General features: G+C 37.5%; 4 protein-coding genes across 4 annotated transcripts; 1 reads left to right on the top strand and 3 right to left on the bottom strand.

The window, feature by feature from the left end:
- Nucleotides 1–16,491: 16,491 nt before the first annotated feature.
- nxph1 (neurexophilin 1) lies at nucleotides 16,492–87,058 on the bottom strand. Its single transcript, XM_059350486.1, has 2 exons — nucleotides 86,738–87,058; nucleotides 16,492–17,567 (listed from the first exon to the last, which is right to left on the bottom strand). Exons 1-2 carry the CDS (start codon nucleotides 86,789–86,791, stop codon nucleotides 16,812–16,814), a joined length of 810 nt encoding a protein of 269 aa, XP_059206469.1. The 5' UTR covers nucleotides 86,792–87,058; the 3' UTR covers nucleotides 16,492–16,811.
- Nucleotides 87,059–102,340: 15,282 nt separating this feature from the next.
- On the bottom strand, nucleotides 102,341–220,174 carry LOC131984693 (thrombospondin type-1 domain-containing protein 7A-like). Its single transcript, XM_059349610.1, has 28 exons — nucleotides 220,021–220,174; nucleotides 173,177–174,404; nucleotides 170,117–170,365; nucleotides 167,971–168,152; nucleotides 159,730–159,885; nucleotides 156,115–156,318; nucleotides 152,677–152,871; nucleotides 148,769–149,009; nucleotides 145,703–145,818; nucleotides 143,693–143,825; nucleotides 142,932–143,035; nucleotides 140,837–141,031; nucleotides 140,419–140,685; nucleotides 139,132–139,310; nucleotides 138,894–138,899; nucleotides 138,503–138,636; nucleotides 137,439–137,592; nucleotides 136,163–136,304; nucleotides 135,892–136,007; nucleotides 135,692–135,809; nucleotides 129,516–129,661; nucleotides 127,595–127,769; nucleotides 115,406–115,579; nucleotides 115,161–115,256; nucleotides 113,812–113,894; nucleotides 110,514–110,727; nucleotides 108,289–108,376; nucleotides 102,341–104,675 (listed from the first exon to the last, which is right to left on the bottom strand). Exons 1-28 carry the CDS (start codon nucleotides 220,172–220,174, stop codon nucleotides 104,588–104,590), a joined length of 5,337 nt encoding a protein of 1,778 aa, XP_059205593.1. The 3' UTR covers nucleotides 102,341–104,587.
- A 17,380-nt stretch (nucleotides 220,175–237,554) lies between these two features.
- On the top strand, nucleotides 237,555–261,182 carry asns (asparagine synthetase). Its single transcript, XM_059350275.1, has 12 exons — nucleotides 237,555–237,655; nucleotides 242,904–243,159; nucleotides 244,365–244,602; nucleotides 244,708–244,893; nucleotides 245,938–246,039; nucleotides 247,153–247,280; nucleotides 247,384–247,510; nucleotides 251,609–251,715; nucleotides 253,136–253,236; nucleotides 255,619–255,700; nucleotides 255,829–255,984; nucleotides 258,050–261,182. The coding sequence occupies exons 2-12, from the start codon at nucleotides 242,911–242,913 to the stop codon at nucleotides 258,257–258,259; spliced, it is 1,686 nt and encodes a 561-aa protein (XP_059206258.1). The 5' UTR covers nucleotides 237,555–237,655; nucleotides 242,904–242,910; the 3' UTR covers nucleotides 258,260–261,182.
- A 122-nt stretch (nucleotides 261,183–261,304) lies between these two features.
- On the bottom strand, nucleotides 261,305–266,334 carry tac1 (tachykinin precursor 1). Its single transcript, XM_059350276.1, has 5 exons — nucleotides 265,962–266,334; nucleotides 264,554–264,656; nucleotides 264,447–264,470; nucleotides 262,483–262,539; nucleotides 261,305–261,896 (listed from the first exon to the last, which is right to left on the bottom strand). Exons 1-5 carry the CDS (start codon nucleotides 266,073–266,075, stop codon nucleotides 261,850–261,852), a joined length of 345 nt encoding a protein of 114 aa, XP_059206259.1. The 5' UTR covers nucleotides 266,076–266,334; the 3' UTR covers nucleotides 261,305–261,849.
- Nucleotides 266,335–288,358: the final 22,024 nt, after the last annotated feature.

Raw genomic sequence — 288,358 nt, 5'->3', positions numbered from 1 at the left:
AATTGCAGTTTTTTGGAGTGATTATTGCACACAGTTAACACTTTTCTCTCTAATAGTGTTAATCCCATAGGAAAATGTACCCTGGAGCTGTGTAAACACTAGTGAAGTGTACGTCTACTGACCACTAATGCAGTAGTGCCTCTAAGATTCATTCATTCACCTTTATTTAACCAGGCAGGTCATTAAGAACAAATTCTTATTTACAATGGCGGCCTGACAAGAGTGAACTTTGAACACCGATGTAGTGCTCTTGTCATCTATTGGAGTGTTAATATTTTACACTATAAGAGTTTGTTAGGTAACACTGTCACAGTGTTAATAACATTAAGTCAACAGTTTTGGTGTCAATATTTATACACTATCACAGTTTGTTTTTTAACACTGCCATAGTGTTATTATCATAGCGTTTTTCAAAAGTGTTAATTTAACACTTAACTACTGGTTTCCATACAAACCATGGGCGAGTTAGTTTCAACTCTGAGGGTGTTAAATTTGCATATTCAAATTTAATGTGTGGGGATGGAGCAAATATGCACTCGCTTGAAGTATGATACGACTGCACCTATACACTGATCACATAGTGGTCAGGGTAGACATTGGGCCTGGGCCCAAGCTTCAACAAAACACAGATGGTGGTGACAATTCATGTCCATCATTTAAAACCGTCTCCATGGAAAGGTAAATACAGACTTATTTTATCCAATTATTTGTTTGTACAAAATGTCCATTTCTTGAAATTCATGAAAATGCCAGGAAGTAGACTTAAAAAGCACACCTTCAGTTTACTTTTGCCCTTTGAAAATGTCATGCAAATACTCATGTGTTGTGTTCGTGCTCAGTCACAGTCAGGAAATATTCAGTGACTAATGTGTTCTGCTGAAGAAAGAAGAAGAACAAGCTCCTGCTGAGAATAAATATGACGGATGCAGAGGGAGACACAGATGTACATATAGTTTGTCTCTCTGGTGGGGGGCCTGAGAGATGAATAATTCTTCTTCTGAATTACTAATCCAATGTAACTTTTTCACTGTGGTAAAGAGACCTTCAGGGACCTCTATCAAACAGCTCCCAACAACCTTTTCACCTACCAATCCAACAAGGCCAGCCAGGGATGGATAGTAGAAATTGGAAATTTGAGTTATTATTGTATTAATAATTCTATAATTATATTGGTCATATTGAGTTTAGCACTGGTCAATTTAAAAGCCCTTCTCATAGTTTCCCAGAATCAATATTTCCTTCCTGGTATTTCTGTTCCTGAATTTCTCTTCAGCAGTTTCTCGAAAAACAACAAAATAAGCCTTTAGAGAAAACATTTAAATTTTAAGTAAACATCTTGTCGGAATGAAGATTAACCTTTTTTGCAATTAAGAATTCAATATGGATTGTCCAAAATCCTGCAGGATTGCAGGAACAGATTGGTAAAGAGTTGTCATAGCTGGTTTCTAATTGTGATTCAGAAGTGATTAATAATAATAATTATCAAAAATTAGATGATTATTAGAAAATGATTTTATGGGAAATAAAATGATTAAAGCTGAAGGGCTTTTTGTAGTTTGTCTAAATTGCTGAAGGAATGAGGTGGCAACAAAGCTGAGAAGCAAATTGTATTAGTAAGTTGAGGAGAACTGTATTAAAATGCAAATGTACAGCTGTTAATAGTTCTTCAAAAACCAATAATCCCCCACAGTCAGTCATGTGTCAAAATGGTTAATGGAAAAATATCCCAGAGGCATGCAGGGTCCTTTTTCCATTCCGCTTTTGATTATAGCAGAAATTCTGTTTGGGCAAAAGCACAGTTAGGTCAGGATGGGATTGGCAAAGATGGCTTAATGTGGGCAAAATCCCAAACTCATTGTTCTGATGGCCTGATTTCACAGATATGTCTTCTCATGGGAAGAACCCTTATCATGACCACGAGGACGCCAGGCTGCATATCAGATCTGCAGTTATTACAGGCATTCATCATACAGCTGAGTGGGACACAACCTGTTCAGGAAAATATGGACATGAAATAATGTTGTATGTTGCTGAATGGCCAGTACTAAACAGTTGTTGTTTCTTTTTATTATTTATTTATTTATTTATTTTATATTTTTTTATTTTTATTTTTATTATTTTTTTATTTTATTTTTATTTATTTATTTTTATTATTATTATTATTATTATTATTATTATTATTATTATTATTATTATCTCTAATGCTTAGTTATATCAAACAAATGTCCTAAATCAGCAGAGGAAAACATTTATTTTGTCAGATTACCAGATTAGGCAAATTACAAAAGGTCAATAACATACCAAAGTGGAGATGGCTCATACTTTATTTGAAGACTCTATTCATCCAAAGTCTTCTTACCTGCATGATAAGTTTTTATAGTGGATTAACGGAGCTACAGTATAGAATTTCTATCATCATCTGAATCCAAACTGGCAAAAAGCCACAAGTTTATTACCACAAACAGCAAGTGCTATTAAGTTTTATTGACGTTATTTACTTAAGGTCATTAATAGTGTAAATAGCTATTATCTTGTCAGCTACACTACAACAATGTATTAGGGCTATTGTATGTACAATTTTTTTTTTTTTTAAAAAGGATATTATCTGTGGCTGGGGAGAGGGACGTCTGGGATGCCCTGCTTAGCCTGCTGCCCCCGCGACCCGGCCCCGGATAAGCGGAAGAAAATGGATGGATGGATATTATCTGAGATTATAAAGTCATATCAGGAAGTATTTGTGATTTTAGCCCCTTGTTGGGTTTGTCCAGTCCTGTTACCTTATAGCACAATTAACGTGATTAAATTAACAATAGTTCAACAACAGTGCAATAAGCCTTCTGAGTCATAGTATCAAGAATCCTCCAACAAAGCAGGGTCATATAACAAAGATATACTGCTGAGGAAATGCAACAAAGAGGAGCTCTAGCTGCTGCCCAGCTAGCGTCCAAGCCTGCCGGCTCTCTGGCAGCCAGTCTTGCAACACCAGCACCACTACCCAGTACAATAAAGAGAGAGGCACCAACAGGAGCCGACAGGTTGAGTCGACTGGTAGTATTGTGATCCAGTTGCCTCCCAATGCCAAGTGAATGTGCAGCAGTATGCTGTGCTGTCGACTGTTTTTGTTGGATGTTGGTGCTTATGTATCCTTTGGCAAACATGAACTCAAACTGAAACTGAGCAAAGGAACATTTATTTCTCTGTGATTATGAAGGGGGTTGTGTCACATGAATGTGGGATTTGCTTTATTAAAAAACCCACACAAATGTTGTTCCTCATATTTCCTTGATGTCACAGTCACAAGTCGAATATGCAGCCGGATCTCACAAAATCATGTGAAATGACCACGACTTCTTAACACAGAATTCCATGCAGGCCTTTTTTATGTAACTTACATTGTCTACATAAATTCACAAACCACGAGTCACAGACATTACGTAAAAAGTACTACTTTTGTTTTCAATATGAACCCCGTTCTCCTGGGTGAAAGTCAGCTGTTTGTTCAATTTCTAAATAATACTTCTATTTTTTGGGGCATTTTTCAGCTCCATTCAATAGTGAGAGATACAGAGTGAAAGGGGGAGACATTCATTAAAGGGCTCTGTGCCGGATTGGAACCCGAGCCGCCTGTTCACAAAGCCTTTATGGTATTTACTGCACCAGTGTTCCACTGGGATACCCTGAAATCTGACATTTTCAAAAGGTATCATCTTAATCAGAAGGGTATGATCATAGTAGGGACAGTCAAGGATACAGTCACCAACCAACAGGAGACCTGGAGAACTGGAGATCTGCTCCTTTAATAATGTCCTTTAATGCTATGTGTTATTTAAAAAATCTTTATTTGGATATGGGAACATGCATCCTACAGTACTTCTATCATTAATTCATTGACAGCCAAGACAGCCATGTTTCATGAAACATGACATCATCCATAGCAACAAGGTCAACCTCGCCCATTCACTGCACTAAAGAACTCTTCCAATCCTGAATGCAGACCAACTCTCTTGGCTTCTCTTTTGTAACCATAACCACAATCCTTGGCTGTGGCTCAGTTGGTAGAGTTGGTTGGCCCCTAACCGAAGGGTTGGTGGTTCGATCCCTGACCGTTGCAGCCTACATGTCGAAGTATCCTTGAGCAAGATACTGAACCCCAAATTGCTCCCGATGCTGTGTTCATCGGTGTGTGAATGAATTCCCAATGGTGGCAGGTGGGACCGTTTAGGGTAGCCTCTGCCACCAGTATGAATGTGTGTGTGAAAGGGTGAATGAGCACAGTCTGTAGAAAAGCGCTATATAAGTGCAGGTCCATTTACCATCTTAGCCGACTGTTTCACTTTACCATTTTGAAAGGAGCAGTGTATAGAATTTATTGGCATCTAGCGGTAAGACTGCAGTTTGCAACCAAGTCAGTACCCATCTGTTCACTCCTCATTCCATTTCTCCTTTTAAATCCTGCACACTGCTCCTTAAAAAAATAGTTCTAGTATCTACCATTCATGTGGCTATTGTAGCTACACGAGTCATGCTATCTTTGCACTTGTTATTTGGAAAATACAAAGGGATTCAAAACACAAGCCCAAACAATGTATATTGGGACAAGTTATGGTAGCCTCTTAATGCTTTCCAAATAAGAGTGATTTTTACATACATTTTTTTCCGACGTTTGCAATGTTTTGCAGGGAAATTCTTTGAACTCTACCTCTTCCACTCCACCCCTGCTTTGTTACTGTCTCTTTTAGTTGGGAGACAGTGACTTTTTAGGAAGAGATAGTAGGGTAACAGTAGATACCACATAGAAGTGATGTAATTATCTGAAAGCTGAAGCGGAACCTGAAGATTAATTTGAGATGGAGCTCACCACAGCCTGTCAAGTTTTTCTACTCATAAAGCTGTGATAAAAATGACATAATTAATCAATGAATTGATTAATTAAAAGTGTGAAAGTGTATAAGGGCATACCTCATTATGATGGGAATATAAGAAGACCATTTCCATGGTCAGTTTTGTCTCATAACTTGTTGTAGCAAATTTTGGGTGGATACCACTTGATACCACATTTGATGAAAAAAAAAAAAAAAGAATGGTGTTGATAAAAATGCTCAAATCTTCCTCCAAAATATGACATGAAACCACAGAGACTATGCACCATAGACAAATCCATGTGATTTAGTATCAAAAAACCTTTGACATTTTGGAGATTTCTGTATTTTCAGCGATTTGATGTTAAGCACTTGTTCTGTAATTTGCTGAGAAATGTGAAATGCTTATATGGGGACTAACACTTTAACACTTCTTCTTTTGCATAAATTGGTAGATGGTTACATCTACCAATTTATGCAATTCCCAGACTAATTAGGGACCCCAGTATGCAGAAATATTCAAATACAATGGGCAAAAATAATTTATAACTTTTATTCAGATATCCTGAAATCCTTTAAAACGAGCTTGCCAGTTTTTCCCTTGCAAAAATTTAGCCTGGCTTTTCACCCACTTCTCGACAAGCAATCATTACATTGTATCAATTGATTCCGCAGGTCTTCTAGTTTCACATGATATCAATATTTTCACTGTAACATTAAAATGAATCCACTACAGCCTCAGAAAGATGGAAAGTTGGAAGAGAGGTTAAAGAGGTTAATTTGGTGTTTGGCAGGATTGCCCAACAATCAGTCTGGAGATGTGCAGTGTTGTGAGAACATAACATGTATGCTATAGTAAGCTGAGGTGGAAAGTAACAAATTACATTTTCACTAACAAAAACCATGCCAAAAGATATATGAATTTAGAATAGTTCAATGCAAAACAGAGATGGGTGTTTTTGCTGAGGAGGAGGGTAGGGGGATGGGATGATTACTAGAAAAGTGGGGATGAGCGGAGTGATGGGGGATAGGATGGGGAGAAGGGATGAGGGGTGGTACGATGAAGTGGGATCCTCTAATGGTTGGAGGCTAAGAAGTAACTTGGGGAGTCGCTTCCGGGTGTGGGGTGCTTCGAACCGAAAGGCGTGTATGGATTTTTTGATGTCGTACTGGCCTTGGTGGATGTAGTTAAGGTATGCGGGAGAAGACCAGTGACCGCGGATCTTATTAATATGATCAGGGATTCCCTGCCTAGAGGCAGAGGAGGTGGCTCTGATGCGAAACAAATGCCCCGAATAATGCTCGGGGGAAATTTCGGACCTGATTAAGACTTTGCAGAGGTGGCAGTGGAACCAGAATGGAGTGGCCACTTCAACCGTTTCCAAGATGGACGGGAGTTCTCGGGCAAAGCATGCATGGAAAGTCTTGGGTTTACGTAGTCACAGACAGGTTCATAAGGGCTTAGGTATGAATTGAGTCGGAAAATCCAACTCATATACAAATAGAAATGTCAGATAAGGTTGCGTGTATTGAAGGACAGAAATTTAGGGTAGATGTCGTAAACCCTGAGCAACGCAAGAAGCCAAAAAAAGCTAGAAGGGACATGGCTTCCAGGAATTATCGATGACAGGAGACAAGTATCCTGTGCGGAGAGTCTGGACCCAGCAGGCAAGGAGGTCAGAGGTAAGAGAAGATCATTTTGGTGCTTTCCAGCTGCGGTGTCAGTTGAAGATGGTGGCCGAAAATTGTGGGACCAGGGTGGGATGAGGGTTGGAGCCTGGCGCCAATTGTCTGAATTTCTGGAATGAGAAGCAAGACCTGGAATGTGATAAGAAGTGATAAGAAGTACAACAGACCGTGGTTCAAACTTTATTAAATCATTTAGTGTGTTTGGTGAGCAAAGCAAGTCTGAGGAAGCAGAGTCATGCCAAGAATTTTCTGAATAGCCCAAAGCCGACTACTTGGACACATTCAGCACCCTGGAGCAAGATAATGGTCTTGAGTAACATACATGGCAGCTGAAATTGTGGAAGATAAATGCAACCTCCAGCTCATCCAGCTCAATCAAAATTGGTCAAACTCGACATAGATGGATGTAGAGATTATTGTACGAATCATACAAGAGAAGGGGGAGGACACCATCAGAAATGTCTGTAAAGAATTTTAAGTGAAAATGTGAGTGTTGAAAAGAATGAAATGTACATTCCACGCCTTTTCCTGCAGGTAATTTCAGAATCAGAATCACCTTATGCCGGTGTCTGTATATCATCTGTATATGTGTTGGAGTTTGCGTGTGTAAGCCTGGGGAGTCGCCCCGCCCGGCAACCCAATCAGTCAGTGTCTCAGTTCGCCGGAAAGTCAAATCGATAACACAGCAGTTGCCATGGAGACAGCCTTGGTGAGGCACCAGACAGAAGCAGACAGTCAACAGGTGTCTGTAGGAGGTGGAGAAAGGGTGGAAGAGCATTTCGCTGCAGTGTATTTCCAGGGGAATTTGTTTTTCCAGTAAGATAAGATTGGAATTTTGAGCTTAGGCGAGTGACCATTGCAATTTACATGGCTACCTGTCTTGTCCATACATTGCAGCTTGTTGAATACATTTGATTCATGTTATTCAGGTGGAGTCCAGCTGAAATTGAGGTGAAGGCTTTAAACATTCTTCAGTCTGAGACCAACACACACTTGGGGTGGCTTCTGCTAGTGATCTTTCAGTAACAAGCAAAACTCAGCAGGCGACATCCTGCAAGATGTCTGCCACTCATCAGAGCCATTCAGAATGGTGACCAAAAGTGCTTCAGTGCGATGGTGGAAGACCCTGAACTGGTTGTTGCAGCAATGCTTCTACCAAAGTTCACGACTACCTGGACTGAGAGGGCTGATATCATAGAATCAGGTATGATTTCTTTGTTTAATATCATACTGTAATCAGTTGCTGAGTCTTTCTACACAAGTTTTAGTTGTAGTTTCTGCATTATGATGCACGCATTCGCCAGATTAATAAAAGTATAACCATCAGAAATATTCAAAATGTGTTTCATTTAACAGGTGTGCTTTATGTGAAACAACACCTTGACAAGATGGCAGAGGCTGGGGTGGAGCAAGTTGGACAAAAATCATCAGATGAAGTTGATTTCTTCTCCTCAATGAAGACCAGAAGGTTAAAAGGTACAGGGGCGCTGGATGGGTACCTCGACTGTTCTCAAGCAATATGAATCTGCTAAACTCTTCCACATATCAAAGAACTTTCTCTCAAACTCAACACTGGCTAGCCTGCTTCAGCCTGTAAGCGCCTCTTCAGCTGTACCTGACTGCTGTTCACTGCAAAGCAATGGATGGATCTCTCTACTAACTTTGAAAACCAACTGCTGCGAAAACTTAACAGGAAGTTCAAGGAGTAATGCTCTAGAGATGGACACAGAGGTAATAGCAGCTGCTGTGCGGTTCATTTCACATCTTTGGGGTTATTTGACATATTTTGTTATTGGACAGAAATAGCACAGTATGATACCAAAGAATTGCACGATTTATTATTAAAACACATTGAATATTTACTGATGCTTAGATCTGTCTTCTTTGGTTCATTTAAGTAAAGTCACAACGCTTGTGACCTTGATTGGTTTTGACTCATAAATTTGCAGTATGACAGTTGTTGGTGAAGGAAAGAGGAGTGTTTTATGCCACTTTCAGTGGTTGTATTATGTGAAAATGTTTTCTGGAAAAGTCTTAATTAAAATGACACTATTAAGGGTTTAAATCCACCTGTCGCGAGAGACCCCACCCCTCTATTTAAAAAAGTAACTAAGGAACTTTTACTTTAAGTACATTTTGAACAAGCTATTTTTACCTTTCACTTGATTACATTTTTAGACGATAATTTCAATTTTTTAATAATAATAATAATAATAATAATAATTTGGGTAATATTTTACTCAAAACGTAAGTTTAGTTTTAGAAATAAAAAACATCAGATATAAATAATCAATCAGTCTCTATTTTGGATGTGTCTGCAGGATCATATCTAGTTAGGAATATAGATGTATAGTTAGTTGGCAGTGTATTTTTATTACTATAGTACTTTTCATCTATAACAACCATTCTGTCACCTGTATCAGCCATTTTATACATCAATACCCTGTGGGTCCGCCCAGAAACCAAATCAAAACATGTCCTCTATGCCATAGAGCCTATGCTATTAGTGTAAGGGAAAAAAATGACTTCATGTTTATTACATTTAGAATTAAGAGGCATTGTTTTGTTATGTGTTTGCTTCTACAGTGATGGTATTTAGCCATATACTGTGAAACCCCTACTGGCTTGTTAAAAGTGAGCATTGAGGGCAAACTTTTGGAGGCAGCTCCTTAATGAGGACAGCTATAAAAGCACCCTGCGGACCAGCAATGAACACACAAACCTGGCATCCACTTTAATTACTGATAAGTTGTGAGCCAGCTAAAGGCAGCGGATTTCCCTCCCCCAGAGCCCCTAATCTGTTTAAAGCCGACTGCTGATCCTAACTGCCGAGTCGGAGGATTCGATGGCAGGTGCCACTGTGAAGTCCCAGAACAGACGCTATCAGTCTTGCATCCCAATCTCCACATCTCCCTGGGACTGAAATACAAGTTAACCTCTATGTGTCCAACTTTCTGGTGCACTCGATTATTAAGAAATCTGCTTGATCACACATGGTGCAAAATCAAAAAAAGCTCCAAGAAGTAATTATATTCAGGCACAAAGCTTATGTGTTCTGGTTCCCTTTTCTGTGGAGGCAATGTGAAGCTTTCCACAGACTGTTTATATACAGCAGTCTGTTTGCATACTATAAACATGAGAAATATAGAGGCTGCTTAAATTGTCAATTTCTATTACAAATAACCAAGTTACTTAGTCGTAAATGTCTTCAGCCTCAAGAAAAACACATATTTATATTGTAGTAAAATACATTTTACCAGTGTTTATGAGTAATTTTATCAAATAATTGCACAAGTGAAACACATTTGAAATTCATTGTCATGAAGAAATATTGAGAAAGAAAATATTTCATAATTAATAGACAGCCCCAGCCCTGTGATAGTCTTGAGACCTGCCCAGAGTCTACCCTTCCTCTCCCGGCTGGGATTGGCTCCAGCCCCCCGTGACCCTAGTTAGGATAAACAGTTACGGATAATGAATGAAGGAAATAGCGAGTCCTACTTTTGACCACTGACCAAATTGTGTCTCAATTGTCACTGATTTAGTGTGTGTGCTGCAGGATTAAAGATCCCGAATGGTTTCCTGGTTTCATTTCCTTGTCCTGTTGTCTTTTTTTCAAATTTATTCGGCAACGCTGATGTTTTACAGTACTTTTCTGCCACTCTGTGTTTTGTTCAGTGTTATTTGATACCGACTGATTCCAAAACTGTTGTAGGGACTGGAACATTCAAATTGGATAATTCTAAAATTAAGTGGGTAGAGCTTCAAAGGGTGCTAACCACTACACCACCATGTAGCCCCTTAATAGTCTATGATGGTTTAAGGTACAAAAATACTAAGATTTGATAATCCTGTAATTGTATAATTTTAAGGATTTTAAATTCTAATAATAATTATTACTCTAAGGATCTTCAGTGTTTGTACATTACATTTAGAGGTGATTCTTGCTTTTGGTGTAACTGGCATAGAGCAAAGTCTAACACTGTTTAAGCTGCTCATGGTTTCACTCCTGATCAGGACATAACTGCTCTATTGAATGTTTTTTTTTCTTTTTTATGTGGTTATTGTCAAGTAGTGGTGCAGCTGATCACAAAACTCGGTTCGGATCAACGTCACAGTTTTGGATCATTTTTCGGATCAGCAAAAAAGGGAAAAAAAGAAAATATAATATATCTTTGCTTCAGTTTGTTTGGTCAGATTAAATCAACAAAACTCAAGAAAGCACAGCTGAACTTAGATTATCATTTTTAATTCTTCTTCAGAAAGATAAGGATGTCAGCATTCTCTCAGTATGTCGCCTGCCATGGAGAACTCTCTCTCACCAGGCACAGCAACACAGCATCTGGCCACCATGGCAGTGTGACGGTATTTACACTCGCTGCTTTTCCTCCATTGCCACATACTGTAACACTTTTGCCTACAACCCTTCTTCCCTCATCGCTGCAGCTAACAGGGAAGCCAACGTGCTCCCAAACATGCAATTTAAATGATGCCGGAGGCTTCTCAAGTTCTTCTTCTCTGTGTTTTCACCACAACTCTGCATCGAGATTTAGTGAATCATTCCTTTAAAAAGTAACAGCAGCAGTAAAGTTGTATTCAGGGGGTGCGGATCATAAATACTGTCATATTTTCAAGTATGGGCAAGTAGGGGCCTGCTCCACCTTTTAGTCAGTACAGTAGGTCTAGTCCATTAAATGGCCATTGCTGTTTTGTTTTGTGAGGTTTAGGAACCAAAAAGGCTCCACTTTAGTTAGATAAATCCTACAAAATTACCTCTCTATGGTTAGGGCAAAAAAGTTTATAGTTAAGCGTTATATATTGGGTCGGCTGTGGCTCAGTTGGTAGAGCGTTCGTCCAGTGATCGGATGGTTGGTCCCAGCCGCAGCCTACATATCTAAGTATCCTTGAGCAAGATGAACCCCAAAATGAACCCCAAATTGCTCCTGATGCTGCGTTCATCGGTGTGAGAATGAATTCCCAATGGTGGCAGGTGGCACCGTTTAGGGTAGCCTCTGCCACCAGTATGAATGTGTGAGTGAATGGGTGAATGAGCATAGTGTGTAGTGTAAATCGCTTTGAGTGGTCGCAAAGCGACTAGAAAAGCGCTATATAAGTGCAGGTCCATTTACCAGGTCCATTTATAAAAGTTTAGAATTGATGGAATTGACGTAGTTATGTTGGTAACGTAAAAATGTGACGCACTGAAGTTGAAGCCCTCCTCCAGACAGTATTACTTCTTACTTCTCCTCTTCACCATCTCCTCTTGCCCCCGTGCAGCGCACAGCAGGAGGGATACACATGTTTCTAAGGTCCTCTGTTTTAAATGCAACTGTAGTGACATTTGCACCGTCTAAAACCGGCTGCTCAGCTGCCAGCACTGACTGCACTGGGCTGCACTGTGATTCAAAACATATCAAAGGTGCATTTCAAATGCACCTCTGGGTTTTTAGTACCACAACAGTGGTTCTCTTTTAATCTGGCTAGATCACCATGGTAAGTCATGCTGAGAAGCTAACCTGGTCAGAACCAGGTTTTGTTCCGATTTTTGGCTTGAAATGCTAGAAATCCTCTAACTCATGAACTCCTTTAGAAAAAGCTTCTCACTCTATGGAAGAATTATCCTATCTTTATTCAAGAGCGTAGATTTTCAGTTTGAGAGCATTATTTTATTCCTTTTTAGTGAAACAGCTCCTTCTCGTACTCAGATATATTCTCCCAATGCTCACATTTTGTGCTCATGTTTGCTTGAACTCAAAAATCACATGCTTGTGCTCACATTTATTCTTCTTGGACACAAACTTTTTGCTCAGATTCAAATGTGTCTTGTGCGCGCTCACATCTAAAGTCCACCTGCTGAAATCTAAAGTCCACACGCTCAAATCTAATGCACTCAGAACAACAACAGGTTGAGGTAACTGCTCAGACTAAAGGAGTGCCTCCCTTCGCTTAAATAGTGTGTTTCACCAGCCAATAGGGAGACAGCTAGAGTGTGGACCAATGAAATGACGGATGCCATTTTGGGTGCGTTCCTTCACCCTTTTTAAGCGCTCCTTAGGGGCGGGTATATTGTCTGTTTATAAAACTGCTTCTCTCTTAAAATACGCCAATTTACCATATTAGCCAGCTATTTGAATCGTCACCTATTTAAGACAACAGCATATTTATGTATAATTAATCTTAAGTCATCCTAAAAAGAGTTGTCATAGTTAAGATTTTTTCGAATTTTATATTAGCAGGATATAATTTATATGCTATAGTATATAAATCTATATATTATATACTATATACTAATTATGCCAAATAATTATGCCTCTCACAGCTTTAAAGTGAACTAGATGGTAAAGCAGGATTTGCCTACGGGCATGGTCACTTGTGATTGACAGGTTACTACCATGGTGACCTGTCAATCTGCTATAGGCATCTGGTAGAGCCGAAGCAATGCATGTCCATGGGAATGTGTTCATTTAAATAACCCATTTCCTTGGGGTCAGTCAGATCCTCTTGTCCAAATATGGTTACTTCTGGCTCTAAAAACTGGCCAAAATGCCAAACTTGAGGCTAAGAAGCTAGAACATGTTCCACAAACCAATGTGTGACTTCATGTTGGCAATGTTTACTTCTTTTATATAGTCTATGGTTATTATAGGCAAAATAAAACATGAAGCGATTCTGCCCCCACACTACCTGTCTGAAGGACCTAATTTACATTTTACGTCTTTATTTATCCAATGGTAAAAAGCCTTAAGCTGTTATTAAATCTCAAAAACAATGTAATATAACACATTTGGAGACTTGCTTATTTGCTGATGCTCTACTAACAATCTCACCTGTTTCACAACAGTTCATTGGTTTCAGAAGAGCTCAATCTGTTGTGTTAGATGATAACCAAAGGTATAAAGGCTGTGTCATAGTGATGTCTCATTCACGAATGATTCGAAAGAATCCAAATCACTTCCTGAAAAGTTTTCCTTCCTTCTTCTTTTTCTTCTTTTTGTGTTTTACTGGCAGTTGGCAACCAGCACAATAGGTGCACTACTGCCACCTTCAGCCCTGGAGCTCCCTCTCTTGAATGAACTTCCATTCACTGTAGGCATGGTCAGTCAGTGTTTCGGTTTGTGTAGTGAAGCTACTAGTAAAGTGGACAGGAGCCCTGTGAGAGTCACTGTTGATCAAGCTCACCCCCTCTCTCCCTCTATTATGTCTCAAAGTAGGAAGTACTGGTAACTATTTTATATTTTAACTGTTAGAACTACCATTTTTGGTAACGCTTTATATTAAGGTCCTTGTAATAACCATTAATTAACAAGTAATAAGGCCCTTGTAAGTCCTTACAAGATGCTTATTAACATTATTGTGTGTTTATAAGCTTAAATAAGTGTTAATAATGGCATTACAAACACCCATGACCCACCCATTATGTCTTTGCCATGCCTTTATTAATCTTATTTTGTTTGCTTATTGATATTAAAATATACTTTATTGCTCATCTATAAAAAATAAGTTAACTATGCTTTTTGCAACTACCGGATCTAAAGCGAGAACAATGCCTTATATTACTTGTTAATTAATGGTTATTAAGGACCTTATTATAATGCGTTACCCTATTTTTTTTTTTTTTATGTATTTGATAATAAGTTGTTGCGAAATACGATTGTTATTGCAGCTTTCAGTTTGCAAACTGTAGCTTTATCAAACTAAATTCTCAGCTCATTGGCTTTTTTTCATGACCGGACGTTGTCAGTTCACTTACAAACAGAATTGAGCCGTCGGCCGTGTTTCAGTTCAGTGAGTTCTGATATGCAGTCATAGCTCTGATTAAGCACTGAATGATTGGGTCAACAAATCTTTTGTGTATCATTTTAAAGAACAGATTCTAGTGATTCAGTACACTGAAAAGAACTGCCGTTCTCACCACTGCTGAGTCACCTGTACAAATGTTGCGCATGGTTTTTGGAAAGGTCTGAGTGTGTGACTGCCATTGAATTGCTCTGAGCAGAAGGAAACCCAATTAAAAATGTGTTTTTTTTTTTACTTAGATTTTACTTCACTTTATTTGACTTTTCCTAGATTTTACTTTATTCATTTTGCAACACGTATTTAATGCCTTAACAGTTTTTTTAATGTACTGCCAAGCAGTCTGCATGGAGTCAATGTCACTTCTATAGTAGCACCTATGCAACATGGTCTCACAGAAATCAGTGAAATAGCCACGGATTTGCTTAACTCAAATTTCCGTGAAACTAACACGGATTTTGCTACAATGCAAGTTAATGACAGTTATATTCCGTGGCTATTCCAACATACAAAGTGATTATGTACATTCATTGAGTGAATATTTAGAAAATAAAACCTATATTTCTTTCTAGAAATGTGATCAAAATCCATTTTTATGCAGAAATATTTATTTTTTTCACCAAAAATGAGAGAACTGTCTGCCATGTTTTTTGTTCTGACCGCCAGGACCTTGAAAGTCACGTGACTTGGAACAAACCAATAGCCACGGGATATGACTGTCATTAACTTGCATTGTAGCGAAATCCGTGTCAGTTTCACGGAAATTTGAGTGATTCCGTGGCTATTCCACGGATTTTGAGTTAAGCGAAATCCGTGGCTATTTCACGGATTCCTGTGAGACCAGGTTCCACCTATGGCATGGGACTCCCAAGTGCTGGAGAGCTTTCAGCATACTGGCAGATAGGGTTATGAAATCAATGCATGGATTTGTATCTTCAGAGATTTGCAGCCAACCAGTTTCTGCTCAGACTAAGGTGGACTTGAAGTCATAATATGTGATAATATATTGTAATAACAACACAGTACACACCATATTTTCTGCTTCCTAATTGTTCCATAAAGCCTCTTGGGAACTGGGAACAACTTTGTTGAAATTCATTGTATGACTTCACATTGGAGTCTGATGTTGGTAACAGCTTCAAATAGCCAGGCGTAGTGATATGTCATGTCATGTGACTTAAACAAGTAATTACTGACATATTATTACAGCAACACCCACAGAAAGAACTTGCACATACCAACATTCAATTGATAAAATGTACTGTTTTCTTTTATTCATATGTACATCTCCACAGCCCCACCCCCACCCCCAATAAAGAAAATTTCAATGAATACCTTTAATATATTTAGTCAGTTTTACAACTTCTGTACAGGATTGCTGATTTCAAGAAATTCACATTTAGGAAAGCAACATCATTTTCTTTGTTAGAGGAACCAAGAACGAGCATAAATGGAGTGAACAAGAGGGCTTAGCAGGAATAGGGAAACACACAGCTCATGGGGGGCATGTACAGAAGCAGCTCAGTTGGGATAAACTATGTACAATACAAACCATTCATACAAATTAGGCTCTAAGATATAGAATTCAATACATTACATTTGATATATTAAGTGACAATGAGCAAGCCCAATCCCCTACGAACGACCCACTGATCAATCAATCAGGTAATCAGACATTCAATTAGCTGAGAATGAACCAATCACCCAACAACATCTAGCTGTACTAGCAGGAATACTCTGACAACAGCTGAAGATTGACAGTGTCGCGGTATCTGAATGATTTACCACATTTTCTGAAACTGGCCTGAAGGAGAAATCTGCTCAGATCCAGCATCACACTCACAATTAAATCTTCACTGTCCTCTTCAGCTGCCTTGCACGTTTTGTAAAAACGTTCAATTCTTTTTTTTTTTTTTTTTTTCAAATGAGGAGTTAATTTTGTTTTCCAGTTATGCAGGATAAACTGCAGAGCGTAAATAGCACAGCAGGGGCAATCAGTCCATATGTTGTTGTCCAGAGAGTTAATGCATTGTATATGAAATATGCTAAACGAGGAAAACAAGGTTATTAATATCTATTCCGAAAATAGTGTGAAAAGAAAATAAAGCAAACAACAAAGGACACAGTTTAATAGTGATAACATAAGGAACAATACGCTCTGTTATCTACACATGGGGCAAACAGGGACAAAACATAATTTAAGAACAAAATGCTATCTGTTAATTATAGTAATCACCTAGTTTTTCAGGTAATTTTAAGCATATTACAGTCCTATATAACACCTCTAATTGTTTAACAGTATATGCAAAATTCAGAACATTAAAACGTAAAAGTAGTTGGAATGACTGACTCTCTGGTATGAACAGGTTTAGGGACAGTACAGCTACCGTACACATTTCTCTGGGATGGGTAGAAACCCCAGTCTGTGCTCCACTCATCCACTTATTTCTATTTGAGTGTATAGGAACATCAGCCAGAAGGGAAGTAGGGGGTGTCACTGTGGTAGTTATAGTCCGGACACACCTTCTGCACCAGTTTGTAGTCAGTGCTGTAGAAGGAAATGAAGATACAGATGACTTTGAAAGGTTTGGAGCAGAGCCAGGAGACGTGGCTCTGGGTCTGCTCCTGGTAGCAGGTCTTGGATGGGTCGAAATTGCAGAGTGTGTTCTTGGCACCCTTCTCCACCTTCTCATACTCTATGCGGCAGTTGAAGGACTTTGAGTCCTTGGCGTCGATGACGGACTGCTGCGCCGCTACGTCGAACTCCACTATCTTGGTTGGAGGGACCAAGCTGACAGACACGTTGCCCTGGCCTGTGGAGTTGTGGCGGAAGTAGACACTGAAGGTGCCGTTGCCATGATCCACAATCTTACCGGTAATCAGCAGGTTGAGTTTGACCGTCTTGATGTTAGAATGGAAGTCCCCCCAGCCAAACATCTTCTTGAACTTCCCAGTCTTAACTATTGGCCGCCGTTTAGCCCGCGGCCTCGAGTCCTGCAGGTCTGTGGTGTTCCTCAGCCAGTCCCACAGGTCCTGCTCAGAGTAGGGCTCTGGAGTGTCATAGCGAAGGTCCAATGCTGTGCTGTTCTCTTTGCCATGTAGAGTCTGTGACAGCAGCCTACTGATGGACAAATCCTTACTGCTTTCTGTCCATATATGTTTTAGTGTGGATTTGGGGCTTCCTGCCTTGACAATTTCCGATTTTGAGGCATGGGCACTTGTAACCTGTGGAAGAAGGGAAAAAAAACAATTGGTTGACTACATAATTAATTCCAATAATTCCAATAGTTTGCTAGTGTAAACTGTTGTAAACATAGAATGGAACACATATTGGTAATCAAACAGTTCAAAATTTGATTCTTTATAATTAGTACCAAATTAAATTGTTCTTTAAGGAAATAATTAGGTGACAGCAACTTAGTAATGTAATAATATGCCAACAAAAGGGATTTAAGTGGGTGCTTTATTTTGTACGGACGCAATTTCCTGACTGTGCAACTGTGAATAGCATTAAACAACAGTGTATTATGTCATGTGCATTCATGTGCATCATGGTCTGGGTGTTAGTTCAGTACGGCATACAAACAACAAAGACATTGGCTCATTAAACATTTCTCCATAGTGCCATTGGTGGTCAAACCTTTAACTGCCAGCTCTACCGACCATCAACAGAGCTCAATATGTTACATGAATCAATAACAACTCGAAATCCCCAAAATTCCACGCAACACATTATATACAATATATGTTGCCTATTGAAAGCCTGCTGTACATGTTAACTCCATTTACTGGATAGTGTTTTTTTTGTATTGCCTGGAGGTTTTTTTGTGTGTATGTGTAAACGTGTGTTTATGTGTGTGTATATCTTCACAAAATGTACAGTATCTAGGGTTATGTATGTATGTATGTATGTATGTATGTATGTATGATTGTTAATGTTAATGTGTATGTTTGAAAAAAAGCTTGGTAACGCTTTATATTAAGGTCCTTGTAATAACCATTAATTAACAAGTAATAAGGCCCTTGTAAGTCCTTACAAGATGCTTATTAACATTACTGTGTGTTTATAAGCCTATATAAGTGTTAATAATGGCATTATAATACAGCTAATAGCAGGCTATAAGAGATGTATAATAAGAACATTAATAAAAGCCTCATGAGTATCTTATAATACTTCATAATAGCATTACAAACACCCATAACCCACCCATTACGTCTTTGCCACGCCTTTATTAATCTTTTGTTTGCTTATTGATATCAAAATATACTTTATTGCTCATCTATTATAAGTTAACTATGCACTTGTTAACAGTTAACTATGCTTTTTGCAGCTAAAGGGATCTAAAGCGAGAACAATGCCTTATTACTTGTTAATTAATGGTTATTACAAGGACCTTAATATAAAGCGTTACCAAAAGCTTTTCATTCATTCATTCATTCATTCATTCACTCACATGTTTCTAGAAATGAACAGTCCCAGTGCCACTAGTTTTACCTACCAGTAGGTCTTGTACATATTTTTTTATTTTATTTAATAGACGTGTATTTATTGAGTTTTGTCTTTTACATAATGTTGAATAATTCTGTGGAATTTCAAGGATGTTGGTTGCGGGTCCTGTCAGCTAAAAGGCTGTAGAAAGGTTTAAGCTGGCTCTGCCAATACAATAACGTACTTCTGCATTGGGTGAAATATGATGAGATATGGGATATTACTTATATATCATCGATATCATTCAGGAAATATTGACTTTCACATTCAACTATGCCTTTTTCCACAAAATTGACCAATCAAATGTATTCTGTTTGGGGGTTAGAGAGATCGGTCTTTGCTGCAAGGTCCAATTTCAAATCATGATAACAGACAGCTCCAAATGGGAATTATCGTGAAGCAAGCTGAGCGAGAGAAAGAATACAGCAATCAAAGTAAAACATATTGCTCCCATCTCCTCCCACTGCCAAATAGAGGGAGTATCTGCTTGCTCACACAGATAAATGCAGTGGCCGTTCAGAGGGTAAAGAGCAGACTATTAACTAAAGAGTGCTCCTTGAATTGATGATTGATGAACCCAAGGGTTTTCACTAGCACAGATGAGTGGGATTAGGCTCATACAGGCCCCTGGTGGAGGTATGTGTCGTTGCCTGCCTGATTTCTTCTGTGAGACATGACAGCGGATCTGTCTTGCTGAGGTTTTTGCATTTTCTAGTTTGCCGCCAGGATCGATACTTGGAAAATAAGGTTTCGCTACAAATCAGTTTCAATTGAATTGCCTAACAGCACATCTCTTAACAGCATGGGGTATACAGAAAGATTAACAGTAACCATTAAAAGGACAATATACCTGTACTCTAAAGTGTGTCACAGACTTGGCAACAGAATATAAATCATGATATGATTTTGAGGAGACTCCAAGTTACAGATCAAAGCGGAAAAATAATACATTTGTAACAGTAATTGTGTTGAACTACTTCTACTCGTGGCCAAAATTTTAACTGTAATAACTGGATCGGATAGAATGGATGAAATTTTTTTTCTTTTTGAGAACTTTGTTCTCTTTTTCTCTCTTGGTTTAAACTTTTCCTTCATTGAATGAAGGTGGCCTCAAAGGTTTTCTGTTATTTTCCAGTCTGATTACACTAAATATAACACTTGACATTTGACTGAAATTCACAGTTCAAACTGGATGATGAATCATGTAGATGGTCCTATGACTTGTGTTTGAAGAATACTTGTGGAGTGGTTATTCTCAATGAATTGATTGTCTTTATTTCAAACATGCAAGCAAAAAAAACAAGTTTAAATATTAATAGATGAATAAATAAAAAACAAAACAAAAAAGCAAAAAAATTAAAAAAAACACACACTTTCTGCAAGCTTGAAAGGGGGTAGGAGGAAGTAAAAAAACTGATCTAGTCCTACCCCTTAACAGGTCAATTTGACTTGGATAGTTAGTATGAGCAATTGTGTGTGTATATATATATACACTATAAACAACAACTAATATAAAAATAATTCATGCATGGATTGCATGACATTTGGTGCACATATTCATGTTCCCCTCACAACAAATCCTACTGACTTTGACTTTTCCACTTATGCCACCATGGGGTTGACATACATTGACAATCATTGGGTGGAAAGCATTGAAATTATGTAGAGATTTATTATTCCCCAGCTTTCTGTTTCACACATACTTTGGTTTATAAATAAACTAATTACATCAGCTATAGCTGCTGTTCATGCACCCGTTTCAAATGTTATCAGATGATGGAATGGAATTTTCAACCTGAGAAGACTGTAATCATCCCATTCAATGGGCACTTGCTGAAAACAAAACCAGTCAGTTTGGATAAAAGGCTTCCATTTACTGATGACTGCACACAAAAAACACTTCTAAGGTTAGGGCTTAAACTTCCTGGATAGGTGTTATAAAAGATAGTTATAAGGTAAAATAAATGCATGTAAATGTTGAAAATTAAGACGTTATGAGGATGACACGAGCACTGGAAAAAAGTTCTGTATGTAATGTAAAAATGTGACACACAGACGTTAACTGATGGTATTTCTGATAACATCATTGACTTTTGCTTTAACATGGGACAGAAACCCTTGTTTCACCCATCCCCCTCCACTCATGCCCACCTGAAGAGTGACATTTTGTGCTCTAAACTCCGTTTCCTGTTATTTGAATTTGGCGTTAATCAGCTATTCATTGTATTTTAAGCACGCTAATGCACCAAAGAAAAATGGCAAACATGGTGCATATTTCATATGTTAAACATCAACATGTCAGAATTATCATTGTGAGCATGTAAGCTAGCTGGTGGTAGCATTGGGCTCAAAGCACCATTGTGTTTAAATTAAGGCTGTGAAAATTAACGCGAAAACGCAAATATCTTTTAATGCTGTAGTAACATTGTGGATGGCAGCAGAAAGAATGTCTTTTGAATGGCAGAGTCAGCTTCAACAAACCAAAGTTACTGTAGATGTGAATGGGTTACCACGGAGACGTCCAGTCTCAGATACCACAGAGAGACTCCTCCCCCTCACCCTTCACATTTCACTCCTCACGGTACATGCACACTTTAATTATTTGTTTTAGTTTATTGATTCCACTTAGCAGAAGGGGGTGTGTGATACTTTATTATCTCCATGTGAGGTTAGACAGTTACACTGTGTGAGATTATTCACTTTAAGTGTGAAGGATCCAGAGAACGATCTTATTTAACTGACCAGTGAACCTGTTGTACAATGTGTCTGTTGTTGTGGTGATGAGCTCAATCATTTAGTGTTGAGCTGTTTAAAACATTGTCATTCTTTTGGATTGTTCCAATCATAATGAACGCAATTTTGCATAAAGCAGCATATGTGTCCATTTAATTCCCATGTTGATAAGTATTAAAAATTGGAAAAATATCCTCTTAAGGTCCATTTAGAATGGATAAAAAATGTGTGATTAATTTGCAATTATTGGCCGTACACTCTAAGTCTCAATGTAACCTATTATGCAACCATAGAACCTAGAAGAAACTATTAAGTGGCATCATCAGAAAAAATGGTAACTTTGTCAGTGAAAATAACTACAATTGTTTCAGTTTTTAATTTAGCCGATGAAGCACCATTTTGCCTTTGTGATATTATGCCAGAAGTTTGAGTTAATCTCTTAAAAATAGAAAGGTATGGTGAACATACATTGTCATAGTAACAGTAAGGTCTTCACTTATGACATGAGTTTTAAATTATTCTCAGTTGGCTGAATTTATAAGAAATAGTACAGGACTAATGTCAACCAAGGCAGTCAACCAATATTCCCTCTAGATGTTTGCTAAAGGGATATTATTGCAATAAGCAGCATCATTTGGGTGAGAGGATTAAACGATTCAATCCATTGTGTTGTTGTGGCTATAAATACTTGTTTGAATGGGATTGGATGGGATGGTCTGGAAACACATTTTAGTGTATGCTCTTTGCTTACATGCTTCCCCTATGTGCACTATAATCACCTCATTAGTTTAAGATTCCATTCACCATTAGAAACTGTATGTGATAAATTAGCTAATATGTAATAAATTGTAAAAATTGAAAAATTGTAAAAAAAAAAAAAAAAAAAAAAGCAACACAAAATGCCAACAACACAATGTCAAGTTATGCTAATGTGGTAATGTAAACTTAGTCTAGTTATAACCGTATGTGACTAAACTGGTACTAATTTTCATCAATAGACTAAATGTGGAAAATGACAAAATTAGCACTTATCATTAGCTAACAAGCTTTGGATTTCATAGTTGCAAATCAAGGAATAAAGGTGTTAATTTGGAAAAAAAAGTATTCAATGGAAATGTATTACATTCAGACCTAATTGAGCACTAAGTAGACTGTTAAATATAAACCAGTCACTCCCTGGAGAATGTGTTCTATATTAGACATGAGGAAAATCAAAAGAGAAGTAACAGAAGCTGACTGAAGTTAAAAGCCCACTCAGTGGAGCTGAAGAGGGTCTCAAAGGATCTATCTTTAGTCTGAAGGGTTAAACTCATAGAGCACTTGGCTGCGTGAGGCAGATACGCTCAGCAATCATTTCCTATTCAAACAGGTGAGGTGGCCTTCTCATATTGAAGAATATCCCAGGATGGTGGAGGGTGAGGATTACGTTGGGATGGATTTATGATAATGTGCCTGCTTATGAAGAGGATCTGGTAAAGTCCCTTTTCTTACAGAGCATTCAATAGAATTGATTAAAAATGAACATAAAAACAGAATACATAGCAATTGAGATGCAGTTGCTCTGAGGAGAATCATATTTTTTGTTGTTGTTTAAATCTAAATCCTCACAGAAATGCAGTCCTTGCATATGTCTTCAGCTGTAGAAAACAACATAAAAATGATGATACAAGCCAGCAGTACATCAGCATCTTTTTTTTAAATGTAGCAATGCCTGCAAGCTAGTTCAGGCAGTCAACTGGAGCTGTTCTGCCATATACCCATGACATGTCTAACTCCTCATACATTCTCTACCAAAACACAACCTCCAATTTGGCGGTCTATTTAAGCTGAGAGAAAATCCTGCAGCTCTCCCTCTGTCTGTCAATGCTGCTGCTGCCCTGCATCTGTATTGCCACCTGCTCTCTCAACTCTGTATCAAGTTCTTAGTATGCTTTTATTCTCATGTGATTGCTACCTTACCCTGTGGCTCTGTTGGTCGCTATGTCTTTTGCTATCTCTGATTCATAGAGTGAGTCTCAGACCTCCGGGGAAGAATTTATTCCAGAAATTCAAGTTCAGACTGCTGAGGTTCACTTGGTATAAAGCAGAAGCACCTCTGCCATGCCGCAGCTTCCGCACTTACACTAGTGGCTTGCTGGTTGGCCCTTGCACCGTATCCTGGAAACGCTCTATGCGTGAAACATCTCAACTCCATGCAATTTCCTCCAAATGCAAGAAACATCTGTTAGTGCCCAAGAGTTCAACAGTAAATGGACTGCACTTATATAGCGCTTTTACCCAAAGTGCTTTATACTACAGGATCGGACCACCAACACTCCGACCAGTAGACGACCACTCTACCAACTGAACCACAGCTGCAACAGTCCTCCTCCCAAAGGAAAAGCAGCACAAAGAAGCGCTCTGCTTCCCAACTAACTTCTCTAAAACCAGCAGTCAATGTCCCTCCTAAAAGACTGAAGCGATCAGAACCCAGAACATCAGCCTCAGCCAAAAAAGTCCAGTGTTAATTTCTGTAAGCCATCTTTAGAATAGACAGTTGGTGAGGGGACACCCACCAATGCTCTGTTTGTCCCAGGAAGCTGCGTTCTGCAAAATCAGGGAAATAAACATGAACCATCCCTCGACTCCAGTGAATGTCCCAGCTCTATCCAAGGATCTTTCAAATCACCCAAACAGATGCTTTGTCAACTACCTTATCACTGGTTTAATCCAAGGTTTCCTAGCAGGGATATGCTGGCTACCAAAAGTGACACTGTCTAAAAAAATCTGCAGTCAGGAACCAGAAGTTGTAGATGTGCTCCTATCAAAAGAGGTTAAAAAAATAGGTTGATTTTCTAAATCCCCCATTTCCATTTTCAGAGTAAGCCCCATAGGTGTAGCTACCAAGAAGTATTCAGACAATAAATGTCTCATCATTGATCTATCGGCTCCTCACAATTCTTCCATTCCAAGTATTAATAGCTTAGTTCCCCAAGAACCTTTTCCCTTGCTCTATGCTTCTGTCGATAATGCTGTCCAAATAATTAAGTCTGCATATGTCGGTGCATGACAAGGGACAGCAGACATTACCGATGCTTTCAAAGTCATGCCACTCCACTCCTCTCAATGGCATGTTTTCAGTGTGAAATGATGTTCCAAATTATACTTCTCTGTTAAACTGCCATTTGGTTGCCACAGTAGCCCCTGCATTTTTGACACATTGTCAGAAGCAGAAGAAACAGTGAAAAGCCTATTCTATGAGTTATGTGTCCCACCTTCAGAAGAGAAAACAGTAGGTCCCTCCACACTCTCTAAAAGAGATCTCTTATTGCATCATCTCTTCCGGCCGTTCATTTGTTTCAAGCTTGCTAGCATTGGCTAATTCTGTTCAAAATCTTAAAGGCACTGGAATCTTAGATGAATGTTGTTGCTCAGATCTGCCGTTCTGGTCCTTTCTATGCGACAAATAGAAAAGTATTTTGTTTATTTATAATGTCGAGTCCTCAGATTCTCTCCTGTTCCTTACTGATGCAGCCCCTTCCATTGGTTTGGGGGATTCTTTATTTAATAGGTTGCTTTAAAATACCCATTATAACCAGTCTTGTGATGTTTAATGTGGACATGCCTTTTAAATCACTTAATTTTGTGAGCTACCTTCATCCCTGGTCAAGAGAATTGTGTAGCTGATGCTCTCCCAAGTTTGAAATTTCAGAAGTTCAAAACTGTGTGTCCCCAGCCCATGCCCTGCAGCATGCCATGATTGGTCACAAAGCGACTAGAGTCCTCCTTAGTCCTTTATCTATAGACATCTCTATAGTTTGTGCATTCATTGTATTTTCATTTGAATAACACAATCTTCAAGTGCAAAGTATCAAAGTCATGCTAGCAGAGATTCAATTCCATATTAGATGCCAAGAGCAAACATCCCAGAGCCTTCTTGAGAATCCTTCTGTCCTTAAAAAGGTGCATCCTTCAGACAATGACAAAAGACTCCCTCTAACTATTTCACTGCATAAATTGCTGACAAGGTTAAGGCAGAGTTGGTCTTCATATTATATTGATACTATGCTGGAAGCAGTTCTTCTAATGGCTTTCTATGGGTTTCACAAGTGTGGTTAATATACTACTAGATCTCTTTTTTTAACCCTCAGCATGATCTCACCTTCTCTGATTTAACTGCAGAAGAACACATGTATACAATACTCCTGAAACACTCAAAGACTGGTAGATCTCACCAAGTCCACCTTCTGTCCTTTCTCTTCCATGATGAAATACCTGAGTCATCACTCCTCCATGCATCTGTCAGCACTCCTGTTCATCATTGATGGGTGCAAACCTCTGACAAGATCCTGGTTCTCTTCAAAGTTGCAAGATCTATGCCTGACCTGTGGCCTACCTCCAGAATGCTAAACCCCTCACTCTTTAAGAATTGGTGCAGCTACAACTGCAGCCCTTCATCTGCCTACCTCAACAAAATCTATGAGTCGATGGTTATTCTCCGCTTATCAACGATATCAGGCTCCACAGGAGTGAGATCTTGTCCGCACAATAGCTTATGAGTTCCTGTGCCTCATAATGCATTCAAAGAATGAAGATATGTAGCTAACCCCCTACGTAATTCTATCATAGGATATCAGGTGGATTGCTGGATGTAACATTTATTCATACTAGCGAATCTGTTGTTAATGTGCTCCAGGAGACTGATTTCCACCAGATAGTATATTCCTCATGTAGCCGAGGAGCTCCTGGAGAATGGCCACATGGTAGCTGGTGCCAGGCCTTCACATAGCAGTTTCACTAGATAGTTTCCTCTGCTTGTAGCCAAGGAGCTCCCGGGGAAAGGCCTCAACAAGTTCTCTAACATTAACGGCACAGGATGTTGTGTGTCAGTGCCACAAATTACAGCACGTAGGTATGTACAACGGCGCATTCTAAAAATAGCACACATGTACGGCCCGCGGTTGTAAAAAAGGCTGCAGTTTCTATGGATTTCTGTTGTAAAACCACTGACCTAGGTTTATGGCAAAAAGTGTTATGTAAAAAAAAAGTTCAAAAGCTTAAGTTACTTTCAAAAACGTGATTCACGTAACTTACGATAAAAATGGTTTACTTTTGTTTTCACACGGGACGCAAACCCCGCCCTACTGGGTGAAAGTCCGCTGTTTGTTCGACCCACCAACCAATGCGGAAGTCTACCATTTTAAATTCGGTTTGCCGATTCAATTGCAACTACGTCAGCAAGATGGCAGCAGACTCATTGCAGCAGTCTTTGAAATACGTCAATATCGCTAGTTTTTCGCTGCCTGTACACAGAACTATATTGGCGTTTTGACGGGAGAACAGGCTGGTCTCACGCCGGCTGGTGCCAGGCCCACACAGGATAGTTTACTAGGTAGAATATCTCCTTTGTAGCCAAGGAGCTCCTGGGGAATGGCCTATGCTCTGAATGAACGCAGTTTTGGGGGGAATTTACATCTCCATCACTCCTCAACACCTCATGCCAACTACTGCTGAGGTGTGATGAGGTTTGAGCTTCAACGCCAAATCTAACATGTTCTGCTGTTGTAATAAACATTAAAATGTGAGTTGTCTGTTCAATCTTCTCGTAAGTAGTTAAGTAAGTGTTGATCAGTCGATCAGATCATGTGATTTTACCTCTTTAAGATAATGGCCTATGTCAAGTGTGTGACTCAGATTTATTATGTCTTAGTCAAAACAGAATGAGACTTAGACAATTTTGAACATGCTTTTGTGACTTAAGCAAGATATGGTAACACTTTATTTTGAAGGTGTCTACATAAGAGTGACATGATCGTGTCATAAACATGACATGGGATGTGTCATGAACATTAATGACACTTTGAAGTAACATTAATGCTCATGATACTTGTCATGTCATGTTTCTGACAGGCTTGTGTGACTCTTATGTAGACACCTTCAAAATAAAATGTTACCATATCCTGCTTAAGTCACAAAGGCATGTTCAAAAAATGGCCTAAGTCATTTATTTCTCTTAAGTTACATAATTTACACACAGTGTTATTACTATGCCAATAGCCATCATTTGTTACATCCTTTTAGAGTGAAATGATCAATAAATGTCATATGTTATATATATATATATACATACGTTTTTTGTGTTTCCTGCAAAACTTGAAAAAATTAGTTAGGCGATTATCTTAACAGGGTGACGATATATATAAGAGTTTAAAAAAGCAATTGCAGTAATGCCATGCAACTGGCACTGCTTGTCTGTCCAGTGGGTAGGCTCGATGCTATGCATACAGACATGTTTATCTTTGCAGTTCTCAGGCTCAGGCATCATCCAGCATGTTATTTGGGCCGAGCGCCAGAGGGTTTTCTGGATCTTGGAGCTGCCAGCTGTAGTGCACTCACCTGAGGGAACGGTGCATCTGGTAAACATGGCCGGCACCGTAGCCAGCACAGGCCTCGCAGATACCTGACTACTGGCCAGACAGCCAGTTGGTTGCCCCCAGGCAAGGAAGACTGTTGGGCAAGGCACGCAGCACAGTATCTGTCTGTACTATGAAGTCTGGACATGAATTCTTTACTGAAGTCTATGCACATGGAGCGAAGCACTTTGTAAATCTCTTGACTACTCTCAAAAGTTTCATATGATTCAAGACTGAAGTGAAAGAAGTAAGCTGACAGTGATTTTACATGTCAGTTTGCTTGTGGTTTAGAGGATCTTTGTCAAGTCACAGACAGGCTGCAAACAGGTTTGGGAGTTTTTAAGACACAGGTGTCTAGGAAGGTTTAATGAAAAGATGAGTCTGAGTACAAGTTAAGCTTAAAAAAAACTGGATCCTACATTTCTATGGACTAAAAGTCATATATAATAAAGATAATAAAGGCCGAATGTACTTGTGAAGTGGCAGCATAAATGACTATTTAAGGATTATGAACATGTCTTAAAAAACTGGTTGGTTAATTCACTTGTAATTGAATTAAGTTGTATTTTAAGAATTTTGTGAACATTAGTACAAAAGTTTGGAGTGGTTTGGGAGGTAGAGCAGTCATCTAGTAATCAGAATGTTTCTGCTCTGATCCCAGAGAGAGTGATGATATTTAGAAAGAAAAAAACATTTGCAATTTTCTGCTGTTGTCTCTTGCTCTTTGTGAAACCCTGAACTGGTAGATGCGCTGCTATCCAGAAGCAAAGACAGTAGGTAGGGTCAGTCTAGGCTTCAAAGTGCTTTTGACAATCACAAGTGGGCACCAGAAAAGTGGGCAACCGCCCTGGGAATAAGACCCTCAGAGGTCTCAAAGACAACAGTTTGTGACAACAGTTTAACTTGAAAACGCAACAAAAATAATAAGCTCTTTCTAAACTCCTATAAACTGAGGTCCAAATCAGAGCTTATACTACAGCATGCAAGCTGACTGACAAAGACACTAATTGGCTGGTAACACATCCAGACTGAATGACTTTTGTCAGGAGATGACATGATGATGTGTCCGGGCGAATCACAAGATGTGATGTATAACCCCGATTCTAAAAAAAATTGTGAGACCGTGAATAAACATTAATAAACTATCTGTTTCCCGTTTATAAATGATGGTTATTGTAAAGTGTTACCCTAAATATATTTAATGTGCATGCTGGAGACTTTTTCTCAGTGAAGATCAGCCACTAGGTGTTTAGAAAGGCAATAAGTAAATAGCCTGAACAGGCTTCAGACTTTTAATCAGTTCCTCCTCAATATGTTTATAAATGTTGAGAATTATTTCCCCTTAAATCTGGGTTCACAGAATGACAATCATAAAGTCAGCTGTGAAGACATACTAATTAATTAATACAATACAAAAGGTTGTGTAAAAGGTAAATCAAAACGGGACTCATCCAATTTAAAATTAGTGTATCATTTTAGAAAAACAAAAGTCTGCCAGTTTGATCATAATTACACTCATCTGTTCTGTTACATTACGTTTTTCACAGCATGCCAACTTTTTGGGAATCTAGGTTGTACAACGATAAGTGTGTGTATTTATTTATTTTTTTTAAACTTTTTTATAACATAAGAATCAAATAAGCCTTGTCAGATCAGAAAGTTGTACAATGGTCTCATACACACAGCTATTCGAATTATTAAATCACTGTTCAAACTATGACCAGTGCTATTAATTGAATTATTCACAAATGTGTGTTTTTTATTGTTTTATACACAGTACATAAATATATATTTGTGTGGAAATGAGGGACCTTTAACCCTCTTGTCTGTGGGACAGCTGCTGGTTTATAGCAACAACACCCAGCCCTATGTGTTTTACTTTCTCAAAATAGTTTAAACGAAAAAAGAAAAAAAAATTGAATATTAGGTCCCTGTTTCAACACAATTCAACTCTCTTAGCTATCTGCTTCAGCTGCAACAAAAAAAAGTCCTCTCTATTTTGAATTCTTCATCACTCTCCTCCTGTCCACCGTCTCAACTATTCTTCACATACCACTTGACCTTTTAAACTCAGCTTTATACAAGTTATACAAGATATGAAACTGATTCAGGTATATATCTTAGCTGTTTCCAGTCACAGGTCATTCACCACAGGATGTGTCACTGTGTGTGTGTGTGTGTGTGTGTGTATTACCGCCGATGTAAGCTGTCTGATAACCATCGAACATGCTCTCTAAGTGTCTAGCCGTGACCGCTGATAAAGCCGGCTCTAATACAAACCCAAATACAAGGTGCAGAGAGAAACAGTGATTCAAAATAAGAACTAGCGGCTGGATAGCATGACTGTAAATAAATAACATTAAATCCCCGCTAACAGGGTATCATTTATTTCAAATACTTAAGTCGTGTGTAACTAAATATGTTAACACTTTACAATAACAAAGTGCTACAGATATTTAATCTTTAAATGCTTTCAACCAATTTCTTAAAGGTTTATGAATAATTTCAAAATCATTAACATACTTAATTTGGTGTTTAAAAAACATTATAATGAGTGCAACTAAAACGATTAATAAACTATTAATTATAATTTATTGGTTTGTTAAGGGTAAAGTAACTATTAACTTACATTAATATACCATCTATTTGCCATTTATAAATGATTTAGTTAGTTAAACATTTATAAAAATATGTATTTACCATTCTAAATGGCCTATATATGGTTTATAAATGATGATTAAACATTAATAAACTATCTGTTTACCGTTTATAAATGATGGTTATTGTAAAGTGTTACCCTAAATATATTTAATGTGCATACTGGAGAGTTTTTCTCAGTGAAGATCGGCCACTAGGTGTTCAGGAAGGCAATAAGTAAATAGCCTGAACTGGCTTCAGACTTTTAATCAGTTCTTCCTCAATATGTTTATAAATGTTGAGAATTATTTTTCCTTAAATCTGGGTTCACAGAATGACAATCATAAAGTCAGCTGTGAAGACATACTACTATTGTAAGATTAATACAATACAATTAAGAAGTTTAATATTATACTTTGGATTATGCTGCTTACTTGCTTTAATGTTGTTAAAATCTATCAGTGTCTTTGCACTCATTGTATCCAAGCAGCAGCCCTCCTTTTCTGCTGTTATATTTTCCACCCCGTTATATAACAAGAATATAAGCAATCAATAATTCCTGAATGGGAAGTTAATCACATACATTATCGAATATAATGGAACAAATTAAAGAGCCTTCTAGTCCAATTATATTTGAGGGAAAGCAGGAATCTCTACAGCCGATATCTCCAATACTCAGCAATTTAAAACAAAGTGATCTAGATTAATAAATAGATCTATAGGTAAGAGAAAAAAACGTTTTTTGACTGTGGATGACATGTCCCTGAAGAGTAAGCCACTGATTTACCATTGTACGGCATATCATAAGCACCTACAGTACATTATTATATTATTCTGGAGACACAAAGCTTTATACAACTTGTTCACATGTCGAGTAGTGCTCCTCAACACCTGAATACATGTGTTAAATAGAGTTCCCCTTTAATCTTTTCAGTTTGATCTTCAAAATCTCAGTCAGATTGAACTCTGTATGAAGTGAACTATGTGAGATCTACCTCAAATCTTCAGTGTATATCTCTTAATTGCCCAGAAGATACCTGCAATACTGCAGTGCCAACCTTTTATCTGAGGTACGCAGACATGATGTACATTTTAACGTCTGACAGTGAGGAGTTTCATCAAGAATAATACTGTACATCTGTATTACTTTGGACATCGAAGAAAACATTTGTGAGCCAAGAAACATGCATAATCCTTGTGGCTAACAAAAGCAAAATTTGTACATTTAAAATGATTAATATAATGTCTTGTAAGTGCAAAATACATTTGGGGAAAGGCCCCTTAATCATTTCCCAATAGACCAACATTATAAAACAGTCATAAGTACAACAAGAAAGTCACAATTTTCCAACTGCAACAAAAGGTTTAATTTCAGTTTGTTTTTATTTTTTATGAATAATTTCATCATGAAGGTTTAATGTTCAAAACTTCCCCCCGATATCATCTCAATGTAAATTGTATAAGACAAAGTAGGAGGCTTATTGTAACAATAAGAGGGCCACCCAAAGCCAGACATAATCCCTCACTGCCTTCCCATTTGCCAAATCAAAGTATTCTCAGTTCGTTTAATATCTTATGGTAATGATTCGTATCATATCTTTTGAAATATGACTGATCTGTTTTATGTTGTGAAATGGTCACATCATCACTGTTCTAAACACGTGATAGTCACTGTTTTAACCCATAAGAACCCAGACCTATTTATTCTTAAAGGAAAATGATGGGGGATAACCACAGACCGAGTGGACCACATAGAACACATTTCTAATGTTTTAAAAAAAATACTACCCCTAAATGTCAAAGATCTGTGATATGACATATATGTTACATTGGGCGTTTATGGAAGTTATGTTTATGATATTTCTTATTTTAAAATAAATAAACTAGACACCTTTTCTGCTTACAGAAACACAAATTTGCCTTTTTCTTTGCATCTCCACAACATTTATCAAAATTGTGACAGGATAGGATTATTTTTTGTTTATATTTGGTCAAATGTACTTAGATTAGAATTAGGATTGTTAAATTGGTTGAAACTAAGCCTAGTAACAAAAAATAAGCTTTTTGAAATTAGCTCTTTTTTTTTTTACATTTCTGTTTCCAGTCACACACATATTTTGGAGAAGTCCCTTCTTGTCACAGTCAAACAGTCTTGCTGAGGGACTTCATGAGTTAAGGTGAAGCATAAAGCTGAATATGGGAGATCCTAGAACATTTAAAGTGTTTGTTACGCACGTGTCACCATGGGTTCTTATGGGTTAAACATACGGTTAACATTGTGAAATGGAAGTATTGAGTTAGGTTGAGGCACCAAAACTACTTGGTTATAACCTGACACTAGCAGACAGAACCTTCTGAGCAGCAGCCATTGGATAAACATTTGGGAAAGCCGCTTAAAAAAACTATAACTGGTGTAAGAGTTATAGTTAGAGTAAATTACTTTTCCTACAGTAGGTTCAACTGTGATCTGTGAATGCGAACAGCCTGATCAAAATCAAGATGCTAAGTAGTACACTGTTTTCTGTGACATAGCACCATATTGCATAATGACAACTTGAATACACCGTTAAATTCAGCTTGATCTATCTTCAGGATCTTGTTATGCCTCATTTGGATCCAAGAAAAATCATCCAGACACATTTACCCCGTGGTGCCCTAAACTGCTCTTTTTAGAAGAAATCCTGGAAGTTCTTTCATTTGTTCTTGTAATTAACTTGTCACTTTTTGCTGAACACACTGGTATTATTAATGTGGTTGTGTTATTGCCAACAGCTGAAAACTGGGACAATAAATCAAATCACAACACTTGCATTGCAATTCATGTTGTATTGTGAGCTTTATGGTAATTTGCACCTCTTTGACTGGAGAGGGAAATGGCCTGAGAGAGCAGATTGCATTCATTTATACTGTACACACTGTAGTGGTTAGCAACAACAGAACACAAGCAGTAATCATCTAATGTTAATTCTACTGTAGTTTAATGACAAGCAGAAATCAGAGTCAATCAGAATCACATACCAGGCTGTGGTTTGTGGAGTATAAGCAGGGCTGGCACCATCTCATTTGCTTTTTTTGCCGAATAAGACAGAAGACAAAAGATCTGAGATGAGATGAGCTCCAGATTGTCTGTCTCTTTTGAAAATTTCCAATCATCATACTCATGCCGAGGGAGCTGCAAAGCAGGGCCGGAATAAAATGCTCGGCAATGAATGTAGGCCCGAACACAATGTGATGAGTGAAAGAAGCCTTATGAAAGCTCCAGAGAATGGAAAGAGTAAGGGAGAAAGAGAAAGAGAGGGACATTTGAGGATGTTAGCTTTACAATAGAGGAAGAGCTGGACTGAGGAGGATTGACCCTGAACATACGAACAATTAACCTTCTGTTCACTAGAGTGTAAGAGAAAACTCAACTCTCACAGGGTGTACACTGATAAGTGGGCATATTATAAAGGCCTGTCAGGATGTTCATTATACAGGGTGAGCCATGAACATGTATTCTAAGGTATCACAATTTACTACTTTGGGAATTACACAATAACCATTGACTATTTTTTGTCTTTAAACATTTTAGCTGGTGGCAATAAAATGTTCAAGTCAACAACACCCACTTAATATCCACACATTTTCAATTCAATTCAATATAATTGATACAGCCCAGAATCACAAGTCACAGATTTGCCTCAAAGGGCTTTACAGGATGTACAGGATCGAACACCCTCTGTCCTTATGCTGCGTTCGATTGCACTCGGAACTCGGAAAGATCCGACCTCTGAGTCGGAAAAGTGCAATAGAACGGCCCTTGAACTCGGGATTCCGACTCGGAAATTCGGGTAGGATCCAAGCAGCCCGAGTAGGTCGGAAATATAAAAAGACGTCACAGCAAAATGGGGCCACACGTCGTGAGAGGTAAACAGTCACTTTATCTTCAACATTTAGTCTGTTATGTGTCGTTTCATTTAGCATTTGTGTTACTAAAAGTGTAGGATTACTCTGTAGTGGTGTTTGCACTCCCACTCTGTTAATTAAAGAGTTTGTGTGAGCATAGTAGAGACGAAAAAGCACAGTAAAAGTATAAAAAATATTAAGTGTTTCCCATATTTAAACTACATTAGTCTATAAGGTGTAATACTCCACTTCTTATTATATCCAGGAAATTGATAAGAGACAAAAATATAATTAAATCTTAAGTATTTTTTCAGACCACAATTCCACCTTATATTTGGACCCAGAGAGGACACAACCATTTAACTGCATGTTGTACCGGGTAGCTGATTTACTTCCCCAGAATCATTTTTAAATGCTCCAAAGACATCCAAACAAACATCACGTTTTCCGAGGTTGAGCAATGAAACGCATTTACCTCGGAAGTCGGAATTTCCAACTCGGATCTTTCTGACTTCCGAGTGCAATCGAACGCAGCATTAGACTCTCACAGTGGACAAGGAAAAACTCCTCAACAAAAACTCTTTTAACAGGGGAAAAAAAGACAAAACCTCAGGGAGAGACAGAGGAGGGATCCCCCTCCCATGACAGACAGACGTGCAATAGATGTTGTTGAACAGAACAGATCAACATAGTAGAATAGAGTAGATAGAGGTTGAGAGGGGGGAGAGACAGAGGCACTGACCATACAATACAGTCTGTGACTAATAAAGGTAGACGTGGTGCTGGTAGATAAAGTCAAATGACAGTGGCATTGATAGTAATAATAGAAGTAGTAGGACTGACTTGTGCTTTTTATTATTTTATCTCTTTTCTTTCATCCTGCTGTATCTTATTTTATCCTATTTATATTTTTATTTCTATTTCCCTGTTTTAATTGACTGTTTTTACTGTTTTCAATTGTGTCTTGCTGTTTTTAATGTGTATGTAAAGCACTTTGAATTACCTTGTGTTGAATTGTGCTATACAAATAAACTTGCCTTGCCTTGCCTTGCCTTGCCTAATGGTAATAGTCATAGTAACAGTAAAAATAAAATGACAGCAGAAGTGTCTGAAGCTGGACCGTAGCAGAAGCAGTCCAGACCCAACAAAGATCCAGCAGAATCACCACGGCCATCATGGTGACAGTCCTAGCTCAACCTTGAGCTGCTGCCCAAGTCCTGGTCTACGATAGCTGAAGCTGGAGTCTGGAGTCCGCTCTACCATTGGCCAGTCGCGACACAGTTGGTGTATACATTTTATTTTAAGAGTAAATTAAGGACTTTTAAAATATTTAATAGGTATTTCATCCAACCTGGTCTCACAGGAATCCGTGAAATAGCCACGGATTTGCTTAACTCAAAATCCGTGGAATAGCCACGGAATAACTCAAATTTCCGTGAAACTGACACGGATTTCGCTACAATGCAAGTTAATGACAGTCATATCCGGTGGCTATTCCAACATACAAAGTGATTATGTACATTCACTGAGTGAATATTTAGAAAATAAAACATATATTTCTCGCTAGAATTGAGATCAAAGTCAAAATATTGATTTTTTCACTAAAAATGAGAGAACTGTCCGCCATGTTTTTTGTTCTGACCGCCGGGACCTTGAAAGTCACGTGACTTGGAACAAACCAATAGGAAAAAATATCCATGGAATAGCCACGGGATATGACTGTCATTAACTTGCATTGTAGCGAAATCCGTGTCAGTTTCACGGAAATTTGAGTGATTCCATGGCTATTCCACGGATTTTGAGTTAAGCGAATCCGTGGCTATTTCACAAATTCCTGTGAGACCAGCTTCATTTCATCATACTCTATAATCTCACAGTCAGTGATTGTCTATTTATTCAGTTTGGTCTTACATGAGTATGAGGAAATTTGGCTTGGTATGATCCACAAACTATAGCTTGTACACAACGCATACTAACGTATACCGTAGCATATTAACGCATACTGTTTCCCCGTGTGGTAAAATTGATGCTAGATACTGACAATGCTAGATCACCAAAATTCAATGAGTTAATCCATGTGATTTAATGTGATTTAATCTTTGCAGCTCCTGGTGCATTTTAAAAGAAACAGCTTTACTGAAACAGAGAGCAGTTGTTAATTTGAGTATAATTTCAGTTTATTTTTAGTGTAACTTTTGCTGCTGTTATCACAAAAAAAGAGAGATCGACCTTGGGTGCATTAGGAAAATCAGACACTAAGTGGCTATATCGTTAGACTTTATTTTTTGTCTGACCCATTTTCAAATGTATATATAAACACCTCCCCCAGGAGGAGCTGGATGTTGTGGCTGGGGATAGGGATGTCTGGAATGCCCTGCTTAGCCTGTTGCCCCTGCGACCCGGCCCCGGATAAGCGGAGGAAAATTAATGGATAAACACCACACAAGCAACAGTTCAACACATTTAAGTCACATCTGGAATTCATGATAACATCAATATTTAATGTTACATATATACAGGTTATTTTTTAACAGTCCAATTCTGTCTTCTCACGTTGTTCTTGAACCAGGCTGTAAACATATTCCTGCAGTCAAGTTGGGCCTTTTTATATCGATGCCAATCAGATTGACTCTCTTCTGCATTCAGCCTCAGACGGCCAGTCAGTCATGCAGTTTTTGGCCCTTCTGAATGGGCTACACTGTACAGGACCTGAGGTTGCTGCTTGGTTCAAAACATAGACTGTATGTAAATAATAGATGTAGTCACTTTGACACCACCCATTGGATTTTGGACTGCCCGTTTGATATATCGGGTTCGGCGTTAGGGCTCTCACAATCTTTGTTTTTTGAAACCAGGACAAGCCATCCATATCTGGACTGGGAAGGCGCGAGGACAGACTATTTAGATGTACACAGTGCTGTGGATACGTATTGTTTCGATTTTACGCCGTGTTAGCTAACTGTCAATCAAAGGTAGCCACGCCCCCATATCATTAGCTTCTTTAGCTTCTATAGCTTCTATTTTCTTCTAAATGGGACCATTATTATTATAATTTATCTATTTTTAATTTATTTTTTAATTTATTTTTTAATTTATTTTATTATTTTAGTAATCCCGCACTGGGGAAATTTAACCTCTGAATTTAACCCATCCTTTTTTACACACAAGTGAACACACCATGCAAGGAGCAGTGGGCAGCACATTTCTGCGCACAATTACACAATTAACATCATATTGTCTTGAAGAGGACTTGAAACTGAGACCATAATCTTGCCACAAGATTTTTTTCTGAGGTAATAATTCAAGAGTGAAGTTGTCTCATTTTGTATTGAGATAGATAGGACTGGAGTTCTTTTGCAATCGCCGTTAGTAACCCCTGTTGGATTTTTTTTTTTTTATTCAGGCTTAAAGCAGTTCTGGGTTTGCTCAGACCGGGAGGTTGCTACCTGGTTGAAAATGATAAACGTTTGTGTTTGTAAACATAAATGGTGTTTTTCTGTATTTGATACATTCTGTTTTTATTTGTTCTTCACAGCTCCAGAGTATGATTGTGTTGTGTTTGCATTTGGGAGATGTAGGTTTATAGCACTGAGCGGGAATACACCAAAATTACGCCAAATAGCATTGTGCATAAAACAAACATATTTTAAGGTGGGCTTCCAAAATAAATTCTTCATGCGGGAAATACTTTGTTGTTAACACAGATAACAAGCTGTCCTCTTATGTGTTTGCTGCTCAGCTACATTGAGCAGCACATTCAGACATGACCAAAGCCTTCAGAGGCTGTTTCTAGTCCCTGCGTCCACATCTCATAGTGTTCCTGAGAGAAAATCAACCATGAAACATGCCCGCTAACAGCTATCAACACCTACACCACAAAATATGAGATGAACCATTGGTGCTTGGTGCCTGACTGCTTAAGTGTCACTGGAATATCACGGTTTGCACATGTACCAGAGCTGCCTAATGGTGATGTAAGCACACTGTTAGACACAGCAGCAGCAGTTATTTTTGCTGTGTGTGCATGCAATATGCAGACTGTGTGTGTGTGTTTATCAGTCTTGCTCTTTTCTTCTGATTTGTTAAGGAGTTGCAGTAATTCAAATCATGACTATTGATTGATAATTGGCAATATGCACTCACCGGCCACTTTATTATGTACAGTACAGGCCAAAAGTTTGGACACACCTTCTCATTCAATGCGTTTCCTTTATTTTCATGACTATTTACATTGTAGATTCATCAAAACTATGAATGAACACATGTGGAATTATGTACTTAACAAAAAAGTGTGAAATAACTGAAAACATGTCTTATATTCTAGTAAGCAAAGGGTGGCTACTTTGAGGAATCTAAAATACAAGACATGTTTTCAGTTATTTCACACTTTTTTTGTTAAGTACATAATTCCATATGTGTTCATTCATAGTTTTGATGCCTTCAGTGAGAATCTACAATGTAAATAGTCGTGAAAATAAAGAAAACGCATTGAATGAGAAGGTGTGTCCAAACTTTTGGCCTGTACTGTACATCTTTTTAACTGCTCATTAATGCAAATATCTAATCAGCCAGTCACATGGCAGCCACTTATACATTTAGGCATATAGACATGGTGGAGATGACCTGCTGAAGTTCAAACCAGCATCAGAATGCGGAAGAAAGGTGATTTAAGTTACTTTAAATGTGACATGGTTGGTGCCAGGCGGGCTGGTTTGAGTATTTTAGAAACTGCTGATCTGCTGGGATTTTCATGCACAACCATCTCTAGAGTTTACAGAGAATGGTCCAAAAGAGAGAAAATATCCAGTGTTGGTTTGAGATGATAGAAAGGCAACACTAACTAATATAACCACTGGTTACGACCAAGGTATGCAGAAGAGCATCTCTGGATCCACAACATGTCCAACCTTGGAGCAGATGGCTACAGCAGAAGACCATGCCACCGCTTTATTAGGTACACCTCGCTACCTAATAAAGTGCCCGGTGAGTGTAATGAGAACTGATTAATGACACTAAAACATCTAAAGCAATGCATTCAGTGAAGATGACATAGTGTTTCATAGTGATTAAATTTTACCCTAATATTGCTGGACAAAAAAAAAAACATGCAACTAACTGACGATTAAATAACTTATAACTAAATAATATAAAACTAAAAAAAAATTTGTTTTGCAAATGTGCCCATAAGGTTATGAGAGGTGCTGTGTGCAAAACATGATGCCAAAAGAAAAGTTATAATCATAGTTATAATATAAAGGTATAAATAAGGATTCATCCGGTTGGAAGCATGGCTGTCCATTAAATTAAAAACATTGTGTTCAAGTGGGAATTGGGGCCTGATAATGATGTAAGAGAAAATGTCAGGAGGTGAAAATACACATACACATACATATGCATATACATAGTCCTTTCTGCAGTTTGTATGCTATGCTATTTGTAACCTTTACATTATATTTGCTTACTTGGGTTTTATAAGATGAATTGAATAAAATAAGTATTAAAGTGGGTTGGGATAATCGACCTACCAGATCATTAGACAAATGGGCCTGTTATACATTACAATGCCCTAAAAAAAATCCCAAATATAGAAAAATCACTTTGCCACAAATCAATGTGTCACATTAAAAAATAAAAAACGTGTTTTATGACTCAACACCTATCAGTGAAGATGACGCAAGTGCTACTAATTAGTGCCACTCAAAAGTATTTTTGCACAGAAGTCGTCACAGTTCATTCTGAAGAATTACTGTTTCCCCTTTTTACAGGACCCTCTAATGGAGCAAACTCCATTTACTGAAGAAATCCTGCTCTGGATTGAAGTGTTGGGATCTCTATGCTGTAAGAGGACAGCTTAACCCTATAAAGCCAAGTGTATCATATTTGATACACAAGTTTTTGAGAACTCTACATCATTAGTGTGATCTTTTTTTTCCTGAAAAACTTTATTTTCTTCATGTGTTGAAGAAGAAAAAAAGAGGAGCAACAAATTGCACAAAAATACCAGATGTAGCAAAAAAGATATGCAGGTTCCACTGGTGGTCATTGCTGCGAGAAAACTTCATATCAGATGTATGATGTTGTGTTATATGGAAAAAAAATATTTTGCATGTTTGAGGAAAATGATAAAAGGAAGTCAAAGTATTAATAGGTTAAAAATGTTGGGTTTTATATGTTTTTGTTAGTTCAAGAAAAACAAACTGTGAGCAACACTGTGAGCACAAAAAGACCTGATGTATCAAATATGATACAAATTAGAATTCATATATGCCTAATGATATTGGATTTTTTTTAATTTACTTATTTGTCAGCAGGTTCATCAAACACTTTTTTCATGGTTCAGGCTTTATAGGGTTAAGAAGCTTGATTGATTAAACATGACATAAATTAACTAAATGTATGCAATATACAAGTGAAAAAGTCATGCAGTGAAAACCCACAATGTGTTATTCATTCTTCGTTCACATCTAATCTACAAATCCTAGTAAAACATAAAAATCATTCTTACTCTCGTTGTCTTGGAGTTTACAAGCGGAATCGAGATTCTTGCTGGTGAAAATCAGAAACTAATATGTCCCGAGGTACCATAAATCAAAGCCGGCTTTATTTTGTCAGCACGCAGATGGCCCAAATACACAACTCACCTCAATTAAGACCTGAGGAGGGGAAAAGTGTTTGGAGAGGAAAAGGGCACCTGTTCGGCTGTCATATCCGCAGCTCTTCTGATCAGCAGCTCGGAGCTTCCCCCTGAGCTGTTTCAATGCTGAATTAATGATGGCAAACAAAGCCAAAGCCTCCTCACAGCCCCTTTGTGAGTTCATTCTCTTTCCACTTTGGTCCCTCTCAACTAATCTTCAGTGTCACACTTAATGAGATTTTCAGTTTGTAAAGTAAGTAGAGCAATAACTCCCTCAGCACACGTCGCCATCTCCATTCCCACCATCGCCTCAAATGCTTTTAAGCAACCACTTCTGCACCTTCTGTCTATTCCGCCTCTCAGTAAAAGATGCATTATGAAGGATTATTACTTACACAAATCACATTGAATTATTCACACTGCAAACACGCAGCTGAAAGTACAGTATGCGTGTAATGTGTGGCGCTATGTGCTTTATTATTCATAATGAGCAGTTTCTGCAGCTTCTTTAGTGTTCGAGAATAACAAACAATGAGTCATTAAACATCATGAAAATTAGATAAATATGCATTTAAACATTAGTTTAATTCAACTGAAATTAACTGTTAATTCTGTTGCCATCTGCCAAGGCGGTTTTATTTCATGTAATTAGTGTTTGATTAGCGTCATGTTAAGTATAATCTCACTCAATAGCCTGAGAGGATCTAATAGAAAGCAACTGTTTACTGCAACTGCAACTTTTACTAGATCCCGTTGTTTCCCTCACCCTTCTGTCTGATCAACACTCACTGCAGGACTGTAGTATTCACATCAATATACATATTATAGCCTTCTCTCAAGTTATTTTCGCTTTCCAAGACAAAGACAACAAAATTTACATTTCCAAGTGTACAAAGTGAAATCTTTCTGTTTTGCCAAAGGACTATTGTTGACCAAGTATCCTCCTAGACTTTCCCTTCAGTCATTCCTTTTCACTGATACTATTACCAGTGGTGGAATGTAACTAAGCACATTTACTCAAGTACTGTACTTAAGTACAATTTTGAGATATTTGTACTTTACTTGAGTATTTCCATTTTATGTTACTTTATACTTACTGTACTTTTTTACTCCACTATATTTAGCTGCCAGTTTTAGTTAATTTTCAGTTCAAGATTTAACATAAAGACATAATTAATATGAAAGGTTTGCTAACATGTTAACATGTTTTAAATTGAACATCATAAGAGTATATTAAGTTGTTAAAATGAGCCCTACCTTGAGAAAATTAAAGCGGTCCGTACATAAATGCATCAAAAATAATAATCCAACAATGTATTTTTAGAACATATGAAACAATCTGAGTGGGTCCATTCTGCATAATGAGTACTTTTACTTTTAATACTTTAAGTACATTTTGATGCTGATACTTTTGTACTTTTACTTCAGTGAGTTTTGAATGCAGGACTTTTACTTGTAGTGGAGTCATTTCACAGTGTTGTATCAGTACTTTTACTAAAGTAAGGGATCTGAATACTTTTTCCACCACTGACTATTACTATAATGACTATTTTATTTTTAGTTCTTAGTGCAAAACTGGACAAATACAGCAAATATTGTTAAAGCCAGAATAAGTAGGATTTTCATGAAAAAAAGAAAAGAAAACTAATAATCTAAATAATATATTTTAACTCTGAGACTACCTTCTGCCTTCATTTTCTCTTTTCCTTTCAGTTTGCTGTGTTTGGGATGTTCCTGGGTGTGGCCAAGCCTACATGGCAACCATGGCAACGTGTCATCTGAGTAAGTTAGCTAGACTGAAGATCACAAACTTTGCTGGCTAGATGTGGTAGAACCATGGTAGATGGGCTGCCTTTGAATTTATGTTTACAGACCACAATGGACAAATGCTACTCATTCTGCTAATACATTATGCCATTATTCTGAAAATCCCAAAATACCCCAAAAATCTCAAATGACCATCTACCAATTTCTCCAACTGCACATTATTCCAAAAACAAAACCCTATTGATCCTCCAGTCCAATAGTCCAATAGAGTTCAGTGATTGCTGGCCAGTCTCTGTTAGCCTATTGCTTAGTTTAACAGATCTAGATCAGTTTACATAGATGCTACTTCAAAATCAGTCATACATAATGTATGAACTCTATATGAGTCCTAAAAGCTTTTCATTTTGGTTGATATTCAATTGAAACAGCTCCCGTAAGAGCTTTTTAACTTTGTTAAACAAGATGAAGTAAGATATGTAACGATATGTCCAAATTTATTTTTTGAGAATTTTTTCTCTCCCTCTGCACTCTAGCGATGATGTCATCCACTCTAGCTTCTCCATAGCGTAACATTGGGGGGATTTTTTTGGCGTGTTTTTGCCAAATAATTTGAAAACCATTTGCCGAAATCTTTACCAAAGTCATAGCACACTTGTCATGGCCGAGCCGGTCGATTTGATACCTTTTTAGTGTATGTGCAACCAAAACTCTGGGAGGAGTAGTCAACCGGAAAAAAACACTGAAGAAACGGAAGAATAAATAGGAAGAAGCCTGGTGAATAGTATATATTGTGCTTTTTAAAGCACACTCAATAAACACTGAGGCAGTGGTGAACCAGCAACTCCTGTGTTCTGTGAGATCAAATTAGTTCAGTTCCCCTCACATATACTTAAGCAGGGCTGTCTTATAAAGTAGTGAAAATATTCTAAATATAGCATTCGCAACTGATATAGTTTTTTATGCAGGCCTTTTTTTAAGGGGACATAAATACTTTTTGCAGCTGCCCCCGTCCTCAGGGGAACTTTGCTTTTCCTGTCTCCAAACTGGAGGCGTGCCGACCACCATCTGCTGTAGACAATAGATAAGTACGACATACAACCCTGTTTAAAAATATCCTAACTGTCCCCATATATATCTCCTCCTAATACATGTGTGTATAAATGTATTCAAAGGTTTTATTAAGGTTCCATGTGGCGTCATCAGTCTTAATATATAACAAATCCAGTGGGTATCTCCAAAAGCTACAGTCTTGTTAATGTAAACTTCTTTGTGTTTTCCTAGACAGGATTTTCTTGCTGAGTTTCAGTGGAGGGACAGTAACACAAAGAGGGAATTTACTAAAAATACCATAACTTTGGCAGATGTCCACTTGAGTTGTATGTCTCAGACTTGTGAATCCTCAGATGAACCACTGAACACATTTTTGCTCAGAAAAAAAGAGGATCTTTAAATGACCAATATGAACATGAGGTATGATTATGTAGCGAGCCAAAACCGTTCTTTTAACAGGATTAAGCGATCCTAACCATTATAGCGTTTGAACATTATAAATTGGTAAGTAGCCATATATTTACTAGCAAGATTTACTAGAATCTTTCTCTCCATCTGCACTCTAGCGATGATGTCATCCACTCTAGCCTCTCCATATAGTAACATTGGGGGGACTTTTTTTGGCGTGTTTTCGCCAAATAATTTGAAAACCGTTTGCCGAAACCCTTACAAAAGTCATAGCACACTTGTCATGGCCAAGCTGGTTGATTTGATTCCTTTTTAGTCTATGTGCAAACAAAACTCAGCAAGAGCTTATCTTAGCAAGATTTACTAGAATCTTGCTTGCTAACATCACCTTTTGTGTCATGCCATATTTTCAACAGCTTCATTATCTCTCAAACCCACAGACCAAATGTCAAAGGATTTATATCTTTCGTAGAGTGAAAAATGAAGAATCGGTTACTCGGAGCATTCCTGTAAAAATGTAATATTTGTGTTTCAACGGCCTCTATAAAAGGACATAGGAATTCAGAAATGAGTTAACTCTAATGTAAGATGTTGTTTATATCAAATAATTTTAGTATCTAAATATTTTAAATTTCAGTGTTGAATGCTAAGTGTTAGGTAATTTATTGTGTTATCTAAATTTATTTTTTTCAAATAAAGATATGCCTTTTTAAGATATTCAAATTGTATGAATTAATCTAAAATATATTGGACTTATCACTGATGAATGTGTGTCGTTCAAACATATTGCTGTTGGATTAGTGTAATTATTTTGATGACTAATTTAGCATTAGTCTAATTATTCACAAGTTAGTTCAGTACATGAGGGATGCTGTCTCCTCCTCACTTTAAACATGCTCTTTACTAAATAAGACACTCTAGCCACACCTACTAGCACTTTAAGATTCTTTAAATACAGATACACACCTTCATGTACTCCAGAGAATACAAGTATAAAAATCAGCGACTTCATTTTATGTGTAGAATGACTGAACAAATTTGAAAAAGTCCCGTCATAATTCTATACAGCACAAATGTGAAGTGTGTGCTGTATTTAAAGGTGCTTGACATGACATTAAGAGGATTCTGAGGGAGTGTGAATTAATTCTCTGACCAGGACACATTTACTCCACCTGATCTTAACATAGCAAATATATTTTAACTGCTAAATTATGTTCTGAATGATGTGTACAGCAGCTTTACTGCCGATTTACATTTTCTCCACTTTTTCCCTCCAGTGAGAGAAGGACATCATCACTACTAGGAGAAGTTGTAATCACTGGCTTACTGGCTGCCTGTAACTGCATTTCAAAAACGCTTTTTTTTTTGTTGCTCTCATTGAGGTGACAATAAAGAGGAAGAGGAGGGGTGTTGGCTAGGATTCACTACCCAAGCGCTAATGTTTATTCACTGAATCAGCAATTATAAATAAAGCCCTATGTGAATTTGAAAAGGCAGTGGGTGCAGTATTAGTCTGCAGTTAAAAACAGGAAACTGAAATTAGAAATGAGGATTACAGCTATTGATTGTTTTCATCATCAAGTATTATTGATATTATTATTGTGATTAAATAAGCCCACTGCAAAAAAAATAAAAAATGGGGCCCCTATTGAAACATATAATAATCAAAAAGCCTTTATTGTTATTGCACAGGGTAGTACAACGAAAAATGCCATCAACCCGTCCAAAACGTATAAAAACACACTATGACAGAACAATATGCTATACTAACAATATGACAGAAGTGAACAAAACAGAGGTGAACAGCTTTGATATTACCAGCATAGCACAGTTTTCAGCTACAAAGCTCATGCTTTTCTCCACTCAGTTTCAGTTTATTTTTCTACTTGATGCAGCAGTGTGATTACTGACCCTGTAGTTTCTGCTACACAATTCAATATTGAAATGAAACAGCTTTGTTTTTTTACTTGTTAAGCACAGCTGTAAGTAATATGGAAATGGTCGTTTTGTTTCATTTTGAGTTCCATTTGCAGGGCCCAGTATTCTTAATGCCAGATGATTTCTGGGGGTCGCCAAGTCATTTTGGAAGTCAGCTCTGTCTCCAAGTGTTCATGTGTTTTAGTCTTTTTGGTAATTTTGTGTCTTTTTTGGTCAATTTGTGGTCAATTTGTGCCTTTTTTGGTAATTTTGTGTCTTTTTTTGGTCAGTTTGTGTCTTTCTTTGGTCATCTTGTGTCATTTTTAGTCATTTTGTGTCTTCTTTTTGTCATTTTGTGTCTTTTTTTGGTCATTCTGTTTCTTTTTTGGGTGATCTGAACTGTGCGTGTGAGATTGTGTTCAGTGAGCGGGGGTAGTGGACAACATGCATGTTAAATTGGGGGTCGCGACTCAAAAAGGTTGAGAACTACTGACTTAATGTACACGTGTGCTTTTCCTGCTAGAAGGTCAAAATGTCAAAATATATAAACTCACTGGTCACTAGATTAGCTAGCAAAGTGTAGCCTTCTAATAAAGTGGCGGTGTGGTCTTTATCTGCTTCAAGGTTAGACATGTTGTGGGTTCAGAGATGCTCTTCTGCAGACCTCGTTTGTAACCAGTGGTTATTAGAGTTACTGTTTCCTTTCTATCATCTTGAAACCAGTCTGACCATTCTCCTCTGACCTCTGGCATCAACAAGGCATTTGGCTCACTGGATATTTTCTCTTTTTTGGACCAATCTCTGTAAACCCTAGAAATGGTTGTGCGTGAAAATCCCAGCAGATCAGCAGTTTATGAAATAAACCAACAACCATGCAACGTTCAAAGTCACTCAAATCACCTTTCCTTCCCATTGTGTGCTCAGTTTCAATCTCAGCAAGCAAGCTCCACTTTAAAAAATGTCTGTAGATTTTACGGTGAAAAACTGCTAAACCGTGACAGTAAAACACCATAAAATGATAAATGGGTTAATTCAGTTTCAGTAACAATGAAACACCGTAAATGTATATATCAGCCAAAACAGTATTTTATTTTTTTAAATACATTACTCCACTTTAAAATACACTGGCACTGTGTTTGTAGCAAAAATATACTGTAAAATATATAGAAGCCATCATTTTTGCATTTATTTTTTGTAAAAATACTTTTTCTCACTGTTAAATGTACTTAACACCATATCTCCTGCAGAAATATGCTGTAATATTTCATGATAAAAATCTTTAATTCATGCGGCATTTATAAAGTATTCTCTTGTCAATTATATGGCAGAACGGCATTTCTTTTGTTGGAAATACTTTTTTTAAATTTTTTTAATGGTAAAATATGGAATAAAATGGCAATCTTAAATAGGAAATCAACAGTGCTAATATAATTTTACCTTAATATTACAAAAAGTTGCACCGTATTTATTACAGTAAAGTTCTGGCAACAACAGCTGCCGTTTTTTTTACAGTTTTTTACAGTGTATATAGCCTAAAATATAGGCTGCATAATTCTGAAGTCGGACATTCTGATCCCTTTTCCCCTATAATGTTCCTTTTTATACTTTTTTTACATTGTATTAGGCCTATCGCTTTGAGCCTACTTAAAGAGAGATATATATATATATTTATAATACTACTTCTTCATATACAACTGTATAATATTACTTTATTGAAATATTAGATATAAGATTTTCTTCACTCACAGAACTTTCAGATACAGTTCATGTTGTGTAAAGCTGTCTCTTCTCTCCGTCTCCACACCAGAAGCCTGATGATTGTCCACCCTGGTTAACAGTCTCAACACAACAGAAGCTAAAAGTGGTGCTAAATGACAAAAATACTCAAAAATACTTTATGTGACGTTTTATGGATCAACAAGACATCCTTAAGCTTGATTTTGAACTCGGACTTGAACCCATAATGATGAATCGACTCAGACTCAATTCTGGTTCTTCTTTGACGACTGACTCAAACTCTGGGGACTCTAAATTGACTCGGACTCGAAAATAGTTGACTCGACTACAACGCTCGGTCAGATTCTGAAAATCTATGTCATGAATTTATTTCCAGTCGATAACTGCATGTACTTTTTGCAGGGCTGACAATGCAGGTATTAAAAAAATCCAGCTTATTCAGAAAGTTGCTGCCAGTGTAAAACCAAAAGGTTTGATAACATTTAACTTCTCTTAACTTGCTTCCAGAAAAAACATGAATTTAATTTAAAATACAAATATATATATAGTTTGAAAAATCTAAGATTATATGACTCAAAATAACAACACAGACTCTTTCTTTCCGCAATATGAATTTAAATATAGCGTATTTTCAGTTTACACTAAATATTTGTTATCACATCACTTACAAAACGTGTGTTCAAAGTCAAGCAAAACATGCACAAACAAATGGCAGAATATTTAGCTAAAAGATAATAAACATCATCATGATACATTATCAGTTAAGGTAATTGATGTGTCTCAGTCGCTAAAGTTATTAATTGTTAATTCATATGCGTCAATCTGTTGATGTACGATGTGCAAAGTAAACGTAGCTATGTCATTCAGATAGTTATGTATGTTTATTGTGTTAACAGATCCGACAGTCTGTTTTTATCTGTTATCGTTATTTATAAATAACTGTTATTGTACTGTACTGTAAAATTAAAAAAACATATCACAGAACACATCTCCATGGTGAGTTATGCTCCGCTGCTTTATGAAACTCAGTAGTGGCCAAATTCAGCCAGGATCAGTGAAATATTTAGATTTAATCCAATTTTGTGGCTTTTACTTGATAAATCGTGGAGATTCAACTTTAACCCTTTATCAGGCAAAGAACTATATTTGGTAACTTCAGGTAATATTTCGAGAAAAAAGTTGCAAATTTACTAGATTAAAGTGGCAAATCTACGCGAAAAAAGTTGCAGATTAACAAGAAAAAAATGGGGGAAAAGCAACTTTTTTCTCCCAGATTCACCACTTTAAATCTCATAAATCTGTGCATTTTTTTCTCGTAGCCACTTTAATCTTGTCAACTTTTTTCTCAAAATATTATTTTTGTATGTTGTTTTTTTTTACACATTTTGGCTGTATGTAATATCCTCCATATTCTCTAGGGTTGAAATTTGGAATTTGCAAGTATTTCAATGACGTCCTATTAAGGGTTAAATTAGTTAATCTGGGAGAAAAAAGTTTTTTTCCACTTTTTTCTCGTAAATCTGCGACTTTTTTCGCGCAGATTTGCCACTTTAAATCTCTTAAATCTGCAACTTTTTTTCTTGTAGATTTGCCACTTTAATCTAGTAAATTTGCAACTTTTTTCTCGAAATATTACCTGAAGTTACCAAATATAGTTCTTTGCCTGATAAAGGGTTAAAGCATCTTCTTCCATTTCCACAAATATGTCGAAGAGTGCAGATATTAAAGCCACATCCATGTTGTGAACTGGTTTTGAAATTGGAGCGGTGAATTTAAGCAGGACGTCCAATTACACAATAACACACACCTGCACACTGAAGCTGCTCCATGTGTGTGTTATATACCAGTGATAGAAAGACTCTGGAGGAAGGATCCCACCAAGGAAGGATGCCTGACTTTGGGATACAGCCTGTGTCTGGGGTCTCACAATAAATAAAAGTAATTTGTCAATGAGGAGAATATTGGGCCTCATGCATGAATGTTTTCTTATTTATATTTTTTATTGTTTTTGTTGTTATATAAATTGATAACACGAAAATAAAGAAATCGGTAACGCTTTATATTAAGGTCCTTGTAATAACCATTAATTAACAAGTAATAAGGCCCTTGTAAGTCCTTACAAGATGCTTATTAACATTATTGTGTGTTTATAAGCTTATATAAGTGTTAATAATGGCATTACAAACACCCATGACCCACCCATTATGTCTTTGCCATGCCTTTATTAATCTTATTTTGTTTGCTTATTGATATTAAAATATACTTTATTGCTCATCTATTATAAGTTAACTATAAGTTAACTATGCTTTTTGCAACTACCGGAGCTAAAGCGAGAACAATGCCTTATTATTTCTTAATTAATGGCTATTAAGGACCTTATTATAAAGCGTTACCAACAAATCCTATGTGGGATCCATGAAACGTGTGAAACAGCCAAGACCAGTCTCACTCGCAAGGGAATGTTGATGAATCGCACTTGATCTTAAAATGAATGTGTGCCAGGAAATTTTCAATTAGCATATGGAAACACCCCGACACTGGTGCCATGTGCAAACTATAACCAATATTCTACTGACATTTAACAACATAATATTAGAGAGTATTAGGGTGGCCCTGAAGTGCAAATCACAACAACAAATCAGAAAACACAACAACAAATCAGAAAACACAACGGCAAATCAGAAACGACAACGACATTAACCAAACCGCAAAACTGATTGGACTGGTGACTACGGACCACCAGTCCAATCAGTGACGATGATTTGTCGTTGTCGTTTCTGATTTGTCGTTGTGTTTTTTGATTTGTCGTTGTGTTTTCTGATTTGTTGTTGTGTTTTCTGATTTGCCGTTGTGATTTGCACTTCAGGGCCACCGTAGAGTATAGGCTGAGGTTGTTTCACAATGTTTCAAAAGTGATCTGATTACCAATAAAAAAAGTGTAATAAAAAAATAAAAAAGTGAAATGAGTATATTCATATTCAACATCATGTCTGAGGTCAGGTCCCACAGAACCATAATGCTCATGTCTTCAGATAGTGGTGGCTGGGTTAGGGCCGACACTGCAGTACACAGCAGGCCATAGTTATTGGCACTCTAAAAAAAATACACTGGCCTTTCATTCTACCAATAGTCCTATTCAGCTAATTTACATTTGATAACAAAAAAAATAAGCGCGGCTTGAGTCTGGTGCTGATGCTGTTCATAAATGTTCCTCATAAATATTTAGAAGAACCTCAATATTCTAATAAAGACAAAACAGCACCATGTTGTTCCCTGCTGTCATCGTGTGAAAAGTCGAAATTATGACAAGAAGACTGATATAAATGCAAGAAATGAGGCAAAATTATTTAATAATAATAAAAACTCTGGCGATAAACACTCTCAAATCACTTCTCAGAAGTCATAAATTGAAAGTATTCCCACAGCCTTTTTTTTATTAATGGAATGAAAGTGGCAGCCAATAGATTGCTTTTAGCCAGCGTTATCATTTTATTCCAATTAAATTCACACCAGCTGCTTCCTATTCAAAGCATGTTGCCTAGCTGCACTTCTTAATCACACTACTGTGGGGGAGTTCATTTTCATTCCAATGACTCCAACCAAGTGCTCACCTGCATCTCAGCGCTGCAGCAGCCTCTGAGAGGCCAGGAGGAGGGGACAGGAGGCCCACCACACAACATTAATGTGGATCCTGAGTGAGCTCAGCTGTAAATGAACAGCAGCTAGCCTGAGATTAGCCCTTATCAGGCTGACTGAAGCCCCTGTGTGAGGGGAGGGGAGGAGGGTTATCTCCACTGCTCATTTTTGAACATCATAAGCCAGGTAGGTTTAGGCAGTGGTTCTTCTATTCCGGCTGCTAATGGGAAAATCAAAGGCCTGTGTCGCCTCTGAAGCCGGAGGGTGGAGGCTGCTAAGTGAATGCCACGCTCCGGATTTCATGCCATGTCTGTCTCTCTCTCTCTGCATCATCAAAGCAGAGCAGCAGAGGAACATGAGCTGTTATCCATTACCTGAGGACTAATTGGCCCTTTAATTCCATATCAGATCTGTGCTCACTTCAGCAGCTCTGAAACTGACTGAGTGGCCGTGCAACGCCGTTGTATCAAAGCTCTCTGTCGAGGCATGGCTTGTAGTAGACCTGTTAAAAAGACACCCATGCTTTTCAGATGGACTTTGGGCTCCAGTCAGGTATGTCTGGGGGCAGTAGGGTACGAGTCACATCATTCACTGTGACCAGTTGGAACAGAAAGATTCCCCACAAATTAGGCAAACCACATATCCTTTTATTTGTCTTTTTTATCTCTAACTCTGTTTTGGATTGAGTTTTTATTACTATTTTATTCTATTTTATTTTATTGTTTTACTGTTTTTAGTATTTTATTCTTTTATTGTTTTTTTTTTGTGTATGATTTATTCTATTTTAATAACTGTACAGCACTTTGGTCAACTGAGGTTGTTTTTAAATGTGCTCTATAAATAAACTTTGACTTGACTTGACTTGACATACAGGTGCATCTCAGTAAATTAGAATATCATAGAAAAAGTTTATTGATGTCAGTAATTAAATTAAAAAAGTGGAAATAACACATTTTATAGATCCATTACACACAGAATGAAACATTTGATGTCTTCATTTATTTAATTTCTTCTAATAATAATGATTATAGCTTACATTTAATGAAGACATAAAAATCAGTGTCTCAAAAAAGTTTTAATATTACAAAAGACCAATTTTAAAAAGTGTGTTCAATATGGAAATGTTGGCCTCTGAAAAGTTTGTCTATCTCTATCTATATGACTCAATACTTGGTATTTGGTATTTGACTTGAACTACTGGAAATGGACTTTTCATCATACACTGTAATAAAAATCTGTTTAATTTACGGTAAAATACCGGCAGCTGTAGTTGCCAGAACTTCACCCTAAAAAATACAGTGAGCGTATGTAAATGTAAATATCAGCAAAAACTGTAATTTTTTACTGAAAAATCACATTACTTTTAGGGTAATTGTGTCATCATGGTATTTCTCCATAAATTGTACATGGAAATTTTATATTTACTGCAAAACTATGTGTTTTCTACAGTTTATGACAGTAGAATTCAAAGTTTTATGCTATTCTTTGATTTACGGTAATTTAAAGTGTCTACTACGGTGATATACAATATTTAATTTTACAACCTGATGCAATTTGACAGTGTTTTACTGTAATTTCTACAAACATTTTTTACAGTGTAATCTAATTTCTTGAGATGCACCTGTATATGAAAGACATTTTAAATCAAATACACTCTCAGAGGTCCAGCGAGGGCAAATGTCTAATGATTATAAGTCGATTTCATAATCACCAATATCACCACAAGTGAAAGGTAGTCACCTGTGTATTATGTATTATAACAACCCGTCATTGAAGTAGAACAGTAGATACTTCTCACATTTTATGAGTGTACCTTAATAAGACCTCAGTATGCTTCATATGAGCTGCTTGTCGTTTAGTGTCTCAAACCTTTTCTGTGACTGCAAAAGCAGAGGAAGCTGATTTCAAGAAAGTTTGTAATGTTGTGAAACACACAACAACAAACAGAAGTGTACAGCATTTTTCCCATAAAATGTATTGTATTGAGATAACAAAATGTAAAAGAAAGAATTCTCTCAGAGAAGTAATAAAACGGGCCAGATATACACCACATTAACCTAGTATCTCCATACTATCTGAAGTTTCCTTGAGAAGCACTGGTGCAATCAGGGAGTAATTGTATCACTCCAGAAATTAAATGGTGCACAAAATCAACGTCTGCTCTAATGCCTTTGGATAAATGTTGAAAAAGTTTGCATATTTGGGCCGCAAAGATTCAATTGGGTTGAAAATGTAATAGAACATTGCATATCTTGCAAAAAAGGCCTAAAGCCTTTTTAGTGCCAACCTAAAACTACAATGCAGTACACACCACAAAAGTGTTAGACAAATTAAACACAAGACTCATAATCGATAATTGTTTGTCCAGAGAGTGAGTATCCAAAATCAGAATGGACCATCCTCTGGGGTACATGAATGAACTATCCTCTGGGGTACATGAATGTACCATCCTCTGGGGTACATGAATGAACCATCCTCTTGGGTACATGAATGTACCATCCTCTGGGGTACATGAATGAACTATCCTCTGGGGTACATGAATGTACCATCCTCTGGGGTACATGAATGTACCATCCTCTGGGGTACATGAATGAACCATCCTCTGGGGTACATGAATGTACCATCCTCTGGGGTACATGAATGTTTTCAGAAAGTCCCATGGTAAAATACTTATTAGGTTCTGGTATTTCTTTTGTACAAGATTATATTTTTACCCGAGGAAGACTCAAGATTAACAGAAGTCAGGCCTGGGACTTATTCTCTGTGGAAAATGGATATCCACCTTGTTAAGAACTAAGACATTGGTTGTCTAGATACTTACTGTCATGGACTAAAGAATGGTCAAAGAAATGTTTTGACCCAATATTGGTTCTCTCAAAGGATCCATTCCATTCTTTGGGAACCATGAATATCCACAATGAACAGGCAACCTTGTGAGTAGTAAAGTAAGAAATCTTACTTTAAACCAAACTTGGACTGATGGATGAACAAGCTGAATGACTAACTAGCTAACTAACTAACTAAACTAAAAGTCTACGGCCAACAGAGCAACAAATAAAGAAAGCCTGAGTAGATAGCTTTCATTGCTACATGCCTGTTACTGTCTTCACATGAGTGGAGGAGTGTGTTACCTCCTCCATAACCTTGAACTTGAAATAAATCCACGTCCTTGTCGTGTTGTAAGGCACAATTGCTCAACCTTGCATACTTAAGGAGGATCAGAATAAAACCCATTTGCGACACCATCCGTGTTCCTGAACCCCCCATTTGTAGAGTCTTTGCTCCAAAAACAAGCACTGATATTTGAACAAAAGATACACAGGTTGACTTTGACTGAGTCAAGACCTTGCCTATTGTCCTGCAGCACGATGGGGCTTTTGTAGGAATAATGCCCATTTAAAATGCTCATTGTCCGAGCAATGTGCCTTTCAGCCTGATGCTGTGTAACATTAATCACAATGGATGGCAGCTCAGACTGATGGGAAAGGCCGGGTTTAATCGCACAGGTCAGAGAGGAACAGGGTTGGCCTGTGTATATGCATGTGTGTGTGTGTGTGTGTGTTTATAACCATAAACTAGAGGATGTTTAGCTTTCCTTGGTATATTGACAATAAGGGAATCTCCAGAGTGACCAAAGCTTTGAACCCAAATCACAGCATGGATTTTTCTATGTTGTTCCAAAGGTCTTGGTATATTGATGGGATATTCTGGAGTATTTTTGACCATTTTTACAGATTCTCGAAAAAAATTGCATAATTCAGCATCAAATGTGTGTAACAAATGGTATCGAGCCAAATAATTTATGGGACATAGCTAAACATGGAAATGGACTTCAAAAGAAGCAATATTAACGTTGTGAACCCTCATACACCTTAATAGTGTTTTGATTTCATATGTTTCAGACCTGAGTAACACTTGTGTGCATTTAGTGGTTTTATAATTGTGTTCAGAAGTATTAACAATTTTCATAAATAATTATTCATTATTAAATGATATAATTTGATTTACTCAAAGTCACCTTGAAATGGGGCACCACTCTGTTAAACAGAGAAAAGATAGTTAATTTGACTAAATCAGTCTCATAAAGTTACTAAACCATCAATTTGGAACTTATAATTATGATTTATAATTAACTTAATAATGATAACCAAATTACCATATTAATATTCAGTAATGGTTGAAGGAATTTGGAATTATTTTCATAGAAGGCTTTTCATAGAAGAGGTTCGCATATCACTCATACATGTACAACATTAAATGGACAAGTAAAAGTAAAGTAACACAAACAAAAATATCTACAGTCTATTCTAAGATTGTGTGTGTGTGTGTGTGTGTGTGTTTGGTGTGTGTGTGTGTGTGTGTGTGCGTTTTTAAAGAGATTCAAGTCTTTAGTAGAAACATAAGCAAGTTTCATAAAAGATTTGTGTGATGGACAAAACAAAAAAAACAAAAATTAGTAACTGGCCAATAGAATCGGTGTCGATTCGTCCATTTCCTGTACGGGGTCAGGCTTAGCCCAAGAAGAATAAAATGTAAACTTTTATAGTGTTCATGGCTCACTCTAACTGACTTCCTGCCAGAATGATGTTATTCTGAGACCAGATCTGCATCATTTTACCTGTCACCAAAAATAAAGGCAGGTATTGAGACCTGACTTTATCTCCAGTGTGTGTTTGCTCTTGGGCTTCCAATCTACAAACCAGAGTCATTTTTTACAAACATAAACATAAGTCATTTCCTTCCACTGAGCTTCCACTGAATTTTTTTACATTTACTATCTCATTAGAGGCAGCAACCTGTACAGTACAAATAGATGACTGCATAAATAAAGCTCAACTAGAGGCATATGAAGAAAAAAAAGAAAAAAAAACCCTGAATAAAATAAATATTTACAGAAATATATGAATAAATTAAGCTCTATTAAAAGCCAGACTTAAACAGTTAAAGACAATAAATAAATAGATATGCATTACTCAGTTAAAGCCCAACCAAAAAAAGGTTGGTCTTGAGTTTGCTTTTAAAAACATCCACATTCTCTGCTGCCTTCAGGACTTCAGGAAGGCTGTTCCAGAGTAAAAACAGGACGCCTCACCGTGGGTTTTGGTTCTGACTTCAGGGACTATTATTATTATTATGGTCAGCAAACGTGCAGCTGAGTTTTGCAGTGATTATAATTGAGCTATGGTATTTTTCTGGGGGACTTGAAAGTAGAGCATTACAGTAATCGATCCTGCAGGCAACAAAGGCGTGTATTAATGTCTCTGTATTGGCTCGAGAGTAAAAACGGTTCTGGAGCAGGTTAAAGCACTCGGTAGCCAGCAAAAGCAATATTTTCATGGTGTGTTACGTACTCTTCAATATGAGTTGAGGGATTATATGCCTGTCTATGAGTTGGAATTATTATAGCATTATCTAGCTAAAAAAATAAATAAACACATGAATTAAATAAAAGACAAAATAAATGCTGTACAATGTCCGCTTTTCATATTCAAACACTGATCATTAACATAATGATTAGTCTCCAACCAAGTCTTTTTTCTCTGACTTTGGACAAGATACATCTACCATAACAAGACTATACTGTAAAAAATGTCTGTAGATTTTACGGTGAAAAACTGCTAAACCATGACAGTAAAAGACCGTAAAATGATAAATGGGTTAATTCAGTTTCAGTAACAATGAAACACCGTAAATATATATATCAGCCAAAACAGTATTTTTAATTTTTTTTACGTGTTTGTAGCAAAAATATACTGTAATATATATACAAGCCATCATTTTCGCATTTATATTTTAAAATACTTTTTCTCATTGTTAAATGTACTAAACACCATATCTCTAACAGAAATAAAATGTCATATTTAATGGTAAAATCCTTAATTCATGCATCATTTATAAAGTATTTTCTTATCAATTATATGGCAGAACAGCGTTTCTTTTGATGGAAAAACGTTTTATTTTTTACGGTAAAATATGGAATAAAATGGCAATCTTAAATGGGAAATCAACAGCGCTAATATCATTTTACCGTAATAGAACAAATAGTTGCACCGTATTTATTACGGTAAAGTTCTGGCAACCACAGCTGCCAGTTTTTTACCGTAAAAACAACATTTCTGTTTTTATTTTCATATGTATAATATTTCCAACCTAAACGATAGAATAGACATTTGTAAATACCACCCATAACGACACAAATGAGCATATGTCAAAATGAGCGTTTTGCGGCTCATGGTACAGAGCGGAGCGTTTTAAAAATAGCACACACGTCATTATACAGACACATACATTCATGGTTGTAAAAAAAGGCTGCAGTTTCTGTTGATTTAGGCTACAAATCCACTGAGGTAGGTTGAGGCGAAAAATCCTGGTTAGGGGTTAAAAAAGATAGTTTAAACAGTAAATAAATGTACATAATTAAAAATAGTTGTTTACTTTTGTTTTCACACAAGACATGAAGCCCGTCCTCCTGGCTGAAAGTCCACAGTTTGTTGTTTCATGGATGTTTTTATGCATCTAGTCTATTTTTGGGACATTTAGTGAAGCATTTTCTGCATGGACATCTGTTAAATAACACAAATATCAACATCTGTGTTTTAAATGTATTAACTGCATCTATGTTCATTGATCAACTCTTTGTGTTCCTGTTTCACTACATGCAGATTCTGCTCAGTCAGGGAAATAAAATCAATCAATACATACAAACATCAATCTTGTGCACTTTGAGAGCAGACATGAGTAAATGCTTCACACATAACATTCCTTGCAGTCAGGAGATACCGCAACATAGGTTCACTCTGATGTTCAATTCAATGGAAATAAACAAATATTATTATTTTCTATAAAATAAACATATGCCAAAAACTGTAAACTGTAAAATAACAAAACAAGTGTCTCAAAATATTGGAATATTTTAAATTTCCACAACAATTGACAAAGTATCTTGTAAACTCATCACCCAAGCAAAGCAATTTACTTATTCATTCATTCATTCAGACCATTAACACCTGTGTGGAAAATACATCGCTCACACACACACACACACACACACTTAGATTAGACTGTAGATATTTTTGTTTGTTTTGCTTTACTTTGCTTTTTAAAAATTAATACCTTTTCAAATATACATGCTGTCCATTTAATGTTGTACATGTATGAGTGATATGCTAACCTCTTCTATGAAAACACAGACACACTCTTCCCTCCAAAATAAGAGAATGTCCCACTTACTCTTCTTTTAAAGGAAATCTGAAACAATGGCTCAAATCACATCAAAAGTGTGACCACTAACTGGACTTGAGATTACTTGAACATTACTTTTTATTGCACAGTTATATCCTGTCTGGGTCTGGTATGTGTTGTGTTGTGTTGTGTATGTGTGTTGTCTCCTCTATTTGTATCTTACCTATGTACTTATATTTGTATTTATTTTTTATTTTTTAGGGACTACGGATGCAAACTAGCAGCCTTGCTATAATCCGGCATATTTACAAAGATGTTTATCGATGTTCATTAATGTGCACTGTCCCTATCCAAAAATAAAGTATTCGTATTCGTATTCATATTCGTACACACACACACACACACACACACACACACACACACACACTAACACAGCTTATTATTGATGTATGGTGTATGCAGCTCAGTAGATTAATGTGTGTGAATGATGCACGTGCGTGTCTGGGCGGACGAGGAGGAGGAGACTGACTGACTGTGGTTGACAAATACTGTTATATTGTAAATAGTGTAAAACATACTTTCAGTACCTTAAAAACTGTAACATTGTTGATTTCTTGCCATGAAGCCGACATAACTAATAACTATTCAGTAAATCAGTAAATTTCAGTACATTTTCTGCTGTCAGTCAGCCTGGTGAAGACAGTTCAGCCAGAAAAATAAGAAATAAATAACTAGAATTAAGCAAATACATGCTTGAAACAAGTAAAATGATCTGCCAGTGCAGTAAGTAAATTTTGCTTTGTAAGAATTCTTTAAATAAATAAAAAATATCTATCTTGAAATAAATCCAAATATGCTTATTTTGAGCAATTGTGGCTTGAATAGCCCAACTGTAGTAACACTAAAACAAGCCAGAAATACTTTAAACTAGCACACTTTGGTGTGTAGAAAATGCTTTTGAAATATTATTCTTACTACATGCAACTAAAACTCTCAACTGGAGCCAATATTTTAGGTAAAAACTCACCATATTCAACAGCTGAATAGCTTGAAAAGCATAAAAAAGCTCACAATTTCAATCCTAAAAACAAGTCTTTAAACAATAAGATAATTAAATATGCACATAATATGACTAATAATTTATTAAGCACATAAAGTTATGGTCAGTCAGTAAATTATACTCAAAAGAAAATATTTAAGATACTATTGCTAGATATAAGATAAGAAGAAAATACTTGGTAAGCTTCATGATTTTTGCAGTGTACACTGTAAAAAATATTTGTAGAAATTACAGTAAAACACTGTCAAATTGCATGAGAAATAGGGCGTAAAATAAAAAATTGCATATCACCGTAACAGACACTTTCAATTACCGTAAATCAAGGAATAGTACAAAACTTTTGAAAACACAGTTTTACTGCAAAATATAAAACAATTCATGTAAAATTAATGGAGACATACTATAATGTCACAAGGACACAAGTACCCTAAAAACCACAGGAATATTCAGTCTAAATTAGTTTTTGATCGTATTTACATTTAAATTTACAGTAGAAAACTCACTCACTTTTTTTTTACGGTAAATTCTGGCTCACAGACAGACCAGGAGCCTTGATTAATCAATTAACAAGTCGTTAATATGTTCAAAACACATATAAAGCTGTATATTTGTGTGATTTAAACAGCTCTCTATGCAGATGACACTTCCCTTCATGAGATGGAAGATGTGTGGATTGCACATAGCTCCAAGTGGGGATTCCTAACAATAACACTTTACTCTATGCTTGACCTCTCATAATTACCGTTGAAATAAAATGAGTATGAGAAATATTCTCTCATCTCTTATTTAAGTAAAAGTACTAAAACCACACTGTGAAGTTACTCCACAACAAGTAAAAGTCCTGCATTCAAAACTTAATGAAGTAAAAGTACATAAGTATCAGCATCAAAATGTACTTAAAGTATCAAAAGTAAAAGTACTCGTTATGCAGAATGGATCCACTGAGATTATTTTATATATTCTAAATATATTATTAGATTATTTGTATTGATGCTTTTATTTAAGCAGTGTTTTCATTTTGTAAAAACAGGGCGGATTTACCTACTTATTATACTGTTATGAGATTTAATTTTAAAAAGTCTAATCACTTTAAATTGATTTTATATTTTATGTTAAATCTCAACCTGAAAAGTAACTAAAGCTGTCAGCTAAATGTAGTGGAGTAAACAGTACAATATTTGCCTCAAAATGTAGTGATGTAAAAGTATAAAGTTACATAAAATGGAAATACTCAAGTAAAAGTACCTCAAAATTGTACTTAAGTACAGTACTTGAGTAAATGTACTTAGTTACTCCAGTTAGTTACTTTCCACCACTGTACAGACCCATGGGCTGACCTTGGCAGCCAGCTAAAAAAGTACAAATCCAGCATAAACAAAGGCAATAATAAAAACAATAAATATCAATAAAGGGGTAAGAATAATTGCACACTGATAGTTGAAGGTAAATCAAACATAATGAACATTCCAAAGTTCTGATTAAGTTGTACAAAACAGAAATATTAATCCTACCAAAAATCAAATTCAACTTTGCAGTTTTCCCCATCACTATTATATCACTGTCAATGACAGCCAACAATTAACCCTTAATAGGACACTCATTGAAATACTTGCAAATTCTAAATTTCAACCCTAAGAGAATATTGGAGGATATTATATACTGCCAAAATGTGTAAAAAAAAAACATATGAAAATAATATTTTGAGAAAAAAGTTTACGAGATTAAAGTGGCAAATCTACGAGAAAATAAGTGCAGATTAATTAAATTTAAAGTGGTGAATCTGGGAGAAAAAAGTTGCTTTTTTCCCACTTTTTTCTCATAAATCTGCGACTTTTTTTTGCACAGATTTGTCACTTTAAATATCTTAAATCTGCAACTTTTTTTCTTGTAGATTTGCCACTTTAAGCTAGTAAATTTGCAACTTTTCTCAAAATATTACCTGGAGTTACAAAATATAGTTCTTTGCCCGATAAAGGGTTAAACTGGCACAAAACTGTCTGATGTGATGCTGCAGAGTTTTTTCAGTCATTCGATCAGCTGTATTAGCTGCACAGGGTATTTCTCCTGGTGACTGAGAGCTGCTCACCACCACTGAAGACTTGGTCCAACCAAAAAGAGAGCCAATTCCATCCCTGAAGTCCCCACTTTGGCTCAGCGTGTGTGTGTGTGTGTGTGTTCTTGTACTTCCTACATAGTGAGGACCAGAACACGTTTTTTAACCAACAAAGTGAGGACATTTTTGCAAAGTGAGGACATTTCGGCCGGTTCTCACTTCTTTAAAGGCTTTTTAGAGATGTCAGACTTTGTTTTAAGGGTTAAAGGTTACATGATAATGATAATTAACTGAAACTGTATTGTGTGGTTACAAAACTAACTAAAATTATAGTGAAAAGGACTTTCATTTTCATCTTTGTCAACTTTTTTCATATATAATGAAGATGGATCAGACAAAGGAAATAAAGGCAAAATTTACTGTGACCTCTTTTAATCTCCCACCCAACAAATACCCCATTACAAAAAACTAACACTAATAAAAACTAAACTAAAACCAAAGCATTTAAAAATTTTTTAAAAAAACTAGCAAACTCACTCTAAAAACTCATTAAGACAAACTGAATTTGTAAACCAAAACTAAAACTAAAACAAATGAAAAATCCAAAACTATTATAACCTTGCAAGGGAATTCACTGGTCCAATGAGGGCCCTCACAATGATAGAAGTACAAGAATGTGTGTGTGAGTGTGTGTGTATGTGTTCGACCTGCTTCGTAGTTGGTTGTAACAAGCTTAATATGGTAGGAGAGGGGAAAACATGCCTTACAGTGCAATAACAGAGCAGCGGCTGAATGTCAGTGCATGATTCATTAGACACAATCCTCAGGCTAATGATTAAAAATATTTCCACGTGTAAAATGTTCAGCCAAATACATAAATGTTCCTCCAGGGCAAGGAATACATTAGTTAAAGAATTCATGCTAATGTCTTACTAATGATAGGACATGGTTTATGATTGACAGGTGCTTTTTATCTCAGTGAGTAGCAGCAGGCAGGCAGGATGAGATAGTTGTAAGAAATGATGCTCAGGTGTTGAACATTGGGAAGAAGATCCTGCTTTCCTCTGACATGCCAGCAAGTTGTTAAAGACCCTTTCGGTCTGTCAATCTTTGCTCGGTATCTTGGTGCTCAGGAGTATAGACACACTAGCTGCACAGCATTTGGTGTCCCATCCTCTTCTTCTATTCTGTTGCAGCCTAAACTCTGCATTTATGCTGACTGTAAGAAATCTGCAAGAGCAAACACATTCAATTAACTCCACTGCATTTTTTTTGCAATGGCTTTACTGCCTGAGCCATTAAATTGAGACTTAGAGCCAAATAGTTTTTACATTTTTAGCTGAGTCAAAGATAAAATCGGGGGTTTTATTGGGGAATGTGCAACTACAGGAGACATTTTGCAACAGCAATACTGCATCCAGCTCTATTTAATGCTGGGCTCATTACTCAAAAAGTAATTTTACTACTTATTACCATCTGGGAACAGTTATTCATGACATTCATGCTTTACTGTTACACCTCTAAAAAAAAGTGGTGAGTGCACCAGTTCACATTTTCAGAGATCAGGTTAAATTAGCTTCTTCATCAGAAGAATTTCAGTTGAATTATTTCCATTATTTGCTCTTCCTCTTTATGCAGCATCTCTGTTGCTCTTACATCTCAGTTATGTGACCAAATGTTCATTTAGATATAGAGGAGATGTCCAAAATAGCATCAACTTACTGTATAACGCATATAATCGACCAGCTGACCTGCTATTCTTTACTGCACTTTTAAGATTAAGATTAATTACTTTATCAATCCCACAATGGGGAAATTCAACCTCTGCATTTAACCCATTTTTTTTTACACACAAGTGAACACACCATGCAAGGAGCAGTGGGCAGCACATTACTGCACCCGGGGAGCTTTCTGTTTACATGTTGTTATTAATCTGCCTCCTTCTTTTGCAAAGTAAGTAATTTCCATTTAATTGGTCGGATTAATTTATTTGTTTGAAAAACTGAATATAGTTTGATTATCTCTCAGCAGGACGGACAGATTCAAAAGATCCTTCTCTCCTACAGCCATCAGGCTTTCTCATTCTAACAGAGTTACCAGACTAACTGAATTTCCCCTCGGGGACAAATAAATTAATTTTGATTGATTTGATTGATTTGATTGAATTCAGTAGTTTAATTTGAAGGTAAAAGATTTGAGGGTGAAATATGTTAGTCGTGTTTGTGTGTACAGGTAAGCATGTGACTTCTAAAAGAATGAGGATTTCTTTCTCTAACTATCCAGTCTCTGAACACTCTTTTCTCATTCACTGTTCATATTTTTTTCTTCAAGGCCATCCACAACCTCGCCCCTCCTTATCTGTCCCATCTCCTCCACAGTACCACCTCCTCCCGCTCCCTCCGATCTTCCTCCATCCTCCTCTCTGCAGAACCGATCCGCCCCCCAACTCTGGACCTCACTGACATCCGTAACACCGACTCTCTCCCACTATTTAAATCCAGACTCAAAACTCATCTATTCCAATTAGCTTCCTTCGTTTGATTGCACCAAGTTTTTTTTTGTTTTTTTGGGGTGTTTTTAATTGTTTTTTGTAACCACACCGGATTTTCTTTGTCTTGTTTTATTTCTTGTGTCTTCTTTTCATTCCCTGTTTTGTCTTGTTCAAATTATTGTACAGTGTTCTTGAGTGTTAGAAAGGCACTTATAAATTAAATGTATTATTATTATTTTTATTATCATTATTGTTTGTGCCACCTGCCACGGCAGGCAAATTTACTGGTTGGGCTCTAGCCTAAATCAAATGAAGTAGTTCTGTTTCACAACATATCTCCGTTTTTAACAATGACATCACTGTAAGATTTGAAAAAATATCATACAAACCATTCATGGGGATACGTTCAACCCATAAACTATAGAAAAGAGTTGACGTAGCTACCGTGACGTCACCCATTGGTTTGTTTACTATTTTGAAGCCTGAGTTTGACATTTTTTACCTTCACCATCTTGTTTTTTAAGCAGGGAGGAGGATGCTATGTAGCTGTTATGAGCTAATGTTAGCACTAGCTAGCTAGCTTGGGTAGCAAGGTGCATGTATAATTCACAATGAAAAGCTGAGTCCTTACACACAGGCTGCAGTGGTAGCAGTTGGTAATCTTTTGTACTCTAAATGTATATTGGGTGCTGATCAGATAGATAAATTAAATAATATATATTATGTTTTTTGTTGTTGTTTTTTCTACTTAATGGCCCCTGGCCTCCTGTCATACCCTTCTTTATTGTACATTTTCACAAAATGAAGATTATGCTGTAGAAGACATGGAAATGTTTTTTTTTTTTTTTACAGAAATCAAGTGGGAATTATTGATTTTCTCCTGTAGAACTCTACACAATCTGACTTCTTGCAGCCAGTGCAGTCGCCCCCTGCTGGCCATTAGAAAGAATGCACTTCCACATTGGCTTCAATTTTTAGACTCAGAAGTTTCCCTTGACCCTTTCGACACACAGCAGGCACACTTCATCATGGTGGAGCCGCTCTCTGCCCCCTGAGCAGCTAATGTTTAAGTAATGGCCTGTGTGCCAGACACCTCACTACCTGTTAGGAGGAACTTCCATCAGCCATAATTGATTTGATAAATGCTTACACGTACGCAGAAAGAGAGATGTGGGGAGAGACAGGGAGGTCCTTGTATACTCTGTAACACACAGTATACAAGTACCTCCCACATCTTTTGATTCACCTTTGACAACTTCACCAGCAAAGCAATTTTTATTTCCAGAAAAGCATCAGACCTTCTTGTAGGAAATGTTGCAGAAAATCTTGACAGACGACAAGAGTTTCTTAGAAAGACAGCCCTGTGAGGGTTTAATGACAAGTATCAAAAAGAGATTCTAATTCTGGTACTATAATATTTGTGCGTAAGGTCTCGTGATTTCCTGTTTTGTTCCCAAATGGTGCAGTGGGATTTCCTAAATCAGAGCTGCTCTTATCTTAATCAAGCAGCTTTCCTGCACAGAGAGACTGAGACTGTTGGTCAGATTCTGTGTGTTTGTCAAATCATTTGTGATGCATTTTTAAACTGCTATATACCTGATATTTTAATACATCTTCAAATTAATAAATTCACAATCTTCACTTCAATATTCACATCTTTTCACAGCATTGAGTGTGAAAATTCATTTATGTCTTGGACATAGACTAAATAATTTTCAGTGCTTTCACCAGAGTTAACTGTGGTATTTCTGATATGAATTATGTTGCTCTATTATCATGCTTAAGTTAATTATTATTATTATTATTATTATTAACTATCTGGAAAGAATAAGTGAGTGTGTGTTAAGTTACAGTTGGTTACTTTTTATATAAATATATTTTTGCTGAAACTGTCATACTCTTACCTGTTAACTACAACTAAACAAACTCAGTCAATCAGTCACACATGAGGCAGATAATCTGTGCTCCAAATTGCATTTGTTAAAATCCTCCTAAAAAAACAAAACAATCAGAGCACAGTAGTCTCAAACGCAGCTGTCAAATATGTCACTGACTGTTTGTCAACTGCAGGAAAACTGTCAAACTAGGCATCACTAAATCACGGCCTACTAGCGGTAAAATGAGAATGTTTTTGACCCAGACGTCATTTTAAAAACAGTCCATCGAAGTTTCTCAGCAGAGAGGGGAGGGGAAGAGCTGCAGGAGGAGGTCTCACTTCTAATTCTGCCATTTTCTGGATCCTGCCTACTCCAGCTTTAAAGTTGTTAAACTACAGAACATATCATGATCTTTCTTCAGATCATTTATAACTAAAGCCTAAGGCTACGTTTACACGAGGACGGTCTGAACAGAAGACGCAAAAGTGGCGTCGCGTCTTCACTTTTTATTCTTCGTTTAGACGAGCATTTTCGGGAGGAAATCTGCTGCATACGGTGACGCAAAAGTGTGTGAAATTCGATTGTATGCATGCCAGGCGGCATCACTTAAAGCGATAAGAGCATCTTTGGGCATGTAGAAGTTTTCACGCCACACATTTTCATCAGCTACTCCTTCCACAAAGTTATCCACCATCACTAGATCTCCCAGGTCTCGTTCACAGCCGTCTGGCTCGCCTCCGACGAATTGCTGCATCCAAAATGTGATAGAGGTAATTCCAGATCCTTCTCTGTTCACTAATACTATCTCTACATATCCTGTACATTTGGTGGAAAGACTCCTGTAAGTTTATTAGAGCTGCCAGAGCAGCTTGAAGGTCCGACGCATGGAAATAATCCCACATGTTTGTTTATTTTCCTGTACTGGAGCATGTATGTGACGTAAACACATACGTGACGTGAGCAGATCTGAGCAGAGTTTTGTGTCTTGTCAGTGTAGACGGACACGCTACGGCGGAGCGTATTTAACTTTTCCACTTTGGAAGGTGGTTTCAGATTTTTGCGGTTTTAAGCCCCCAAAATGCCGTCACCGTCTAAACGAAAGGCACTTCCGATAAAATATTTTGTTGTTTTTACCCGCGAGCGTCCTCGTGTAAACGGGGCCTCAATATCAAATTAATACAAAATAACTATTGGAGGTTTAACTGTCTGTGATGACTTTATGATGCATACACATCAACAGCAGACTTGATGGAATTTCATCTGTACATGAGCTGCATTTCTGCCCCAGACTGCAGCATAAGCTGCTACACTGACAAAATACTGATCCATTAACCAAACAGGCTTTGTGGTAGCAAGCAAGCAAACAGACAGACAGATGACAACACAGTGTGCTGCATCAAAGGCGATTCTAACTGAACATCAGCTGATTTAGGAAAAGTAACGTCTGCATGTATGCTGCAGTGTCTCCATCAGCTGCAATAGTCCCACAGCTTTAATCATCCTCTCCAGCCCAGATCTAAACTAGTCTATTTTACTAAGTGGAAGGGCTGACAGCAAACAGGGAAATGCATGTGAGCATGTTTACACTGTATGTTTGCACAAGGCCCTGTGTGGAATTCATTTTCTCTGCCTTAGGTAGGAAACATGAATTGATGCCGTTGGAATGATAAGAGGACAGAAATCTAGAAAATGGCAAACAATAAGGATGAGTACATCTTATTCCCAGGAAGGGAGAAAGAGTGCTTCAAGTCGAGGGTCAGCTTGATAAGAGGAGTTATTCATGTGAGTCTGAGGAGAAAGTGTGGAGAAAAGGAGCTCAGACAAGGAGACAGAGAGGGGGAGGTAAATGAGAAAGAGAGATAAGGGAGGAATAGGCCTTCTCCTCTTCATCCACTGCAACATCTCTCTAAAGGATCACTCTCATGCTGCTGACGTGTGATTGACAGCTGTCAGCCAAAGACACACACTCCTCGTGGCTGTTTTCTCTGCCCTCCACTGTGACTGGAAACCATCCACAGGCAAAAAAAAATTGTAATTCTGAAAATCAATATCACCACAATCTCCAGGGCTGTAAGTAATCAAATGCTGTCATTTGCAGCATTGGGGGACTGATAAAGACTGTAGCTGACTGCAGCCCTCATCCAAAATAGAAAAAGGACAAAAAGGTCTGTGCTGTAAGATATGGATAAATGAAGCAGGAAGACCTACACTAAAGTGTGTTTGCAGTGAAATTAATTTTGTTATTATGAAATCCATAATTATGTCGAAGTGCCCAACAGCACCACCTGGGGAGTGTGTCCTGAAAAAGTAAGCCCATAACAACAATTGAACACAGCTGCAGCCCATATAACCCAGTAGGGAACAGCTGATTGACACACGGCAACTTGTGTAATCAATAATAGCAGTTTTCACTCACTTTAATAAAACAAAGTTTTATGAGAATTTTAAAAATGCTTGTTTTGACTAACCCCCTTCTCCACCCTCAACTACATTACTTTTTACTTTTATATATATATATAAATCATTCATTTTAACCTTGAACTTATCCATTAACTTCGCTAAATCATATTGAAATATTAAAAATTGTGTTGAATACATCTAAAAAAAAAGCCAAGGTTTATAAAATATTATATATTATATAGATGAGGGATACAACAGATAGATGAGGGATATAATAATATATAACAATATTAATATTATATATTAGATAGATGAGGGATATGATAATATATAATAATATTATATATTATATAGATGAGGGATACAATAGATAGATGAGGGATATAATAATATATAATAATAATAATATTATATATTAGATAGATGAGGGATATAATAATATATATAATAATATTAATAATATTGTATATTATATAGATGAAGGAATCAGGTCAACAGTCTTTTGTGGATAATATGGGTCATAGTTTTGTGTTTTTGTATTCAGCACATTCATCACTGATGGTTGGAAGATTTAATACAGTGCAACAATTCTTCAAAACGGACACACATTGCTTTCCAAAGTGGTTTGCCTTCATGAAGACATGTGGCTTTGACAAAAATGGTTCATATGATTATTTTCTAACATACCATCACTGTGGTAAGGGTTCAGAAAACAACATTTGGCTGAGCCGCATGTTAGAGCTGAGCAACAGTGGCAGCTTCTGTCCTTCATCTGTGTTGTGTCTACACGGGATCCATCCAGGCACAGTTTTGAGCACCCGATTGGATGTAATCATACAACTGAATGAGATGTGAAAAAGTGGCTTCAAATAATAAACATAATTTGTGTTTTTTCTTTTGGGGTTAATTATATTTATGAAGATTTATATTCAGGAATTGGAGGACAACTTGAGTAAGTGGTCTCACAGCCAGGTAGCTTTGGGTGTAGGTAGCCCACAATCACTTTAGTTATTAGCATAAAATAGATTTCAATGGACTTCAAGTAAAGCTTGCATTGGGTGTGTTAAAGCCAACCTGGTCTCACAGAAATCTGTGAAATAGCCACGGATTCCCTTAACTCAAAATCCGTGGAATAGCCACGGAATCACTCAAATTTCCGTGAAACTGACACGGATTTCGCTACAGTGCAAGTTAATGACAGTCATATGGATCCATGGATATTTTTTCCTATTGGTTTGTTCCAAGTCACGTGACTTTTTAGGTCCAAAAAAACATGGCGGACAGTTCTCTCATTTTTTGTGAAAACATCAATATTTTGACTTAGTTGCTGCATAAAAATGGATTTTGATCACATTTCTAGCGAGAAATATATGTTTTATTTTCTAAATCTTCACTCAGTGAATGTACATTATCACTTTGTATGTTGGAATAGCCACGGGATATGACTGTCATTAACTTGCATTGTAGCGAAATCCGTGTCAGTTTCACGGAAATTTGAGTGATTCCGTGGCTATTCCACGGATTTTGAGTTAAGTGAATCCGTGGCTATTTCACGGATTCCTGATACCATGTTGGTTAAAGCACATTTAGCATAAGCTAAAACGCAGACTGTTACACTGGATTGATTGATCATTTCCATCGGATGCGCATGAGGACACTGTAATGCTGCTGTTGTGTTGGGGTTAACCAACAGTGACTGATGACGGCCCTCTGGGTAATAGTTGAAACACTGTTCAGACTGTTCAGACAAGAGGTTATCTGTCAGGAAATCACAAGTCATTTTATGTATTTGTAAAAATGACCAGTGGTGTCATTCTTCTTGTGAGGTCGGGCTTGTTGGGATAAAATATTGCTTGTCAAACTTCAGGGAGCTTTGAGTTGTGCTTATTGTACCTTTTTCCTATATTGGATTTCAGCAACTAGTGCCTCTTCAAAGACAACCTTAGCCCTTAGAACAAAAATTATTAGCTGTTGCAAATTAGTTTTTGATTAATTTGACCACTGAAGTTCTGTGGATGTGCAGTATTGCCAATAGGTCTGCTGTTAGCTTCCATCATTGTTATCTTCAAATAACACTCACACAAGAGAACATTATAAAACATGAGACTAACTAGTGTTGATCACTATAAATCAAGTCAAAACTACTCTGTAGAAAGTCGTTTGAGTAAACCATACAATTAGTTACACTAACTCCCAACCAAGGTTATTATAGTTAACGAAAACTAACGAAATAACGAAAACTAGAATTGAAAAAACATTTTCGTTAATTGAAATAAAAATAAAAACTAGAGTTTTTAAAAAAAACGATAACTAACTGAAACTGTTATTGTGTGGTTACAAAACTAACTAAAACTAACTAAAATTATAGTGAAAAATGTCCTTAGTTTTCGTTTTTGTCAACTTTTTTCATTCATAATTCAGTGTTTCTATTTGAACATGCAACACATGGTAAATATGTTTACTGAGACTGGGATGTCTACACTCGAACCAAAATTCAAAACACCCAGAACTGTAAGAGTTAATAACCTTATTGGGGCTGAGATGACAAACCAAAGGAAATAAAGGCAAAATGTATTATGACCTCTTTGAATCTGGCACCCAACACATAGCCCATTACAAAAAAACTAAAACTAACACTAAAACTAATAAAAACTAAACTAAAACTAAGCATTTTCAAAAAATAAAAACTAAACTAAAACTAGAAAACTCGCTCTAAAAACTAACTAAAACTAACTGAATTTGAAGACAAAAATTCACAACGAAATTAAAACTAAAACTAATGAAAAATCCAAAACTATTATAACCTTGCTCCCAACATTTCCACTCAGTACATCATTTATCAATCTATTTTCCTTTATGACAACAGTTGCTGATGTTTACTGTTCCCCTTTTCACCATCTAAGAGCACCGAGGGGGAAAGGGAGAACACCGAGGTTGTCACTTTGTTGTTAAACCTAACTGACTTCATCATTTGTTCCTCTTCAAAAAACCATCTGTGTTGACAATTTACAGTCTGCCTCTCCTCAGCTGCATTAAATATCAGCTTGTTTGCCCGGAGTGACAGCTAAAAGAGCCCAGCCTGACAGACTGGGGTGTTGACAATCGGAGTACTATACTTGTAAAGCAGGCCAGGCACTCACCCCTCCTCTTTCCAATTCCTCTTCTGTTCCACACCTCACATATTTCTCACTATTTCTGGCTTTGTACGAAACAGTACCACAGGTGTCGGAGAGAGTCAATGCTTTGAAGATTTAATGCCAGGATGTGGCTGTGCTTTGATATTGGAGGAGAACAGATATAGCAGATGGCTAGCTGCAGTATTTAATAAATAGCCCATATTAGAGTATTCTGCTACACTCGCTTGCATATCTTAGATTCCTGATAGAAGCAACTAAAACAGGGTTGGGTGAAGACCTGCTCTGAAAAATTGTGTGATCTTTTATGTAGTATGTTGCAAGAAATTGCAACATATTAGTAGATTCTTCAGAACTCAAACGTAGCTTTAACCCTTTATCAGGACTCTATTTGGTAACTTCAGGTAATATTTAGAGAAAAAAGTTGCAAATTTACTAGATTTAAGTGGCAAATCTACAAGAAAAAAAGTTGCAGATTTAAGAGATTTAAAGTGGCAAATCTGTTCTAAAAAGTCGCAGATTTACAAGAAAAAGGAGGGGGGAAAAGCAACTTTTTTCTGCCAGATTTGCCACTTTAAATCTCATAAATCTACGCATTTTTTTCTTGTGGATTTGCCACTTTAATCTCGTAAACTTCTTTCTCAAAATATTATTTGCGTATGGTTTTTTTTACACATTCTGGCTGTATGTAATATCCTCCAATATTCTCTTGGGTTAAAATTTGGAATTTGCAAGGATTTCAATGAGTGCCCTATTAAGGGTTAAAGTGGTGAATCTGGGAGAAAAAAGTAGTTTTTTTCCCACTTTTTTCTCGTAATCTGTGACTTTTTTTGCACAGATTTGCCACTTTAAATCTCTTAAATCTGCGACTTTTTTTCTTGTAGATTTGCCACTTTAACCTAACCCATTTGCAACTTTTTTCTCTAAATATTACCTGAAGTTACCAAATAGTTCTTTGCCTGATAAAGGGTTAAGAAGATGATTTTTGCTCCACCTATTCATTTTTCTGCAAACTGTTTCAAAGCATCAACCTAAACTAAACTACATGTAGCATGGTATCTCAAGCTAATGATTTTATTTGTGAAGCTTGTTAGGGCACGACATGAGATAAAACTGGTAACAACTGGTAATGGTAACAAAACTCTCAGACTAAGGTTCTTCTGTTTATGTTACATAAGGACCTCTAGTGGTCCTACATGTCAGTTATGTGCAAAGGTGGAAGGTGGACATTACAGAGCATAAAAGCTTCTCTATAAAAGGGGAAGGTCAGAGTAGATGCTGGTCACGTTTGTGACTTGGACCATGGCTAGTATCTTGTTCCCTACCCCACAATCTCTCCCTAACAATGGCAAAGTACTTTTTGTGCCTGAACCAAGCAAAATGTTAACCATAGAAGTGGAAGTAATTCCATAATTTTTATGGAAGGAAAATGCACAAAGGATATCCCCAGGGGCATCAGATCAGCCCTCTAATGGCTGTCATAATTATGACAAGAGCAAAAGAAAAAGTTAGGCGACATTGGGCCTCAACTCAAGTTTTTCTTAAATTTGTTATTAAGAAAGAAATGTCTTCTTAAACTGCTGAAAATGTTCTTATAATGGTGGATCAAGTTGTCTTTGTGAGTAGAAATCATGTGCCAGTTGATCCTAAAAACACTTAAATAGTTTTCAAGTACTCCTGGAGAAAGGAAACAGCAAATGAGCTTTCATATTTAGTACCATCAGTGGTGGAGGGTGGGTTCTTACCCCAGCAGCCCGGGGTTCATCCCACTCTCTCTGTCTCTGTCTCTCTAGTCTAAGTCTAAGTTAGGCCTATAAATAGCATGATCAGTCCTATATTATTGGATGGTTTGATTCCCAATTAATATAATAATGTGGATTGATGGATTTAATTAAAATATGGTCCCCTTTTATTGAGAATTGGGGGTTGTGGGCAGTAAATAAAATACCACATAGAGGTGGTGGACATCATCTGAGCTGTGACCCTGAAGATTAATTTGAGATGCAGCAGCACTGTGTGTCAAGTTGTTCTGGTAAAAAAAAATCTAATAAGGATGACTTAATCAAATCATTAATTAATGAATTAATTAATTAAACCTATTGTTGGGACCAGCAGGTCTGCCACAGATGGATGTTGCTCATTTACACATACTGGACATGTTTGAATGTAAAGGCAACAGTGCTCTGGATCCTCTTTGTCCTCCAACAGAGCACACAAACAGCCATCAAACTCTGTCCCAGCCAAAGAGTGGAGCTGCATCTACAGATGTGTGATCACCTCATTGGTCAGACAACATCTGCCACCACAGGAAGTCACAGTGGCTGCAAAAACTCTGCAATCCCACTGCTTCACTCTATTTTACCATGGTCTGCATGGGGACACGGTGTCCCCAGCAGACCAGGTCTGGCCTTAGCAGGCAATCCCTCTCTCTCTTCTGTTGCAGCTCCACTCAGAGGACTAGGCCTCCACACAGAGGAAAGGCTTAGGCCTCCTGTTGAGCTCTCTCAATAGAGACAAGAGGGTGCAGCCCATCTTCTCCCAATGGCTTTGTGAGAAGTCACACCAAAGCAGTGACACAAGATTTTTGATTAGTGAACACAAAGTTTATAGCAGTCAGCCCAGAGACCATGACAGGAGGTCTCTCAACTGCTTCAAACGAACAGGAGCGAGTGAACAAATACTCAAAAAGACAGCAGCGACGAGTTTGCAACCAGATCCAGCAAAGGACTGCCTGACCACCCTCAGAACCAAATCTTCAACCTTGCATGCAGCTAAACTCTACCAACTACTGACATACAGCTTTGAAAAATATTTCAAACATTTCAACATTCAACATGATCTTTTGTTCTCCAAGGTAAGACAGAGACCTTCCTCCTCTCCATCATCTTCGTTTATGGATTATGACTCATTGTCTGTACCCATGATGCAATTCTGAGCTTACTCAGACGGCCATCTTGCCACACACACACACACACACACACAAACACACACTTAGATTAGACTGTAGATATTTTTGTTTGTTTTACTTTACTTTGCTTTTTAAGAATGAATACCTTTGGAAATATACATGCTGTCCATTTAATGTTGTACATGTATGAGTGTTATGCTAACCTCTTCTATGAAAAGCCTTCCATGAAAATAATTCCAAATTCCTTCAACCATTACTGAATATTAATATGGTAATTTGGTTATCATTATTAAGTTAATTATAAATCATAATTATAAGTTCCAAATTGATGGTTTAGTAACTTTATGAGACTGATTTAGTCAAATTAACTATCTTTTCTCTGTTTGAGAGTGGTGCCCCATCTCAAGGTGACTTTGAGTAAATCAAATCATATCATTTAATAATTAATAACTATTTATGAAAATTATCAATACTTCTGATAGCCATCTAAACATACTTATAAAACCGTGAAATGCACACAAGTGTTACTCAGGTCTGAAGCATATGAAATCAAAACACGATTAAGGTGTATGAGGGTTCACAACGTTAATATTTCTTGTTTTGAAGTCCATTTCCATGTTTAGCTATGTCCCAAAAAAATATTTGCCTCGATACCATTTGTTACACACATTTGGTCTGAATTATGCAATTTTTTGGAGAATCGATAAAAATTGTCAAAAACACCATACAATAGTCCATCAATATACCAAGACCTTTAGAACACCATAGAAAAATCCATGCTGTGATTTGGGTTCAAAGCTTTGGTCACTTTGGAGATTCCCTTGTTTCTCCCATGTCAATATACCTGGGAAAGCTGGTCATCTTCTAGTTTTTGGTTATAAAGTTTCATGAGGCTGTGATTATCCTAAAGGTCACAGTAGCTCATTTTATACAGTGAGGACGAGACTCAAGAAATGCCCTCACTGCAATGAACTGGCTACTACTGATGTCTAACATCATCCCACATGAAGAAAACTGGGCTCACACAGTCGGAATAACATTTATTCACCAGTTAGAGACTTAGAGATCTACCATGTATGTATTTTGTTTAGGGGTGGTGGGGGTCAGCAATGAGGGGATGGCTTTAGGGGGACGGGCTGGTCAACAGTAAATGCCACATAGAAGTGGTATATATATATATATATATACAGCATCTGAACGCAGGGAACCAGAAGATTAATTTCAGATGCAGCTCAGCTAAAGTTTTGGATCAGAGACAAGATCAGCACAACTACGGTAGTCATGAATTGTGTGTTTTAATTTGGTGTCCATTCAAATTGTAAAGGTTTAAGAGAGTATAAGGGCTTAGAGCATTATGATGAACGTTTATAATGGCCATTCCTTGCTCAAGTATGTCTTATAAGTTATGAAAAAACTAGCGATTTTTGACCACCCAATTTGAATTGATAAAATGGTCAAAAATCCCTAAAAAAAGTCCTTAAGGTTATGATTTGGTATCAAAACAAATTTTAGAAATATCTGCAAGAATTAAACAATTTTTGCGGTAGGATGGGGACCATTTTCAGTCATTCAGCAGAACCACTTTTCATTCACTTATCACGATGTGAGAGGTCAAGGGAGCCCTGCCAGTTTTTGTCTCTACAAAATTTTGGATTCTTTAGTTTACCTCGTTTTATATGATGCAAATATTTTGAGTCTAGCTTACAAACAAAGCATACTATAGCCTCTAAAAAACATGGCGGATAGCAAATCATAGTTCAGGATAATGTGGTGGCACCTGGCACCTGCTCGGGTTTCAGCGATCGGCTACCTCTCTATTTCCAAAGGACATGGATAAACGATATTTTGACATTTGAATTGGAGGCTATCATAATGCTGACCTGCACGTAGGCTGTAAAGGTTAGCCTTTTTATTTATAGGATACTACTGTACATTAACATTGATATTACGTGCACACTATGAAAATTTTTTTACTGATAAAGTTACCCAATGTTTGGAGGCAGAAGTGATGGAATTAAAGTGTAACAAACTGTGCTGAACTAGCAGGAATTATAATTACAATATAATGGCATTATAATTCAATTAACAGTAAATTTGATTTTGTGGAAGAAACTCTGACAAAATTAGAGGATGTAAGCCTCAACAAAAACGACATATGGTCTGCTGCATTTGTTACAATGGCAACAGAGCTTAGGTTGAACTTGAACTATGTTCATGAAACAATTAAGCCCAAACTAGGCTGATTAAATACCTAATCCCACTTTATGAGACAGGCCCCAGTGCTTGTGCACAAATATATAAATGGTGGTATGTAAACTCCGAGATATACAGAGAAGGTTTTACCAGCACAGGTTTTTAGATTCAATTCTGTATATTACTTCTTAGAATGTTACAAGAATACAGTGGTTTGCTCTGGGATTTTATCCCTGAAACAGCATTTAAAGCATTCCTTACTGCAACTCTCCAGTGAAACCCACACTAATAGAATTCTTTAACGGCTCTTTAGACAGGGCGAAACCAGGCTCATTGCAGTTTTACACTGTTGAGTAAAATCTTTTCACATTCCCCTGCAATGATTTCCCTTCTACAGAAATAGTCCAATATTGTCAACCAATATATGGCTCTAAACCCTGGATAGGAGTGCTCACAGAAGTGTTCATCACTCATTGATTTTTTTAAAAGTCATCCATACATGTTACTGGAGCTGGGTGACAGTGCCCGCATGGCCAGTCATTGTAACCTTACAGGATGGAAAGATCTGAAGAAGAAGATAACGGACATGGCTGGTAATTCCCATCAGCGGGTGGCGTGACTGTTGGACTGTGCAGCAGACGTGAGCTCTGATGGCAGATCCATCACTGCCGACGCAGTGGAGGGAGGCATCCTCCTCCTCTCCATTTCCACTATTTCAGAGAGCAGCATCTCTGCCTGCTCTGTTTCGGTGGTCAGTGAAGCTCGTCATCAGGTTAAAAAGCAAGGCAGTCCATCACTATACAACTCCAAAATCACAGGCTGCATTGTATCCATTCAGTACCAGAGCAAAGACAGTGTTGTTCAGTGGCGGTTCTAGACCAGTTTTACTGTGGGGGCCAGTGTTTAATCAGAGGGGCACATTAAAAATCATCAAAAATGATATTTAAGCATTCAAAACCTTTATTTTAGCTAAAAGTCTCATATTTGGAAAAAGTGGTAATAATAGAAAAATTGAATTAGCACCAAATCTGGGGAACAAACACTATCAACCCAAAAACTGCTGCAACAATGTATGAGACTTAATAAAGCATTGAAATGCATGTATACTTCCATAATAATGTTTTATGCCCTCATAAAAAATTGACACACAATGAAACACAATTTTTGTTACAAATGTATGTTTTTTTGTGTTTAGTTCTTAAATCAAGGATCTAAAGATCTGGATCTATAAATATCATCAAAAATTATATTTAAGCATTCAAAACCTTTATTTTAGCTAAAAGTCTCATATTTGGAAAAACTACAGTGATTGAAACAATGAGACTTACCAACATTAACAGTTATTTTTGTACGACAATGACATTTCTCATTTTTGTGCACAATTATTGTTTTTTTAATTTTGAAAGTGCAGTATAGTGAGAATGATCTTTATATTTAGCTTTTATTGCACAATTAAACTATCATACAATGGACACATTCTGGGTTCCTTTTGTGTACAATGAGATATTGTTTGAACAAAAAATAGGTAAGAATTGTTCCGTCGTTCATTGTTATAAATTGATCATTTTATTATTAATTTGACACAGGGGCCACAGCAGTGGCAGTGTCAAGTGTTGTTCATATCGTATGTTTTGGCCTGAGCAACTGGAACTGAATATGAATTAATGCAAATTGGTAATGCACTGTAAAAATCTCAAGTCATTAGTCTCAAGGTCTTCAATGGAAGAATTTCATAAAACAACAGATTCCTTAACTTCACAAATTATCTAGAAGCTTGAAACCAAACTAAATAATAAAAATCTGTCTAGTAATATAAAAATTTTAAGACATTTAAAATACAATTTTTTCAATGTTGTTGATTAAAACTAGTTTACAAATCAGTTTTGTGTTTTTTTCTTACATGTAATAGTGCAAAATACATCTCAGCAAGAATTCAGATTCATTTAAATGAAGCCCTTAAACCCTCTGAGACCTGTGGGAGCTTCTGCGGTCCCAGCAGACAAACTGTCTTTATAAGGCTGCATAGAACCATGCAGAATTTTGCATGCAGTATAAATGTGTTATTTTCACCTATCCAAAAATGTGAATATTTCTGCATACGGGGGTCCCTATATTTTCTTAGAATTCTATTAACTGGGTATGAGATACGTGTGGATTCAATGATCTCAACTGTATTCATGTGTGATGATGTGATTGCCATAGTAACCATTTCACTGTAATGACACTTCCTGTCAGAATTAGCCTGCAGCCTCTGAAAGTCAAAAGTTAGCCCCCACAGGTCACAGAGGGTATTTTGCAGTTTGATTTTGACAATTCTTTATTAATTCTTGAGTGGTAAAAATAGAAAAATTGAATTAGCACCAAATCTGGGGAACAAACACTATCAACCCTGCAACAATGTATGAGACTTAATTGAGCATTGAAATGCATGTATACTTCCATAATAATGTTTTATGCCCTCATAAAAAATTGACACACAATGAAACACAATTTTTGTTACAAATGTATGTTTTTTGTGTTTAGTTCTTAAATCAAGGATCTAAAGATCTGGATCTATAAAAAGGAAATTGACATGATTTTAAAACTGGTGTCAGTTGACAGTAGTGCTGCCTCCTGCCTGCTTGTGCTTTCCATGTGTGTGTGTGTGTGTGTGTGTGTGTGTGTGTGTGTGTGACAGTGTGGCAGTTCAGAAAATCCATGTGTATTATTTTAGAGGATAGATAGAGAGTGCAATGAATGGATTGTAAGGCATTTGAGGAAAATCTGTAACTTTGGGCTGTTAAATTGAATTGACCTTTGGGGTTTAATTCCATTCCATAATTCTGTGGCAGAATTGATCATTGATTGCAGCATCCCTAGTTGATATCTGGCTTAGTGAATGCTTGCTTGCATGTCATCCCATCTCCTCCATCCAGTAATATCAAAAATGCTCCCAAAATATAGGAAGGACGTGTGGATCTGGGTGTTCCAAATTGGGGGGATATAGCTGGCAAAACAGATAGAACACAGTACAGATAATATTTCAACTGTATGTTCTGAATATATATATTAAAAGTCTGAGTATATATATTGAAACTTGAGAATATATATTGAAAATCTGAGAATATATATTAAAACCTTATATTTAAGGCTTTAATATATATATATATAAATTCTCAAGTTTCAATATATATATATATTCTCAGGTTTTGAATCCATATATATATAATAATTTCCTGAACGGCATGCCATAATATGTATATATATATATATATATATATATATATATATATATATATATATATATATATATATATATATATATATACATATTATGTAATATATAATAATATGTATTATATAATGTGTATATAATATATATATATATATATATATATATATATATATATATATATATATATATACATATTATGGCATGCCGTTTAAAATGTAATTTTTGCCAAATAAACCATGTGTTGTTGTCTACACAGTGATGCCTGTCTGACGGTCCACAGCAAAGGGTTGCAGGTTCAAATCCGGCATGCGGCTCTTCTGTGAGTTTCTATGTATTCCCTCCCAAAAAAAAAAACTCTTCGCAGCACTGATTAATTTGGCCACCTTGGGGTAGTAGAGCAAACCACTAAGGCCATTCCCTTAAGGTTTAAGCACCACTATAGGAAAGAGAATGGGGTTAGGCTTAAAAAGCACTACTTCTGGACATAACTTCCCTCAACAGCACACACACACTCCGGTCTCCTGGTTGAAACTCATTTGTCACACCTTCAGCCCATCTGACAGGCATTGTATATAGCTCTTAACATTATGTTGCTTCCTCACTGAAAGAAATTTTGTGAAATACCAAGTTTGAGAGCATTACTTTTCGTAGGAACTATAAAACTATCCGTTCATGACGACAGCCTGCCTAGAATGCCAAAAATGAAGATACCTGTACTTCAACTGTCTGGCTGTTTTTAGGTGCATATATACACAGTCATTCGATTCATTGTCATTTAAAAAGAAAGACATTGATAAGCGTATCTTTAAATAATTGTATTCAACTACATCTTTTAATAACCATCTGCTATTTTGGTTGATTTTAAATGTTTAATGTCATAAATCAGGATAAATCATGAAAAAAAAGTGACAGACATCAAACAGACTGTTGAATCATCTCAGGTGGATGCAGATATTATAGTGTTGGAGAGGTCTGCTCTATGAACTCAGCAATGACAAGCCGACTCTGGAGTCAGACGATCTATTTATCGGGTTATCTAGTCGCTTCAGAGACACTTCTGTCTACCACTCTCGCTCTGCTTCAAAGTGCTGCTATCAAGGTGTCACACTCCTCGCCATAAACGGATTGCTCTATGTGGAGAGGGGAAGCGAGGGGAGTGAAGCTTCTTACGGGATCAGGACTGTGAGCTGGGCGGAATTTTTTGAGAACAACGCCCTTCAATGATCAGCTCCAGCTTTGACCTCTGAACTGTGAACGCAATTGAAAATCTGGAGCAGCACGTGGAGGAGAGAATAGAGGCTGTGGTCATTAATCACAGATGCCTACCGCCCCAAACACACACACACACACACAGACACACACAGACACACACCACATTCAGGCTGCAACATCACACTGTGTGGTTGTACTGGGAATATTTGAGGAGGATTTGTCTCCTATTAAACTCTGTGAGAGATACAAGACGTCCCCCTTCTATATCTAAATAATCATCCCTGCACTGATACATGCAGAGAGGAAAAATAAGCAGGAGCCCAAAGTGCCGATTCCAGACATCACAGTAGGTGCTATTACCATTGACTTTATTGCCAAACACCAAGGTCAAGTGTTTTTTTTTGCTTTTCTATTTTTCTTTTTTTCTTTTTTTTCGCTGTTTGTCAGAGCACGCAGCTGCCTGGGGAGGCCGGGATCAGATCACACAGCCCAGGACTCAGAGGCAGGTCACCCAGGTTACAGTTCATGCTGTATAAAGCACTTCAACTACACCGAGTCACCTTGACGTGTCAATTCCAAAGTTGCACACCATCAATCTTCCTTGACTCACAGCAGCGCTCTGATGTCAGAGGTCAGAGGTCAGCTTCACACATGAAGCCTCGGTTTTACTTTAATGAAAAAAAATTCATAATTTGTTTAAGTCCTATTTTTGGGGGACTTTGTGATAGGATTTTTTTTATATGTTATATCAAATTCCAATTTCACTTTTAGAATTCTGGCTGTGTACACCATGTAACATTACACAACAGACAATGAAACAGATGGGAATACAATAAAGCATTTCTACATTGGGACAAGTAACAGATTACTAAGACTAGAACTGAAACAATTAGAAGAGTAATTAATTTGTCTATTAAACAAAAAAATAATCTGAAGGTTTTTTTTTTTTTTACAATTTACTAATCTTTTCAGTCATATCTAAAGCAAAAGGGACAGAATCTCTGCTTCAATTTTGCAGTGATGATTTGCTGCTTTTCATGTTATTATATAATGTAAATTGAATGTTTGTGGTTACGGACTGTTGGTCAGGCAGATCATTAATATGAAGAAATCACGTTTAATTGAGTAATTGTAGGGACAATTTTTTTTCAATTGTATGAAATCCTATAGATTGAATTATTTATCAATCAATTACAACAAATCAAGAGTTTCATAAATAATCATTAATTGCAGCTCTGAGACATTACCGAAAATGTAGAAACTGACAAGACGTCAAAAGCTGATGACAAAATCATTGTTTCAGATTTTTTTTTTTTAAGCTGATTTCTCTTGCAAAATACATGAATTAAAAGAACTTTTCATTATGGATCCTGAAATTGTGTCTGTAGTGTACACAAGTGTAAAAATCAACTTGTCAGAGCTCTCTCTCAATGCTCTTCTCTCAATGACATAGAAAATATGGTTATTATTAGAATATTTGCCATTTTTCGACTGACATTTCATACATCGTACATTATATATTATTATGTATATTATACATATGCACTAAATGTTAAATGCGTAAACATGTTTTACTATGAGATTAATCATCAATACCTAACCTTAAAGACAGTCATGAAACCTGCTAAAGATCTTTGAACTATTGTCAATAACACTTGGAAACTCCTTCAGAATAAAGGTAATCTAAAACCCCACCGAGGCCTGCTGGAGTCCATTAAGCACCCTTAGATCTCCCTTTTAAGAGCTTCGAACGTCCTGTTTATGAAAGCGCTTGCTGCAGCTGGCCACCACTTGTCACTGAGCGAGGCCGGTGACTGTAACAGGCCTGGGTAACTGGACTGAGCTGAGGCCACTGAGACAGTGACAGTGGCGATGGGGGAAAGGCAGCGTTGTTCTCCGAGACTGAACTCTCAGCCTATTGTACTCGGCTCTCTCCAGCAGTCGGGCTTGAATAGCTCTTAAGTGACGCCTCCATGCTGCTTTAAAAGCTAAGAAGCACAAAGGTTGAACAAGGAACTAAGAGAAATGTTCACTTAGTCGACTTCTGGGTTAGAAAAACACGCTTCGCAATCTCCGCCGCTCCCACTTGATGGCCATGAAATGCATGTGTGGCCCATATATGTGTGTTTGTGTGTGTGCTAAGTCGCACAGCATGTGGGCATTTGTGTGAATGTCTTTGCTTGAATTAATACTGGCCGCTCTTGAATTCAACTTCAAACAGCAAAATTAAAACACCTTGCGTTTGTATAATTATGAGCTAATTTAGAGGCCTGTGGGCTGCAGGGGGTGTAGTGTGAGGGGGTCCAGGGTGGAGGTGGGGTGGAGTTGAGAGGGTTCACACCGTGTGAGATTTGCTGTAGTGATCTGTAGTGGGGCTTTCTTTTCCTCCCCACCGTGTTTGACACCGAGGCCCCGTTTGCACTGTTTGATAGTAACGCTTTAATGTGAATATGAGTGTTGATAGTGGTCCACTGCATCTGTTACTCCCAAGGGAGAGAAGAGGGCGAGGGGGAGTGATTTCAAGTCTCAATGCTGCTTCATGGCCCAGATACAATCACATCTGCCAATTAAAAAAATAAAATAATAATAAATAAAAAGCTGTCAGTAATGTCAAAATGTTTCAAATCCTTTCTGTAGTCAGAGTTCACATCTGTGGCTAAAGGAAGCAATGGATGACATGAAATCTAATGAGCCTTCAACAGAAGAGCATCACTACATCAGCAAAAATAATACAACAAGGATAAAAAATGATTATACAATTCATATTAGAGCAAATAAGGAAAAGCAACATTTTTACAATTTTAATTCACAAATTATAGGCTACTGTTTCACAGACAACACCCAGGTATAGCATGTGAAAATGTCAAACAAAACAGAGATAAAAGAGCCAGAGAGATGAAACATATAAATATGACATCACATTTAAATGAATATGTGTATTTTCGAGAAGAAGAAAAAAGCCAAATCAAACAAACGTGAATTCTGAAATTGGGAATTATTGCCCTTGCTGTAAACATAGAAATACTATCAAATGAATATGCACATTTTGCGATCTTAGTTTGAAAGAGGAAAATCATTGAGATTGCTTAAATATTAGAAGATTTTCCAAAAGTTTGATTGTGAATGTCAGTATTGTGAAGCTGTGTAAAGTGAGCTCACAACCTTCATCTTTTTTATTCACGTAAACTGATTAAAAGTACAGGACTTTAATTTAAAAAAGAAAAGTTTGAACAAAAAATCATGCGAACTAAACCTAGATGGAATTCTGCTGTCAAGGGGGAAATTGTAAGCGTGTTATTTAAATAGCAGAGCGAAAGGTGATGGTCCCGCTCTGTGCTTTATACTGTATTGCTGTCTACCTGGGCTGTGCTGTTATCGGGGTCAAGGCGCGGCGCTCAGACAAGAGGATTAAGCAGAGACAAGAGCCTTTAACACGAAATAAAACCATCAAAGTTCGGCTCTAATCCCGGCTGCTGTGGATAAAGCTGACAGTTAACGGGCTACACAGTAAGCTCGGTTTACTCTGGGCGGGATGGCTTTGTCCAGGGTTTTTTCTATTTCCTCAGCTAGACAATTCAACTCAGACACACAGCGAACAGGATGGATTTATCCGAGAAGCATAGTTGATTTAATCACCAGTGCACACACACACACACACACACACGCACACACACACACACACACCTCTGTCCCTCGACAGTAGGAATTTCACAATAAATTACTTTTCTCTTGACTTCTATAAATTGCATAATACTTCAAAAATGAATTCAGAAAAACAGCAAGGAGAAATATTTCCAGAGGAAGATCCAAAAATTTGGAATCTGCAGGCAAAAATGTAATGGTGTCAAAAAGAGGTCAAACAATAATACAACATCGTCTTTAAACATGACTTTTTATTTCCAAAAGTCGATTTAAAATGTATGTTTTTTAATTAAAATATATATTATAATTGTTAGGCCTGGTATCATTCCCATATTGGCACTTAAAGCACGTTGGTTCTGTGTATATTTAGAGGAGAAGTAGTGTTAAATACTTTCAGCACCTTGGAGAGCTCCACGTCCACCAGCTGCGAGCTCTCCTTTGTGTGGAACGTTTTAGATAAAGGTCACATACATTTACACACTAAATCCACAGCAGATACAGGCTGCAAAAAGACACGTTTATAATGTGCGCGATTATATTAGGGGAAGTTATTGACGTGTTTTATGATTGCATTTCATACAGTTTCTCCTGGCGTTCATAGTCAACGTCAAAAAAAAACTATTTTCAGATCTCAGGTGAGATTTTTTAAATATATTATTAATAGAATATTACAATATGTAACCCACGGATTCAAAAATCCAATAATATTGAGAATAGCCCTTTTTAATCTGAAGGTTTGTTATTAGAAAACAGTCGGGTTTATTCTTTCTCTGTTTTCAGGCCTGATATTTCATATAAATAACAATCTGAAAATAAATTGAGAATTTAAAACGTTCAAGAGAATCAAGTTCCTCTCTTTTTTAATTTTCTTGTTTGTTTTTGTCTGTGTCTGAAAGAGACAGCGGAAGGTAAAACTGTCATTTTGTCGTGTCATAATAATGGAACTGATTGGAAAGCCCCATTCGGTGTGTCAATTTAAACACAACTTTACTAGAAAACTTAAACTAAACTGTGTTTCAGGATATATTGTCATCTATATAACCAAGCGTAATTTAAGTTTATACCAGAATTTAGTTTTAATCTAAATGCGGGTTGTTGCTGGGTTTTTAAAAAATGTTTTTTTTTTGTACAGCTGAACTGCAACGAAAATGACGTGAATCATAATCATGTTTTCATTTACACTCGCCTGGTGAAAAACCAGTGAAACAACTGGACTCTGCCTCGTGGTCCCAGTCTGACCCGCTGTGGAGTGTGTCCTTTGGTTTGCTATGGCGCCCCCATGAGACCATTTCTCTGCCTATGTAGTTTAATGATCGGTGTTATAGGAGGCACATTTAAAGGTATTTAGTATTCAAATAACAGCCTGGAAATACTCTTAAAAGTTTTCATCGTCATCACACGTTTTCCCCTGCGCGAAAGCCCGATTTACTCATCAATATAAAGTAAATGCAATTTAATATTGCACACAGGAAATACCCGCCTGGTTTCACTACCAAACAGTTATGAAAAGTGTTGAGATAAAGTTTGAATCACAGTTGAATATTGTATGCATTATGTCACGCAGTGAATCAACCGAACATCCGTTTACGCATTTGGAAACGTCCACGTTTGAACTGAATAAAGTGATTTCGCAGTGAGAAATGAATAGCAATTATGTCTTTTACTCTTGTACCGTCTGTCAAAACAGCGGCAAGTGGAGAAAGTTAACCTAGACGTGCATGCAGAGTAGGAGAATCTAACTCACCAGGCAAACTGCAGGCGTCAAGAGGAACACGGCACACCAACACTTCACCTGCATCCTCCCGGAGCTCAAAGTTCCACTAATTTCCCTCAGCTGGTAGTTGCGGCTTTGCGGACCATAAATCCACCTGGTATCCGCCTCACAGCACGGTCATGCCCCTCAGCATCCCAGATAAAAAGGACACAACGCACCCCATGACAGCAGAACAAAGGTGAGAGTTGGAGACTGGGCAGCAGGACGGTGGAGCCGGGGAGGCTGCTGCGGGTGGAGATGGTGGCAGAGGGAGGGAAGGGGGCGCAGGGGCAACAAACAGCGGCTACTTGAGAGTTAATCCAGGTAGAGAGAGCGGAGGGGTCATAGCTGTGAGCAGGCTCAGGTCCTGATTGTCTGAAGGTCTGAGCGCTCCAATCTGAAGAAAACTGTGGCACTTTCCGCTTTATAACACGCGCTCACAACACAACCAGGGAGACTGTGGCTCCAGGGGGGAGGGACGATTTGGGGTGGTGGGTGGGTGGGGGGCAGGAAAAGACGAATAAAACGAAAGGAGATTGGTCCAAGACGCAGCGAGGATGAAGAAAGCGAAGTTCTCTCTCTCTCTCTCTCTCTCTCTCTCTCTCTCTCTCGTTCTCTCTCGCTCTCTCTTTTTTTCATAATCAGATGCTCATGAGGAAAAAGCGTTTCACCTTCGCTGCTGGTTTGTGCGCCTGATGTAGATGAATGAGCTGACATTCTCCGCTGCCAATAACTCCAGGCAGACCCTCTTCTTCCATCCAGACCCATGAGAAGAGCTTCAAACCTGAATAAAAACACAGCAGCTCTTCGCAATATTTTCATATTCACTGTCAGTGTCACAACCTGCTGCATTATTGCCAGTAACGCTGCTAATAACATGACCACAAGCTGCTGAACATATTTGCGCATTTTCACACAAATCTCCCATCTTGTCAAGTTATGACATAAACTGTACTCCTAAAAACGGATTTTCTTAATACAAGTGACAACATCTGCATGTTCAGAGAGAATATTTTCAAGCTCTGTCCAAGAGAGAGAGAGGATTATTGAAAAAAGATTATATTCTGTCCTAGAATACAGGGAAAAAAAGTTAACTTGAACTTGAAATAGGTTGAAAGCTACAATCCTTAATGTTTTTATTATGTCAGACCACTGCTATTAATTGATGGCATTTCTGCTGATTAATTACTTTTCAAATATTTGCAGTGTCAGTTTCAGAGTCCACCATTCGTGTACTGTGTAAATGTTTGTATTACCACCAGTTACCACATGTTTTATCCAATCAAACAGAACTGAAATCTTAAGGATTAACCATTGAAACGTTTAAATTGGTTTAAAGAAAAATGGAATCAAAAATATGAACAAAAGATTTGATGAAAACAGGGCTTGATTAAACCTCTGGATTAAGCCCCTGCCATGCCCTCCCTGCAGGCTACTATATCTGCACTGCTGCCTGCCCAGAGTTCTCTATGTTTTAGTTAAATACATGTTTATTTGGGAACATGTTAGCATATTACTGGCAACATATTAAAAGATTTCAACACAGAGACTCTTTATAGGACAGGACTGAAAAGGAAAAGGAACAACGTCTTGGCCATTTTAGTCTTTAACTATGTTTTAGCTTTGCTTGGTTGGTAATTCAACCTCGGATGAGAAAACCCTTGTTTTCACGTATTTATTAGCTCATGTGGTGACACGTGAGTCTGGCTGACTTCTATTGTGGCTGTAATGAAGCACAATATTTAAGACAGGGAGCTAAAATGCCCAATTATTCAGGATTATCTTAACATTAACTGTATGTTGATTAAATATGTCTCATCCAGATTTAGCCTATACATTTCCTTTTTTTTTATTTCTGTAAGGTCTGTCTGTTGAACTGGTAGTCTGAGTGCTGCAGGTTGGCCTTAAATGTCAGAGTTTTTAAGTCCAGAAGGGTCAGGACCTGCAGGACAATTTAACATTGCATGGATTTTAAGCTTTTTGCATGCCAATTATATCCCTTTCTCTGGCTTTTAAAGCATTGTTAACCATTTACTGAGACCTGTTAACGTTGTGAAATGGTACTACTTGCTTAGGTTTAGGGATGAAAATGACATGGCTAGCCATAGTAAGTAAGTTACTTCACGTTATTTGTGTGTGATTGAAAAGAATGGGCTGTTATATTGATCTATTCTGTGCTATATGCTTTATGTCCAGTGCCAGTTTTCAGTGTCACTCTATGACGTCGTATGGTCTTTATTTAAGGCAGAAATAAAGTGTGGAGATTAGGGTGGTGGATGAACATGTAACACATTCAAATGTCAGAGACTTCTTTTTTTTTCACAGATGTGCACTGGTGGCTTTATTTTTAATAATTTATCAACAATCTCTCTCAAACATTGACCATACTATATTTGACATGCACAGATATTGTAGGGACATGAACTTAAAAGTTGGTACAAGATGTAAAAACACTTGCAGGATTTGCAGTATTGTCCAGTATCGTCTTTTTTGTCTGGTAACAATGTTGAAATATATATATTTTTTACCTTTTAAACTTAACCCAAGCTTAACATATTGGGCTATGCCAGTTCTTTATATATTTTATACAATTTATTCTGAATCCCATAATGATTCAGGACAGGATTTTCACTTTTCACTTATCAGTGACTCACTGGCTTCCATTCGTTTCACTTTGATATAGCTAGATTATAAGTAGGCTCGAGACATATTTTATTTAGACAATACATCAACTTGAAAATCATTCTACTGCACTACCCGGCATAGCATTACTTACAATAAATGACTTTAACCTCCATAGGAAAGAGAGCTACATGTCATCCAACATAGCATTTGTTTCCAACAAACAGGCAGAGTATGCTCAGTGCTTTTGCAGGTAATGATAGCTTAGTAAATCATGTTAATATAATGTAGCAATGCAGTTATCAGTGCAGACAGGTTAAAAAGGCTGCACTTGATTTACATTTATGATCTAACACTGATAATAAAATCACATTTAAGTTTTCAAGTTGATGGTCCAGATGGACGAGTGAAATAAGTGGAAGAACAATGAGTTCCTATAAGACTAGAAAACATAAAGAACATTGAAATAATCATTTTAGTTTTAAAATGGTTAGAAAGAATGTAAAGTATAGTACTTGAATAGGTAAAGCTAACACTTTTATATAGTATCAATCAATCAATCAATCAATCAAACTTTATTTATATAGCACTTTTCATACATATAAATGCAACTCAAAGTGCTTTACACCAATTTATTTTTTAAATTTAATATGCATAATGAGATGTGTCACAGAATGTAAATTGTGAGATGCAGAATCATCCAATATGAATGTAATTCCATTCATGGTAACTGGACTGGTGTAGACTGGGATCAGTTTCATGAAATACTTAACATGAGGCCTGCAAAAGCTACTTGAATGGTGTAAATACTCAAATTCACAATAGACATTCCATTAATGATTATGAAAATCTAACAACACTGGCCCCTACAGACACTGAGTTCAGATACACCTCTTATATGAGGATGGTTTGGCATTGCTATGTCAAAATGAATGTAATAAAAGTGTGAATAAAAATGCAAAAGCTATTTAATACTTTGACTAATGCTTTGGAATGCGCTCCCAGTCATTAACATCGACAGTCAATAGGGAAATATGAGTCTCAATGCATTCTAAGGGCACTATAGAGCACCAGTGAAGCACATAGAGTTAGAACTGAGCCACTGAGTTGTGTCAGTGTCACAGAATGAGAACCATTCACCAGAGTGATATGAATGCCTGCCAACCACTACAAAAAAGGGAAAAAGAAACATTTCTTACTTCTCAATCAAACACCTGCTCGCCTTCCTCTTTTCAGTACCAGATCGTCTTCCATTGATAGAGTATAATCAAGGGGTCAAGTTGCTAATTTTCCAAGCATACCTTTTGGTGTCTATTCGGGGCTTGGGAAAGAAAATTACAGCCTTTTCCTAATAGCTTACCATTGGGCTGTAAGGAGGAGGGGCAAGACATAAAGACAAGAGAGAGAAAGAGGATGATTGCCCAGCTGAGTGACGCTAGCGTGCAGTGGCATGAATATGTTTGGCTGGCTCAACTCCATCGCCGATTGTGAGGGCAGATGTTGCTGCAGGCCCTCAGGCGTGGCTGTGACGCGGTGGCAGCAGGTTTGCCATGGCTGCTGCCCAACCAGCTGCCATCTGAAGTGTCACTCCATGCAAGGAATAGGAGTCAAACTGGGCTTGACCAGTAGGGCTGAGGGCATGCTTCACGCCATGTGTGGCGACAAAAGGCCTGGCGATCTGCAGTCACGGTCGAGGCTGGCAGTGCTTTTCAGGAGGATGTCGAGGGTGGGCGGGCTGAGGGGGAGCTGACAGAGACAAATGGTTGAGCGGAGCGTCGGTCACAGGATGCAGCTGCTGCACATCAATTGCTTCCTCATCACAATTAGAATGACTGCCGGCTTCACTGTTGAGGAGCGGGGATGGAACCTCGAGCTTCCATTTGGCTTATTAAAGAGGTTGAATACAAGTCTTCAGCTGAAAGACCGCCAAAGATCTGAGACTTATTTTTGCTTAATACTTTCAGAACTTAACTTGGGAGAGTGAACTGCCTTCCATCTTTATGTTGCTATAAACCATTGGGGAGGGTGCAATGAAAAATATCTTGAACAAAGGGAAAGGGTGACAGGATCAATCGGATGTATTATAAGTTGGGTTTTGTTCTGGAGCGATGGCCATTGTTTCTATTGGTTACGATGAAACTGTACGCACAAGTTTATTGCTAAGATGTGGGAATGCGGTGAGATTGCTACCCACCATTCCAAGGGATTTAAAGTCATTATAGGTGATTCTGCACAATTTATGTCCAGTGCCAATTTGAAATTTCAGTGCAGGAAGTAGTGTGTCTTGTGTGCAATGGTGGAATGTCAACCAAGTACATTTACTCAAATCCTGTTCTTAAGTTAAAAGTTTTGGCACTTGTTCTTTACTTGAGTATTCCCATTTAATGCTACTTTTCACTTCTACATTTTGAAACCCAGTTTGTGCTTTTTAATCCACCACCTTTATTCGAAAACGCTAATTTCATTTTACTATGTTACCAGGTACTATTTTTATATGAGGTAGCTGAAATGAGCTTTATAAATATGCATATGCATATATAATGCATCAAAAATTACAATCCATTGATAAACCTTATAGCATGATGAAAAGGGCCACTGTGCATAATGAGTACTTTTACTTTTGTTATTTAATGTATATTTTGTTGTTCGTATTTATTTACTTTTTTTTAGGTATGATTTTGAATGCAGGACACTTACTTGAGAGAACAGAGTATTTTATTTTTATTCATCACTGGCTGAGTATAGCAGTAGGAGGAATTTAAATCATCTTAAAGGCTGTATGTATGGTGTGTCCAACGTTTGAGCAGGAGACCATAGTTACGTCACCTTAACCATACCGTGTGTGCTTTGCATTAATAATGTAGAAGGACAATGGAGAAGTTGGCACTAAAAGTTAAGGTTGATGTCATTGGCAAAGGAGTTGAACAGCACTATACTGACATGTAGCAGGGTAAGATACATGAGCAATCAGACAGGTAGTAAACAAGTCAAAAAGCTTATCCAGAAAACTAAAACAGCTGATATGGAGGACAAACTGCGTACACACAGTGTGTAGACACATCTGTGTGCTCAGGACTCCACTCAATTTGGTTGGTTTAAGTTGAGGCCGGAAATTGGCCTGCTATGGATGATTACAATTTTTACTTTTCATGTTTGTTTTCTCTTCTAATAATTTGCTTCTTTGAGTTTTTGTTGCACCTTTGGACTATTTTTTAGTTCAGTTTTTCTTTTTATTTATGATGCACTGTTTCAAGATCTCAGCAATTCACTCCTTGGGAACAATCCCAGGTTTAAAACCCAAGTTGTAACAAGCTAGGATTAGGCTATAAAGGTGATAGATTGCTTGAAAAAAGGTAAAAACAAAAATTAAACCTTTGCTAAAGATAATGTAGTATTATTGGGGCATTTGTGCATTGTTTAACAGGGTATGCTATAGAAGTGACAAGAGATGTCAAGAGCGAATGACATGCAGGAAAGGTCTGCAGCTTGAAGACATTGTACTTGAAGTATATGGTAAGCATCTTAGACCAGCTAGCTCCCTAGACAGCTAAAGATCTTTGTACCAATCAAGCATCAAATGCCAACTGATTATGCACAAACAAGCACACAAAAAACAAAAGCATGCCATCTGATCTAACCCTGTTACTCTGTTTTCTCTAAATTAAATTCAGCTCACATATGGGTCCTTTTCCAGCCACAGGAAGAAAAAATCTTAAAACTTAAAAATACAATGAAAACTGTACTATACTTAAAATCGCATATTTTGTTTCAGAGACCAGTTTGCTGCTAAACAGTGTGTTGTGTGCAGTTTAATGATGTTAAATTATAGGGTTTCTGAGGGCTTCAAAATGTCCTTTTTCAACACTATCGATGGGAATAGAAACAACTATTTTTGTCATTGGCTATGGCTGATGTAAAGACAGAAACATTAATGATATTAAATCAGAGATGGTTTCCTCTCTAATACACTGTTTGGAGCCTTTCTGGAAGCCTTTTAAAGACAGACGACCACTTTCCTTGATTTAGACAGTGCTTTATTTTATCAGTAGGAGATTATCAGATTAAAGAAACATCTTTTATCTTTGGGCTCGGGGAAACTGAACTTAGAAACAAAGAATGCTGCATCGATGTTCTTTAGTGTTTGACCTAGTATCCTTAATCAATTTTTTTTGCCAGATCTTGATGTCTCTGAGGTTGCAGTAAAGTCACCCGTTTGAAGTGGGTTTTACAACATGACTTAATTGATTAGGGCAGCCTTTTCTTGGCACAAGAAATTTAATTGGAAGACAGAGACATGATTATGTGAAGTGCTGATTAAATGAGAGGACCAAAACCATGTAGCCTGTCTCTGTTTTACTCCCCAACATCCGATCATAATCAGAGGCTCTGGTGATAAAGGCAATTACATTACTTCAACAAGCAGAAGACAACAATTTAACCGATGTAGGAATAGAATTATTGGATCTAATTGTGTGTTTTTGCCTGCATGGGGGCAAATTCAGGGCCTTTAGGGGCCATTTGTTCCAAAAATGCAGTGTGGAGAAAAAAAATGAATGTTTTCAGTGCAGTCAACACTGTGTGTCAGTGTGTCTAAAGTTCAATGTGTGTGAGCTCAGCTGTAAAAATGTTGTCTGACTTCTATAAAAGCTGTCAGTCCTATCAGAAGATAGATAAAAATTAGACAAAATTGCTTGAATTTTGTCATAGTATGGCCAGACCAAAATCCTGCCTGCATCAAGATGAGCACTCTGTACACCTTTAACTGTCTTTTACTGACCTCTAGTGGTGAAATCATAGCACAGTTAGACTTGAATGTGCTTTTATTTTCTGCTAAGAGCAGCAGTCATTTCATTTGATTGTATAGTCTTGTATCAATCAGGAATTTATTGGAAATTCATCTATAAAGCAGCACACTTTATTGAGTTTAAATATGACACAGAAATCTTCCCTTTGGTCAACTTAACCCTTTATCAGGCAAATAACTATATTTGGTACCTTCAGGTAATATTTCGAGAAAAAAGTTGCAAATTTGCTAGATCAAAGTGGCAAATCTACAAGAAAAAAAAGTTGCAGATTTAAGAGATTTAAAGTGATAAATCTGCGCGAAAGTTGCGGCTTTACGAGAAAAAAGTGGGGGAAAAGCTACTTTTTTCTCCCAGATTCAACACTTTAAATCTCATAAATCTGCACATTTTTTTCTTGTAGATTTGCCACTTTAATCTTGTAAACTTTTTTCTCAAAATATTATTTTCGTATGTTTTTTTTACACATTCTAGCAGTATGTAATATCCTCCAATATTCTCTAGGGTTGAAATTTGGAATTTGCAAGTATTTCAATGAGTGTCCTATTAAGGGTTAAAGTGGTGAATCTGGGAGAAAAAAGTTGCTTTTTTTCCCACTTTTTTCTCGTAAATCTGCAACTTTTTTCGTGCAGATTCGCCACTTTAAATCTCTTAAATCTGTGACTTTTTTCTTGTAGATTTGCCACTTTAATCTAGTAAATTTGCAACTGTTTTTCTCAAAATATTACCTGAAGTTACCAAATATAGTTCTTTGCCTGATAAAGGGTTAAACCTTTTACAAACACAATTTTGAAAACATGCCCCTGGGTATGAACACCATTAATATCCCATTCTTTCTTTTGAAATGCATGTATGTAATCAAGCCAAAATTAATTTTAAACTATATTATTCTAAACAAATTACCACATATACCACAACCTGGAACCGTGTTATATTCTGGCATAGAAATAATGCACAAAGAGGGAGAGGATTCCCAGAAGCCATACAAACATGGCCTAGGTGCATCCAAACATGTCTTATCAGTGATATACACTACTGGTCAAAAGTTTTAGAACACACCAACTTTTCCAGAATTTAATTGAAAATGATGCAGTTTAATGTCTCCGTGTACTCTGAAATTAATGCACATTTGCAACATTTAAAATTCTTTATTGAGCATGATAGTGTTTTGAAAGTAAAAAAAAGATTCAAAATCACATTTTATGTTGGACTAAAGGACTAAAAAAAGACACAAAATGACTAAAAAAAGACACAAAATGACTAAAAAAAAGACACAAAAAGACACAAAATGATTGAAAAAAGACACAAAATGACTTACAAAGACATGAAAAGAATTCAAAAATGGACAAAATAGCCCAAAACTCCATAGAGTTAAGTTGTTAATCCACTTCTCGTTCCCTGAAAAAAGGCCTACTTGTATAATTCTGAAATGTACATTATTTTTCAGTTTTGGTTAAGCTTACCTTTTTTTATTTACTTCTGGCAGTTCACCACTTACCTTTGTACCATCCCTAGCTGCTTGAATTTCAATAAAAAACTGGAAAAATTGGGGTGTTCTAAAACTTTTGACCGGTAGTGTATGTCACAGTTGAATTTTGGCTGTATGGTCCACTTCTGACCCATCCTCCAGATGTTCTTATTTGGGGTTAAGTGTTAATGTGGTAGTCAAACTGAGCTGGGTTCCTCACAACCCTTTAAAGTTTTGGGGACAACTGGGCCCAGTCAGGCCAAATTTTGGCTGTACTACACTGACATACAAGGCCTAACTGCAGTAACTAGTAACCAGCGTCTAATCAATAAACGATGTCCAGTAAGGGGGCGTGTTGACCGGTATTGATTAGACACAGCAGCTGATCAGACTGATCTTATAAATCGCAACATCACTGTAGTTTCATACTGGAGTAAAGACAGATAACAGATTAAACTCAAGTGTGTCACAATACACTTCAGATTGAGGATCTAAAGAAAACAGTTGACTTTGCCTGTGCTGAGCTATGAGAGGAAAAAGTGAAACTGACACACACTGATGATAGAGTCAGCACAGCTGAGACAAAAGTGAGCCTGCTGGAACAACATCTGACTGAAGTTAAGAACTGTTCTCTAGGCTGGAACCTGCGACTCTACGGCCTGTCTGAAAACAAAGATCAATATGTCCACAAAGAAGTGATGCAGATTTGCCAAACTTCCTGATGTGACTGACACATTACATCGCATCGCCAAATAAGGGAAGATAACTCCAAACCCTGGGAGATTATTCTACAATTCTCCTCCCGTTTCTAACGCAACTCAGTTTGGAAAGCTGCAAAGGAGTCCCTCTTCCTTCAGAGGAACAACCGGCACTCTGCTGAAGACTTATCCCAAACAGCCAGAGAGGAAATAATGCAGCTCTGACCTCTGCTGGTTAATGCTCATGAACAAGGAAACAAGGCTCACTTCATAGGGGCCAGAGCCTTTGCTAATGGAACTGAACTGATTCTCTCTGGAGCATGTCTATGTTCCCCGGGTCCTATGTTCCCCGGTCTCTTACTTTTTCCACGATTACTGCCAAATTTCATGGCAAACAGGCCTATGTAGGCTGTTTGACGCGCATATGCAAATAGGCCTAGACGAGGAAAGATTAGGTCAGGGGTGGCAAACCTGCAGGTCTGGAGCTGCATGCAGCTCTTTGGCTGCTCTGTTAATTATGTCACTTTATCTTGGACCAAGGGATCCTTTCAATGAATGTTGGATCACAAACTGATTATTTAATTTATAAGCGCACCCAGAGAGAGCAGGCTCCAACATGTTTCCTTTTGCTTTAGTTGAGGTGCGTCGCGACGCACAACAAATAAAGATTAAAGGGTTAAAGACAGGTAAGCAGGGGAACATAGGACCTGGGGAACATAGGACCAGTGGAACATAGGACCAGGGGAACATAGGACCTGGGGAACATAGGACCAGTGGAACATAGGACCAGGGGAACATAGGACCTGGGGAACATAGGACCAGGGGAACATAGAACCAGGGGAACATAGGACCTGGGGAACATAGGACCCGGGGAACATAGGACCAGGGGAACATAGGACCTGGGGAACATAGGACCAGGGGAACATAGGACCAGGGGAACATAGGACCAGGGGAACATAGGACCAGGGGAACATAGGACCAGGGAACATAGGACCTGGGGAACATAGGACCTGGGGAACATAGGACCCGGGGAACATAGGACCAGGGGAACATAGGACCAGGGGAACATAGGACCTGGGGAACATAGGACCAGGGGAACATAGGACCAGGGGAACATAGGACCCGGGGAACATAGGACCAGGGGAACATAGGACCTGGGGAACATAGGACCAGGGGAACATAGGACCAGGGGAACATAGGACCAGGGAACATAGGACCAGGGGAACATAGAACCAGGGGAACATAGGACCTGGGGAACATAGGACCAGGGGAACATAGGACCAGGGGAACATAGGACCCGGGGAACATAGGACCAGGGGAACATAGAACCAGGGGAACATAGGACCTGGGGAACATAGGACCCGGGGAACATAGGACCAGGGGAACATAGGACCCGGGGAACATAGGACCAGGGGAACATAGGACCTGGGGAACATAGGACCAGGGGAACATAGGACCAGGGGAACATAGGACCAGGGAACATAGGACCAGGGGAACATAGGACCTGGGGAACATAGGACCAGGGGAACATAGGACCAGGGGAACATAGGACCAGGGAACATAGGACCTGGGGAACATAGGACCAGGGGAACATAGGACCCGGGGAACATAGGACCAGGGGAACATAGGACCAGGGGAACATAGGACCTGGGGAACATAGGACCCGGGGAACATAGTGATGACCTCATTCTCTCTACCTGAGGAAGAGTTATGCCCTATATGTCAGTCTTCTTCAAGTCTAGTTAGGCCTTTGATTAAAATGCTTTACAAACTGCCTTAACACTGTTCTGAATGACTTGTTATGGGTAATATATCTTCCTGAGGGTTTGATAAGCACATCTGATGCTGCTCAGGTAAATATTGTCACTGCAGATAAACAACATGCCTAGTCAGATTATACTCAATGTCCTAGGGGCTATAGAACATTTAGTGCATTTGGACAATAAATGTCAGGTATGGTTCATTTTATCATTTGAAGACTAAGTGGATCTGGTTCTGATACAACTATACTGTACTGTACTCTACTCTACACCTTATACTTACTTACTTACGCCAACCGTCCATCTTTGGGCATAGGCCGTAAACAAAGGCTCTCCAGTTGTCTCGGTCCTGGGCCAACTTCTCCAGCTGTCTCCATGTATGGCAAGTGACTCCCATGGATCTATGGTGAAATATGTATATGCCCCATCTTCAACTTTCTACCGTACCGAGTCAATAAAGGTAAGGTACCCATGTCTTAAACCCAGATCAAAGTAAAACTTGATTAAACTAAACAAGCAGGTCATGTTTGCTTCCATTATATGGAGCTGTCAATAAAGGAATGAATGTGTCTATTGTCTAAACTTTTAAAAAAATTACCCCGAAAAACAGGAGGGGAAAATTAATCAGAAAAACAGAAAAAAAGGAAAAAAATACCACAGAAAACAGAAAAAAAAATTAAAACAGTGATAATTACCCCGAAAAAACAAAACAAAAAATAAATTACTCAGAAAAACCGAAGATTTTTTTTCCAAGTGAATGCAATAAGCTTCCGTACTTTTTAATACATTGCACAAAACAAACTGAAACCAAAATCCGAACTTCCTAAAACTTCCTTAACCATTCTTTCAACTCCCTAACTTTGTATTGTATGTTTCACAACACGCACCATCAAAGCTTTAATAAAAAAAGACAATATTTTCAAATAGTTTCCTTGTTTATTATCAGCAATTAGTCAAATACATATAAACAAACAGTAGGAAAAGGACAGAGTTCCTCAGCAAATTTGTTTTTCACAAGGTTATCAAGTTGCTTTTAGCACACCCACGTTCACGCCTCTTTTTTTTATTTTTTATTTTTTTGAATAAATGTAGTAAAAAAGGAAACACATTATGGTCCATGAACAATAAATTAAGAAAAAGAAATATTTAGCACTTTATTTACAACTCATATTCAAAGAGATATAAATTAAACATTCCGTAAACTTACTAGCAACACACTCTACAGAATATTAAACTGCCATTCTCTGACAATGATATGATGCGTCATATCCATAAATGTTCTGGTCACTTTGGCTGGCTGGACTTTTAGCTTCTAAATACATGTCAATAAATACAATGAATCATCCTGAAGGGATTTTATCAATGAGGCTTGTTTGTTTTCTGGTGTGTACAACATACAGCACTGGAGTGGATTTAAGGGGTAATGTAAGCTGACAAATAGAGACAGGACTCAAGAAGACCTGTATAAATGAAACATGAGTCAATAATCAACTTTTTTCAACCAATAACAGAATAATAACTTCAATTTATGCCTGCGGACTTGATGGATTGTTGGAAAGAAAAATCTATGAATGATCCACTAACATTTGTAACCAAAAACTCTCAAGGCTTCTTAACCCTTTATCAGGCGAAGAACTATATTTGGTAACTTCAGTGGATATCAAAATGGGGTTGAGAAAAAAGTGGCAAATTTACTAGAGATTTAAAGTGGCAAATCTACAAGAAAAAAAGTCACAGATTTAAGAGATTTAAAGTGGCAAATCTGCGCGAAAAAAGTCGCAGATTTATTAGATTTAAAGTGGTGAATCTGCGAGAAAAAAAGTTACTTTTTTCCACGCAGATTTGCCACTTTAAATCTCTTAAATCCGCAACTTTTTTTCTTGTAGATCTGACACTTTAATCTAGTAAATCTGCAACTTTTTTCTCGAAATATTTTTATTTTGGATATCCAAATACCGTTCTTCGCCTGATAAAGGGTTAAGGATGAACACCATCAAGAGGTACCAATTAAACATGAATAAAAGTTATTATTTGTAATTTATAAGCCATTTATAGTTGGGTTCTGTATAAGAAAGTGGGATGAAAATCAAAAGTCTGACTTCTGGGCCTGATCATGGATCCTTCAAACCTGAGGTCAAGGGGGCACATGGTGTAGCCTTTTCCCACTGTGAGGGAGGAAATAACTGATAACTGATATGTCTAAGTTTCTGAAGTTCCTGAAGATGCTTTCAAACTGCCAACAAAGTACAATTCAGAGGCAGCATTCATCTAGGTTTCATCATATCCAAGTTTACAGTGAGACATTTAATCAAGAAATGCTGGACAATCAAAGAACCAGGTTAATGGAAAACATTATCTGAATACCCTGTGATAAACAATGTGTCCAGGTAGCTAACAAGAACAGAAAGATGATTTTATTTCTGGCTTTTATTATTTTCACTCGGCCACTTCAAGCTATGAATATAACAGTCACTACCTGAAGTCAAATACCTGATTAACACAATGTAATCATGTTTCATTTCCTGACATTACAAGTTGCAAAGGACCAGCAGATTGCTTGATTAAACACATTTCCGGCCCACAAAAAATATTGGGACACACTTTTTTTCCTCAGAATTTGTGAGAAAGATTGCGATGTTTTCACTCCCTATTGCATTTGGAATGGAACCGTCTCATCCAGTCCATCAGAATTACTAAATTCTTAGGGCCAGAGTATGCAAAAAGAGACATTTTGTTATTGGAAATCAAGGGTGTGTAACTGTTCCAAACCAGTCACACTCTGAGGTGAGTGTAAAACATGTGAGAAGAATGAAAAGAGATAGAGAGGGAGGGGAATGGCTCCAAACCCTTTTTCGCCTCCGCACAGCTGTCCAATTAGAGCACTAAGTGGGTGTGAATATTGGACTGTCTGTTTCTGAAAATTACAGAAATGTTTGCAAACAGTCCACCCAATGCTGACACCCCAGTGCACTGCAAAAAAGCCAACTTGTGTTTTTTGGCCTAAAACAGTGATTTAAGTTGGTAAAACTTGGAAATATAAATTATTGACATTTAGGGCAATAATGTACGTTAGCACAACAAAGGAAGCCAGTTGTCTGCTCAAAAACAAGTTTGTGAGTTGTTGTTACTTATATCTTTAAGTTGGGGTTCACAACAAGGGACAATAGTTCTGCTAACTCTTATTTCTTTGTTGTGAAATTTGGTCATTAGCGAAAGCTAGCGGCTAACTGATACTAGCGGCTAACTGATGCTAGCGGCGCTGCCTGTTACAGCTACAAGAGTAGCCATTAGCGTATCAATGCTAACTCAAAATTGTGGTCGCAACATTAGCTTACATTTCATAGCAGCGTTACAATCGTGCCAATTCAGCACATTGCAGGAGTTAGCAGAAGTAAGGATTAAAAGTTATTACAATGTAAAATTATAAGTTAGTAGGCTACTTAGTTATAAGTTTGACAAAAATCTGAATTTAGAGTTGAGCAAACTCAAAAACAAAACTTGAAATATTTAGTTTAATTGTCCAACTTAAAATTTTATCGAAGTTTGTTGCCTTGAAATTTTGAGTTCACCCAATTTTTGTTTTTTTGCAGTGTGAGCACTCCCACTGTATCCAGCCATTGGCTATGTTTTGTACAACCAAATGCCAACAGTACCATGACTGTTAGAAAGCATGTGCTTTTATCCCAATTTATTGTGTCTGAACTACACATGAAAGACAGATGAGCTTGCAGCCACTGATAGCATCATGAATTCTGCATCACTTGCACTCTGCACCAGCTCAAGTTTCAATTGACAAATGATATTGTGCTAATGATATTATAATGCAAACATGCCCACAAGGATTTGCAGCTGAATGCAATTTGCCCTTGGTTTTATCTGATTCCAATTATCTATGTGGTAATATAAAAATGTTGCCTGTACACCAAGAACACAGAAGGCAGAATACCCAAGAAAAAACAAAACATATTCAGACGGCGAGCTGCAGGTCCTGACCAACAAGGTACAGAGGCGTCATTCAAAACTTCATACAAGTGGCCACAATAACTGCACAATCCTTTTGTGAGTTTGAAAGAGTGCATGGAAATAGATGGAGAATTAAGAATTAGCCATAAGGAGGCTATTTCCCCTTTCACACACGTATGCTATCCCTGAAATGTTCAGGAACATTTCCTCCATGGGTGCAGAGATATTCAGGGAAATCTGTACCACTAATTTCCCATCTCCAGATATTTAAGGGGAAATGCAGAAAATGGTAACACTTCAAGGGTTCAAGGGTTATATCAGTCAGACAAAAGATGTTTTTTTTACATGAAAAGAACATTGGCATTGGGACAATAACAGCTCCTTGCCTGCCATGTTCTTTAAATTAACCCTCTATGGTACGCATTATGATGCCTGTTAAGAAAAAAATGTTTGGAGTGTTTTTTTGTCTTAAAATACACAAAACAAAGATAACCTGAAGAAATGTTATAATTCTGGTTTTTGTGGAAGTTTTTGGGGTTTGTTAGCCCGTAGGCAACATTGTACCATAACGGTGCACAAGTGAAAAAGAACGTTTTTAAAATTATTTTAACATCATTTATTTAATAAATGTGTAAAAGATTCAGTAGCTTCAACAGGGTACAATACATAACATTTTAAATTTAAAAACATTATAAAAGGAACTTTTTTAACCGGTTTCTTGTCTGAATTTTGCCTGTAGGAAACATTGTACCATTGAAGGTTTACTCACCTATAAGTAGAAATATTTTTTTTTCCAGATGGAAAAGGGCCAGGAAATGGCGTTTTGAGTGATTTTTTTTTTGTGGCGCAAAATGGCAAAGTTGTTTCCCTTGGAAAAGTCTGCAAAATAGGGTTTCAATATGGCCTCCTGGGTTTCCTATACTCTTCCCTCTTTTTTAAAGTATCGCATCACTCAAAAACATGCGTTGTAGAAATTTGACAGGCCAAAAATGGGTATGTTGCCTGAGGGCAACACCGTACCATAGAGGGTTAATAAGAGATGTCTCCTTGCCTTCTTCTTCTTCTGTTGACTTTTATGTCAGTTGGCATAAACAAGCGTTGTATCTCAGCCATTTGACGGACTGTCCCTTGCCCCACTTGCCATGAAATGTGTAAAAAGGCTCAAGGTGGAAATGTTCCTGAATATAGTGCATGTGTGCATAGTGAACATCACCAGTGGTGGAATAGGGCTTATGATAGTAGGGCCTTCAGAACAAGCAGCTTAAAACACTTTTGTCTTCAGATGTTGGTTGGGTGATCCATTGTATGAAATGCTTAGTTCAAAGCATACTGACACTGTTTAGCAAAATCAAGGGATATAAAAGTCATTTGACTTAGAATGAAACCATTTTGAGTGTGAATCAAATAAGTCATTGTCAAGTCTGATTTTTTTCCCATCAGCCATTAAACTCAGAATCATGACTTATTTTAACCGACTTCTGATATGAATCTCTGAACTCAAATGTCACTAACTTTACACAACTAAATATTTGAAGCCAAGATTCAATATTAAACTATCTTCTATCTTTTCCCAAATCACAGCTAAAGGATTTCATAATGGAAGGAAGTAAAAGATCATGATCTTAACACCTGTCAGGCAATAAATTAACTAGTTTGGGACGAATGGCTGTACAAACTAGAAAGAAACAAATTGAGACCACAGAAAAAAAATTCTATTTACACTGAGTCCCATTGTATTACATATTAGAGGTAATAGAAGAAAATATTAACAACCATTGGTGAGTTCTGTTTGCAAAAAAAGTTTTTTTTTTTTTTTTTTACATTTCTAGAACAAGACTGTACACCATCTTGTATTGAGAGAGGCAATTTCCCATGGTGAAGCAGGACGTAAATATATAACATGCTGCACTAATATAGTGCAAAATTATGCCTGAAGACGGATAAGGGAGAGGCAGGCAGACGTGATAGTGGCTCTGGGAATCATTATGCTTTTGTTCTCTGGTTTTATTTTCTTGCAAGATGGACCCAGGCCACAGTATAACAGATGCATTTGAATGTTTTCAATAAATAAAGAATGGCTAAGTGTCCTTAAGAGATTATCCCACTCAGCTGTGACAAAATGAGCAAAAGACAAATGAAGATTTGTGCTTTTAGAGGAAAATCTTTGTTTTTGGGGTGACTCTCTCCGACAAACATGATTCGGATGTTACCGGCAGTAGTACATGGCAAAGAAGCAAAGGCAAACTTCTAGAAGAAGATAAATAATTCATGAAGGCTCGTGTGAAATAAAGTATCAAAATGGAAATTTAAAAGAGCACGGCACCATCAAGGCTGCTAATTGACATGGATTCTGGTTCTTCAACTGAAACTGAGGTTTTGTCTTTCTGTCAGAATCATTATCCTAGGGAGTCCACATAAAGGTTGAACAATGCCCAGCGAAAACCCTGACATCAAGGGTTTCCAAGCAACCCTGTGTGCCCTGCAGTCGGAAAAATGTCTGCAGTTTACTGTGTTCAGCAGGAAGAGTTCTACATGTCGGCGTCTCCGTCGTAGGCCAGAGTCAGCGGCTTCAGTCTGTTGTTCATCTGCCGTCGCTGTGGCTTCTTTGGCTTTTTGCTACAGAGCAAAACACACAGCAGGGAAAAAAACATGTTTAGAGAACCTGAAAACAAAGCTTTTTCACATTTCAGTGTGAGAAGTATAATGCTATTGAGGCAGAGTGAGGATGTTTCCACATTGATGGACTTCTGTCTTTTCACTTATACCAAATCAGTGAACTTAACTTCAGGTAATATTTCGAGAAAAAAGTTGCAAATTTACTAGATTAAAGTAGCAAATCTACAAGAAAAAAATCGCAGATTTAAGACATTTAAAGTGGCAAATCTGTGCAAAAAAAGTCCCAGATTTACGAGAAAAAAGTGGGAAAAAGCAACTTCTTTCTCCCAGATTCACCACTTTAAATCTCATAAATCTACGCATTTTTTTCTCGTAGATTTGCCACTTTAATCTCGTAAACTTTTTTCTCAAAATATTATTTTCGTATGTTTTTTTGACACATTCTGTCATACGTAATATCCTCCAATATTCTCTAGGGTTGAAATTTGGAATTTGCAATTATTTCAATGAGTGCCCTATTAAGGGTTAAAGTGGTGAATCTGGGAGAAAAAAGTTGCTTTTTTCACACTTTTTTCTCGTAAATCTGTGACTTTTTTCGCACAAACTTGCCACTTTAAATCTCTTAAATCTGTGACTCTTTTTCACGCAGATTTGCCACTTTAATCTAGTAAATTTGCAACTTTTTTCTCGAAATATTACCTGAAGTTACCAAATGTAGTTCTTTGCCTGATAAAGGGTTAAGGACACTCAAGTTTTGTTCACTGATTTTTTTTTCTGTAAATTTGGGAGTTTTGATGGTTATGACTGAGATGGTGGCGGCTCCAATATGGTGCGTGGGAAGGAGACTAGACCCCCTGCCTGGTACAGTTGGTTCTCTTCTATTTTTTGCAGTATTTGATGAAAGAAGGCAGTCATATTCCACATATGTACAGTAGCATTGCAGTTAATACCCTGTCCGTTCACATGTTTTTATCTCTTGAACAGGTTGTGCTCTGTTTCAGGGACTGTTCTAACTGGAATGACACAAGACTAGTGAACAGGGATCGTGATCGGGCAGGATACACCTACATGTCCCCATGCTCCGTGTGCAGCAAGGTTATAATAGTTTTGGATTTTTCATTAGTTTTAGTTTTAATTTCGTTGTGAATTTTTGTTTTCAAATTCAGTTAGTTTTAGTTAGTTTTTAGAGTGAGTTTCTAGTTTTAGTTTAGTTTTTATTTTTTGAAAATGCTTAGTTTTAGTTTAGTTTTTATTAGTTTTAGTGTTAGTTTTAGTTTTTTTTGTAATGGGCTATGTGTTGGGTGCCAGATTCAAAGCGGTCATAATAGATTTTGCCCTTATTTCCTTTGGTTTATCCATCTCAGCCCCAATAAGGTTATTAACTCTTACAGTTCCAGGTGTTTTGAATTTTGGTTGGAGTGTAAACATCCCAGTCTCAGTAAACATATTTACCATGTGTTGCATGTTCAAATAGAAACACTGAATTATGAATGAAAAAAGTTGACAAAAACAAAAACTAAGGACATTTTCACTATAATTTTAGTTAGTTTTAGTTAGTTTTGTAACCACGCAATACAGTTAGTTATCGTTTTTATTTTTATTTCAGTTAACGAAAATGTTTTTTCAATTCTAGTTTTCGTTATTTTCGTTAGTTTTTGTTAACTATAATAACCTTGGTGTGCAGGAGGTCTGTTGTTTTCTTAACAATGTGCAAGGTTCCCTGTATTGAATTATTGTTACATCAGAGTATATTACACATAGAGTCCAGTAGAGGGAGCCATCTGTGCTTATAGAACTAGGGTTACAATACCATAACCTTTGGATGACACTCTGTATATGAATGCATGACTAGATTTAAAATAGGGAAAAATTTAAAATGTAATAATTTGTTATCTTCCCCCTAGAAATATATTTCTGGCAGTAACAATTTGCTACAATCTGTCCAACACAGGACAGATAGTGGCAAACCAACGATTTCCCCATTTTGGACTAACTAACTAAAATAAAGCATTACAGCAGTTAAAGTAGAAGAAGCAGCAGTAGCAGTAGTTGTAGCAGCATTAATGTTAGATGTAACATTAGTATGAGCAGCAACATCACTAAAGACTTCCTCTGCATGCTGCTTTAGATGCTTTTGCAGCCAGACAAGGACTAGAATTTGTGATTAAAAACGGAATATAGATAGTATTTTCCTTAATTCTCAATGCAAATTACAAAGCCTTTATCTAAATATAAACAACTGTTTGTAATTTGTAAGCTTCAGGTCTCTACGCCTACAAAAGCATAGTTCAATGCTCTGGGAGGTAAGCTTATTGGATTTCTCTCTGAGCGAGAACGATGATTAATCCCAAGTACAGAGCTGGAGTCAGGACGTGGTGAGCCAAGTTTAGCAGGAAGAATCTTGCTTGTAAGAGACCAAAACAAAAAAACCTTTACGGAATCGCTCAAATTTCCGTGAAACTGACATGGATTTCGCTACAATGCAAGTTAATGACAGTCATATCCCGTGGCTATTGGTTTGTTCCAAGTCACGTGACTTTCAAGGTCCCAGCAGTCAGAACAAAAAACATGGCGGACAGTTCTCTCATTTTTAGTGAAAAATCTATATTTTGACTTAGTTTCTGCATAAAAATGGATTTTGATCACATTTGTAGCGAGAAATATATGTTTTATTTTCTAAATATTCACTCAGTGAATGTACATAATCACTTTGTATGTTGGAATAGCCACGGGATATGACTGTCATTAACTTGCATTGTAGTGAAATCCGTGTCAGTTTCACGGAAATTTGAGCGAATCCGTGGCTATTTCACGGATTTCTGTGAGATCATGTTGAACCAGAGATGCTGCACTTGGTGGATGGATACAGTGTTCATCTGCAGTTTGTAATTACAATAAAACCCTGCAGCTAGGTGGTGTGTTTCATGCTCACCTCCAGGAAGTGATCCAATGAAATGAGTGAACAGGCACTGGATGTATTTGGCCACAAATTCATGTCAGGCACAGTGAGATACAGTGAGGTCGGGCCCTGAACTAAGTGATGAGAGTTTCAAAGTGAGGTGGTGGGGGTGGCAGTGACTGCTGCTGTGGTTGCTGTGATGGTGAAGGCTGCTGGAGCAGTGCCTCATATTGCTGCTGCTGCTGCTGTTGTTGTTGTTGTTGTTGTTGTTGTTGAAGTTGACTGTGCCGCTGTAACTCGTCTTGCTCTAGTTTCTGGCAGGCAGGACAGGTGTAAGGCACTGTGTAGCCATTTGGGTCCATCCAATAAACCCCGTCTGACAGGGACTTGGAGCTTGACTTGCAGCAGAGGCAATTACCACAATAACTGAGCAGGAGGTATGAGGGTGAGTGTGGAGAGAGAAAAACAAGAAATGAAGGGACAACTGATGAGGGAACTCAAAGTGAAATGAAAAATGAAATGAAATGAACTGAACAAACGAATAAACATAAGCAGTGATGTCATGGAGGTAAAACCCAGGTTAAATAAATCTCTAAATCCACCTCGAACTAAATGTTAGTCCCTGCACCTTAAAGAGTTCTAGATCACAGGAGGATCATTGTGATCTCTGAGACAGTAAAAAAGAAAAAAAACAAGCAATTGCTGGTACGTTACCATGCTAAGTATGTCATGGAGATTATGAAGACGAGCAGAACAAACGCTCCGGCTGCTACTCCATACACCCAGGTCTTCAGCTTCCCATCTGCACAGATAAACACAGACACACACACACACACACACAGACACACACACACAGAATAAACTGTCTGGAAATAAACCATATGGCATTCATTTCCTTGTCTACGCTGAAGGGGGCAGTAGAGTTATACACATTTTATGCTCCACTTCAGTGAGGCTATAACTGCTGGTCGCTGAATCATCAGTGTAATACAAACATACACAGATCAACCATGCAATTTAACACTCGTATAAAATGTTTCATATACTGGAACACCTTCATCTATAAATATGTTGGGTTAATGAATTTTTTTTTTTTTTAAACCATGTTCTTTGTACAAAAATTGAAATTTGAATTCTCAAAGCAGCTTGTTATATTAATTACTTAAGTGTATTTTAATATATTTATAGACATACCAGTCGCCTTTTGCCATTTGATTAATGTTTTTATAAAGAGTACTATTGATATAATTGATTATGTCTTTTCTTCTCCTATCATATACTGTTCATTTAATTTTCTTTTACTTTTTTCAAAATTTAACCTGTTTATTCAGTTCCCTCAGTCATTCCTTGTTACTATTTTCTTCCTTGTGATTTGATATTTTTTTCCTTTCCCCTTTTATTACCTCTTCCTGGGGCACGTTCAACCTGTAATGTCTCCTTTAAACCGTGTGCAACATGCTTAGAAGTATATTTTCTCTCATGTATTGTGTGTTCAAGGTGTTACCCAATCAGCAGCTTTGTATACACACAGGTCTGTAGAAAAAAGTGATTTTAACAGAAATATCAAAATTTTATGATTTTTACGATAATGCCTGTTTCTTTGTACACTAAACGGTGTATTTTTGGCGATCCTTTAAAGAAAACATGTTTCAAAGGGTTAAACCATGAGTTCTCCTTGTGCTGTTGTATTTAATTTATTCTTTATAACACTTGTCTTTTATCTGGACCCTTAGTCTGTTATGACCAATGATAAAGCAAATTTCTATGAAGAAACCCTGCCTTATTAAGAAAGCAATACACTTAACACAAAAGGTTGTTCAATGCACCACCATTGGGGTTTAAAGACATGTTTTGCTACATTTTATCACAGCTGTGTGCCTCTGATTCATTACTTCTCCTTTTCCCTTATGTTTGCCTTCATTCCTTGTCTTCGTCTCTATTTGTTCTTGCTTTGTAATTGTATTGGATTGTATCCTTTCCCCTCTGTGCTCCTTTGTTCCTTTGTTCCTTTGTTTCCGATTCTTTCTCTCCTTTTCCCCTCTACCCTCCCTTCATTCATTTCTTCCTTTGTCATAGGACCTCCCTCTGTTTCCCTTTCTATTACTACTCCTCTACCGCTCCTCCTTTTATAGTTAAATCAGCAATAATTATGTGTTCTCAGCGACCACACATTTCTATTATACTATTATAGTATGAATATATTGTAATTTGGTACATGGTTTAAGTGATTTTTATTTGTCTCACTATGTTCTGCTACTGTTTCCATGATTGATGGTTTCTTCTGCACACCATTAAAATCCAACACTTACTCTATTCCTATTTATATTTTTGCTTCACTGTATTATTACACTCTACCATTCTATTAACAAAAAATGACAACCTGGTCTCACAGAAATCCGTGAAATAGCCACGGATTTCGCTTAACTCAAAATCCGTGGAATAGCCACGGAATCGCTCAAATTTCCGTGAAACTGACACGGATTTCGCTACAATGCAAGTTAATAACAGTCATATCCCGTGGCTATTGGTTTGTTCCAAGTCACGTGACTTTCAAGGTCCCAGCAGTCAGAACAAAAAACATGGCGGACAGTTCTCTCATTTTTAGTGAAAAATCTATATTTTGACTTAGTTTCTGCATAAAAATGGATTTTGATCACATTTCTAGCGAGAAATATATGTTTTATTTTCTAAATCTTCACTCAGTGAATGGACATAATCACTTTATGGTGAAGATCTCGCCAGAAAAATATGACATGTCATTAACTTGCATTGTAGCGAAATCCGTGTCAGTTTCACGGAAATTTGAGCGATTCCGTGGCTATTCCACGGATTTTGAGTTAAACGAAATCCGTGGCTATTTCACAGATTTCTGTGAGATCATGTTGAAAAATGACCAGTTCCAGTGGTTACATGTCACAGACTGTATTGACATGTCTTACCTGGGCCAAAAGGCTGCAGGAACCAGGTGCGTCCTGCCCTGCCTGGTGAGCTGGCTGCAGGCAGGGTGGGGTTGAAGGCTCGGATGGTCTTGACATCAGCCTTGCTGTCACCTGCAGTGGGAATTTCCAGAACTGGGATGACTGTACACTGGTCCAAGACGCCATCAGACGTCATGACTTCAGTGTAGCCCTCCTCACAGCCACACACTCCCGCCTGACAGGAAGAAACACAATTAAATGGACAAGCATTATATTTTCACACCCTCTGCAGTCAAAACAGAGGGTAAAATAAAAAAAACTGAAAACACCTTCGAACTTAACATGCTTTAACAGCACACCTGCTAGCTGACAAATATAAGATTACTGTAAAGCCCAATGTCTATTTCTAATATATTATAAACATATTAACCACAAATCTCCTTTGCGTGTGATCATTTAAGGCAGGAGTGTCAAACTCTGGCCCGTGGGCCAAATTTGGCCCGCAGTGTAATTTTATTTGGCCCGCAAGCCAATATCAAATTATTATATAATTATTGTACTATAAAAGCTGACCCGCCGGTATTATACGGCGCATTTACTGCTAATACTAGATTTATTATTGTCATTTTATTTTTAAATGTATTAACCTGTTGAAAAACTTTATTGTGATATTTAAATCAGAAGGATGCAAATAGAAAAGAGGCATACGATTTTTATTTAATAAATTAATGACATTGATGTGTTTTTTATTTGACATTTGATTTTGCATGTCTGCACTATTTTGTTATATATTGTATGTTTATAAGTGTTGCTGGTTCCATATTTAATGTTATAGCAAAACATATGTATGGTATATATTAAAAGGTTTATTTGTTCAATGTTGGCCCGCGATTTTATTCAAGTTTTAAATTTTGGCCCATTGTGTATTTGAGTTTGACACCCCTGATTTAAGGCAAAGCCACTTAAATAATTATCACAGGTTGCGCAAATGTATGTGTTGTGAGCCACAGAAGTATAGAGCATGCCTCAATTGGATTTTGTCTGATCAGTTCATAAAAGCCTTCACATTGGGTTTTTTGACAGGGGTGTCAAATATCCTGTCATGGGTCAGTTAGTCACCCCAGCCTAATGAAAAAAACTATTCCATATTTGACATTAGGCAGCACTACATCAGACACCCTAGAAGTTGTGTGAGGCTACCAAGCGCTGTGTGCAATTCTTCGACTGACTGCTTGAGGTTTGCTGCAGAAGGGAGCAAATCAGACAGACCCTCATGTTAAAATGTCCAACTTCACAGCAGAAATAAACGTGTTTACAGTCTGGTTCAAAGAACAGCTTTAGTCTCTGTGGTAGCGGGGGCGTTTCGGTGTCAGCTGCAGAGGGGACAGATGGGGGAGTGGTTTGTGGGAGCAGCACCTTGAACAGATGTTACTTGTTAATGATGAGATCTCGGACAGGGCCTTGAGAGGGATTTTGACTGCTGACAGGGAGAGAAACTCGGCTATCCTCCAGAAAGAAAAGACTAAAATACCTGCGTGCTGAAAAAACATGGTGCTGCCTGTGTATTTGGTGATTAAATACATGTGTTATCTGCTGTCGGTGTCTATGTGGTAGATTCAGAACCCATCAAAAGTTAATTTCCCCCTCCAGGACAGTGAATGGGGTGATTGTTTTTTTAATAACTCACTCGTTAAACCCTTTGATGCACAACATGGGTCAAAAATTACCCTCATTAATTTCCCATGTTATTTAATGCTTGCTCTGTGTTTCTGTGCTCTATCTTTTGATACCAACTTATTTTATGATTGAATATTCCAAGTATTCTTTAAATATCTTGTTTTTGATAACAACAGATCATTATTTCTATTTTGCCTCTCATACTTTATGAAGAAAATTAGTTTTTGTATTATTACTTAGCTAACTACTTGGATAAGTAGCTTGCTAAGCTAACTACTTAGCCAAGAAGTTATATAAGTAGTTAGCTTAGCAAGATACTTATCCAATAAGTTAGCTTAGCAAGCTACTTATCCCATAAGTTAGCTAAGTAATTAGCTTAGCAATCTACTTAGCTAAAAAATGGATATGGGTCATTTTTGACCCATGTTGTGCATTAGAAGAGTAGTGACACAAAAAGGGTTTTATTAAAAAAATAATAGAGGAAAACATAAAATCAGGATGTATGATGATAGAAACAAACTAATTGGGGAAAATACTTGAATACTGAATGATGAAAATAATTAATTGCAAAGATATAGAACATAAAAACTCTGTCGGGTCACTTTAGACCCATGTTGTGCATCAAAGGGTTAAGACTAGTAAATCAAGTCATATTATTAATTATAATGACTGTTGCTCGGGTTCATCCTTACATATTTGATATCCTTATGGGAGGGATAGCATTTATGATAACGCCCTTTTTTTTCTTCTTCTTCTTTTTATTTTATTTTTTACATATTTGACACCCTGTGCAAGGTATCATTTATTCATAAAAGAGGCATCATAAATTCCCAACATGTTGTTATGTAAGTTTAGTATATTCTGAATTTCCCTGTTCAAAGGCAGGTTAGAGTCTCTGTTATGCTGGTCTGTATTTCTAAAAAACACTAGCAGCTGCTCTTTAACCTTGAGAGCTTTAGTACAGGTGTGTTCAGAAAGGATAATGGGAAAAGCTTAACTGTTAGGCTGTTTTTTCTCTTTTCATTTTTTAACTACTACTACTCCCTTTTTTCTGTTTCCCTAAACTATTCAGATGCACTGCTTTCATCCCAACTGGGGTCTGGGGCTCATTCTGGCCTTCAGACACAGAGCTTTGAACTGCTGATTCATTTCTCACATGGCTGAAAGAAGTCGGATTAACATTTTGGCATTGTGTTTTCACTGGGATATGTGTCTTGCACTGTGGTTGCTTATTATGACATGGCCTAGCTGTGGCTAGTGACTGTAATCCAAAAGGAACAATACACCTGAGAGACACCGGGAGAGACGGCACAAGATGCCAAGAGTATCAAAACATATTCGGAGGCACTAAAAGATGCCAAGAGACAAGAGGTGTCAAGAGACTTTGAGTCAAGAGATTTTGAAGACACAAAGTTACACCAAGAGACACCAAAACATGCCACAAAGGACTTGGAAGCACCAAAAGATGCTGAGAGACTGTAAGGGAAGAAACAAGAAATCCATTTCCTATCTATTCTCAGTTCCAGATCAAACAGCTTCACAGGAAATATCATCTAGGGCAACAAAGTAGCAGCATCATGGAGGCTGAGCACTGAATCAGACCACAGATGTTGGAAATATTCCTCCTCTGTCAATAACTGACCTCTGTGCACAGGGAGCGTGGCTTGGTGCAGGGCGGGTCACAGGACCGGTCAGATATTGGCTGGGCTGTCACTAGGCAACCACCTGCGGAGCAAAGGACAAAAGGTCAAACTCTCATACAATAATACTTACAATGTGTAGTGATATTGGAATAATTTGTTCATCACTTCAGTTTTAAGTTATTCGTTGGCAGACACATTGCATGGATGTTGAGCGAAACAGGCATAAAAAAGTGATTCAATATACTATATATTATATATTTATTATATATATATTTTCCCAGAAAAAAAGTGATAATTTACTGCATTGTTATATATATATATATATATATATATATACAAAACAGCAATACCAATACACAAATGTGGCAGCACTTGTGACAAAACAACTATTAGTCTATATATGTGCTGTCTGAAATCTTACATTATAAAAAGCAATACATTGCACAGCACTCTTTATAAATCAATTTAATAAGTATTTTGATACTTTTGATCATAACTGTTTTTTAAACAAAGTGCTGCCAATTGATTCTAATGATTCTGCTCAACAAAAGTGTATGTTTCTGGCAGAGCTTGAACTGAGATTGACAATTCAATTCAATCTCAAATTCCCAAATGGTTAATAATGGTGTCCCTCAAGGATCATTATTAGACTCGCTACTATTTATTTTATTAGTGCAGTCAGAAACATTTAAATTTTGCGATCAATGAAACATATTAAACAAAAAAAATAAAAATGATGATGCATGAATATGTATAAAGATACTTAAGAGCTAAGTAATCATTGGTACCATGACATACACTCTGTCAGGTAGGGGCTTAAATAATATTCCAACCATGGCCATTTTCAAAGGGAGCCCTTGATCTCTGATCTCAAGACATCTGAATGAAAATGGGAGCTATGGTTACCCATAAGTCTCAGATGTACAGACACATATCCATTATTACAAGTCTACAGTCTAATGACAAAAAAAAGGGATTCATGGTAATTAATCACAGCAAATTGTGCAGTTAATAAGTATAATTTAATAACTTTTTTTTTAATCGATTGTATGGAAATGTAGATTTTTTTAATGCTGACCAGAACATCTTGTTTTCCATTGGTTTTACCACAAACCCAAAATGGCAAGCTGTTTGAGATTGTACAAATATTGTTGAATGGATCAGTCAAGCGGAAGGTTTTTTTTGTTTGCTAAACGGAGGGTGGTCTTAATATTTTGGAAAGCAGGGGGGGTTCTTAACCTTTTGTGCAAAACTGCCTAGCACAGAGCGGTCTACTTAACAAAACCAGGTCCTAATTCTAGTACCCAATAGCTTTCAGCAATGTAAGTCAGAGGTATATTATGCTTACCTGTGACATTTAGTCCATCTGATCGTTGACACCAGACTTGGCGAGATGACCCTCTCCACGGTCCAGTCCTCCACTTATATTCAAAACACTGACCCTCTGCAGGAAGAGCATTGTTTTGACTTTGTTAAATGCTTTATTAACAATTTAGCCTGTACGGTGGATATATACCGTACTCTTATCATGCACCTCTCTGGATTTACTTAAGTATAATTTAAAGTTCCTGCAGGACTTTGTGTTTGACTGACCTGTACATGGTCGAACCTCCATTTCCTGTTCTGGACACTGCAGCAGGTTCTCAGGATCCTGGGCCACCACGGCTCGGGATCGGACCTGGACTGAGCCGAAACCCAGGTCATCCCCGTTCATGCAGCTTAGCTGGCACGGACTCCAAACAGTCCAGTCTGTCAGGTAGCACTCTCCTACAAAACACACAGAGTTCAGCTCAAAATCACTGTCCTGCATTTCAAGGAGCATTACAGTGTTGTTGTTAAAGCTAAAGCAAGTGCATTTAATGGGGCCATGAAAAGTATATTTATCCATTTTTTAACTGGCAACTGCTAACAATTCTGTATTTCATAAAACAAATCCAAAGAGATTAAAACTCAAATAAGCAAAGGGTAAAACTGAGAAAAATTGCTTTCAAGTTTTTTTTAACTGGCCAGCCAAATGAGTTACAGGTAGATTAGTGATATGACACTTATTTCTACATCATGACAATTTATTTGACCTTTGACCCCAAAAATGTAGTTACTGCTTTCTGGTTTTGCTGTAAAAGGTTCTAATAGTAATGCACATACAGGGTGGAGTAACAACAATGTTGCTGTCTTCTTTCAGCTTTTATATATTGTTTTAAGTGAATAAACATTTTCAAATTGATTTTGTTATAAGTGTACTTATAAATGTTTAAATTCGTATATATATATACAAAGCAGACCACGATAAGTGCAATTACTGCTTGGTTTTGAGTTGGATTTTGTGGTTTTTATATGATTATTTCTCTGAAATAAAGCAAAATCCAATTTGTCACAATATAAAACAGACCTCAAGCCCATCATTTTTAGTTATAACTCAATTTTGACCAAAAATGTAGTTACTGCTACTACTACTTTTCATTTTAATCTCCTGGTTTAATATTGTGGCTTGGGCACCGACCGCTGTGACATGGAGGGAGACCGGGCACTAATTTTCAAAAAATTGGCAAAGTGGCAACACTGTTCCTATTAAGCATAATTTCTGTCTCGAAACACGAAGTGATCCCTGTTCCTGGGATCTGAAAACACTGCTGAATCAGTTTGACATCCCGAATATATCTTCTATCACAAAATACCTTTTTTTGCTCCTTCTCTCTGATTGATTTTTTAACTTGTTCTTTTCCAACCAGTTGGACATAAACAAAAACAAAGAGTACACAAATTAAACATAGAATATAGACAAAACCAGAGTAAACAGATCCAGTATCTTGTGGTTTATGTCTGCTCGTCCATATGCTTTTCACACCGTGTCATAAATCATCCATTTCTTCCACTTACTACTAAAAACATATACTGTGCAATTGTCTCTTACAATTTCTAATTATTGTTGTACAGGGGGATTCAGTCTTGCACCAGCTTCTGTTATTTCCTTTTGACTGTAATATCATGGTTAATTATCTTTCATTATCAATTTCATATTCACTTCCAAGGTACATAGTTCCTATTCCTTAGGTATTGCATATCTGGAATCAGAATCATAGTCAGTTTTATTTTAGGTTTTCACTTACAATGAAATTCCTGTGGTGTATTGGTGCATAATAATATAAACACAAATGAGAGAACAAAGTACTAAAAATATAAACACAGATTAAGGAAAGCAACAAAAACAGCAGCATAAATAGAGTCTCTTCAAGTTCGGTTAAGCACTGAGATTGCTTTCATTTTTATGTATGTCTGTATTACTACATCCAATCAATTTCTCAATTGTAGATGTCAAAAAAAGAGAAAAAGTCTCCATACCTTTCTTTCAAATCCTGAAAACTCATTATATTTCCATTCTAAGTTCTCATGCACATTAATGTGATCCCCTTTCTCTCCCAGTCTCTGGAGGTTTGGTCATTCAGGTTGGGTTTCAGTCTGTCTTCCTCTGCAAACCAGCTCAAGTCTCACTTTCCTTTCTAATGTATATTGCTTAATTATATCAAACCCAATGTTAAGTGTGTGAGAACATATTGGATCCATTCATTCTTCGTTTCAAATGACTGATGAATCTGTTATAATCCTTAAAATATATTTACGCTTTGTCACACCCCTTAATTATTGGACCAGGTTGTGCTGCTTAATATAATCTTTTAAATTTGGGAGTGCCATAATACTTTTACCTTTGGCAAGTTGTAATGTACAATATGTTATTTGTGTTTTTAATATTCAACATAAATGTTATCCCAAATTCTAAATTCTACTTCTGGGATCCTAATAGGACGAGAGAAAACAGGGTACAGTAAACTGTCTCTGCACATTTGGGAATTAATGTTAATAATTTGTTTTATAAAGATGAATTAATTGTTAATCTGAGCAAACCAAAATGCATAACTACATCACATATGAGAGCGTTCACTCCACTTATTTGTGATATGTATCTGGGAAAGGAGCAAGAAAGTAAATATAGAAATAATAATCTGTATTCTGGTCTAGTGCATATGTCTGAGAGAAGCATGCAGTTAGCTGGCTAGATACTGGCTCGATAAGCAAAAGTGATGGATCAAGATCAGATCACATTCCCACCACTGAAGTACCACTCCGGGGTTCATTTGGTCAGAGACAAGAACAACTTGACACACAGTGCTGAGCTGCATCTCAGATTCATCTTCAGCTTCCCAGCTTTCAGATAGTGTACATCACTGTATGTACTGATCAAACTAGTGCTGTAGAAATGTATACTGCAACAAAAAAAAACATGAAGTATTTCTGTAACGCTTTATAATAAGGTCCTTAATAACCATTAATTAACAAGTAATAAGGCATTGTTCTTGCTTTAGATCCGGTAGTTGCAAAAAGCATAGATAACTTATAATAGATGAGCAATAAAGTATATTTTAATATCAATAAGCAAACAAAATAAGATTAATAAAGGCATGGCAAAGACATAATGGGTGGGTCATGGGTGTTTGTAATGCTATTATTAACACTTATAAGATACTCATGAGGCTTTTATTAATGTTCTTAAGCATTTGCAAACTGTTAACAAGTTTCTTATTAGTGCTTATACATCTCTTATAGCCTGCTATTAGCTGTATTATAATGCCATTATTAACACTTATATAAGCTTATAAACACACAATAATGTTAATAAGCATCTTGTAAGGACTTACAAGGGCCTTATTACTTGTTAATTAATGGTTATTACAAGGACCTTAATATAAAGCGTTACCGTATTTTCTTCTTATATCTAGCAATAGTATCTTAATTATCTTGTTTTGAGTATAATTTACCTACTGACCATAGCTGCATGTGCTTATTTTAAGAACGTGTCTTTTTGTAACAAAAACAAGTGAATAATCCTTCTTCACAGGAATTTTAGTCTTGCGTAAAGACTTGTTGTTGTTTTTTTTTTTAGCTTTTCAATTTATTCAGCTGTTGAATATGGTGAGTTTTTACCTAAAATATAAGCTCCAATTCAGAGTTTTAGTTGCATGTAGTTTAAATTCTACTTCAAAAACATTTTCTACCACCAGTATCTACCCACAGATACTGAAATGAGAGAAAAAAGTGCTAGTTTCAACTATTGCTTGCTTATTTTAATGTTACTACATTTGGACTTTTCAAGCCACAATTGCTCAAAATAAGTTTTTTTGGGACATATTTTAAAACATCAATGTTTTTCCAGTGCCGAGATATTTTTACTTACTTAAAGAATTCTTACAAAGAAAAATTTACTTACTGCACTGGCAGATAATTGTACTTGTTTCAAGCATGTATTTGCTTAAGTCTAGTTATTTAATTCTCATTTTTTGTCAGGTTGGATTTTGCAGTGTTAATTTATCAAGACAACAGCTAACGGTGTAGGAAGTGCTGAGTTTGCATTAACTACTAATTAAAACAGGAGCAGATCAGGACACAGGAAGACTTACATAAAGAATATGCCTACAAGGAGAATTAGAAAAAAAAGGCCTTTTTCAAATAAAGCTGTAATCTTCCTAGCACAATGAAAAGCATCCAATTATGTCAATTTCCAGCAACTGGAAAGCCTCCAATCAGCAGGATTAAAGGACAAGTAGATTGATTGTCAACACAATTCAGGTACAAGTGTACCCACTTCACTCTCTGGCAGGGAAAGGTCAACAACACACACTGAAGTAAAAACAAAGTTAAAACACCTCTTCTCAGATTTTCCCCAATAAAACTGTGATACATATTCACACCTGCCCTTTAATATTATATTCTGCAGGAAGGTTATCTGTATAATATATTACACTGCTCCCTGTGTGATGTCAAGGCTGATGTGAGCATCAGAACGGACACAAGCCAGATCTGACAGTCCTCTTTGACCTTGTTGTCCCCAGAAAGCCACTTAATTTGATCATGAGCTGATTACACACACACACACACACACACACACACACACACACACACACACACGCACACACACACACAGAGAGAAGCTGGGGAGGTCAGTGTAAGTACACACACAGACACACACACACACACACACACACACACACACAGAAGCTGGGGAGGTCAGTGTAAGTACACACACACACACACACACATACAGAAGCTGGGGAGGTCAGTGTAAGTACACACACGCACACGCACACACACACACACACACACACACAGAAGCTGGGGAGGTCAGTGTTATGAGGGGTATTTTATGCCAGCACACTATACTTAAACGCCTAGAATGCGTCGCCTGTGCCAGCATAAAGTCTGATTAATAGGCGTGCTTACAGACACGCGTATTGCGAGTACACCAGATGACATGGGTGACGGGTGAAAAGTGCCACGAGCGAACGTAGCGGACGCCTGTGTGTGTGTGTAACGCGTGTACGTTAACAGTGTGTTACTCTGTGTAACAGTTCAGCTGTTACACAGAGTCTCAGCTTCATATGGTATTGTTTATAAGAAAGCACAACTTACAGATGAACTCCAAGCCCCCACAGAGCTGTCAGGATATTTCTATTATTTTCAGGCCAGTTTTTATTTTCTTGTTAACGAAATCTCTCTCTCTCTCTCTCTCTCTCTCTCTCTCTCTCTCTCTCTCTCTCTAGGTTTGAATGATATCGAATTGATATTTAATGATAGCAAGGGTGAAAGGGATAATTAAAATAATTTCAGCTACTTAAAAATAGTAGGCTAATAGTAAAGTGCAACGCGCGCGGACACACAGTTCATTACGCACCAGCTGTAATTAGGTAGGTTTACCTGCCTGCAGAAGCCGTAATCGCTGTCACCCCTGAATATTAAGTAGCCATGCGGACCTATCTAATGAATATTCAGTAGCCATGTGGACAGCAGTCCGTTCACAATATGATTCCATCGGACCTTATATCTACACTGTTTAACCCAATTCGGCACTTATGCACAGTCCCATTATGTTTTACAGACATTCGTAGTTAACTAATGAGGTAAAACATTTTGTTTAAGCTGCATTTTGCTGACTTTCACTCCTAAAACAGGCTAATTAAGCCTCCGGTTTTGGCCGGAAAAACGTTAAGTTTATCTGGTAAGTACGAGATAGTCTTTCTCTTCATCTATAAGTTGTGCTTTATAAACAATACCATATGAAGCTGAGACTCTGTGTAACAGCTGAACTGTTATAGGCTTACACGAGTTACACACACACACAGGCGTCCACTACGTTCGCTCGTGGCACTTTTCACCCGTCACCCATGTTATCTGGTGTACTCGCAATACGCGTGTCTGTACGCCTATGTAGAATTGTACTTAACAGTCACGCGGGTCTTCATGTCACGTATTTGAGGCGTAGTTCACCCGTCACGCAGCCGTCACGTAGGCGTATGTGCAACAACGCGTGTACAGCGTCTGCGTGACGCCTACGTGACGCCTGTCTGTCCATTGAAAGTGAATGGAATTTACACGCGCACGTTAGACGTTTGATGTCATCGCATAGGCGCTGTACACGCGTTTTAGTATAGTGTGCTGGCATAAAATGCCCCTCATACAGTGTAAGTACACACACACACACACACACACACACACTCACACACAAGCTGGGGAGGTCAGTGTAAGTACACACACACACACACACACACACACACACACACACACACACACACACACACACTCACACACAAGCTGGGGAGGTCAGTGTAAGTACACACACACACACACACACACACACACACACACACACACACACACACACACACTCACACACAAGCTGGGGAGGTCAGTGTAAGTACACACACACACACACACACACACACACACACACACTCACACACACACACACACACGCATGTTGGGACAAATACTATACATACACACACTGCTTGCTGTAACAACAGCCATTTTTTTTTCTTTTTCCAGGAACTTGGTAGCAACTGAAAAATGATCACTGAGGTTTGATAAAAACTGACAAAACATCCATTATCAGCTCTGCAAAAGCTCTCTGCATGGCCCTCAGCTGCCTTCCTCCCAACCGCTAACACCAGCTTGTTGCATTGTGTGGAACACTCTGGAGCTCTTGAAGCTTCTACAACACAACACACTCAACAGTAAGTGCTTCAACTGTCAGTACTTTGTTATTGTACATTCTACCTGCTGTCAAAGCAACAAAATGTTAAAAGCCATGGAGTTCGCCTGACTGGCAGGTGGGATATGTAGTGTGTTTTTCGAGACTGGTGTTGGTGTTCTGTTGTTAAAAGTTACATCTGGAAATAGTTTATTTTTGAAGCCTAACCCTGTTCTTTTTTTTCTAAAATGCATGACGTCAATGTCTAATAACTTAAACGCTAATGTAGTTTGCTAGTTACTGAACTGTTAGCTGTTAACTTTAGCCAACCCAAATACACAATTCCTTTAGCCAAGGCTGTCGCCAGGGCAGAGGCATACTGCACTTAACTAGATACGATGAAACTGCAATTTCAAATATGTTTACAGTGCAGTAACTTAACGTATTTCATGCTCAAATGCATGTGTAACAGTATAAATAGGAATACAAAAGGTTTGAAGCAAATAAAAAATAACCACTTACTGTGATTTCTTTTTTTTTCAGTGCAAGAACAGCAGACCAACATTAATTGCAAGAGGTAATTTTGTGCATTTTTGCACTGCACTTTTTATACAGATTTCATGCTCAAATGCATGTAGTTGTACTGAGGGCCACTTCAAGGGAGGGTGCGGGCCGTATGCGGCCCCCGGGCCTCCAGTTGCCCATCCCTGCTCTAGGGTGTTAAAGCGTTCCTTGAGCTTCTCGCCAACCATGGCCAGTAAGTCTTTGCGTTCAGCTGCTAGTAACTGAGTCTCTCATTTGAAGTTCAGTTTCTCTCCTGTGTCTTGCTTTATTATGCTGTTTCATGTTTGCTTTCAGCTGTGTATGAGTCATGGCACATCACACAGTGAGCAGAGCTTTGTTGGTGGCTTTTCTTCAGTAAAAGTAAGTCTACTTCCACTGCGGAGAGGACAACCACAAGCAGAATGCACAGTGAAATATTAGGTGAAGAGCTTCAATGAACGGGGACTTTTACTGTGAAGAATTTATCTAAAATTAAATGTGTTTATCCACCATTTAACTACACAAGGGGGAAAACTGAGAAAAACTGCTTTAAAGTTTTTTCACGTTTTTAACAGGCCAGTCAAATTGGTTATTGGTAGGTAAGCTGTATGACACCTATTTCTACATGTTTTGATGATTACATTTTTATGCTCAAAAATCATGACAAATATTTGACCTTTGACCCCAAAAATGTAGTTATTGCACTCTGGTTTTGCATTGCTATAATGGGGTTCTAATATTAATGCATAAACAGAGTGCAGTAACTACAATGTTGTAGTCTTCTATCAGCGTTTGTATTTTGTTTTCAGAAAATTAACATTCAATTCAATTGATTTTTGTTGTTAGTGTATTTAAAAGTGTTTAACAACTCTATTCAAAGATTTGTGTATATTATATATACATATATATATATATATATATATATATATATATATATATATATATAATTTATATTTTTATCTTTTTTCTGGATTTTGTAGTTACTGATTTTTACATCATTATTTCTCTGAAATAAAGCAAAATTGAAATCTAAAACTTTGTCAAAAGACAAACAGACATCAAGGAGTTCATTTTTTAGTTATAACTCAATTTCAACCAAAAATGTAGTTACTGCAGTTAGACTTTGTAAAGCAGAGTAGTTTTTGTATGATAAGGGAATGTCACTCAGGGGTGGCAAACTAAATTCAGTCCAGGGGCCAAATACCAGACCCAAGTGGCCCGACCGATGTATGTTGTCGGGGCAGGGGCTTCTTTAAATGTATATACGTATGTATTTATTATAAACACATATTAACATCAATGACAAATTAATATATTTTCATTGTTTCAATGAAATGTGATAGCTCATATGCATTTCAACAAGAGTTCTGCTCATGTTCAAAACTTTCTGCACATTTGAAACATATTATATAAAGCTGTGTTGTTACTGAGAAGTAATAAAGTTGTAGGCTAATATTTAAAGAATAAAGAGAAAAAGGGGTCATAATATTAATAGTTCAAGACAAAAACAAATGAAAAACTTGCATGTTCTTCACTATAGAAAGGCTCAGTGCCCACACAGTGCTCGTAACTACGGAAGGAGAGAGAGCAGAGTGGCTGTACTCCTGAGCTGCTGGTTTGATTTAGTCAATATATCTGATGGGTAAGAAAGGTTGTAGACAAACAGGAATGTATCCATTCCTTTAGACATCTCAGGAAAAGGGTTCTTATTCTCTAGTAGGCATAAGGTTAGGTGCTGATGATCCCTTTGAGGTCTATCTGTGCATGTTCCAGGGTGCATAGCTTTCACTATGTATCTTTGATCTCTCAGCTACGGCTAAAAACAGACTGCTGCCAACAATTCATTTAATCTTCCTTGTTTTTTGGTTGTCCTAGCAAGTTCTCATATTTTTCGGCAATTTTATATTCCTTGAGCGCTGAGGGGTGCAGTGAACAAATCAAATACACCAAGCACACTGATTTCCCATTAACCTCTGTGTTGTGTCATAGCCTGGAGGTAAACATGCAGGATCTGTAATAGCTTATGCAGCACAGGGCCTCTTACTCCTATTACCAGTGTACAAATAGAAATAGGGTATTTCATAATATAACTCACAGGTCCTATGTTTGACACCCTGCTACATATTGTGTCCAACTCCCATGGCATCAAGCTTTGTCTCCAAACAGAGCAGAGACCTGTGGCCAGTAAAGATGGACTTAACCCAGAAAGCAAAATTGCAGGTCAAGATAGAGCATAGAGATTACCTTCAGATGGAATTAAATCCTCAGGGTAATTAGAGTCAGGTCAGGTTTACATGGGAACCTCTACTTCAATCCTTTCATCGGGTAGTCAAGAGGAATAATACATCTGGGATCTGTACAGTGTTTTATGGCTCTTAGTTATGATAACACTACATGCCTTTGTACTCACTCAAGTAATTGATCTGAGAACAAGATCACTAAATTGTCCAGGAGGGCAAGACACACACACACACACACACATACACACACACACACAGAGAACTATAGATTAAATGTTGAACCAGGGCCTTGTATTACTGTATTACGAAGCAGGCTTTGCAGCTAGGTGTGTAACTTAATGGTTAAATCTGGGCTTTGTGTCCTACGTCTGTGGTTTATTTCTCACTGGGGTAGACTTAGGGCTGCACAATTAATTGAATAATAATCACAATCATGATTTTGGCTCCCTACGATCAAATTGACGTGATCGAGCGATATTTAAAATGTATCATTCTGTTTATAGACGCTCTGTATCCAAACTTTTTTCCAAACAGATCTAGCGTTCCGTAAACTAACTGTCTGTTCAAGCGCCTCCGTGAGCAAATCAGAGTCATTCCCTGCACTGCACAGTTTAGTTTCTTGGATGCAGACAGTCACACAGAGTAACAAGGGGACAATTATACATCCTACATTGTCTGTTTTTAGGCTACAAACCATCTTAACAAGAAAATAAAATAAAGTCTAACTGCCAATGCTCACTGGGAGTGAGATGTGAGCGGCCCCTTCACTTTCTATTGTGCAATCCCCACCGGACGCGTTTTCCGTCGCGTTTGGTGAAGCGTTTTCTGCTGTTTAAATCCCACAAATATTGTTCTGTATGTCTTTTGAACTAATTCACCGCATGTTTATTGATCAAAGCTCCCGGTCTGTCTATGAGCTTCACTCTCCCGCTCTCTGTCCGCAGCAGAAGGTTTTTTGCCCTAAACCGAGGTCAGTGGTTTTGCCTTGCCATGTCTCCACCTTGTCAATCAATATGTGCTGTGTATGAGTCTGAGTGTGTGTTTGTGTGCGTGCGTGTCTATGTGCGTGTGTGCATGTATGTGTACATACAGATGTGTATGTGGGGATGGGAGGGGTGGGATTTGTAATTTTTATTGTCTGTTTTCATTCCTATTTTTTGTAAAGCACTTTGTGTTGCATTTATATGTATGAAAAGCGCTATATAAATAAAATTTGATTTGATTTGATTTGATTTAAATTCACAGAAACTAGGGGTGAGAGAGACTCCCTTTTCATGCTTTATATTAATATCCTTGCTTCCCCTTTTGTTTCTCACTCTTTAACATCACTTCCGCCTTGGCGTCATTAATAATTACTATGAACGACATCATTAGAGGATGCCACAATCTATAAATGTAAATATGGTTCATATTAAGAAGAACTACACATGAAGTATTCTGTATTATCAAAATACCTAGAAAAGCCATACATCCTCTGAAGGCCCTTGACTGTAGTTATAACGTTTCACAAGGCTGTGATTGTCCTACATTTCAAAACAAGTTATTTATTCCAGTAAGGTCAAGTTTAAAAACAATAGTCTCTTCATTACATATGATAACAATTGAATCCCCAAATGTCTCAGATTTCTAGTGATATCCAATTAATGCAATTCCAAGACGGTTTATGGACCCCACTATGCAGAAATATTAAAATAAAGTGAATAAAAATAACACAAACACACAAACCTGGGAGATTAGCATCTAGTGGGCATGTCTGTAAAGGGGAGACTCATGCACTTGCCACCACTATCTGCTCTGTCATATGATCCAATTCACAAATTATATTGTGCTAATTACATCACAGTGCAAACACATGATGACATGACACATTGCAATTATCCAAGTGGCAGAGTGTAAATGTGCTAGAGGTTAAAGTGTGGGTGGTGAGGGTTGAAGCCCTAAATAACTCCCAATCTGATGTGTACTTGGGCTGGGCTTTGTTGTGAGAAACTGTTGTGAGTGACTGCCATAAGCAGTGATGACATTCTTGACTTGTGTTGAGCTAAATGAGTGTGTGTCATACTGAGAGCTGTATCGTGAGATACAGTGAGCAATCACTCTGATGACCAGACTGGAGACAGAAGAAATGTCAGAGTAAAGGTAAATTCTTGATATGTGTTGAAAAACTTGTAAAATTATGTTTTTGAAGGTTATAATAATTAAAAGTGTGATTATTCTTAAAGAAAAATGAACCCAACTCTCATCTAGTATTAGGAACAAAACACAGGAAGTCTTAGTGCCCATATAAGGTAACATGGAAGGTAAAAATGCTGATACCAACAGATATTTCAATCCTCCACAGATGAAAACAAGCAAAATGAACCCAGCCATCACCTGATAGCCTCAAACAAAGAAAACACAGTAGAATGATCACCTAATCAGTACACACCACACCTCATGTTTATGAAGATACAGATTTAGCCCCCACCCCACTTTAACAAAAAAAAAACCCACAGTAGTATGATCACCTAATGGGTGTAAACCATATCTCATGTTTACAAGGATACATATTGGTAGAGGGGAGAACCCACCAATGAGAGAAGGAGAAAAAGGAAGATTTTATGACATATAAACTGATGTTCTAACACTGTTTATTGAGTCTCTTGTGGTTGCAACCAGGGAACTCATTGAGTTTTAATCTCTTGAACTTTGCAAGAATAAAACTCTGTTGCATGAACCTCTGAACGAATCTCCTGCTACTTCTTTGATTCTATCATTTTTGAGTCTTAGAGTTCGGGGAATATTTTGGTGTACAGCATCATCTGACCTTGGGGCTTTGAGCTGTCTTAATTTGCCACTACAGCTTGTGTTTTTTTTTTTAATAGATCGGACTCAATCTCGCTCATTTATTCTTTGGTGTTAGAATATTGCAGGGGTTATACCTGGAAACTTTTTTTCACAAGACATTTCACTACTTTGGGTCCTCCTGTATTATTTCCTTACCTGGGCAGGGAACAGTGCAGGGTTCCTGCAGGACAATGTGTGTGTCTCCGTCCACTGAGGGCTCAAGATCTCCACACAGCTCATCATCCACCAGACTGCTGTCCTGCTGACCTGAACCATCTGATACAAAACACGACACATTCCTGAAGCGTAGGCCTTCTCCACATCTCGCCCCCTGATGGAACAGAAAAACATTTTATGTATGGGCCAAGAACACCTTTATATGTATTCAACTCATGCAGCCTTTGCTATCATGAGGAGCTGGATAGCTGTTTACACTAAATTCAGATGGGACTTCATTGCCCTAATGAATTGATTTTTGGCTAGAAACAACAAAAAAAACAAAAGAACTACTATGGTCTCATGATTTGCTGATGTTCATTGTGAAAACTCTAAGCAAGAAAAAAACCAGACAGCTGAAATGTCCAGCAGCATATGCTTTAGGCATGGACAAATAAACATATGTTAAACAGAATAAATAAGAGACAATATGAACTATAAACCTCAATTCCTAAAAACTTGGTTGGGACATTATGTATATAATATACATATATAAATTATATAATTTACCCCATTAAAATGAGTGTATGTATTAAAAAAAAATAATTAAATGTTAGTATGCCTTTTTTCAGCATCCCAACTTTTTTTTAAATTGTATTGTTATAGAGCAGGGAGAGAAAAAGAATGTGAAAAGGGAGGAGTCAGAAAGCATTACATGAATTAGTATTAGTTGCCAGATTTTGCAATTGGTAAACGTTCATCTCAAAGTTCACCATAGAGCAAATTAATGCACAATATGAATGAATGAATATGCAAGAAAACCGAGTTCTTTATTTCTTACTATCAGTGATGGGGTCCTATATAAACACAACATTCCCCCAAAGTTATACCAGTTGTGCTTGTTTCACATGATATATTTCTCCTTTTGTGCTTTCATCTGTGTTGTTCTCACTAGTTTGAAAAGGAAGGGATAACATTTTTTGGTTGCCAGCAGTCAATCACAGTGATCACACCATATTAACACAGTCCTGATGAAGCAGTTTAGCTGAGGTTTGTTGAACTCCGTTGATTTTTTTCTTGTTTCATCATGAATACCGGTATATTATATTCTAGAGAGATAGTTTAGATTTTAATGGGACCTCCCCTGATTTTACACAAGAAAGTCTGTTTGATAGTACATATGTGAAAAAGTTTGTAAAAGCCTTTTGTATCTTCAGGGGGGCTGTGTGAAGTCTGTTAAATGTCCTCAAGTAATGTCACTTGAGTCGGTGTCAGTTGGGTCTGAACACTACAAGTTTGAAAATGAAGCAAATCTAAGAATGTGGAGTTAGAAAGAAGTAAGCTTACCAGACTTCTGTAGCCCGCTCCTCATCTCTGCTTGAAGCTAGAGGCTCCAGGCTACATTAGCCGTTACTATCCTAAACCACTCGAATCTGTACAGTGGAGTGAATCAAGTGGAGTTGCATAGTGGGTCAGGTTTTGACAGGAAAGAAAAATGGAAGGAATAAAAAAAAATTATATCTCTGGATCTAATGCATCAAATTTGATAAATTATTAACTTGAATCTGTTATAAGAGTGCAATGCTCAATCTGGAGAGTACTCTTAAGGGTAGGAACATTGTCAATTTATGATGACCTGCAGTCCTTAGGAGCTGTTGAGTGTTTTAAAATAACAAATTACTTTTTTCTTTCATTTCTATTAGTGGCTATATTATTACATTGTTACATTATTGATGCTAACAGCCTGTGTTCAGTCATAAATGACGATTTGCATTCCTGTCAAATGTCTTCATTAATTCTACATAATGACCCGATGAAGGGAAAATTATAACTGTCTCAATATTGTGATGAAGCTGCTTGGACAATATTGGCCAAACTTGATGGAGGCTTGTGACCGACAGTAGGATGGAAGCCGACTGACCTCAGACTTGCAGTCAGACCAGGCGCTGTATCTCCAGCTGTAGCAGGGCTTCACCAGGCACGGCTTCCACTGCTCCATCTGGGACGGACAGGGCCTCCCATCACCCTGAGGAGCCTGGGTCACTACCCGCTTCCTCCACAGCTTGCCTGCAAGGCAGCAGATGAAGAGATGACAAAAGAATATTCATGAGGACAATGACCCAAGGTGAGGAAGACAGTCAGGTCAGAGCAGCTAGAAGAGTGTGGAAGAGTCACATCATTTTGAAAACTATATTGTCTGTAAAGGTGACATCTTGACCGTTCTCAATTAGAGCTATACACTGCAAAAAAGCCAACTTGTATTTTTGGCCTAAAACAGTGATTTAATTTGGTAAAACTTGGAAATATAAATTACTGACATTTAGGGCAATAATGTTAACACAGTTAACACAACAAAGGAAGACAGTTGTCTGCTCAAAAACAAGTTTGTGAGTTGTTGTTACTTATATCTTTAAGTTGGGGTTCACAACAAGGGACAATAGTTCTGCTAACTCTTATTTCTTTGTTGTGAAATTTGGTCATTAGCGAAAGCTAGCAGCTAACTGATGCTAGCGGCGCTGCTTGTTACAGCTACAAGAGTAGCCATTAGCGTATCAATGCTAACTCAAAATTGTGGTCGCAACATTAGCTGACATTTCATAGCGGCGTTACAATCGTGCAAGAGAAATTCAGAGTTGAGCAAACTCAAAAACAAAACCTAAAATATTTGGTTTAATTGTCCAACTTAAAATTTTATCGAAGTTTGTTGCCTTAAAATTTTGAGTTGACCCAACTTTTCTTTTTTTGCAGTGTAGTGGATTCTCAAATCAAAGCAGGTATTGAAATCATGGCCAGCATTAATAAAAGAAGAAAAAAAGACTTAGTTAGTCACTAAGAACAGTTACAGAAAGCCCCATTGAGAGTGAAATCACTCTTGTTCACATGTTAAATTCAGCAAAATGAACATTTCCTGTCATATCATACTAACAATCAGGGCTTTGAAGTGACAACCACTAACTGCCAAATGCAGGTAAAAATGAACTTTGGGGGCTAACATTTGTAAAGTTACTAGCCAATTTGGCTGGTGATGAATGAAGAAAATAACCCTGCATCTGTTTGAGTCAGCAGGCTGCAGAAATGATGAGACGTCTGTTGCCAGATCGGTCTGTTTTCTGCCAAGAAACATTTCCCATTACACATTACATTACCCATGAACATCATGTCCCAACATGTCATAAGACCACTGGCTACGTGCCTAGCATGCTCAGTATCACTTACCCCTCGCGTTTCACTACCCACAGTACATGCACGCTTTAATTATTGTTTGTTTGAATTCATTTTTTGTATCAAACTGTTTTGATCTCATTTAGTAGAAGAGAATGTTTTTGTAATACTTTATTATCCCCATGTGAGGTTAGACAGTTACACTGAGTGAGATCATTCACTTTAAGTGTGAAGGATCCAGAGAACGATCTTATTTAACTGACCAGTGAACCTGTTGTACAATGTGTCCCTTACAAAGTGCAGAAGATGCTAGTGCCTTATGTTGACAGAAACCAGTCATAAGTGTGAAGGAAACTTGGTGTTTCCGGTCACGGTGGGACATGAAGTATGCGGTGACCTACTTGATATTCAAGACGCAAGGCCTTGTGGGAACTCAAACTGTGAACTTAACTCTGATAGCACCATGTGAGAGGGGAACGTGTAGATAAGTGGGGTCTGTCCTGATGTGATGTACAGCAGTGGTTCTTAACCTTTTTGACTCGCGACCCCCAATTTAACATGCATGTTGTCCGCGACCCCCCACCCCCTCTTGTCTCTTCAGTTTTACTGGTTTCAAGATTTCGTTTGCCAGCACTTCAGAGCAAATGACACACTGTGGATATTCTGTGTTGTTTTTTGTCATGCAGGAAAAGCCATACTTCAAGAAGTCGGGCTGATATTTACGGAGCCTAGCCTAGCCTAGCCTAGCCTCCCGTTAGGCTTTCTGGTGGTAGTCCTTGGAACCCCTGCTGCTGCTGACCCAAGTCTGGAGCTTTTCTTCGCAGCCATCACTCCATTTTTCCAGCATCAGTTATAGCTAGCTGCTAGCAAACTGCAGCTGCGGTAAAGCAACAAAGCGTCAGTTTTTTTTCTTTTTGTTTGTTTATTTTTTCCGCTGTGCTCACTGAACAGCATCTTGCATTTCATCTCATACAAACTCAGTTGATATGACAAATTTTGAACAAATAATGAAGCAGACAACAACTAAAACATCTTCCTGTCTGAAATTATGTGATTTAATATTCATATTGTGCATTTATTTTTTCAAAAATGATTTGCCGATCCCCAGAAATAATCTTGAGACCCCAATTGGGGTCGGGACCCCAAGGTTGAGAATGGCTGATGTACAGGGTCGCATTGAGTCTTGCTGAAGAGCCAATGCTGAAAAGTGCAACAGTCATAAGTCGAGCGGTGTATGGGGCTTTGTTGTACTGTAAAAGAGCCATTCGGGATTGTGCGGTGTATGGAATACGAATGTGCTAATAAAACTTGCTGAACAGAGTATTGGGTGCTTTGTGTTTGGCCAGCTCACCCATTAACTTAGTGCAATCCACAAAATTGCCAGAACATCACCCATCATTATAATTTTCATGCTTGAGTGGTTTGCTGCAGTTGGCCATGGCAGTATTTGGAGTTGAGTTGTGGGTGGCAGTGAGAGCTGCTGGGCAAAAGAAGGCCTATGCCAGCTGTTACAGTGTTTGTCAGGAATACACACAATGCCATGATTATCTATGCACACAAGCTCAACAGAGGTAGTTATGTGATTTATAACAGCACCTTGCTGCTTCCAGGTATGATAATTTGCTTGAAATCACAAATCAGGCTCATTGCTATTCCTGGCTCAGGAACATAAATTATTCTGCCAGGAACATATGTCCTTGCAGCCAGCCTGAAGGTTAAAGCAAACACTGCTAGGACAAGCAAGGAGGCCCTCTATTCCTTCTAACTTGCCCTCTAACTTGCTTTTTCTCCATACAAGGAACAAAATCCTTCCCGTCTAGGCACAGATAAGATTATCACAGTAGCGAAGGCTGTATTGGTTTCATATCTACTATTTGCTCTTGTTGCTTTGGGATGCTGCTCTTCTTAAGAGCTGTGAGTGCTCCCTGAGCCCCAGAGCACACACTTGAAATGGACTGCCAATCAATGGCCTGATCCTATGGAATTACACACGAGGATATTATTATCCCTCACTCAGTTAGTTGAGGGCTATAAAACCATTTTTTCTCACATCATAAAGGGTTTCTGGTTTCTTCTGTACCAGTAGGTGATGTAGAATACTGAGAGCTGATCACTGCCGACCGACAGCTTTGATAGATCACCCACAGCTATGAAAGCACTATGCTAGGTTAGAGTGAGTGCTAGTTGATTGAAGTGTTCAAATTTAATTGAAATGTAATCAAATAATATCCATTTTTTACAATAAGCTATGATGAAAATTGTGTTATTACCTCTGTCAAGAAGGTCATTTTTCAGCTCAGTTTGTCAGCAGAATTACGGAAAAACAACAAACAGATTTTAATGAAACTTTGTAGAAACATGAAGCATGGGCTAACAACCCATCCCATTTGGAGAAGAACCCAATAAAGGGGCAGATACACAAAATATCTTTCACTTTTTTTCCTCTTTTTTTAAAAAAGATTTTGCTGCATTCATATGGTGTCAAAATATTTCGAAAAAGTTCCCACATTGAAAAAAAAAAAAACATATATATAGGGCATGCCTTGGCAGCGCTCTTCTAGTTTATCTAGTTTCACAGTAATCTGTATTTAAAACCTGTGGTATATATTAGATTTTACAGGTTTTCCTTTGAACCTCTGCTTTAAAGCTAACATGAATAGGACGTGTTTGAAGCACACAAAAATATATTTTGAACATCTACTATTTTGGCAACTGGGCAAACTACAGCTTCTGATGGAGATATGATATGACTGAATGCTACAGAACAGCTTGTAAATGGATCTTGTGGTAATATTGATTTCTTTAATGTTGGTGTTACTGAAGTATCAAAACATCTTAAAAGGGGCTTAACTGATCTTACTCAAGATCAAGTAGCATTCAGCCAGTTAAAACTGTGCAATGTCAAGTCTGAGACGATAATGCTACGAGGTTTATTGTGGTTCAGTTTGGGGCTTTGAAACTGTTTTAACAGAAATTCTGCAATACAAATGAAGAACAATGAAAGTGAGGGATTTAAAGCATATGGATAATTATGAGGCAGGCCAGGGTCTACTAAAAATATGCCATTGGTTGGATAATGAGAAATGTAGTGTTTATTAAGGTTGACCTATACATGGGTACAAAACGTCAGGATATCTCAGCCTCCAGTGCTTTTATTTTGAACAAAGTCCTTGGGAACAGACTTTATCACACTCTTGTAAATGTTTATTATCATGCATGACAACTTATAACAAGATTTTCTTCACGATTTTGAAGCTTTGTAAGTGGTGGACATAATATATTATAAACTCCTAATGCTTTAAATCTCAACAACAAAGTGACAAAACTGTTTGACAGAAGAATCTGAGTCCTGGATTACTCAGCACATTATAACTACCATTAATTTAGCAAGTTATAAAGACACATACAGTACTTCTCTAATGTATCATTATAGATTATAAATGCGTTTATAGGTTTTTGTAACAGAATATTTTTTGTTTGTTTGTTGTGGAAATTGCTGATGTTGGATTGCAAGTTGCAAGTTGCTTTTATAGAATGACTCACGAGGAGAACAAAATTAACAATCAATTGTGTATCACAGTTCAGTGTCAAAGCCAGTTCTGCCAGACCTTCTCTCAGCAATGGTATACATGCTTTAACATTATGCTAATGTGAAGGGTCAAGTTTGTCAAAATATTACCAAATATGGCTCCTAAACCTATGCATACTTTGGATTAGTCATTGAATATGCATGAACCAAGAAGCACCTTTCTGTCTGCACAGAACACAGATAGGAAGAGACAAATGCAACGGATGGAGGCAAGCTGTTATCGTCTTATATACCACAAACAATCAGATTGAAGGAAAGTTTGAGTCTGTGTCCAACAGTTTTAAATAGGGCAGAGATCACTCGAACATCAATAATAAGCTATAGCATGACACCATGACCTTAAAGTAACTTGACAGTTCTGTATAAAGTTGGTCGAGGGCTTTCAACTACATCTCACAACAAATTAAGTTTTTCTCCAATGTCAAACATATCACACAATGGTCCTCTGTAGACTAAAGTCATGGAACTGTTGAAATTGTCATTGTTTTGAGCATTTTAATGGTTTCTGTGTTGGCTTCTTTTTCATTAAATGATTTTCCCTGGAGCTGTTTAACCCTTTATCAGGCAAAGAACTATATTTGGTAGTTAGAGTCAGGTAATATTTCGAGAAAAAAGTTGCAAATTTACTAGATTAAAGTGGAAAATCTACAAGAAAAAAAAGAGATTTAAAGTGGCAAATCTGTGTGAAAAAAAGTCGCAGATTTATGACAAAAAGTGTGAAAAAAGCAACTTTTTTCTCCCAGATTCACCACTTTAAATCTCATAAATCTGCGCATATTTTTCTTGTAGATTTGCCACTTTAATCTCGTAAACTTTTTTCTCAAAATATTATTTTCGTATGTTTTTTTTTTACACATTCTGGCAGTATGTAATATCCTCCAATATTCTCTAGGGTAGAAATTTGGAATTTGCAAGTATTTCAATGAGTGCCCTATTAAGGGTTAAGGTCATTACAGAGTGGCTATAAGGGCGACTGTGGCTCGGTTGGTATAGCGGTCACCCACTGACCGGAATGTTGTTGGTTCGATTCCAGACCATGGCAGCCTACATGTCAAAGTATCCTTGGGCAAGATACTGAACCCCAAATGGCTCCCGATGCTGCATTCACTGGTGTGTGAATGAATTCCCAATGGTGGCAGGTGGCACCAGTGTGCCCTGGTAGCCTCTGCCACCAGTATGAATGTGGGTGCTAACGGGTGAATGAGCATAGTGTGTAGTGTAAAGCTCTTTGGATAAAAGGTCCATTTACAATTTAATTTTTTTCTGGGACATCTCAGCCTCACCAAGACCAAGCACTTGGTTACTTTGCCATAGAAACAGTACACTGGATAGAACTGCACACATACCTGCCAGCCCACAGGTATGGGTGCACTCAGACCATGGTGACCAATCAGACAGCTGGCAGTTGACGGGACAATCCACAACACAGGAAGCATTCATCTGCCACTTCCTCTCCAGGCCCAGCTGCATGAGAAGAGAGGATTTTATTTACTCCGTGTTTTCTCTTTGTAATAAACAAACAAACAGGAAGTGCTACACAAGTCACCTCTTTGCAGAACTTGAGGTCTACAGATTTGCCGTCACTTCGCACACAGTCCAACATGCGGGTTTTGATACCATTTCCGCACACTGCTCTTTCACTGAGCTGGCAGGTACTCCAATCTGCAGAGAGATGTTTCATCAGCACAAACAACTCACATAGTCAAACAGCATCTTGCACATTAAAAATGCATCTAATGCAATCCAGCTCAAAATTATGACATAATGTTGCACTGTAAGCTCTGCTGCCTTCGACATAGTTGATGCTCTTTTCTCACCAGTGATGTTGTAATAGTAGTGGAAGCAGTTGCCGTTGTGTTTGCAGAGCTCTGTCTCTGTAGTTGGAGGACACTCCTTCTTCTCTCCAGGCTTGCGGAGTGGGTAAGCACTCCTCTCTCGAGTACTGTTCCCACTGCATGGCTAAGGAGTAGAGGAAAGGGTCATGACTTATTCAGCCATACTGTTGCAATGTATGTGCCTGTAATTAGCAAATAACCTTTGCTCATGTCTTTATCTCCAGTAAAATTAGACCAGGGGTGGGCAATGTATTTTCCCAAGGGGCCACATGAGACACTGCGAAGGCTGCAAAGGGCCGGACCAATACTCTGAACTTAATTCTGCTAAAAATGAATTTAATCGCTTTATAAAATACAGTAAATTATCTAGTTTTGAGCTGCTACTGGTAAGAATACATATTATGATGATTAATGTGGAGTAAATGAAATACAGCAGTAAAAAGTAGTAAATATACTCCAATCCCTATATCACTTTTCCAATTATTTTAAACACAACTGTAAATTACCTTCCTATTTTTTTTCCTATGTTTTTTTATTATATAGCTTCATGTTTGTAATTTTCTAGGTGTTTTACATGTTGTGAGCTATACAGTCTATGGTTGTGTTGTTTTTATTTTAAAAAGGCACCATCCAGTGTGAAACGGGTGCTTTTATTTTGAAAGGTAGTGACAGGAAATAACAGGTGGAACAGTAAGATTAAAAATGAACAGTAAATAATAACGTGTGCGTTGTAATTCAAATAAAGTTGATATAAAGTATCAAAAAGGCTTCTATAGTGCCTGACAGGGGCACAAGGTTTGTTAAAGTTTATTTTCTTCCGTCATATATATTATTGGCTATATTTGTTTGCTCAAGTGCTAATGCTAATGTTTGTTATTGTTTTCCACCTGGTAGCTCTTACGGTGATTCACAAGGTGACCAAGGAATGTCTTATTTTTATTTTCATGGAGCGATTTTAAATAAATCCAGTGAACTATCAGTTAAAGAGTCGACCGCCATTCAGCCAGGAATGCTACTAAACATACATTCAAACCACAAAAACAATATAGAGCATGTATGTTATGCAGTAAACCAGCAATTTATTACTTTATTAACTAACTAGACAGTCCATAGCCATATTGGACAGAGACATTATGTTTTCTGACATCTCTCAACTGTTCCGTATGAAGTCAAAATTGCCCTTAAATATTGACTGTTGAGTATTTACTTCATATGTGAATACAAACCACAGACAGAAAAAGTAAAATGTCATTTATACCAGAGGACACGGGCTCCAGGCTGCCCAGTCTGACAACACACAATCCTCTGGGCAGGGTAGGCGGCTGTTGCGAGCTCCCAGAGGCATCTCCTCTGGATCACACAGGTAGTCCTCCACCTGCTCAGAAGGTCCGTCAATAGTGTTCAGCATACATCTGGACACATAGGGGTTTAGGTAAGGGTTAGTCCATATCCACAACACCCATAACCCAGTGGTTCCCAAACTTTTTCTGCAGCCCCCTGACCCTTTGGTAGTAAAAATATTTTCAATGATAAACAGCCCAAAGCTAACAACAGATTAGCTGAGATTAAAAACTGTGAGCAACATAAAAACTGGACATCCCAGAAGGAGAAGAAAAGGGGACATTGACAGAGATTATAATTTACTTTATTTTTTGAAAATATTGGCCCTAATCTCAATTCCAAAAGCTAGTGGCCATTGATAGGGTCGGGTTTAAAAGATTGATTCAAAATAGATATTCATTTTAATTTTCCAATATCTATTCATAAATTCAGATATCAATCCTAATGTGTATTAATGTGTGATGATGTTTGTCCCAAGCAACCTTATAAAACATCAACAAACTTGAGACCTAGGGCATTCACAGGACGTATAGATTTCTCAGTATAGTTTCCAACCACAGTGCTCACCATCCAGTCACAGAAAAATGCAACTCTTGAATAAAATATCCAAATTGTCTGATGTTTTTAATACCAAATTACATTTTCTATGGTTCTTGTTGTATTAATTTGGTATTTTGAAAGTATACTTGACAATTTTCACCAAATCTTGAGGGGTCAGAGTTGTCAAATTTACCACTTAATCTGTGTAACAAAAGCTGCAACAATTTATGAGACATATTTAAGGATGGGAATGGCCATCACATACTGTACTTCAGTCATAACGTGCTAAGCTCTTATAAATCTAAGTCAAAGGTTTAATAGGCTTCTAACCAAAACACAATGATTACTGTACATTTATGACAAGAAAACCTTGACACACAGTGTGGAGCTCCTGAAATAAATATCTTCAGGTTCTCCTACTAAACTGTCTGACTGACTTACCTGACTTTTCTGGTTTGAACACCTTCACCACAGTTATCCTTTAGGTCCACATTGCTGACCTTCCACACACTCCAGGGTTCGGCCACCCAGACATATTGCCCACAGTCACTGAGGCACGGCACCACCTCATACACCTGACACACAAACATCAGAGCAACCTGTCTCATTCTGTACAAGAAATGTGCGGTTAAGCAACAAATAAAGTGTTGAATTTTGTGTGTCCTTCAAACGTTATAACAATAATTCATCATATTATCCTATCTAAGTTAGATAGTTATTCATTATTTTTCCATAACAGTTTGATTAAATAGGAGAAAAACACTATTTCAAGTGAAGAGTTCCAAAGTGATTGCTACAAAAAGACTGCAAAAAAATCTGCAACAGTGCTTACCTGAGCCTATGGATGGAATGCATTCATCAAAGAGGAGAAATGAATAACAGAAAAGAAAAAAAACAGATTATTATAGTCAGGAATTAAACATAAGTATAAATATAAAGTTATACTAAAATAACTCTCTAATTTTTCATGATAGATAATGAGAAACATCCACATCACAAAGACAAGCATTTAAATGTAAATCTTTTGTTGAAAAATGAATCACATAGTTTTAAAGAGAGATCCCTCTCACCTGGTTGACATGGTCAAGTTTAGGACATGGTCTTCCACCATTGTAAGGCTTTTCTCTGAGCCACTTCGAGCGAACTTTGACCCCACTGCCGCATGACTTGCTGCAGCGTGACCAGTTGGACCATTCACTCAGTTTGCAGTCAGACGGACAGGGTATGATGCAAGCCTCCTCAATGTACCCTGTAAGCAATCACAACCAAACAAACTTACATATCCAAACATAATAAAAACACATTTTTTTTTGAATTGTCTTAGTGTCTTAGTCCCAGAAACCATACTAAACTAAAGTTTTGAACTCAGATTAATAATTTAATCAATAGTGTGTGTGCATGCGTGTTTATGAGGGGCATTTTATGACAGCAAAATATACTAAAACGCGTGTACAGCGCCTATGCGATGACATCAAACCAACGTGCACGTGTAAATTACATTCGTTTTCAATGGACAGACAAGCGTCACGTAGCATCGTGACGGGTGAACTACGCCTCAAATATGTGACATGAAGACCCGCACGACTGTTAAGTACAATTCTACATGAGCGTACAGACACACGCTGTGTACTGTTTGTGGAAATCAAATATGGATGGGTCATTCGTGCTGTGCCACAAGCAAACGTAGCGGACGCCTGTGCGCACGCTCCTCTCAATGTACAAATAATTATTTACTTTATGATGACGAATTTTGAGTTTAACAGCTGCTTCGCTTCACAATTAAAGCAATCCATGTATCACCAAGAGAGACCGATGAGACAGTTTCGGTTTCGGTTTCGGTTATTTCGGTCTACACATGCACACGTTAAGGCATCTGAAGAGTTGGCTTCAGGACAATAACACACGTGTTAACGCCTGTAACGCGTGTACGCATATAACAGTATTTCAGGGACTACTGGACCATTGGTCAGGCACCAAACTGAGGAAGAGGCTGTGCGCATTTATGCACGAGGTCCACTGGATTATCAGGAACTGATAGTTATTCATTTTCTATGTATAGCATATCTACACAGATCAGCTGTTACACAGAGTCTCAGGTTCATACAGGATTGTTTATAAGAAAGCAGAACCTAGAGATTAATATTTTTATTTTCATGCCAATTTTATTGATTTTTGAGAAGGAAAATCTCTCTCTCTCTCTCTCTCTCTCTCTCTCTCTCTCTCTCTGATTGATATTTAATGATAGCAATGGTGAAAGAGATAATTAAACAATTTCAGCCACTTAAAAATAACATTTCTAAAAAATGAGGAAGGGGTAGAATTAATGTTAGTTGGTTATGTGAGAATGGAGAACTCACCATGGCTGTTGCAGCGAGAAGTTTCCACGATGCGATTGTCCTGGTCATAGCATACCATGGCCTGGTAGCGATATCCTTGTCCGCACTCCTTGATGTCACCTTGGACCTTCATGCCCAGCTGACCCTCCACCCGGCCACCCTCAGGTAGGACACAGTCCGACCAGTTGCCCACAGGCTGGGCATTGTATTTGTTGCATGGGCAGTACTGAGTCTCACTCAGGGGATACATCTGGTGGTTTTTACATTGGTCACGCTTTTTGCTCTTCCCTGAAAAAAAGGAAACAAAAACAAAGTTAACTCAGTCAACTTTACACATAAAAAAAAGGTTCAAATTCAAAAACTTTTTTATAGCCAATTATCTTACTCTAAAGATGGATGTAATTTAGAAGGCTGCTTGAAACTAAAGCCTGTCACGTACCAATTAGCATCCTCTTGCGGGTCCTGACGCCCACGCAATCAGCTGTACATGAAGAGAACTTGGACCAGCTGCTCAGTTGACAGTCTTCCTGGCACGGTACCTGGCAGTGGTATGTGAGACGCGGCATCGAGCCGGCGAACTTAAGACATGCTTCAATGTCTGCCTGCCCACCATCCTGCTTCCGACATGAAACAGCTACAGAGGGAAAGGAGTGAATAGTTAATGAGGATGGAGACTTGAATATTAACATTTTATAAAGAAAATGTGTGTGATTGAAGCATCTGCTGCTGTTGCTTCTGGTAATTGATGCGTAGAATAATCACTAGGGATGTAACTGATACACGCAACTACAGATTCAATATGATTTTTTTACAATTTATTTATTTTTTTAACAGAATGAGCTTGCAGACAAATTATTTTTTAGGAAGATCAGCATATGAACATTCCCATTCCCCTGTTGGCTGTTAGTAGGCTAATGTTAGCTATTTGTTAGCAAGCCAATGTTAGCTATGTGAGCAAACTAATGTTAGCCAATATCAACTTTTGTCCTCTTAAAAGTTTTTCGGTTTGTCAGATTTAAAAAAACACATTGTTGTTGGTAAAGCATTTGACCACCAAGCAGCTTTTAGACATTATTCTGTTTTTTTCTAAAAGACAGAACTGACAAGGAGGCTACTTCATTAAATACAACGTTTACAAAAGCGATCTCTACAATACAGTTATTATTCAGAGGTCCCACCGGCGAACTCCGTTGTTTTTTTCTTCCGGATGACTAGCGGGCTCAATTTTAGGAATAAGGAAAACGGAGATACAATACAAGTCATTACATCAGTATTTCTGTCTTTCTCTCTTATACCCATTTAAGACATTTACTGGACCCAGACACATACTGGAAGTAAGGGCTGTAAAGGGCTGAAATGACTATTGCCTTCCAAACGTTATATTGAGTGAGATGGTGAATAGAAAAAGGCTTGTATTGAATTGCTTCTCTCCAGCACTAGTATACTATTACAGGTAATGGAACATAATGACAAGAGCTTCCTAAGATGGAGGAGCAGGATGCTCATCATTTGATCAGATTCCATCAGATAATAGTCTCTGTCTTTGTGTCAGTGTATGCGCTCATAACAAGTCAACTGCCTCTGTTCTCACTCCACAGGTAGCCGTGCTATGCTCAGCCCTGTAGAATAATAGATGTTTTGTTCTGATGTTCTCTACTGAAATAAATAACCAAACATTCTGAAGAGTAAACCTGTACTTCAGTATATTAGCATTGGATAGTTGAAAAGATGATATTTGAGGCTCTGTTACACCTAAACTGCAACATTCATAGCCCTCAGGATACTGATTTAATGCCAACTTCACTATTCCATGCTCTTGCAAAGACAGCATGTGGATGAAAGGACCTGATCAGTGGTTAGGGTTAGCGCTCTATCTTAGCTCTATCTTGTGAACTTTTGGTTTAGCTGTTCTTTGTGCTCCGTTAACCCTTTATCAGGCAAAGAACTATATTTGGTAACTTCAGGTAATCTTTCGAGGGAAAAGTTGCAAATTTACTAGATTAAAGTGGCAAATGTACAAGAAAAAAAGACACAGATTTAAGAGATTTAAAGTGGCAAATCTGTGCAAAAAAAGTTGTAGATTTACGAGAAAAAAGTGGGAAAAAAGCAACTTTTTTCTTCCAGATTCACCACTTTAACCCTTAATAAGGCACTCATTGAAATACTTGCAAATTCCAAATTTCAACCCTAGAGAATATTGGAGGATATTACATACAGCCAGAATGTGTAAAAATAATATTTTGAGAAAAAAGTTTACGAGATTGAAGTGGCAAATCTACGAGAAAAAAAGCGCAGATTTGAGATTTAAAGTGGTGAATCTGGGGGGGAAAAAAGTTGCTTTTTTCTCTCTTTTTTCCTGTAGATTTGCCACTTTAATCAAGTGAATTTGCAATTTTTTTCTCGAAATATTACCTGAAGTTACCAAATATAGTTATTTGCCTTATAAAGGGTTAAACTAATGTGTTCATATGGAGATCTAAATAAAGTGTGAAATTTTATGTCATCTTTGCAGTTGTCTGTGTGCTTGTCCTCACCCCTAACCTGCAGGCCCGGCCCACAGGTCTCCTGAGCTCCAGGACTGTCTTGACGCACTGACCATGGAACCAGCTGACATCGCCGCCATTTGTGGGTTTTCCATCTAAAAAAGAAGAGGTGTTAGAATCAGAGGTGTCTTGACATTAGGTGTATTTTTGCTTGATAATAAAATCCCCCTACAGGAACACAGATAGTTGATAATAATCCAGACCATAATCAAAAGGGTGCAAAACCTAACTAACTAACTAATTTACTAACTCTTTTTTTTTTATTTACTTGACAAATATCAACCATTATTTTAGCTAAAAATTCAGACGAACAAAATCTAGTGTCCATCCTCTGGAGACCATATTAGCAGTGTAAGACATGGGGATAATGTTTGGTTGTATTTTTTTGGTTGTTTAAAAAAAATTCCAAGATCTCAACTTTAGCAACATAACCTGAACCCCATCTGCCCCCCACCCACCTGCCCCATTTTGTGCTGGCTTAAGCCTGCTTTTGAATGATGGTATGTCAATTGTGGTTAGGGCTGAATAATTCCAAGTACAAAATTAAAAACATTTGGGTTAGTGAGTCATTTTTCCAGATTTGTGTAACTGGCCATTTGGCACCAGTTTGCATAAACTTCTATAGTTATTTTGACAAACTGAAAGATATCATAACCGTCTAAAATTTCCCATAACTGATGATGGCATATACAACTAGGAGGTTATGAATTTGTGACACATGCATTTGTTTTTTGTTGAACAGGACCAGTTACCTGTATCCTTGACAGACAGATGGAGCCTCACACTCTCTCTCCTGGGTCAACACGTCAGGACAGTCCTGTCCCCCGTTGGCTGGTAACTGGATAATAATACGTTTCCTGTACTGCTTCTTCTTGGTGTTACGACCTAAGCAAAGAGAGAAGAAAAATCATATAGATACTCTGGTAACACTTTACAATAACCATCATTTATAAATGGTTAACAGATAGTTTATTAAGGTTTATTCATCATTTATAAATCGTATATAGGCCATTTAGAATGGTAAATACATAATTTATTAATGTTTAACTAACTACATCATTTATAAATGACAAATAGATGGTATATTAATGTAAGTTTATAGTTACTTTACCATTAACAAACAATTAAATTATAATGGATTTGTTTATTTATAGTTTTAGTTGCACTGATTATAACATTTTAACACCATATTAAGTATGTTAATGATTTTGAAATTATTAATATACCTTTAAGAAATTGGTTGAAAACATTTCAAGATTAAATTTGTATAGCACTTTGTAAATGGTTAATAATTGGTTTATAAACCACCTATAAACATCACTTAGATGTTATTGTAAAGTGTTACAGATACTCTAAATGTAAATGTAATACTTAGTATTAACTTTAGTACTTAAAGTTTTGTTTGCAAATTGCAGAATCTCATAGCTGTGACCGAGGTTGAAAGATGTAACACACATCTCTAATGGCCAGTCTTGAGAGTGACAGCTTGAAATATTGCTCCAGTTGCATCTTTCCTATGGATCTCAAAACCTCCTCTCCTGTTTACTAATGTTGGACGTTGCCAATATTCAGAAATGCCAACAATCCTGTCAGTGTTGCTATACTTGCTTTGATAGAAAAGAGCATCAGTGTGTAAGAACATTCTATGATGGAACATTCTAAAGACAGATATGTGATCATATTGGAATAAAATTGCATAATTTAGCAGCAACTGTGCGTAAGAAATTGTATCAACCCAAATTGTTGCAACAACTTATGGGACATAGTTGACCATGGACTGGACTTCAAAGGGATATATTTATTTATTTAAAGCTATTCAGGTGTATAAGGGGTTCATAATATTAATATAAGTCAATTTATTAGATATTTTTGACCAGAACAACTTGACACGCATCAAATTTACTTCAGGTTCACAGCTTTCAGATGATGCATTTATTGTTTATTGTATTGCATTTATTGTTGACCTGCTATCTCCCCCTAAACACAACCAACAATTCTCCAAAAAAAAGGAAATTGAATGGTAACTGGTTAATTACTTGATCTCTGTTTCTGATAAATAATGTTTTTAGTGTACTTCAGGTATGATCGGTGGCTCTACACATTACAAAGCCTCGTTTGCATCTACTGGAGAGTGTTGAGAATTTATTTGTCTGAGTAAAAGAATAAATAAGTCAATACAGGTGAAATATAAGTTAACAGTAATATTATTAAAAACAGTTCATGTGTGTAATGTGATTAGAAAGAGACATTTCATTTAATTGATTTGGAGTTACATTAAAAAGACTTCATTTCCCAAATGCAGACGTAACATACGTGGTTACGTCAGAGTTTGTTGTGTTAGCAAGAAATGTGGAGCCACGGCATGAACGCACACGCTGTATGTTTTTTTCTCTTTTCTTTATTTTTCACTAAAGATCGTCTGATCATGAAAGGAAAGGCCTCGCTTCATTATTTTTAGTCAAGAAGTATTTTCTGCTACAGAGAGGAAGAAAAGTCTGGATTGAAATGAAGCATGCTGTGTATTCATGTCCGAATCCAAATGGAATTGAAATGTTTTGTATTCTGTCCCAGTATGCATGATGAGATTATTATTTTTATTTTGGTGTTGGTATAATAATGACAACATTTGGGTTCATTCATGACGAAACACAATCATACAATCTTTAAAGAATTTCCTTCTCTTGACACTGGTGCATTTTCCCTGTGTGACACCCTGCAAGGCCTCACAGTGTGTAACTGAGGCAACAAAGAGACACAGCTACCTGCTTGACATGTTGAAGTGCAGGGGCTCCAGTCGCTGTATGGTGTAATGATACAGTCTCTCTTGCATGGCAGTAAACAGGGCCTGACGGTGTCTGGGCGCAGACTCTCTGGGCACCTGGAAGTACATCATTGACATGTTCAGACAAACACAGAGTACCCTTGAAAACCCAATGGAGGTGTGCTGGATCAGAGCCAAAGGAACAATGCTGGTAATGGTTCCAATGCTTGGAAACTCTCCATTTTACAAAGTCTCCAGAGTTCAACAGTGGATCTTCTTGTGACACTGTAACTGCAGTACATGGTTGTGAAGATAGGCAATTACATTTTTCGATTTTTAATGCAAAGTTAGGCTATTTTACATGTTTTAAGTGTTTGCTGCAGCCTCCTTGTGAATTTGAATATGGTACACATATAGATGCAGTATATGTAAACAATGGAAATGTCAGTGTGAACCCAGCAATGCTCTTTGGAAATTATCATATTATGAAAATAATGTCATTAACAGGCCAAAGTTTGCATTTCCAACACTTCCTCTTATCCTGAAATCCCTTCCCTACAGAATATTAACGATGCCATCTATTTGTCAGAATTCTCATGGCTGATCAGCAATTAACATTTTGCAAGAAAAGAGGCTTAGTGCACACAAAAACATGATAGGCTACATGTGCCCACATTCAAAAAATGAACTATATTAACTTGTGTTTTAACCACATTTAAACCACACAAAATTAATACCCTCGTACATATTTTTTGTTTTTGCTATCATGCTAATGTGTTAAAATTATCTAATGCAAATTTATGTTTACTGGCAGGCTTCACATCCTGGTCACAGCTGGTGTTGCAGGTGAAAGCAGGTGCCCTTTTCTCCATTGATGTGAACGTGTCCCAAGGCTGCAGGCTCACTGCTCAGCATGTGACAGTGGGTTAGGAGTAAGTGCAGGAATAAAATGTGAGATTAATTTACATACACAGCATGGGGGGCTGGGGGGGTTGCATGCGTAGTGCTGTGCTGCCAGAATAATGCTCCCATTCTGTTGAATAAATAAATAGATAATTCATGTTCCCAGCAGATGCCTTCAGGGGGCCAACAGACCCAGATGCTTAAAACAGCTCATCAGCTAGCACCTCTGCCAGACACCAGCAACAACACACTAACCAGGAGACTAAACGGCATAATGTGCCATGTGCAAACAAAGTCCACAACCAAATAAGAGTCAAGCTGTGTGGATTTGACTGCATTCAGCAGAACTATTCCTACATCTGCATGAGGATTACACTTTCAGCTTTGTCATTGCTAAAACAGGAAAAGATAAGCCTGAAGAGGAGACTAAGACTAAGTTGCCGTTTTATTTTACTTCAATCATTCAGCCTGACATTGTAACAATAGCCAATAATTTGCATTATTTTGGGGAGAATGTGTTGTTTTTTTTGTGAAAACTCACTGAAAAAATGTTTCCCCAGTCAGGAGTTTTTATTGAAAGGTAAAAGGGCTTTGAATGTGTGATGAGCAGCTGGTTTTGTTATTAGTTTTCCTCATGCAGTGTCAATTCAGAGTTGAAAAATATTTAGATGTTATATTCAACACATTTCCTGGATCATTTCATGACACTGTTCTGATTACATTTTATTGTATTATTGTATGTATTACATCATCTCTGTTTCTGAGAAATCATATTTTTAGTGTACTTCAGGCAGGGTCAGTGGCTTTACATACAAAAACACATAAGCTTAATTTGTGGCTGCCACTGGAGAAGAAGCCTGCCAGAGCAATATTCTAGCAAATTCTGAGTCAAACACAAGCTTGTGATATTTCTTACTGAAAATAACTCCTCACACTTTGTAAGTGAAGTGTAATAATAATAAGGAATAAGGATAAATAAAACATCAGTTAAGATCAGTTTTCACATCCTGGTTTTATGGACTAGAATCTCTCCCACAAGCCAGCCTGTTCTGACTTGAGCATCGAAGTCTCATTACTGAAACATATTATATGATATAGTATCCTTTAACACCAGTTGAACAGTCCTGTGTTACACTGTATGTAATACCTCTTTGATACCAAGGACCAGAGTTGGACCAGAGTTATCTGACACATAGTTCAACCCTTTTTTTGAAGGGTTCAACCCAGTTTTGTCAGTCAAACCAAGCCAGTCATCACAGATCTGACACTGTGGCCTGCCCGCCTGCTCTCCTCCCCGGCTCTCTGAGCTCTGCATGTCGATGTTGCCTGGCAGAGGCCAGCCGGTAGACATGACCATCTAGTTTCAGGTTCATAAAATGTACCAGAATTCATGTTTATGTAGGATTTTACTGCCAACATCCCTGTATGTTGCAACCACCCTTATTAACCACGTTTTACTCCATGTATATTGTACAGGTGGTCACTAAAGACGTGTGAAAACCAATTTCAATTCCAGACGTGAATAGACATCCTATCCAGAGCTGATCTGATCACCAGGGATGCATGTTCAATACCAGGTATGAGCAGCCTCAGCCCTTTACTCTGTCCCTTCATTTTTTCCTCAACTCCTGCACCTCAGAGTCTTGTCACATATTCATGTTGTTCAAATCTTCACTTGTTGGTTAATGGGGAATGAATATTAAATAAGAGACAAGAAAAAAAACCTTCTAAGTACATCTATACTGACTGACTGCACCTATCACTCAAACATAATCCCATGGCACTAGTGGATTGTGTTAGGGTTAGGGTACATTGTAACATTGTAAAACATTCTTGCAGCCATTGCATCATTTGTTTACAGTATGGGATACAACTGCCTATTCATAGCTGCAACCAGTGACAAGTGAGTTGTCCCACCCTAGCTGATAGCAACCTTGTTGGTGTGAATGCTATTCACATTGAAATCCAACCCACACCTGACACACCTCTCTATCTGGGTAAAGTAGCCGAGCCGGTCAACGTGGGTTAACCTTCTTAAACTGAAAATCAACGCTAGTTCAACCCTTGTTGTTCCTTTGGGGGTGAAAGAGAGTATAACAGAGATGGGATCACATTCATGAACTTTAATCACACCTGAACCTGTAAAAGCTATTTAGAATCTTACTTTTTCGGAGGAACCTGGCCCACATTGACTCGGACACAGATAACCTTGCGTGTCTGCATCCCTACTGAGCAGGAGGCATCGTCACCGCGTGTTTGGCCCATAGACGTATTGGTGGCAGAGATGGAGGAGTCCTCTATGCATTGTCCCCATGGGCCGGTCTGCCAGTGGTACACAGTGCAGGGATGGTCATTGCAGTTCCTCACCTCCTGCAGGGCGGTGATATTGGGACACTGGATTCCCCCTGAACACATGAAACACATACAAGCATCAATGGCGTAGTTGTACTACAGATATTAACAAAGCTGACAGCAACACTACTACAAGAAGGGACCCTAAAAAAAGTCTGTAGTACTCAAGTTTTGTTTTTGAGACATTTCTCTTACCTGGTTATTGTCTCCCACTAACACTTGTCTTTATCTTGGCCTCATTTGAACATGGTCTTGAACCAGATTTAACCTAATTCATACTCAATCTTGTTTTAATCTTGAATCTGCTCTAATTTGGAATTGTCCCAGACTTGATTTAAGTAATCTTGTCCACGGGGATGTATTTGGCTTTCCAGAGCTGTAAGACAAAATTGTCCAAGGGTGTTTTGGCCCCATAACAGAATATAGATCTATGAATCTCTCATAATGCAGGTACAACTTAGGAAATCACCAACCAGAATGTAACCGATGCTAAAGGAAACTGCCAGTAGGCTGCAGACTGAACGTCTGGATATGCAAAAAGAGCGTGTAGATGTGTAAAGAGACGACCAACATAAGCCTGAACCTAGCATCACTGTCTATAAACAGTATGTACTTTGTGAAGCTTTGATTTCAAAAGGTGACTAAAATTGTTGAATTAGTAGAAACTCATAAGCTGTTTATGGCAAAGTACACTTCTCCACCCAACCACACAAAAAAGTTTTCAGTTGTTGTTTTTGATTGTCTAATGTCTAATAGGCAAGACATAACAAGGAGTACACATTGACAGTCCACCTGTTTCAAATGTTATCAGATGATTCAATGGCTGTTATCAACGGCAATCAGCCTATTACAATAGCTGAGTTGGGTCCTGCTTCATCAGAAGGTCGTTATCGACCTATCCAATGGTTGCTTGCTGAAAACAAAGTGATAATGTTGGATTAAAAGGCAGAAGTTTCCATACAAATACACTACATAACCACTTCTCTAAGTTAGGGCAAAAGACCGGTCATGCAATAGGTTATTAAGTAAAAAAATGGATGTAAATGCTAGAAATGAAGGAGTTACAAGGATGATGCAAGCACCGGAAGTAACGTAGTTACGTAGGTCATCTAAAATCAATATTTGTTTGAATTGATATGGGACCCCACCGCCTTCTGGGTGAAGGTCCTGGTTTGTTTGACCCGCTGGCCCTAAGAGCAACTGTTCATGCTTTATACTCTAGTTCCTGGATTGCCCCGTCGCCTTCTCGCTGCATAAAGTCACTTCCGCCTTGCAGTTGTTCATAACCACTAAGGCCAGCAGAGAGTGGCGCTAAACAATACACTTTTATCAGCCCATCCATTGGGCACCTATCTACTGGCCTACCAGCCGGTGGAGAAGGCTTGCCCTTATATATGAGATGATAACCACTGGCAACCCATTCAAACATTTGATAACATTTGGACAGTCAAGGAAAAAAATATCACTTTGCCGAGTGAGCGTACCAAGGAATCCAAGTGCAATGCATACCACTGCATACCAACACACATGCAACGGTGCACTGGCTTCCAGTGCCCAGTGTTATAAAATGTATTTATACGTTTTGCAACTTGTATAAAGATCTAAATTGGGAAACACTTCATGTTGCATGCCACTGTCATCTTCAACAGGAGACCTCGTCATTTGCAGCAGCTATTATCCTGGGGAAAAGAGAATCCCCTCGAAGAATGTCCACCATAGAAACTGGTGCATGATCCTTATGTAACAGTACAGATGTAATGTCTTCCGAAGGGTCATTTATAAAATGTATAATTGGATTTCATTAGTGCAATCATTTATCGGGCATGGTGCTTGGTAACTCGTAGAAGGACACACCATTGATGCTGCTCTGGTAAATTAAATAGTACATTAATGGCACAAATCAAAGTCAACATGTATTTGAAAAATGTGCAGTTTAAATGGCTGCAGATTAGCTATATAAATTTTGCTACTCTGTCTGGCGCTGTCAGCCTGTCTGGCTTCTTGCTCGGTGGATTGTCATACATCCAACACCACAGCAGTGTCTGCCACCTAAATGGTAGAAAAAGCTAATAAATATTACATGCAGTCTGCATCATATTCTAACATATATAGATACATAGACAACCTTCTTCAGCCCAGTATGGGGAATGGAGTAGGAATTTGCATTCACATGGCAATCTTCTATGTAGACTATGAGCCAGCTCCTGACTCCAGCATGGATGCTGTGGTATTGTAAATTGCCAAACACAACATGCCATGCAATGTGGTCCAGGAATAAACACAACAAGAGCTGTTAAAATGATAACTGATGCTAACCATATGTGCAGCCTCCCGTTTTCTCATAACAAGGTTTGGTGAGAATGGCTCAGTTTTCACAGTGTGATTTGCAGCTTTGAGGGTTGGGCTTTAACCCACAGGCACTTACTTTAGGACCATTCCAGCACCAATAAGATACCCTATTTTAACCTTAGGGTTTGAAACACTTAATGCTAAGGAATACTGAATTCTATCACTACTATGTAAAAGTGTTTTTTCTATTCTCAAAGCATGGCATTTTGCTGTGCCAGCAGATTAATGGGGATAGATTACATCAAGCTAGACACAATTTTAAATCCCGCTAGTTAAACACATGGAGACTACAAACTACATTGGCAAAAATCACTTGCTGTCCTCTAAGAACATCAAATATGACTGTACCAAAGATTGGATGGACCAACGACAGCTGGGAGGGACCTTGAACAGAAGCAAAGGCAAAGTCCTTGTGATTTTGTTTAAAGGAGAGTACATATCATACACTAAAGTGTCAATGACATTAGAAACAGAGTGATTTTGGCTTCAGCAGGCTTGTTATCCTTCCAGTCAAGCTTACCCTGCATCACAGTAACCCACGCCACAACCTTTGCAGTTGCTGTAGAGGAAGACACAATCATTCATATATATATATATAATAATTTATTTCACTTTGACATTTCACCTGAGGTTAAAGAGGAGAGGCCAAAGAGATATGCACCAAAAACTGAAGCTTAAGACACTACTAGCATCATTGTTGTATTGGACCAATATACACTGCAAAAAAGCCAACTTGTATTTTTTGGCCTAAAACAGTGATTTAATTTGGTAAAACTTGTAAATATAAATTACTGACATTTAGGGCAATAATGCAAGTTAGCACAACAAAGGAAGCCAGTTGTCTGCTCAAAAACAAGTTTGTGAGTTGTTGTTACTTATATCTTTAAGTTGGGGTTCACAACAAGGGACAATAGTTCTGCTAACTTGTATTTCTATGTTGTGAAATTTGGTCATTAGCGAAAGCTAGCGGCTAACTGACGCTAGCGGCTAACTGACGCTAACGGCGCTACTTGTTACAGCTACAAGAGTAGCCATTAGCGTATCAATGCTAACTCAAAATTGTGGTCGCAACATTAGCTGACATTCATATCGCCGTTACAATCGTGCCAGAGAAATTCAGAGTTGAGCAAACTCAAAAACAAAACTTAAAATATTTAGTTTAATTGTCCAACTTAAAATTTTATCGAAGTTTGTTGCCTTTAAAATTTTGAGTTCACCCCACTTTTATTTTTTTGCAGTGTAGGTTGGTCAAAGCAGATACTATTCTTGGTACCTTTGTTCATATCAGATGAGAACAACTGACTGGTTTCTGACTGATTTAGAGGTCCTGCATTGCTTTGTTCTCCTGTTGCAGAACTTGGAAGATCTTACCTTCTCCTGCATTATAGGCGAGGATGGAGCGAGCTCTGGTCTGCTTGCCCTCTGTGCTTTTTCCAGAGCAGGTGTGGGAGCAGAGAGACCAGGGGGTCCAGGGGCTCAGGGCACAGTCCTTTGGGCAAGGCACCTCACAGATGGCTGGCATGGGCAGGATGGCATCACGGCAAAGCTGTCTCTCCACATATTTACCTGGATGGACACAAGGAGATTTAAGGAATTTAAAATGTATTTGTAGACCAAATAGGTTTTAAAAAAGTACTTCACATGTACAGTACATATACGTCAATGAAAAGTATCCTTCCAGGATACAAAAATTATTTTTTTATTTTTTAAGGAATATTCCTATTGCGATTCAGACCACTAGCCAAGACAAAAGCATACATTTCATATAAAAAGAACAAGCAACAGACTCAAAATAACATAGTAAAAAACAAACAGTATGAAAAATTTCACAGATCAAAATTATGTCCGTCATTCAAAAGGTTTTCATTTTCCCAAATTTGTGCCTTCACAAAAAAAATCAAAATGAAAATGAAAAAAGACCAAGAGGTATTTTTTGCCAACTTACAACTGAGCATTCAGAATTGTTCTCTTCCAGGTGAAGACCATCAATGGCCATTCAGGGAATCCAAAAGGACACCCGGTATTGCTTTATACATAAATGACTATAAAGCAGGATATATCCAATAAAAGAACTGCAAAAATACTTAGTTTAGATAACTGAAAATAACAGCACTGACTCTTGGCTACCCTGATGCGTTCAAAGCTTACTGGTGTTGTCGATCGGAACAGAGAAGAAATTAACTATTTAAGGTATAATTCAAATTTGTCAAGTGGTTGTAAGAATGCAACATAACTTTCAGTTGTCCATTGATATACACTGCAACTCCTCCAGATCCAAGTAAAGTTCCATGGCATATATCGATATAGTTTAAAAAATAAATTCATAAATTGCAGTATTTTGTTTGTGAGTCACAGACTTGAATGTCCATGTGGCCTGTTTTTATATTGGCAGAACTAATGCAAACTTCAGGCAAGAGTGCCCCAATAATCATTAATTACTGAATACATTTTAACACACTTTCTAAATGAGGAGACACTACTCATTTAGGATGAAGGTCTGATGTCCTATAAGTTACCTGTCAGCTGTTACAACATTGCAAAAGCCAGGAAGAGGCTGAATTACTACCTCCCAGGCAGTAACAAAATGTTTCTCTTTTAGAAGATGATATATTTTCAGTGTAAAATAAAGTAATATCAAAAGTGGCCTTGTAGCTTAGCAGTAACAAAGAGTTTCAGAGAAAGCACCTTCCTTCTCTCCTGCTCACCAATATCTGAGAGGCTGAAAGTGATATGAGTTTACACTGAGCTCAGCAAGCAATTGAAGCAATCAAAGGGACAATTTTCTTTTCATCATTAAACACAAAAGACAAGTCAAACCGCAGTCTGCAGTCTGGTCGTACTGACATCTCCTTTATTCAATCCTGAATGATGAATATGATACGATGGATATGTGAGCGTTGTGAGTAATATAGTAGGACATTTCCTCTTGAAAGAATGTGTCCACACCACAGTCGATACTGATACTAACTGGGAAAACATGATGTTAGTTGTTTTTTCCTACAAACGCCTTCCAACAAACAAACTTTTATTTTTGGAAATATACACTACCGGTTCAAAGTTTTAGAACACCACAATTTTTCAATTCTTTATTGAAATTCAAGCAGTTTAAGTCCAATGAACAGCTAGAATGGGTACAAAGGTAAGTGGTGAACTGCCAGAGGTAAATAAAAAAAGGTAATGTTAACCAAAACTGAAAAAGAATGTACATTTCATAATTATACAAAAAGGCCTTTTTCAGGGAACAAGAAATGGGTTAAAAACTTAAAGCAGTTCTGCAGCAACGGAGGTTGATCAAGCCTTGAAAGTTGCTAAGTTGCTACCAATTCCTACAGGTGTCCCAACTTTTCTTGATCACTTACAACCTACAAGTTGCTCCACATTTATGGGAATCTGTTATCTGTTAAGGTGGCTACTTCGATGAGTCAACAGTTTAGAATACATTTTCCTTTCTAAACTGATTCTATGATTTATTTTTTTAACTTCAATTGTTTATTTGTTACATGCATTCATTTCAGAGTACACTGAGACATTAAACTGCATCATTTTCAATAAAATTCTGGAAAAGTTGGAGTGTTCTAAAACTTTTGACCAGTAGTGTATACTGTATTTAAGAAATTTTGTGTTTGCTGTTATGACTATGGTGTTAGCTACAGCTGTGGCTATGGCTCTTATTTTTTCACTGTCTACATTTAACTTGATATGGTTGCACTGTCTGAGCATGGTGAGGATGGGTGATAACAAATCTGTCACACCTGCTAGAAGCAGCCGCTCAAATCATGGCAGCAGTGTCTAGATTTTCCAACACTTTCTTTGCTCAGGTGAATACTCTACTTGCTGAAAACAAAAGATTTAGCGACAGTTTCCATAGCTACCGTTAGCTACCTACAGCACCAGAAATAGCAATAGCTGCTGTCATAGCCATAATTACAGCTCCAGACAAAGCTTCACCAATAGCTGCTGTCATAGTACTATACTATACTATACTATACTATACTATACTATACTATACTATACTATTCTATACTATACTATACTATACTATTCTATACTACAAAGCCTAACTGCAGTTGCTACATTTTTGGTCGAAATTGAGTTCTAACTAAAAATAAACTCCTTGATGTCCTTTTTATCTTGTGACAAAGTTTTAGATTTCAATTTTGCTTTATTTCAGAGAAATAATCATAAAAATTTCAGTAACTGCAGTTTGCTTTGACTGAGACATTGTAGCCTTGTATTTCTTAATTGTGTTGAATAGTGAAGACAAGAATAATATAAATTATAAGTTTATTTGAAAGGGAAATTATTATCTAGATAGTGATTAAGTAAAAAAGTGAGATAAATTTCTACTATAATAATATTATCTCTTATTGTAGCTAATTTTGGTGCCTACCAAATTATTCTTTGGCTGCTAAATGCCCCTTAGTTCACATTAGAGACATGTGATAAAGAGGACTATTTTTATTTTTATAGGTTTTAAAAAAAACTCTTTTCTTCATTGTTATTGGTTTTGCCTTTATTTATTTGTATTTTTGAGTTTTATTCATGCTTGTTCTGTCAAAGCTCATTGTGAACACTGTTTCTAAAGGTGCTATATGAATAAAAATAAATAAAATAAAGGTGTTATTATTCGTCTTCTCCTCTTTCGAGCATTCTTCTTCATCTTGCTGCTCAAAATATACTTTCTGTACCTTTCTCGTTTCTGCTCCAGGTCATTTTAGCTCCCTCTGATTCCCCCAGGTCTCTTTGTAGCTCTTAATAATCACCCAAAGAAAATGGCATTGTACATGTGTTTTATTTGTGTCTACTCACCATCACTGTTGACACACTGTACTTGTGGGATATGGATTCCTGGTCCACATTCCTTCTCATTATCAGGGATGCACTCCTCCAGTTTCACCACCAGCCAGTCGTAGCAGCTGGGGTCTTCACATGGTATGGCCTCCACCAGGTGGGGGCAGTTGCCCGTCCCGCCTGTTGGCTCATTGACGATTTTTCTCTTCCTCAGTTTGAAGCCTGTCGGGAACAACAGGAAGCTAATGAAGTAAATGAAAACAACCCCCCACGGCCCGAGTCCCTCAACCCATCCCCCCATGCCCTCATAATGCATGGAGGTGTTCTAATGTGTGTGCCGTTTCCTCAAGGGTATGGAATTCCTTGACACAGGTCCTGGGAAGAACGGGTTTTATCTCCAGTCCAGCCAAGGTCACCCACCCCTTAATCCACACTCCTGCTCCAGTCTGATAAGACAGCAGAGTCCTGGAGTGCCTGCAGGATTTAGGTGGAAATGGTAGGATCCTTTCCCAATTTTCCAATTCCTTTATTCCCCTTCAGAAAAATGTATTTAATCAGACAGTTCAGCAGGACATGCACCACCATGTGTCTAAACCCTTGATGGAGATTTTATCTGAGAATTCAATTCTACCAGGCATCAACCACTTGCTATATACACTGTAAAAAAATGTTTGTAGAAATTACAGTAAAACACTGTCAAATTACATCAGAAATAGGTCGTAAAATTGAACATTGTACATGACCGTAGTAGATACTTTTAATTACTGTAAATCAAAGAATAGCATAAAACTTTAAATTCTACTGTCATAAACTGTAGAAAACACACAGTTGTGCTGTAAAAATAAACAATTTTCATGTAAAATGAATGGAGAAATACCATGATGACACAATTATCCTGAAAGTAATGGGATTATTCAGTATAAATTACAGTTTTTTTGCTGATATTTACATTTACATACGCTCACTGTATTTCTTACGGTGAAGTTCTGGCAACCACAGCTGCCGGTATTTTACCGTAAATTAAACAGATTTTTTTTTACAGTGTATGAAGGACATTTTATGAATTACATGGCTGCAAGATAGTAAAACAGCATAGGCAGCTGCTGTCAGAGGTAGAGGCTTTATTGTTATTGACAACACTAATAATAGCCACACTGTATGTGAGGACCTATCATGTCCCTGATAAGCTTATGTTAGGGCTGGTGATGATGGGTAAAGGTAAAAGGTAAATCAAGATTTCTCTGAATTATGGACCCATCATTTTAAGATGAATCATAACAGGCATCTAGCAAGTACAATATTTTAAGTGATCTTATCAAGACCTCATGGAGATTCTTTATAAATTAAATTAAAAAAATATATATGAAGAAAAAAAATGTTATCTTATTCTTTTCATGACGAAAAACGCAATTTGATGTGTATTTATGCTTGAAATAAAACTATTTTTACTTTAATGCAACGTAAACCGTAGCTACCTTCAATCCAATCCACTTTATTTGTATAGCACATTTAAACAACAAAAACGTCTCCAAAGTGCTGTACATAGAATCAACAATAAAAAAAACATTTCCATATACCAATCAGCAATAAAATAATTATTATTAAAATTAATTATTATTAATTATTAGTTCTGGTACAGAGCGTTGCAGTAGTCCAGCCGACTTGGAAAAAAAAGCGTGCACGATCTGTTCAAAGAGGTTAAAAGATAAAAACGGTTTCACTTTTGATAAAAGACGAAGATGATCCTTCCGCTCAATATTGCAAAAATCCCAATTAGCCTTAACTTTGTTTGGATACTACAGTGGAAATGTGTGTATTTCTCTGCATGCAGTTGATCAAACAGTCCAAAGCAGCATTCAACAAACACTCTGTGTACATTACACTAATGTGTTGTAAGCCATGTTCTGACAGGCAGGCAGATACATGGTTTGATGCCAGGATGATACAGTTTTAGTTATATTTTCACAGATAATGAGAGCCAGCTTTCACACACTTTAGGACATGGGTCTCAAACTCACGGTCCGCGGGCTAATTGCGGCCCTCGTGACGATATTTTGTGGCACCACCTTGATATGAAAGTTTAATGTGAGTTTTATATGAATGTAAATTTACCTTGTTGTGTGTAGAAGGTCCCTTTAATTACTTTTTTGGTAATTTTGTGTCTTTTTGGGGTCATTTTGTGTATTTTTTGGTAATTCTGTGTATTTTTTGGTCATTTTGTGTGTGTTTTTTTATAATTTTGTGTCTTTTTTTGGTTATTTTGTGTCTTTTTTGTGTCATTTTGTGTCTTTTTAAATAATTTTTGTGTATTTTTTGGTAATTTTGTGTCTTTTTTATAATTTTGTGTCTTTTTTGGGTCATTTTGTGTCTTTTTAAATAAGTTTGTGTCTTTTTTGGTAATTCTGTGTATTTTGATCTATTTTGATTCATTTTGATAGTGCCTCCAGCGGCCCCCAGGTAATTTGAGTTTGAGACCCCTGCTTTAGGATGTGTGTGCATGTTTATGTTCACTTTTATTATGTACGTACAGCAAACAACTGCTAGAGCAGGAGTAGAGTAGTGAGAAAACTAACAAGTGGGAGCAGATCCATCATTAAGATGCATGGAGGACAATTTGAAGCCCTCCCTTTCATACAAGGTGCTTCATTAAGGCACAGTCAATATGCATTAGTCATGGCGGACGCTGCTGTTTCAGGGATAATTAAGGGCTGAAGCAGCGACTGTGTCAACTCTGCTGATGGACCACCACGACCTGACACAACAGCCCACAAAAAGACAGAGGAGATGATGACGCTTTGGCTGCCACGGGACTTTATTTCTAAAACTTAATTCCATATTTAATGATTAATACTAACATGACACAACAGAAGATACATCCCGGAAGTACATCATGTAGAATGTGTTATATTTGGATAATTATAATGCTGTGTAGATTGTTATATATGGATAATTATAATGCTGTGTAGATTGTAATTTATGGATAATTGCAATGCTGTGTGGATTTTTATATTGATAATTATAATGCTGTGTAGATTGTTATATATGGATAATTATAATGCTGTGTAGATTTTTATATATGGATAATTATAATGGTGTGTAGATTGTTATATTTGGATGATTATAATGCTGTGTGGATTGTTATATTTGGATAATTATAATGCTGTGTAGATTTTTATATATGGATAATTATAATGGTGTGTAGATTGTTATATTTGGATGATTATAATGCTGTGTGGATTGTTATATTTGGATAATTATAATGCTGTGTAGATTTTTATGTTGATAATTATAATGCTGTGTAGACTGTTATATATGGATAATTGTAATGCTGTGTAGAGTAAATGTGACTTTCTACCTTGCTGGTGATTTTGTAATCTTTTTCTCATAGATGTTGTAGGACACAAAAAAAATTGTTATTAATCCATTTGTTTTTGTTTGTTTGTTAGTTTTTGGATCCAAGTAAAGGTTATTTTTATGAAAATGGCTATTTCAATATTCATACATGAATCCATCCATCAGTATAAAATAACAGGTGCCAAGTTTTAGAAGAGCAAGGCCCTAATTGTGAGATGGCTGTTGAACTCCATTAACTCCATCATGACAGAGACATTATAATTCTCACTGACTTCTTACCTTTTTTAGCCGTCTCGTCCTGGCAGTTTTCAAAGGTGCAGGGTCCCCAGGCGCTCCATGACGACACCTCACACTCCACAGGACAGCTGATGTGGCAGAGCTGGGTGGTGTTTGGGGGGATACTCAGACACAGATCACTGTTCATTGGTCGCAAAGCTACGGAGACACAGACAAAAGCTTTGGAATAATGTATTGCAGTGAAACTTGTTTTCATCACAGCAAAATGTAACACAGCTATAGTAAAAATGAAAAAGAACGGAAAAACTAGAGACATTAACCCTTTGATGCACAACATGGGTCTAAAGTGACCCGACTGAGTTTTTAATTTTCTATATCTTTGCAATAAATTAATTTCATCATTCAGTAGTCCAGGGTTTCTTCAATCAACTTGTTTCTGATCATCATACATCCTATTTTTTTGTTTTCATTTCTTACTTTTTGAATGAAAACCCTTTTTGTATCACTATGCTTCTACTGCACAACATGGGTCAAAAATTTAATTATGGGGTATTGTGTGCATAATTTTAAGGAAAAGTGAATTTAATCCATTTTGGAATAAGGCTGAAACATAAAAAAAATGTGAAGTGCTGTGAATACCTTCCAGATAAACTATATGTGTGACAAAATGATACATAAACATGTTAAATATATGAAATATATGAGTGTGGAAAGTAACTATTTTAAAGAAATTACTATTATAATATTAGGTCATTTAATTTTAAGTCAAATTTGGATGAATGAGTCATTTTTAACCCATGTTGTGTATTAAAAGGGTTGTCCATATGTTGTGCATTAAAGGGTTAAGCATGAAATTTGACAATTTGATGTCCAGAACATATTCCACAGTTTGTGCCATTGATAATGCCGCAAACACAATTTTACAAAGGAATGATGGTCAGGGAATGAAGTCAGGTTGCTACAATGGTAGAAGAGTGTGTCCCTCTGCACCACCTGCCGCCAATATTATAGTTTCTTATTTTTATTCAGTTTAAAAGCTGCACAGAAGAAGCATGTACTGTACATCCTTCAGAATCCTATATACTAAGTGGTGGTTCTACACAGGGGCCTCCAGGGGCCACTGCCCCTGTGAAGAAGCCCTTGGCCCCTGCTGTGGTCCCAGTGTCAAATTAATAATAAAATGATGAAAAACGATGAACGACAGAACAATTTTTACCTGTTTTTTGTTCAAACAATACGTCATTGTAGACAAAAGGAACCCAGAATATGTACATTGTTTCATAGTTTAATTGTTCAATAAAAGCTTGTGTATGTATAAAATAAGATCATTATTACTGTCCTGCACTTCCAGAATATAAAAAAAGTAATTGTGCACAAAAATAATTGTTATTGTTGGTCTCAACATAGTCTCATTATTTAAATGAATTTGTATCTTCCAAATATACTTAAATAAGATGTTTAAATACACTAGAATAAAGGTTTTGAATGCTTAAATATCATTTTTGACGATTTTTAATGTGCCCCTCTGATTAAACACTGGCCCCTGCTTGGCCCCCACAGTAACACTGGTCTGGAACTGTGTTAGAATAATTTGAATAGTCTACATTGTTTGAGATGAAATGTTACTGTCTTCCTCTCTTTTTTTGTCTTTGTGATTTTTCTCCAACAGTCATCACAGGTCACTATGCAAGCGTAATTCACTAAACCTTGATAATGTCTATCTCTATGCATTTATATGAATCAGGCAATATGATTTTGATACAATGATTATGCTTGTGTGTTAATGTTGATTTAGAAACTGTGATTACTTTAATTACATATATTCCATTTGCTTAAACTAATTAAGATTCAATAATCACAAAGAATATTATTGTCTGTCTTATATTTTTTAGACTTTAAAATAACAAGTAGACATTGAAGAATATTTGGGCTCTTGTTATATCTCTGTACAACATAACAAGGCAAAATGTTCATCATAACAAGTTTGTTAGCAGGTCAGCATGGCCTTGCTCTGGGCAGCATTGATTGTATGTATAAGTGATGAAGACTGGCGAATCAGCGGATGAAGAAGGCAGAACTTCCTGGAAGAAATTGACCAGCATGTTTTGTAAACAAATATTAGTATTTTAATGGATTCAGGGAGAGAGACGTGTTTCAGACTTCACAAACTGAAACCCGTCTGTTTGTATTCAGGGACATGGAGAGTGAACCCGGAGATCTCTGTATAATGCACATTTTTTGACGTATTGTAATAAACTTTTGTTAAAACTGAGAAATTTGACATCTCCTGCTCATCATTCCCCATCAAAGACTGCGCAGAAATAATTGGTGAGGTTTCTTCCTGTTGGTGTCAGATTATTCAATTTTCAAGGTTTACTCATGCATTTTTTCTAACAACCGCCACTGTATATACCCCAGAAAATCATTTCAAATCACTTCTCCTTAAAATATAAATCAACACTCTACTCTTTTATTCACAGCACCCAGCCCTAAAACCCCAAATATTTCAAAACCAGGCAGCTTTGAAACCACAAAGTTGTTTTCTTTGTTTCCCCCACGCAGCAGACCAGTCTTCCATGGCTGATTCTCGGTAGACCTCAGATCCAAGCAGCTGTGATTCTCTGCAAGGTCGTCAGGATGATGAATCATTCTCGCTGTGCCACAGGACGAAGCCTCATTCACATGCAAATTGCCTCCACTTGGCCAAAGGTGCATCCTTTAATAGTGTTGCTTAACTATGCATACATGTGGCATGGCCTTGAGTACCACCGTAACACAAGAGCACTTGATATGTCAAGTGTTGTGATTAGGTGCTTTTTTCATTACATTAATATCAGATTATTTTCTAATAATTCTATCAAGTAGTTCATTTTGAGCATCAAAGACTTCATTCATTGGATTCTGGTGCACAATTATGGTAGTTATGGCTTCATTTATGTAAAGAAAAACACAAAATGCAGGCGATTCAAAAAGTAATTGAATATGATGCAGCAAGGTTCCTGGGTATTCCATTCATGTTTCATATATTTATTCTTGTCACTTTTCTCAGTTTATGTTTTATGTTACTCTTTTGTGTCTGTGTTTCTGTGGAAGTAACCTCTTTAATTGGTCATGTGGCACCTATTCTTGTCAGTGATAAATGAAAAAATCCTCTGTGTGTGTCCAGGATCCTCCAGAGCAGCTATTCTCAACCTTGGGGTCGGGACCCCAATTGGTGTCGCAAGATGATTTCTGGGGGTCGCCAAATCATTTTGGAAGTCAGCTCTGTCTCCAATGTGTTAAAGTGTTCGTGTGTTAATGTGTTTTACTCTTTTTGGTCACTTAATGTCTTTTTTTTGGTCATTTTGTGTGTGTTTTTTGTAATTTTGTGTCTTTTTTCGGTCATTTTGTGTCTTTTATTGTGTCTTTTTTTGATTATTTTGTGGTCAATTTGTGTCTTTTTTGGTCATTTTGTGTCTTTTTTTGATCATTTTGTGGTCAATTTGTGTCTTTTTTGGTCATTTTGTGTCTTTTTTTGGTCATTTTGTATCAAAAAGACTAAAACACATTAACACATGAACACTTTAACACAGTGGAGACAGAGCTGACTTCCAAAATGATTTGGCGACCCCCAGAAATCATCTCGCGACCCCAATTGGGGTCCCGACCCCAAGGTTGAGAATAGCTGAATTACACAATAACACACACCTGCACACTGAAGGCTGTTTCTATGAGTGTGTTATACCAGTGATAGAAGGACTCTGAAGGAAGGGTCCTACCAAGGAAGGATGCCTGACTTTGGGATACGCCCGTTTGTCTGATCCTGTGCCTCCTCCCCTGTCTGTTCTATGTGTGTGTGTGTGTGTGAGTGCACGTGCTTGGCTTTGTTTCCCAGGCAGGACCAGGTTTCCTAATCCAGCAATCAATATAAATCCCCCGGTCTTCTCTTCACTCATTGCCAGATCTTTTCATCAGCCAGTGTGGCAGTTCCTCGTACCTTTTCTCCGCTTGTGTTTTTGGTGCTTCCTGGTGTTAATTAGCTTGTGTGCTAATGCTCCTGTCACTTGCTACCCTGTGCTTCTCAAGTCGTGTGAGTTAACCTACAAGATCCATCTCTACATGCTGACGCGGCGTCGCCAATACCACATGGTAGACACCAAACAAAAGACTTTGTTCCCTGACCTGAGCTGGCAGGATCCAACCTCACCTGCCACGGTTGGATCCTGAAAATACACTCCACCCCTCCCCCCTGCACATTACACCAGCTGTAATCAATAAAGGATTGTGTTTGCACTGATAACCTGCCTCTTGAGTCGTGCATTTGGGTCCACATAGCTTATTACAAAAGGCCTACAATTTTAATTAACCCTTAATAGGGCACTCATTGAAATACTTGCAAATTCCAAATTTCCACCCTAGAGAATATTGGAGGATATTACATACAGCCAGAATGTGTAAAAAAAAAAAAAAAAAACATACGGACCCGGGGGAGGGGGGTAATATTTTGACAAATAAATTTACGAGGTTAAAGTGGCAAATCTACGAGAAAAATTTGTGCAGATTAATGAGATTTTTGAGGGGGTTTTTTTTCACTTTTTTCTCGTAAATCTGTGACTTTTTTCGCACAGATTTATCACTTTAAATCTCTTAGATCTGCAACTTTTTTTCTTGTAGATTTGCCACTTTAATCTAGTAAATTTGCAACTTTTTTCTCTAAATATTACAAATCCATATGGTTCTACGACCTCACAGAGAGACGGGGACCCCATTTTGATATCCACTGAAGTTACCAAATATAGTTCTTCGCCCAATAAAGGGTTAATATATACTCCCAGACTTGTAGACTACATAACTGAAATGCATGTCAATGTATCGTTAAACAACAATGCAAGCACAATTAGTCCATGAATCTAAATTGCAAGAAAATCAATTACAATCCAAATCATTATTACAGAAACAATGTCGATTTTCATAAAACTGAAGATGTGAGCAAAACTGGGTTGAATATGGCACAGCCATCTGTGGAAACTCTTAAGCTGATGGTCAATACAACTTATAACACCACTGTTAGAAAAATACCAGGATGTTTCACAATGCAGACAAGAACATACAAATAGCCTAAGCACAGTTAAACAGGTCTATATGCTCATTGGGAGCAGTGCACAAGATCATATCCAAATACCCTAATACCATATCTGAAACAGTCAAAAGCATGTCTTATTGTAAATTATGAAGTTCGGCAAAGTCGGAAAAAGCAGACTAGGAAGTGATTTTCCTGCAGCTAGCTGTCAAATTCTTAGCTCGATAATTTAACATCTCTTGACCATGATGCTTGACATCTATTAATTATTCAGTACTGGGCAAGGGTAAAATTCTCACATTACAGCGTCTAACAGAAAAACTGTCTTAAATCGCCTGCAGGCCAGAATCACTCTGGTACAGAAGCGGCTGAATGGTAGAAACCTGAAACTACATGAAAAAACTCATGCATAAATCTCACCATTGTGTGTTATGATCAGGCCTTAATCCTCACTTTCTCTTGTGTTTTCTCCTTACTCATGTGTCTGTATGTGTGTCTCATTTAATTATCTGCTGCAGAACAAGAACCCTGGCTCTTTATTCATTGTTTGCCAAACTACTGAGTACACCGGCAGCTACTCTGGCATTGCCAGCGTTTTTCTGTGTCAGTTTTTGTTAACTTTTCATGTTACCTAACTGCCTCCTAACACATTTCCCATTGTGCTCAGGATCACCAACCCTTTGGATCTCCGTCACCTCCGCCCATCTGCATCCCACTTGTCCTGCTGCAGCTGAAGTCCTGCCTCCACTCCCTCTGCCACATTGTGCCTGGCTCGCTTCAGCCCTTCTTCTCTATTCCCCTTTAGCCCTCCCTGCCTTTAGCTGCAGGTTGCCAATAAACTGTTTAAACCTGATTGCCACCTAAGTCTGTGTCCTGCCCTTGGGTTAGGGTTATGGTTTTGGAGATATGCAATACCTACAATTTCTTTTGCTACTTGGAAACACAACTATGTATATTGCAGTACACTGAAATACAAGAACCAGTAGGGAGAACCAATGACGATATGATTCCTTTTTTGGTAAATTAAAATAGCTAAAACAAATATTTTTTTGAAGAGGGGATTTATTTATTTTTTTTACAAAATTTTCGATAACGCTTTATATTAAGGTCCTTGTAATAACCATTAATTGACAAGTCATAAGGCCCTTGTGAGTCCTTACAAGATGCTTATTTACATTACTGTGTGTTTATAAGCCTATATAAGTGTTAATAATGGCATTATAATACAGCTAATAGCAGGCTATAAGAGATGTATAATAAGAACATTAATAAAAGCCTCATGAGTATCTTATAATTCTTCATAATAGCATTACAAACACCCATAACCCACCCATTATGTCTTTGCCATGCCTTTATTAATCTTTTGTTTGCTTATTGATATTAAAATATACTTTATTGTTCACCTATTATAAGTTAACTATGCAGTTGTTAACTGTTAACTATGATTTTTGCAGCTAAAGGGATCTAAAGCAAGAACAATGCCTTATTACTTGTTAATTAATGGTTATTACAAGGACCTTAATATAAAGCGTTACCAATTTTTCAAAATAATTTGTCATGCTAACTCCATCCTAAACTGGTTCCCCAACAACAAACACAGCCAGTTAGGCTCCATGGAACACCCTTGCATGAATAATTAAATATGTTGACAAAATTATGTCAAAGGAAATAGTGGAAAGTGACACTCAACACTTTTGGCAACATGTGGAACAATGTGGAATGTTGACACTAAAGGATAAGAGACCATAATTGGTTGTGAGTATCTGATCTGAATAATTTCTAGCAGCAGATGCCAGTTCACTTTCCCTGGCCAGATGGACTGAGATTTATTGTGTGTGTGCTATAAGCATGGGTGTGCTACCAGGCTACTTGCAGCACATGTGCTAAGTAATGCTATTAATTTATGTGAAAACTCATATTTCATCAGCTTTCCCCTCTGTATGGCTTCTGCATGTACATTTGCATATTCATATGGCTCAGTCCTAGGTTAAATATGAGGGGAAAACCTCTTTAAGTATCTACTTTGGCACATACACTGCAAAAAAGCCAACTTGTATTTTTTTGCCTAAAACAGTGATTTAAGTTGTTAAAACTTGGAAATATAAATTACTGACATTTAGGGTATTAATGTAAGTTAGCACAACAAATGAAGCCAGTTGTATGCTCAAAAACAAGTTTGTGAGTTGTTATATCTTTAAGTTGGGGTTCACAAGGGACAATAGTTCTGCTAACTCTTATTTCTTTGTTGTGAAATTTGGTCATTAGCGAAAGCTAGCGGCTAACTGAAGCTAGCGGCTAACTGATGCTAGCGGCTAACTGATGCTAGCGGCGCTGCTTGTGACAGCTACAAGAGTAGCCATTAGCGTATCAATGCTAACTCAAAATTGTGGTCACAACATTAGCTGACATTTCATAGCGGCGTTACAATCGTGCCAGAGAGATTCAGACTTGAGCAAACTCAAAAACAAAACTTAAAATATTTAGTTTAATTGTCCAACTAAAAAATGTATCAAAGTTTGTTGCCTTGAAATTTTGAGTTCACCCAACTTTTCTTTTTTTGCAGTGTAGTAAACCTGCAGCGAGTGTAGAGGTGGGACAAAAGACATGTTTGGCACAGTCTTGTTTTTTTTTTTTACAGTAATTATACCACCCGATCTATTACAATTCATATAGCGATAAGTAATAGCTATTTGTTAGATTACTTATTTCTTATTTCAAAAAGGCAAATTGGGCTGTTTTCTGCCTAAAGTCAATACTGACTTCTTCAAAGCATAAAGGAGACCTGTATCTTTCCCCAACCATAACCTCAGTTTGACAAATTACATGATGCATAGTACTATTTAAATATGAAGTGATTATCTTGTGATGTCAACTTCATACTCATATTGTATTCTTTAATTCAGATGTTAGTTTGATTTTAACATTAATGAGTTTTTAGTCAAATGCAGGAAAATATAAAAGCATTGACTTGAGACATCTTGGCCCAAGAATGATTTTCATTTAATTTTAATTTCCCTGTACTTTTTAAAAATTCTCTTGCATGTGGTTTTCAACACAGAAAGGGTAAATCAATCAATAAATAATGTATAATCAACAACCTAAATAAATAAAGTCAGCTAAACATGTGGTGTTAAATTGTGAATAAAGCGATCTTACAATAAAACAAATAAAGCAATAACAAAAACTGAAGAGATGAAAAAAGGAAAGAATGCTGGGCTAGTCACCTTCTTTGCTCCTGAGTGAGCTGAGGTTGGGTGGTGTTTCAGCGCTAGTCTGGACACAATAGACCTCCCGAGTCTGAATCCCTCCTCCACACAACCCGGTCTGGTTTCCACGGCGACGGTCCTGTTGACTCAGCAGCATGTCCACTCTGCATTCTGTCCACTCTGTAGTCTTCCAGCTGTAACTGAGGACAGAGGTGGACACATGAAGAGTTAGTCTGATTTAAGTATATCAGTCCATTATTGTGTTTCCTAAAAATACAATTCAAGACAACAATAACAACAATTTTCTTGTGAGTGTGTGTGTGTGTGTGTGTGTGTGTGTGTGTGTCTGTGTGTGTTTAACCCTTTATCAGGCAAAGAACTATATTTGGTAACTTCAGGTAATATTTTGAGGAAAAAAAGTTGCAAATTTACTAGATTAAAGTGGCAAATCTACAAGAAAAAACGTCACAGATTTAAGAGATTTAAAGTGGCAAATCTGCGCAAAAAAAGTCGCAGATTTACGAGAAAAAAGGGGGAAAAAACAACTTTTTTCTCCCAGATTCACCACCTTAACCCTTAATAGGACACTCATTGAAATACTTGCAAATTCCAAATTTCAACCCTAGAGAATATTGGAGGATATTACATACAGCCAGAATGTGTAAAAAAAACAAAAAAACATACGAAAATAATATTTTGAGAAAAAAGTCTACGAGATAAAAGTGGCAAATCTACGAGAGAAAAATGCGTAGATTTATGAGATTTAAAGTGGTGAATCTGGGGGGAAAAAAGCAGATTTTCCCCCACTTTTTTCTTGTAAATCCGCACCTTTTTTCGCGCAGATTTGCCACTTTAAATCTCTTAAATCTGCGACTTTTTTTCTTGTAGATTTGCCACTTTAATCTAGAAAATTTGCAACTTTTTTCTCAAAATATTACCTGAAGTTACCAAATATAGTTCTTTGCCTGATAAAGGGATATATATGTATATATATACATACATACTCCACCGTCCCCTGGCTAAACACCTAAACGCCTCCGTCATCCACCATCTGGAGGAGCCCACTCCGTGACATTACACAAAGAAGCAGGAGCACCACTCCGACTCCCACTCTGACCTAAGTGGCCACTGGTGGCATTCCATATTTTCTCACTTCTCCTACGCCTCCTGCTGTGCTACGTGATTTGTTGACACTGGCCCCTCCACACTTATCATTGGGGACCCCATGGTGAGGCGTGTGTCATTCTGCAACAATAGATTGAGCAATTGTTGCGGTATTGTTGCTTTTTCCTCAAATCAATCTTTAATTATTTTCACCACATAGACTATCAGGTCTTGGAAATGTCACCTCTTTTGAGTCCCTATGCTTTCATTATGCCTTGCTTTGATAGAATCTAGATTTGATGTAATTTTATCACAAATGTATGCTGCCCCTCTGGTTCCTCTTTTAAGAAAGATAAGAATGATTATTCAGGAGATTATTTTTGCTCAGTCAGTTGAGGGATACGTTCCTCTAGTTTTATCCTTAAAGGTGTTGATCTATGTGAAGCCAGCTGTGTCTCTGACTACAGTTAGTGTTTTTAAGGCTCCCCTTCCACCTCTTCCCAAAGTTTTTACTTACACTGAGCAATTAAACGCAACACTTTTTTTGCTCCAATTTTTCATGAGCCGAAATCAATGTTCTAAAACTTTTTCTATGTACACAAGAGGCCTATTTATCTCACATTTTGCTCAGAAATTAGTTTAAATCTGTGTTAGTGAGCACTTTTCCTTTGCAGAGATAATGGTAATGGACCTGCACTTATATATCGCTTTTCTAGTCGCTTTGCGACCACTCAAAGCGCTTTACACTACAGACTGCGCTCATTCACCCTTTCACACACACATTCATACTGGTGGCAGAGGCTACCCTAAACAGTGCCACCTGCCACCATCGGGAATTCATTCACACACAGATGAACGCAGCATCGGGAGCAATTTGGGGTTCAGTATCTTGCTCAAGGATACTTCGACATGTAGGCTGCAACGGTCAGGGATCGAACCACCTTCGGTTAGGGGCCAACCAACTCTACCAACTGAGCCACAGCAATCCATCTTGACTCAGGAAACTAGCAACGCTTGTGCTTTAGTTGTATAACTCCTTCTCTCAGTATCCAGTGCTTACACAATGCAGGGTGGCACTCTGTCTCCCTGGGGGCTGCAGGGCTCCTTCTCCTCAAGTTCAGGACAATCTGCTCCTTCGTTGATTGGGAACTGGCTCACTTTTCTGGTGCGAGTGCGCTCCCCCTTGACCCCGTTGGGGTCATAACACTCCTTGGAGCAAGTTGACCATTCAGACCATTCAGTGACATCACAGTCTTTGGTCATGACGCAGGCCTGGAAGGTCACTGGGAACGACTCCTGGGAGCAGAGGCTGAAAGGACAAAACAAAATACCTTAAGCCACTTTAAGTTACACTACTGGTCAAAGTTTTAGAACACTCCAACTTTTCCAGAATTTTATTGAAAATGATGCAGTTTAATGTCTCAGTGTACTCTGAAATTAATGCATGTAACAAATAAACAACTGAAGTTAAAAAATAAATCATAGAATCAGTTTAGAAAGGAAAATGTATTCTAAACTGTTGACTCATGGAAGTAGCCACCTAAACAGATAGAACAGCTGAACACACTCGTGGCATTCTTTCTACAATGGAAATCAAATATTCTTCAGAAAGTTCCCATAAATGTGGAGCAACTTGTAGGTTGTAAGTGATCAAGAAAAGTTGGGACACCTTTAGGAATTGGTAGCAACTTAGCAACTTTCAAGGCTTGATCAACCTCCGTTGCTGCAGAACTGCTTTTTTCATTCCTTGTTCCCTGAAAAAGGCCTTTTTGTATAATTATGAAATGTACATTCTTTTTCAGTTTTGGTTAACCTTACCTTTTTTTATTTACCTCTGGCAGTTCACCACTTACCTTTGTACCCATTCTAGCTGTTCATTGGAATTGAACTGCTTGAATTTCAATAAAGAATTGAAAAATTGTGGTGTTCTAAAACTTTTGACCGGTAGTGTATATTTAGGATATGTCATGTAACAGTGAGTATAAAGACTAGCTTGCAGAGAACATTAAAACTAGACAAAAGACAAGTTTCAAAACACTTGTATTGTAAACAAACCGGCATGCTAACTGTACACATGGTGTCCGCCGCTGATCGTAAATTAACCGGCATCGCTAACTGTGCACATAGCATCCGGTGCTTGTTGTAAACAAACGGAGGTCGCTAATTGAACACATGCTGCTACTGAAGCACATACACACTTGTACTGCTACAGAGCTAACTGTTAGCCTGTTAGCACTGACTGTCCTGCCTCTTAAAGGAGCCACGTCACTCCAGTAGGGGACGCATTATGACACAGACTTTTTGTGTTATTTCAGTAATACTGCAAATGTTTGATAGGCAGGAATTGCCAAAAAATCTCAGAAACAGCTGTTTATATATTATTTATAATATATAAAAATATAATATTTATTTCACATTTTGCAGTTTCTGTTAACAGAGCCTGAGAGAATTTTATTTATTTTGATTGTAGTTTATTTATTTATGTTTTATTTATCTATGATGTTTTAATATTTATTTCCCACATTTCAATTCCAATGTTTAATATTTTGAGATTTAAAAATGCATTGCTGTGGAAAAGGATGTACCTAACAATACTATACCTTAAGTCACTTTAAGTTATATTTAGGATATGTCATGTAACAGTGAGTATGAAGACTAGCTTGCGGAGAACATTAAAACGAGACAAAAGACACGTTTAGTTTTATTCTGTCATTGAGTTACTCAAAGATTAACATTGCAACTGATATGACCTGCTCCTGTATAAATGGCCTCATACATATATTCTCCTTTCATATGTGTACATTGTGAAAGAAAAATGTACAGTTCAATTAAAAGCTGATGATGATACACATGGTACTTTCAAACATTCATTCCTCCTCTCATCCTGTTGTCCAATAAATGTATTAGGACAACCTCATGTGTTTATTGGGACTATGTTTATCAGCAGAGGCTCATATCCACAGGGCCTGGGTCTATTAATGGTTATTTGCTGCAACAAGCTCAGACCTACACACAGCCCCAGCGTATTTGGCTGAACTCATACATGTTCATAGACCGGCCAGAGCTCTGAGGTCTAAATGAGTCATACCTGGATGCGCTTAAATGCAGCTAAAGGCAATCGATCTTTTGCAGTTGCTGCCCCTAAGCTGTGGGACAGTTTACAGCTGCATATTCGCTCGTTAGAGACTTTGGACATTTTTAAATCTTCTCTTAACCCTTTATCGGGCGAAGAACTGTATTTGGTAACTTCAGTGGATATCGTCTCTCTGTGAAGTCGTAGAACCACATGGATTTGTAATATTTCAAGAAAAAAGTGAGGACAGAGGAAAATCTACAAGAAAAAAGTTGCAGATCTAAGAGATTTAAAGTGGCAAATCTGTGCGAAAAAAGTCACAGATTTACGAGAAAAAAGTGAAAAAACCCCCTCAAGAATCTCATAAATTCTCGTAGATTTGCCACTTTAATTCTGTAAATGTATTTGTCAAAATATTACCCCCCTCCCCCGGGTCCGTATGTTTTCTTTACGCATTCTGGCTGTATGTAATATCCTCCAATATTCTCTACGGTGGAAATTTGGAATTTGCAAGTATTTCAATGAGTGCCCTATTAAGGGTTTAAACTATTTTTTTTTCTCCCAGGCTTTCGAACCTGTGTGAAAAGAAAGTTGTTTCTGTGTGTTGTATTGTACATCTCATATCATATATTACTAGATGAAATTGTCTTTTTCTTAATTTTATCTTTGACGTTATTGTTATTCATTTATGTATCTTTTGGATTTTTTGTTATTCATTTATGTAAAGCACTTTGGTCAACCTTGGTTGTGTATAAGGTGCTCTAGAAATAAACGTCTCCTTGACACAGTCACAGACCGTAATGACTCAACACTTCATGCTCACTATTATATTAAATGCTCTTTTGTTTCTTTTTACATGAATGTAGACTGTGAAACTTATAGGATTAATAAAACTGTCTAAATCTTAACACTGAAACAAATTTACTAGCCTCTGAAGAAACTAAAGACAAACCAAAAAGGAGAGTATACCTTCAAAATGATACACATAATCATAGATAACAAGCATGTGAGATGATACATAAGGGAAATTAATTTGACTTATCTCACCTGAGAGCTTCAACATTCCCACTCTTATGCACACAGGAGACTTCTCTGGTCTGGTAGCCAACCTGCAGGTCCCAGAACTTTCCTCCTGGTCGGTTCTGATGGTTTCTGTTCCTCTTTTTTTTAATGAGTTCTCTGGTCTCAGGATCCTTCACTTTACCCCTCTCCCCTAACCTTTCCCGGGCTTTCTCTCTCATTTTGTCTTTCTTCTCTTTGTTTTTAGCCTTTTTCTGTTGTTTGGGCCTGTCTGCCTGTCGGGATGGCCTGTCTGGTTTCCGGTTTGCCCTGACCAGTTTTCTGTTGGCTCTGGATAGTTTGCGTCCATCTCTGGGCCGTTTGTCACCCTCTTTGGATGCTTTGTCTCCTTCTTTGTGCTGTTTGTCACCCTCTTTGTGCTGTTTGTCGCCCTCTTTGCCCTGTTTGTCACCCTCTTTGCCCTGTTTCTCACCCTCACTGGACAGTTTAAAACCTTCTCTGGACTGTTTGTCAGCCCCTTTGGATGTTTTTTCACGCTCTCTCGGCTGTTTGTCACCCTCTTTGGGAAGTTTATCACTTTCCTTTAATGGTTTATCACTCTCTCCGGGTGGCTCGTCAGCTTGTCTGGCTTGCCTCGGCATCGGGACCGAGCAGTGACCCCAGGGTCCAACCCTGAGGCTGTAGAGGCTCTCCTGTCCGTCACAGGCCCCTGGCTGGCACGTCTGAAATTCTGTCAAGTTTGGGCAAGCTGCCCCACCAAACAGTGGCGCAGCCAGAACAAAGCGGATCCGGTTCTGTAAGCCTATCCCACAGGTTTTAGAACAGTGAGTCCAAGGGCTGAACTCAGATACCACACAGTCCTGGGGACAAGGGATAAGACAGGCCTGCTCCAGGCGTGGTTTGGGCTCAAAATATTCACATATTGTATCCTCGGCTGGGTTGCCATTGGCTTTCTGAACACAGCCCACCTCGCGGGTCTGGATGCCCTCCTCTCCCCGGGTGCACACAGTGGGCCGCTGCACTCCAGCACTGCGCATCGACACCGGGACACACTGGTTCCAGGCTCCTAGCTGCCAGTCGTACAGATCTTTGTGCCAGTCGCACACTCTGAAGCAGGTCTGCTGATTGTCTGGCCGTTCTGTCTGGTTGCAGTTTGTGTGCAGGGTGGTCCAGCCTTCAGAGTGGGCGCACCATACCGCCCTGCTCTGGCTGCCGCCTGGTCCACACTCACTGCCCATACAACGACCCCATGGACCTGTAAAGAGCAAGACAACAGAAAGGTAAGGAAAGGATAATGTGTATTACAAGCTTGTCTTTAATGCACTCAAAAAAGCAAACTGGGTGTCTGTTACCTTCTCCTTAGTCTAACATGTAGCTTCTTCTAAATAAAATGATGTTTTGTGGTTGAACAGTTTTAAAACATGTAGTTTTAGCATAAAATGCAACACTTCAAAATTTACTAGAATGCTTTATGTTAAAACAACCTAATGAAATTGCTGAATATAATACTCTGTTTTAAAATGATTTATTTCCTGAATAATTACTATTATGTTCATTTTCATATGATAAAGGTAATCTTTTAGGCTAAACCACTTCAACCTAACTTTGTTTTGTTGGTTCAGCACAATTAATTCATGTACTGCACTATTTTAAAAAGTAGTTGTAACTACCCTATTAAATAAAGTAACTCTTAATAATGTCATACATGTTTAAATGGCCCAAGAAAATTATGTTATTATGTTACAATTACCCTTACAAATCTAGTTGGACTGACCCCTGGTAATTAATTAACAGTAATGCAAATACATCATGTTGACCCGACATATTTACATTTTGTTCACTCAACAAAACTGTTTCTCGCTAAATTAAAGCATTTTATTTAAGTGGAAATTATTTCCATAATTTTATTTCGTTCTGGGAACAAGTTCTTTTTTTGAGTGCGAGCAGTCAAACAGCCAGACAGCACACCAAATTAGCTAGACATATTCAGAAGAGAATATGAAGGTAAACAGTAATGTTATGATGCAAACGGCCCATTGTCAGAGCCACGCATACACCGTCTCCCCATATTATTATTTATAATTATTCTATTTTATGTTGTTACTATTTATTTATTGTTACATATTATTGACTATATACTGTACTATTATTACAATTATATACCGTCTAGTCACCATAGCATTGTTGCCATCATATCATCAGTATAATTACCATCATCTTGCCAACCATCCTACCAACTGATCTGCTTTTTTTTAACTTGTGTCCTTGTTCTATTCTGTGTTTTTTTCTATTGTTGTTTTTATTTATGCTACCTCAGTATCTTATTCTATTGTATTTTATTGTATTTTATTGTACTTGAATACCGGACTGCTATGACAACCGAATTTCCCTTTGGGGATGAATAAAGTAATCTATCTATCTATCTATCTATCTATCTATCTATCTATCTATCTATCTATCTATCTATCTATCTATCTATCTATCTATCTATCTATCTATCTATCTATCTATCTATCTATCTATCTTTCTATCTATCTATCTATCTATCTATCTATCTATCTATCTATCTATCTATCTATCTATCTATCTATCTTATAATTATAATACAGGGATAATTATAAGGAAGTAGACCAACACTTTTAGGTTTACCTCCAAATAGTGTGGTTTACAGGTACGTGCTATTGTGGCCTGGACAACAGTCTATTTTCCCATCTTTGGTTGAGCTGCCCCTCTGGAGGTAAAAAAAATGATTGCTAATGATTGCTGCATTTAGACCAAATTAAATTGTCATATAACCCAAACTTTTTTTTACTATTTGATTGTCATGCCTCTGTGGGACACGACCTGAGATGGGAGTGGCCTCGGCCAAGAGCTACATATCTGGTCCAGCTCTGAAAATCAAAACAGACTTGCTTGTTGCTGTTTTGAGGGCACCAGGGGGGTTTTCCATCAATGTAGCTAAACACACCGGCTTGGTTGAAAAGCCCAGTTAGAATGAACACCAACTTTCACTTCAGGCTAAAGCCTTTCTACTAATGCAGCTCAGCGTGTCTAGTCAGCATGAACTCAACCAAGACTAGACAAGCCAGCATTGTCAGCCAATAAGATGTCACAAAAAGAGGTGAAAAACAGCGCAGCTTTTTGCTCGGCGGCCGAACAAACGATGCTGTTGGAGCTTCATGAAGAATATAAAGTGACAGTCACAATAACACAGTGGTGGTTCTACACAAGGGCTTCTTCACAGGGGCCACTGCCCCTGTGAAGAAGCCCTTGGCCCCTGCTGTGGCCCCTGTGTCAAATTAATAATAAAATGATCAATTTATAACGATGAACAACGGAACAATTCTAACCTTTTTTTTGGTCAAACAATATCTCATTGTACACAAAAGGTACTCATATATATATATATATATATATATATATATATATATATAAAGATCACTCTGACTGTACTGCACTTTCAAAATAAAAAAGTGATTGTGATATATATACATATATATATATAAAGATCACTCTGACTGTACTGCACTTTCAAAATAAAAAAGTGATTGTGATATATATACATATATATATATATAAAGATCACTCTGACTGTACTGCACTTTCAAAATAAAAAAAGTGATTGTGCACAAAAATGAGAAATGTCATTGTCATACAAAAAAATGTATTTTAAAAGTTATTGTTGGTGAGTCTCATTATTTAAATCAATGTATTTGTATCTTCCAAATATACTTAAATGAGATGTTTAAATGAGGTAAAATAAAGATTTTGAATGTGCTAATATGCCCCTCTGATTAAACACTGGCCCCTCCTTGGCCCCCACAGTAAAATTGGTCTAGAACAGCCACTGCAATAACAGACAATACTGCTCCATTAACAGAGCCAGGGAGATAGCATGGTGAAACACTGCAGACTGATTAAATGCAAGAGTAATTCAATCCTACGTATTGTGTTATTTGTAGTTGTTAATAATTTAACAATTAGATACAATAAGAATGGTTATCTTACATCTGGTCTACATCTGCACATCTACAGGCCTACATCTGTTATTATTCAGTATGCTGAATAATAACAGATGTAGACCTCTGCACAATTCTGCTGTAGGCTCACTTAGGAGAACTCACAACTACAATCAATTTACAGTTAATTGGCCTAACTGGGCGAAATAACCCTGTCCTATATTAATTATTCTGTTATATCTCAGCAGGAGAAATGTGAACAGCCAGAAAAGGACTTGGACAAGTGAAAACATAATGATGTTTCAGTCTTCATTCTACAGATTGTGTATGATAACCATGCACCTTGCTGCAGAACACAGCTGGAACAACTACAGCAGCAGGGAATGCTGAAACTGAGACATTAAATAATAATTGGCAACTACATAATCAGCTACTCTTTGACACGTTTTCTTTCACAGGATGTCGGCTCGATCTACAAGCGGCATATGCTTATGGACACTGAAAACCAAAAACTTTATATGGAGACAAAAAGCTAAAAATGTAATAAATTAAGTTAGAGATAAAGAAACTAGAGAAGTCAAGTCAAAGTTTATTTATAGAGCACATTTAAAAACAACCTCAGTTGACCAAAGTGCTGTACAGTTATTAAAATAGAATAAATCATACACAAATAGGTATAAATAAAAACAATAAAAACAATAAAATACTAAAAACAGTAAAACAATAAAATAGAATAGAATAAAATAGTAATAAAAGCTCAATCCAAAACAGAGTTAGAGATAAAAAAGACAAATAAAAAGGGTAAAAACAAGTAAAAAAGAAAGCCAAGGATTCTTGCCTAGCTGGGACTGAACGCCAAGGAGAATATGTAGAGAATGATGTAAGTATACATTTTACCACAGCAGCAGCAGAAGGTTTAGACTGGATTTAATGTCAGGTTTTTTTGTCTTAACAGCTAGAACAAAATGAATGAAAAAAGGACTATAAAACTTTTGCACGCTTTTCTTAAATTATACATGTTTAGCTTTCAAATAAAGGGTTCACTCCAAAACAAAAGTTGCATTAATTAAAAAACGGATTAACTGAAATAGGTGTGTAAATTCATGCCTCCTCACATCATACGAAGAAAAGGTCTAAACCAGACTGTAACATAAAAAACGAAGTCTAAACTTTCAGCACGGATGTGACAAAAGTGACGAACCCGCGAAAAAAACGTGACGGAACTGACAGTTGGGAATTTGTTTCCACCCGTCAGAAATAAATTGACGCACGGCTAAAGTGAGCTTGTCTGTTAGTCTGCCCCGGAGATGGCTAGTTTGACGGTATAAGTTACCATGGTTACTGAGCGGGGAGTCAAATAAGCCACTTTAATGGAACGCATCTCTCCCTTAAATTAGCGAGATTTATCAAAATAAGCCAGGCTTTGTGGAACTAACAACAATGGTAGCTATAACCAGTGTGACGCTCTGTACAGTTCATTTGGCTATGTTTGCATCATTTCATGCAATATTGGCTTATATTATGCAATCATTTAAGGAATGACAATTTGTTATGTTCAAATCAAATTCAATTTCCTACTAAATGTATTCATTTGAAGTAGGCCTATTTCCTTAGAAGCATTTTTTAAAGTTGGAAGTAGCTTAATAGTACTAATACTTACTAAATCAAATATTTCTATCACTGATAAATACACAGTATATTGTATCTGTGCATTGTACTGTAAATAAGTTTTACCATTAACATAATGTTAAGCGTGTTTTTCTGTAACCAAAAAGATCTAGTTCAGAATTATATTCATGATTTCTTATTTCATTTTTTATTTGTTCTGTATTCTAGAACATCATTTTTACATATAAAATCTACATATACCCTACTCCAGTCTAACTCCAGGGCTTCATCAGGAATCACTGAGTCAAGCCTGGCAGAATTTATGATAATTCAACTGGCTAAACTTACGTGTTCAGTTGTCCAAGTGCATTCTTGCCAGTGAGAGATGAAAGTAGGCGATTCAGATAATCTGGATCATCTTTTGGCCTGTTACAGCCAAAGGTGTTCCCTGTCCCATTTTTGTAGAGGTTTCCTAGATCTCAGCATTATTTTATTAAGTGCAAGGTTATCATGAACAATAGCCAACAAAAGCTAGACCCAAGCTGTAATCAATCAGAATGACTTACTATTTTATTAAACCATTTGAATTGTTGTATTCAGGTTCAGGCTACATCATCTGTAACTGTAGGTGAACTTGTTGAGAGAGTCACACATTCTTAACAACATCAGAAAAACAAAAAAAATAAGAAGTGTGCAATGCAGAAAGAGCTTAAAAAAAGGTCCAATCCTTCCGAAATGGCATAAAGGCTGTGGTATTCTGTGCAAATTACAGAATGCAGAAGAAGAAGAAGAAGAAGAAGAAGAAGAAGAAGAAGAAGAAGAAGAAGAAGAAGAAGAAGAAGAAGAAAATAAATAAAAAGTGGCCATCAACCGCTTGAATCAATTTCCCAGGGATAGCAATTTCCAGCTTGCTATCTCTCACGTTCAGTACAAACATTCATCAAACAGCATCGAAGAGATTTATCAGCCAGTGAAATAAATAAATAAATATTCCATATCTAGACCAGTGAGACAAAGTCTCATCACTGGGAGTCTAAGCGAATCAGAATTGACTGTGGCTCGTTCCACTCAATAAAGGCCACTGGAATGAAACTATTTCTATCATGTTTTTTTGCACTTGGGAATCTTTCTTGAATCTTTGCCCAGGAAAAAAAGAAGCTGGAATTCATTGTGCAGAGATTGACACTCATAACACTGAACGAGTTATCTGCTGTAACTGTCTAGTGTAGAGAAAGTTTGGGTTAAGCTGTGATTCTCCAATAAGTTTACTAAACCATTTCACAATCTGGTTCAGAGAGTTTCTGAGAAAGGTTTACAAACCATGACACCAAAGAAAAGATACAACTGATTCAATAAAAGCACGATAAAATAAGTCATCACGGACAGTTTTTTCAAACATTAGTTTCTCAATTTGTTTCAAAATTCAATTGTGAGTCAATAAATGTGTTTAAAAGATATTTCTACAATGGTACACATTCTATAGTTTGGTCCTAAATGGAGGTGACATCATGTATGTATACTTTTTTTCTAAAATCAGTTAACATATCTTTGGTTTAAGATGTGTTTCATTTAAGATAAAAATGCTCACTTGAGAAGTCATTTGGTGAAGTTATTAATGACCAGACAGTCGCTTTTTTTTTCCATCATCGTGTAGTAGGCTGACTATGACCACATTTAAAAAGAAAAAATATATTTGCATGGTCTTTAGAATTGTAAAAAAAAAAAAGAATCAAAAAAGTTATAAAAACAATTAAGAGCATGAGCAAACTCTATCAAACTCAGTATCACAGTTGAAGCCATCCAGAGCGCTCTTTGATTTTTTGAGGCCTGCTGTGGTTTTAATGCTCGTCCAGGCTGTGCCAAGGTTATCTTGTTTTCTAGTTCAGAGTTATTATAATTATGTTTTTCTTTTGAATTGTTAATTTTTAGCTCCCTGGTAGTGGTTTGTATGTCCCAAAACTTCTTTTTCTACCACTTGAAATGCATCACTTATAGTAACTTCAAAAATAGCAACGATGATGAATTTGCTGGTAATAAGACCACAAATGTGACAAGAAATTGCAATCCTACGATCTCGCCTCACACGCCTACAGGCAATTAAGAGTCACCGATTAACCCGACCTATATATATCTTCAGACTGTGGGAGGAAGCCAGGAGAGAACCATCTATCCTGAGCTTGAATGTCTGCTCAAACTTTCATGGTTCAGATTACTTTTTTTATTTTCACAGTGAAACAAAAATCCTTATTCTAGCCGACTGCAACTCAAAATAACAAACCTTCTGCAAAAGAGAACATGCAGCAAATGATCGAATCCTTTTGTTCTGCTCAACATGTTTTTTGCTGAGACTCTCTTACTGTACACAGGATCATCGAGTTATTGTCAAGCAAACAGCTTGAGCCTGTTTTCCTAACATGTAAAACCAGAGGATGTATTTATGTATCCAGAAAGGTGTTTCGATTTTTTTTCCTTACAAGCTAACACATTTTTATTTTTATTTTTTTATTCCCTACCAAGATGGCAAAGGTACATCCTCATTTATCTTCAATAAAGATCTAAAGAGGCTCTCTACTGAAGTCATTATGCTACTTGAAGGGATGACAACTTTTGTTTAACATAGCATGGTGTGATATAATATACTGATCAGACTGAGGAGGGCTAACTGCTTCCAGGTTTGCTGTATTTCGACTCTGGCTGGCCTCTGGTCTTTGATCTGCAGATGCCATGATCAAAAGAAAGAGCTTGTGTGGACATGAAAGAACAATGGGTTGCCAGCTTGATGAATGGTACAGCATGAAAACAGGTTTTTCTCCAGGATTTTTCAGCCCTCAGCCACACACAGTGCATTTGTAAGATCCAGACCTCACATGGTAAGGGCTCGATGAAGAATTATGTAGAATACAGCAGTAGTTCTCAATCTTTTTGAGTCGCGACCCCCAATTTAACATGCATGTTGTCCGTGACCCCCGCTCACTGAACACAATTTCACACGCACAGTTCAGATCACCCAAAAAAGAAACAAAATGACCAAAAAAGACACAAATTGACCACAAAATGATCAAAGAAGACACAAAATGACCAAATAAGACACAAAATGACCAAAAAAAGACACAAAATGACCAAAAAAGACATAAATTGACCACAAATTGATCAAAAAAAGACACAAAATGACCAAAAAAGAGACAAAATCAGCAAAAAAGACACAGATTGACCACAACATGATCAAAAAAGACACAAAATGTCCAAAAACAAGACACAAAATGACAAAAAAGGAAACAAAATTATCAAATACATGGCTAATTATTGGGGAAGATAGTGCATGTTTTTTGTGGAATCACCATATTTTCACTCAAAGAGACATAACTGGACACAGTGTCTTTAAGAGCATCCAAGTCTGAACAAGAGTTTTTATTTTTAATAAGTCTCAATCTGTACAGTCAAAACACTCATGAAGTTCCAATGGAGAGTCATCAGTCCAAACAGGAACAACTCGACATTCAATTTTTCTTGTTTTTAAGGCTGACTGATAGGTGGGCACCAAATGAACAGTACAGTGGTCAGATAAACCCAGAGGAGCCATTGCTTGGGATTTATAAGCTCCATTAATGGAGCCATAGCATTGATCCAGTCCTCTACCTCGTCTGGTAGGACAGGAGATGCATTGTGAGACTTGGACATCGAACAGTGATTAAAAAAAACATTACAAAATTGAGAGCGTCCGGACAGATAGACTGACGGTGGTGCACAGTTTTTAATAGAGTTGCTGTTGCGTTGTCCACATTTGCCTCAGGGTGACCAAAAAAGATACAAATTGACCACAAAATGATCAAAGAAGACACAAAATGACCAAAAAGACACAAATTGACCACAAAATGATCAAAGAAGACACAAAATGACCAAAAAAGACACAAAATGACCAAAAAAAGACACAAAATGACCAAAAAGACACAAATTGACCACAAAATGATCAAAAAAAGACACAAAATGACCAAAAAAGACAAAATGACAAAAAAAAAGACACAAAATCAGCAAAAAAGACACAAATTGACCACAAAATCAGCAAAAAAGACACAAAATGACAAAAAAAAAGACACAAAATGTAACAATATCAGGAGTACACACCATTTTCCTCACAACCTTGCACCATTAGGTGTTCACATACAGGCCCACCCCCCCACCCTGAGATTTGTCAGCTGTCCATCACGATCCACGGCTAGAGGTGCCCAAAACCATCGGTTTCAAGATCAGCATCAGAATCATAGTCGTTAAGCCAAGTTTCAGTGAGGGAAATAATACTACTAGCTGTGTTTGTACTCAGAAAGGAAGTTAACCCACACTGAAAAAAAAGATTTTTTTGGCCTTGTAATTATTATTTCAATCATCTGTACAAATTCTACAAAGGAATACGAATTCAGTGCTTTTACTTTTAAATAGCAGTTTTTCATGTAGTGCATTACTTAGTGATTGTTTGTTATTATGTGTCCTCAGTTTTGTATGTAAATTGAATCATTTGTTCCAAGTAATATTAATTAACCAGTCCATTGGCTTAATTAGTTGATATTCCCAAGTAAAATGTAATTGAGGGACATCAGCGAATCTGCAATTTACTTGTGCATTTTCATAAAGAAAATAAGTGGTTCTATTAAAAAAATATTACTTAGAAACAGCCTGAGTGAAGATTACAAACCCTTTCTGTGTGGAAAAACTTGCCTAGCTTTTTTTAAGTATTTCGGTGCACGCTCAAAGTTCGTCAATTTTGTGCCTTAACGACTGAACGTTGGTGAGTATGACAGAGGGCAGATGAATACGGCACTGCTGCTGTCTCTGTAATCTCTGCAGCACTCCTCCTCTCCTTCCTCACTTCCTTAAATGAGGAGCCCGAATTTCGCTTATGGTCCCGTTATCCCTCTATACGTAGACTGCCCACCTACACACCCCACAAACACAATTATAACGTTTGCAGATGACACAACAGTGGTGGGACTTATCACAAATGTCGATAAGCCATCCTACAGAGACGAAGTCTGCTTATTAATAAAACGGTGTGCAGTGAACAACAATTGCTAAACATCAAAAAGGCAAAGGATCTCCTCAGTGACTTCAGCCGGCAACAAGAGGAGCAACTGCCACTGAGACTAGGTGAAGAAGAGGAGGAGAGGGTCCCCAATTTTAAATCCTGGGAACCCACATCAGCATGGACCTCAATGAGACCGTAAAGTCCACTGTCCTGGTGAAAAAGACCCAACAGAGACTCTACTTGCTCAGGACGCTGACAAGGAACAACCTCTCTGCAAAAATCCTGGAGTCTATCTAGAATGATGATAGCATTCTGACATATTGCATTATTTTTTATTATCCTTCTTACAGCACTTTATTAAATTATTCTATCTTTATGAGTGGGAATGTGATGTATGTTTGAGCAGAGTGATTGAAACAGTTTTATTTTGTGAGAGACAGCAAATCTCGTATGTGAACATGCAATGACAATAAAGGCAAATCAAATCAAATCATGATACAAACTGCGTGCAAAAAGCCACAATGCAGAGCCAAAGTGCCTCTTAATTTAAAATGGTTGCAATTACAATCAAACAACCAGAAACGGATGGTGAAGTGATTTTGGCATTTAAGGGGAACAATCTAAACTGAAAGCCACGTGGCACCTATCAACCCTACTGCAGACAACGATGCAGACATTCTATTGTTTTTATTTGTAAACTCAAGATTGCAACCAGTGAGATCATGCTACCGCAGTCTGTTTCTACATAAAAGACATCAAATACCGGGAGTCCCGGTGGCATACCACAGAGGCCTACTCCTCGTTAGCAGGCCGCTCAGGTTCAGTCCGACTCAGAGCCCTTTCCTGCATATCGTCTCTGCCTCAATAAAGCTATAAAATTGCCGTAAAATGTATTTTTTTTAAAAATACATCTAATTACCTGCACTGGCACCGATGGTTGACCTTGAATATACAGGTACATCTCAAAAAATTAGAATATTGTGAAAAAGTTCAGTATTTTTTGTCAATTATTTCAGATAGTGAAAATTCATTACACATAGAGTGAAATATTTCAAGCCTGTAATTCTTGTAATTTTGATGTTTATGGCTTACAGATAATGAAAACCCAAAACTCAGTGTCTCAGAAAAATAGAATATTACATAAGATCAATAAATGTATCTTCATTTCTATACACTCCGTACTTGGTTGGGCTCCTTTTGCATGAATTACTGCATTAATGCTTGGTGGCATGGAGGAGATCAGCCTGCTGAGGTCTAATGGAAGCCCATGCTGCTTTTATAGCCTTCAGGTCATCTGCATTGTTGGGTCTCTCATCTTCCTCTTGACAACAGCCCATAGACTCCTATGGGCTTCAGGTCAGCCCAGTTTGCTGGCCAGTAACACCATGGTCATTGAAGCAGCTTTTGGTACCTTTGCCAGTGAGGGCAGGTGCCAAGTCCTGCTGGAAAATGAAACCAGCAGCATCTCCAAAGAGCTTGTGGAAGCATGAAGACTCTAAAATGTCCTGCTAGATGGCTGCTATGCTGACTGTGGACTTCAGAAAACACAGTGGACCAACAGCAGCAGAGGACATGGCCCCAAACCACCACTGACCCAGGACTCACATATTCAACTTTTTCACAATATTCTAATTTTCTGAGACACTGAGTTTTGTGTTTTCATTATCTCTAAGCCAGAATCATCAAAATTACAAGAAAAACAGGCTTGAAATATTTCACTCTATGCCTAATGAATCTATTTAATGTATGAGTTTCACTTTCTGAAATGATTGACAAAAAATATTCAACGTTTTCATGATATTCTAATTTTTTTGTAACTGTATAACCTTAAATGGGGAAATATCCAAAATTGACACACTCTCATCAGGGACACCAAATCAAATCAGTTTTGTGTGAATGTCTGAGGATTTTTTCCTATAATCTTTTCCATTTCTATTGCCCTCCTCGTGATCACCATAAGTCAATATGGGGACCACATTATTAAAGTATTAATATTCAGTGAATGGATGTTGAGGCCATTCTAATTAAGCCACTCTATATAATAAAAGCTTATTAAAAGTATCATACCAATCGCATAAATTGGCATATTATGAAATTGTCCAAGCAGGTGAAATAAAGAAGAGGGAAGCTTTTGCTGAATGAGAGACGGTGCAGACATGTGCAAGGTCAAAAAGAGACCTTCTCCGTCTGGTGGGGAACAAAGGGTGGCAGCAATAACAGTGGTTGGGGGGTTGGGAGCCTTAAATGTCACCGGAAGTGAGATGAGATGAGATATAGCATAAGAATAGAATCATAACATAAGGTCTCACAGGAAAACAAGAACCTTCTGTTTATTCAAGCCGAGTGTCAAAATATGTTTTACAAAAATGAAATACATTCAATCAGTTTTACACAGTCGTGGTTCAAGACCAGTTTTACTAAGGGGGGCTAAGCAGGGGCCAGTGTTTAATCAGAGGGGGCACATTAAAAAACGGCAAAGATTACATTTAGGCATTCAAAACCTTTATTTTAGCTCATTTAAAAATCTAATTTAAGTATATTTGGAAGATACAAATACACTGATTGAAACAATGAGACTTACCAACAATAACTATTTTTGCACGACAATGACATTTCTCATTTTTGTGCACAATTACTTTTTTTTATTTTGAAAGTGCAGTATAGTGAGAATTGTTTTTTTTATATATATACAAGCTTTTATTGCACAATTAAACTAGTATACAATAGACACATTCTGGGTTCCTTTTGGAACAATGAGATATGAGATATTGTTTGAACAAAAAAAAGGTTAGAATTGTTCCGTTGTTCATCGTTATAAATTGATCATTTTAGTATTAATTTGAAACAGGGGCCACAGCAGAGGCCAAGGGCTTCTTCACAGGGGCAGTGGCCCCTGGAGGCCCCTGTGTAGAACTCTTGTAGCTGTAACAAGCAGCGCCACTAGCATCAGTTAGCCGCTAGCATCAGTTAGCCGCTAGCTTTTGCTAATGACCAAATTTCACAACAAAGAAATAAGAGTTATCAGAACTATTGTCCCTTGTTGTGAACCCCAACTTAAAGATATAAGTAACAACAACTCACAAACTTGTTTTTGAGCAGAAAACTGGCTTCCTTTGTTGTGCTAACTTACATTATTGCCCTAAATGTCAGTAATTTATATTTCCAAGTTTTACCAAATGAAATCACTATTTTTAGGCCAAAAAATACAAGTTGGCTTTTTGCAGTGAAGTGGTCATAACTAGTGTTGGTCAACAGAGAAAACCGAGAAAGAGTTCCAGCACAAAACTTCCCCCTAACACGCCTAGCACATTGTTTAAATTCCACATTATCCTTATTCAGAATCTCTTCAGTCTAATTCATGTGCAGCACCCATTTCCACTGGTTACATTATCCAGGAAATACCTACTGCTCCACATCAGGATACAAGATAAGATAACAACACAGGATAATAATACATTGATTCATTTACACTATCAGTGAATAGTATTCTAGTGTACAGACAATGTCAAAGCAATAATAGTTTAGATTAAATCAAAACGATTATTCTATTGTTCTTTGAGAGTGGGGTGAAAATGTCTCTTCTTAGGCTTGCGGCTCAGCATTGATATTCCAATACAGCTGAAAGTCTGCCAAGTATTAAAATAACCCTAAAGATGCTGTGCTGAACAGAACTGTAATCCACTGCCCTGTGTGTATGTCAAGTGGTGTTCACACCCCACACTGAATTTGTGGTACAACAGATTATAATATAAGTAATAGTGGACGCACAGAAACCAGCATGTATGAATATGGAGAGCAAATACAATACAATTGTAATTGTAAATGGAGGTGGGAATGGGAACAGAAAGATACAATTAGATGCAAATTTGCCTGGGGAAAGGAAAATTGATATGCGTACATTAGAAGTAGAAGCAATATCAGCTTTGGAGAAAACCAATTTCCACTTGATTTATGAGGACATTTTTGAAAATTCACATATCTGTAGGGCTGAATCATTCCCACTGCTGTTGTAACAAGAAGGGTGAAGGGGTCAGTTCTCTTTGGTGAATATATTACGATTCACCACACACACAGGCTTTTTTGATAGTCAGCTCTTATGCTGATGTTGGAAGGCAAGAGACGAAATCATCAATTTGAGGATGTTAATTACTGCTCCCAAAGAGTAAAAGTAAAAGTAACACTATTCATTTGAATTTAATAGAATTAATTTAGGTTAAAAAGGGTACATAACAAAAGATGAATGACAACAATGAAAGAATGAATAGGAATGATCTGTGCTTTGAATAGTAATAATCAGTAACTGTACACTGCAAAAAAGCCAACTTGTATTTTTTGGCCTAAAACAGTGATTTAAGTTGGTAAAACTTGAAAATATAAATTATTGACATTTAGGGCAATAATGTAAGTTAGCACAACAAAGGAAGCCAGTTGTCTGCTCAAAAACAAGTTGGTGAGTTGTTGTTACTTATATCTTTAAGTTGGGGTTCACAACAAGGGACAATAGTTCTGCTAACTCTTATTTCTTTGTTGTGAAATGCGGGAAAGCGGTGAAATTCATAGCGAAAGCTAGCGGCTAACTGATGCTAGCGGCTAACTGACACTAGCGGCGCTGCTTGTTACAGCTACAAGAGTAGCCATTAGCGTATAAATGCTATCTCAAAATTGTGTTCGCAACATTAGCTGACATTTCATAGCGGTGTTACAATCGTGCCAATTCAGCACATTGCAGAAGTTAGCAGAAGTAAGGATTAAAAGTTATTACAATGTAAAATTATAAGTTAGTACAACTTACAGTTGATTTGAAAAAAATCTGAATTCAGAGTTGAGCAAACTCAAAAACAAAACTTAAAATATTTAGTTTAATTGTCCAACTTAAAATTTTATCGAAGTTTGTTGCCTTAAAATTTTGAGTTCACCCAACTTTTCTTTTTTTTGCAGTGTGGGACAGGGTCACAAAGACCAGCATGCTGTGCCTGAGTTGCTCTGAATCAACACTGAAGCCCTTGTAAAAGTTCTGATCATTGGTCAGAGCAGCTTGTCAGCCTGGGAGGTGGAGGTGAGGGCTGTTTGGCTCAATGAGCACAGCGGGGTGGAGATAATGATACTAGGAGATTCACCACATGGGTGGACACATCAACATCACTAACAGCACCCATCACACACAAAACAGCTATTTCTGTGTCTCTGAAACTGAAATCTGCCCTGACGTGATTTAAATTCAGTGCTCCCTCGGGCTGTTTTTGCTTGGTGTGTTTATAATGTGATTGAATAAAAAAAGCCCTCATGTAAATTGCAGAGACGTGAATTAGTATATGAACCAGCATCTCTCCTGGTCACAGAGCAATTAGTTATCAGATATTAAATTCCCTGTGTTGGATTAGTACATAATTATTTGTGCCTCCGCAAAGGACACACTGTTTTCTTGTTTTTAGTTAGGGGTGTGCCATGTCGTGTCATTCACGATTATACCGGTATACATTTTTGATAAGTAAAAAAAATACATATGATGATATTGGCAAAGCTTGTGATGTCTTTCCAGAGCGAGGAAGATCACCGTGACCACCTCCACCATGTCACCACCTGCTCAGCCTGCTGCCTCACCCACACAGGATAAATTAATGAAAATATGCAATAAAACTGACATATGCAATACAATTAATATGTGCAAGACATCTACCTCGTCTATAACTTATGTAGCATTTTCAGTGGTCATTTATTAATTTATTTCTATATTTTTGTTTTTTTACCTCAATGTTCTGCAATGGAATGGAAATGGGTGCTGCACATGAATTAGACTGAAGAGATTCTGATAAGGATAATGTGGAATTTAAACAAAGTGCTAGGTGTGTTAGGGGGAAGTTTTGTGCTGGAACTCTTTCTCGGTTTTCTCTGTTGACCAACACTAGTCAGGACCACTTCACTGCGAAAAGCCAACTTGTATTTTTTGCCCTAAAACAGTGAACAACATTTAAGTTGGTAAAACTTGGAAATATAAATTATTGACATTTAGGACAATAAGGTAAGTTAGCACAACAAAGGAAGCCAATATGCTCAAAAACAAGTTTGTGAGTTGTTGTTACTTATATCTTTAAGTTGAGGTTCACAACAAGGGACAATAGTTCTGCTAACTCTTATTTCTTGCTTGTTACAGCTACAAGAGTAGCCATTAGCGTATCAATGCTAACTCAAAATTGTGGTCGCAACATTCGCTGACGTTTCATATTGCCGTTACAATCGTGCCAATTCAGCACATTACAGAAGTTAGCAGAAGTAAGGATTAAAAGTTATTACAATGTAAAATTATAAGTTAGTACAACTTACAGTTGAGTTGACAAAAATCTGAATTCAGAGTTGAGCAAACTCAAAAACAAAACTTAAAATATTTAGTTTAATTGTCCAACTTAAAATTTTATCGAAGTTTGTTGCCTTGAAATTTTAAGTTCACCCAACTTTTCTTTTTTTGCAGTGTATAGGGGGAGGTCCGGGAGCTCCAAACTACCAAGTCGGCCTTTAAGATAGATAAATGATCATGATGAACAATACGTTGCATCCATCATGTGGCATAATGCTGAGGACCATGAGAGACAAAGCATTCCTTTCATAAACTATTGTTAGTTGTCAGAAAACCAAATTCAATAGCCACATATCTATGTATTGGGTAAAGTCATTTATTTAAAAGTATGAGTTTTATCTGCTGACTGTGAAATATCTGCTTTGAATTTAACACCTTGTGGACGATACTGAAACCCAAAGATAGTCGACTGGCTCTTATCAATAACCTTGATTAGAGTGAATAGCATTGTTTTAAATAGTTGTGTTGGATTCAGAGCCACTGACGATATCTCCTCTGTGTCTTAACTGTAGTAGGAGAAAAGCTACCTTAGAGTAATAAAGTGACAATAAACTAGCCACAGCCAGTCATTCTGTTCTATAATTGTCTCCTGTTCCAGTCAGTGTTTGGCAGCAAAGTGTAACTGATGAATTATTCAAAGCAGGGATCAGGCTATGATGTTACTGGAGGGCAGCAAACACAAATGAAATGCAAAATGACACTTGTGTTTAAGTGAGCAATTCAAAGAGTCGGGGAATAATTTCACCACAGTGTGTCATTTAAAATATGCAGCCTGCATATGTATATGCATGGCAATATGTTTGCCATATTGAAGAATCATAAGTTAGGCTTTATTGACTTGGCTAAGTGATGATGCCTTCCTCCCTGCTGTATAGTATGGCTGCATGGCTGTAGGGAGAGAAGTGCTTGTATTTCTATCAATAAATACATTCTCAACAGATGCAAAAGCTACACATTACTTATCACAAAGTTTGACCGCTTTTATTATGTATTTTAACCAGAAAACTATAACGAGTACAGTTCAGGAGTTTCTTATATCTATGCCTATTCTATATATATCTATACCTCTTTGTTATGAATGGGGTGGAAAAATAGAATGCAACAATGCCCCCACTGAAACAAAACTTCTGATGGTGAAATGGAAAAGCTGCTGATGGTTGTACCAGCTTGTGGCGTACAGTTGCAATCAGAAATATTCAATCCCCTCAACTCAAAAGACATTATAGGTATGTGGATGAAAGATAATGACAAGAAATGACAAGGAACTAGTGGTGGGCGATATGGTCCTAAAAGAATATCACGATATTTCAGGGTATTTTTGCGATAACGATATTCTTGACGATATTACAAAATACTGAAAAATATATATAAAAAATATGATTTTTTTAAGTCTGTATAAATAAAAACCTACAACAAAATACAAATCAATCATACATCTAAAATGTAGTGTAAATTGCAAATCGCAATAGTTGCCAAATACAAATAATTTACTCTTGACTTGTGTGAAGTGAGTACACCAGTGTCAATAAAAACTCTGAACTCTTTTTGTATTAATTACTAACCTATGAATTAATTCCTGTCGCTAAACACATGCAGCTTTCAAAATAAGAGCACATGGCTGTGTTAACAGAATCCACAACAATTCATTTTTTGCTAACTCATATTGCTGCTAATATTTATTTGCAAATCATTTTGAGTTATTGGGCTAAGTTTCATTCCAGCTCATGGCAGTTTGAGTGGTGCCATACATTTGGTGGGGGCTTAAACCCTAATAAACTGGCACAAGCACAGCAGGGTTCTACACCTTCAGGGCTCAAAACCTTATAACAATAATAGAAAGAAAGAATATCAATAATAAACTGGCACAAGCTCTTTAGGCATTTGACCCCTCAGGACTTGAACACTACACTGTAACACATTGCTGTAAGAAAACAGCCAAATTGTGACAGTAATACTGTAGAAAACAATGCATTCTGGGCAATATTTGTAGGTAGTTTGCCGTTTCCCATAAAATATATGATATATATATCTATGATATTTTCTAAGTCTCTTCTTGTCTACATTTTTAATGGCTGTATTTTATTTAACTAACTCATTCAGTATATGGTTTATTAAAATTACTGACGTTACAGTGAAGACAGCGCTTAATTCATAGTAATTAGCTTTCAGACAGTAATATGCTCTATTTACAAAAAATGACTGCATTGTATACTGCAACAATATTGCAACTAGCTTCAGCACTATACTGTGTTTTAGTCTACTGTAAAAATCAATGAAATGCAGGATTTTACTGTAATTCAGTATGTGGTTTTATCACAGTAACATACTGTAAAGTAGATAACAGTAAGGGAACTGTAAAATTAACAGTAGAATACTGGCAACCCTGCTGCCAGTATTTTACTGTTAATTTACAAGACAATTGTTTACAGGTTACTAATCCAGCACAAAGTCAATAGGGTTCTGCTTAATTGAGATTTGAATCCTAAATATATATATGTCAGTGTCACAGTTTTGCCTTGGTGAAACCAGTGAAGGTAACCGTGAAGTCATATGATATTATCAAACAAACATTACGGGTCACCATGTGTTATTGTCTTTAGGAAGAGCTGTCACCTCATCTCTGTGTCTGTCGGCCAGCTGGGGGCATGTTAGAAGCTCTATACTACATGTGGGGGATGGGATTCCACTCAACACATGCACACATGCTCATCATGAATACATGGGCGGCAAATTTTGGTTGTGAACAAAATGCTTCTGTAAACTGTTCGCAAAAGCAGACCGTTTAAGCCACACCATTAACCAAGACCAAGATTTGTGTTTTATTGCCAGAATTAGAGTTAAATACCATTTTTTAAATGGCATCAAACAATATTTCTATATATCAACCTTGAATCAAATCACTCTATGTAATTTGAAAAGCCACATAATTCGGTAATGCTATATAATAAGGTCCTTAATAACCATTAATTAACAAGTAATAAGGCATTGTTCTCGCTTTAGATCCGGTAGTTGCAAAAAGCATAGTTAACTTATAGTTAACTTTTAATAGATGAGCAATAAAGTATATTTTAATATCAATAAGCAAACAAAATAAGATTAATAAAGGCATGGCAAAGACATAATGGGTGGGTCATGGGTGTTTGTAATGCCATTATTAACACTTATATAAGCTTATAAACACACAATAATGTTAATAAGCATCTTGTAAGGACTTACAAGGGCCTTATTACTTGTTAATTACTGGTTATTACAAGGACCTTAATATAAAGCGTTACCCATAATTCTATAGGCAGTAGCATGCCACCTACAGAGACCATAACCACATTTAGAAAACAATATGTAATATGAGTGAAAGACAAAACACTACAGCAAAGAGCTTCAGTCTGCACACATGGACTCTTTACACAAAAATGATCTCAGGGCAAAAAACAGATTTACTCTCTACACTGTAATAAATTATTCTGTAGTCATTTCATTTTACTTAATATATTTGATAAAATGTATTAAGTATAAGTGCGTCCTTGATTTTGAGGAAGTTGTTTAAGTAACATTAATATAAAAATATTTGAGATGGAATCTACTTATTTTGATCACATTAAATATAATCCTTATGTTTATGTAATTCTAAATCAAGAGAATTTTGAATGAATTCAACACAATAGAATTAGTCCGTTTTTAATTGACAGGCACTTCCTGTTGAGTTGTTATATCATTAATTAAATCTAACTACGTTACAAGTTGAGTTAATAACAAATTAACAGGAAGTGCCTTTCAATTAAAAACTGACTAATTCTATTGTGTTGGATTCATTCAAAATTCTCTTGATTTAGAATTACATACACATAAAGATTATATTTAATTTGATCAAAATAAGTAGATTATATCTCAAACATTTTTATATTAAAGTTACTTCAACAACTGCCTCGAAATCAAGGACGCACTTATATTTAATACATTTTATCAAATATATTAAGTAAAATGAAATGACTACAGAGTCATTTATTACAGTGTATGTGTTGGCCAGTAGAAGTAGTAGAAGTATCTGATCTGAATACAATAAAAAATGTATAACCATATCAAAAGAGATATATCCGCTCCAATGGTTCAGCCTTTGGTTCGGCAAACGATCTTGACTATACAAGTGTATGAAGAATAAAGAGGATGGCCTTTTTTTTTTATTGATTGGTAAGGTAGCATGGCAGGCAGGAAAAAGGATGAGGCTACATTTCAAAAACAAGGATGTCTTAATACCAGTATTATTAACCCATAAAACCAGTATGCTCAAGTTCAGTGATTTTTGTTATGGTAACAAAATGTACCATTCATTGTTGATGGGAGTATACTGTCAGCATACTACAAAGAGAATCTGTCATTATAAGAAACAGGCTTGTATTAGAGAACTATTTCTATCTTTTATTCAATTCAAAAAATTAAAAAGGGGGAAATTCAGTTAGTCTGTTAGCTCTTGAAGAATTAGACAGTCTGATTGCTGTAGGAGCATCTTAAGCATCTTATCAGATTTCAGCAACCAGCTTCTGTATTGTTACACTCTTGATAAATTAAAGCATTATGCCAATCCCCACAGCAATAATTCTATCAATACAAAAACAGTCATGTCATACCCAACACTCTGAAACAATAACTTTTCTCAGAAATAATGTTTTATTTCACTATTTACTGAACAAATGATTCCAGATGCTTAATTTTGCCTTTTTTAATTACTATTACTAAAACTCAACATTTTACGCATACGGTTTCAAATGAAAAGTCTTTCAGCAGATCAAACAGCATGATTTCATTAATATTTCTGTATTGAAAAAATATTAATAATTAATGTAATGTATAGTAATGTAATCATTTTTTCAGTGCATCTCTTAATTCTGAGGGCACGTTTTTCCTGTATTTTATTCTTTACAGTATGCAGAATTTACCAAATGAGCCTTAAGAGTACATGTAACTCCTAACTAACTTATGTTAGAGACTGGCTTTGTTTATTCCATCATATACACTGATCTTATCATTGCATATTTTAATGAAATATTGTAAAGGAGAATAAAGGTTCTTGTATGTTTTATTTACCCTGTGCTCTTATTTTGAAAGCTGCATGTGTTTAGCTGCAGGAAGAAATAATGGCTTTTTGTGACTAACAGTCTAGGTAATTAATGGGAAATCCTTACGCCACTTCGTGAAGAATCACCATATGCATTTTTTTTACTCATTAAAGATTTATATCGGTATAATTGTGAATGAATTGATATGGCACACCCCTACTCTTAACCCTTTATCAGGCACTCATTGAAATACTTGGAAATTCAGAATTTCAACCCTAAAGTGTCATTACAGGACACTACAAGACTTTTTTTACTTAAGTGACATTTTTAAAAATATTTCATTTTTATGTTGAAAATCAAGATCAATGAAGTGACCATATATGGTTCCTTTTTTAAAAAGGTGTATGTAAATATAGGAAACACACATATAAACTTAAAGGAACATTGATTTTTATGTTGTTAAATGTTTTATGGGACATTTATAACACATGTATATATGTATATATTTGGCATTTATGTGATATATAACAATATAACGTATATAATATAATATATAATGTCGGTCCGGGAGCAGGTGTAAAAAAGCCGTACTTCGCGCGTCCGGTGAAAGAGGGAAATTAGAAAGGCTCTTGGCCGCTGCTGATTGGTCCGATGGTGTGATGTCACTATCTGTGACATAGCCTAATATTTGCTGATTGGCTGAGAGAAGTCAAGTGGTTCTCCGACCTCACTGGGCTGCATAGCAACGCCATTTTGGATGTCCGCGGAAGTATATTGTTCCTTACAGCAGCTGTAAGGAACTATACCCCAATTGGGGGTCGGGACCCCAATTGGGGTCGCGAGATGGTTTCTGGGGGTCGCCAAATCATTTTGGAAGTCAGCTCTGTCTCCACTGTGTTAAAGTGTTCATGTGTTAATGTGTTTTAGTCTTTTTGGTCACTTAATGTCTTTTTTTTGTGGTTATTTTGTGTGTTTTTTGGTCATTTTGTGTGTGTGTTTTTTTTTTTTTTAGCATTTTTGTGGTCAATTTGTGTGTTTTTTGGTCATTTTGTGTCTTTTTTGGATAATTTTGTGGTCAATTTGTGACTTTTTAGGTAATTTTGTTTCTTTTTTTGGTCATTTTGTTTCTTTTTTTAGTCATTTTGTGTCTTTTTTGGTAATTTTGTGTCTTTTTTTGGTAATTTTGTGTCTTTTTTTATCATTTTGTGGTCAATTTGTGTCTTTTTTTGGTAATTTTGTGTCTTTTTTTAGTCATTTTGTGTCTTTTTTTGGTCATTTTTTGGTCATTTTGTTTCTTTTTTGGGTGATCTAAACTGTGTGTGTGAGATTCTGTTCAGTGAGCGGGGGTCGCAGACAACATGCATGTTAAATTGGGGGCCGCGACTCAAAAAGGTTGAGAACTACTGCCTTACAGGATAAAGGGTTAACAGGTAAAAATGGAAGAAACCTCAGGGAGTGTGATGGATGGACAGATGTGCAATAGATCAGAAGTCAGTGGTCAATAGTCAATTATACAGAACAGATAAATATAGTTAAAATTACAAAAAAATGTTTAGGAATTATGTATGCAACGATATGGTAAGAGATAAAGAGAAGAGAGAAAAGCTAATGAGAAAGGCCCTCCCCTCCCCACACCCCCTGCTGCTGCAGTGTTTCCTCATGCTCAGGCTGCAGTATACAGTTATATGGCTAATTGGGGTACAGTGGCACCTAAGGGAGGGCTTTATGGAGGTGAGGGTGGGGGGATGGAGCAGTGTGGGGGTTGATGGATGGAAGGAAGAGGTGTTGATTATCTTGGTTGCAAGCCTTGCCAATGATATATTGACATATTGTTCTTTGGCATTCCACAGACTTTATGCTTAATCCTTTTCCACCCTTTTTATGAAATGTATTATCCATAGAATTTATAATCCATTTTACTGTGCTCTTCATGCAACCAGTTACACACAAAAAGGTTTCTGCGCTACTGTATCTAAAAAGAGGGATTTCAGTTAAATCTCACGATTTTTTACTCTTAAGGCACTGAGTGTTATTGGATGAAAGCATTGTTCTGAATTTGCTTGAATGAGATAATGTTGTGATATAAACTAGAGAGATATATGAGATGTATCTCCCCATAAGGAAGATGATGTAGATGTATAGGTGTAAGTATAATATGTGTCAAATAAATACCCTCATAGATTACTAAGAGTGACTCCTCCATGCTGATCATTGTATATTTATATACTGGAATTAGCATATGGCATCATTGACATATTAATGGGTCTCATTCACTTATTTGTATATGGAAATGTTCTTAAAAATAAGTACACATGCAAAATTGCTTTCAGATTAATGCTCTGTGTGCACCATCCAATTCTGTCTGTACCATTGTGCATATGTTAGAGAATTAGAATCATTTTACATTGACAGATGTGTGCCCGCTATTTGCATATATAATATACCACCTCTATTTCTTTACAGAAGAAAATACTGTACGGTGTATATAATACGGTGTATCATTGAGAAAACTGTGACGTTGTTGTAAGATAGAAGCACAACCCCTAAATGAAAAAAGAAAACAATTTCACAACTGAAGGAACTGAAAAAAAGGTTTTTGAAAAAAAAGCAGTGTTTCCTGATGTGATGATGGTAGAAAATAAAATAAAATATATTAGGGCTGTCAACGTTAACGCGATAATAACATGTTAACACAAATTCCTTTTAACATTGTTATTTTTTAACCCTGTGAGCAGAAATCAATCAAATCAATCTTTTAAATGGCTTATCTGTAGTTACTGTCAGTGTGAATGGGTTACCATGGAGACGTCCAGTCTCAGATGCCACAGAGACTCCTCCCCCTCGCCCCTCCTATTACACTCCTCACACCCACTTTAATTATTGTTTGTTTTAATTTATTTCTTGTATCATCCTGTTTTGATCTCACTTAGTAGAAGAGAATGTTTCGTGAGCCTTTATTATCCCCATGTGAGGTTAGACAGTTACACTGAGTGAGATTATTCACTTTAAGTGTGAAGGATCCAGGGAATGATTTTAATTAACTGTTCCTGTCGTACAACAAATATATATATATATATATATATATATTTGGAAGAAATATTTTATCCCACCTCACTGTTATCTGGATTGGACTTTATGATAGGATTACTCAAAAACTACACAGTAAAAGTACATTGTATTTTTACTAGTAGTCTAAGAAGTACTGAATGAAGAAAACTGAACTCTTGAAATTGTCATCGTCCTACTTTATTGCTTATCTTTACTACAATTTTTACTAAATACAGTTTGTGTGTGTGTGTGTGTGTGTGTGTGTGTGTGTGTGTGTGTATGTGTGTGTGTGTGTGTATTTAGAGTATATTTAGAGTAGAGTATTTAGAGTACAATTAAATACTAATTGATAATTGGTCCTTATGACAGGGCAGATAGAGGTTGCAAATGATGCAGAATTCATGGTGGGGAGACTGTCGCTCTTTGGTTTGCTTTCCTGTCCTTTTATTTTTGATGAGATCTAGCGAACATAGCAATTACAATTATTTCTTTTCTTTTCTTTTTAGCAAAATGTTTGATTCACATGTTACATTATTGTATCACTTGACAAAGCACTAGACTTTTTTATCTGCACAACACAAGAAAATTAAAAAGTTATCGGAATGTGTTACATCTAAAGTTTATCATGTTATGACTACAGACACCAACACGGCATTCAAATATTTAGCACAATGCATTAAAAGACTAAAGCTAGCCTCTCACACCATATTAAACCACACCTAATGTGACCTCATGGGTCATAGTAGGAAACGGAGCAATATAATGTTAGGGCTGGGTGATATGGACCAAAAGTCATATTCCAGTAGATTAAGGCTGAATATCGATATACGATATATATCCTGATATTTTGAACACAAAGTGAGCACAAATGTTCAAAGTCAAATATGACATGTCACAAGTCATTTTCTTGAAACAGTTTGTTTAAGTGAAAATAAATACTATATAACAACAGGAGAACCTTTTTTTTTAATCAAATTTCCATAAAGTGCACATTTAAATAAAAAAAAATACTTAAATAAAATAGCCTATGAAATCAAATAGGCCAATCTTTTTCTGAAATAAATATATTTATATGAGAAAAGAATAATTACAAAATAACTTAATATGACAAACCCTATAAGGGCAGCATTTATATATAAAGCAGCTTGCCTGGATCAAGGATCACAGCACAATTTTGAACTATATCGATATATGTGATATGGTCTAATTCCATATCACATTTAAAAATATATCAATATATCTTTTATATCGATATATCGCCCAGCCCTATATCATGCCATATAGCAAAAACATTGCTTTTTTCCCCCCCAAAACATTACAGTTTTGCCTAAATTTATTGATTTCTCTCTTAAACCTCAACTGCTAAATTCAACAATGTATGTGTAGTATGTGGAACAGTCAACCTTCACTCAGAAACTCTCTAACCTTTGCTATGAGAGCTTCGAATAAGGAAGCTATGCTAAGCTACAGATGCTCTTTAAGCTGTTCAATGTGGTAAAGCCGACTAAGCTGATTAGCTATCTGCTGAGCATGACATTAGCCGGGGAGATGTTTGCTTGTTACTCATTCAAAAAACACTTATAACACGTATATCCCGCATTATACCTTAAAAATATATAATTGGACGGTCACGGTTAACGGTAAAAGTTGTGAGAGAGAACTACTTGATCCGGTAGAACATCCCGGCTGCCATACTGTCAGATTTGCCGTGAAGTGATAAGTTGCCGTCTCTGGTTTTGGCAGACATATCACAACAGCAGCTAGTAGTATGATCTGATTGGGATATTAAAACCGGAGAAGATTATTTGCCTCAATCTGTGGTCATGCTTACCCACTTACTATAAGCATTAATATTTATATTAGTATTACTGCTATGATTCCTGATACTGTTGCTGTTATTATCATTCCATTATATTCACCACTATCATTGGTCGGTATAATCTAAAGACCTTTTTGATTAAAATGTGCAGTATCTGAAGTATGGAGGTGTGCCATGGCTGCGAAATATGGTGATTCCCCAAAAAACTTTTGAATTTTCATTAAATATTCACACGCTTTCTACTGACACCACAATTAGGCAAAATGTTATTTTTGGTATTAATAAAATAGTGGACTGTCATGACATCTGCCAAGCAGAAATTCAAGTCGCTGACATGATTAACCCTTTCTTCCAATCTATACTCATATGGGCTCCAGTCCCCATGACTCCATAGGAAAATGCTGGATGAAGATTGAAGATGAAGTGATGACTAAAGACATAAAACTCCAAGGCATGTATGGAAAACCATGAGATACAATTGAAAGCTTTTTAAAAAGTGAGTAAGTTATTTATCAAGTTCTTGTGATTCTCTGTCAAAATATTATTTCTGATGTCAACAATGACTTATTAGCATCCTGTTTACTAATGTAACATGAGGCCAGCAGTAGAAACAGTAAAGGTCGTCTAGGTGTGTTGGGGTTTTTTTTATACTGTACAGAATGAACCTGATGGGCCGGAGGTGGAAGAGGTTGACCTTTGGGGTTTTGGACAATTGTGTATTAAATGAAGTAGCTTTCCTTTGGCAGGGGCCCAGTGATTGCCAGAAGTATGATAAATGGGCCGGTGCCTGTAACTCCAAGCCTGCCCAGATAAAGACAACAGAAATGAAACCATCCTCTTTAAGTACAAAGTTATTTTTTTCCAGTTGCATCTATTTTTAAATGCTCTGAGGGAGCAGATATGAACAACTGCAGCAGCACTAAAGATAAATAAAAAAATAGAAGAAGTAGTACAGAAGTAGTCCCTAGCAGGTGAATAGCTGAGATCTCATCCACTACTGAAGAAATCAACATGGTCTCACAGAAATCCCTGAAATAGCCACAGATTCGCTTAACTCAAAATCCGTGGAATAGCCCCGGAATCACTCAAATTTCTGTGAAACTGACACGGATTTCGCTACAATGCAAGTTAATGGCAGTCATATCCCGTGGCTATTCCAACATACAAAGTGATCATGTACATTCACTGAGTGAATATTTAGAAAAATAAAACATATATTTCTCGCTAGACATGTGATCAAAATCCATTTTTATGCAGAAACTAAGTCAAAATATTGATTTTTTCACTAAAAATGAGAGAACTGTCCGCCATGTTTTTTGTTCTGACCGCCGGGACCTTGAAAGTCACGTGACTTGGAACAAATCAATATTAAAAAATATTAACTTGCATTGTAACGAAATCCGTGTCAGTTTCATGGAAATTTGAGTGATTCCGTGGCTATTCCACGGCTTTTGAGTAAAGCGAATCCGTGGCTTTTTCATGGATTCCTGTGAGACCAGGTTCGAAGGAATAGTGTTGTTCTCTGCAGGGCTCCAGACATCAATTTCTAGGTCATGAACTATTGCAGGTTACAGGGGGAAAATTGGAAAAGACCAACACGTCAAATACACTATGGTGAGCCTATGGAGCTACACGTGGAATATCGCTCTTCTTTACCATCAAAAAACACCAAATGAGGTAATATCTTGGGATGAATGCTGTTCATCCCTCCAGGAGAGTCTCACAAACAGCAATCAAGATGTCTGACACTGATAAAAGTTACAATATTTTAGCCAGTTGCTGTTAACGCTCCCAGGAAAAATCTGTCAGTTACAGTGGCAAGAAAAAGTATGTGGACCCTTTGAAATTTACCCAGGAGTGTTTATTATTAGACAGGAACTCCATGCTAGTTTTATACTGGTGTAGCTGAAGGATGATGACTAGACTAATCTCTTAGTAATCAAATCACCATGGTCAGGAAGCAGCTCTGTCAAGGTCAGAGGCACAGTTTGACAAATCTGACCCACAGCACCCCGCAGAGCTCCCTTACTCCCAATTGGCTACTGTATTTATTTCATGTCATGCAGATGATATGATGTGACTCAGTTACTCACTCACTTAATGAGGCTTATCACTCTCTGCTCCAGTTCTGTTATTTAATGTATTTATATAAACTTAGGGTAACTATATTTTTAAACCCCCAAACTGGGAGTATGCATGTTCATGCACAAGCATGTATGTGCCTATGCATGCTTCATAAGAGTTTTCATCATGACAAGATAATTATGTAAGTGTAACAGATTAATATAAACATGCTTTGAATTTCACTAGATCAATCATCCCCTTTAATTATTTCTTTTTTTTGAGTAAATCTCCTACTGTTGTGTTTTGGGGTCTCTGTGTGTATGTGTGTGTGTGTGTGTGTGTGTGTGTGTGTGTGTGTGTGTGTGTGTGTGTGTGTGTGTGTGTGAACGTGTTCAGCTTGGGTACGTAAGCAAATGCACAAAGGCCTGTCACAGTAGCACATTTTTTAGGACGATATATTTTCCCAGAAACTATCACGATAAACGATAGTATTGTTGAGTACTTCCTTTTCCACAGCAATGTTTTTTTAAATCTCAAAACTATTAAACATTGGAATTGAAATGTGGAAAATAAATATTAAAACATCCTAGATAAATAAAACATAAATAAATAAACTACAATAAAAAAAATATATAATAGACTCTCGGGCTCTGTTAACAGAAACTGTACTGAGATAAATATCATATTATTATGTATTATAAATAATTTATAAACAGCTGTTTCTGAGATTTTTTGGGCAATTCCTACTGCCTGTCAAACATTTGCAGTAAAAAAGCAATAAAAGTCTATGTCATAATGCGTCCACTAGAGTGGCGTGGCTCCTTTAAGAGGCAGAACAGTTAGCTCTGTAGCAGTACAAGTGTGTATGTGCTTCAGGAGCATTACGTGTTCACTTAGTGACCTCCATTTGTTTAAAACAAGCACTTGACACTCTGTGCACAGTAAGCAATGCTGGTTTGTTAACGATCAGCAGTGGACACTTTATGTACTGTTAGCATGCCCGTTTGTTTACAATAAGCGATGGCTGCTGTGCAGTTGTTGTGCAGCTGCTGAGCTGAACAGTGAAATCCGAAATGTTCCCACACCTGCTTTGGCACAAACTCCATTTATTCCACCAAACTTTCTGGAGTTGTGCAACCGTCAGGAAACTTAACTTCGAGTAACACACTCACTATGCTTCAACTGGCTAGCGTCCGCACTGTGTGTGTGTGTGTGTGTGTGTGTGTGTGTGTGTGTGAGCCGCGCCTCCCACGGAGCAAGGTTATAATAGTCTTGGATTTTTCATTAGTTTTAGTTTTAATTTCGTTGTGAATTGTTGTTTTCAAATTCAGTTAGTTTTTAGATTGAGTTTGCTAGTTTTAGTTTAGTTTTTATTTTTTGAAAATGCTTAGTTTTAGTTTAGTTTTTATAAGTTTTAGTCTTAGTTTTAGTTTATTTGGAATGGGCTTTGTGGTGCGGGATTCAAAGAGGTCGTAATAAATTGTGTGTTGAACATGTTTGCTCAAGCACACTTTGGATTACCATAATAACTGAACGGATTACGCTATCAGAAAAATTCCAGTGTTTTCTGACAGCTGAGAAGTTGCTCTTTACAGCCAATGTGGTGCCATCATGGTAATTTCACTGTGCTTCTCCCGGAAGCCCACAAAGCAGGAATACACACACTCAGCGGAGGAGAAATAGAAACACTGGATTATGATAAAGACAAAAACTAAGGACATTTCCACTATAATTTTAGTTAGTTTTAGTTAGTTTTGTAACCACAAAATACAGTTTCAGTTAGTTATCGTTTTTTTAAAAACTCTAGTTTTTATTTTTATTTCAGTTAACGAAAATGTTTTTTCAATTCTAGTTTTCCTTATTTCATTAGTTTTCATTAACTATAATAACCTTGCCACGGAGAGCAGGTTGACTAGCAGGAGAGGGACAGAAGCAGTGGGACTGACAAAAATGTTGATGGTTTATGTAAACAAACACGCATGTAAACAACAATTATCGAGTCCACAAAAACAATCGTGTCCATTTTTATATATCAAACTATAAGTGCCAACCGCCTTCAGAGGTAGACTCCATCAAATCAAGCTCAGCCAGTTTAATGTTCATTTAAGTTGTAATTTGCTATTTTAAAGTGATCTACCGAATGTAAATGATTGTAGTGCATCTGGTGTAGGTTAGGATGACAGGATAGGAGATCTCTTAACAAACACCCTAACGAGTTATGTTTTGGGCTCATGTTAAAGTGACAGTTCATCCGAGCAAGCAGAACAAACTCCACCGTTCTGCTTGTTACTTGTATTCATTCTGGGTTTTTTTTTATCAGGGAGCCAAGTCTGTCACACATGCCTGGCTAATGCATTGTGCATTTTTTTTTAACCACACAGTTATGGAGATGTTTCTGTGCTTGAATATTTAGTTTGAAAATGTTTTTGAGCAATTTACTGTACAACGAAAGGCTCTAACCTAATAGTTCATTCACACCAGTTTAGCTATATGAGTTGAGTCCAGCTGTATGGTCAGTAGTATTACAGTTTTGTTTGTTAATGTCTAAAGTCATTTCCTCTTTTTGTATTTGTTAAAAGTAATGAACTATGTGTTTACTGGTTGCCTCAGAGAGTCACTGTGCAGTGTCTATTCATTTGATTTAATTTATAATTTTTTTATATTTTCTGACTAAATGTCTGGTGTTTGATCATCCACGTTACTATCGTACTATTGATTTATGCGATTGGTCATATTATTAGTGATTCCTATTGTAATAGTTTATGCAATAGATCCTTATTGTGTCAAATAATTCATTAGGTTACAACATAACATTGTAATTTGGAGTGCCAAAACAAAAAAGCCTTGCCAATCATCTTAACAGGGAGCCAAGTCTGTCACACATGTCCAGCTAATGAACTGTGCAACCCACACAGATGACAACAGTAAAGTGCCAGAGACCGAGTGCTGCCTCCTGTCTCTGACTGCCAGAACACAACGTAGAACCACAACATGCATAGCCGTAACCCTGGTTACGTAAGCACTGAAATAAAGTACTAAATAATAATACAATTATTTGGGGTGTCATTCATTCCCGGCATTCCCCTGCATCCTGTAACACTCCAAATACCAAAACTGAAGATTATTCACATGCAAATAATCTTCCCACTATTAACCATGATTGCAGTTATAACAACAAAGTTAGACCAAAAAAAGCTGCCAGGGGACATAAGAAGCTGGAAAGAATGCACAGATGCAAAATCCAATGCAATCATACTGCAAAAAAAGAAAAGTTGGGTGAACTAAAAATTTCAAGGCAACAAACTTCGATAAAATTTTACTTGGACAATTAAACTAAATATTTTAAGTTTTGTTTTTCAGTCTGCTCAACTCTGAATTCAGATTTTTGTCAACTCAACTGTAATTATACTAATTTATAATTTAACATTGTAATAACTTTTAATCCAGTTACTTCTGCTAACTTCTGCCAGCTAATGTTGCGACCACAATTTTGAGTTAGCATTGATACGCTAATGGCTACTCTTGTAGCTGTAACAAGCAGCGCCGCTAGCATCAATTAGCCGCTAGCATCAGTTAGCTGCTAGCATCAGTTAGCTGCTAGCTTTCGCTAATGACCGAATTTAACCGCTTTCACGCATTTCACAACAAAGAAACAAGAGTTAGCAGAACTATTGTCCCTTGTTGTGAACCCCAACTTAAAGATATAAGTAACAACAACTCACAAACTTGTTTTTTGAGCAGACAACTGGTTTCCTTTGTTGAGCTAACTTACATTATTGCCCTAAATGTCAATAATTTATATTTCCAAGTTTTACCAACTTAAATCACTGTTTTAGGCCAAAAAATAGAAGTTGGCTTTTTTGCAGTGCAGAAAGAGGATCTTATAATTCAAACTTTTTTACATAAAACGTGTGTGGTTTAATTGATGATATGAAAAGCTTTGCAATCCATGATATGTTTTAAAATGGCATGAATTGTAACAGAATTACTATGAATAGGAGCCTTCCAAGTCCTGATGAATAATACAGTGATGACAAGAATCTAAATATTAAATAATTCGTACCAAATTATTGGCCATATGTTCTGTACTAATAATATTAAAGAGAAATCAGATTTTTACCGATGCAAAGATGATCAAAACACACCTTTATGTCTAAAAAAGTAAGGTAACACATTTGTGATTACCTCCTATAAATTCAAATTTCCCCCCATGGCTCAGCTATGGTAGTGCTCTTAACACACCTTTAAGGTGAGGATGGATAAATTGTAAATGTGTACACATGTACATGAATGTACATGCATTATATATGAGCAATTCACTCCTTAGTAGAAGCCCGTGTCGGTGTGTTTACTATGTGAAGATACCCAACAGTGAGCACAGAGACAAGGCTTTTAGATCATATGTCAGGTGAGGGTTAGGTGGAGGTGAGCGCAACAAGAAGGAAGGACAGGAAGAAGCATGTTGATGAAAAGCTCTTTATGCTGCTTAGGCCAATCCTCCGGCACGTTTCCCAGGACTGATCAAGCCACGCAGGGAGCATGAGTAAGCCAGAAGGGAATGAGTGTTAATCTGAGAGCAGGACGACATCTCTGATCGCTGTAATGTGGTTAGTTGGATTAGTATTGTTCTGGACAATTGGCTGCACCCACACAACAAACAGTTGCTTTGCTTTCAGCAGCCATCACCACTTGCTTCAATTCCCCCCATTCATAACATGCTCCTTTTTAGTGAGCAGCCACTGCTCCATGCTTTCCATGTTAGGGAAAGGTTTGGAGACTAATGAAGATGAAGATGGCCAAACTGCATGTACAGATGACATTACACTGTAACAAAGTGCTGTAAGAAAACAGCCAAATTGTGACAGTAACATACTGTTTTCATTAAAATTGTATTATACTGTAGAAAACAATGCATTCTGGGCAATATTTGTAGGTAGCTTGCCGTTTCCCATAAAATATATGAGATAATATATATATATATATATATATATATATACATATGTTTGTAAAATAGTGTTTAAATTGTTCAATAAAAAGTTTGCCACATAAAAGAGCACCCTATTGGCTATAAATTTTGATAGTTTTGTCATGCGCGGGTGCTAGTGCTGCGGTTTGATTGTACAAGTTTTTAGAGCGCATGTAAACAGTTTGAATAGAAAGAAATAGTTCAAATGAGAGTGAAGAAAATGTGCGTAAGCAGTACATGGTGTGAGCAGCGACATTTTGAGTGCAGGGGAAGAGGTCTAGAAGAGAGCAGTAAAACAATCTGACGGCAAAATCAAGTTATCCTGCTTTTGAACTGAAAACCTTGTGCTCAAACTGAAAATCCTGCTCTTGAATATAAAGATAGTAAATAAACTCCATACAACACTCACCAACGGTCAACCCCCTCACTGAGACTAATGAGGCACATGCCTGTTTGTTTATGTGCGTGCATGCGTGCGCGTGCGTAAATGAACGGCCGTTGCTGTGGCTATTTGTGCGTGAGTGTGTAATGACACAAATACATATTAGCAAAGAGGAGGGTGAAAGGTGAAATGCACTGTCACTCAGCTTGTAAGAGTATTGAGATTCTCAAGATTCTCTCGAGTATAAATTGTCTTTTACTTGTATATATATATATCTATATATACACACACACATATATATACATATATGTATTTATATAAGCTTTCAAAAATAGAAAGTTAATCTTTTATTTTTTATAAATGAACATAATGCAAATGAGTGAACAGTTTTTTTTCTTGTATGTTGTGTATAGTTTTACTTCCTGTTGTCTTCCCCCACACACCTGTGTCTCATTATAATTAGGCTTCCCCTTGTTATACCCTGTTTTTCCTCTTACCCTTTGTCAGATTGTCTTTGTCTCCCCCAGTGATGCCTGATTTTTGCCTGCCTGATTTTGGACTGTTACTGTGGATTACTGTTTTGTCGTTCCAATTTGTAACTTACTGGATTTTCCAGTCAAAGTTTTATTTTGTACACCAGTCCTAGCCTCAGCTATTTCCTTCTGCATAAGACTCGCTGTCCAGTATTGAACCGTTACACTCCCAGCTTTAACACAAAAATACAAATACTGTCACATACTGCGTACCCAATAAATTGTAAAATCAGACACCACCCAAGCCAAACTGAAAAGTGGCCTTAAACCTGGTTGTGGTGCTGTTCACTTTCAGTATTAAAGTACTTATTGATCTTTTTACTGCAATCCCTTCACCTTCACCACCACCAGTGGGCCGGCAGGTTTTTGGGCCAAACAACCTTTATTAAATTATCTTTTTAAATTTTTTTTTTTTTTTAATTTTGGTTGACTGATTGCCCAATGGCCCCCTCTGCTGTCAATCAATCAATCAGTCAAACCATGGCCCAACATGTCTTTCAGGCCGAATAACCTTTATTTTGGTTGAGTGATTGGCCAATGGTAAAAACAAGAAAGAAAGAGAAACAGGCAGAGGGAGGAGCAAGAGCAGAAGCCTTCTCCTCCTTGGGCCCATCAGCTGCCAATCAGAAGAGAGGGAAAGCATATAGGAGTCATGGAGAAATGATGAGAAAAACAACAACAAGCCCTCCAGGCAGATGCTGCCACACCAATGTGCTACACCAACTGACATGTTTAGCAGTAACAGCTGGACCTTTCTCTGCACATGCCGTTGGGTATGAAGTACTTCCTGTTGCTAAACACATGTAGCTTTCAAAATAAGAGCACATTGAAGCGTGAACAGAATCTGCCACATAATTTACAAGACTTTCAAAATATGATGCATTAAATAAACATACAAGAACAATCCCATACTTTACAATCAGGTAGGCAAACTTATTATCTTAACGTCAGTGTATATGATGAAACAGTGGCATGAGAATGTGCAAGAGACCATAAAATTTTAGTCTAGTCGTAATTTCTTGAAACCAGAAATGTTGAGTACCCTAAAGTTTTATTGCAGTAATGTCATCTATAGGCCTAATGGATGGAATTTAACTTGGTTGCTAAAAGTTGCACTTTGGGCAATTTGCATAATTAGCATAATAAGCCAATAAAGTCAAGACACCACAGGTGAATAGGGTAAAATAATTAAATAATAGATATCACCATGGAACTTTCTCAGTTGATTACTTATGTTAAGATGAGAAAAAAATGTATTGCATGTTTTTTTGTATTTTAATGTTTACATATGCAAATGAGGCCATATCTCATCAAATATTCACTCATTTGCATACAGACAAAATCAGATCATTTGATAAAGTCATGCTCAAAATATTTTCCCCAAGGGTAAACATGTATACTTGGGGGTCTGAGTTGAGTCTGAGTTTCATGGTGATATCTATTTTTTTTTTTTTTTACCCTATTCACCTGTGGTGTCTTGACTTTATTGGGTTATTATGCAAATTACCTTTTACTTTTAGCAACCAAGTTGAATTCCATCAACTAGGTCTATAGATGACTTTAGATATTACTATTTACTGTTGGGCCTATGGGGATTCTGACTCGACTATTTGGGCTTTTACAGCAAAGTTTTTCTTTGCATGCCCCGGGCCGGACCCCCTAGCTGGCTACTTTTCCCCTCTGGCTGTCTATTCCATGTCTGACAGGAAAGCCCTGATTCAAGGGAGCCCTAGGATAGTTGTTGTGTAGTCAGTTGTAGTGGGCCAGGTAGGGTCAAAATGCCAGGGCTGTTTTCTTGTCCCAGTTCAGCCCAGAGTGAAGGACAACAAAAGTTTCTGCAGATTCAAACAAACTGGAGCAACGACTTGTGGTAAATAGTGGGGCAGTTCTCCCTATAAAGACCCAGTCAGCTTGAGAAAGAACTAATGAATGGAGGCTTTTAAGGCATGTTTAAACTACACACACACACACACATGCACACACAGAACAACACAGAGTCTCTGTATTGTCTTCATGCAGCGTGCTGCTCATTTCAGGCCCACTGCAGCAGATGCTCATGCCTATGCGGGGCACAAAAGAAATTAAAGGCTTCTTTGGCTCATTCTTTGTTCCTCCTCTGATATCCCCATGAAACCCTCCCCGAACACACCGACATCACCACCACCCTCTTCCTCTCTCTCTCTCTCTCTCTCTAATGATGACATAACTGCAGAGCTGAGAGAGAGCTCCATGCATAGAGAGTTAACTGTATTGTGAAAGGGAATGTTCACTCCAGACTGTTGATTCTGAGATCGGGTCAGATGAGGCCATCATAGATGATATGTAATGCCCTTAAATCAAGCATGTTGAGAAAATTGTACATACTACTTAGGGCTGGGCGTGTATCGATATAAAATAAACATTGATATATCCTTAAAAGTGATATGGAATTAGATCATATTGATAATTCAATTTTACATATACATGCTGCCCATACTTGGGTTTGTCATATTTAGTTATTTTGTAATTTTAGTTATTCTTTTCCCATATAAATATATTTATTCCGGAAAAAGACAAAGAAGTCTTTTTTTATTTAAGATTTTTTTTTCTTAAATGTGCACTTTATGGAGCTTTGATTTTTTTTAATTTTTTTAAAAAGGTACTCCTGTTTTTACACAGTATTTATGTTCACTTAAATAAACAGTTTTGATAAAACTACTTGTGACATGTCATATTTGACTTTGACTGAACATTTGCTCTCACTGTGTGATAAAAATAATCGGGATATTTATTGTATATCGATATTCAGCCTAAATATATTGGGATATGACTTTTTGTGCATATCGCCCAGCCCTAATTCTACTCTTACAATGCAATACAGTTCATGTGTGCATTGCGATTGTGATGATTTCTGCAACCAACGCTCCAAACAGACGCAGGATATGCAAGGCAGCACGATTTGATTAGACTTACATGTCTTAAAGTCACGACACAGTTCAATTTGTTTTTTTTGAGTGTGAATTCATAAATCTTAACAGACCATTGGTTTTATGCCCTGACAATCAAGGCTTTAAATTGACAATCGCCAACCTGCCAAATGCTGGTAAAAATGAACTTCGGAGGCTAACATTTGTAAAATTACTAGCCAATTTGGCTGGTGATGAATGAAGAAAATAACTCTGCATCTGTTTGAGTCAGCAGGCTGCAGAAACGATGAGATGTCACGTCAGTGTTGCCAGATTGGTCTGTTTTCTGCCAAGAAATCTAGGCGGTTTTGTGTGTTTTTCTGGGAAACGTAATCTTTATCTGGCAACACGCTTGTAGAACTAATCCTACATTTCCCATGAACATCATGTCGTGACCTGTCATACGATGACTGGCTACGTGCCTAGCGTGCTCAGTATCACTTACCCCTCACCCCGCGCATTTCACTACTCACGGTACATGCACACTTTAATTATTGTTTGTTTTGATTTATTTTTTGTAACACAGCACATGTGTCGCCACAGTAGAAATCATTATAAAAATGAGCCTAATCCCTTTGCGCGAAGCAGTAAACACCATCTGAAAACTGAGAACTCAAATAATAATTTGAGATGCAGAGTACATGGTGTATAAGAGTTTAGAGCAGCTATTCTCAATCTTGGGGTCGGGACCCCAATTGGGGTCGCGAGATGATTTCTGGGGGTCGCCAAATCATTTTGGAAGTCAGCTCTGTCTCCACTGTGTTAAAGTGTTCATGTGTTTTAGTCTTTTTGGTCACTTAAGGTAATTTTGTGTGTTATTTGGTCATTTTGTGTCTTTTTCTGATCATTTTGTGGTCAATTTGTGTCTTTTTTTGATCATTTTGTAGTCAATGTGTGTCTTTTTTGTTCATTTTGTTTCCTTTTTTTGGTCATTTTTTTTTCTTTTTTGGGTGATCTGAACTGTGCGTGTGAGATTCTGTTCAGTGAGCGGGGGTCGCGGACAATATGCATGTTAAATTGGGGGTCGCGACTCAAAAAGGTTGAGAACTACTGGTTTAGAGCATTACGATACAAATTCATGAAATTCATTATTGAAAAAAGTGCTCAATTATTTCTTAAAAGTATAACATTTTTGAGCTGACACCAATTGTTACACACATTTGGTGCTAAATTTACATCTTTTGATGAATTTCTTTTTAATAAAAATTGTAAAAAATCGCTCCAGAATATTACATCAAGAAACCTTGAGGATCACAAAAGAAAAATCTACGAAAAAACTTATGTAAACTGCTGAGAAACCCGCGTATTGTCAATATACATTGCAAAGCCATGCATTACCTGTATGTCCTATAGGTCTCTAGTTTGTGGTTGTGAAGTTTCATTTTGACTGTGTGATTTTCCTAGTAATTTATACAATGAGGTCAAGTTTTCAAAAATGCTCTCACTACAATGAAATGGCTACTATAGGGACTCACATTATCACACTTAAATAAATTGGGCATACTTTACCTCACTTTCCAGTGATATCTAATTAATGCAATACCAAGACTTTGTAGGGACCCTGAATGTAGTAAGTAACAACACATTAGTGCATGAGAAAACCTAAAAAAAAACTTAAACTGTATAGTATTAGCATAAATTAGGCATGTATGAAAAGTTGTACCCATAGAAGCATTTTTTATTCAGATAACTTGAGGTCAGAGGTCAAAGGACCACTTTGAAAATGCCCATGTCAGTTTTTCCCTTGCTAATAGCCTAACTTTGGAGCGATATTTCCCCCTCTTCCTGACGAGGTATCACTGCACTGATGGACTGGACGGAATTATAACTTAGAAGATATGTATTAGAACAGTGGGCTGTGCTCTGTGCTCATGAGTGGGCTCATGAGCACAGTTCAGATCATACAAAATCAGTTGATACGACGAATTTTGGACAAATAATGAAGCAGACAACAACTAAAACATCTCCCTGTCTGAAAATATGTAACTTAATTTTAATTTTGTGCATGTTTATTTTTTCCAAAATGATTTGGCGACCCCCAGAAATCATCTCGCGACCCCAATTGGGGTCAGGACCCCAAGGTTGAGAATGGCTGTATTAGAAGATAAATAAAAACAAAAAACTTGGGTCGAAGTTAAATAGAATGGGGGGAGGGGAGGCTCGTATTTCATGGAGCCTTAAGTACAATCTAATGGTCTTTTCACAGCATTTTACATGGTCAAGAGTTTCACACCAAGTCCGACACAAGGATATTCAAATTCCCTGCATTCCACCGAAAACTCAAGTTTTAATAAACCCACAATCTAGGCTGTTTGTTTTCATGGTGGCATTTCTTCTAGATGGTGCTAAAGAAATGTTATTGAAGTGAGTCTCAATATGCTGAGCTTTACGACACTGTTGTATTTTATTATTCATGACTGTACTGACTCTAATATGCTCATCATATGTGTTTATTGTCGTTGATACAAAGCTTTATGGTCAGCTTAAGCGGCCAGCTCATAATAACTACCTCAGTGGATTTTTTTTTTTTTCAATGAAAGACAGTGAGCATAGCTAATTTGCTTCCATTGCTGCTAGTAATCATAATAGCAACAACACAGTGGAAAGCACTTACCTAATTGTCCCATCTGCCGGGTAAAATTGATCACTACAAGCAGGTGATTAGCCAATTTAACCAGTTTGTTGTTGTTGTTGTTTTTTTTCAGCAACACGAAGGCTGAACTGAACAACCGCTGCTGAACTGTTGGCTGACACTGACCAATGTCAATCAATATCTATATTATTATGTGTAGGTATTATGACATATTTACAACAACAGAGCTTTGAAGGAAAATAGTGTGGGTACTACATCAAGTCAAGTCAAGTTAAGTATAGTTTATTTGTCCCAACTTGGGCAATTTGTTTGCAGTCTAGGTGTATAAAATCCATAAAAAACAATACATTTCAACACACATACATACAACAGATCACAGCCTCATTATATATATATATCTAAAGATAAAACAAACAAAACAATAGTGCAACAGAAGGCAATTCCAGGTGAAGTGTCAACCACATAAGTCCCCAACCTCAACATCAACAACATCATCCTCATCGTCAATATCAAACTCATCGTCATCATCATCATCACTATCACTATCAACATCACCATCATCGTTCAACCAGGTTCAGTTCCCTAATGGAAGTGGCCTGCATGGCATGTCTGGAGAAAATGTGTGGTGCATTATAAAGTGCAAAATACAACAACTGAGATGACAGACTATTGAGTAACTAAAGGTGTATATAAAGAAAGAAAGGGGGAAAAATCTTGCTTTTAAACTTCAACAATTCATGTCAGTTCCTAAATGCTTTCTGAGTGTTGATAAAAAAGGTGATGTGACAGTGGTAAACATGCCCCTGTCTCAACTTTTGTGTAATGTATTGCAGGCATCTAATTCAGAATGAGTGTAAACTTACACTCAACAGTAAATTTTATCACTTTGAAGTATATTATTAGTATAGTATAGTAGTATAGTATAGTATCGTGTTTCTAGATTGCTTTTAACCCTTAATAAGGCACTCATTGAAATACTTGCAAATTCCAAATTTCAACCCTAGAGAATAGAGGAGGGGGGTAATATTTTGAGAAAAAAGTTTACGAGATTAAAGTGGCGAATCTATGAGAAAAAAATGTGCAGATTTATGAGATTTAAAGTCGGGAATCTGCAAGAAAAAAGTTTTTCTTCCCACTTTTTTCTAGTAAATCTGCAACTTTTTTTCCAAGCAGATTTGCCACTTTAAATCTCTTCAATCTGCTACTTTTTTTCTTGTAGTTTTGCCACTTTAATCTAGTAAATTTGCTTCCATATGACTTGTTAGTCTGACATGGTTCTTCATTGCTCTGTAATGTTGTAACTAGGGTTGCAAAATTCCCGGAATTTTCAAAGACGGAAACTTTCCATGGGAATTTAAGGGAATTAACAGGAATTAATGGGAATTAACGGGAATTTATGGGAATAAACTGGGAATTTTCAAAATTGAAGGTTGGCTCTTCGTCACTGTTTGGCAACACCCACACAAAGGTTCGCAACAGGCTCACAAATGTGAGAGTGGAAAAGCTGGTTGGCATTCGCGCAAACCTAAGGCTCTTTGAGCCTGACACAGAGCCATCCTCAACAAGGCTGGAAAGTGACACTGAAGAGGAAGACTCAGAGTTGGATGTTGAGGAAGGGGACATGTTGTTGGATGTTGATGAGGAGCAGGAAGAGTCTATTGACTGAGCAAAAATGCAGAGGATTGCTTGAAGGAAGATTTGCATGTTTAATGGAACGTTTTGGAGGAAGAGTGGCATTTTTCATTTAACATTTTGAATGGGACTTTGTGGAGATTTTTGGATGGGGGGGGGTGCATTTTTGAATGAGTGGGGTTAGGGGATGGGTGATATTGAACCCAACACTCCTGTTTTTGTTCATCCATGAAACAAGTAATTAGAACGTGTTCTACTCTACTTACAAATAAATCTGTTGAAATATCTGTTGAAAACATTTTGTATGGATGTTTTCTTATGACTTCTGCTTATATTTATGCTTGTATATAATATATTCCCAATTAGTTCTCCTAAATTCCCATTAATTCCCATAATTCCCATTATTCCCATGGAAAGCTTCCAATATGGAATATTTCCAAAATTCCCAAGCTTAACTTCCCATGGAAATTTACCGGAAATTTTCCGGAAATTTACCGGAAATTTTCCGCCCCTTTGCAACCCTAGTTGTAACTAAAGTAAACTGACAAGTGTTTATATTTTTAGCAGTTTAACCTTTTGATCTTCTTGCTTTACATGTTTGATCAAATGTTTATCTGCTCCAGTGATACTCAACAACTGGGCCCGAACCGGCACTGGAGCCATTAATGTTGGTGTCTGAGCTGCAAATATGTGATGTGAAAAGATGTGATCAACCACACAGTTGCTCCACTATTTGCTGCCAGTGCGGCCAATGAAGGACGGTGCGCGTCAATGCACATTCAGTTCAACATCCTCTCAGAATGTTGGATGTGAACTGAAGATCTGACCTGAGTGTCCACCCTCTGTCTATCAGCACTGAAAACTGCCCATCTCGGCCAAATACTTAGAGGAAGTGTGGCTGTGACAGGTCCCCCAAAAGAGACTGGACGAAACAGAAAACAGACACACCCTCCTCTTTTAGCTCATACTAATCATTAACACTGTAACATGAACATTGTAAATACCTATACATGTATATTGTATATATAGTAATTTACAATATACATGTAGAGGTATTAACAATGTAATATAAATTGTTTATAGTATATATATATATATATATATATATATATAATTGTTCATAATATTTGTATGTGACTATACTGACTATTCATATATCTATATCTATATGTATATATATATATATATATATATATATATATATATATATACACACAATTGTTCATACTAACTATCCAAGTCAAACTGACCCATTAAGGGGTAGGACTAGATATGTTTTTTTACTTCCTCCTGCCCCCTTTCGAGCTTGCAGAAAGTGTCTGTTTTTTTTGTTTTTTTTTGCTTTTTTGTTTTGTTTTTTATTTATTCATCTATTAATATTTAAACTTGTTTTTTTGTTTTTTTGCTTGCATGTTCGAAATAAAGACAATCAGTCAATCAATCAATCAATCAATCAATATGCCCACATTTCTCATTGAGAGATAATACAAACATGCATACACAATACAATATCTCTATTAGAGGTAGACCAAAACATCGGGCGACTGATATATCGGGCCGATATTTGCATTTTTTTACTTGTATCGGCATCGGCCGATCGATTAGCCCATTTCACTGAGCCAACAGCAGACAAGGCTCGGTGCAACATCTGCCATTCTCTGGTGGGCTGCTGCTGATACCGGAAAAAAGAAAAACACATCAAATATGTGGATCATCTGAGGCACCACCACCTCCAGGCCTAGAACAACATACAAAAAGGAAAGGAAGATCGAGCAGAAGAATGTTTGTTTTTTTAGTAAATGTTTCTCTTTTGTTTAGATTGAGACTTGTGTAACATTTGTTATAATTGTGTCATTTTTATCATGTAAATAGAGGGAGTAAAGGCGATATCGGCCTCAAGAATCGGCCCAAAAAAGTCTGCAGCACATATCGGGGATCGGTTAAGACTGATTAATTTGTCAAAATAATCTGTATCGGCCTTAAAAAACCTGTATCAGTCGACCACTAATCTCTATTTCTCTCTCCTACCAATGCTGTAGGCAGCTTAAAGAGAATTCACCTTAATTTTGTAATAGAATGCATTAGACATATATATTTGAGGGATTTTTTATCTTTTCGAAAACGTATCTTAACAAATCCTTTTTTTCATTCCCTCTCTAGCAAAAATTGTTATTTCACCATGTTTGAGCTTCACTTTGCAGAATGCTATGTTTTCACATCCACACTGTAACAGATTGCTGTAAGAAAACAGCCAAATTGTGACAATAATATACTGTTTTCCATTAAAAGGTATTATACTGTAGAAAACAATGCATTCTGGGCAATATTTGTAGGTAGTTTGCCGTTTCCCATAAAATACTGTAATATACCATAAATAGCATTGCATTCTGGGAGTTATGGAAGAATCAACAGCGGTGAGGCTGATAAAATACAGAAAGCTGCTGTATTTCTAGAGGAGACATTCAGCCAACTCTGGTCTTTCCTTTCTTGGAACATCCATTTTAATACTGCATTTCTTGAGCAAATCACTTAATCAATCATCAATTAAGTTGAACTATATTTTATTTGTTAGATGATGTTTGCAGTATCAGTATTTTACTGTCAAATCAATACAGGATTGTACTGTAATTCAGTATGTGGTTTTATCAAAGTAACATACTGTAAGGTAAATAACAGTAAATAACTGTAAAATTAACAGTAGAATGCTGGCAACCCATGCTGCCATTTTACTGTTAATTTATAAGACAACTGTTTACAGTGCATCTGCTACAGAGGAAAACTTTCATAGATTCTTGATTTTAGAATGAGGTTGTGGAAAACCCATAACACACAGGTAATGTTATTCAACGTACACCAAAAGTGCATCCATCGCAAACAGGTTACCCTAAAGCCTCACGCTTGATAGGCAGAGATTTTCTGTTCAAGGTAAATGCTAACCCGCCTGGCTATTTGAGTCTAGCAGGTTCCATCCACCAGTAATTGCCATTAATTTCAGCATTGGTGCCGCGTTTCTGTCAGCAAGCCCAACTAGCATCAGGGAGCTAAGTGCTGACACACTTAAGCCAAGAGGAGACATACATAAACATGTCTACACAGTATCTAGGTTAGCTTTGTCTGGCCAATCTGCTCTGGTTTCACTACCCTTAATCTCCTCCCCTGCCTTAACACGGTGGGAGGTACAGTAGATAATCATTGGATTTCCATTCCTTTGCACAAAGTGGGAGCAATGGAGCTGTAAACAACAATGCAGTGTATAAACAAGTACTGAGGTGCCTGGAATTCTGAGCCAAAATTAACAATAATTATTCATGTAGGTTTAATATTTTCCAGGGCTAACAAGCTCTTGGTTTCCCTCATAACTTTTGCTCCCCCAGACTGAAGGCAAGGAACACAGGGAATTAATTTTGTTGTTGGAAAATCATTTACGGATAATGTGAATGAGTGAATGGATCCTATAGAATTAGACAGAAACATAACATGTTTAAAGAAAATATTACTTTTAGTGTCCACCCACTGAGATATTTCACCAATGTAACAACAACAACACATGCATTATCAACAGTTACATTTCTTCTTATTGGTGATTACAACTTTGCCCAAATAAGTACACAATTCAAAACAAACACCATGTATGTACATACTAATATCTTAGCAAACATTGATTTACATTTGAAACAGACTTTAAAAAGGACTGATAATTAAGACCTGCACATCTTGGATATCTGAAACACATAATAATCAATGTTACATTTCAGACTTCAGGCTATGCCAGTATTGATCCCGTAGAGGCTGAGCTGCATTGTCAGGACTATAAGCATTGATTAGCTCCTTCTGGTGGGGGGAGTTGCAAGAGCCCAGTAAAACGACTACAATGATCCAGCAAAACAGAGAGAGATTATAAAATAGTGACAAAGAGCATTGATCTCCATCTGCACCTAAAGGGCACCCCTATCCAAATGGGGGGGTTGGGGGGGTCCATCGGCCTTTTCCTGCTCCCATCACTCATCCTCCTCCAATACTTGCTACACCATGCATCAGCATTGTGTCCTTCTGACCATGTGCTGCTCTCTCACAGTGAATGAGCTTCGACCAGTGAGAGGCACCACCCAAAACAGCAGCAGCGGACAGCAGTATTGTAGTCTGTTGTGCTGCACAGCTGTGTGCACTGTTAAGCCCCTGTGCTCACAACACTCTGGTTTAACTCATCAGCATCTAATTCTGCGTTACTTTTGCACAAGTCAAACGAATGCATCTGCACTGAAGTACTACTGGGTGTACTACGGAGTGTTTTCACTGCATCCTTTGCAGCGCGCGTGCATTTCCACCTCTCCGAAAAGAGCCACATGCAGCTACAGTACACACACCACGTCTCTTCAATTGCGCGTATGTCAAACTATGATAAATGAGTCAATTGCAGCGCAGGGCAACCAATAGGTCTCAGCTGCCTCGGTCCAGAACGGGGGGAGTACTGCCAATAGACATCCAGCCCTCAGTCCTGCATGGGCAAAGAGACATTCACCTCGGGGACTGCAGTAAATATGTTACCACACCATACAGTAGCAAGATGGCTCCATTGCATCAACCTCTACCACATGTATGTCTGCAAGAAAAGAAATGGGGCTCATGATGGGGCTCTTAAATTTGCAGGACGCTTCTTTTTAAATAATCAAAAGTTAACAATACAATAAATAGAAATATAGCTATCCAAAACCGCAAAGAGGGACACTTTGAGCAAGTTCACCTGCTCTCCCTGCACCCTTTAAGACGCTGCAAAAGCATTTTGCTTCATCAAGACTAGAAGAGTAGTAGTGGATGGGACAAACAGTAATTCATCCACACGCACACACACACACGCCCCATGGATGGTGGGGAAACAGTAGAATAATAGAGAGTGGAGCATACCTCTTTGCCAGATGTACAGGTGTTTAGTTTCCATCGCGGTTTGTGCGTTTATCTCCCAGATGATGATAATAAGCAACGCTATCCTCCAGAGACAGGGGAGCGATAACCCTCTCCCGACCCCAGGCGTCCCCCCAGCTCTGCCGGCCAGCCCCATGGCCCCTGCACGGCAAGTACACTACTGTAGTTCCCAACGCAGTCAAGAGAGATGAAAATAAAAATAAAAACAAGCCTGGCCCGCGATGTGTGTTTTCTGCTTCTGCTTTGTCTACACCAGTGCGTCCAAGAATAAGTAATCCCAGTCGAACAGGGCCGAGGTCCCTTCTCGTTATCCTCTCTGGTTCTCTCCTGCTCTTGGTTCCTTAATGAGAAAAGCTAGGTCTGGTAGCGATAAAAAAAAAAGGGGGAACAATAGACCCCTAAAGCCTAGCCTGCTGCTGTGTGCCGGGCTGATGCAGCGCCTCCCTCAGTCTCTCCCTTTCTCTCTCTCGCTCTTTTACACACACAGACGCATGCACACACACACACACACACACATACACACACCCGCCCTCTCTCCTCTCTACCCCACCCCCCACCCCTACCCCGTCTCACTCGCCTCTCATCCTTTTTTCAAAGGGCTTAGTGAAGCTGTTCGGGCTCAGATGGTAGTAGGCAGCTGGATCGGGCAGGTGGAGGTGTGTTTGTTTGCAAAATGAAAGACCCATGTGGCTTGAAATAGTAAAACAGGGATCCCACTTGGAAATTGGTGGATGAAGTATGAGAAGACCACACTGTTATAAAAAAAAATCCACTATAAGTCAAAAAGTGCGATTGGATTATAAGGAACTTCAAACCAGAAATAATTGATATTGATGATTGCTTTTTTTATTTATTATATATTGTGACAACATTTTTAATAGGCAGGTGTAGTATATTTTATGTTACAAGTGGTATATTGTATGTTACTTTTAATACAGTGTGTTCTGCTTTACTAAAGAAGCCCCAGTCTGGCCTTTTGTTCAGAACAGAACTGTAACAACTGGTTTAAACCAGAATTATATATATGTATAATATATATATATATATACAGTACAGGCCAAAAGTTTGGACACGCCTTCTCATTCAATGTGTTTCCTTTATTTTCATGACTATTGACATTGTGATTCATCAAAACTATTAATGAACACATGTGGAATTATGTACTTAACAAAAAAGTGTGAAATAACTGAAAACATGTCTTATATTCTAGTAAGCAAAGGGTGGTTACTTTGAGGAATCTAAAATACAAGACATGTTTTCAGTTATTTCACACTTTTTTTGTTAAGTACATAATTCCATATGTGTTCATTCATAGTTTTGATGCATTCAGTGAGAATCTACAATGTAAATAGTCATGAAAATAAAGAAAAACGCATTGAATGAGAAGGTGTGTGTCCAAACTTTTGGCCTGTACTGTGTATATATATATATATATATATATATATATATATATATATAGATCTATAGGATCTGGGATTTGTCAGACATTAGAGGCTGTGGAATTTGAATGTAAACAAGTATAGGTTGTATCCTTTTTAAGGTTAAAAATCAGACTTAGCAGCATGCTCGTCCCCGGGTGGGAAAACGTGCCCATGCATTGCGTATGGGCTGAAACATTCGAATTAAATGATCTTACACACTGACAGAAAAGCCAGAGAAAACACGGGCTTCATTGGGCTCGGGGACACCTTTTCTCAGCAGCCTTGAAATTGACAAAGTTCTCCTCGGCTGTACCTAGGCAGTTTATTCTGATGTTTGATAATAAAGAAAACTAAAAGGAACTTCAACTTGATCTTTAATCCACTTTCTCACCCAGAGAGGTAGTAAATTTACACGACACAGGGGAAAACACCAGAGAACACACAAGTTATCTCACGGCATCACTATATAAATAAAACTGACTTGACTTGACGGCATGACAAAACAGAGTAAGTCTTCTAAGCCCTGTACACTCTACAGAGCTTAGAGCGTAGGAGAGCTTAGAACATTATGAAAGAAATATGAGGGGACATGATACACCGGGCCACTCTTTCTCTTCATCAGTACACATTCATGTCCCACTAAATCATGTTGACTTAACCTTTTACGGGAGTACTGGTGCTTTCCTGTGTTTGCTCATTTCACAGGGTTGCATTAATTATGGGGTGTTAAGCTGTGGTCCTGCTTGGTACACACTTCTGTGGTTTTTACCGCCATAGATCTTGGTAGGCTGCTCCTCCTGGTCCTGCTCAACACAAGCTGCATTGCCACTGGCCAATGGCGGGCAATGGCCGCACCTGCTGCTGTGCTCCTGCTAGACACTGTTGGGAAATGCATTGAGGAAACCTTTAAAATTAAATGATCTGACTCCAACAGTAAATCCTCTTGCCAATTCTCTGCGCAGATTGTTTGATGGGGAGGATGAGCAGGAGACGTCCAAGTTCTCAGTCTAACCCTTTATCAGGCAAAGAACTATATTTGGTAACTTCAGGTAATATTTCGAGAAAAAAATTGCAAATTTTCTAGGTTAAAGTGGCAAATCTACAAGAAAAAAAGTTGCAGATTTACGAGAAAAAACGTGAAAAAAAAACAACTTTTTTCTCCCAGATTCACCATTTTAACCCTTAATAGGACACTCATTGAAATACTTCCAAATTTCAACCCTAGAGAATATAGGAGGATATTACATACAGCCAGAATGTGTAAAAAAAAAAACATATGAAAATAATATTTTGAGAAAAAAATTGACGAGATTAAAGTGGCAAATCTACGAGAAAAAAATGCACAGATTTATGAGATTTAAAGTGGTGAATCTGGGAGAAAAAAGTAGTTTTTTTCCTACTTTTTTCTCGTAAATCTGTAGCTTTTTTCACACAGATTTGCCACTTTAAATCTCTTAAATCTGCAACTTTTTTCTTGTAGATTTGCCACTTTAATCTAGTAAATTTGCAACTTTTTTCTCGAAATATTACCTGAAGTTACCAAATATAGTTCTTTGCCTGATAAAGGGTTAACATAATTTTATAACAATACAAGCAGTGAAGGAATGTGCAGTTACAGAGTCTCTGGGTTCAAACTACACATCCCTGACTTACATGATTAAGGCGGATCAGTTCATGAGGTCTGGACCCCCCTTCTGTCCCTCAAACCCTTTTTTATAGCCTAACAGAGGCTTTACTGAGGATGTGGGTGGAACTCTCTTGAACCATTGATCCATCAGTTTTAATCAATAGTGTGGACACGTCATGTCACCAAGCAGAGAAGACCGTTATCTCTTCTTCTCAGCACACTGTGTCCGTGTCCTGACCTGTTCCCAAAACATTCAACACAACCTCCTGCCTTGTTATGACTTGCAGAGATATTAATGGAGACACAGATTTTGCAATGTCCACAAATAATCTATCTTTTTGTGATGATAGAATCTTACTAAGTTTAAGCAGTTGGAATAAATGTATTTAGAGTAATCATAGTTTAAAAACAATATTAGCATATGATCATTGTATCAAAAGCATCTTACATGATTAATCTATAAATGCATAGAGAGAGGGTATTGTAGGATAAAGAATATATTCGGATTGGCTGAGTTGCTAAATTATGAACTCATGGTTCAGTTCAAACAGTATCAGAAAGGAAATTGTTGTGGATGAGTTCAGCTCAGGCCTTAGCAGTGGTGAGAAGAGGAGGAAATGAAGACGAGATGCAGATTAGGGACAGAAAGACAGGATGTGAAGGCCCCAGCAAACAACACACACACACACACACACACACACACATAGATTTTGAAAGGTCAAGGAGATGTCAAATCCCCAGATTCACGATTAAGGGTGGCAACCGAAAAGCATCACACAAAATGACCAATTGCGTTAAAAGCCCACCCAACTGACGGGGTGAGCCAAACCCAAGAAGAGATATGTAAAATTAAGGAAGTTTGTAATCACTCTGTCTTGTGGTACCATCAAGATCACATTGCACACTGCAAAAAAAGAAAAGTTGGGTGAACTCAAAATTTCAAGGCGACAAACTTCGATAAAATTTTAAGTTGGACAATTAAACTAAATATTTTAAGTTTTGTTTTTTAGTCTGCTCAAGTCTGAATTCTGATTTTTGTCAACTCAACTGTAAGTTGCACTAACTTATAATTTACATTGTAATAACTTGTCAGCTTATATTGTGACCACTGTTTTGAGTTAGCATTGATATGCTAATGGCTACTCTTGTAGCTGTAACAAGCAGCGCCGCTAGCAACAGTTAGCCGCTAGCATCAGTTAGCCACTAGCTTTCGCTAATGAGCGAATTTCACCGCTTTCCTGCATTTCACAACAAAGAAATAAGAGTTAGCAGAACTATTGTCCCTTGTTTTGAACCCCAACTTAAATAAGTCACAACAACTCACAAACTTGTTTTTGAGCAGACAACTGGCTTTCTTTGTTGTGCTAACTTACATTATTGCCCTAAATGTCAATCATTTATATTTCCAAGTTTTACCAACTTAAATCACTGTTTTAGGCCAAAAAATACAAGTTGGCTGTCTTGCAGTGCAGAGGCCAGCGCTGAGCATTGCATTTGGCTATTATTCCTTCAATAAATGGTTGACTTTATTCATTTGCTCTGAGTGTTTTGTAAGACCAAGTTTAGAAAAAAGAACCCGGGTGAGTGTGGGAGGCTTTAAGAGCCCCCGGCTCTAACAAGGGCACACACACAGTTAGTAAATTACGGAGGCACAGACAGTGACCTAGTCAAGCAATCCCCATGCACAGAGACAGACAACAGAGACAGAATAACAGATTATTTCTAACAACACACTACTACTATCATCATCACCACGCAGACCACGGTTTGGGCAGAGACTGTGGCTGCACCTGCTGCCTCAGTCTTGCCAGTCCCCCACTACCATCATCATCATCATGGATCAGGGTTAGGCTAGGACTGTTGCCGTCACTACTACTACTATTTTCAACAACATGGATAGTGGTCTGGACTGTTGCTGCCCCTGCTGCTATACTGCAAGAGACCCACTACACTGCAAAAAAAAAGAAAAGTTGGGTGAACTCAAAATTTCAAGGCAACAAACTTCGATAAAATTTTAAGTTGGACAATAAAACTAAATATTTTAAGTTTTGTTTTTGAGTTTGCTCAACTCTGAATTCAGATTTTTGTCAAACTTATAACTACTAACTTATAATTTTACATTGTAATAACTTTTAATCCTTACTTCTGCTAACTTCTACAATGTGCTGAATTGGCACGATTGTAACGCTGCTATGAAATGTCAGCTAATGTTGCGACCACAATTTTGAGTTAGCATTGATACGCTAATGGCTAATCTTGTAGCTGTAACAAGCAGCGCCACTAGCATCAGTTAGCCGCTAGCTTTCGCTAATGACCGAATTTCACAGCAAAGAAATAAGAGTTAGCAGAACTATTGTCCCTTGTTTTGAACCCCAACTTAAAGATATAAGTAACAACAACTCACCAACTTGTTTTGAGCAGACAACTGGCTTCCTTTGTTGTGCTAACTTACATTATTGCCGTAAATGTCAATAATTTATATTTCCAAGTTTTACCAACTTAAATCACTGTTTTAGGCCAAAAAATACAAGTTGGCTTTTTTGCAGTGCACTATTATTTCATCAGTATTGGTGGAGTTGATTTGCTTCTGCCATAGATACTTCATTTTATATTCACTGCTACTATGACTATTACCATTAGTCCTGTTCCTCCTATTATTACAGCTACTATCACTGTTACGTCTGCTGTTATTTGATTCAATTTACCAGCAGTACAACTAGTATCATTAGTCACAGACTTCATTATAGGGTTAGTGCGATCATTGTTCATCTCTGCCCTCCCACTCTATCCTCCCTCCCTCTCCCCTCTCAAATTCTAAATATTGTAATAAGGCAAATCTGTGATTCTTGGCTCTATAAATAAAATTTAATTGAATTGTTTTCATTTTTGTTAGAAAATTCCATTTAATTCCAAATTCCATTTTAGTTTTAGTTTTAGTATTGCCTTTACGCAAAAGATAGAACATGTGCTGCTTCCACTCTTTAGATATTTTTCAGATAAAACAGATTAAATATTCCAATCGTCTTGGATTCAAAAGACCTGCTCCAGTTGCTTAATTTTTTTAGTTTCCTAACTGTTTTGCATTGGTAAATGCTTACCCTAATGCTAAGAAGGTTCTGATACTGTGACATTTTTGGAAAAGTAGATCCCCAACTACCTCCAAACAAATTTGTCTGTGCTCACCGGTCCTTAGCACCAAAGCCTAGCCCCAACCATTGTCCCAGAAGATCCACAGATCCGCAAACAACGCATAATGGAGGCAGCTGGAGAACTTGGATCCCACCAATCCAACCAGAATGATCACACACACACACACAATGAGCTGTTCTTTAGCGATGAATTGGCTGAGATGGCATGGCGGCACGAGGGTTTTGATGACATGAGGTACGGCTGATAATATCTGCAGGCTGAGTGAACACATCTGCAACTATGTCTACTGTTGGACAATATTCAATGATTATTTCTCTAGAGTGCAGATCGGATGACATCTGATGTTTACATGTTTACGTCTCTGAAAACATAACTGGGTTCTTTGACAAAGCAATTGCACTTGTCTTCAACGATTTTTGCTGGTGTATATTGACAGTCACTTACATCCCGTTCAATAACTGTACAGGATATGGGCTCTCTCATGTAGTGGCAGACAGTCATGTACTCTGCTTCACATGTAGATAAAGCTACTGTTTGCTGCATCTTAGATTTCCATCAAAAAACAAGCCCACTCTTAGTAAACTACTACAGTAGCCTGTAATGCTTCACCTGTCATTCTGGCATTTCACTCTCTCATCTGCAGTAGTTTATATTATGTTTACCCTTTATCGGGCGAAGAACTATATTTGGTAACTTCAGTGGATATCAAAATGGGTTCCCCATGTCTCTCTGTTTGGTTGTAGAACCACATGGATTTCGAGAAAAAAGTTGCAAATTTACTAGATTAAAGTGGCAAATACGAGAAAAAAATGCGCAGATTTAAGAGATTTAAAGTGGCAAACCTGTGCGAAAAAATTTGCAGATTTAAGAGAAAAAAGTGGGAAAAAAGCAACTTTTTTCTCGCAGATTCATCACTTTAAATCTCATTAATCTGCACATTTTTTTCTCGTAGATTTGCCACTTTAATCTTGTAAACTTTTTTCTCAAAATATTACCCCCCTCCCCTGGGTCCGTATGTTTGTTTTACACATTCTGGCTGTATGTAATATCCTCCAATATTCTCTAGGGTTGAAATTTGGAATTTGCAAGTATTTCAACGAGTGCCCTATTAAGGGTTAATGTTTTTTTTGTTGTTGTTTTTTTATCACTGCTGTCCTCTATTTTAATATTGTAGCATATCCTATTTTCTATCATTTTGACCGATGTGCATGAAATACATATTATTAGATTAGCCTAGTAAAAGCTCACATGCAGCGCTGGGGTAGGCCTCGACTGACCATCTGGCATACCGGGTGAAGACGTAGACAGTGGCGGTTCTAGACCAATTTTACTGTGGGGGCCAAGGAGGGGTCAGTGTTTAATCAGAGGGGCACATTAAAAATCGTCAAAAATTATATTTAAGCATTCAAAACCTTTATTTTAGCTAAAATTATCATATTTGGAAGAACTACATTGATTGAAACACTGAGACTTACCAACATTAACAGTTATTTTATATGACAATGACATTTCTCATTTTTCTGCACAATTACTTTTTTTTATTTTGAAAGTGCAGTACAGTGAAAATGATCTTTATATTTAGCTTTTATTGCACAATTAAACTATTATACAATGTTCACATTCTGGGTTCCTTTTGTGTACAATGAGATATTGTTTGAACAAAAAATAGGTTAGAATTATTCCGTCGTTCATTGTTATAAATTGATCATTTTATCATTAATTTGAGACAGGGGCCACAGCAGGGGCCAAGGGTCTTGTTTCTCACCTGTGTCTGACTTGATTTCACAACCTTTGGGTTGCTCCATGTACACTCCAATCAATAGGAGCACACAAATAAGCCAAAACACCCATTTGGTGTAAATTTAAGTCATACTGAGCTGCTAGCTACATCAAAATACAACATGGTCTCACAGAAATCCGTGAAATAGCCACGGAATTGCTCAAATTTCCGTGAAACTGACACGGATTTTGCTACAATGCAAGTTAATGACAATGTCATATCCTGTGGCTATTCCAACATGCAAAGTGATTATGTACATTCACTGAGTGAAGATTTAGAAAATAAAACGTATATTTCTCGCTAGAAATGTGATCAAAATCCATTTTTATGCAGAAACTAAAACTAAAAATGAGAGAACTGTCCGCCATGTTTTTTGTTCTGACCGCTGGGACCTTGAAAGTCACATGACTTGGAACAAACCAATAGCCACGGGATATGACTGTCATTAACTTGCATTGTAGCGAAATCCGTGTCAGTTTCACGGAAATTTGAGGGATTCCGTGGTTATTCCACAGATTTTGAGTCAAGCGAAATCCGTGGCTATTTCACGGATTTCTGTGAGACCAGGTTGTCAAAATACATACTGATGTCAAATCTACACAAGCCTTCTGTCTATAACCTTTTGTCACATATCTAGCCTTTTATGTATCAGTCTCATCTAAATTGTCTTTGACCATATAGACCAGGGGTGGGCAATTAATTTTCCCAAGGGGGCCACATGAGAAACTATGAAGGTTGCGGAGGGCCGCACCAAAACTCTTTTTCATGGCTTTAGGAAATGCAGTAAATTATCTGGTTTTGAGCTGCTACTGGTAAGAATACATGTTATGATAAGACTGTTAATGTGGAGTAACTCAAATATAGCAGTAAAAAAATAGTAAAAACTCCAATCATGATTTAATTTTTTCATTTATTTTAAACACAACATACGTTCAAACCATAAAAACAATATAAAACATGTCTGTGTAAAACAATTTATTGACTATATGCAAAAAGCAATAAGTGTTTTTGATAAGGAAACAAGATAACTCAATGTTGATGTGCAGGTGCACATGCATGCATGCACATACGTACATCGCCTTCACAATAAAAGCACCGTGGTTGAATTGATTTCTAATTTTCTGGTAACCTCAGGCGGGCCGGACAGGGACAGTCAAAGGGCCGGATGTGGCCCCTGGGCCGCCTAATGCCCAGGTCTGATATAGACCCATCTGCTCCTCACTGCACTTTTGCCCTTTGCCAGTATGGTCTGGATGAATGTATCATTTTCCCTCAGGGAATCCATTTCTTCCTTCATGGCATTAACCCAGATATGTGACTTTGGTGAGCTCACAGCTTCTTTGAAGGTTTGTGGTATATTACACATCACTCTATAGCAATAGTTCAAATCTGGTCATCACAGTCCACTTTACAGCCATAGTCTTAGCACAAAGGTCGTTTCCTCTCTCTGGTGGGATGGAAAGTAATATGACTCTATTGGCTCTTGTGTCTCCTCTGAACTTTGACCTACAGCTATGGAGTAAGGCATGGGGGGTTGAAATCTCTTCCCTTACAGCAGCTATTCTCAACCTGGGGGTCGGAAGTAATGTATTTTAGTCTTTTTGGTAATTTAATGTCTTTTTTTGGTCATTTTGTGTCTTTTTTTGTGTCGTTTCTGGTCATTTTGTGTCTTTTTTTGGTCATTTTGTGTCTTTTTTGGTCATTTTGTGTCTTTTTTTTGTCATTTTGTGTCTTTTTTTGGTCATTTTGTGGTCATTTTCCTTTTTTTGTGTCATTTTGTGCCGTTTCTGGTCATTTTGTGTCTTTTTTTGGTCATTTTGTGTCTTTTTTGGTCATTTTGTGTCTTTTTTTGGTCACTTTGTGTCTTTTTTGCTCATTTTTGTCTTTTTTGATCATTTTGTGGTCAATTTTTGTCTTTTTGGGTCATTTTGATTCCTTTTTTTGATCATTTTGTTTCTTTTTTGGGTGATCTTAACTGTGCGTGTGAGATTGTGTTCAGTGAGCGGGGGTCACGGACAACATGCATGTTAAACTGTGGGTCGCGACTCAAAAAGGTTGAGAACTACTGCCATACAGATCACCACCACTAGTCGTCATGTCAGGCCGGTTTGAGGTTTCACATTCAATTCAATTCAGTCATTCAGTCACACTTTTTGTAACAAACTTCACCAACCTGTGTTATCAGTGGCGGTTCTACACCAGTTTTACTGTGGGGGCCAAGGAGGGGCACATTAAAAAATGGCAAAGATTATATTTAAGCATTCAAAACCTTTATTTTAGCTTATTTAAAAATGCCATTTAAATATATTTGGAAAGATACAAATACATTGATTGATACAATGACTCATAATTCTCATTTTTGTGCACAATTACTTTATTTTATTTTGAAAGCTTTTATTGCACAATAAACTATTATACAATGTACACATTCTGGGTTCATTTTGTGTACAATGAGATATTGTTTGAACAGAAAATAGGTAAGAATTGTTCCGTTGTTCATCGTTATAAATTGATCATTTTATTATTAATTTGACACAGGGGCCACAGCAGGGGCCAAAAGCTTCTTCACAGGGGCAGTGGCCCCTGGAGGCCCCTGTGGAGAACCGCCAGTGTGTGATATGATGGGCTATTTGTATCATCTACAATAAAAATCTTCAAGTAACTGAAAGTCTCTTACTGTAAACTCTGCGCCATTATAAGAAACAGAAATACTTTATTGATCGCCAGCGGGGATCACGTCATGCACTTTAATTTCCCATATGGGGCTACATCAGCATTTAATTTCTCAGTGCCTTTACTGGTATCACTCTTTGCTTTAAGGAAATACACAAAAACTGCCTCTAAATTAATCATGAATGATACCAGAGTGTATCTGAACCCATCTTTTAGCATCTAGTTCAATAGAGCCAGGCAAACTATTGTAGACAAGATCATCAGGCTCTCTGTTTCTGGTTTGAGCTAATTTTCCTTCAATGCACATTTAACAATCCAGATTAGATTTATCAATCTACATATGATTCATTCCCTCTGTCACCTTTTCTAGCTTTGTCAAAGTTACAGTGACTAAGGATGAACTTCTCTTCTTCTTTTGTGATGTTTATGGCAGTTTAAAAACAAGGTGTATTACTGCCATCTACTGGACTGAGGTGCAATTCAAAGGGTATCTTTTTCAAAGAAAAATTAATAAAATAACACAAGATAAAAATATCCTGTTTGCTAATTGTGTATCTTTGATAGATGTTATTATGGAACTAGTGATATTTCCTGACCTAGGCTCACCCAATAATGTTTCCAGGGAAAAAACTTTCTTCACTGTGCTCACTGCCCGTTTCAGTTTTTCTCTTTGTCTAGAGCAGCTATTCTCAACCTTGGGGTCCTGACTCCAATTGGGGTCGCGAGATGATTTCTGGGGGTCGCCAAATCATTTTGGAAGTCAGTAATTTTGTTCATGTGTTAATGTGTTTTAGTCTTTTTTTGTCATTTTGTGTGGCTTTTCTTGTTATTTTGTGTGGTTTTTTTTTTATCATTTTGTGTGTTTTTTTGGTCATTTTGTGTCTTTTTTGGTCAATTTGTGTCTTTTTTGGTCATTTTTCCCCCTTTTTGATCATTTTGTGTCTTTTTTGTCATTTTGTGTCTTTTTTGGTCAATTTGTGTCTTTTTGTGGTAATTTTTTGTCATTTTGTGGTCAATTTGAGTCCTTTTTTGCTTAATTTTATGTCATTTTTTAAAAATCATTTTGTGGTCAATTTCTGGCTTGAAGCTGACTGTTACACACTCAGGAGGTCAGAATGGACCTTTAAACTTATAGCAAAGGCCTTAGATTAAAAGTAACAATAAAATATGAAAAAATATATAAATGCACAGACAGAGAGATGTTTTAGTTGTTGTCTGCTTCATTATTTGTCCAAAATTCGTCGTATCAACTGAGTTTATATGATCTGAACTGTGAGATTCTGTTTAGTGAGACAACATGCATGTTAAATTGGAGGTCTCGACTCAAAAAGGTTGAGAACTACTGGTCTAGAGAACCTTTCACACCTTAACAGAACATGTTTCATATCTTCTCTCACTCCACAAATCTCACATGTTCCAGATGGATGTCTGTTTATGACTAATAAGCTCCTGTTTAGACCAGTTTGATCTATTCTCATTCTAGACAACCAGACCTCCTCCTGTCTATTTATGGAACTGCTTTTGTTTCTTGAGATATCTTGTTGTACGTTGTAAAGATGCCTGCTCTTTTCCCCCTTATCCCACTCAGTCTGCCACATTATATTAACTTTATGTTTGATTTCTGATTGACTGAGTGGATTGTTTCATTGAACCTCCTCTTTTTTTCGTTGCCTCTTTTGCCAGTTTGTCTGCTTCCTCATTGCCTTCAACACCTTCATGTGCAGGAACCCACAAGAATTGGATGGACCTTCCCTGTTGATTAACTGCAAATATGATGTGATTAATTTAATTCAATAAACCCTGTCGACATGATGATTCTCCATTTTGAATGGATGTAAGAGATGACACAGAATCAGAACAAATAAGTGCTGTAGGCAGCTTGTGTATCACTGAGACCAGTAACACTCATGCACTGTAACAAATTGCTGTAAGAAAACAGCCAAACTGTGACAGTAACATACTGTTTTCCATTAAAAAGGTATTATACTGTAGAAAACAATGCATTCTGGGTAATATTTGTAGGTAGCTTGCCGTTTCCCATAAAATATATGATAATATGCTCTATTTACAAAAAATGACTGCATTGTATACTGCAACAATATTGCAACTAGCTTCAGCACTATACCGAGCCTCTTCTAGCCACTGTAATGCAATAATTCGGCTGCCATTTCAGCTGCAAAAATGAATAAATGATCTGTAGTTCTCTTTTTAATAGATATTTTACATTCAGGAATATAAACTCCAATGCAAGTTATACCCTCAGAGTCTTTCGATGCATCTGTATAAATCTGTGTAGTATAGTAGTACATACTTCCTATATATTGCCCTACATTCTCTTCGGTTTCTATACTCACCCTTAGGGAAAAAGAACAACCAAGATGGGGTTGCTGCCAGAGGCAAAGTCTTGCTACATGTGATATCATCTGTCTCCAACTGACTTGCTAACTTGGCCTAACTTGCCAAAGCTACAGATCTGATATCTACCATATTCCCAGTGGCGTAAAAAAAAAAATTCAGATCCCTTACTTAAGTAAAAGTACTAACATCACACTGTGAAATGACACTACAAGTAAAAGTCCTGCATTCAAAGCTTACTGAAGTAAAAGTACAAAAGTAACAGCATCAAAATGTACTTAAAGTATCATCATCTAAAAATACATACCAAAAAAAAAAAACAAATAATGTATTTCTTTGGATTGTTCGAGATATATTGCAATGTTACTCTAAACATACCTAATTATGTCAGTTAAACCTTTACTTAGTTTATCTAAATGAGAAAAAGACTTTAAGTTGCTTTATTTAATGCATAATGTATGAAATGCAAAAAAAAAAGACAATTGACAAATTTTCAAGTAAAGTGTCCTTATTAATACCTGCTGTATCAAATTTGATACACACATTTTCAACACGGTTTTACTATAAATTAAGCTTTGAAATATTAATTGATTTTACATTACAAAAGTCCATTAAATATTCCTATTGAAGTATCAGTCACACTTTGAAAGTTTTTCTTATACTAACTTAAAATTGACAAAAATAGTCTTGAAAAATGACATGTGCCAGTGGAGGCCCTCTGATGCATTATTTACTGACCCCTGGTGGATTATCCAGGTACTGCACGTACCTGATTGTACACATCAGGTTTTACATTAGGTGTATCAAATATGATACATTCGGCTTTATAGGGTTAGAATTGCAACGTAAACAAATAAAATCAGCGGAAAAAAACATGTACATGTGTGACACAGTGAAGTGTTAAGTCTTTTCTTACTTTCCACCAAGAATTGTCACCAGGTGTGGCAAGGCTGTAGGATGCAGCTTGTGTATCACTGAGACCAGTAACACTCATGCACTGTAACAAATTGCTGTAAGAAAACAGCCAAATTGTGACAGTAACATACTGCTTTCCATTAAAAAGGTATTATACTGTAGAAAACAATGCATTCTGGGTAATATTTGTAGGTAGCTTGCCGTTTTCCATAAAATATATGATAATATGCTCTATTTACAAAAAATGACTGCATTGTATACTGCAACAATATTGCAACTAGCTTCAGCACTATACTGTGTTTTAGTCTACTGTAAAAATCAATGAAATGCAGGATTTTACTTTAATTCAGTATGTTGTTTTATCACAGTAAAGTAGATAACAGTAAGGGAACTTTAAAATTAACAGTAGAATGCTGGCAACACTGCTGGCAGTATTAACAACAATTGTTTACAGTGTGGCTGTCCATTCACCAAGACGCACTGCAGTGTCTGCTCACTGTCAGTGCATTGGTCAGGACCTGTGTTAAAATAAAAGTTAGAAAACATTAAATATTGTAAAACTATGAAAATGTCAGACTCAATTTAAGCAGGAGAGCTGCGTTACTGCATTCAAGAGAATGGTCTGTGTGTTTGCATACTGTATACTTACCTTTTGCATGGAGTTGTAAGGGATGCAATCAATATCTTTCTGTAAAGTACTGAAGTCTTCACACCTGAAAATAAACAAATAAATCACATGTAAGATATGTAGATTAACCCTTTATCAGGCAAAGAACCATATTTGGTAACTTGAGCTTCAGTAAATCATACAAGATTCAAGCTTTCCTTTATTGTCATTGTATTAAAATAGTATACAACTAAATTTACATGTGCTTCTCATATATAAGGTGCTTTAAAAAGACATTCAGACATTACGCATATGTAATAAGTAGTCTAAAAAGATAATAAATAGTTTAAAGGTAAAATATAAAGTGGTAGTGGATGCAAATGATGTGTTATTGTCTATTTAGGGTTGCTGTGGGAAAGAGAACAACAACAAATCAAAAAACACAATGGCAGTTGTTTTCTGTTTTGTTGTTGTGTTTTTTGATTTGTTGTTGTGATTTGCACTTCAGGGCCACTGTAAGAAAATAATCAAATCATATAATTTATTGTAACCAATCAATCGATCGATCAGCAGTCTCGCCCCGTATACATCAGCAGGCAACGTGGAGTCATATATGTAACGGTGCTCAGGTTTTCTCATAGGCTATAAATTAGACCGGTTTCTTTAGGTGATGCAATCTTGCATGTGGAGGCTGCAGTGTCAAGTTTACATGGGAAAAAGCACAGGGAAATGAACATAACCTTCAAAATAAAAGCCTTTCTACCCGAGATGGCGTTAACTTGAAAACCTTTTCCTGTTCCTGTTTTCCTTTAGAATGTGTAGAAAATAGCATAACATCAACATAGCTGATTAGTAGATCTGAAGTGTCACATCTAATTCTAAAGCACCTTCTGTCTGATATTTTGGGCTGAAATGAAAATCAGCTTCACAAGTGAATTGTGAAGGTGTCACATTGGTGCTATGAGAAAGTGTGATGGGTATTTCTCACTATTTCAGCTTGTACAAACCATATAGTTGATATTAATACCTACATACCTTTAATCAAGTTACATTTTCAATTAGGAACTTTTAGTTTTAGTATTTCTACAGTTTCATATTAGCAGGCAACTTTCAATTGGAAAAATCAGTGGTGGAAAAAGTATTCAGATCCCTTACTTAAGTAAAAGTGCTTACATGACACTGTGAATTACTAAATTACTCCACTGCATTCAAGTCCTGCATTCAAAACTTACTTCAGTAAAAGTATAAAAGTATTAGCATCAAAATGTACTTAAAGTATCAAAATTAAAAGTGCTCGTTATGCAGAATGAACCCACTCAGATTGTTATACATATTCCAAGTATATCATTGGATTATTATTTTTGATGTTTTCATGTAAGCAGTGTTTACATTTCTCAAGATAGGGCTCATTTTAACTGCTTAATATACTGTTATGAGGTTTAAATAAAAATGTCTAATCACTTTAGATTGATCATGTTTTTATGTTAAATCTGGACCTATAAAGTAACTAAAGCTGGCTAAACATAGTGGAGTAAAAAGTGCAATATTTGCCTCAAATGTAGTGGAGTATGTATAGCAGGGATGGGCAACTGGAGGCCCGGGGACTGCATACGGCCCGCACCCTCACTTGAAGTGGCCCTCAGTACAACTACATGCATTTGAGCATGAAATATTGGAAGTGCAGTGTAAAAATGTACAAAAAAAAACTCTTGCAATTAATGTTGGGCTGCTGTTCTTGCACTGAAAAAAAAGGAAACACAGTAAGTGGATCTTTATTTGCTTCAAACCTTTTGCATTCCTATTTATACTGATGAAATTGCAGTTTCATCACATCTGGTTAAGTGCACAGTCCCTACATGTGGCCCTGTGGTAGTGTTGATGAAAAATTGTGGCCCCTTCCAGCATTTAACCATTTATCGGGCGAAGAACTATATTTGGTAACTTCAGGTAATACTTCGAGAAAAAAGTTGCAAATTTACGAGATTAAGGTGGCAAATCTACAAGAAAAAAAGTCGCAGATTTAAGAGAAAAAAGTGGGAAAAAAGCAACTTTTTTCTCGCAGACTCACCACTTTAAATCTCATAAATCTGCACATTTTTTCCTTGTAGATTTGCCACTTTAATCTCGTAAACTTTTTCCCAAAATATTATTTTTGTATGGTTTTTTTTACACATTCTGGAAGTATGTGATATCCTCCAATATTCTCTAGGGTTGAAATTTGGAATTTGCAAGTATTTCAATGAGTGCCCTATTAAGGGTTAAGTTGCCCATCCCTGATATATAGAGTTACATAAAAAAGAAAGACTAAGACAAGTAAAGTACAAGTACCTCAAAAATACTTAAGTACAGTGCTTGAGTGCTTTCCCCTCATGAGCACAGAGCGACAATGTCGCTTACCACGCTCTTATTTTTTATTTTTTTAAATTAACTTTTTATTGAGGAATTTTTTAAACATTTTATACAGAACAAAGAACAAGAACAGTTGGGGTGGGGGGTACCAATATCACACAGCGTCATCATTTTCTCCTATCATCATTCTTTGCAGCAGTCGTTGTTAGTTAAATGACAGTTTTATATAAAATCAGAACTTGTAGGCTTAACATATTCTGTCCATTTTGACCATGTTTTGTAAAATGAGTCCATTTGTAACTTTAGATGAAAAGTCACTTTTTCCATTGTGTAGATGTCTTGTATGATGTTGATCCAGTCCTCATTTTGTGGTTGCTCAGGTTTGAGCCATCTCCTGGTAATGGCCTTTCTGCTTGCTGCTAAAAGAATATAAAGCAATTTCTTGTCTGCATTGCTAAAGCCGTCTAGTAATATGTTACGAGATTATGAGATACACAGTTTCAAATAAAAAGGGGAAAACAATTGAGAAAACATTCTGCAAATGATGATGAATTTCAACCCAATACCTTTGAATAATTTTACCACGCTCTTATTTTGAAGACACATTGTCTTGTTCCGGTTGTAACCCGGTGGTTATAGTGGTCTCGTGCCAACAGAGAGTCAGTGCAGCAGCGAACATCCTCATCCAGGAGACGTGCTATCTCAGCCATCATCTCTAAGGGAACATTTTTAATTCAGAGGTAAGTGGCATAGATAGCACTAAGTGTGTGCCTTGTTTATCCCTTTATATTCTAGTGGGTGGGCGCAAATAGTGACTTTCACTTGATGTGAGTTTTTATAAGAATGCTGCTCAAAATACCATTAACTTTTACATTTCCTTTAACAGCCTATCAATTAAAATGATATACACATATACTGTAGTGCACGAATATTGACCTATTCTGACGTTTTCCGTGAGTCACCGAGCAGCATTTTAGTCCTCGCTGGTTCTTGTTATGAGTGATACTGTAAAGCGCCGCCGGGAGAGGAGTGGAGCACCATGAGGTGGAGGAAGATGGTGGGGATACACGATTCATTCTCTCTCATATTGTATGTTAGTAATTATTTGTCTGTGCTGAGTGGAACAATGCCAAATAAAATGCACGAGACCTCTGGAGCCATGCTATTAGCTGTTAATGGCCATAGCTAAGCAAGTTTTTAATTACTGGGCTTTTAAAGGAGTTGGGTGCTTTTGACACTAGAGAACTGTATAGCCTATACTCTCACGCAGGGCCGGTTCTAGCCCATTGGCTGCCCTAGGCGATATTGAGATTTTGCCCCCCCCCTATGCCGTACACTAATATTTGATACATGAACTACAAGGTCTCAGAACATTTTATTTTTAGAAACTTTGGAACTTTACCAACAACAACTGAATTGAAAATAAGAATAAATAAATGAGAAAACACAGATCTGTTGATTGTAAAGACTGAAAATAAATAAAATGTACAAATGCAATAAAAATAAATTTAAAAAATTAAGAAATGTAAAAATGTAAGTACTATGGTATTTCACCATCAAAGGTTAAAGTTATATGGTATTTCACCATCAAAGTGTAAAGTAGACGTATCATATTTTATATAATATAATATTACATTTTCATTCGAAATATGGGTTGGGGCATGTTCATTTAATTCAATGAGGGTTTTATTGCCCATGCTTTTTAAAAAATGTTTCGTTAATCAATGTTGTTAAAACAAAGATGTATGCTTAAGGGCGCTAAAGGGGGCGCCCCCTGCCAATTTGGCGCCCTAGGCAGCCGCCTTGGTGGCCTGTAGGAATAACCGGCCCTGCTCTCACGTTAGCTAAATGAAAATGCAGCACCTGCTGTTAGCTAACCAGGGCTACATAGGTAGCAGTTTACCACAGTCCACAACAAGTGTTCTGCACTGAAAAAAAGGTGTCTAAAAACAAGATAAAACACTAAATCTGAGGGAAGTTATCTTGCTGCATGAACAGATAATTTCACTTGACAAGATATCTTAAATTAAGATTGTTAAATCTAGAAATAAGCATGTTGAACGCTTCAAATAAGAAAGTAACCCTTAAAACAAGATAAATTATGTAACACTTCTAAATCCAAAGGTTTTTTTTTTAAGAAACAAATAATTTGCAGTGCACTCTGCTCGGGCCAGTTCAAGAGTTAATTTCTTATTTTAAGCGTACAACATGCTTATTTCTAGACCTTTTTAAAAAAAAAAAATCAAAGCTCCATAAAGTGCACATTTAAATAAAAAAATATCTTAAATAATAGCCTATGAAATGAAATAGGCCAATCGTATTCTAAAATACATATATATTTATATGACAAAAGAATAACAAACATTACAAAGAACTAAATATGACCTAGTAAGGGCAGCATTTACGTATAAAGAAGGGGGGGGGGTGAACTATATTGATATATGGGTCAATGACGTGATCTAACGCAGTCATTGGTGTAACCAGTAATTTTTTCCCCATAAAAATCTGATTATATACAGGGAAATAAATGTGAACTAAAATGAGAAAAAAATACAATCCACGTTTACATTGCAACACTCTGGTATATAAGAAATTTTACATAATTTGTCAAAACTTTAGAAAAAAATGGTTGTATTTAGAATATGTTCTGCTCAATAATGACAGAATGTGTAAATGTAGAAATACTAAAAAAAATAAATTAATTTGATCTTTTTTAAAATGAAGTAAGTATAAGTCCACTTAAATAAACTGTAGGTGGATGAAGTATTTAATATTAATCATTTTTTTGTGGTTACACCATTTGACATCTTGACAACCCTTATTTGTCACTGACCCATATGCGATATGGTCTAATTCCAAATCACATTAAAAAATATATCGATATATCGCCCAGCCCTATTCTGCGCAGAAGTGTGCTCATAAAAACAGACATGGCCTGAGAAGCAGCCGTCAGCCCACAAACCAGTTTGTGGGCTGACGGTTTGCCTCTTTTCTTATCACCAGAACCAAGTTTTTTTCGGATCGGCAGGTGTCATCATTATAGCAGAGAAATTATGAGAAATGATTTCACTAATCTTGCATGTCTAAAAAATTACTTTGAGACGCCATGTCCACTTGACCCAGGCCTTCATACACAGTTAACTGTAAGGACATAGTGTGGTAATCATTGATTTATGAGTGTGTGTCTTGAAATCTTCCTGCGTTTTTAATATGGGAGCCAATGAGGCTGTTGGTGCGTGTTGGTGGCGCATCTATGCGTCCTACGCCCAAACTATAACTCTGACAGCTTTTCCAGAGGATTGTGAGGGAGAAGACTAATTTTCCCACGTTTCTATGTATAAATTATTTCTGTAGAGTGGAATTTGCGGCCTGGAGCGCAGTTTTCAAATTTATTTTTTGACAATTTTTTCTCTCCCTCTACACTCTGAGCGATGACGTCACACACTGTGACACGAACATTCCGTGCAATACACACCCATTATAATCTCAGAACTTCTCCAAAAATGATCATGGTCATTGAACAGGGATTGATAAAAAACTATATGACCTATCGAAACGTGGATTAATACACGATACACAAGACTTGTGTCTACTGTTTAAAGTTTAAATGGAGTGTCTCGGTGAAATTATGCCGGAGAAGTAGACGTTTAAAAATCTCCAATTATTGTTCTTTTTCGCTAATTTTTCTTCGGCCGTCCCATTCATTTCAATACAAAATTTTGGGCAGTTTTTCTTCAAGTGAATGCGGAAGAAAGGTGAAACTGAAAAGTCAGATTCTATACCACGACACTATCCTCTGATTTTTTTCTCCAGCTGCAGTGCTAGAGTGTGTGGCTTTATTTAGCTTTTACACTGACACGAAGGCGTTAGACACATACCTTTAGTAACAGCTATAGGCTAGATATCCTGTTACATCTGGTAATATGATTCAAGACTTCTAGCTTCTCCTTGTCCTCTCCCCTCTATTTTCAAACTTCCCTTTCTCACCTGGAGGCCTACTTACTGTCGCCTTTTCTTATAATAGAATGCATGATATGAAGTACAATTTAAGCAACCTACAAAAATGTAATCAAAATCCTGCAAGGTATTTTCACATTTTACTTATAGGAGACAAAATGGTCACCTCCTCTCCTTATTTATTTTATCCAACTAACCTGAGCTTTATCATGTCTGTCATCAGCCTTTTGTCACTCAAGCAAAGGTGAACATTTAAATATTAATCATAAAATAAATGCATAATAAAGTGAAAATGCTTTATTTTTGCTGTTTCATTGGAAGTTGGAGATTATTGATCCATTATGTCCCTAACGTAAATTTGTGCTGGAGTAGAAAACACAATATAAACCAATCATTATATCAAATCAAAATTACTTTATTTATCGCTGAGGGGAATTCAGTTAGTCAGGTAACTCTTGAAGAATGAGACAGTCTGACGGCTGAAGGAGAGAAGGATCTTTTGAATCTTGAGCTGCTGTTTTTTTCTCCATAAAGTTTTTGTGTAGCGGATGATCCGGGTATTTCAAGATGGCCTCGAACATCTTGACCGTTACCACATTACAAAAAATGTTGCAATATTGTTCTGTGGCCCAGATGGTATTAAACACATAGTTATCTTACTAAATGAGTATAAACTTAATTCACATGATTTGAGCCTAAACATAAAGATGGAATGGATGTAAAGTTAGAAAAACATATGCTAATTGTTAGTGTGGCTCCGTCTAGTTTTACTTGAAACGCACACTTCAATTATGGAGCGTGAGGATGTAGTTGACGCGTGTCTTAAGCCGAAAAAATCCCACAGTTTCTTTCTTATGGTTTATTGAAAACCTTTCGTTTGAGCATTACAAACAATAAACTGCAGCAACCCAAAAAATAATAATAATTATGAGCACGGTCAAAAACTAGTGTGCTCTCCTCGTCTCCATAATCCTAATTAAAACAAAGTACGCAATTATGACGTTACACACATCTCAGCCAATTCCTACGAACCAATAGGCATTCCTACAACCTCAATAAAGAACTATGAACTATGAAATACAAATCTGAATTATTTATCAGCTTCTCCACAATGTATAAAATGGCTCTAACACTAATGTATGACTTTCTTGCTCTTGGTCAATCATTTTCTATTCACATCATAATTCTCGTTTTTACAGTTTCTTTTTATGATAAATGGTGTGAGAAAACATACTTCTCCAACCTGTTGATGGGTTTGGGATTCATTGGGGTTAAGGTTTGCTTAAATGTAGAAAACATAGGGAAGTGCCCCCTAAGGTGCCCTGTCATTGGAGAAGTGTTCTCCTCTGGAAAATGAATCCTCCACCAAACTGTGCCCAAAAGGACAATGGTTCTTTCTGTGTCTGTGTAACTGACCCTCTGTTATTCACTGCATGTAGAGCAGGTGAAACAACCAAACTATTGTCCTTACAATCTTGCAGTCCACATCACATTTTTTTTTTCTTGGATAATCCTTACCTCAGACTAGGGCTGGGCGATATGGGAAAAAATGATCACAATATTTTTTTCATATTGTCCATATTGTCGATTATTATCACCATTTTTGTTAAATTGCCATTTTAACCCTAACCCTAACCCTAACCCTTTCTTTTTACTTCTCCTGGAACTTACAAACAGAAGTGGAGCAGGAAAAAGTCGACTCTGATTGGCTGTTGTCACGCACATTTCCAACATGTTTGGTTGAGTAAATATGCTCACAGCTGATCACCGTAATCCACCTGAAATTTCAAGAGATCACTAGTCGCAATCATATAATGGCCCAGGCCTACCATTTTTCAGCATTTCTGAGTAATCTAAAACTTTGGTGTCACATTAGTGTATCAAAAATGTTTTGTTTTTTTAAACTGTTCTGTTCTGGACTCCATTGAGTTTGTATGCCACAGTTATTTTACATTGCTGATTCTAGGTATTACACAGTCTATTTATAAACTGCACACACTGACACTGTATATTTCTGTCCCTCTTCCACAGCTGAAAGATGTGTGGTATCTGGGCTTTGTTTGGCAGTGATGAGTGCCTTGCAGCTCAGTGCACCAATGCCATGAAGATCGCTCACAGGGGACCTGATGCCTTCCGCTTTGAGAATGTCAATGGCTTCACCAACTGCTGTTTTGGCTTCCACCGCCTGGCTATTGTGGACCAGCTTTATGGGATGCAACCCTTGCGCATCAAGAAGTTTCCTTTCTTGTGGCTCTGCTACAATGGAGAGATTTACAACCATGACACGGTAAGACAAGCTAGCTGCATCTCTGAAACCATTGGGCTTAGTGGTGGTTTTATTAAATAACTATTGCAATTAGGACAGACAAGAATATTGACAGGTGCACAGAGGAATGACAAATTTTAATAGTCTCTGGCAATTAGACCCGATCATCATATTTTTAATGGGGTAATAAAACCATAATAGAATAGAAAACCTCTAGGTCGCTATACACTGGTTGTGGTGGTGATGTGATAAAGATAATTTGAATAATCTAGATGTGGTGAGTAGTTGGCCACTCTGTGACCCGGAGATGGTCTCCATGACATATGTGAAAGATGGAGAATAGGGATGTCTACCAACCAGCAAGAATTCTGACTCCCACAGACCGGTTATGTGCCCATGAGGCCCACAATTTAATCCACTCACATTAAGAAAGTACTCCTAATCTCAGCTCGTTAGCTGCATAAAAGACATCTGTCCACAGATGATCTCAATGCAGCTGGGACCACAGTAATGTGAGTATGTCAGTAACAACTCAACTCGTGTGTTTGGACAAGGAGAAATGCTGACTATGAACCAAAGAACACCATCCCCCCGCCAATTACATTTTGGGTGACAATCTTCTAGTAGTGCACTAGCACTACTAGTGCATAACCAGTCCAACAAACTAATGTTAATGACACCAATCAAGTATCCTGCCCTCAGCCAGGATACTTGTCAGGGCAGGATACTGTTCAGCTTGTTCAGACACTTGCACTATTTTTTTTTTCTATATCCGCCATATCCGCTCGTACAGCATTTCTTCTTGTATATTATTTCCCTCTATCTATCTATCTATCTATCTATCTATCTATCTATCTATCTATCTATCTATCTATCTATCTGTTCTCCATTAGCATGTCTTGAATTTTAAATGTGTTAAGCCTAGTAGCATCCTGACAGTAGCATTACCACCATACCATAATAATATCAGCAAGTTGTTGTCCTTTTTTTCATTTCTTCCGCCTCATTTCTGTCATGGCACTAAATCCAAACTGTGTTTCCAACAATTAGCCTTGGGCAGATTCAACATGTCCAAACATGACGTTTACAGGGCCCAACCCTCTTGGTGAATTGTTTTCACCTTGGAGTGAAGCTACTCAGCCCATGCATGTATAATGTACACTTTGGAAAGAAACAAAGAAACCTAAAATGACCCTTTCTGTGGTATTTCTTTAATTTTCATTCAGCTGAGGAAGCAGTTCGACTTTGACCACCAGACTAAAGTGGATGGTGAGATTTTGCTCCATCTGTATGACCGCTTTGGCATCCAGAAGATGGCTTCCCTCCTGGATGGTGTCTTTGCTTTTATTCTGCTGGACACTGCCAACAGAAAAGTCTTTCTTGGAAGGGATACATATGGTGTCCGCCCTTTGTTCAGACTTCTCACAGACGATGGGTTCCTTGCAGTCTGTTCAGAAGCCAAAGGTAATGGGATTGTTTATTACCCCTCCATAAATCTGCATCTTTTATACTATTGTATATGTTTTACAGCTTTGAGCGTTGCATAACTTGTTGATATTCTGATCACAGGACTTATAGACATTACCCATACAATGTCTACCCCTGCCAACATTGTGCCCTTTCTTCCTGGGCACTTTGAGATCTTTGATTTGAAGAAGAATGGCAAAGTTCAGTCCATTCAAATGGATCAGTTTCACTGCTGCACAAAAGAGCCTGCTCATGCCATCTACGACACTGTGGAGAGACTGCCTACAAGTACGTAATTGTTCATTTCAATTGACCGTATGCAAAGCTCCTCCCTCGAACCTTCCTTGTCCAATCATAGCCTTAGCAACGGTTACTAAGAGAAGAAGGTCAGTCAAGCTTTGAGCTCTGAGTAGCAAGCTGAAATGGTGTGGATACAGGATTTGTAAATCTGACACCAGTTGCCCTGAGAGTTTAGCAGGAGAAGTGGTTTTTCCCCTTTCCCAAAACTCAAAAAGCAAGGGGAGCGTTGCTGGCTGTGAATTATACAGTGTGGGTGAGCCCACTCCCAACTCAATATCACTAAGATCAACAGACACACAAATGTCTGCTCTAAATTAAGCTGCTAGCTAGCAAACATGAGTCATCTAACGATTGTCAAGCTGTTAGATGAGAAAACCCAAACCAGGTTTAACAGCTATGGTTCCTATCAACTAGCACTAGCGCTACCACTACTAGTACATAACTAGTCCAACAAACTAATGTTAATGACACCGTGTGTAAAATTAGCACGCTAAGCTAGGTAGCAATGTTGCTAGGAGCTTAACATAATACAGGGCTGTACAGAACAGTCTATCAAAATTTCACATTAACTACTAATATAAATTATCATGTTGTGTCATTTTCATGGATCGGTCACTTTCATCTCCTCACTTTGAAACAATGGGGGCAACTGATTGTTGGGGCGGAAATATCACCGTTAGCAACGGTTGGGTTCCGTATTTTTTAGTCCTTCACAATAAGTAACAGTACAGTAGAAATAAAGATGTAGCCTATAGCACAAGCTACATCAGTCTGTGCTATGGATGAATTACCATCTTATTTTACGTGTTTTAACGTCCCAATCGTCCATTATTTTGTAGCATTTTGTGAATGGGCAGCCCACCTCGTGAAGGTATTACTCCAAAAACACTCTTAAAACAGCACCTGTCGGGCATAGCAACAGTAACTAAGGGGGCAGTGCTTTTGCAAACGGTCAGTTACTGGTAACTAAGTTATTTCAAACACAATTGTATTATTTCTTTAATGAATTTCATAAATCTGATGTCTCCACAGGTTGTGATGAAGAAACGGTGAAAAGCAACATCAGAACACTGTTTGAGAACGCTGTGAGGAAACGCCTCATGGCTCACAGGAGAATTGGCTGTCTTCTGTCAGGTAATTCATAAGTCTGCCATCTATGTACGTAAATAGCTCATGTTGCTGTTTGTTTATAGAGATGGATGAAAAAAATTGAATGGAAAACTATAACTTAATTTGATCATAAGCCTCAATTTAAAATAGCCTTAGTTGACATAACTGGTTGTCATATAAAGTAAAGAGAGACACTTTTTTCACTCCCCACATCACCCTGTTCTAAACATTCTCTGTTTTTTATAATGACATTTGATTTTTGTTTACCCAACATTATCAAAGTATTCACCAGTTTGTGTGATTAAGTAAATATGCCTGATCAAAACCTATGCCTTTTTATTTTATGTCATGGTCCTAATTTTGAACCACAAACAAGAGATGGTTGATTTATAGTCAATCACAATTCAGTGTATAGCCAATTGATATTCCTCAAGATTTAGTGCCGGTCACATCCAAGCAGCAACCTCCAGGGAAGCCAACGTGGAATGCTAGCGGCTAACCGAAGCTAGCCGCTAACTGATGCTAGCCGCTAACTGATGCTAGCCGCTAACTGATGCTAGCGGCGCTGCTTGTTACAGCTAAAGAGTAGCCATTAGCGTATCAATGCTAACTCAAAATTGTGGTCGCAACATTAGCTGACATTTCATAGCGGCGTTACAATCGTGCCAGTTCAGCACATTGCAGAAGTTAGCAGAAGTAAGGATTAAAAGTTATTACAATGTAAAATTATAAGTAAGTACAACTTACAGTTGAGTTGACAAAAATCTGAATTCAGAGTTGAGCAAACTCAAAAACAAAACTTAAAATATTTAGTTTAATTGTCCAACTTAAAATTTTATCGAAGTTTCTTGCCTTGAAATTTTGAGTTCACCCAACTTTTCTTTTTTTACAGTGTAGTGGCTGGCACAGAAAAGCAATTCTATCCTCATAGACTCCCATTTTACAATACCCAACTTTACAGCAACATTTCTTCTTTTACACAATCTGTGTTCCTACTTAGGACTTAATTGCACTTTGTCCCTCATACAGTTGAGTTACATTATCACTGTAGACATTTCTTGGAAAGCGGTATTGATGAAGTATGTTATTGATTGATGTGGTTTGGGGGGATCCTCCGTCATGTTGTCTATTTTCCAGGTGGTCTAGACTCAAGTTTGGTTTCTGCAACACTGGTGAAGCTGGCCAAGGAGGAAAAGCTGCAGTATCCCATCCAGACATTTTCAATCGGGTCCGAGGACAGTCCAGACGTCATAGCTGCTCGTAAGGTTAGTTCGTCTGTTAGGAGCCTTTCACCTGTTTTCCCTGGTCGCTTTGTTAAATGTTCATTTAATTGGCCACAACGACAATTTGTGGCTTTGTGTTTGTCAGGTTGCAGCTCACATTGGCAGCGAACACCACGAGGTGAACTTTACTGCAGAAGAAGGCATCCAAGCTGTTGAGGAAGTCATCTGTCACCTGGAGACCTATGACATCACCACCATACGTGCCTCTGTTGGTGAGCAAAGCATGCAAGGAAATCTAATCACCAACCCGAACCTGATCTGCACACCGTCAGCTTTATGTATTTCATACAGCATACAGTCTTTTTAGTTGGGGGACAGGGCATGTTTATGGGGGAATGGAAGGTGAACATTAGATGCCAGATAGAAGTAATTAAAACTGTAAAAGTATGAGGTGAAGTCCAGTCCATATTTTGCAGCAATTCTTACAATGTTAAGAACACCATAGAAAAATCCACGACATTAAGACATTTTGAAGATTTCTTTAATTTCAGTGTACTGTATCCAGTTTATGCATTTCTAAGACTGTGTAGGGACCCAGTATGCAGAAATATATTGAAATACATTACAAACATTAATACTGTATGCAAATAACTGCATGGTAAACTAAAACATGCTAGTTTTTCCCTTGCTAATATGCTGCCTAACTTTTGAGCATGTTTTCAGCCTCTTCCAGTCCAGGCGGACTAAAGCATGCAATGTTAATTGTTGATAACCTACTCTGGATGCTGCTTTATCAATTTTTGACCTGTCTATGGACCAACCTGCACATTATTACACTGCCTGTAGGCCACCATGCTGGCTGTGCCTTTTACACAAACTCGACTTGCCCCTGCTGCGGCTCTGTTACCAGGTTATAGTTACAGAGGTGTGACTGTAAAGGCTTCACAGTAAAATTTCAGTTCAATGTTCAAAAAAATGAAATTCACATTGATAAAGGGTTCTAAATCAGGATTGAAATTGTATCAGTCAGTAATGCAAAAATATAAAATATTTTTTATGAAGTTGTCATTAATAACATTAATAACAACGTTAGCTGTACCTAATTGCCATAATTATAAACAAACATTAATGACAAACAAGCTATAATATAGAAACTATAGGTTCTGTACAGTTGGCTCTGCAGCAGTACAGTGTGCAGTTATGGCCTCCTTTTGTTTACAACAGGCACCAGACACAGTTTGTTTACGATCAGCGACGGACACTTTGTGTACAGTTAGCATGCCGGTTTGTTTACAATAAGCACTGGATGCTGTGCACAGTTAGCGACATCGGTCGTTGTGCATGCTGCGAAGCTGAACAGTGATTCAGACCAAGTGGGAGGTGTGTGTTAGACATCAAATATTCCACTTCTGGCGCTTTCATAGTGCAGGAGAGACGTTACAGAGCTGTAAATGTCCCGGCATGAAACGGCATATTGAAAGGGGCTTATGACTTAAAAAAGAAAAGCTATGCCGATCATCACCCCAAGTTACTATGACTAAAAACTAAATTTAAAAATATATATTAAATACATTAGTTATTGCAGGGCTGTTGTGTATATACAGGTGCAATAATGCACTTGCCCAAATACCGGTGTCACTTCATTTTATATTGGAAGAACTGCCAAAAATTAGTTGTTTTTCTCATGTTGGTGCACTGAAAAAAATGTAAAAAAAATTTAGCAAAGTTAGTTAAAAGTTAGCACAACAAAGGAAGACAGTTGTCTGCTCAAAAACAAGTTGGTGAGTTGTTGTTACTTATATCTTTAAGTTGGGGTTCACAACAAGGGACAATAGTTCTGCTAACTCTTATTTCTTTGTTGTGAAATTCGGTCATTAGCGAAAGCTGGCGGCTAACTGATGCTATCGGCTAACTGATGCTAGCGGCGCTGCTTGTTACAGCTACAAGAGTAGCCATTAGCGTATCAATGCTAACTCAAAATTGTGGTCGCAACATCAGCTGACATTTCATAGCGGCGTTACAATCGTGCCAATTCAGCACATTGCTGAAGTTAGCAGAAGTAAGGATTAAAAGTTATTACAATGTAAAATTATAAGTTAGTACAACTTACAGTTGAGTTGACAAAAATCTGAATTCAGAGTTGAGCAAACTCAAAAACAAAACTTAAAATATGTAGTTTAATTGTCCAACTTAAAACATTTTTCGAAGTTTGTTGCCTTGAAATTTTGAGTTCACCCAACTTTTCTTTTTTTTGCAGTGTAGTGGGGTACAACATGGTGCACTGTAATATAGTGCAGAACACAACATTTTGCATTAATTCTGTATAAGCTGCTTTTTTTTGGCACCAATCTTTAAGAAAACAATCCACATTATTCACAATTGATTTAAATCTGCAGTGGCAACTGATACAGCTTACCCAACAAAGCTTTTCAGCAGTCAGGAGTTCACAGCTTTGTCTCTCTGGCCATTTTCACTTCTTTGAAAGGTCGCCTCACATTTCTGCTGATTTCTGCTGACATGCTCATTGATGTGACTGAAAATGTTCCTGCTGCATCGCTGCATTCCATTTCCTCCTGATTGGCTTGTTTGAATACCAGTGGAATTCAAAAGAGGTCAATAGAGGCAATATATGGGACATTTAGTGTGCATCAGCGCATCAACCATAAACATGTAGAATCCACAATCCAATAGTAAATTGTCATATGCAATGATAAAATCATATTAAAAATTGACTGAAACTTAATCTAAGTCTGGTAAAAAAGTTAATGTAAATTAATTATGTAATCATGTCTTTCATCTTTTTATTGGAATGAATATGTGGCTCTCATTATTTGATTTAAAGATGTGACCATGTGTTGCTTAATGTGCTCATTTGTTACTTCAACATTTTAAGTTGGTATCGCTCCATATCCTTATTTATATTCAATTCTGGAACAGAAAATGCTCCATAAAAAGAACATCTGTTAGTAATGTACAGCCCTTTATCACCAGTGTGAGCCCAAATGGCATGATGGAGCGATAATCAATCATCAAGGCTGTTTAAATCATCCTCTTTTAATAGTTGTCTTCTGAAAAAGAACTCTCATTGTGGTGTGTTTGCATCAGGACACTTTTTTATTATAAAATCATGATAATGTATATTCTGATTTGACAATTTAACCCATAAGAACCCAGACCCAGTTATCCGTAAAGGATGTGTTCTATAAGTGGACCACATAGAACACATTTCTGATGTTTAAAAAAAAAAAAAACTACCCCTAAATGTCAAAGATCTGTGATGTGACATAAACGTTACAATGGTATTTATGTTTCTGATATTTCTTATTTTAAAATAGAAAAAAACTAGACACATTTTCTGCTTACAGAGACACAAATTTGCCTTTTTATTTTGCATCTCCATAGCATACATCGAAATTAAGTCTTTAATTTGTTCAAGAAATATGTTCAGAACAAGTTAAATGCAATACAGGACATCCTGTTGACGGATTAGAATTGTTAAATGGGTTTAAACTTAGCCTAGTAATAAAAATAAGCTTTTTGAAATTAGCTACTTTTTCACATTTCTGTTTCCAGTCACAGCCACATTTTGGAGAAGTCACTTCTTAGGGATTTCATGAGTTAATGTGAAGCATAAAGCTGAATATGGGAAGATTATAGAAGATTTAAAGTGTTTGTTACACGGGTGTCACCATGGGTTCTTATGGGTAAATTAGCCATCTCTTTCTTTGTTTTTTTCTTTGTTTTTTTTTTGTTTTTTTGGAGTTGAGGTAACTTTAATCTTTAATGTTTTAAAACTGTGATGCAACTGGAACATGTTTACACTCTTTAACGTACAACATTTTATTATCATTATTATATGTTATATACTTTATTTCTTAATATAATCATCATATACATTTTTTTTTTAACAGCTGTCATCTCTCAACATCAGAGCAAGGCGTGTGTTGTTCAGGGACCGTTTTTTATTAAACTGCTCAAAGGAAACATTTATGACTAAAAAACAAAAAATTAAGTAAGAACTATTTAACGTATTCATTTTTTGCTCGATGTGACTCACTGCGCTGAATAAAACTCCAACCTGTCAACGCCCCACACTCTATACAGTACCTGAACACCTCACATTCATTTTAGTTCCCAAACGCCCCACGTTTACTTAAGATCCTGAACACCCCACACTTATTTTAGTTCCCGAATTCCTCACGTTTACTTAAGTTCCTGAACACCCCACACTTATTTTAGTTCCCAAATTCATCACATTTATTTACATTTTTGAACGCCCCATATTTATATTAGTTCCCGAGTTCCTCACATTTATCTTAAGCCATCTCTTTCTAATGAAACACTTTTTTCTTTTATTTCTTCCACTGTAGGGATGTATTTGATTTCGAAGTACATCAGGGAGAAGTCGGACAGTGTGGTGATCTTCTCTGGAGAGGGCGCTGATGAGCTGACTCAGGGATACATTTACTTCCACAAGGCAAGTCCCCACAAACCACTCTCTACTTCTTTGGCAAGGGAAACTTTTGACATGGCTATATTTTGTTAATATTTCATAAATAACAATACATAGTAGTATCAGATAATTAATCCAAATAAAAATATATTCCTGCATAGTTGAGTATGAATATGATCAAGGTGTATGAAAGCCCTTTAACCCTTTATCAGGCAAAGAACTATATTTGGTAACTTCAGGTAATATTTCGAGAAAAGAAGTTGCAAATTTACTAGATTAAAGTGGCAAATCTACAAGAAAAAAGTGGCAGATTTAAGAGATTTAAAGTGGCAAATCTATGCGAAAAAAGTCGCAGATTTATGAGAAAAAAGTGGAAAAACACAACTTTTTTCTCCCAGGACATTAAGTTGGGTTGTCATGTAGTATTGTTGTAGAAAATCTTTAAAGAAAAACAACAACTGACGACCAGGTATATTCGAATAGCAGCCCTGTGCGGGATTTATTTGGCAAGTATCAAAAACAGATGATAGACAAATCCAAAAGTCAGAACAACACTGAGAGAGACAAAACCCAGTTTCTCTCTTTTTACTTTTCAGGTTGGTGTGTCATTGTTTCTGTGTAACTAAGGTTCAACGTCCTGTAATTTCCTGTTATGAAAAACACTTGATATAAGAGCACACTTGGGATTTCCTAAATCAGAGCTGTTCATGTCTCAATCAAGCAGAAGTTTCCTGTAAAGAGACTGTGACTGTTGGTCAGATTTCTGTGTGTTTATCAAAACATGTTTGATGCATATTTAAACTGCTATATGTCAGATATTTTAAGACCCCAATTGGGGTCGCGAGATAATTTCTGGGGGTCGCCAAATCATTTTGGAAGTCAGCTCTGTCTCCACTGTGTTAAAGTGTTCATGTGTTAATGTGTTTTTGGTCACTTAATGTCTTTTTTGGTCATTTTGTGTCTTTTTTTGGTCATTTTGTGTCTTTTTTGGTCATTTTCTTTCCTTTTTTTGGTCATTTTCTTTCCTTTTTTTGGTCATTTTGTGTCTTTTTTGATCATTTTGTGTCTTTTTTTTGACCATTTAGTGGTGAATTTGTGTGTTTTTTGGTCATTTTGTTTACTTTTTTGGTCATTTACTGTCTTTTCTGGTCATTTTGTGTCTTTTTTGGTCATTTTGTTTCCTTTATTTGGTTATTTTGTGTCTTTTTTTGATGATTTTGTGTCTTTTCTGATAATTTTGTGTCTTTTTTTATCATTTTGTGTCTTTTTTGATAATTTTGTTTCCTTTTTTTGGTCATTTTGTTTCTTTTTTGGGTGATCTGAACTGTGCGTGTGAAATTGTGTTCAGTGAGCGGGGGTCGTGGACAACATGCATGTTAAATTGGGGGTTGCGACTCAAAAAGGTTGTGAACTACTGGCTTAAAGAGTTGTGTTCCTGCCTCAGGCTCCGACTCCCAAAGCAGCTGCGGAGGACAGTGTGCGACTGATGAAGGAGCTCTACCTGTTTGACGTCCTGCGGGCTGATCGTACCACTGCTGCACACGGGTAACACCTCTCACTTCATTCATCACCACGGCCATCGTTAAATAATTCAGATTTATGAATGTATTCATTCTTTCAGTTGTAATACCTAATTAACTCTGGAACAATCATTATGATTTCTGAGTTAATTATCATGTTTATGTCTTCTTCATAGGCCTGCAGTAAAATTGACATATTTAATTCTGAGTGCTGTTATCATCATCAATAAGCATCACTTTTTCATAACTTCATCATGTTTGTGGTCCTATAAATTTAATATTGACTTAGTCCGTGTTTCTAAATGATAAAATAACATGATTAATGGGGGCGTATAAACAAATAATTGCTTATGAATCACTTAATTAACAACATAAACTTGGTATGATGGCCTTAGTTTGACTATGACCGAGGCATCGTAAATGGTTTGTGAGCTTTAAACTAGTACTATACATACAGCTTCTCTTTTTTTAGTATATCAACAAGTATTAATAATTGAAATGGAGTCCAAAATTATGATCTGACTTTTCGAAAGGGGTCACAAAGGCGATTGACTCATAAGCAACCAATGGTTAGACGTAGACATAATTATTAATCCATGAAGGGACATTTTTTGTATTACAGCAGCAAAAGGCACAGAAATATAAAACAAAACATATTAAATGGAATTGGCATATAAAATGAAATAGAACAAAAATGGAAAATCAGTGCAAACTTCGGCAGTAGTGCAAATGTATTGATACATAAGTATTAGATTAGTTGTGTGGTGGAGGGGGGGGCTTATTTTTCAATTTTAAAAAAATATTTTTTTTTTTTATATTTTTTTGGCCATTTTGTAGCTTTATTGACAGGAGAGATATTGAGATTGAAAGGGGGAGACATGCAGGAGGGCTCCGAGCCGGATTAGAACCCGGGCCGCCCGCTTACGAGGACTGGGCCTCTGTGGTATGCGCTCTACCAGGTGTGCCACCGGGAACGCCCCGGAGGGGGGGGGGGGGCTTATTTAACTGAAATGCTATTTGAAAATTACTAAAGAGCAAAGTTCCCCTTGTTTAATGTGACTTACGGTCAAAACTGTCCCTGAGTGATTATGCCACAATCGAAAACCATACGTCACCTCCGGAGTCTCGTTAATCTTTTTTTGTAATGGAGACACGCTCTGAGCGGGCGTCCATATGAGAGGGCGTGGCCTGAGACTTTCCCAGCGCCCACTCTTTCCTCTAACGGAAACACGGCTAATAGCTCATGTAAAACATATCCATTGTTGTTCAATTCTTGTTTGGTTCAGTGAAAATATCACCTGTCCATCCTGCATTCCTACCCTCCACTCAAGTATGCTCCATCTGTACACTTCTCATTTAGTACTTTTTATACTAGCAAGCCATTCAGTTAATTTGGCAGAAAAATACTTGACATAATGGACTGACATTAGCAATTGCACTAATTAATATTGTATGACAGCTTTTGAGAATGTTAATTTTCAGTAACCTTGATAAAATGCCTGAGAGGTTTTAAGATCTCATCTTTAATTTGACCACAAAAAGGTAATTCCTTCATTAGAGGAAAAAGACAACCTTAACGGCAAAATTAATAATGTATTATAATTTAGGGCAAATGGTGATTGATTAAAGCTAGATAATGGGTGCCTAAATATCTGCAGTAATGAAAGCCATCAAAGCCAATTAGGTAATCCTGGTTTTAAAACAAGTAAATTAAAAATTATTAACAGTGATAATTATGAGTAATGTATTATTGCCCATTTCATACAGTACCCCTTATTAGGGCTGGGCGATATGGCCCTAAAAGCATATCACGATATTTCAGGCTATTTTTGCGATAACGATATTCTTGACGATATTACCAAATACTTAAAAAGATATAGAAAATATGATTTTTTTAGTCTGTAATCTAAAATGTAGTGTGAAGTGCAAATCTCAACAGTTGCCAAATGCTAAAAAAAGAAAATAATAAAAAATATCCATTTAGGGGTTCTGGGGGCATATTTTAATGACATTCTGTAAAGGAGAATAAAGGTTCTTGTATGTTTTATTTAAGGCATCTTATTTTGACAGTCTTCTTGTAAGTTCTGTGGTGGATTCTCTTAACACACTGTGCTCTTATTTTGAAAGCTGCATGTGTTTAGCAACAGGGAGTAAGTAGCTTTTTGTGATTAAAACAACTTTTACCACTACATCAAGAAGTAGGAACGTTGCCAATATCATGATATGCATTTTTTTTAACCATAAAAAAAAAAATACCGATATTATCGTGAACGATGCGATATGGCACACCCCTACCCCTAATTCAGTTCTGTACCCACATATCCTACAATTATCCTGCACCTTAATTGTGGAGTATATTTGTTATTGATTTGTCTGAATTCATCTGATGTTCCTATTTATTGTTTAGTCTGGAGCTCAGAGTGCCTTTCCTGGACCACAGATTTACAGCATACTACCTTTCTCTGCCTGAGGAGATGAGGATCCCGAAGGTCAGTTCATCCGTACAGCTGTTGTGTCATCTGAGCTCACAAACCAGTGTTTATTTCACCGTCCAGCAATTTTTGGAGGCAGCGTTCCAGCACGGCTTTGTAATAATAGTATTTTCCTGTCCAAGCAGCATGGGGTGGAGAAGTATCTTCTGAGGGACTCCTTCAAAGATCTCAACTTGATCCCAAATGAGATCCTGTGGAGGCGTAAAGAGGCCTTTAGTGATGGGATGATGTCTGTGAAGAAGTCCTGGTACATCTGCCTGCAGGAGCACCTGGAGTCTATGGTATGTCACGATGTAAAGACAGTAGCTGTTCAGTTTCAATTACTAACAAAAAACACACACATTTTAATGGTGCATATTTTTGACGAAGAGGAAATTATTGGAAAATTCAGGATTATTGCAATATACACTCACCGGCCACTTTTACCTTTTATTTATTTTTTATTTAACCTTTATTTAACCAGGGAATATCCCATTGAGATTAAGAACCTCTTTTTCAAGGGAGCCCTGGCCAAGAGGCAGCAAACACAAAATACAGTTACATATTTACATAACATACAGACATTAAACACGTCATGAGAAACAAGTGCATGTTGTGGAATTGCCTTTCAAAGTGGCATCTGCTAGTCTTCTGCTGCTGTCGCCCATCTGCTTCAAGGTTGGACATGTTGTGTGTTCAGAGATGCTCTTCTGCAGATCTTGGTTGTAACCAGTGGTTATTAGAGTTACTGATGCCTTTCTATCATCTCCAACCAGTCTGACCATTCTCCTCTCACCTCTGGCATCAACAAGGCTATTTTCTCTTTTTCAGACCATTCTCTGTAAACCCTAGAGATGGCATGGAATTTTTATGGTGATTCTCATGCGCTGTGTTCCAATACCCATACTTCCATGAGTACACTTAAACGCAGCACACTATCCGCACTTACTAAGTACGCAGATTTCAGCAGGTGAGTGTTGTTCCAAATCTAATACTCCGTGGTGCACTTACCGGAAAATTACGCTCGCAGCTCATCACCCGCGAAAAACTTCCCACTTTGAACGGCGAAAAAATTACCCTTTGTGTTGTTTAATTTCTACTTCTACAATCCGGCAATATGGCTCCATTAACGCAGCAAATGTGGAGAATGCGCCGGCGTCGTCAGCAACGTTACCTACCGCTCCGCTGTTGTTTCGGCCGCCATTACAAACATTTTTTTCGAGCTGAGCGGCTCTGCCTGGTTTGCCTCTTCAGCTACGTAGACAAGATGGCGGCCGTTGAGTGCGTGTAGTGTACATCGTTCCACACTCAACGTTTTGACCGTTATGAGGGCAACATCCGGGTCCTTTAGGTACACTTCTTTTCGCTGCGATCAGAATCGGAACAACCTGTGCACTCAGACTAAGTATAGTAAGTATGAGAAGTATGGGGATTGGAACACAGCACTGGTCTTCGTGTCTTAATGTTATATTTTGGATTTGTATCAATTCTCAAGTTGTAAACAATGTATTAATTTAGCACAAAGTCTGTGTAATAAGTAGTATCAACCCCAAAATTACTGCAACAAGTTATCAGACATAATTAAGCATGACAATGGCCGTCATAATTAGGGGTGTGCCATATCATATCGTTCACGATAATATCGGTATTTTTTTTTTTTATGGTTAAAGAAATGCATATCATGATATTGGCAACATTCCTACTTCTTGATGTAGTGGTTAAAGTTGTTTTAATCACAAAAAGCCACTATTACTCCCTCTCGCTAAACACATGCCGCTTTCAAAATAAAAGCACAGTGTGTTAAAAGAATCCACCACAAAATTTTACAAGAAGACTGTCAAAATAAGATGCCTTAAATAAAACATACAAGAACTTTTATTCTCCTTTACAAAATTTCATTAAAATATGCCCCCGGAACCCCTAAATGGTTATTTTTATTATTTGCTCATACTCAAGAGTTGAGAGTAACTTTTTTGTATTTGGCAACTGTTGAGATTTGCACTTCAAATTACATGTTAGATTTTTATTTATTTATACAGACTAAAAAAATATTTATTTTCTATATCTTTTTAAGCATTTCCTAATATCGTCAAGTATATCGTTATCGCAAAAATAGCCTGCAATATCGTGATATTCTTTTAGGGCCATATCGCCCAGCCCTAGTCATGATGTTCTAAGCCTATATAATTCAAGATTTGAATAGGCGCCTAACCACAACACAGTGTGTGTGTGTGTGCTGAGCTGCATCTGAAATGAATCTTCATGGTCCCAGTTTTCAGTCGGTGTAGAAAACTTCTCTGTGGCATCTACTGCTGACCTGCTATCTCCCCCTAAATACCCCGACCACTGCTTCCTGTCTCCTCTCAGGTGAATGATGACCAGATGGAGAAAGCTCACAAGACGTTCCCTCACATCCCTCCACGCACCAAAGAGGCCTACTACTACAGACAGGTGTTTGAGAAGCACTTCCCGGGCCGAGCTGAGTGGCTCTCCCACTACTGGATGCCACGATGGACCACCGCCACCGACCCCTCAGCTCGGACCCTGGCCATCTATAAACCTGATAAAGACCAGTGATTCACTGGAACAGTGTCAGTCAGCAACATGTGTCATACTGGCTGAATTTAGTTTAATTCAGTTTCGATTTAGATTACTTGAAACTTGTTCTACTGAGGTTGTTTTACACTGTGGTGTAGTTTTTCAGACTTGGACTTGAGCAGCGCTTTGTCAGACCTGCTATTTAGGGAGTTCCACTTAATCGTAGGAAATTAATTGAAAGTCTCATCTTATGTTCCACAGCTGCTTGTACAATGTGTCACAGCTTCATAATTATTTGAAAGCAGCAAGGCTAATGCGTGTGCTCCAGCTGCAGCCTGTTATTTCATGATTGGCATGCATTTTTATCCAGTACGAGTACTCTGATCTTACATTGACCTTAAATCCCATCATATACAACTTGGTTGGCAGTAGCACGACTGGATTGTGCGCTGTTACGCCACTGGTATTAATAGCTAACCTGACACACCAGATGGTTTGCTACGATCCTACAACTGTCATGTGACATTTGATATTGTGAGAATCCAGCTGTTGTGCAAGGTAAATTAATAGGTAAATTAAAATCGATGCACACAAGAAAAAACAAAAACACGCCTGAAACATTTTAATTCTCAACAGCTTGTTGAACATCCCAGTAACACATTTAAGTAGAGTGAGTACTACTACTACTTTAACCCATTGACGCCTAAAACGCCTGTAAAACCTCTGGGCGATTTTAAAATAAGCCCCTAAAACCTGAAGTTTTTCTGGAAATTCAACAGAAGTGTCAACGCTTCTACTAAATAATAGATTTTTCAGCCTCTGTAGCAGATAGAAATGAAATTCAAAAATTATTTGAGAGCTTATACAAATACTACAAAACGACGTATCCACTTTCCAGGCTTCAATGGGTTAAAGCTGCACACTCATTCTGTATGTCAGAATGAGAGGAGCTGTACTGCATGTGGATTATGTACCTCTGGACAAGCACATGCTAAACCATGTCAAGTACACTTAATGAGGTCAAATTCATTTACTGCAGTTGATTTCAGTGTGCAGCATGGGCCATTGATGCCTGTGTGGTATATGATCAAATAGCCCCTTTCAGGCCTGTAGGGGGCATCAGATCCCTATCATACAGATAGGTGTGACAGTGTAGCTTATAGTTACACAAGCACAGCTAGAGCCAGTTAGCACTTATTAGAGCTTGACTGATGTGTTAGTTTGGTATGTGAGTTTTTATTCCGTTAGTGCTTAACCCATTGAGGCCTAAAACGGCTGTAAAACCTCTGGGCGATTTTAAAATAAGTCCCTAAAACCTGAAGTTTTTCTGGAAATTCAACAGAAGTGTCAACGCTTCTACTAAATAATAGATTTTTCATCCTCTGTAGCAGATAGAAATTAAATTCAAAAAGTATTTGAGAGCTTATACAAATACTACAAAATGATGTATCTGCTTTCCAGGCTTCAATGGGTTAATGCAGTTTACTTTCTTTGTGGGGAAGTTTGCTCCTAATCCAACTTTACTCAGATTGCAGGTACGTTATGGCTATACATATTACCAGGCTCTGTTCATTTTGTGCAGCCTACTGCAATATGTATATGTCATGTGCTATTGGTTTCTTTTTATGATCACAAAGGGCTATGCAGTAGCCAAAAGAAGTGGTGGAAGTTGAAAGCAGTCGTGCTCTTACAGCTTAATCTGATAGTGGATCACAGTTTGCCAGTAGTCCAGTGAATAAATTAGTGTTAGACTGATGTGTCAGGTCTCTATCCATCTGTACAATACTTGTGTTTTTATGTTTTAGCCCATTAACTCCATTAAATATTTTTTTATATTTTCAACCATTTTCCAAAACATACAATTTATTGGAGTTGTTTCCTAGCTTCCAGGCTGGTTTCTGTTCATTTCTTAATTGCCTCGATCTTGGAAGATACTTGACAGAAGTATTCCATCACTGTAAACACCTCATTATCTTTTGTGCTGTTCGATTTATTACATTACCAGGTTTGACTGAGCAGCTTTAGTGAATCTGTTAAGCCTACCTTCTGGAGCTGCTCCCTCAACTAAAACTTTTTTTTAAGTAGCATTAGTCTGAGCTTCAGTGCTTACCATTAGTTACATTATCTTTGATGCTGTGGTGTGTTTTTTCCCTCAAAACCAAGTTCAGCAGCATTGTCCTGCTGGTACTTCTAAGATATTGTTGCCACATAACGTAGGCCATAGACATGACGATAAATACATTATAATAGCTTTAGACTATTAATTGATTATGGATTTCTTCATACCTACTATAGCCAGAAAGACTGATACTGCAGCTTACTGACTCATATCATGCAGTTTGTGTAAAGGACCTTTTTTATTGTTTGTCATTGGTGGAGGTGCATCATATGTGAACACTGTCAGTCAAACTGACTTTTCATACTGTTTAATGTCATCTCTGCTGTTCTTGCTCTGGGAAAAGGTCATGGGTTAAGACTCTATGCAAATAGACAATTGAATTGTAAGTGTGTGTGTTGCAAAATGTTTGAACAAGGGTCGGGTGATAGGATGTTGTATATCTTTGGACATCAATGTGAAAAAGTACTTTAATTGGTTAAAAATGTAATTTACAGAGTTTACTGTATCGTGATAAAATGTAAAATTGTATCCAAAGATTTTAAGAGTATCGTCTATCCCTCACTGGAGTGTTGAGATGTGAGAGTGAACTACAGGAAATGGTAACGCCTGACAATATATTGCAATTCACTAAACATTACAGCATAAAACACGAATAAAATATTACATATTTTAAACTTCAGCATTCTCAGAGTTTATTGCAAGCCCTGTTGTATAGGTTTATATTCATTATATTTTTAGTTCTGTAGTTTGTCCACCTCCTAATATTACGGTTGACTTGCTTTCTTCTTATTGTTGTGGTTTCTTACTAATTGCTGCTAAAATAAATTCCCCTCTTGGTTTTTGTTTTGAAATTGTGTGCTTGGTGTCATGCCTCTGTCCTCCACCAGAGGGCGTCCTCACTTCATCTTTTAAAGATCACTCATGTGTTTCACTGTATCACAAGGAATTCACAACTTGCAAGCTGATGTTGAACCGGTAAAGAAAATAATTTTAATATTTGTTAAACCACTATAGCACACATGTATCCTGTCATATCACACCATATGTCCAGGTGGAGAACATGACAGCTCTTCTAAAGTCACTTGAAAGCCAAAAATGAGAACCCGTCCCAGTATGTTGTATTAATAGAACAATCAGTTGCAATTAAACAATTATGAGGCACTATACAGTGACTTTGGCAGTGCAATTTTCAGCATACCCCGGGGTAAAGCCTTGCTTTGATGGTCCACAACAACATTTATTCTCTGCAGCATGATAGATGGTGAAAAATGCTCAGAGAAAACCACTAACATTGATAATGACCCACCCCAGACTCCCAGATCTACCTTCTGCTGGGACAAATTAAACTGGCACAGGTACAGCACTGCTACATCACTACAATGTGGAAACAGAATCATTTTATTCGACTAACAACTATACACAATTTGGAGAAAACAAAACCAGCGTAAGGTCTCCCTCCCGTGGATGACGAACGGCTAGATGAGGTGCAGGCAAGTGAAGAGGTGGATGTTTAGCGGCGCTTGTCGTATGTCTGTATTGTGCTCCACTCGTAGGATTCTGCAAAGGGAGACAGCTGGTTAGCTTTAGCTCACATTTTAATCCATCTATTGCTTTTATAAGTAAAGTAAGAACCAGTGATGTGCTAATGAAGCTTCATGAAGCTTCTGAGCCCCGTAGATTAGGTTTTTCTTTTTTTCTTCAATACTTTATTGCAAGGCTTCTTACTTTCACAAACATAATCAGTCATTTCGTTTTCTTTACAATATTGTACCTTGCATTTTTTCCCCTTTTTTTTTCAAGGAATATATTCACAAAGTAAATAATAAAAACATAGAGTAAACAGACAAACATATATACAAGGCAAACGGGTATTCCCCAAATGAGGATCTCCAAGAAAAGGAATAAACAACAAACTAACGACACAAAAAAAATAAAATAAAATTAAAATAAAAAAATACTGAGATATACTAAAATACACTAATAAAAAAAATAAGGGGGGGTGCAGGTTTTTATTTTTATGAATGGTAATTGAGAGCGTCACCTAGTGGACAATAAAGTAAATGAATCATGAGTCTTCATGAGCACATCTCTATGACACGTGGCTTAAACAATGACCAGAATTTATCTGAATTATATAACTTACCTGGCTCCTCTTGGCTCCTTTTTCCCATCAGTCCGACAAAAGAGTTGACTTTATGCCCTTTAAAGTAAGATATTTTGATTTGAAACGATCCTATAAAACCATTTTGTCTTGTAACCGAACAGCATTAAGTACATTTCAGCTAGCTGGGGCTGTAACCAGAATTTTTAGAAATATTGACGTCAAAAATTCAAATTCCCCCAGCTCAACCCCAGCCCTTTAGAAAAAATACTTGATTGGAAACAGGATTTAGTCTATGAAAAAAAAGTAAAAAGAAAACAGGGTAGCCTTTAAAACCAATAATATGACCTTGTTGTCTTCAGTGGTGGCTGCTGCACTGTTTGCAACATGTGGAGTGTTTTACTTTAACTCCAGTTCTGTCAAATTAAAACATAAAGCTGAACTCTGAGACACTGGGTCCCGTCAGGTTTGCAGTGGTGTAAATGGAACCGGCAGTTGCATCACAAGCTGACTGGGGCCCCTGTCAATCATAGTAATGGACTATAATATGATCACAAGGAGGAGGGGGGTGTATTGGATCGGGGGGGATATAAAAGCATAGGGAGCCCTGAGGGAATATCTTCATAACAAACATCAATATCTACAAAAGACTGATGAAAGGAAACAGTAAATATATAAAATATGCCCTTGCCATTCAGAAATGAATCTTGAACCTACTGGAGGAATAAAAACATTTTCTGTCTCGTGTGTTTTGCGTATGACAGTTGTAAAAGAGTGTAAAGGTAGGAAGCATCCTGGTATAAGACACGATTAAAATGGGGAGTGTCTATCCATCACAAGCGTAAACAATCCAATTTAACTCTCAGATGTCCTGAGGGCATTGATCCCAGCTCTCTCCCCCGGCCTAATGATGACTGACTTATTCTCATGCCTGCATAAGAGGAATAAATTAGATGGATATTTACTTTATGCTGCACTGTGCTGCTTCACTGAGTGGGTGACTAATTTAGACAAAAAACCCTGACAGAGAAAAGAGAAAATCCCCTCCTCCTCATTCTTTTTTTCTGTGCGCTCTTTATCTCTTTGTCACACACAGACAGTCTGCTCTGCACCGCCCTGTACCGACAAACCAATGTGGTCCGACATTCAAAAGAAAAGCAAAAACAATAATCAGCGGTTGTTGTCAATTAATTAAACCCTGTGAAATGTTGTGCTCCCTCAAATCTGCCCACTCTTTCTTAAACACTGACATAAATAACCATATTCAACTCAATTTTTAATATTGTAGGAGGCTTCTGCTTCCTGCTATTATGCTTCCGCTATTCGGGCTTTTTGGAACTTTACATCTGAAGCCAAATAGTTTACCCCATTCCACTTAGAGTGGGGTGAGTTTGTGTCTGGGATAAATGCATATATCCCCTTAAACACCTGCTGGATCCATGCTTATTCCTTCTTAATGTCAGTCACATACAGCAAATATATACAGAAATATCAAGTGTTCATCTGACTTTGTAGCTCTTCTGGTATATAAAGCAATAAATCTAAATGTAACTGTACTGTTTTAGTATTATGGAGCATTTTTAACATTTTAGTGGTTTTTAAAGGGTTTATTTTAAGCCTAAGACACAGTAGCTTCCACTGAAGACACGGACATCAGGCTCTCTTTAGTCTTTCTGGGGGGAGATTAAAAATTCATACATGTAGAAGATATTTCTTAGGCAGATTTGACTATTTTTGGACTTCATATGTTTAAATGTGTTCATAAAATGTCTAAATAAAACATTTAGAGGTGAATTGTTTGAGAGGTGAGGGGGTACCAGGGGGGACTTATGACGTCAGTATTAATGAAAATTGCTGGTTGACGTCAATCACATGAGTCATTGCTAAACCTATGTAAAACTTACAAATGACCAAATATGGAGACAGGTGGTAAAAGAGGGTTTAAGGAGAACCTGATTGACTTCTGAGGGAAATTAAATAATAAATGAATGTGATATTATACTTACTTTTGCGAGTGATCTGTGCATTTGCTGTTGGAGGAAATGGGAAAACAATTTTTTAAAAACAGGTCCTCAGAGGGAAAAAAAAGTATATTTTGAGAGGGAGCTCTTACCCATGGAGCGCTTCCCCATCAGACCGATGAACTGATGTGGCCGCGGCTTTCTTGTCATCCTCAGGATGATATCTCTGAATGGGTCGTTGGGAAGCCAGCCGTCCTGAGGGCGAAAAATCTCAATGAGTAATGCTGAGACAACAAGCAGGAATGTGCAAAACCAGAAAAGTATTATTGTACAATACAGTAGGATGAAATGAAGCAATAAGTGGGAAAGTATTTTTTTTATCTGAGTCAGAAATTATTAAATTGCAACTATTGCTGATGTCATCTTAATGATACAAATCTGTTGTATAAACACCTGCCCACCACCTTCCTACACACATTAATACTCCATATAAGATTTGAATTTTTAACTTTCATTAAGTGCTTCTATCTCCTCAGGATATATATATTTCCTCTGCATTCATTAGTGTGACTGAGATATGGACCTGGGGGCCACTAATGCCTCGCACATTAAGCTGTAATGATTTATTGTAGGCTCATTCATCTGCAGAATGGCCCGGCCTACAGTTTAGGCTACTGATGGAACAGCTTGGACTGTTTCCAGCTCGCAATGTCAAACCCAGGACGTGCGTTTCATGCCAATGGAGGTGGTTGGGCTCCTACTGTACTGTGCACTTAAGGGTTTATTTAATTTCCTGTTGGCTGGCTGCAACAGGCTCCATCTGCATCACGATGTGAAGTCCTTAATTCTTATTGTGTTTAAGATTGTTTCACTTGATACAAATCAAATCAGCACAAAATTTTCTACAATACAGTAAAATTTTTCATGGATGAATTAGCAAATGTCCTGGGTGTCTCCACTTATTTGGGAAAATGGATAAATCTGCACTGAGAACAGATGGGACTATCTAGTTTTAGAAAATGCAGCCTTGAAGCCCATATGGGTGAAATTAAAACATATTCAGAAACAGTTTTTTCAGTCACATTATAATTCATCAGAGTGGAATAGTGACATCCTGCATGTCCAGTTATAATCTAGTTATAGGTCTAATTAGTTAGTAGAATTAAGCATATTTTATTCATAATCATGGCAAATGGAGAGAGCAAAAAATATCCTTACAGATGACAAAAAGATCCATCCAATCACATCTTTAAAAATTGTAAGAAAAACATGCTGATACTACACGTTAATTTATCCTTTTATAAATTCATCCTTTGTCATTATTGCTAAATTATTAAGTGTTACTGCAGCAAATAGCAAATTAATTAACTTTGTCAGTTAATGAACATACTTAAGTAAAAACAAAGGTTACATCCAGTTGTATCACGCTGTTTCGGCTCTTTCAATCAGGTTTTACGCAACTTTCCTCCGGAAGAGAAGAAACATTCCTACCTTTCTGCTCCAGACTAGAACCCAATAATAAACAGTAGTTGAGAATATAAATAAACTGCTGCAGAATACCTGAATCTGATTACTGCTCGTCCAGTAATCAGCCTCTTCTTTTGGGTTTTCCTCGCAAAAAACTTGAGCGACGGCAAAAAAAGCCATTAAAACTGGTAGAAGCAAAAACTTCATCGTGCCAAACCTGTTTTCCCCACGAAATAAGAGTAAGTTAGACACACACCGTTTTGGTAAAAACAACCGCCGATATTCAACTTCAAAACTAAAAATAAAATGAGTAAGGTTTGAGGCACGAGCAGCAGTTGTTGTGTGCGCGCACTGCTTCTTCCCTTAGAGCTCAACAGTAGTCCATAGTGCGTGCGTCAAAACGCGAGGCAGGGCTCCACCACTGTGTCCAAAAGCTCTCCGCGCCTTCAGTCCCTGCAGCAACTTCTCCTGTCCACACAGCCTTGCACGCGCTCCTATATAGCAGCCTCGCGCCACTCCAGTAATGTGATTACTTGAGTACTTCAGTTTAGTTACAGTCCTCTGATATCACGAGCTGTAAACGATGTGCGTCACTGGGCATCCTCCACATTAAACCAAGTCTAAATGTGATCCGATTTTATGATCAATAATCAGAAAGTCCCTGTGACATCCCAACCGACTCACATCCAGAAATCCGACTCATAATAATCTAATGTCTAATGATTTATCACATCCTAAAACTCTATGGAGTATCCTCATGATGAATGGGCCTAATGTAAGATTATTAGTCTGCTCGGAAGACATTTTATTCGCCTGAAAAAATAGAATGGAGGGGTTTTATTCACGAGGAGAGATTCATTTAAGCTCAATAATATCAAGGTCAACATAAAATATACATAAAGTCGACTTCCGTGTGATATTCTGGATGAAACTCGCCACTGCACACACCCCGATTGCTTTTTTTCCCCCTGTGTTTCCAACTGTGTGCCAATTCGCTCATCTTTTTTGGACAAATACATGAAATTATTTCCATAATGATAAACAGTAGTTTGCACTTTTTAAATTCTGGCATTGACACATTCTGTTACAAAGCATATCAACTTGTTGCAATCGGGGTTGTACATATAATCACATAAATTGGAAGGAAACCTAGAACTGTTTGTAACAGTTACGTGCGCCTATGATGACGCACTTGATTTACGTAGTTTCTACGGTGAACTGCACTACGGGTTGTATACTTTATTCTATCAATACATCATAATTGTATCATTTTAATATTGACTTTGGCGACGCTTACACCCAATGCCTCATATATGTTGTTATATAGACCTATATCCAGTTTAAAGAAGACACTAGGCTCTCATATCAAAGCCTGAATAAGAAGGAGAGGAGCGTGTGACCTTTGTGTGCCACTGATTAACATTAGAAAAGATTTTTTTTTCAAGAGTGGGATGTTCAGGCTGAATAGAGGGCTACACTGCCACACCAAGTTCAGTGTCCCCGCTCCTCAACGAGTCCTTGATTTGCCCAAGTGCCTTTGTTCCATTAACAATAAATTCATATTATTTACTCATGTGTTATTGGCAAATGGAAATATTTTCTCTGGGGTGTGAATGGGCCTCAGTCAGACCTCTGTGGCCAGTGTTGTTCATGTGTTTGTTTGATCCAATATCAATTTTCATTAACAGAGTATTTTTTTGGCAGATGCTTTGCATAGACCTGCTGATCTTGTTATACATTCCATTATTAGTTTTTCTCAAAATTCTGAGCTTTGCGTTCACACCATTAGCATGATTAAACTGCAAAAAAGGTGTCTAAAAACAAGATAAAAACACTAAATCTGAGGGAAACGATCTTGCTGCATGGACAGATAATTTACCTTGACAAGATTCCTTAAATTAAGATTTTTAAATCTAGAAACAAGCATGTTGAACACTTAAAATAAGAATTTAATTCTTAAAATAAGATAAATTATGTAACACAAAGTTGTTTTTTTTAGCTTGGTAAGAAACAAATACTTTGCAGTGCACTCTGCTCGGGCAAGTTCATCGCTTTAATTTATCTTTTTTTAAGAGTTAATTTCTTATTTTAAGCATACAACATGCTTATTTCTAGAGTTAATGATCTTAATTTAAGAAATCCTGTTAAGTGAAATCATCTGTCCATGCAGCAAGATCATTTCCCTCTTTTTATCTTGTTTTTAGACCCCTTTTTTGCAGTGTATATTTCTCTTTTTCTACATTTCCATCATGCCTGGTTGTGGGACGTATGATGTGAAGAAGTCCTCTTGAACTTCTTGTGCAGGTAAAGTGACTGCTGAGGTTTACACTAATATCCATTACTACTCTCTACCAATGGGGGCTCTGTGGTCACAGAGCCACTCCGTACTAGAATTTAATCATCCTCACAACTGTGACAGCTCATCCAATTAACAGACGGAAGGGGGAGGTGAGGAGAGATAGCTAGAAAGAGAGAGAGAGAGAGAGAAAGGTGATAATGCTGTTTGAGCCATGGGAGGGAGTTACCACAGAGGAGGAGGGAAGAGAAGGAGGAAGCCGGAGGTAAAACGAGCAGGGTGCCATTGAAGTTGGAGCACAGAGATAAAAAGATATGTTGATTATTTGGGTAGATGTGGGCAAAGGGGACTTAATTCCCGAGAGACGGAGAGCTGTTTGCAGTAGTTATCACTGCATAGGTAATATGATGAGATGGATTGCGTAGTCGGTCACTGTGGACACTCCTCTCCCTTTCATGAGGCACTGAGCAACAAATGGGACTCTGAGATGTATGAATATATTAGAGCATGAGTTGATTTTGTGCATGGAATGAATCCAGAGCAGATCATTTGTTGGAGGAGACGACTGAGTCAAAGCAACACTGTGCCAATAGTTAATGCATGAGTGACTTGAATCAGAAAACCCCCAGTGTAAACAGGGATCCCACAAACATTCAATTTAGATTTCAATTACAACAGCCTAAATAAAGCTAAAACATTTTTGGTAACACTTTCTATGAAGACTACATCTATAGTGCATTATGAGCGCATTCATAGTGAATTATAATGCTCATTATAATCAATCATAATGCATTATGACTGCATTCATAAACACATATAAAGCTTCATGATGCACTATATCAACAGTTATAAATATAGCTTATAATGACTTATAAATCCAAGTGTCTTATGTGTGCTCTTGACTGGTTATAAACTACAGGCATAGACGCATCTATAATGCAGTATAGCTAACAATGAAACATCATGATTAGCTATACTGCATTATAGATGCGTCTATATGAACCTCACTTTACTTAAAGCATACATTGGTCATTTATTTATACTTATGGCATTCTATAAGTCCTTATAACAATTGATTGTTGAGGTGTGTGTATAGAGGGGTATGAGTAGTTGTAATGTATTATAAGCCTCATCAGTCAGCCTGTAGTTTATAACCAGACAAGAGCACTCATAAGACACTTGGATTTATAAGTCATTATAAGCTATATTTATAACTGTTGATATAGTGCATCATGAAGCTTTATATGTGTTTATGAGTGCAGTCATAATGCATTATGATTGATTATAATGAGCATTATAATTCACTATGAATGCGCTCATAATGCACTATAGATGTAGTCTTCATAGAAAGTGTTACCAAAACTTTTTTTAAAAACAGAGTTGTTGATATATTAACTATCCTGAACAAAAAAAAATAGCACAAGGATCTTTTGATCTACACTGTAAAAAATGTTTGTTGAAATTACAGTAAAAAACTGTCAAATTGCATCAGAAATAGGTCGTAAAATTAAACATTGCACATCACCGTAGTAGATACTTTTAATTACTATAAATCAAAGAATAGTAGAAAACTTTAAATTCTACCGCCATAAACTGTAGAAAACACACAGTTTTGCTGTGAAAATATAACATTTTCATGTAAAGTTAATGGAGAAATACCATGATGACAATTATCCTAAAAGTAATGGGAATATTCAGTATAAATTACAGTTTTTACTGATATTTACATTTACATACGCTCACTGTATTTTTTACGGTGATGTTCTGGCAACCACAGCTGCCGGTATTTTACTGTAAATTAAACAGATTTTTTTTTTACAGTGTACCATGAAAATGTACACAGAATATTTACCAATTTATGTAATTTAGTGAACTCTAATAGGTGCCTTGTATGTAACATAACATGAGACATTGTCAAATGAGGAAGGGGGAGGTAATTAATTTTACTGTAATTACACTGTCTGGCAATTAATGTGGTTATGATTTATTGATGTTAAAATGATACATGTGGTACCCTTACCGACTCTATGAGACTGCAGACAAATTCACAGTGTCAACCATCATACTGCTTTCATTCTTTTCAAATTAAAGATGTGGTGATAACTTTGATGAAGCTACCACATGTTTATTTTCTCTGTGGGTATAATGTGCTTACCCGATACTTCACAGCATGAGCTTTTGCACCTTATTTTCCAGCAGGAGAACCTGATGGCAGCAACAGATATGATCTGAAGAAAGAGCTCCTTTGTAGATATAAAAGATCTCCCGTACAAAGCTAAGACCAGGCGGCAACCTCCCAGTCTGAGCAGGGAGGCAAACCCGGAAGTGCCAACAGGGGTCGAGAAGCAAAAGAACTTTGGTCCTAAAGATCTCAGAAAAATTGTTGTGGCAACATTATGGTCTCATTTGCTACACTGCAAAACAGCCAACTTGTATTTTTTGGCCTAAAACAGTGATTTAATTTGGTAAAACTTGGAAATATAAATTACTGACATTTAGGGTAATAATGTAAGTTAGCACAACAAAGAAAGCCAGCTGTATGCTCAAAAACAAGTTTGTGAGTTGTTGTTACTTATATCTTTAAGTTGGGGTTCAAAACAAGGGACAATAGTTCTGCTAACTCTTATTTCTTTGTTGTGAAATTTGGTCATAAGCGAAAGCTAGCGGCTAACTGATGCTAGCGGCGCTGCTTGTTACAGCTACAAGAGTAGCCATTAGCGTATCAATGCTAACTCAAAATTGTGGTCACAACATTAGCTAACATTCATAGCGGCGTTACAATCGTGTCAGAGAAATTCAGAGTTGAGCAAACTCAAAAACTAAACTTAAAATATTTAGTTTAATTGTCCAACTTAAAATTTTATCGAAGTTTGTTGCCTTGAAATTTTGAGTTCACCCAACTTTTCTTTTTTTGCAGTGTAGTTTAAAATATGGCTATCGTGCGATTAACAGGTCGCTAACACGGCATGCTGTCATCAGGAGAGAAGCAAAGCAAAAATTCCTGTCCACGGCACTGTGTACTTTTTAAAGGGTTGTGAACGTGTTGCCGTGTTTTCATATGGGGGCTAATGCATTCAATCACACAGCGGATCAATGCTGCATTAAACACATTCAAGTCTGCAACTTGCTTTGAAAAAGTATCAGCTCTTTCCCTCACATATTCTGTCCAATAGACGAAGGACTTTTGTTTACAATGCTTGGTGCGTTTAATAAGTCCACCAGACTTTATATGTGAAAGTGACCTAAGAGTGCCGTGGGCCACATGTAAGCTGATCCCCATGAAAGCCAACTCTTGTTTTGTGCTGTGAAATATTGATGATAATGTTGAAAAGGCAAACAGGAGAAATCTGTCGTAAATATTGAGGTTTATTCATTTAATAATTTGTTTACCCTGTTGAAGATGATTATAGCAAGCCTAAATGACAACTAAATAAGATCAGCATGTATAAACACACAGAAACACCTGTCGTGCTCTCTGGCTGGCTGGGGGCAGCTACAAGGGGCTCTGTAGGAGTCCTGGGCAATCCACTACCACTGTGGCTTATAACACCACTTGCCAACCCTCAGACTCAGCAGAAGGTGGCCTGTATCCAAAAAATGATGAGTGCTCACTCAGTGATGGAGTGCACTGTTGACACACTGAAAGGCCTGTGGAGGTCGCATGCCTTTAACACACCTGAAAAGGTTTACAAAATACTGTTGTGTTCTGCACTATATTACAGTGCACCATGGTGTACCCCACTACACTGCAAAAAAAAGAAAAGTTGGGTGAACTCAAAATTTCAAGGCAACAAACTTCGATAAAATTTTAAGTTGGACAATTAAACTAAATATTTTAAGTTTTGTTTTGAGTTTGCTCAACTCTGAATTCAGATTTCAGATAAGTACTAACTTATAATTTTACATTGTAATAACTTTTAATCCTTACTTCTGCTAACTTCTGCAATGTGCTGAATTGGCACGATTGTAACACCGCTATGAAATGTCAGCTAATGTTGCGACCACAATTTTGAGTTAGCATTGATACGCTAATGGCTACTCTTGTGGCTGTAACAGGTAACAAGCAGTGCCGCTAGCATCAGTTAGCCGCTAGCATCAGTTAGCCGCTAGCTTTCGCTAATGACCGAATTTCACATCAAAGAAATAAGAGTTAGCAGAACTATTGTCCATTGTTTTGAACCCCAACTTAGTAACTACAACTTACAAACTTGTTTTGAGCAGACAACTGGCTTCCTTTGTTAACTTACATTATTGCCCTGAATGTCAATAATTTATATTTCCAAGTTTTACCAACTTAAATCACTGTTTTAGGCCAAAAAATACAAGTTGGCTTTTTTGCAGTGTACACACTTCCATAACCTCAACACGTACACAATGAAAACCAACCTCAGACAACCCGTCTCATTTCACTTTTTTAAAAATGTAAGCAGAGAAAATTTTTTTATGGAATTTAGTTGAAAAATGTTTTTTTTCCTGTTTTAAATATGCACTTATTGTTGCCCTTACAGTAAGTGGCATTTCATTTTATTTTTATTTTGTTTTCTTTTTTCAATTTTCAATGGCTTGTTGGATTGTGGCACAAACGTCTTCTGCCTTTCTGCGATCCATCAACATTCTCTCGTGGGTAACAACATCTTGGCTGTTGTGCATGTTTCATGAATGAAAGATACAATTCCCATATTTTATTCTTATCACTTTGTGTAAGAATACAAATAACAGAAAAATTAAAACCAATGTTTGTCAGATACTGGTGCTTATGAGAGAGGGCAGTCCTATCCACATGAACACAAGAGGTTGCTGAGAGTGCTTGGAGTAAAACAAAAACTGACCACTGCACTGAATATGACTTTAATCTTAGATAACATGTACATCTTCTGTGTAAAAATACATGTTAATTCACAAGGAGTTAGTATTACCTACAATATGTGGTTAAAAGATGGAGAATATTGGTGTCGCTGACCAGTTCACACCAATATATTATATATATTCCAACAGTGATGATAAATTAAATGTCATTATGGCATTAAGAATTTATTTTTTTCTTCAGAGAAATGTGCAGTGCTGTTTAATTTCTGCTGTTTTCACAAAGACATTCAATAAGAAGTTGGCACTCATTGGAGCAATACTCAGACATACTCTGTCAACATTAAAGCAGCAGAAGCCGGGATACCTTGGCTTTAGTAACCAACATGAATCAAAACTGTATCCAATAATACAATTCTACAGCACCTTCATATAGCATCTTGTGTTAAACCCTCCCTTTTCTGGTAAATGCACACTTCTTTCCAGCTCTATGTCACCAGTTTATAACACAACATGTGTTGTAGTTTTGTAAGCTGATGACATCTTCCTGAAACTGGATGGATGGATGGATGGATGGATGGATGGAAGGAAGGAAGGAAGGAAGGATGGATGGATGGATGATAGGATGGATGGATGGATGGATGGAAGGAAGGAAGGAAGGAAGGAAGGAAGGATGGATGGATGGATGGTTGGATGGATGGATGGATGGATGGATGGATGGAAGGAAGGAAGGAAGGAAGGAAGGAAGGATGGATGATGGATGGAAGGAAGGAAGGAAGGAAGGAAGGAAGGAAGGAAGGATGGATGGATGGATGGATGGATGGATGGATGGATGGATGGAAGGAAGGAAGGAAGGAAGGAAGGAAGGAAGGAAGGAAGGAAGGAAGGAAGGAAGGAAGGTTGGATGGATGGATGGATGGATGGATGGATGGATGGAAGGAAGGAAGGAAGGAAGGAAGGAAGGAAGGAAGGATGGATGGATGGATGGATGGATGGATGGATGGATGGATGGATAGATAGACAGATATTCAAGCATCCCTGTAAACCTTTTGATCCAGACATATGGTGTCATATTTGAGTATATTTATTACAACTGAAGGATGTGAGAATGAATTTTGGCCACATGTACATGTTAAAAAGTCTATCAAAAGATATCAGATATATGCACATAAGCTATTTGGTTGAGGAACTATTTCAAGTATCTTATTTTAGTTTTTTTTCCCCAGAGGAATAAGACTCATGAATAAGATGTTACAGAAGCAATCTCTAGGTCCCTGGGATGTCAGTAACTTTAGAGCCACCTCTAAGCTGCCACATTTTTAGAAGAGGTCCTCTCCATTAGAATTAACTAATTTATTTCATGAAAAAGAATTGAATCTTTGAGCCGGCTTCTGTTCCCCACACAGCACCTTTTAAACTTGCTACCACTGATTGTCCTGTAGTATGTCCTGCCTCTTTGAAATAAAAAGTTGGATATTAAAAACTGCCTTGCAGTTGAATGACTCCAAATCAGAAATATTTGATAACTCCCTGTAGTGCCAGCACTAGCAGCTTTAAAATGTCTGTTTAGTCTTGGTTTATTTAGTAATAGTGTTCGAAACGAAGCCTGAAACCAAGGCTTCGTTTTGATTTTGAAGTGTCCTCTGATGCTCGGGTGACTAAAGTGGTGCAGTGCTGCTTTGTCCAGTTGAGATGGCCAAGATCTGGTCATTCATTTCCTTTCCATCCATGCTTTTAGTTCCTCTCCAATCCACTATTGCAACGCACTTTATTCTGGTAAAAGCAGGCAAAATATCTAAAGACTGCAGTTGATTCAAAATGTTGTTGCCAGGTTTTTAAAGAAGCGACCCCGTCCTCACTGCCATTAACTGCACCTCTGAGTTTTAGAATTGATGTTTTACTGCTTGTTGTTGTTAAAGCCTTGAAATTTCTGTCTCCCACCTACATATGTGATTTGCTAACCCACTATGAAGCCTAATGGCTCCAAACATCTGTGAACTCTCTGCCCGAGGATGTCCTGCAGGCAAACTTAGTATCTTTCTTTAAATCTCTCCTTAAGATTTTCTTAACTGATGGTATTTGTTGTAAAAATTTAAATATTCTTGTCTGTTTTATATTGTATGCCCTGCTCTCTTATTTACTTTATGCATGTGTTTATATAGTTTTTAATAAAGTTATTGATGTGTGAATAAAGTAACCTCACTCTTATTTAGAGCCTCATGTGTATTCATGCAGGCCACTGTACTGACCACTTGTGCTAACCATGAGGTTAATGGATTACCCTGCTGCATTTGACCCTTTTAAAATTCAGCACAAAACCCAGCAAGGATGTCAATGACACTTGTGAAATAAAGGCTATGTTTGAGGCCATAGTTACTTCTTCCAAGGACATGTTATTTGAGTTCGATTTATTTCTTACTGCAACTACCTTATAGCCCCAGTCGGCTCGTAAAAGCCTAAAACATAATTGCCAAATATTTTATAGATTTGCTGAGCATACATTCTCTGTTCCGACATCGTCTCCTTTATTCTACATTCATAAAACTATGTTTGCTCTTACAGTGTACTGGTGTTGCCCAGTGTATCAGTCTCCTGCTGGTGACCACTTAGTACTTTAATTAAAGAAATGTAGTAAAGTGGTTTAGTCGTGTGGTTCACATAGCGGTGCCCAGTGGTCACCAGGGGCCATAAATAAGCCTCACTGCAAAAGGCTAATGAAATTTCACCACTATTTAATAATATGGATGCTTGATTGAATCAGATCAAAAGAAACACTGGCATCAGATAAATTCCACATGTAACCTGGTCCAGGACAACAGAGTGAGAATGTGTGTGTGTGTGTGTGTGTGTGTGTGTGTTAGGTGCAGTACTAATCACATTTGTGTCCTGCTCCTAGTGGGGCCTGAGGATGGAATTGGAGGTTAGTTGATCCATCTGGCTATGTTTCCAACACTTTTGCCCAGATATTTTAAGAAATACTGGCCATGACTGCCAAGCCATTTATTGTTCCAAGAAGTCTGATCACTTTTATCCATAATGAATTATTATAAATTATAAACTTGTTTAGAAATATCACAATCAAGCGGATAGATTGTTATGAAATAATTTGTTTGAAAAAAAAAATATATATATATATATATTAGGGCAATTTGGTGGGGCACAAAAAGGGCATGCTGGGCGGCCTCTAGGTCCTCATAAGTCTGTACCCCTAAATGGCTGTGTAAAATGCTAACTACTATACTATTATATGAGGCAAGGCAAGGCAGGTTTATTTGTATAGCACCTTTCAACAACAGGGCAATTCAAAGTGATTTACACAAAACACAAAAGCATTTAAAAGAGACATATATAAAATTACATTCAAGTATAAAAAATAAATAAATTAAAGACTAAAACAAGCAGATAAAATATTTAGGAAAAATATAGAAGTACATTCAAATATAAAATTTTAAAATTGAAAGCTAGCTGATAAAATATGTTTTTTAAAATATCAAATTCTCTACACTGTAAAAAAGCCAACTTGTATTTTTTGGCCTAAAACAGTGATTTAATTTGGTAAAACTTGGAAATATAAATTATTGACATTTAGGGCAATAATGTAAGTTAGCACAACAAAGGAAGCCAGTTGTCTGCTCAAAAACAAGTTTGTGAGTTGTTGTTATTTATATCTTTAAGTTGGGGTTCAAAACAAGGGACAATAGTTCTGCTAACTCTTATTTCTTTGTTGTGAAATTCGGTCATTAGTAGGGTTGCCAACTCCCCGAAAAATAAATAAGGGACACTTCATTGGCAGGGCCGGCCGACCCGATTGCCTTCACCCATCCTGGCGTGGGGAAATTTTTTAGCCCCTTTTTTGTAAGTAAAATGATTTTTTTAACAATTTGAGTCGAACCTGAATTGAATTAGATGCATATTTTTGTGTGACATGAATACATGGAAAACAAATGATTATCCAGCAATTCACTTTAACACAAAATAACAATTAGGCCCTGTTCTTCAAAGATGTAGTGGAGTTTGCTGATAACAATTTGATTCACTCCTTTTGTTGGCTTTTAAAATGCAGCATGTATGCAATTGAATGGCCATTTTGGAAGATTATAGCATTCCATAATTCCAAATTGGTTCAGTAAAAAGGCATTAAATTCATGTCATGAACACATGGGGACCTGGTCTTCAAGAATGCACTGGAGTTTGCTGATAACAAATTGATGTATTTATTTTATTGGAGCAGCATGAATACAATTGAATGGCTATTTTGGAGTCATGCAGCTGACAAACGGGCCGTAAAGTGCAATGTAATTGCGCACTAAAACTTAAAGTGCAGATGGCGTGACCGCAGTACTGGAAGCATGTTGTTTCAGATCAGTCAGTCCACCGTGGACTAAGGAAAAAGAGCGCCGGCACAACGCGCAGTGTGCTTTATAGATGTTATCACGCACTTTTTCCACCCAGGTGCTTCCTTTTACCCATTCTTCAGTATTTTTGCATCCTTTTCTGTTTTCTTCTCGGAGGGGTACTAGACACATTGCTGCTCGAAGGTGTATCGCCCCGTAAAGCAGTGTCGGCGTCTGTGTCACTGTCACCTCCGCATGCTGCTTTGTTGTCTTCTGCTATCTTCTCCTCGACCAATGGGATGAGCGTATTCTGTATCGTCATACTCGTGTGTGAATATGCTGTCAGCTCATTGGTCACAGAGCAGGACGGGGCCTTGGAACAAGTTTACCGTAAGTTTACATATAAAGCGCCCTGTTATTACATTTTCATTGGCATTTACTGACTATTTTTTGACTGTCACAATAAAACGGGACAAAGTGCGTCCCTTTTCACCTCAATACGGGACGGGTGCTTTTGTTTCTAAATACGGGACGATTCCGTTTTTCAAGGGACGGTTGGCAACCCTAGCGAAAGCTAGCGGCTAACTGATGCTAGCGGCGCTGCTTGTTACAGCTACAAGAGTAGCCATTAGCGTATCAATGCTAACTCAAAATTGTGGTCACAACATTAGCTGACATTTCATAGCGGCGTTACAATCGTGCCAGAGAAATTCAGAGTTGAGCAAAATCAAAAAAAAAACTTAAAATATTTAGTTTAATTGTCCAACTTAAAATTTTATCGAAGTTTGTTGCCTTGAAATTTTGAGTTGACCCAACTTTTCTTTTTTTGCAGTGTACTCATATGACTAAACGAGGAGTCCCTTATTCTATTCACTACTCATATCGCTAAACAAGAGGAGTCAGAAGATCAGAAATGTAAAACATATATAAGTATATTCAAATATAAAATAAAATAAAATTGAAAGAGAGCTGATAAAAGTTACAGTACAGTAAAGGCGGTGGCAAACAGAAAAGTCTTTAGTCTTGATTTAAAAGAGTTGAGAGTGGCAGCAGATCTGCAGTTTGCATGAGCATTGCAATATGCTAGGATTAGCATGCTGATGTTTATAATAAGCACAAAGCACAGAGTGGAAGTATAGCTGAAGCTAGCAAAATAAGATAAAATTGTAAACGGACAGCTGAGTTGAAAGGTCTTTACAGGTCCAAAATGTTGAACCTTTATATGAAAAAGACCCATGAAAAATCTACCTCAGCTCAACGTGCATGAGCTAATTTTCAAGAAAGAGAGTTATCTCAATTAGATGGAACTTGATGACAGGCAGGATGGCACCATGTGTCAGCTCTCCAGCACGTACCAGTTCACACTCTGTTCTATATTTATGATACACCTCATGATCAGAGTTGGTAGTGGGTGTACTTGGATCCACTTGGGTTCAGTATGTTTTCGGTAAAGCAGGGAAAAAATAAATAAATCAAATATAAATATTATTTTTCTTAGTGGCAATAGGCAGTATGCAAAAAAAAAAATATCTCAAATGTGTCATGTAAATGAAATGCTCCATCACAAGACTCTTACCTGCTGATAATTCCTCAACGGAAGCTTGTGCTTGTTTATACAGGGCAGGGCACAGTGGAGCTTATTAAATGAATGCAGATGAGAACACACACTGTAGCAAGGCTCATGAACTTTGACCATATGCTTTAATTCGGTATTCTCAAAGGCATACTGTGTAAAATGGTATTGCGGTTGCATATTTGCAGCGATAAACACTTGATAGCATTAGTTGCTACTTTGCACAGTGTTGATCTGAAGTTGGAGCCTTTGGGGAGAAGTCTGTTTTTGTCTTGTTTTGCTAATTAACATATTTGGGTGATGCCTGAAGTCATTAAGTGTTAAGAGTGTTTCCACAGATATATCCCACTTCAGTTGAACAGTATCGGCATAGAGTTTGACATAAAGATTGTTCAGTGAGCGTGAGTAACCCCCTATTACCAGGCTAAGCTGACGAGCATGCTACAGATTCACAACAGGCTGCCAAAACTTTCAAAGTGAAACTCTCTTTCTGTACCAAACCATTTGGAATTAATAAACCAGTGTTGGGGAAAGTTACTTACTAAGACTAACCTGTTACTTTACTAAGTTACTGCCCAAAATAGTCACTTGTTACTTTGCCTTTTATTGAAAGAAGCTAATAAACTACCTTTTTAAATATGCCGTTTAGAGTGTTGTCACTTCTATTGTAAAGAAAAACACACTCGCCGTGAGTTGTTAGACCTGAAAAGACCAGGGTGGCCATCATCTGGTCCTGGTTTGCCAGAACCTGGTGCACCTCTGCTGTTGTGGTGGTGAACCTGGCCTTGTGCTGTTTAATTTAAAGTGAGACCAACCTGACTGCATTTGGGTCCAGGGTTGGGTTCCAGATCCTAGGACTGAGCGCAGCCAGTAGGGCTTGTTGAGCAGAGCCTGACGAAGTACAGCTCAGACTGAAGAAAGGTGAGCCAAGGTTTAGTGTGTAGAGGTGAGCCTAACAACCCCATGTCTACAAATGGCACCTCTGTCAGGGCAAACTTATGATTTTGACCTTTGATCTAAGAATAACAAAGTTGACTCTCCACTTTCTTTCCATTTATGGCATGTAGCCTAGCTTGTTAGCCTCGGAAGGGAGCGTGTCTTTGTTCCCCTCTTTGTATGAGACTGGGGAACATAGGACCCTTGTTCCCCGCTTTTCCCAAAAAGGGTCCTATGTTCCCCGGTCTGTTACTTTTTCCACCATTACTGCCAAATTCCATGGCAAATGCCAAACCCCCTAACCCTAACCATATTTAAAAAGCCAAAAAATGAACTGCAAAGTAACCAGAAAATAGCTGCTGTGCAAATTTAACACATAGGACCTTTTTTCGATTTCTTCGATTAGCTCGATGTTAGTCAGTGCTAGCATGTCTCTCGATAGCTGCTTTGCCTTTGCTGCTCACATCTACATCGCTTCAACACAATGTACAAAAAAAATTACGCCCACAAAGCTTAATTTGTGCTCCTCAGAACTCTATGGATGATGTCACGGGGGTTACCTCCATATTTTATACAGTCTATGTGAATAAGGGTTCAAAATAATAATGTTTGGCTTTTTGAAGGCCATTTCCATGCTCAACTAAGTCCCATAAGTTGATGCAGCAATTGTTAGGTTGATACCATTTTGTTCAACACATATGCTGCTGAATTAGGCATATTTTGCTGTGTCATGCTGTGATTTGGTTTCAAGAAACTTTAGATATTTTGAAGATTTGTGTATTTTCTGTGATCGGATGATGTATATTTATTGTCAGTATACATAGGAAAGCTACACATCTGAATTCTGTATATCTGTAGTTTGTGGTTTTAAGATTCATGAGGCTGTGATTATCTTAGAGGTCACAGCAGCTCATTTATAGGGTGAGCTCAAGTTTAAAAAAATGCCCTCACTGCAATGAAATTCTACTATGGGGACTAACATCATCACACATAAATAAAATTTCACTCACTGAATCAACAAGAGCCTCAGCGTTCCAGTGATATCCAATTTATTCAATTCCAAAACTGTTTAGGGACCCAGAATACATAAATATTCAAATAATAAATATTCAATAGGTAGGAGAAAATAACACATATTACTGGATGAGTGTTTTACCTAGAACTACATTTAATCATCATGAAGCAGGCATGTATAGTACCAGTCAGTTTGGAAACATTCTCATTCAATGGTTTTTGTTTTTCTTATATTTTCTACATCATAGATTAATATCTAAAAAATCAGAACAATGATGGAACACGTATGGAATTAAGCAGTAAACAAAAAAGTGTTAAACAAACCAGAATGTTTTATATTTCAGATTCTTCTAAGTAGTCAATAGCTTGTTAAAGACGTGTTTTTTTCTTGCAACCTCATCCTGTGCTTTATCGCCGTCCTCTCCGGTATCTCTGTGGACTCTGAAGCTTGATATAACCTCCCGTACCTCCTATCCATTACACCTCCTGCCCTCCCTCCACATCCAACCTACCCCGTGTGTTTCCCAAAATAAATCTTTCAAGTGACAGGCATCATTATAGGCACAATAATTCCTCTCACATTTAATTCTACAATCTGGCTTCAATTCAACACCTCACCATCTGTGTCGTCAATTCCCCCCTGTTAAGGGAATTAAGTCAAGTTAAGTCTTCCCTGTAGACCCATCACCCACAGGTACAGGCTGTATGGTGCATCACCAGGCTACTGGCTACTGTAAGAGATTGATAAAAAAAAATTGCAATAATCTGCAAAATTGCAATAAACTGCAAAATTGCAATAAACTGCAAATCATCTGTTATGACCTTTAGTAGAGTGCTGCTTAGAAATGTATTTAGCAAAGCATAAAACACACATTTTATATGCCAGGCACAGCAGCACACAGAAATAAGGAGTATCAACAGAAAGGACATACTGATAACGCTTTGCACATCACCACATATTTGATGGCAGGCAGATGTGACACACAGACAGATTCATAGAACACAAACACATTTGTAGGTATTTTCAAGGTTATGGGCTAGGAGCACAAGGTACAGTCAGAGAAGGGCCAGATAAGTAGCCTGGGTATACCCAGACTGCCTTGCACGCTCGAATTTAATTTCGAACCTCCATCCAGTCTAGAAACCAGGAAGGATTCTTAGCCCTGTTTTAGGGATCCAATCACAGAGCGGGGAGGGACGGCAAGACGATGTACTACTCGGCACTTGGAAGCTTGTAGTTTTCCGGATCCAACATGGCTGCTGCAGACACAAAACTCTCTTTAGCTGTAGATGGTGTTTTAAATACTTTAGAGCGAAAGTCGAAAGGCGAAAGGTCTCTCGGCGGCTCCGCTGAGATCACCGGCGTTATGGTAGCGGGGCTATTAGCATCGCTAGCAGCTAATAGCTAATAGCCGCTAGCGGCTACTAGCTATTAGGAATAAAGGAATAAGGAATAAAGGAATTAGGAATAAAGCGTGAAAATAAATAATCTTGCAGAAAGCGAGAACTGGAGGAGCAAATCAGCAAACAACACTCTCTCACAGACACACACACAACAAACATCCATTTCTGTTGCTCTACTACGTCATCTGGTATAACTGATCTGATTGGCTAAGAGCAATAAGCGGCTCTGGAGGATCGTAAACGACACCTCCTCTACGGAGAAATCCATTGCTCGTTGCCAGACTACACCTCATTTGAGAATAGTCTGGTGTTAGCCAGGCTACCAGATAAGGAGAAATGTGCATTGTATTCCTTCACAAATGTGACCAGAAGGCAGAAGCACAGAGAGGCTAAGGACGTCAAGGGCGGACCAAGTCTAAACCACGGTGCTGCCCCAACAGTTTTGACCAATCAGACATTCGCACATTCACATTACATTTTCACATGTGTAAATGTAACAATAGGCATCCTTTTCTTTTACAGCTAACTGCTCAGCAGCCTGTGATTTCTGATCAGAAAATGGTCCATGTACATGACTAACTCTTTTATTATTGTCTTAAATAAATAGTCAAAAGGATATTACTCTCCTCTTATCTGTTCTGCATAAAAACAAACTCTAACACTACAAAAAACTGTAGATTTGACACAAACACATATCCTGCAGCATTAAAAAAAAACATTTTAAGAGAATAAATAATTGTTTTTCCAACATATCCCTCTTCTGATTTACAAGAAGTAAGATTAAGGTTAACAGCTCTCGATACATTTTTGCAAATTATTTATCCATAACCTAATATTGCCCCTTATACACCCAAAAAACGCCCACGAGCTATGAAGTCAGTGAAGTCAGTGAAGTGATGCTAAGTGAAGCGGCTGTGCCTGGCCATCAAGCACTCAGGAGCACCAGGAGTGGGGTTGCTTCCAGTGTGAGAGGCGTTTTAACAAATCGATGTACAATTGTCATCTGTACTTCACACTGTCAACTTCAGTTAGCTATTGTTACCTGCAAAATGTCAAGTACATGTGAAGGACAGTAGGATGAATGCAGCAGCAGGGAAATTAAATCATGTGGGTTTTGCAAGGGTGGAAAAATAACAGTTTTGTGTAATTCTCTCACAAGTGGACACACAGCAGCCTGTTCTCCCCTCAAAAACATGAATATAGGTTGGGGATATAGGTGGTGAAATACAAACTATATTTGCGTTTTTTCACCGTCCGCTGCAATGTGTACCGCGAGCCGTGAAACACGAGCCGCAATAAGTACATACGTGCAGCGGTGGAAAAAGTATTAAGATCTCTTACATGAGTAAAAGTACTAATACCACACTGTGAAATTACTCCACTACAAGTAAAAGTCCTGCAATCAAAACTTACTGAAGTACAAGTGCAAGTATCAGCACCAAAAAGTAACTAGTAACTTAAGCTGGGTAGAAGTATAAAGTTACATAAAATGGAAATACTCAAGAAAAGTGCAAGTACCTCAAAATTGTACTTAAGTACAGTCCTTGAGTTACATTCCACCACTGCATATGTTTATACATTATATATCTTAATGAGTGGTACTGACACACGACCTCTTCTGGCATTAAAATATAATTTAATATTTGAAGGTTATGAGGAGTTTTAGTTGTCCTTGAATAACTAATCTGATCCCCAACCAATAATTGGTTCCATCCATTTGGATGGTGGGGTGGGGGTTGGGTTGACATGTTTGTTCGATAGATGTAATTGTACTTCTTTGTTATGTTGTGAAAACAATAAAAGTAATTTTGTTTAAAAAAAAGAAAAAGAAAGAAAGAAAAAGAATGAGTCATCCAATGTGACATCTGCAGAAATTCAGTTTGCCACAGTAGTTGCTTCACTCATCTGCCCTTCCACACACACACACACACACACACACACACACACACACGGACCAATGGGAATAAAAGAATGAATCACCTTTTGAAGTTACTAAAGGGTGACTGCTCTCCAGTAGCATTGGAGGCTCACTTCAACAGAATTTTTTAATAAAGATGGTCCAGATGGGACACGTCAGCTCTAATTATCATTTCTGCAGTGCACTCTCTCATTGCCACTCATTTCTTACATGAAGCAGTTGTCACCCCCATGTTCCTGCTCCTGTTCTTCTCTTCACATAAGCTGACACAAGCAAAACACTCGTGGGTTTATACTATTGACCACAGCAGCAATAGCCAACATCTCTGAGTCTGTGCCTTAATAAAACTTAATGTTCATCTCTCCTTTTCTTATGATTAAACAAGATGTGTAAAAATAATGCTTGGTAAGTTAAAGCAATTTATCGATATTTTACCGGTCTGGACATTTTATTATCTTATTATTGTGAATTGCCTATTGTACTATTGTACACCTATGGGCAATTTAGAGTCACCAATTAAACCTAAGTGCATGTTTTTGGCCTGAGGGAGGAAGCCGGAGAACCCGGAGAAAATCCACACTGACACAAGGAGAACAGGCAAAGAATGTTTTGGTCAATATGTCCCAATCAAACAAAGAATAAAACCTCTCTTTAACTGTGAGTCAGTATGGGATCAATACAATCAAGTACACTGCTTTGAGATACGGGTTGACACTAACATAAAGTAGTCTTCAAGACATAAGTCTCATCACTTGGTTTGATTCAGTATCAGGATGCCTTTGAAGTGGTAAACCCTCTGGCAAGAAAAAGCACAAGATACAGAACAGATCGAGCACTGATCATACGCAACTTGTTCTTCCGTGTAAAGAACAGTGCTGTGTTCCAATACCCATACTTCCCGTACTTACTTTACTTAGTTTGAGTACACAGGTTGTTCCGATTCTGATCGCAGCGAAAAGAAGTGTACCTAAAGGACCCGGATGTTGCCCTCATAACGGTCAAAACGTTGAGTGTGGAACGATGTACACTATACGCACTCAACGGCCGCCATCTTGTCTACGTAGCGGAAGAGGCGGAGCCAGGCACAGCCGCTCAGCTCGGAATTTTTTTTTGTAATGGCGACCGAAACAACAGCGGAGCGGTAGGTAACGTTGCTGACGACGCCGGCGCATTCTCCACATTTGCTGCGTTAATGGAGCCATATTGCCGGATTGTAGAAGTAAAGATTAAACAACACAAAGGGTAATTTTTTCGCCTTTGAAAACGGGAAGTTTTTCGCGGGTGACGAGCCGCTGCGGCTGTCGCGAGCGTAATTTCCGGTAAGTGCACCACGGAGTATTAGATTTGGAACAACACTCACCTGCTGAAATCTGCATACTTAGTAATAGTAATACTATACTGCGTTTAAGTGTACTCATGGAAGTATGGCTATTGGAACACAGCACAGGATTTCAAATACTTTGGACGCGATTTACCCCTAAATTCCACTGCATGCGTAACGGCTGCAGATCCGTCAGCGGAGCTGATACGCGCTCATTATAATCACTGTGTGAGATTCCACCGGCTCCAGATCCGCTGCGTAGTGAGTCCGTCGTTGTACGGCCATCCGTCAGCCCTCGCAACACTTGCGCAGAGCTTCTATTTTTGACGGACTCCGGAGCATGGCGCATCAAATCGGCACAGAGCAGATCGTTCGGGGCAGGAAGTCGTGCACAGACACAAAATAAAACATCCGGTATATTTTCAAAAATACCTCAAGCTCACAGCGGATCGTATTTCACAACTTGAAGACGTCATGATGGGGGCGGGGACTGACCTGAAGTCAACAGGTTAGAGGTTTTCACTCTCTTTTCACCACTACAAATTAGCCCCCAGAGGGTTTTAGAGACTCCAGAGGTGTCAGCAGCTGAAAGCAGCATGGTTAATAATAAACAGAGTCTCCGCTGATCATAAACATAGTGATTGCGAATTAAGGACATCACTAACTGTGAGCAGAGTGTCCGGTGCTTGTTGTAAACAAACGGAGATCGCTAAGTGGACACCTCCTGCAGCAGCAGCACATACACACTGTACTGCTACAGAGCTAACTGTAGCTAACTGCCACTAACGAGGTCGGCGGCTTCTTAACAAGATTGTTAACAAGCCAGCCGACCTCGTTAGAGCGAGTCGCTGGATTTGTCTCCAGTCATTGATGAGGAGATGTTGATTCTCTTCCGGTTATATCACTTGATTACGCGTGAATTCGCGAGATCTCGTGCATCCTCGGGACAGACTGCGGAGATACGCAGCCTTTGCGGACGGACCTGTTTCGGAGTCGTAACGCATCCAGTGGAATTCCGGGGTAAGTCTTGGGCCTCCTTGTAAAAGACCTAAAAGATCTTGAGGTTGATGGCATCGACTTGCCTGACAGAACAGTCTGCAAAGGAATTTTGTGAGCCATTTCAGGATACAACCTAGGCTCACACAACATAGGGGGCTTTGTTCAAAATTTCAGCAGGAGTAGGCATTTGCAGATATTGTGACATTGACAGAGAAACGTTTGAGAAAAGTCCTATTTCTAGGGGTACTGACAGGACCCCACAGTCATACAGAGATCATGTTTAGAGCAATGATGGAGATTCCACTGTTAGCGGAGGTGTCAAATTTGACTCTGTGTTCAATGAGCTGATTTACTTTCATGTATATCAACCAGGATTGCCTCCCTGTCTTGGCCATGATGACATTGTGTCATCTGATCTTGCCTTGTACATAAAGCATCTTGTAAGAGTAGACAAAAAGTTAACTTACCCTGAGTTAAATCGACGAATAAACCAGTTCCATTATCTTGGTAACGATGCAAACGATAAACCCTGTGAGGTTAATCCAGACAGTGACAAGCTTGATGGGCATGCTGTGCAAAACTGGTGTTTGCTCAGAATGTTCCCAGTTATGATTGGAGAGAAAATAGGAAGTCCAAATCATAACTAAGTATGGCAACTCTGAGAGATTGTGGATCTGATCTCTGTCCATTTCAATTGGCCAAATAGGCTATTCAAGAGCCCTTAGTGATGACTATTTATATTTCAGAAAGCATGTGTTTCCTGGTCATCCAATGAAGCCCAAACATCATTATAACTCTCATTACACAGATCTGATTGCACACTTTGGGCCTCTCATTCATCTGTAGACATTGTGATATGAGAATAAACATACATATTTCAAACATTGTGCAAGGAAATAGCATAACTTTAAAAACACTCTCAAAGCCAATGTGTGGAAGGTGATATGAAGGGTACAAAATACAAAAAAGAACATTTTCATTGTGATTGATGATGGTGAGAAGGGGCTTGTCATGGGAAACATTAAAGTAATATTCATCTTTAGAGGTTCAGCAGTACATTTTATTGCTAAGAAATATCTAGCTGTGTCTCCCAGATATGTGTTTATTACCTTACACACAGTCAGGAAGGTTACTGCTGTGTTGACCAAGAGAGCCTGCTTGAATCAAAGGAAGACCTGAAATATGTACAGAAGGAAGACACGGCAGACCTCTTGCCTGTTGTTCAGATCCGGAAACTTTTGGATGCATTTAAGTCAGGTAATGCAAATGTGACACAATGTCAGATTTAAGGCTTGAAATGAGCACTGGCCATAAGCAAACCCTGATACATTTGCTCTGTGTGCAGACATTTGTTTTCTTTTGCAGGGTTGCCATCTTTCAATAGCCAGTCACTAATGTGTTGTTTTTCTTTGTTTTAGAGACTAGAAAGCAGTTTACCACTACCCAGACCATCATCCTCGTCAGCCACTTCATCTTCTGACCTGTCAGACTTGAGCAGCCCAAGCTATCGAAGATTTCCACCTCAGATATCCAAAGCCTGGCCAGAAAAGTTCCAAGTGCCATGGGATTGGACGCCACTTGAAGTCCGTTCAGCCATTGCCAATGGTAAAAGACCAACCCCTGCAGAGAGGCGGCAAATGGTGAGAGTGCTGGTAGATGAAATGAGGAAAATGTGAGGCCAACCCAACATGCTCCCAGTGTCTCACAGTTGGTAAAAATATTGTGAGGCAATACCCCGACAGTTTTGCAGATGTTTTTGCTGATGGCACACTTATGGCTGGTGGCCATACTTCAATCCTTGTCCAGGTGAAAACTCGCATTGAGAACTTAAACAGTGAAAGCAGCTTTACACACCACCGAACCTCGAGGGCCTCTGGATCCAGCTCTGGGCA

The sequence above is a fragment of the Centropristis striata genome, chromosome 14 (assembly GCF_030273125.1).
Source record: "Centropristis striata isolate RG_2023a ecotype Rhode Island chromosome 14, C.striata_1.0, whole genome shotgun sequence".
Classification (NCBI taxonomy): domain Eukaryota; kingdom Metazoa; phylum Chordata; class Actinopteri; order Perciformes; family Serranidae; genus Centropristis; species Centropristis striata.
Note: the sequence above shows the minus strand (reverse complement) of the source record. Positions and strands in the feature narration are given on the sequence as shown.

Coding starts and splice junctions, on each gene's coding strand:
- nxph1 (XM_059350486.1), bottom strand. CDS start 86,791: ATGCAGGTGAAGTGTTGGTGTGCCGTGTTCCTCTTGACGCCTGCAGTT. Junction 17,568..86,737: donor TGACGCCTGCAGTTTGCCTG/GTGAGTTAGATT, acceptor CTTCTTCCACAG/GTTACAAGTGCCCATGCCTC.
- LOC131984693 (XM_059349610.1), bottom strand. CDS start 220,174: ATGGGGCTGGCCGGCAGAGCTGGGGGGACGCCTGGGGTCGGGAGAGGG. Junction 115,580..127,594: donor CTGCACTGTTCCCTGCCCAG/GTAAGGAAATAA, acceptor TGTGTTTTGTAG/GAGAGTGCTACCTGACAGAC. Junction 115,257..115,405: donor GGAGGTTCGACCATGTACAG/GTCAGTCAAACA, acceptor CTCTTCCTGCAG/AGGGTCAGTGTTTTGAATAT.
- asns (XM_059350275.1), top strand. CDS start 242,911: ATGTGTGGTATCTGGGCTTTGTTTGGCAGTGATGAGTGCCTTGCAGCT. Junction 244,603..244,707: donor AGTCTGTTCAGAAGCCAAAG/GTAATGGGATTG, acceptor TTCTGATCACAG/GACTTATAGACATTACCCAT. Junction 251,716..253,135: donor GATACATTTACTTCCACAAG/GCAAGTCCCCAC, acceptor TTCCTGCCTCAG/GCTCCGACTCCCAAAGCAGC.
- tac1 (XM_059350276.1), bottom strand. CDS start 266,075: ATGAAGTTTTTGCTTCTACCAGTTTTAATGGCTTTTTTTGCCGTCGCT. Junction 264,657..265,961: donor CGAGCAGTAATCAGATTCAG/GTATTCTGCAGC, acceptor TTTCGCCCTCAG/GACGGCTGGCTTCCCAACGA. Junction 262,540..264,446: donor TGCACAGATCACTCGCAAAA/GTAAGTATAATA, acceptor CTTACTTTAAAG/GGCATAAAGTCAACTCTTTT.